The 283,166-nt window shown below is 38.8% G+C and overlaps 21 protein-coding genes, 1 long non-coding RNA gene and 1 pseudogene across 27 annotated transcripts; 16 read left to right on the forward strand and 7 right to left on the reverse strand.

Annotated features, from left to right (window-relative positions):
* The first annotated feature begins 9,339 nt into the window (after positions 1-9,339).
* On the forward strand, positions 9,340-21,035 carry LOC122664951 (FAM10 family protein At4g22670-like). 2 transcript variants are annotated; one of them, XM_043860999.1, is made up of 12 exons: positions 9,340-9,521; positions 9,619-9,682; positions 9,815-9,979; positions 10,055-10,142; positions 10,211-10,288; positions 10,391-10,455; positions 11,928-12,068; positions 12,157-12,273; positions 12,357-12,414; positions 12,475-12,572; positions 12,761-12,818; positions 20,771-21,035. In XM_043860999.1, exons 1-12 carry the CDS (start codon positions 9,412-9,414, stop codon positions 20,866-20,868), a joined length of 1,140 nt encoding a protein of 379 aa, XP_043716934.1. In that variant the 5' UTR covers positions 9,340-9,411; the 3' UTR covers positions 20,869-21,035. The 2 variants fall into 2 exon arrangements, with proteins under 2 accessions (XP_043716934.1, XP_043716933.1); XM_043860998.1 differs by having other exon boundaries at positions 12,357-12,572.
* On the forward strand, positions 19,844-31,538 carry LOC122664952 (MYB-like transcription factor ODO1). Its single transcript, XM_043861000.1, has 3 exons — positions 19,844-19,853; positions 30,454-30,754; positions 30,922-31,538. The coding sequence occupies exons 2-3, from the start codon at positions 30,492-30,494 to the stop codon at positions 31,496-31,498; spliced, it is 840 nt and encodes a 279-aa protein (XP_043716935.1). The 5' UTR covers positions 19,844-19,853; positions 30,454-30,491; the 3' UTR covers positions 31,499-31,538.
* Positions 31,539-47,791: 16,253 nt separating this feature from the next.
* Positions 47,792-58,283, forward strand: LOC122666038 (arginase 1, mitochondrial-like). Its single transcript, XM_043862154.1, has 8 exons — positions 47,792-47,947; positions 48,891-49,050; positions 50,494-50,627; positions 51,214-51,423; positions 52,447-52,557; positions 52,879-53,146; positions 56,551-56,648; positions 58,167-58,283. Exons 1-8 carry the CDS (start codon positions 47,807-47,809, stop codon positions 58,281-58,283), a joined length of 1,239 nt encoding a protein of 412 aa, XP_043718089.1. The 5' UTR covers positions 47,792-47,806.
* Positions 58,284-58,386: 103 nt separating this feature from the next.
* LOC122665376 (arginase 1, mitochondrial) lies at positions 58,387-65,903 on the forward strand. Its single transcript, XM_043861511.1, has 6 exons — positions 58,387-58,548; positions 59,411-59,570; positions 62,399-62,532; positions 63,314-63,523; positions 64,630-64,740; positions 65,346-65,903. Exons 1-6 carry the CDS (start codon positions 58,402-58,404, stop codon positions 65,604-65,606), a joined length of 1,023 nt encoding a protein of 340 aa, XP_043717446.1. The 5' UTR covers positions 58,387-58,401; the 3' UTR covers positions 65,607-65,903.
* A 2,357-nt stretch (positions 65,904-68,260) lies between these two features.
* On the forward strand, positions 68,261-91,797 carry LOC122664154 (mitochondrial intermediate peptidase, mitochondrial). Its single transcript, XM_043859854.1, has 17 exons — positions 68,261-68,557; positions 68,630-68,711; positions 68,798-68,850; positions 68,975-69,029; positions 70,086-70,224; positions 70,319-70,373; positions 72,012-72,234; positions 72,573-72,668; positions 73,709-73,828; positions 73,938-74,060; positions 74,273-74,428; positions 80,039-80,155; positions 81,978-82,103; positions 82,190-82,257; positions 89,044-89,179; positions 90,071-90,236; positions 91,329-91,797. The coding sequence occupies exons 1-17, from the start codon at positions 68,358-68,360 to the stop codon at positions 91,568-91,570; spliced, it is 2,157 nt and encodes a 718-aa protein (XP_043715789.1). The 5' UTR covers positions 68,261-68,357; the 3' UTR covers positions 91,571-91,797.
* A 5,107-nt stretch (positions 91,798-96,904) lies between these two features.
* Positions 96,905-98,141, forward strand: LOC122664157 (pluviatolide O-methyltransferase-like). The gene is made up of 2 exons (XM_043859856.1): positions 96,905-97,687; positions 97,820-98,141. Exons 1-2 carry the CDS (start codon positions 96,917-96,919, stop codon positions 98,117-98,119), a joined length of 1,071 nt encoding a protein of 356 aa, XP_043715791.1. The 5' UTR covers positions 96,905-96,916; the 3' UTR covers positions 98,120-98,141.
* A 16,118-nt stretch (positions 98,142-114,259) lies between these two features.
* On the forward strand, positions 114,260-156,073 carry LOC122664155 (probable O-methyltransferase 3). Its single transcript, XM_043859855.1, has 5 exons — positions 114,260-114,270; positions 116,929-116,940; positions 138,000-138,799; positions 138,982-139,299; positions 156,062-156,073. Exons 3-4 carry the CDS (start codon positions 138,020-138,022, stop codon positions 139,282-139,284), a joined length of 1,083 nt encoding a protein of 360 aa, XP_043715790.1. The 5' UTR covers positions 114,260-114,270; positions 116,929-116,940; positions 138,000-138,019; the 3' UTR covers positions 139,285-139,299; positions 156,062-156,073.
* Positions 140,398-144,634, forward strand: LOC122664158 (protein LPA2). Its single transcript, XM_043859857.1, has 2 exons — positions 140,398-140,887; positions 144,342-144,634. Exons 1-2 carry the CDS (start codon positions 140,425-140,427, stop codon positions 144,479-144,481), a joined length of 603 nt encoding a protein of 200 aa, XP_043715792.1. The 5' UTR covers positions 140,398-140,424; the 3' UTR covers positions 144,482-144,634.
* On the reverse strand, positions 145,202-148,082 carry LOC122664153 (primary amine oxidase-like). The gene is made up of 5 exons (XM_043859853.1): positions 146,755-148,082; positions 146,544-146,657; positions 145,828-146,277; positions 145,632-145,729; positions 145,202-145,528 (listed from the first exon to the last, which is right to left on the reverse strand). Exons 1-5 carry the CDS (start codon positions 148,042-148,044, stop codon positions 145,315-145,317), a joined length of 2,166 nt encoding a protein of 721 aa, XP_043715788.1. The 5' UTR covers positions 148,045-148,082; the 3' UTR covers positions 145,202-145,314.
* A 2,260-nt stretch (positions 156,074-158,333) lies between the features above and the next one.
* Positions 158,334-161,524, reverse strand: LOC122664151 (primary amine oxidase-like). The gene is made up of 5 exons (XM_043859852.1): positions 160,194-161,524; positions 159,990-160,103; positions 159,432-159,890; positions 159,143-159,240; positions 158,334-158,746 (listed from the first exon to the last, which is right to left on the reverse strand). Exons 1-5 carry the CDS (start codon positions 161,496-161,498, stop codon positions 158,533-158,535), a joined length of 2,190 nt encoding a protein of 729 aa, XP_043715787.1. The 5' UTR covers positions 161,499-161,524; the 3' UTR covers positions 158,334-158,532.
* A 1,643-nt stretch (positions 161,525-163,167) lies between these two features.
* LOC122664150 lies at positions 163,168-166,538 on the reverse strand (annotated as a pseudogene).
* A 6,522-nt stretch (positions 166,539-173,060) lies between these two features.
* LOC122664296 (probable tRNA N6-adenosine threonylcarbamoyltransferase, mitochondrial) lies at positions 173,061-186,170 on the forward strand. Of its 2 annotated transcripts, none has more exons than XM_043860057.1 (13): positions 173,061-173,420; positions 173,523-173,567; positions 176,132-176,206; positions 176,308-176,404; positions 176,854-176,944; positions 178,273-178,322; positions 179,272-179,462; positions 179,626-179,711; positions 184,426-184,501; positions 184,579-184,677; positions 184,782-184,896; positions 185,197-185,285; positions 185,821-186,170. In XM_043860057.1, the coding sequence occupies exons 1-13, from the start codon at positions 173,133-173,135 to the stop codon at positions 185,947-185,949; spliced, it is 1,431 nt and encodes a 476-aa protein (XP_043715992.1). In that variant the 5' UTR covers positions 173,061-173,132; the 3' UTR covers positions 185,950-186,170. The 2 variants fall into 2 exon arrangements, with proteins under 2 accessions (XP_043715992.1, XP_043715993.1); XM_043860058.1 differs by having other exon boundaries at positions 184,594-184,677.
* A 2,088-nt stretch (positions 186,171-188,258) lies between these two features.
* LOC122664299 lies at positions 188,259-200,637 on the forward strand. The gene is made up of 3 exons (XR_006333321.1): positions 188,259-188,338; positions 198,873-198,877; positions 200,626-200,637. It is a non-coding gene; the product is annotated as an uncharacterized LOC122664299 (long non-coding RNA).
* LOC122664297 (protein EXORDIUM-like 3) lies at positions 188,266-189,420 on the reverse strand. Its single transcript, XM_043860059.1, has one exon. It carries the CDS (start codon positions 189,404-189,406, stop codon positions 188,387-188,389), a length of 1,020 nt encoding a protein of 339 aa, XP_043715994.1. The 5' UTR covers positions 189,407-189,420; the 3' UTR covers positions 188,266-188,386.
* Positions 200,638-204,983: 4,346 nt separating the features above from the next.
* On the forward strand, positions 204,984-208,055 carry LOC122665269 (DNA repair protein RAD51 homolog 3-like). The gene is made up of 3 exons (XM_043861379.1): positions 204,984-205,198; positions 205,931-205,997; positions 207,880-208,055. Exons 1-3 carry the CDS (start codon positions 205,055-205,057, stop codon positions 208,053-208,055), a joined length of 387 nt encoding a protein of 128 aa, XP_043717314.1. The 5' UTR covers positions 204,984-205,054.
* A 6,940-nt stretch (positions 208,056-214,995) lies between these two features.
* Positions 214,996-218,665, forward strand: LOC122663987 (transketolase, chloroplastic-like). Its single transcript, XM_043859655.1, has 7 exons — positions 214,996-215,534; positions 216,171-216,261; positions 216,357-216,462; positions 216,647-216,929; positions 217,028-217,176; positions 217,275-217,428; positions 217,554-218,665. The coding sequence occupies exons 1-7, from the start codon at positions 215,049-215,051 to the stop codon at positions 218,508-218,510; spliced, it is 2,226 nt and encodes a 741-aa protein (XP_043715590.1). The 5' UTR covers positions 214,996-215,048; the 3' UTR covers positions 218,511-218,665.
* Positions 218,666-230,510: 11,845 nt separating this feature from the next.
* On the forward strand, positions 230,511-235,243 carry LOC122664340 (3-phosphoshikimate 1-carboxyvinyltransferase 2). The gene is made up of 8 exons (XM_043860117.1): positions 230,511-230,957; positions 232,122-232,366; positions 232,618-232,771; positions 233,211-233,425; positions 233,507-233,624; positions 233,716-233,926; positions 234,637-234,698; positions 234,795-235,243. The coding sequence occupies exons 1-8, from the start codon at positions 230,610-230,612 to the stop codon at positions 235,011-235,013; spliced, it is 1,572 nt and encodes a 523-aa protein (XP_043716052.1). The 5' UTR covers positions 230,511-230,609; the 3' UTR covers positions 235,014-235,243.
* Positions 235,244-242,568: 7,325 nt separating this feature from the next.
* LOC122665228 (UDP-glucuronate 4-epimerase 3-like) lies at positions 242,569-244,172 on the forward strand. Its single transcript, XM_043861319.1, has one exon. The coding sequence runs from the start codon at positions 242,772-242,774 to the stop codon at positions 244,080-244,082; it is 1,311 nt and encodes a 436-aa protein (XP_043717254.1). The 5' UTR covers positions 242,569-242,771; the 3' UTR covers positions 244,083-244,172.
* Positions 244,173-247,943: 3,771 nt separating this feature from the next.
* LOC122664108 (40S ribosomal protein S20-2) lies at positions 247,944-261,467 on the reverse strand. Its single transcript, XM_043859805.1, has 5 exons — positions 261,458-261,467; positions 253,566-253,592; positions 253,236-253,375; positions 253,006-253,119; positions 247,944-248,217 (listed from the first exon to the last, which is right to left on the reverse strand). Exons 3-5 carry the CDS (start codon positions 253,345-253,347, stop codon positions 248,075-248,077), a joined length of 369 nt encoding a protein of 122 aa, XP_043715740.1. The 5' UTR covers positions 253,348-253,375; positions 253,566-253,592; positions 261,458-261,467; the 3' UTR covers positions 247,944-248,074.
* On the reverse strand, positions 255,126-262,413 carry LOC122664104. 4 transcript variants are annotated; one of them, XM_043859800.1, is made up of 8 exons: positions 262,216-262,407; positions 261,996-262,118; positions 261,657-261,874; positions 258,772-258,915; positions 256,780-256,997; positions 256,162-256,420; positions 255,450-255,618; positions 255,126-255,358 (listed from the first exon to the last, which is right to left on the reverse strand). In XM_043859800.1, the coding sequence occupies exons 1-7, from the start codon at positions 262,289-262,291 to the stop codon at positions 255,487-255,489; spliced, it is 1,170 nt and encodes a 389-aa protein (XP_043715735.1). In that variant the 5' UTR covers positions 262,292-262,407; the 3' UTR covers positions 255,126-255,358; positions 255,450-255,486. The 4 variants fall into 4 exon arrangements, with proteins under 4 accessions (XP_043715735.1, XP_043715734.1, XP_043715737.1 ...); XM_043859799.1 differs by having other exon boundaries at positions 255,126-255,618; XM_043859801.1 differs by lacking the exons at positions 255,126-255,358; positions 255,450-255,618 and adding an exon at positions 255,633-255,986 and having other exon boundaries at positions 256,123-256,420; positions 262,216-262,410.
* Positions 262,414-267,238: 4,825 nt separating this feature from the next.
* LOC122666039 (F-box protein FBW2-like) lies at positions 267,239-268,359 on the forward strand. Its single transcript, XM_043862155.1, has 2 exons — positions 267,239-267,603; positions 267,766-268,359. Exons 1-2 carry the CDS (start codon positions 267,239-267,241, stop codon positions 268,322-268,324), a joined length of 924 nt encoding a protein of 307 aa, XP_043718090.1. The 3' UTR covers positions 268,325-268,359.
* Positions 268,360-269,679: 1,320 nt separating this feature from the next.
* On the forward strand, positions 269,680-274,775 carry LOC122664105. Its single transcript, XM_043859803.1, has 9 exons — positions 269,680-269,961; positions 270,118-270,284; positions 270,389-270,475; positions 270,595-270,722; positions 273,616-273,712; positions 273,819-273,896; positions 274,034-274,259; positions 274,365-274,588; positions 274,718-274,775. The coding sequence occupies exons 1-9, from the start codon at positions 269,853-269,855 to the stop codon at positions 274,739-274,741; spliced, it is 1,140 nt and encodes a 379-aa protein (XP_043715738.1). The 5' UTR covers positions 269,680-269,852; the 3' UTR covers positions 274,742-274,775.
* Positions 274,776-277,214: 2,439 nt separating this feature from the next.
* Positions 277,215-281,796, reverse strand: LOC122664107 (40S ribosomal protein S13). Its single transcript, XM_043859804.1, has 5 exons — positions 281,636-281,796; positions 281,428-281,500; positions 281,182-281,320; positions 280,893-281,079; positions 277,215-277,440 (listed from the first exon to the last, which is right to left on the reverse strand). Exons 1-5 carry the CDS (start codon positions 281,656-281,658, stop codon positions 277,407-277,409), a joined length of 456 nt encoding a protein of 151 aa, XP_043715739.1. The 5' UTR covers positions 281,659-281,796; the 3' UTR covers positions 277,215-277,406.
* Positions 281,797-283,166: the final 1,370 nt, after the last annotated feature.

The following is a 283,166-nucleotide window of genomic DNA, read 5'->3' on the forward strand; positions in this document are numbered from 1 at the left end:
ACGTTTAATTGTAGGAAAAGCTGCAATCCAGATCGTCTACAGTTGGGTATCCGGTGGTAGTAGGAGGATATTTAGTTGAATTAGGGTTATTGAGAGAGTCCAGATCAGGGAAATAAAGAGGCGAGATGTAAGAGAGTGGTTAGCTATTGGGGTTAGGGTTTGTTGGGAAGAAAGAAGAAGCTAATGGGGAAGAAGAAGATGGAAGAGGAAACAGAGGAGAAGAAGAAGATGAAAGGGATGCTTGCAACTCAGGGGGGTACGCAAGCATCCCATACAAGTAAATTTCCCAATTTATTTTTGGTGCTTTGCTCCTTATAAGTAGGGAGTAGAGACAGAGTTGCAGAGCATTCTCCAATTGTCCAAACCAGCTTGTGTGCTCATTCTTCACTGAGAAATTCTTCTTCATCTTCCGTGAGAAAGAAACACAGAGAGAGAGAGAGCAATGGCGATGAATGCTGTTGCGTCTATCATTAAAACCGTCGCTGCTACATCTGTCATTAAAATCGTCGCTGCTTCATCACCCATCTCCAGAGCCCTTCATGTATGTAAATGCTCTTTTAGTCTCCCTGTTATGGTTCTACTGTTCTTCAATTTTCCCTCATCATTGTGAAGTTATAGATTCAATACTTAAACAAAATTTAGGTAGCTTACGTTTCCCCAATGATGGTTTGGTTTTATTTTGCAATTTCAGTTGGTCCCATTCTTACCCATGAACTGCAGGTCTTGTTTTTACCCTCTCCGGTGGCCGGAGATGTATTTCACGGTTAGAAGCACTGATTGTTGCTTGTTTCTCTTCAATCGGCTACAAATCATGAATACCCACAAATTAGGGAAGATGAGTTGCATGTGTTTTTTTTTTTCTTTTTCTTATAAGGGTAATTCCGTCAGTTCAAGTCTAATTTTTAACAGTGTTAGTCATGAACTGACGGAATGGGCTTATTTGTTACCGTTTGCATACCTCAGGGGGGTACGCAGAATTTTCCAAACCTGGGGGGTATGTGTAAATTTTCCTTTATTATTTGTACTATATAGTAGTGTTTGGTTTAGATTTTTTTACTTATGGGTTAATCAATATTAATCAAAGGAAAATTATCTTTGAAATGACTTCCTTATCCCTCAAAAGGAGGAAGAGAGAGATACACACATAGGGTGCTGGCATACTGACATACGATATACCACTAGCATACCCAGCCTTTTCCCTTTTTCTTTTTGATGGGTCAGAGGGTCTCCATGCCCACACCTAGAAGAAGAGCTGCACGCCCTACAATAATTGTCATGTGGCAGTTCATGGATTCAAATTTTGTTTACGGGTTGACCTAAGTTCCAAAACTCGCATGTCAAGTTTCGATTCAATCCGAGTTTATCAAGCGACAATATAAAGGTACTAGAAAAAAAATCAAGGACTACTGTGGGGTGCATAAACATACACGAGAGGGTATGCGTATAGATGAGAAGATACATTAAATTTTGATACGAAAATTGACATGTGAGAAATCAACATCATTTCCTTAACATCCAATGCTCACAATTATCATATCTTTCAAATGATTAAAAAGCAATTTACGGTATCACATGTGGAATTCTTGTGTGATCTGCTTCAATGTACACACAACCGTTATAAGAAATACACAGTGTAAAGACCATATGAATGGGGTATCCATTTTAGTCCCTAGTTGTGAAAGATTTTAGGTTAAAACCTAAGGATCTGACAATCGAGGCCCATGAAGGCCCATGATATCACATAAATTAATTAGAAGCCATGAAATGGATTTGATGGACACATTTCCAGCACCTTCATGAAAATACTAAATATTGATCTCATGATTTTATATAAAGCATACTTATATTTCTGATACCATAACACATACTCAGACCGGGCAATGACAAACTAGGAAAGTGAGGGGATTATGTAGGGAGATGAGACTTATTTAGTTAGGTACTTTGGCTGCAACATTAAACTTCCAGTGCGACGATGCTGTTGGTGGGGCCCAGGTGTTGGTAGGGCCCAACCTCTTCTGTCCAGCCCAAGTTCCCAAAAGCCTTGAACCGCAAGGCTAGGGGGTTAAGGTGGTGGATTTTCTGGGGAAGCCAATTTTGGCTTTTGTTTTGTTTATTTTTTTTATATATATTTTTTTCTTATGGTTTTGGTCTATTGTGGCGGTGGGTTCTCAAGAGAAGAGTGTACAACAACAGAAAGGAAAAAACCATAGAAAGAGAAGAGAGAAAAAAAAAAGAAGGAAAAGAAGAAGGAGAAAGAAAGGAGCAGGGAACTTGGGATTGGCCTTGGAGCCTTGGTGTTTCTATTACATCTTGGAGAGCTCTTCAAAGCAAGGAGACTTTGTGAGAGTGAGAGGTGGTGTTTGTGGTGAAAACTTGGTTTGGCTTCTTATGAGGTAATCCCTATTGTATTATCTCCAACTATTTGTACATCTCAAGTTTGGGCAAAAACTTGAGAGAATCATTGTACTCCTATTTTTCTCATAGTGGATTGGTGCAATATTTGCCCCGTGGTTTTTTTCCTCTGCACTGGAGGGTTTTTCCATGTAAAATTCTTGGTGTTAATTGTATGATTGCTTGCTTGCAATTTTATTTCTCTTATGTGCTTGGTTATATTTGTTTGGTAATTTTTTATTCGATTGTTATATTTCTCAATACACACTAGACAAGTGGGTTTGATTAATCCCAACAGATGCATACCACTTTTTGGGCGCTCTTGCTGTTGCGGCTGGCTATTTTCCTTACTAGTAGTGTTGGTTGCTGTAGTAGTCACAGTTCCATACACATCTGACTCCGATATTGACCCTTGGGAACCAATTGTAATAGTTTGTGGCATTGGGTTACCATCAACATCAGTTTGGTGAATTGGGTTGCAGAACTCCTCTCCCATGCCTGCCGTTGAGATGATGGTGAACTGGAAATGAGAAGATGAGAAAATGAAGCAAATTCCAATAAGCTTCACCTAGCTCTACTAAAGATGGAGATGAAGAAAGAATAGGGGGAGGATTTATGTTTTATATAGCAAAGAATTGATTGACAAGTGGCTGGTGCATGTTACATGATTCTTACTGTTGTATAAGTACTACGGGCTGAAGGACACAAAAGTATAAGCAATGCTATAAAGCAGTAACGTAAATAATAAATAATACACACTTACTAGTGAGCGGCAGTTCGTTGCATACGAAAGCAGGAATTTGGATTGAGTCGTATCAACAAGACACTCTCCTTAAGGTCTTTAATCGCCATTTATTAGTGCACGTTATATACCTTCTATTTGCTCTATGGTATTTATAGAGATGTAGTGTCACACTCCCATCCCTGAACCACGGGGAATGCAATTAGAGCGTACCAATACGTTCTCTAACCACCAGAATCACTGATGCAGTACCCAAGACTAACTAATTCACAACGATAAATAATAGGTAAAAGAAAAGGATTAATATTAATAACATCAGAGTTAGTAGAAGCTAGGTGATAGCATATAAAATATTGTCTATTCAAATTTACCCCTTCATATCAATGGGTTCTAATTAGGATCTATGTATTATCACTGTATAATAAATACACTTATCAAGAAAGGAATAAAAGAATACACCTTTGAAATCAGAAAATAGTTTATCAAAGTGTAACAAAAGATAGCCACCAGCCAAGAATCACTGTTCCCTCGTGGAACACATCTCACAGTAGCACTCCGGTCCATGATCCTCATACTCCAAAGTCCACCACTCTTCATGACCTTCTTCAGGAGTCTTGAACTCCGTGCTGTCCTGCTCGAATGTACCTGCATCAACTAAAAAATATGTTTCCTCGAGGAGTAAGCTCCAACTGAGCCCAATGAGTGGCTAAGCCATACAAGCATACACAAAAATAATAATGAATGGGGTTGACTGCAAACCATACATGATGGACGGATACCAAGGTGTCCCATACCACCAAGGTAGACTGTACATCACATACAATTTACAATCATGCTACATGAATGAATGATGATGTATAGTTTTATTGTTATCCACCTAACACACAACTAAGTCAGGTATAGTACTATAGCAACACCTTAGGTAGCATCCCCGACATCGGTACCATAAACGGATGGTATACCGGCGATGACAAACCCGAGTCACGCTGGAAGCCTGTCGTACCGGTCTCCACCAAGAGATATACGCAAACCCCCAAGTCAAATCCCGTCCTGGCGTTCGGCCCAAAATACGGTTGGTGCCCGAACTTCCCGGGTGGGTATACCCGAATAACGGTCAGAACCCATGGATTTGACGACACCTAACCCCCTATCGGTAAGGGTCATAGTACTGGGTAAACATTTATCCTAGTCAGCATTCACCTATTGTATGAGTGAGGTACGCATGTGCATAGGCCAGAGGCCGAGTCCATAGATACTGAAATACGGTCGACCGGCTATCCTCTCGCCCCTCTAGCCCATACGTATGTATACAAGTACGAGATGTGAATACCGAAGGTAGTCGATCGGTCACCATCCCGTTTCCACCTAATGCAATGGACAACTCTAATGCAATTTCAAGTACGGCAATCTCAAGCCCAGCACCCACCGACACTTAGATCCCGCTTCTGAAGCCCTAGATCTACATGCCATGAGTGAGTCCATATTATGGAATCCCCAAGTCCAGCACCAACCGGCACCCGAGTCCCATAACTAAATCCAATACCATTCGCATCATAGTGCAATAAAATAAATAATATCGCAAGACAAGAATGTAAAGTCCTATCAACATCTAAACATTTATATCGTCCTATATCTTACCAATAAGTATATATTATAGCACACACATGCATGAATGGCATTCGCAAGACACGACACACAAACATTCCATAAATTAAGACGTTTGCTTAACTCACTCACCTTGATTCTCAGTCAATCGTCAGTACGGAGTTCTTCAAATCGACTTTCAATGCCAAGTACACTGTCCCACGTACTAATACGCCCCCGAGCTGGGTCAGTCAACCTAAAGAGAGTGTACAACGTGGGGAGAGATTAGTGCCTTAGGGCTAGAAGCGTTGGGCCCCATAAGTTATCAAACAAGGCTAAAAATAGGGGACTGACACATACAGCAAGGCTATATCATGTGCCTGTCCATGTGCCTGTCCCTCTCGGACTTTCCCACCGTCAGATCTAGGTTCTCAGGGACTGGCACTTGCATGTGCTTGTCCATGTGCCTGTCCCTCTCGGACCTCCCACCGGCAGATCTTTCTCAGGGACTGGCACTTGCATGTGCCTGTCCATGTCCCTCTCGAACCTCCCACCGGCAGATCTTTCTCAGGGACTGGCACTTGCATGTGCCTGTCCATGTGCTTGTCCCTCTCGGACTTCCCACCGGCAGATTTAGTTTCTCAGGGACAGGCACTTGCATGTGCCTGTCCATGTGCCAGTCTTGCTGTTCATGCCATTCTAAGAATGGTTTTACCTTGGGGTAAAATGGGGTATTCTTAGGGGTTTTTGGAGGTCTCTTTGGCCATGAAAACAATTCAATCAAGGTGCCATAGCACACCCCTAACATGGGTTTGTAAACCCAATGATCGATTGATTGGGTTTTTCTCCATTAAAATATACATGGGAAGGGAACTCATGGGTTTGGGTATTGGGGTTTTGAAGTGTCTTTAATCAATGTTATTTAACATCCCTCAAACCACACATCTACGGTCTTCCATGAGGGTTGGTGAAACCCATAAATGGAGGTAAATCCCCAACTTATGGTCCATAAAGGGAGAAGGGTGAATGGGTTTAAGGTAGGGTTAGGTGCTTCATAGTTAAGCATCAAGGATTTGCCATTAATGGCTCTTCTAATTGAGTAGATGGAGCACTCAAGGTGTGCTCAACCGATTCAAACCCTAGGTAATAGAATTAGGGAAAGAGAGATGGAGAGAGAGAGAGAGAGAGAGAAAGAGACTCACCAAGGGTTGATGATGATAGCTTGTGCTCCACCATACTTCTCCCTTCTTCTTTCTTCTTATTTCTTCTTCTTCTTTCTTCTTCTCCTCTTCTTCTTTCTTTTTCTCCTCTCCTCTCCACGATTTAGGATTGTAATGTGAGGTGAATAGTAGTTTTGGGTCTTTAATAACCCATTTAGGCATTAGGTCTTGTTTGGTTAGTCTCAAGTCCTTAGGTCCATTTGCTTAGGAGCTTGTTTGGTTGGATATAAGCCTAAGGTCTAGTTTAAGTCATTGAGCCATTGGATCCACTTGGGCCCATGTCCTAAGTTCTAGTTACAAATAGAAAGAGACTAAGCTCCCAAGCCCAAGCCCATTCTAGTTCTTAAGCTTATTAATGGTCATGCATAGGCATGAATTATTCGGATAGTGACTTACTCCCAGTCATCGCTAAGTGGATAAGGGCGATTCAGGTGCAGGCCCCGCAGATCCCTATCATAAGGGAATTCCAAGAATATGCTTTCGTGGACCATTTTCCCCCTGTCTCTGACGGTGGATCTTTCCTCGAGGACTTCCCCTGTTTCGCGGCCGACAATCTTGTGTGATGGCTTGAGTATTATGACCCACAGTTCACGAGCATACTCCACTCCTGGTTCTATACAAAAGGTTCAAACCAGACCGGTGGTTAGATCGCGTTTCAAACCGGGTTTTGGGCACAGATTTAACATGTAGGGGTGAGTCTGTACGTATGCAGGCGTCTCTGTATACATATAGAAGTGACTATACATATGTAGGCATCCCTGTATATATATAGAATTGACTATGCATATACAAGCGTCCCTGAATACATACAGATGTGACTGTATTCTTGTATCAATACATGTATCTAATTGGTGCCTCTTTACTAAAGTGTGTATACTTCGAATTTAAAATAACAAAACTTAAATTTGAAATTAAAAGTATATATATACACCCACACCCGACCCGGCTCAGCTCGGCGCACGCGCGTGTGTGTGAAAAGCATTCAAGACCCCAACCTCACCCATGAGAGAAGAGAGACTTCCCATGGAACCCTATGTCCCTTAAGGACTCAAGTAAACTTATGTACAAGTTCACCTCTTTCAAGCTAAGCAATGTGGGACTAAAAAGTAGTAGATTTTCATACTATTTGTTTGGTTTTAGCTCCAACCATAGCAAGTGTAAATTCAAAATAATGAATAGGAGAGAAACAAAAAGTGAGGAAAGTGAGGGCAAACAAAAAGTTAAAAAATGGAAACAATAAATACAAAGATATTTTGAATCTTTTGACTTTTAATCCAACACTTACAAGTGTTTGATAATGCGCAGTAGGTTAAAGCGGCATGTAACGCTTATGTAAGCATAGCCCCAATTTATTACGATAAATATTTAAGCAAAAATCAATACCATCGATTACCTTGTTCGTACATTATTTTGTCCTTAATTAGAAAAAAAAGTAGTGTGTGTTTTAATAATTAGTGATCACGTGTAATAACTTTTACCAATAAAATATATATATCATGTATAAGAAAATTTTAGGATAAGAGATTGCTGTTTGATCGCATGACTCCTGCACCAACGTGAGGACCAATGAGATCACACACAAGGGCATTAACATGGACGAGATCTTTTATTTCACAAGTTTTGATGGAATCACCCCATGATTTTTAGTTATTTGAAAGACCTTAGAAAAAACTTTCTAACACGCTAAAATCATACATTTTGAAGGAAAAACATCTCCCGACCTTTTTAAATCATAACTTGACTCGAGTCGGGTCCAACTCACCTAATTTAAAATGGATTTTCCACATTGTTTGGTATTATATTAGAATAATAGTATTATTGTCTGATAATCAACATCATATTAATTGAGGCCAAACAGATATTTCAAATTAGATTATGGGTTAGGGAAGTTTTTGTTCAAATTAGATTATCGCACAAAACTGAGAGCATTTGAGGTTTTTAAATTTTCATTGACGGGTCTCTAGAGGCAAAGCATAAAGATGAAAGTCCAATTGCTGATTATAATTGGTTGTTGTAGCAGTCACAGTTCCATGCACATTCGACCCAATTGTTGTCCCTTGGGAACTAGTGGTAACAGTTTGAGGTGTTGGGTTACCGATTAACAAGTGGTTGCTGCATGGATCCAGATCATCTACTGCCGAGCTGTCTGGTAGGACTGTGCTGTCAAGACAAGGTGAGACGTGCAATGACCGTCTTACCCTTGTCTGAGTGGGGGTAAGGTAGTCATTATATGTCTCATCGTGTCTTGGCAGCACGGTCCTGCCAGGCAACTCGACAGTAGAGGATCCAAATCCGTTGGTGCATGCTACAAGAGAAGAAAGAATGGATAATTCTTATAAGTGTTCGACAATGTTCAGTAGGTTAAAGCTGAATGCAACGCTTATGTAAGCATGGCATCCATCTGTTATAATAAATATTTAAGCAAATAATCTATACAGAACGGTTCCATTTGGTTGCAAGGGAAATTAAAAGAAAGAGAAATTAAATTTCCAAACATAAAAAAGAAAGGACATAGTTTCCCCAACCCTTAGAGGACGATTCACCCACTATCTTAGGGTTTTTATATGTTCCAAAATACCCTCCCAATACCCATTCCTGCCCTCTCCTGCCCCTTGATGAATGGGATCATGGGTTATACCAAAAAAAAATGGGATCATGGGTAGAGGAAAACTCGATTCAAAAAGAAATTCTAGCTCTAGTGAGGATGGAGATAACGAAAGAATGGAGGATGGTTTATGATTATATAGCAGAGAATTGATTGACAAGTGGCCGGTGCATGTTTCAGGAGTTTTCTAAATATTCGACAATGCTCAGTAGGCTAAAGCAGAATGTAACGCTTATGTAAGCATAATAGTATAATACCTATCCTTTACAATAAATATTTAAGCAAATCTCTGATAAATGACCATGAATCAATACGTAATGACTCCATTTGAGTACAAGGAAAATTAAAGAAAAGAGAAGTATATATAAAAAAATTTTGATAATTCTTATCCCACATGATTATATTAATCAACTTCAAAACATTTCATATCTCATTATAATTTTTTTTTTAAGTAAGAATTTGATTATAAAGTTTCACTTTACTTTACATGTATATCCCTTGGATCTGAAAAAAATTTCACTTCTTTTTTTCCTTTATTAATTCCATTTTCTTTACAATCAAATGGACAATTATTTTTCAAGGAAAAAAAACCAGTTATTTTGTCATTAATTGAAAAAAAAATGTGTGTAATAATTAATGAACATGAGTAATGACCGAAAAGTTCACGGTAAGATTGGTGTTACTTCATGATTCGGTGGATTTTTTAGGGTTGATAAAAAGGGTTAAATTCAGGGAATCTTTTATTGGCGTTAACTTCCATTTAAGAGGTCGGGGAACGGTATAGAGTGAGATCTCACCGATAAACATTATACGCGCTATTGCTTTATTTTCTCCGACTGTTCGTTTTTGCCTCGGACTGAATCTACTCCATGGATGCCGCGAAGGTGAACCAGCTTAAGCTCTTCGTTGAGCAATGCAAATCCAATCCTTCCATTCTCAATGATCCTTCACTTTCCTTCTTCAGAGACTACCTTGAGAGGTAAATCAATTCGAGTAAAGCTATGCGCAGCCTTTTTTTTCCATTTACAGATTTCCTTTTCTTATTTTGTTTATCTTCTGGGATGGTTTTGTTTCAGTCTCGGCTGTAAGCTTCCCCCTTCAGTTTACATGCCTGACGAGTCACTTCCAACTCGAAACTCGGTATTTTCTCTCTTGTGTTATTAGGTTAAACTCGCTTTTAACTGAAGTGCGGAAGTTGTATTTTAGTTTTGGCTTTGTTCCTTATTGTTATTTTATCAAGTTTAATTTGTGATCAAATGACAAAAACCCCAGTCTATGGAAGACATTGATGACGATGAAGACGTAACAGACTTCAAAGAGGAGGAATCTTCACATGGAGCTAAAACCCCTGATGATGGTTACGAGAGTGATATAATAGAGTCGGATGTCGAGCTCGAAGGGGATATTGTAGAACCCGACAATGATCCTCCGCAGAAGGTCAGGTCCTATCGGAATAAGTTTGTTTCTTGCTTTTGTATTGATAGGTTCTCACAAAACGAATAATTTTGTCAGATGGGAGACCCCTCTGTTGAGGTTACAGATGAAAACCGCGATGCTTCTCAAGCGGCCAAGGCACAATCAATGGAAGCAATTTCTGAGGGTGCGTGTTGTTTATGCATTCTACTGATTATGATTAGATTTGTAGAGTCTTAGCTTTTGGTCAATCAGGTAAACTCCAGGAAGCTGTTGAATATCTTACTGAGGCGATTTTGCTGAACCCGTCTGCCATAATGTATGCCACCAGAGGTAAGACCTGATCCGAGTTTTCGTATTATGAGCCATGGTTATTTGGTTATTCTTATCCTCTTGTTTTTACTGATATTGCCCTTCTTATTGGTGTTTGTGCAGCTAGCGTCTTTATAAAAATGAAAAAACCTAATGCTGCTATTCGAGATGCCAATGCAGCTTTGGAGGTTAATTCTCATGTCCTTTATTTGTTTGAATCTTAACCTGTACCTCTCACTGACGCCATGGTCTTAATTCAAGCTAATGCATTACTATCTGTATTTGATACAAATCTTTGTACTTGCATATCCAGTTGTATCCTATAACCCTAAACCCTAAACCCTAAACCCTTGTTGAGTGAACCTCTTTGCCACTAAGGGAGCATGGGACCCCTCCTGTAAACCCCTTTTTAAAAGCCTTATTTATTTTTATGAGCAAGTCTTAGAGATGGGTCCGCCCGACACTTTCTTCTTTTTCATTATCCATCCATCCAAATGTGTGTTTTTTTAAATTACGAACGAGTGAGGGAGCAGGTTCAAATCATACAGAGCGTGATTCCGTTCTTTTTAGGTTGAATTACAAAGAAATAACTTCACTAACTTGAACAGCAACCTGCCTAAACACCCTCTCCTGCGGATTAAAGAAAGGTTCCGTGAGCAGTAAGCAGCAGATCTCCCCCTTATTTTGGGAAAGCTGGTGTCCGCGTGTGATTTCTTTCAAGGAAAAGGGGCGGTCTGATTCGTTCGGTAGATCTGGTCGAGGTGGTTTTCGTTTACCAGCGCGTAGGTAGTCTAAGTTCCTATGACCGAGTCTTTCTGGCCCCTGTGAACATCTTTTCTTAATGTCACGAGCCTATGAAAACAGGGTTAAAAGCGGTAGATAGCCTGGTTCCTATAGGCTGTGGTCAACGAGAATTTATAATCGGGGACCGACAAACTGAAAATATCTGTTTGGGCACAAAGTTTTATAAATGTGGGGATTTACATATTACATGCAAGTTCATGTGTTTTTGTTACAACCCCTTTTATTCATATTTATGTGCACCAGCATGATTAGAAGCATGTCTGAAAATCTGTGGATAGGGGAAAAAGTGTTATGCAGATTCTCTGTGTTATATCTGCAGTTTATTTTTGTTTTTATGTACCTGTTTTTCTTGTTCATACTATGCACACCAGGTGATTAGAAGCATGTCCGCTAATCCAGTTAAACAATGCTAATGCTTGCGTTACATGTGCAAGATCATATGTTTATTTCCCTTCCCCTTTTATTCATAATTATGCCCACCAGCATGATTAGAAGCATGTCTGAAAATATGCGGATAGGGGAAAAAGTGTTATGCAGATTCTCTGTGTTATATGCAAAGTTTAAATTTTTTTTTTAATCTTTCTTATTCATACTATGCACACCAGGTGATTAGAAGCATGTCCGCTAATCCAGTTAAACAATGCTAATGCATGATGTGGACATTTTCTTTTAGGTTACTTTGCCCATTTATGTGTATGATGGATTTTGATTGATTCGTGCACACTTTTTTGCATATTCGTAGCTTGTTTCCTTCAATTATGAATTATTTCATCCTCGAAGGTTTATTCTTTGAGGTTGACGATCATATAAGGGGACTTTAGGGCTTTTATTTAATGATCTAGTACGGGTCTTCCAGATTAATCCAGACTCTGCAAAAGGCTGTAAGACTCGTGGCATTGCCAAAGCGATGCTTGGTCAGTGGAAAGAAGCTGCCAAGGATCTTCACTTAGCATCAAAGTTGGATTACGACGAGGAGATCAGTGCAGTGCTCAAAAAGGTGGCATTTCCTTTTCCAGTATCATGTACTGGCAGCCCATCCACTATATATTGTTGTTGCATCTGACTAGAACTTGACTGGCATACAGGTTGAACCTAATGCACACAAGATTGAAGAGCACCATAGGAAGTATGAGCGGTTGCGGAAAGAGAAGGAAGAGAAGAGGATTGAGCGTGAGAGGCAACGCCGTAAGGCTGAAGCACAGGTTGGCTGTATATTCCTGCCTGAAGAAAGTCACTCTGTAGTTTGTTTCTTATGACTGATACTTTGCTGTGGACTCTCACATAGGCTGCATATGAGAAGGCCAAAAGGGAGGAGCAATCTTCTTCAAGTAGGAAACCTGGTGGCATGCCCGGTGGTTTTCCCGGAGGGATGCCTGGTGGCTTCCCCAGAGGGATGCCCGGAGGCTTCCCTGGAGGGATGCCCGGAGGCTTTCCAGGGGGGATGCCTGGAAGTATGCCTGGAGGGATGCCTGGAAACATTGATATGAGCAAAATTCTAAATGTAGGTGTCAATTAATTTAATTTATGCTGATTTGATAAGCTTGATTATGTTTTTTGCTACTTATTCCATACCTTAGCAATGTACTAGTTTCTAATTTTTGCTAGGATCTCCATTACATTGTCATTCATTGAGGGGTTTGGTTTGTTTCATAGATTGTGGAATTACTTTTCTAACTTATTTGACCACAGGACCCTGAATTAATGGCCGCTTTCAGTGATCCAGAAGTTATGGCTGCTCTTCAAGATGGTATTTTTCTATTGCTTTGATCTCTTTTGTTTTGCTACCCTCACTGTCTTCTGGTCTTCTAAAATTTTCACCCTTCTGGTCAGTGTTATGGTAATTTGGATGTTGTGTTAAGCATTATAAAAATAGATATACCTATATATTCTCATATGTTTATAGGTGGCCAAAAATTGGTAAAACTAATTGCTGTTCAACTTGCTGCTCAGTCTTGGAATTTGTATGATGTTCCTGCAGTTTCTGACTGCATTTTCTAAATTGTGTTGCATTTTACTGAAAGCAGCTTCATTAATAGTGAATGAATGTTCTTAGCTTAAGTTGGTGCGATGATTGGAAGATGGAAAGCATGAAGTTGTTATTTGGAAAAATATATTCCTTGGACTCCTGAAATTACAAATTCAATTAGTTTCTCCTGGGGAACTAACTAAAAGTTGAGTTACCCCCGCCCCTTGACATTTTTGCCAGAGCATCTCGTTCTGGAAATATTTCCCCAATTTTTTTCCTTCAAAATTCTGGAGTCAAGTTTTATAGCGCTGTACTTGTTCTCCAATGCCATAAAATCAAGCTAGATTCTGCATTCTTCATTTACCTATCAAAATAGGTATGGATGTGGCTTGCCACACCATTATATCTCCTTTATCGTAAAATCTAGTCACTATTCACATTCCCCTTCAATCCCACCCTGAGAGTGGTTCCCATTCTCGTACGAGAACGTACGAGAATGGGTGTGACCAGCACAGATGGCATCCACAATGTAGGACCCATTCATGGTGGATGCCATCTGGGCGGCACACACCCATTCTCATATGTTCTCGTGCAAGAATGGAATCCCACCTCTCCCACCCTATGGTCCTTTATAGATTATCAGAAAGTTTCCTAACTTGAAGCAACTCATCTTCCTGTAATTGGATTCCATCCTCATCTTGAGACTTGTTCAAGATTGACACTCTCCTTTGTTTCCAAGATTGAAACTCTACTTTGTTCTTCATGATGTCCTTCCACACATACTCCCCTATGTTTAGTGACCTCCTTAGAGTCCCTACCCTTGTTGCGGTTGTCATTTCTGTTTGCAACCATCATTCACCAGAATGTCATCTCCCTCCCTCTCTTTTTCTCTATCTATCTTCCCCTTGCTTCTTTTTTTTTTTTTAAAAAAAAAAAATTCTTTAACTTCAAATTCTTTATCCTTCTATTTTCATTAGTATACATTATCTTTTGAGTGATTTAGCACCCTTCATGATTCCATCACTTATTTTGAATACTAAATCATTACTCTTTTTGATAAACTAGTAGTCACGTCTTCATTGCCTGTTTCTGGTTCCCCTGTGGAATCAGAATCATATGCATGCTGCATGGTTATTAGTTAGAAGTTAGAAGTAAGGTTCCACCCCTAAGAAGTTGCACAGAAATGGAAACCTTACATGGAGAAAAAACCCTACAGTGCAACTTGCCTTTGGAAATTAACATTGTCATCGACCAATTTTGGTATCTAGTGTGACAAGATGTGCAGCCTACATAATGGTTTAACGATCTTCAGAGTTATGGTTTCATTCTGTTTCAGACTGTTCTTTGATCTTTTTATGTCTGTGTTCCATCAATTAGTTCAAGAGTGAACTATGTATTTAATTAATGTGGGAGTTGAACTTGATTGCATAGGTGTTAAGGCGGTTTTTTGGGGGACCTAGGCGACTGCTGCCTTAACTAAATGTTTTTATATTTGTTATTTCATTTACTTAAGATATTTTTCATAAATAGGCATATACCTCCTATTTGAATCCAATAAAAATAGTTAAAAAAACCAAATTTCAAAAGGATAAAAAATCAACCTCCCAGTTCAAAAAAATTGGATTTTTAGTGGTAGGTGAAAATTTCAACTTTCTAATGCTGGAAATTTTTTCAAATCTAAAAATTTCATAAATCTTAATATGGTAAAACATTGCTAAAAACCAAAAGAGCGGTAAAATATTCATTTGTTTTGATATATACAGAATATTTTCATTCAAAGCGATTTTGATAGCATTTGCGCATACATCAAAAAAAGTTTTGACCGGAACATAACTCCTTCAATATAAATCAGATTTAAGCAATCTTGGATTTGTTGGAAAGCTTGTTTTGTGTTCTACCTGATACAAAAAGTCTCATGTCAAAAAAAAATAAAATCATTTGACTAGTCAAACTTCTCTAAGAACAAAAACATTTCTAAATCGAGAGCAGTTTAATTATTCATAGATAAGATCATATTTTTCCAGAACAGTATAAACCAAATGTATATTTTGATTGTTTTAAACTTCCAACAGCTTGCTTCTTCAGTTCTGCTGTCTTCTAGTTCTATGTTGATTTTTGATGACTTGATGTGGTTTAATGTTGATGTTTGATGACTTGATGTGGCTTAATGTTGATTTTTGATGACTTGATGTGGCATAATGTTGATTTTTGATCACTTGATGTGGCATAATGTTGATTTTTGATGATATAACGTATATAGTGTAGCATACTAAATAATGTTAGAAAAGAGGGGAAATACAAAATAACACTTGGGCGCCTTAGTTGCCTAGGCAACACCTAGGCGGCGCCTTGTCGCCTAAGCATTTAGGCACCCCTCCACCGTTTTGGGTCGTCTTGCCAACTATGCTTGATTGTACCATATATGATGAATGCTAATTGAGATCTGGAGGCTATGGACAGCTCTGGCATTCATTTTGCTTCTACCTTCTTCTTTCTAGATCATTTTGATGATTAAACTTTATCAATCGTTCAAAGCTTTAGAAGAAATTGATCTCTTGTTAAACAATTTTCTGTAACCCTTGCAGCAGAATATTGGTTTTACTGGTATATCTGTGGTGCTGAAGGAAAGTATTTAAGCTTCTGGAAAGCGGGACCCTGTAACCTTCATCACTTATCTAGTGAATGGTTTTGCAGGGTTCAATCTTGGAAACTATTTGTCAGTTATCACAAATTACCTGCATTACGAGCTGTCTTAAGCGAGCTTAATGGTTGTTTTCTGGTGTTGCTTTATTCATGCCACTGCTGAATTTCTTGACTGATTTCTTTATTTCTTCTGGCATTTTGTTTTGATCTTGGGGTCATTTTCTTCAGATCTGGTGAAGATGCCAAATCTGGATTTAGCTCCTTGAAATGATCTTTTATCTGTTCTGCAGAGCAACTGTACAATCTTTTGATCACATTGTGACAGTTTAACCTCTACAAGGCTTATTAGGAGATATTATGCAGAGTTTGATTTATAAAGGTTAACTGTTAGCTAATAGGATATAATAGTTGTAGAGTAGATCACGTCCTTCTCGATTCTTCATAATCAGGTCATAGGCTTTGTATCTAGGAGTTGCAATGATAAGGTTTGGTAAATAGTATCATCAAATCTCCTTCACATTGGTGTTTGCAACATATGATGCATGCAATATGTAGTAAGGCCTGATTTGGTATAATTTCAATTTCAGATTGATTTCATGAAATAGTCAACAATTAGATTTTTGGTCAAAAAATTAAAATTGTTTTGGTCGCATTAATCTGAAATATTTCAAGAATAAGAAATTCATTTGGTAGTTCAATTTATGAGAATAGATTCGATGAGGAGGGTAAAGAGGTACACCCTTTACCCATCTCCTTCCTCCTCTCCAAAATAATCACGGAATAGAATCATATTTTGCCCTCTGAACCCCCAATCATCATCTCCACTCCTGGAACCCCAACCTTCTGCAACCCCTAGTCCACCTGGTTTTCTGTGCACATGGTAAGCATGAATCGGTGCCAATTGTCTCTGGTGGCATCTGTGTCATCACGATGAGGGAAAAGGTCAACATCAGAGGTGCCAATAATGGAGAAGAAAGGGCTGTAGGCAATCAGGTGGTGATCGAGTACAGGAGGGGTCACAAGAGCAGGGTGAATATGATAACCTTCTGCAACCCCTACAACTCACCATAGCCTTTTGCAACCCCTGCAATCCACCATCCACAGCCCAGCCTCAACACACCCTCTGCAACCCTAAACAAAGAGCAAAGTATGACTTAATGAGATTCTACTCTGACTAGGTAAATTATGTTGTAGGCTGCCTTCCTTGCTGAAATACTCAACTCAATCTGCGAATATGAGTTATGAAACCCTCCATAAAAACAGTCTAAGTAATAATACGATCAGATTACACAGAAGCAGAGGAGCTGATACCAACCAAAGATACTCTTGGCAAGATGCCTATAAGAAGTGTGTTCCTTCCCATTCCAGTTACACAGAGCAGCAATCAAAAGATTGGAGTCTCATGTCACTAGTGTTGCAGCCACCAAACTACTTACACCTGAACCAAACCAGAGATAATCAGATTTATTAGGAATCTCTCGGACGATTGCAGAAAAAATTCTTCCTAATGTATCAGATTTTCTCTTTTTTTTCTTCTTCAAAGTAGAGTCAGAGTTCCAATCAGTGGGAGACGAAGTTGGTGAAATTATCAAAAATTAGTTAATGGGCTAGAAAGTTGGAAACTTCAGAATCTCTTGTCAAGTTCATTTGGAAGTTTAGAATCAAGTAAAGGGTTTTCGGGATTGGTTTGAGTGATGTTATGCTACTCAGCTTTCCACAAGTGGTACTGTTTCCCAGAATTGCTGGAAGATGTAGATTGAAGAAAATTTACCAAGAAGCCAACCCAGAGAAGCAAGAACAAATGACAGAGGCTCTTAAGCTGCCAGAGTGGCGATTGTAGTAGTGATGTGCAACATTCCAGCCACTGGCTCCCTTCCTTCTCCTGTGACTACAGCCCCACCGCGACCCAGCGCACCCTTGCGCATCATCCTCTGCTCCACCCCTCCGTTGCCCTCTGAAACCCCAATCATCATCTCCATCACTCCTGCAACCCCAACCTTCTGCAACCCCTACAACTCACCATAACCTTCTGCAACCCCCTGCAATCCATCATCCGCAACCCAGCTTCAACACACCCTCCGCAACCCCTGCAACCCAACCTTAACTCACCTTCAGCAATCCCTGTAACTCATAACCTACCTTCTGCAACCCTGAAAACCTCATGTGTGATCCCCACCATACAAACCATCCACTATAAACCCTCCACCGCCAACCTCCCATGCAAACCCCTGTAATAATCCCTGAAACCCACCCCAGAACTCCCTCCTTCGACCTGCTCAAACACCCACTGAAACTCACTCTTCCTTGACCCTATGCTCCATCTCCCCACCAGCAACCCCGCCTGAAACCTCATTTGTCTGCCTGCAACTCACCTTCCTGAAACCCCCTTCTGCGTCTTCTTCCGTTGCAATGTTGAGTTCTAATATATTACGAGTGTTTTTAAGTGAAATTACATGGGTACCCATGTTTGGAGCTGTTGTAAAACACGTGCTCTTTAAAGCCCCACACAAAATAGATTAGGAGAAATTTCAATTTCAAAATTGAAACAAATCTTCACCTATTTCCCAATTTCATGTTAACTTGATTTCAATTTCTTATAAATAAGGTAAAAAAATCATACCAAACACCCAAATTTCAATTTATAACCCCATGAATCGAAACAGAAATCAGACCAAACCAGCCCTAAGATGGCCATTTCCAGAAATTTCGTCAAATACTACAAGGATGGACCAGGTACTTCAGATCTATGGTTGACCCAAAAGGTGTGGTGTATTTGAATCATATGAGGAATATACAAGCATGTAATTTTAGCCTTGATTCTGCACAATTTGACAAACCTACATTGTTATGTTGGTGTGGCTTTTTCCAATGGGCACCCCTAGAGAGGAATATCTAGATAGTTATCTTTAACTACTTCTATCACCCATGTGGCATCTCAGTTGATGCTCAAAGTCTCAAACTGAGTGGACATGTTTCCCAAGACACCCTCTACTTGAGGTAAGCTCAACCAAGGGTTCATTTTGGGAAGATTCGAATGGTTGATGATAATAGAGGAAAAAGCTAAACTCAGAGAAAGCCATGATTGAGTTTGGCTAAGAAATTTGAGACATGGCCAATCCACATGGCCTCCCACCCCATAGTCAAATAACCATGTTGGACCTCCACTGGGTTAATGGCTGAAAGTATACAAAGGAGAAAAAAAGTAGAAATTTTCTTCATGAAATTTGATATGTGGACAATCCAAGGTGCCCTATCTATCCCACTGCTAGATTGGGCAAATCAACCTCCACATAGCGTGCCCTATCTATCCCACAGCTAGATTGGTCAAATCAACCTCCACTATGCTGAAATATTCTCTGCCTATATTCCTTTCTGGAAAATGTTTTGCCAGCCTTGCTGGATACTGTATAGAACATGTGTTATTAGGGTGCATATAAATTTTCATATTTTGTCTTGTTTCAACTTTTCGTGTCATTCCTATCCTTAATTCTCTTGTCATGTTTGGGCTGAGCATATATCCAGTCATTCTTACCCTTATTCTCTCATATTAGGGCTGATGAGCTTATAGTGCACCCTTCTAGGGAACATTAAGAATACATTGTGGATGCCATTTTTATTTAGTATATCTTTCCTTCCCTCTTCTCATTCTGCCCATGTGGTTCCTATTTGAGTTTCCCTGTTCTCCCTGCTTCAACACTCTGAAGTTAATGCCTCAATGTTCAATTTGTTCACAGCACACACCACCCCCTGCCAAGTACTCGTCATCTTATTTTAACTTCCTACTTGATAACAGAAGTAATCTCCAATCAATATGCCATGAACCTGTCTTGTCTTGTACCTTGCTTTTCCCAAGGAACCTTAATCTCTTCATGATTGAAGAACAGGAAATATCAATCTTTAGATTAAATAGTGATGGGTCATGGGTGTATTGAAACTGGTATAGAACTTTGTACCATATGTCTAGTATGTCTACCTCAGTACCTTGGCCTGTATAGGATATTTGATGGACACTGTGATCAATTTTCCTTCCGGGCTTTGCATACATTTATCTAGTAAGGGGACTTCCAGAACGTGAAATTTGTGAGAGTGCTGTAAGACTAGCCATTCTTTAAGGAGCAGAATATAGGATGTCAAGGAACAGTACATGCATAAAATGAGTGTAGGTGAGTTGAGCAACTTGAGAGTGCTGATACTAGAAAGGGTATATAGTCCGAAATAAATGTTTTCCTTTTTGAAGCACTGATACGTCCCAAGATGAGGGCAAGTTGATTGAGATGTTTTAAATGCAGCAGAGTGTAAGTATGGTGCAAATAAGATAGCTAAATTGCACTTGAGATGAAGTTTGTGAAATGATGTGTGGACTCGTGATTTAATGGAAGTCAACTCCTCACCATTTGAAAAGAAATAAATCCATGTTGCCAATTTTGAGTAGCTGGGATGAGGCCTTATTGTCTTGTGTCAAATCATTTAGCAGTGTTTATGATTAGATATCATTGTAATCAACTCCTCACCATTTGAAAATGCTGATCTGATCCTACTTGGGCTGGGTAAGGGTCAGAAAAATTTGAGAGGGTTTCTAAGTATTTCAGGTTTGGATGGAAGATTTTATATGGGTGCGGTCTTGATGGTACCAATTAAATATAATTGCTATTCTTTTATAATGCCTTCCTGGAACAAGCTTCTGAAGTTCTCATTGCCAAGTCAAAATCACCATATTGTCCAGGTTGGTCTAGTTGAAGAATGGTTGAAGATTTGATCACTGAGGGCATCTCATTTGACGGTCCTCTGTTATTTTGTTACTCTCTTCCCCCTTTCCTGATTCCTCTTTGATCATGTGAATGAATTTGGTAGTCATTCCAATTTCTCTTATCATTATGGTTCTTTGGTAATTGGTTAGTAAAGGGATAACAATTCTTCATTCCAATTAATTGACTTGCAGAGTGTTAATTTGATTCCAACCCTAAAGCTAAAGTTCGTTGCCTTGCAGTTCTCATCATTGCTGTGTTCTGCTGTTGAATTCCTTCGTAGGTATTGTTTATATCAGCAGCAGTCATCTGACGGTTATCTGTCTCTTGTGTTTGGCTATGCAGTGATGAAGAACCCTGCTAATTTTGCCAAGCATCAGGCGAACCCCAAGGTGGCTCCTATTATTGCAAAGATGATGGGCAAGTTCGGTGGACCCAAATAAGCTTATACTGTAAGGATGAGTTTGTTTTTGATAGTTACATGCGCTTCATCATTTAACATAGTTGTGCTAAATAGGAAAAAGATAATGAGGCTTCTTCTGCTGTGATTTTTGAGTGTGAATCTCATTTCTCCATGTTTATGTGAGTATAGACCCCCATAGTTGAATCATACGGCCATACTCCTGTCTCAAAATGTCATGCCGTCTCAACGGTAAGCAATCTCTGTTGATAAGTTTTATTGATGGAAATTCATTATTTTCGTCAAACTCTTCATGGAAATTGGGCTACTATACGCGGTTGCAAAAATCAGGAATCTAATTGGTGAATCGGCCATGGCCGATCTTGATTCCGGTTAATTCTAGATGGCCAATTCATGCCAAGAAACCCTAGAGTCGTTGAGTTTTTAAATCTGATGGTCGATTCTAGGGTGCAACTTCTTGTCACCAAAGAGGTGACTCAAAATTGTGACCTTTTAATGTCATATGTAGGGAGTGTTCTCTGTGGGAAAGTGCAGAGGCTGCACTTGCGCAGCAGCCAATGAGAGTGCGTGCTTTGGCATCGGGGGTGCACAATTTCCATCTTTCACGGGGTTGGGTTGTGTTTGCGTGGCCCCCTGCGGACAGACAAATCAGCGCCCCCCCCCCTCTCTTGAAATGATCGTCTTGTCCCCTTTCAAAATGAAAAATCTCCTCATGGTTGATTCCCTCTGGCCCTTCATTCGGATCCATGTTGATGCAGGGACTGCAATAAGGCCGTGTTGATCTCAAACTCCCCATTTGACTTATAATAATGACGGCTCTTAATGATAGTTATTTTTAACTTGTATTTGAAAACCTTTTTTGGCCCTTGCCTTCAAGAATTTTGGGAATAAGATCAGAGAAAAAAGTAGGTTTGTAAACGGATGGGATTCGGCTCGGATAGTGTTATATCTGCATCTGCATCCGATTAGCTATCGGATGGATTCGGATAGTGTTAAACGGATATGGATCGGATATTTTATCTGTTTACATATAAATATAGTTTTTCAGATAGTTATAACTATCCGTATCTGCATTCGTTTAGTTTTCGGACGGATTCGGATAGTGCTAAATGGATACAGGCACAAATTGGAATGGATTTTTGCTATTCATTTACACCCTTAGGAAAAAGTAAGGTTACGACGCCTCTCTATGATAATAAACAGTTATTTACAAAAAAAAAAAATTGAAAGTTACGGACAAAAAGTAAATTTACTAGTCTAACCCTTTTTTTCCACCAACCTTGGTTGCAACAATTTTTCCTATATATATCCTTCCCTCTAAAATAAAATATGCCATACTTTCATTAACGAATTTAAGAAACTTATCATGGATTTCTATTTTGTAATGTAATCTGTGAAAAGAGTGGCTGACCTCATTTGGTGGGGATAAGACTTAGTTGTTTTAATATAGGGAAGGAATCGAAAATCCAAATAAGAAGGACCAGGATCAGGGGGGAATGTTGGTGATGGATCGTTGATTTGACAAATTGTATTTTTTTTTTATCCCTATGATAATAAAAAATTGTTTATAAAAAAAAATTTGATTATAAATTGTTACGGTGTCTTTCTCTCTGTCCCTATCTCTATGATAAGAGGGTGTCAATTTGGAATCAAAACCAACTATCAAAATTGAAATTGACTGTATAAAATCGTATCGAAGAAAATTTGATACAATTTTGGTATGGGAAAATGAAATCTTTCTCAGTCAGTATGATATGGATTTCTAAAGTGGTACCGTTTGGTATGTACCGAATTATCTGGTTTTGTACCGAATCGAGATTATCTGTGATATTCATTTACACATGTCAAGAAATGGATAAGAGACCAAGCTAGGGAGAGACCTAAGTTGATTCCCTTTAAAGTTTAAAGTGTTCAGTTTAGCTGTTGATGGTGGCAAATTAATAGTTTTTCTTCCCAAGTTTCTAGGCAATTAATATTTCTCCTTCCCAAGTTTCTAAGCAAATAGAGAGTTTTTTTTTTGTAAATTGGGATTTAGGCTTAAAGAGGCCAACTGGCCAAGGCTTCATTTATACAAAGGGAATGAAGCAAATGAGTGGAATTTGAACAAACCGTTATACTTGCAATAGACAGGATCCTCTACTGCCGAGCTGCCCGGTAGGACTGTGCAGCCCAGACATAGTGAGGCACGCAATGATCGTCTTATCCCCATTCGGGTAAGGCATTTGGGCAGAGGCAAGGCGGTCACTGCACACCTCACTGTGTTTGGGCTGCACGGTCCTGCCGGGCAACTCGACAGTAGAGGATCTGGATTCGGGTCTTCAAAGCTAGAGAGTGAGCTATAGGGTTAGCCTCCCTAGGTAAAAATACAAAATTACATTCAGTAAATTGCTGGATTAGATGAAGTATATCACGAATGACCGGTTCCGCTTCTGATGGAGGAATTAGGGAAGAATTTGATAGAACTCGAACCAGGTCTTTGCAATCAGTTTCCACCTGAATGTGTGATAAACTAGCTTCAGCAGTGTGAATAAGCCTTGTTCGGACTGCTAAAGCCTCTCCAGTAATAACTTCCTTGAACATTGAAGGGGTCTGAGATGGCAAAGCATCGACTCCCCAAGTAATTTCTTGCTATAATTCCAAGGCCACTTGTGGACGATTCTTGTGGGAGGACTGCATTACATTTGATTTTGAAAAAAATTCCACAAGAAGGAGACCATCTACATGGTTGTGGTTGACTCTGGCAAGGAGATTGATCGTATCCAGGCTTATTTGCATTCCAGAACTCATCCATGGCCTTTTGAGCTGCATTGATTACTTCAAATGGAGTCCATTCATGGCAAATGGGGAGTTGTGAGAAATATCCTTATGAATTCCTACACCCTTTATTTCGGTTGTTATATTTCATATCAAGTAAGAAACCGTTTTTTATACAGAATAAAAACTGAAATTGTATCGTATCAACATCGGTATTGAAAATGCAATATGTATTTGGTACAATATAATTTTAGTATCTACTTTCTGTCTGCTGTACCAAATTCCCGATACCATACCGATTAAGTTGGATTAACACCCATACTCTATGATCACATTTAAAAAAAAAAAAAAAAAAAAAAAAAAAACTATGATCACACCTGATTTTGCGGTGTTCACCAAGTCCCTCTAACCGTAAACAATAAACCTCAATTCTAAACTCCAAAACACCAAACCCTGAAACTTAATCTGTAAAAAGCCTGAACGTAGACTCTAAAACCTTAAACCCTAAGCTCCAAAACCAAAGCTCTAATTACTTAAACCAAGATCTTATACCCCAAACATTGAACCCTATGATTAGAACAATCACCCCAAAAATCTAAAATCAAAATACTAATCCCTCCACCAAAACTGAAAAAATAAAACCCTGAAGGATATTAAACCCTAACTCAATTTTTAAACCGTAAACAACTGAACCCTAAACCCTAAATCTAAAACCCCTAGCACCAACCCCTAAACCCTAAACCTTATACTAAGTCCTAAACATAAACCTTAACTCTAAACCCTAAGCACCAAATCCCAAACCTCTAACCATAAAATCAAAACTCTAAACCATTAACAATAAATCACAAACTCTAGTCCATAACTCTAAAACCCTAAACACTAAACCTTAAACTATAAAACTCTAAACCCAAATGTGAAACCCTAAACTATACCGAAACCCTAAAATTTTAACCTCTCATCATAAAGTCCATAAATCCTAGATCCTAAACCCTAATTTCCAAACCTAAACCCTAGACGCTAAATAGTGAACCCTAAAACACTAAACCCCATACCAAAAACCCTAAAACCATAAAGCCCTAACCCTAAAATGCTAAAACTCTAAACTCTACCACAAACCGAAGCACTAAGTCCGAAGCTATAAACCTGACACCAAATCCCTAAATCCTAAACACTAAACCGAGAACCCAAAGCCCTACCCTATAATGTAAACCCTAAAATCTATCCTTGATAGCATCTATGTAGGAGCTGCGTCATGCTACATCTATAACGTCTACCCTTGTCCACATCTACATGCTAGCATTGCCCCAACGACCAAATTTATTTGAGTTTATTTGACAAGATCACCAATGACATGTCTCACAGGAGACAATGCCGTAAGCCACCAGAACAAGGGAACAAAGGCTTGAATAAGACCGCTTCAATTGGTACACAAACGTTAACCGATCCAACCTAATTTTAACTAAGGAATCCTAAACATAACATATAAAATGTTAGAAAAAGTCAAGAATCTCTACTTTAAGCTGTGTTTGGTATGTCTTCTTAGAATGGATTCTAGGTCTAGAGTGTATTTTGAAACCATATTTTTCAAGGGTATACATAGGAAAAAATTATTGCCTAAGATATAAGGCTTTGATGCAGCTAAGGAAAGGAAAATTATCTCCTCCAATTCCCTGCCCGTCCCAGTTTCCCCAGTGCTTGTAATATTGGGGGGGGGGGTGGACCTCTCCCGGGTAGGGGTAGGGTGGTCATTGTGCCTCCCCTTTATTACAAGCACTGAAGAACTGGGCTTGACAGAGAACTGGAAGGGATAGAAATTAGAGATTTGCTAAGGAAATGCTAAAGCGACCAAAGCTATTGTGTGAGAGAAGATTTCACAAACCGACATTCTTCTATCATATCATAGAGAGAGAGAGAGAGATATTAACTTAACCAAACCACCTTTTTCATCCATCATCTCATATATTCATTCACATTATCATTGAGAATTCAATCCTAAAGTCACATTGAAGTAACATTATTTCAAACTCACTTCTTTTTGCTCCCACATACATATCAATCACTAAACCAATACTTGATATTGTTTTGGAATTATGGTCCCATAAAGTCTACCAATCACCATCATTAAACCCGTGGCATCAATCATCCTTAATAGTAATTTTCACCCTTTCAATAGTCCCAAAACAACTATATCTTTCATATTGACGACAAACCAAGAAAAACTGATTATCCTCCAAAGAATGTCCCATGTCATTACCCAATTAACCCGATTAACCGTAGAGTTGATCGTTCATGCGTATTTTTTAATTTTTTGACTGATAAATTAAAAGAAGGATCACACATGTCACATGTACTATTGTCATCGAAAATAAAAATAACTCTAGGACCTTGGATGACTTTATATCGCAGGTAGGCTACTGGTCAGAAATGCAATGCAGAAGGAAGACATGGAAGAGGAGTTGCTGAGTTGACACTCAAAGGAGGCTAAGTTAGTTGGACCTTTGAAATCCATCCACCAACGGCTAGCCAGTGAGTCTAACTCACGTAGCCTTCCCTAGGCCTCACGTTTAATTAATTTATTTAATTATGGGTTAACTTCTACTATTTAAAAAAGGGATCACATTTTATGTATTAAATAAATAATATATGACGAAGGGATTACTCTTAAGTTACGTCATAAGGGTACTCCCTTTTGTCTTATACTCTTATGTCTTATGAGAGAGTATCTTTCAAAACTTTTATGGCTAAGAACGTTGTGTCCTGATTTGGTAGTTCATGGGTCGATTCATCAGGTGGGGGCCTTATAGATTTTGAGGCCGTAATGATTAAGAATAGATTAGTAAAAAGAAACCCACATACTTCTAATCTCTGCGTCACCACTTGTTAGACTTTTAACCCTCATAGGACCATTTCACACTATTTGGTTCCTTCATTTAAATGGTTATTATTTAGATCTTAATTTGCTCTTTGATGATAGTGATTAAGGATCATAGGAAGGGTTATTAACCATCCATGTTGACACGTACACAAGAAAGATATCTCGGATGAATGGTGGATAAGAGTGGATGACTATCAAATATGATACATCACTCATCCAGACACCATATTTTTCCTTTTCAAAATGTAATAGTAGAGATGTAGACATAAAGAGGGATAGACTCCACTAAAGAGGACATGCTTCAGCACTCCAATAGTGAGAGAGAGAGAGAGAGAGAGAGGAATTCCAAAGTTGAAGGAAGTGTGAACAAGGGTTGGGGCTTTGGGGAAGGAAAGGTCGTTGAGGTGATCATGAACTCACAACAGCAATAGTAAGAACTTTGAGCTATAAGCCGCAGGACATCTATGTCTAACCTTGCAAGCAATGCCAGTCTTATACCATATTGGGTATCATGTCGGGTTGAGTTCCTTAGCATGTACATTCATCAGTATGTATGAGTTAGGTGTCAACATCTGTCTCTTTTGCTTTCATAATTAATATTTTTCATCCTGTAAATGACAACAAGTGGGATACGCATTGGCCCCTAACTCGTATGTGCAAAAGAATTCAACTTTAACGCCTCTTCGTGTTCGTTTACATGCATATTATTCTTGAGAATACAATCAATATCAGTCCATATATACAACTTTTACCTTCATTCTCCTTTGGATTTTGGATCGAGCATGAATCAAAACATGCAAGCCAAGCCAAAGCAAAACGATAGAGAAACTATACTTTTTTTTTTTTTCCTATTGCGAATACGAGGAAATTATACATGTTATGGGAAAAACTTTCCCCACGACGTCATAATACTATTTCTCTCATTATTAGCGTAATGATGGAAAAATTGAACTTTTTTTTATGAATACGAGAGAATTATACATGTTATGGGAAAAACATTCCTACGACGTTATGGTACTATGTCACTCTCACATATGGTTTTTATATTTTTCTCTCTTAATCTAATCATGTGGGCTCCATATGAATGATTCTATTATCTACACCATAATTGGTGTTTCTCTCTTAATCTCATCTCCATATGTTATTACAATACCACTAAACAAAAACAAAATTCACATCATTTCACTTGTATGAATGAAACTCTTCAGTCTCCTCTGCGCTGCCATGTAGATGAGATGAGATAAACTCAGAATGTCGGCCCTGTGGTAGAGAACGCATTCACCAGGAGAGTTGTGTAGGCCCACCTAGCTCGCTAATAAAGTGCCGTGTAAGAAATTTGATTTTTCATCCAATGGAGAGTTAACCCTTGTAAATCAAAGATAACTTTGACAAGTGTCAGAACATTGAAACTCCTCCACAGAAGAAAACACTTCTCCATAGTTATACTCACCTCTAACCTTTTGATTTGTTATTGGACTGTCCAAATCAAAGGTAATGGGCTACTTATGGAACACTTTACTTGAGATTAATTTAATGGGTGAAGTATGAGTATGGAAATGTTTTTAAGGTTGGCAGCTTTAATTTCGGTATCGGTTCGATCGGAACGGTCAATACGAATCGGGATCGCTCAAATTCAAGTAAATATGATACTTTTGTCCCTGTTTTCTTATAAAGAAAGTTAATTTTTTTAAAATATTTTTACCCCTGTTCATACAACTGGATTGGATTAGTATCGGGATCGATCTCAGCTGATACCCATCTGATCCGACCAAAATCGACCAATCCGATTCGATACCTCAAACCATGAGTTAGAGGCACATCTATATAGTACAGAGAATCACTAGTATCTGGTCACCTAGCATTCAAGAATGCACACGTATGTACGTCAAGGGAACCTCTTTCCCTTGTCCAACCAAGCTTGGAGGCTTTGCGTGTTGCACCATTGAAACCCTAACTACATAATGAGAGAAACAAAAGGATATTTTATATAATGTTTCAACATAAATGTCAAAACATCAGACGGTCGAGCTTGTAGATAAAGAAGTTTTGAACTTTGACCTTAAATATGTAGATGGTGGGCAAGGACCACCCTATTGGATAGTGATCTATAAACTTATACCCAAGCGACATGTGGTTTTAGCCTATTAGGGTTAATCTATATTTCTCAAACTTGGACTAATTAGAAGATGAGAATTAGATTAGGTTCAGGACATTAGTCCACTAATCAATGTTTACAACCATTATTTCTTCCTGGAATTGCGGTGGGGACTGGGAAGTGGGAAGGGGAAGAGTTACAATCATTTAATTGGTTATGAATAAACGAATCGAAAACCCTAGAATGATGCCTAAGGACCAGTATTGAACGAGTCAAAGATGCCAAACCATTAACCATATTGCTCCAATCCTATATTAAGTTCTACCTCTACATTGAACTTGTGGGCCATATTACTAATGTTCTTTGTATGGATTTAGTTAAAATATCACCTTAATTATATTAGAAAAAATAACGCAACAGAATGAGGATTTTGCAGAAAAAATGTAGAAGGAAGGTTACATCCACAGTCAAGCAATAGAATGAATCTACTATTTCTGTGAAGCAAATACAAATCCTCACTCTCTCATATTTTAAAGAGATAACTACAATATATAAGAAAACCCTAACCTAGAAAATACAAAACTGCCCCTAGAGACCCACCCGGCTTGGTTTGGACTTGAACCAACATATATGGGCGTTAACATATGCACTTTTTGACCATTCTAGCGCATTTCGAAGATGAAACGGCCTATCGAAGAATCACCAAACCACTTTCTAGACTGAGATCAAGCTTCACCAATAATAGACCCATATATTGAACTGTACCATGCAAAATTTGGCCAACATAACTGTTGTAGTGTCAAACGGTCCGAACAATCTGATTTGGATCAGTTTTTTATTTTTAGCATATACCAGTTCAGACCGACACCAGGCCGATAAGATGTTCTAACTACTACCAAAAAATAAAAAATCAAATCAAAACAAATAGCTATAGGTCCGATCGATTTTGATATGTATTGGGTTTTTTTAACGGTGTCTTGTCGCTCCCTTATCAAAACAACAGATTACAATAGCACAACTTAACTGTTGCACCAAGACTCACTAATATATTTTCTATTCATTCTATAAATTTTAGATCGAAAAGAATTAAAGATACGCAGTCATGTGGCCTAATGAAGCTTACACATCATTTAAACGTCAACTATATTGTGATGTAGTTGAACGGCTCAATATTAAACATGGTTACTACCTTTGGTTATACGGTGGTTCGTGACTAAACCGGGCTCTAAAATCCTAATAGGCTAACACGACCGGATTCCAACCTAAACCAGGAAAATAAGGCGAATTGACCATGAGAGGTTGGGAGTTTTGAGTTGGGACGTTGGGTGAGGGAATTACCGACACATTCCACGTGTAAAAGATGAGAGGAGGGAGGGAGGGAAGCATCTCAATTCTCAAACATCTACGATGCTTAGCATCACCGTATAATTTGTCCCGAGATACGGACACGTAAGCATGGTGATGACGACATGGGTGATGGAATGATTGAGTAAGAGTGCAATGTTAGGATTGTGTGGGAAAAAGGCCAAGGAAATAGTAGAGAAGAGGGATATATAGCTTAGGTGTTGTTCAACCGTTGGGTCGTCCGTCATCCACCATCCACCATCCACCATCCACCATCCCATCATGTGGACCATAATCCACGGGGAAACTGGTGATTGCAGTTCCACAGCACCTTTCAGAAAACTGATTGTGGGCCCAGGAATCCACACTCCTCTCTCGCTCAAAACACACACTTGTGAGAGACAGGGTACAAGACAAACTGGGCTTGCACGATTGCACCAAATGAAAAGGTTGAAGCTGCCTTTACTTATTTAAAGGTGGGTGTGGGGCTTTTGAGCCATTTAGGGAGTTGCCGCAGTTGTGCTATTGTGAAGCTCTTAGTTAAGTACCTAGCTAGCTTGCTTGCTTGCTTAGTGATATGGGCAGACAACCTTGTTGTGATAAGCTGGGCGTCAAGAAAGGCCCATGGACGGCCGAGGAAGACAAGAAACTCATCAACTTCATCCTCACCAATGGCCAGTGCTGCTGGCGAGCTGTCCCTAAACTCGCCGGTCTCCTCCGTTGCGGCAAAAGCTGCCGCCTTCGTTGGACCAATTACCTCCGTCCTGACCTCAAGAGAGGTCTCCTTACTGAATCTGAAGAACAATTGGTCATCGACCTCCATGCTCGTCTTGGAAATAGGTTCTTTTTACCTCTTTAAATATATATATATATATATATATTTTTTTTCTTTTCTTGGCATCCAAACATAGCCTTAAAACAGAAAATGAATTCAAATTAAATCTAAGTTGGTCGGTCTTTCTCTTTGTTTGGTAACATAATAATGTGGTCTTTGTTTATTGTTTTAGGTGGTCGAAGATTGCTGCGAGATTGCCGGGAAGAACTGATAATGAGATTAAGAATCACTGGAATACCCACATCAAGAAAAAGCTTACCAAGATGGGAATTGATCCAGTCACCCATGAACCCATCAATAAGCCATCTACTACTACCAATACAACTTCTACAGTAGATGATCATCATCAGCCAGAGCCTGAGCAGCTCCGACCACCGTTGCCTCAGAAAACAGAAGAAAGCCAAGCAACCTCGGAGGAAAATTCAAGCTCATCACAACCTGAAACTTGTTGGGGAGCTGAGTCTGGATCTAGTTCTGATAATAATAGGGAAGATGACCCATTAATGAACTTCCTATGGGAAAATGATACACCTTTTCTTGATGCATCTTGGGATTTTCCGGTAACGCCGTCTGCCGGAAACACCATTAACAATGTCGATATGTCGGCGTGCGAGGAGAATTGTGCTAATTGGTTGTTGGATTGTCAGGATTTCAGTGTTGAAGAGTTTGGTTTTGGTTGTTTCAACGACGTAGGAGTAGACATGGGCATGAACATTAACATGATGGACATGGTTGATGAGAAGCTCTAACTTGCACCTCGGAAGTGACAATACGTACAATCACCAAGCACAAAAAACATTTATTGGAGAATTGGGTTTATATGAAATGGTCTCACTTTTGCCTCACTTTCGACCTTTGTAGACTTGATTTTTATTTGTGAAGGAGGAGTTAAAACTAAGGGGTTCTCCGGTCCCCCCCCCCCCCCCTAAATGAAAGCAAAGAAAGGGAAAACAACATAAAAAAAAAGGGTGGTAAAAGCAGCTCACTTTTAAAGCATGCTGTGTGTTTTCATAGAATATAGAAATGTACATATGGGTCTTGTGAATGTGAGACTCTTGTACATATTATATATATATATTTATATATGTACGTTGAGAAGAAGAAGAAAAAACCTATATAAAGTAAGTAAAGAAAAAGTTCATTTTCTCTAGCTTGTAAGATAGCTATGAAGAGAGAAGTTTTATCCTAACTCTTAAATGGTTTCATTGGCACTTTCTTGATTCTATTCTCTTCTATTGATATGAGTGTTTTTTTTTTCTGGCAAATTGGGGTTTATTTATTTATTTCGTTTAATTTGAAAATTTGTATGTTGTCTACTTATATTGGCATTTTTCATGTCAAGCCAATTGTTGGAGCGAAACAATATATTTAATGTGAGAAACAAGAGAAAAGGCAAAGACGAGAAAAACCTTAAGAGGGAAGCATATATCCTCCCCTCTTTTATTTTTGGTTTTGGACATAGTTGCGTGCAAGGGAATGGTACTAGTACAAGTAGGAAGTTTCAAAGATTTGAAAACAAGACTCCATTCTCCTAGTGCATAATTGTGAGCACCAACTCACCTAATCGGTGATATTGTTACTCATTTGTTGATGCTTGTACATTGCATCTGCATGCGAGTCATAATCTTGCTGGTTCAATCTTAGGTCACCTAATATTGGATAATAGAAAGAATTGAGTAAATATAAAAAAGGAAAGGCTCCCAATATATCACAATAGTTGATATTGTTTGTACCAAAACTTTGGCCTATGGAGTCATATATTAAGCTCACAGTCTACCAAAAAAATATATACATATTGAGCTCACAATATTTATGACAAGGGAGAAGAGAAATTAAGTGAAAGGGCATATATATTAGTGTCTGTGTGCGTTCTTTTAGTCTATAATAAATTATAAAAAAATTATAGGAAAAGGAAGTATACGTTGTTTGTATCTACTTCACTCTCACAGTCCCTCTTATCATTAAATATGTGAGTATATATACCCCTATTCTCTCGTTCAATATACAGTTTCGTTACCCATCATAGCCTTCATAGGTTTGACATGTAAGATGTTAATACAAGTGGGCAGATTGTAGACCCCTCTCCCATGGTTTTTTTTATTAGTTTTCACAGTTATCATCAGTTAAAGGGTCCTGGCTTTCCTCCAACGACCATGGCGGGAGCTGGAGGATCCAGCCCAACCAAAATGGAGGTGTCATTTCTTAGTGTGGGGCCCACCTGTGAAATGACCCTAACACAAGTGGGACCCACCCTAATGAAGTTAAAGGCTCCCCCCATCCCGACCAATAAGGCCCATTCATGAGTTATTGGTATCCATTAGTTAATCTTTAGGGTAAATTACACATCACCCCCTGGTTTTCAAACGAAACTCAAATCACCCCCTCTACAGTAACGGTGTTAGTCTACTGTTAGTTATTGGTGTGAAAGGACTATTTTACCCTTGACCTAAAACATTAGAATTAAATTACAATACTACCCTTCCTTCATCTTCAACATTGGTCAAGGGTAGTTTAGGGATTTAAATTTATTTAACTGGCTGACATCATCACTTACTAGCATAAAACTCATGGTAAGGACTAATTTTTCATATTGGGGTCTAAACCAGGGGGTGATTTGAGTTTCGTTTGAAAATCAAGGGGTGACGTGTAATTTACCCTAAAGATTAATATATTGCTTATTTATTACCATAGTTACTAAAAATTCTTTGCCTGGTTACTTCACTGCGTTCGTAGCTCTTACGTAATCATTTTGGTAACATTCCTCAGGACATATTTTCTCCCATAATAATGTTAGTGTTGAAAAGATTACAAAAGGTAAACTACAAGATCTATTAGTCTTGAACGGATCGATTTAAATTAACCGGTTCAGCTCGGATCAAACTTCTCGGTTTGACTTTGATTTGGGATTTCCTAAAATCGGTAGAAACTAAAACTTTTCAGATCGGTTGAAACCGGGAACCAAACTGCTAGAAAACTGAAAAACTGAACTGCATCAAAACCAATATTGGACATATATAAACCTATTAGTAAAGCCCGATAAAAACCAGATTGAACCGGGCAGGAATCGAAAATGAAGTCTGCCTTACGATTTTGGCTTCATCTTGGCCCAATATCGGCTTGAAACGAATTCAGCCTGACTGAACCGGCTGATTACACTCCTTGGAAAACATGAGAGTATTACAGAATTGAAATACCAAATCTTTGACCTTTACGTACGTAACTGGTCTTTGTAAATTGATTAAGACAATTCTACCCTTAGTTGATGCCACTCGGTGTGCGCTAGTGAGGCATTTCCAAGCTTAGCTAGAATATCTACGATAAACCTAGCCAACATCATGGTATGAAACAGCAATTTGGATCATCTACTGTTGAGCTGCCCGGCAGGACCGTGCTGCTTAGACATGATGAAGCATGCAATGACCGCCTTACCCTTGCCTGAGCGTTTTGTCCGAGTGGGGGTAAGGCAGTCATTGCACGCCTCACCGTGTCTAAGCCGCATGGTCCTGTTGGGCAGCTCGGCAATAGAGGATCTGGATTCATGAAACAGTGCATTAAGAATGTTATAAATTAGGGGAAAATGTTCTCTGTGGGGACGTAGGCCACACCCAGACATAGTGGAGGGCGAAATGACTGTCCTTCCCCCTTGAAAGTTGGAAATCATGCCCCACAGATGTCACAACACGCGTTTTCATTGGTTGCCGTGCATATGTGGCTCTTGTGCTTCCCATAGAGAACACTCACCCTATATATTATAAGCCCCTTCTTCATATTCTAAAGAGAGATGAAACTGTTGAAGGATATTATTTAGAGAAACAAATATGGAAGTACACCCATTATAGATTTTTTAAGGACTTCTGTCAATTCATGTGATATTGGAGGATTAAAAGAAGACAAGTAAGCAAGTTGCCTGAAATGAAGTAATAATTAGGGGGACGTGGCATGGAGGAGCGTATCAATGAGGTGCGATGAAACGGTTTCGTATATAAAAGATCAACTGGATCATTTCATATGAAGAGGAGACATGATGCATACCTGTATCCTCTCCTAGCGGTTCAGAGAACTTTTTCCTATTATTAAATTAAGTAATAATAAAACGTTATCAAATTAAAAAAGACAAAGAATGTTGCCTAATCACACGAATTTACCACCCTATCTTTTGTGAAATCAAAAAATTCAAATTATGTTGATGCCCCTGTATTGATGCAGTGACCACACGGCCAGGAAACAACCCCTTGCCCTAAATTAAATTATTAAAAATAAATAATAATAAAAAATTGATACAAGTAACCAATATCATTAGTCTAGTTGTGAAATATTTATGTTTGTAATTTTGTACCACACTAAAGAAATTCATAGTGGGGCTAATCATAGGGTGCTAAATATACTTAGCAAAGCAATAGCCCAATTTGCACTAAATGCTCACCAACCATGGTCTATGGAGCCATATCACAAACTATAATTAATAAAAACTAAGGCATACGAAAACTACCATTATTGTAGTACTACTACTAATAATGTATTCATCATCAGCTAAGGCCAACCCTGGATGCCACGTGGAAGGAAACCATTTCATTTTGGTTTGCCATTAGAAGTAGAAATGATCATAGAACCTAGTATCAATTTAAGCAATTAATTTGAAAACCTGTAATCTGACAGTTTGTTCCATAAATCACTCAAAAAGACATAAATTTATGAAAATTCTATTATGCCTCAAACACACCACCATCATCATGCTGGAAAAGGTCTTCTCTTTTTGCAATAAATAAACCTTATCTTTTCCTCTGAAAATGAACAAACAAAACAGAGCACAACCCATTGTGATTTGCATCCCCAGCGAAAGGATAATGAGTGGATACCCCTCCCCTCCTCCCTCTCTCTCTCTCTCAAAGTGAAAGTGAGCTTGACATTATTTGTTGAACATGAAGGGGGATGCAACAAAGATTTGGAGAGACCCAAAATCAAAGATTCTACCCCCACAGTTCATGGTGGGTGGTGGACTGACCTGGACCTAAGCAGAGTGGAATGTTGAATCATCTGTTAGTTGTGGGTTAGCCTATCAACTGGGGCATATTTCATAAACAAACAGTGACAACTGATACTACTGCATTAAAAGTGTTCTTCAAGCCCATCAACACTACATAAACTAAGAAAGATGCCCATATCTTTCTCTGAAATAATAGTTAGTAGGTCACACACACACACACACACCAAAAAAAAAAAAATCTGGTTATAAAACTCTTGGGCTCCACTTTAGACTGGGTAGGTAGCAAAATCATTGCCCTTTTTCAGCACCAGAGAAAAAGTTTCTACCAACCACAACCATAAACACCAAGTAACCAAAAAAAAAGGGAACAAGAAATGTGTACCATGGAGTTATCTGTTATGATGAAGGAAAAGGAAAACATGGTATCCATCACAAATGGTCCCAAAACTTATGGATCAAGATTGTCCAATCAATCAATCCTCTGCTTGGATTCTCTTAACAAGGCCTTTTGTGTTATGGGTCTTTTAGTTTTTATTGTCCACTCAAGTGTTTTTATCTAATTTCAATGGTTAGGCTATATACACATCCACAGGTTCTATGAGTTGGAGAGGACAGGCCACTAGGCCAGAGGTCCAGGTAAAGGACTTGATTTGAGTTACCTCTAATCACTTCTAACATTGATGATTGCAGCATGTCTAACTCATTACATCACAAGCCAAAAATTCTTTCTTGGTTTTACACTTTTGGCTCAATTAGTTCTACTGTTCTTAGTAAGAATGCCCACTTACTGATAATCATCTCTTCCAAGCCCAACCATAAAGAAAGGGAGATAAGACTGATACACCAACAACCATGGTTTCTCTGAGCTGAACCTTAACATTTTGAGCCACCCCTTAGTGGGAATAATAGACTTGACAGTAAAATGTCTGCGAATTCTGTTAAGATATTGGAAGTTATAGAGTTACAGTCTCACATCGGTTTGTTCAGGTCATTGATGCCTTCATATACTTGAAGAGCTATGTTCACTTAATGCCTTAAGGTATTGGGTTGGACCTTCCAACAAATACCTAACATGCATTGTTTCCTATTATTGCTTTTTAGTGAGGTCTTCATGTACAATTTACATAGTTGAGTCTTTAGACTTTAGAATTCTTGTTATCACAGATAATCCTTGTGATGCTTTCTCCATTACTGTGTACTGGTGGCTCTTTGTTCCCTTCACTGGTTGGGTTTGGTTTGGAAAGTAGATCAGTATAGAAGTTTTGTCAAAAACAGTAGAATTTGGCTTCTTCAGTTGTTGTAATGTTTGATTGGGGGTGACTGTAACCACTGCTTGTGCCTACCATGTATTGAAATTTTTTCTCAAGTTATTGAAAAGTGAGACTCTCAGTTCCTCTGGGTCAAACCCCAATAGATGTCATTGATTCCTCAAAGTTGGATCAGTTTTTTCTCATCTCTGAGTTCAAGTTGGTCTTCAAAAACTGGTGATCATTGATTAGTTGTTGCCATTGATTTGGTCATGTTAACTCTTAGTATTAGGTAGTAGGTAATCCAAAACTTCTAAACCTCTCGGATCAGTCAATCTTCACTCTTCAGTGTGTTAAGTTGGTAAAGAGAAAAAAAAGTTGGTAAAGAATCCTATACTATAAGGTTGACCAAAGGGATGAGGAAGAAAGAAATAATAAGGTAGGTCACAACCTTTTATTTCATATGGACTTTTTGCAGTGGATTAATGCAGCTCACCTTCTCCAAAACCATAGCTGTGAAGAGAGAGAGTTGTGGATACTAGATAATTTGAAAACTTGTCAATATGTCTAACTTTGAGAGAAAATTTGATGAAAGTAAAGCTGAACACTGCCCTTGTACAGATAAATCCCCCAGGTGTACCTGGGAGATACTGGGCCCCCATGTTCATCAGGGAGTTTCCTCTGAGCCGTTGGTCCCAAGGGGGGAGGCAGAGTCGAATTCAGGACCTTCAGCTTCTTTAGGCCTCGTCCCTTGCCAAATGCGCTGCCCCTTGGGGTTAAGCTTTACAAATTTTTTTCTTCTTATGAATCTGACTAATTATCGACCAAGTCCCCCCCCCCACCCTAACTGATTAATTGAGATTTTACATTCACCAGATAATCAAAGTCAGGATCACCTAACTATACATGGACGTGTACACTTCACATACAGTTATGTGATGACATGTTTATCTCATCTGATGCTATTAAAAGTGCATTGAAACACATATATGGAAGTAAAAAAAACACGTGTCATCACTTAATTGTACGTGAAGGATCAACGGACGCATGCACATTGAAATTTAGGGGATGCAATTTGACTGGGCTAACCTAAGCCCGACTAGGCCGTCCCAGATTAACTGGGCTCGGGCTCAACCCAAATGAGCTTGAGGGCCCAACTAATTATGTATGTCCTATGGTGTACATGGGTTACCTTTGTCGTTGATTAGGATGGCCATGTCATGCCCAAGCTTACACCCATCCCTACTGAATAACTTGGTCAAATTCTTATTAAAGGGAAGAGCAAAAGAAGTTCTCACCGTTCTCAATATGGCCCATCCTTATTCTGCCACATGAAATGATGATTTGCAATTCTGACTGTTGGATTGATAGTACGTGGTCTAGATTAGTGAATTCATGGTCTAATTCAATCCAATACCCTTTAATGCATGTCAAAATCAAATCGAAACCATTTATCAAAATCGAACTGAACCGTTTAAACCGAAACCATTTATCGAAATTGTTTAATAAATGCTTTGATTATGCTTTAAAAAATGAGACCGTTTAATTAAACGGGCTAAACCGAATCAGACAGTTTAACCAAATAAACTGTTTAAAAGTCTTAAATGTACCTAAAATGTACCAAAATCAAATAAAAACCGTTAATCAAAACCAAACTGAACCGTTTATAACCAAAACCGTGAAACCGTTTAATGAATGATCTGGTACTGGTGGCTCTTTGTTCCCTTCACTGGTTGAGTTTGGTTTGGAAAGTAGAGAAGTTTTGTCAAAAACAGGAGAATTTGGCTTCTTCAGTTGTTGTAATGTTTGATTAGGGGTGACTGTAACCACTGTTTGTGCCTACCATGTATTGAATTTTTTTCTCCTGTTATTGAAAAGTGGCCCTATCAGTTCCTCCGGCTCAAGCCCAAATCGATGCCATTGATTCCTCAAAGTGAATTAACCCAAAGTTGGATCAGTTTTCTCATCTCAGAGTTCAAGTTGGTCTTCAAAAACTGGTGGTCATTAATTAGTTGTTGCCATTGATTTGGTCATGTTAACTCTTAGTATTAGGTAGTAGGTAATCCAACACTCCTAAACCTGTCGGATCAGTCAATCTTCAGTCCTTCAGTGCGTTGAGTTGGTAAAGAAAACTATACGGTTAACCAAAAGAAGGGAAGAAAGAAAATAGGGTAGGTCACAACCTTTTATTTCATATGGACTTTTGCAGTGGATTAATGCAGCTCACCATTGAAATGCAGTTCACCATTGAAGGTCGTGTATGACGCGTTGGTCAAGTCCTCACTTGCTGAACGCTTGGTCATGGGTTCAAGTCCTGAAAACAGCCTCTCTAGAAACAGGGGTAAGGCTGCATACATTTGACCCTCCCTAGACCTTACTAAACGCGGAAGCCTTGTGCATTGTGACTAAATCTTTGAACATCTCTTGGATGCTCAAAAAAATGATGACTTTATGCATAACTTCTTTCACCCATGGTGAGGAGGAATCTCTTTAACTAATGGCTATCAATATTGTGCTTAGATGGAACTTTGGGAACTTGTTTTTTTTTTTTTTATGAAAGTGTAATCATACAAACCACACATCAATCCCAAAAGGTTAACCGACTTTTGGGAGAACTTTGGGAACATTGAAAAATGTATTTCTGACCTTTAACAGATAATGAGGGCAGGTAATTATGATGGTCGAATCGTGGGTGAATAATTCATGTGGGTACAAGATAACTTTTTTCTAAGATGTTAATAAAAATAAAGGAAAAAGATAGCTACACTGCCCTTGTATAGGTTCCTTTATATCCTCCTCACATAATAAACAGTGAGATCTACACCGATATTTCTCTATCTTATTCTAACCATGTAAGTCTCATATGAATGATACCATTTTACAACTTCTCATTGGTTACACTCCCCTTGTAAGAAACCCTCTCCTAAAAACCAAATTAGGAGACGTCTCCTCTAGGCCATCATAACTCTCCTTGTAAGAAACCCTCTCCGTTGTAACAAACGGATCCCCATAACAAAACTATTAATGATCAAGAAATTCTTGAAAAAGTAAGTACTTTAAAGGGATAAATAAAAAGATTAGTAAACTTATGACAATTTTACTCGTTAGAACTTTGCTTTACCTAGTAATTAGACGGGTTCTTGATACCCATCGGGTTTCCTATGTTGGGACTTGGGACCCAAATTCAAAACAGCTTTACAATTTTTTTTCTTATGAATCTGATTAATTATCGACCAAGTACCCCCATTAATAAGGGTGTCAATATAAAACCGAAACCGAATCCAACCAAAGTAAATCGGTATGGTTTTGATTTTCAAAGTTGGAATCTTTTTAGGTTCGGTTCGATTTTGGTTTCAAGTCTAAACCGTTAAACTGAACCGAATTACCTATTTTCAAACTGAATAAGAAATCAAATAAAATTATGTTCTTTTTAATTTTTTAATTAAATGTGGATGATAAATTCTTTTCCATTTTAGTATTTGGGGAAAGTTTGGTGGACTATGATCCTAACATATAAGGGTTTTTTCATTGGTAAAGATGTAAAAAAATTGACACAAACTTTTAAAATAGCACCTAAACCGGAGATAAAACCAAATTAAACCCATTAAGAAGCTGAATACAACCGAGTAAAAATCGAAATCGAATCAAACAGAGTCAATTTGGTTTTGAATTTGAAAATGTATTCCTATTATTGGTTTGGTTCGGTTTTGACTTTAGTTTCTACATTTTGTTTCTTAAACCAAGACGAAACTGGATCGATTGAAACCTGTACCCATAACTAATTAATTGAGATTTTACATTCACAAGATAATCAAAGGCGAGATCGGATAACTATAGATGAACGTGTACGCTTCACATATAGTTATGTGATGACAAGTGTATCTCACCTGATGCTATTAAAAGTGCATTGAGAAATATTATGGAAGTAAAAAAGACACATGTCATCACTTAATTGTACTGAAGGATCAACGGACGCATGCACATTGAAATGTGGGGGGATGCAATTTGACTGGGCTAACCAAGGCTCGACCGGACTGAACCGTCCTAGCTTAACTGGGCTCGGGCTCAACCTAAATGAGCTTGAGGGCCCAACTAATTACACCCATCCTTACTGGCTATTGGATAACTCATTAACTCGGTCAAAGTCTTATTAAAGGGAAGAGCAAAACTCGTTCTCACCGTTCTCAAAATGGCCAATCCTTATTGTGCCACACGAAATGGTGATTTTCAATTCTAACCATTGGATTGATAGTACATGGTCTAGATTAGTGAAATCTCATGTCCTAATGCAATCCAATACCCTTTAATGCATGCACATTGACATGCATCGCCATGTACGTCAATGTATCCTTATATATGAACACTATCACATACTACCCCATCACATGGACTTGCATTTTTTAAGATATATTTTGCTACTTGGTAAACTTTGTTCGGACTAAAATTTTATATATGAACAAGAAGAATCTTGGGTTCTACCTGTCCAAAGACTTTGGCCTCCATTAAATCTACCACATAGCAGATATTTAAACCACCCTTTCGGGAAAATTTTGTACTGGTGGCCCCATAGCCCACTAAATTCTACAAGGAAATATTTGGGCTTCACCTAACTAATCGCCAATATGGGCCTGGACCTACAGTTTCCCACATAGTATATTTAGGCTACCCGTTCTGACTTCTGAAATGTTTTGTGCATAAAAGAAACGAGGGAAAATTCTATCCCAATTCACCACGAATTCCAAAGGATAAAAAATCAATCTCTGGTCACAACATTCACTGGGTGGCCCATAGCCCATTGTATTCTAGCAAGAAATATTTGGGCTTCACCTTCCGGATCTCTTATACAGGCCTGGGCCGGCAAGAGGAACTTTTAAGTTGGAAACGTTCAAGTCCCAAATCCAGTCTACTTATCTATATTTGTCATACGTAATGAGAAAAGAGCCGTGGAAGATCCCAAATCCCCAAGAAAGGCGACAAAATCTGCGCCGATAGCCTCAAATCCCAAACATTGCACACAACCCCTTATGGGTCGGTTGGACCTATGCATATAGGAGTGTCAACGGGCCGGGTTGGGCCGGGCTTGCACTAAACCCTAACCCATCCCTAGGAGCCTTAAACTAAACCCAAGCCCAGCCCGGCCCTGTTAGCCCAGAATATCTTTGCCCATTGAGCTTGTGGAACTAACAAAGCCCACTCACAGCCCACTTAACAAAGCCTGACCAATAAAAAAAAAGGGTTAAATACACGTACCCCCTGTAATGCACCCAATATTCCTCGTACCCCCCTAAGCTTCTGGTAAGTCTACGTACCACCCCTCAATATTCCACTTACCACCCCTGCTTTACCCCCCTAATGTCATTTAAGTCCACACCAAGTGTTAAATGCTAAAAAATGACCAAACTACCCTTTCTTCTATCTTTTCTAAAATTTTGAAAAGACTTAATTGTCCTAACCTATTTGCTAAAATTTGAAACTACCAAAATGCCCTCATCTTCCCCAAATCATTATCTTCTTTTACATACCCAATACCACCACCCACCATTAACACCATCACCACCGTGAAGCCCCACCTCCAGCACCACCTCCATTACAGAAATTCTGGGATCCGCCAGTTCCGATGGAGGGAAGCTTTCCTTGCAATTGGCAGATCTGCATCACCAAACTGGGATCAGCTCCAGAACGGGAAATGGTGCATTCCATGTTTGGGTACATTCGGTACATCCGAAGCACAGAGTTGGCCGGCACGGCTTGAACCCTCTTCTGGCACTGCAAGAACTGGCAGGCGAAGCCCATGTTTGGATTTGTGCCGCGAGCAGCATTCACAAACTGGAATGCATCCTCAAAGCTCTGGCTATGGTTGAGAATTCTCTCTCTCTCTCTCTCTCTCACATACACACACACACACACACTCAGTTATGATCATAGATAGTCATAGATAAGCGGATTACTGTGTTGGGTTAATCATTTAGAGGTAGATGGGTAATTTGTATTGGGTTAGTCTGCTAAGGGCAGTTGGGTAATTAGAGAATAAATGGTTGTTATAAATGGAGCCTCGAAGGCGCTCATCGACCTTCTGTTGGAGCCTCGAAGGCGCTCATCGACCTTCTGTTGGAGCCTCGAAGGCGCTGATGCAACAATCTCTGAAGCCACTATCTCTGTTGCAATTGGATTCGCTGCACTGGAATCGTCTTCTTGCTCCACAGATTCAAGGTCTGCCATGGCATTGGAATTTTCTTCATCGATTGATTCCCGTACCAGACGTTGAAGTTTCTTTGATTGTTCATGGATCGCCACAGAACTAACACGCAGATCTGTTATGTTGTTTTGCATCTTGAAGCAGTTCTTCTTGCAATCAAGCAACAAGGCACGAATATCCTTCAATTCCTGAGCAAGGGTGAACCATGGGCTGAGGCGGAGTCCATCGGCCATGATTGGTTGCCGATTTCTCTCAATGAAAGCACCAATGTAACGAACAGGGAACGAGGAAGGAAACAAATTAAGTTGCAGAAGGAGAAGGGGAAGGAAAAATACCACTTCGAGGGTGGTGACCTCCTAGAACAGAGATAAGAGAACAAATTTTGATTAATTCTTGGGTACCTCTACATGATCTTCATTCCTCCATTTATAACAACCGTTTATCCTCTAATTACCCAACTGCCCTTAGCAGACTAACCCAATACAAATTACCCATCTACCTCTAAATGATTAACCCAACACAGTAATCCATCTATCTATGACTATCTATGATCATAACACACACACACACACTCTCAGCCATTAATGGGTCATAATAGTGATGGTGATGCTGAAGATAATATTAGCTATGGTGATGGTGATTGTAAATTGCCAGTGAGATTCTAGGGCATTTAATTTTATTTATTGTGGATAAAAATCAATCTCATTTGTAACCTAAGTCCCAGACCCAAGTCAATTTTGTGCAGAGAGAAACCATTCTCCCAGTTCTGTAATCAATAATAAAGAGTTTATGGTTTTAGGGATTAGTTGATTCAATACTAACAAAAACTAAACCTAATATCCTCCACTCAAATTCTTTTTTCTTTTTTTTTTTCAATCCTACACATAATGCTAATTAGCTAGAAAGAATTCAAAAAATTTTCTTTATGGAATTGCAGTAATGAGACCTAACTGCAACTCAGACTGATGGTTCTGCCCACTTGATATATCTTCATGGCGTGGAAGGATCCGATTGCTACGGTACCGATTTCTGGTCCGCCTTTTGGGCGCCAGTATGGGGAAGATCCCAGGAAACCCATCTTCATGACCTGAAAGCGTTTCCTCCCCTGTTTCTTCCATCCATCCAATGATATCTTCAGCTCGAATAGAAGGGCTTCTGCCACCTTCCTTGACCTTCATTGGCATGAACACAGTAAACCCCAAGATTGGATTTCGTTTCGTAGGCCGCGACTTTTGGATTTCGTTTCATATTTGGACGAAATCCTAGTGAAATGCTACCTAAGATCAACACTATTTGGCGGCCGGCCCTCTGGTTTGGCCTCTGCTAAAGGCGGCAGTGGGGTTTTGAAACCCTAAAAGGAATTTAGGGTTTCATGTTTTGGAGAAACGATCTGGGGCAGAAGATGGTTGGTGGTATTAATGGTGGCGGGTGGCGGTGGTGCTGGAGGTGGGGCTTCACGGTGGTGATGGTGGGTGGTAGGTGGTAGGTGGTGGGTGGTGGTGGTGGTGGTAGTATTGGGTATGTAAAAGAAGATAATGATTTGGGGAAGATGAGAGCATTTTGGTATTTTCAATTTTAACAAATAGATCAGGGCAATTAGGTTTTTTCAATTTTAAAAAAGATAGAAGAAAAGATAGTTTGGTCATTTTTTAGCATTTAACACTTGATGTGGACTTAAATGGCATTAGGGGGTAAAGCAGAGGTGGTACGTGGACTTATCAGAAACTTAGGGGGATACGAGACATATTGGGTGCATTACAGGGGGTACGTGTATTTTACCCTAAAAGAAAACTTCAGAATAGGACTACTTTTAGACTCGCATCCAAGACCCATTGCTCACAATGGAAAATTTTTAACCATTGCAACAAGACCCGATCTTTGTATATTTTTTAAATATATAGTATACAATACAGGGTCAAGCTGGCCCTGTCAGGGTCGATATAACACTAGACCTAGTCTGGCCTTGTTCGAGCCCAGGGTGGGTTCGGGCTGGTCAGGTTTTTTTTACACCCCCTATATGCATACATACATGTCCAGGCCAATTATGGCACGATCCACCAATGCAATTCCAGCGCATCCCTAAAATCTTGACACGTATAAAAATGAAGCAATAAGGGGGATGTAATGACCACCCTACCCCTGCCTGAACACTCTGTGCCGGATGGGATCCACGCCCTTGAAGAAGTCTTTTTCACATCAATAATTGTATCCAAGATCACGTGTTAAATAATGATGTACGATGCATTGATATATGTGGTGAAAATCCACGGAAGTCTTTTTCACATCAATTGTATCCAAGATCACGTATCAAATAATTGATGGACCACGCATTGAAAATGTGAGATATTTCAAATTGGATAACTGGGGATTGTAATGTTGCTGTGTCATAATGTTGTTGGGTGGAATATCAAATTGGATAAGTGCGAATTTGCTTTTCATCTCTATAAATCATAATCGAATTGTCTCAGACTCTTCAGTGCAAGGTAATCTTTTCTTTTGTTGCTACTGCTTCTGCATCTGCATCTGCATCTGCATCTCCTTCTTTTTATTGTTGGTTTCTTTTTTAGGTAGTAATGCTATCTTTACTTTCATTACTTTCTCCTCCATATTTGTTACATGAATCCTTTTGTGACATTCTCGTCGCATAATCTTTTGTTTAGAGGGGTTTATGGGTGGGAGAGTCATGGGATTACTGAGGGATGGATCCCATGTGTTTGGAAATCTAAAGAGTAGATAGATTATTGTAACATTTCATGGGAAAGTTACAAAATTCCACATGTTTGGAAGGACTTTGTAAAGCCTAAGAGGTGGGAAAATTATAGAATTAGTAATGCCATGTCAGTCGACAATGGTAATGATTATGTTCTCTCCATTATCTCAACATTCCCACCCCTTGCAAACTATTCCGCTAAACAAACAAGCCTAGTTCAATCTGAGGTGGGATTTTTGCAATATCATGTTAGCATTTTACCACAATTTTCCCACCCCTTGCAAACTATTCCGTTAAAGAACGAGGCCTAGCTTAGTCCCAACTGAGGAAGAATACCTTAGCCCCACTGATTTCCCTAGAACCGAGATTATTCATTTTCTGTTACACAATGTTTGGGCCTTTGGGGGATTTAGGTGTGTTAAGGTGTAGGTGGGAGCCTTTATTCTGTTTCTTCTTCTTCTCTCTCTCTCTCTCTCTCTCTCTCTTTGGTTTCTTTTGTCAAGGTGCTGTTCTTACATATATATATATATATATATACATATTTTCTCACATAGTGATTTGAGATTTCCATTGTGTAACTAATGTAATGCTGGATGGTCTATAGTTGACAAACTTGATCGGATGCTGCTTTAAGTATTGCCCCCCTTAAGAGTCCAAACTGTTAGATAAAATGGATCATCTTGTGTGATTACAAAAATGATTGAAGAACAGCCTTAGTTCAGATGGTTTGGCCCCCCAATAGTATAGCTTTTGTATTATAACTGGTCTTTTTTTGGGCCGGATTCACTGGTTTAAACGATAATAATACTTAGCAAATGGCAGTGTATCCTGTTTATTTTTCCCCCCAAAAGAAAGAACTTGTAATTCTGTTTTTTATTTTTGTTCCTGATTCTCTATGTGTGTATCTCAGAACTTGGATTTTGCTTGATTGAACTATGTTTATGGAAACGTTGAATCATCTAACCAAGTCATAAAGAGAATTCCATTTTATAGAGTCAGCAGATGTGCTGTGTAATCTTATCCGCAATTGAAAACTAGTCCTTTGGAAAGCTAGAATTCTGTAAAAAATAACATTATATATAGGATCCCTCCCTCCCTCCCTACCCAAACCCCCCCCCCCCCAAAAAAAAAAAAAAAAAAAAAAAAACAGCTATGTTAAGAGGCCATTCAGACAAGCTATGTGAAACAAAATAGCTTAAACTAGCTAGGGGATTCCAGGATTTAAGTTAGCTTGTTGGGCAAATTCATGAATAATCTCTTCATAGGAACTAAGGGGCTACTAGTATGCTGAGCAACCTGGTAACTCTGGACTCTGTTTTGCTTCCCTCTTTGTATTTACAATCTAGGATTTGGTTACTCATTAAGATCTCACTCCCTGTAAGTAGATTATATGAATAAAATGTAATTGAATCACCAGATATATGTTACTATGATAAAACTTGACTCGCGAAGCCGCATCCTAAACTACTTGCACTGGCTACCCAAATGCTCTCCTCATCCCAATCTAGTATATAAACATCTCAAAACTGAGAAACATGTCTTGTTGATTAAGGTGGCCAATGTAACATAATTTAGTAGGCTCCCCTTCTTGTCCTCCACTCAGATCTGATTCACTGTTCACTGGTCAAAAAATATTGCTCCGACATATTTCTGGTTTTCTAATTTTCTTGTGGCTATTTTGTTAGTTACTATTTGTCAAGCATGGAAGCTCAGTAGATAAACCTATTTCCAAATTAGTTGGTTCTGTTACTGTCTTTGCTAGTTGGTATGATATGAAGGAGCTGGGCTCATATCAACTCTAGAATTTCTTTAATTTATTGAATACCTAGAAAAGAAGCATGAACACTAACAATTTTGTTTCAGATACATGTAATCACTAAATTACTTAAGATATTGTGGTCTTAGTTTGAATTCACAGTCATGTGGAAGATTGGGAGGCAGGCGATTAACTACTTACAACAACTGAATGCTGCAAATGTCCACACTGCTTCGTTAGAAAATGGGCAAAATCGTGTCATAGAGGCTTCTCTTACTCTCATTCGCGAGCATGCAAAACTTAAGGTTTGATTTTGTTCCATCTAATATACTATTATCTCCACAAACCTTTCCTCCTTTAACTTGTGGAGTCATCTGTGACAGATTACTGACTGTGGTTTTGTTTTCTGCACATTATGTCAATTATATAATCACATGTTATTTCATATTAACTGTTGTCTAGGAATAAGTGATATAATTATACCATGGCAAAATATAGTTGAAGAACTATTGCAGATAGCATATAAATAAAATTTTAATGTACTCTTGTCTTGGTCACTGCCTTTCCATCTCTGATAGTCTGTGGATTAACTTAAAAACAAGTCAACTTCTAAACTAGATTTTGCTCCTCTCTAGTTCTGGGAAGTTGACAATTAGCAGTCAGTTTGTGTGTGTGTGTGTGTGTACAACAATTTTACCAACTGTTCTGAAGTTACCTGAGTATTAAGTTTATGTGCAAATTATAGTTCTGAACTCCACACCTCTATTTACCCAGAGAACTATTCTGAAGTTACCTAGAACTTAAGTGCTGGTGTGAATTCTAGTTCTGAAGTTTCCACATTATTTGCCTTCTACTCCAATGGTGGTTTGATCACAAAAGAGAGGATTTGGCTCTCTAGTTAAGTTTTTCCTTACCCAGAATCCTGCGAGGCTTTCCCTTAGACAAAGGATCATGCATTATACCTTACTCTACATCCTGAATGTTGTATGTATTGAAGAAGTAACGTTAAGATGCATTGCTATTAAAACTTGAAAGTACACTCTGCATTGCTTCTATTTGGCATGGTTCTTGTAATTGGTGGATAACAAGAATGTCTATATCATTCGAAGAGTCAGCTTCTCTTGTTTATCATGCATATACTCATTAAAAGCTGTGTATTTTGCCTGCCATTTGAGAGACTTTGAACTTTCACCATTTATGACATGACATTATAAGCAACAACCTAAGGGTTAATATTGATTTCTTCAGGGGGAGCTTGTGCGAGCATTAGGAAGTGCTACAGCATCAACAGCACTTTTTGGAGTTCCTTTAGGGCATAACTCATCTTTTCTTCAGGGACCTGCATTTGCTCCTCCATGGATTAGGGAGGCAATGTGGTGTGACAGCACAAACTCTACAACTGAAGAAGGTAAGTACATGTTGTTTCATTTGACAGAAGAGCTTGTAACGTACTCACCAACACTTTTTCACATTTATCCTGCCCGTACATCTCATATGTTTGTGAATTATGCCATCTTTTGTTGCTGTATCATTTTGTTATATTGAAAGTGTTGAACATGTACCTATCTGTGATTTTTTACTGGAACAAGGAATGATATTGAAAGGAAAGAACTGATGGATTAAGCTATAAAAGGCCCTTCTATTGATCCAAGTTCCACATTTTATAGATATGTAAGAGAGTAGGGTCATTCCAAATCTACTTCATTGGTTTTAATCTGAATCATTCCACATGCTCATTTGTTTGTTTCATCCAAGCACCAGTGGCATTGTCATTCTGTTACACATATCATATGTTGGTTTTATTCTTGATCATGCCAAATGCTTGCCAGTCGTTTCCACCAACAATAAACAAGTTACGTTATCATTATAAATGCATATCATGACATTCATACTGTCAGAAACAGCAGTGAAAAGAAAGAAATTCAAAGGATCACCATGTCCAATGCCTCTTCTAGCTGGAAGAACTTTAGGGTTTTTTTTTTTATTATGATAGAGAAGACCCAAGACAAGTAATTCCTTCAAACTTTTTTGACCCAAGATATAAACCATAAAATTCCTATTCACATTACCATACGGCTTCACTTTTGCAAACCACTCCCAACTGCCCAGATGCTTTCGTCCATTCTTGAACTATTAGGAACTCAGAGTCTCATTCACAATCATCCTATTTTTCATGAAAGCTCCTGAAAGGTGAATATGATATCATCAAGGAATTCTCTTTGAGGGTTGGATCAACCCTTGTAATGATACTTAATAGATTCTGACAATGAAGAAGAAACTTTGGTGATATTCCCTTCATAATATCCTATCATTCCTCAGTAAAGAAGAAATTATTGGGCCTAAGTGGCTTATCCCCGTCCTGCTCCCTCATGTTGTATGGAAAAGGGTTTATATATATATCTCCTCAGTATATATGACTAGCCTTTGACCAAGCAATGATGGATCCCTGATACACAGCCCAATCCATGTCCGAACTAGAACATGATTCTCTATACCAACCATTCAACCAATCAGCCCCACAGTGATGAAAGTTAAAAAAGAAAAAAGGATCATGTGTAATTTATTTGTACTTTAATTACTTATATGGAAAGCTCCGAATAACAGATCATTTTCTATATGCCCTCAATAGAGTGGAGGAAAGAATTTTTAAAAAAGGTACACTGATATTTTATCTGGAGTCAGCCTCCAGCAGAGCTTTTTAAGACCTTTGCAGACTGACAAGGGTATACAAAGTAAAGTTTTTTGGGCTTTTATATCTTTCTGTAGCAACATGTTGGGTTTTGCATTACTTATCATTTTCATATATATGAACTTACTATATCTCAATGTTATATGTATTATGGAATTGCAGGGGCAGATATAAAGGATCCACGTGTTTTAACTGATGTTGGGGATCTTCCTGTTCAAGAGATTCGAGATTGTGGTGTAGATGATGATAGATTGATGAAAACTATAAGTGATTCTGTGAAACTTGTGATGGAAGAAGTAAGCCGTTTTTATTTTATTTTTTGGATATATCCAGTGTGTATGTTTCTCCTCTTCAACATGTTGGGTTTTGCATTTCTTATCATTCCTTTTTTTTTTTTTTTGAGGGGGGGGGGGGGGGGGAATGGTACCACTGAAAGTCCCTTTACTAAAACAGTAAACTCTAACCTATTGGATATGTAAAGAGCTGGAAGAAAGATATAACCTAATCTATTGTCTTTAAGGTGGGGGGAAATTCACCTTGTCCTTCATGACCAAATATTTGGGCTTCTCCGGCAAGAAAGACTAGTATGGCAGATCTCAGTTCCTGCATCCTCATTTTCATGCACATCTGGAACTTTGTTTATGCTTTATGTTACACATGATTACTAGTGCAAACCACTCCTGGAAATAGCCAGTAATTGAAGGAAGTAGATGCTGATCATATTTTATTTTCTTAGCGGCTACTGCTTGTTAGTTATGTTAGTTTACACCATAATAGGACCCATTCAGCTGCAAATAGTATATTTTTGTGCCATGAATTGTTGTAAACGTTAGATTTCTTTGATAAATTTTGAATCCTTAACTTGTTTCAATGCTTATTCAGGTTCCACTTCGCCCATTAGTTTTAGGTGGTGACCACTCAATATCTTATCCTGTTGTAAGAGCTGTATCAGAGAAGCTTGGTGGACCTGTGGATATTCTTCATTTAGATGCCCATCCTGATATCTATGATGCTTTTGAAGGAAACAAATATTCACATGCTTCTTCTTTTGCTCGAATTATGGAGGGTGGTTATGCACGGCGGCTTCTTCAAGTAATCTACATTTTGAACTTATTTTATTCTCTCCATTATCATATTCTATTTGAATTCCATAATGCAGTCGACAATGTATATTTGCAGACAACCATTTCCACGAAATTTTGCATGATGTGTGAGGGTTTATAACTTTGCATTTCTTCTGTTATTTGCAAAATTGAAATGCCTATTCTCATTTTTAATGCTATTAAATATTTGAATTGAAAGTTCTACAATGATGTTAAATCTTCTGGAAACTAAGAATTAACACTAGATTGTTGCTGGTCAACTCTGTTTTTCAGAGGTATTAAATACTGATGATGCTTTGCAGATGAATAAATAACTCGGGAAAGCTTATTTTCTAAGTCCACCTATCTATACCATGTTGAGAGTTGATCTCCCCACTCTGGCCATTGGAATATATAGATTGGTTAAGCACTAGATTGGCCATGTTCCTAGTTTCGGGGCCCATGTCAATTGTAAGGGCCACCTTATATTAAAGATTTTTCCTTGTATTTTCGGCCATCAATTAATTGTATTGAAAGCTGATTTTTTGACAAGCTGCCACCTGACAAATATAAACAAGGATATCGTTACTCTTTACGTCTTCATTCCAAGACTAATTGTGGTTGTTTCACATGTTCTAAGGCTTTTTTTTTTTTTTCCTTAATAAGGGATACCCTGTCCATTGCATTTGGTATGCTTGAACCAGTTTCTATTTTCTCTTTCATCTTATTTTTTGTTTCTTTGACTTCCGTTCCAATTCATTAGCTCTACACTATGAATCACCAGTGTAATAAATCTCTTGTCAAATTTATTTCCAGGAAATACATATTCATCCAGGTGAAAATAGGTTAAAGCCCTGCAGGGGTAGTGTTTTTCTTGTTTCTTTATTAAATAGAATGATGAATAAGTTATCTTCCTCATCATGTATTTATTGTATCAGGTGATATATTGTGACTGCCTATCTTCTCATAATGTAGGGGCTGATTGATTGTGATACAGATAAATTATTGGTTTCTGCTTTTTTCTTGAATTTAGGTTGGCATTAGGTCCATAAATTATGAAGGGCGTGAACAGGGGAAAAGATTTGGTGTGGAGCAATATGAAATGCGAACATTTTCAAGAGATCGGCAATTTTTGGAGAATTTGGTCTCTCTCTCTCTCTCTCACACACACACACACACATACATGAATTCACATACACACAGTGATTGCTTTAGAACAAAATAGACCAAGTTGGGAATTATCAATTTTTTCCAGAAGAATTGTAAACTGCTTTTATTTCTATGCTTAGTATCCCTCCTATGGTTGTGGAAAACAACTTAGCATGCCTTAACATCGGCATTGAGCACTTTGCAAATTTCATGGATGTCTCCCAACATTGTAGAGAGAGTTAGGATCCTTGTCCACGTTGACAATGTGATTATAATCCAGATGTATTCTTACATGTTTGCGTATACTTTTGGACAGAAACTAGGGGAAGGTGTAAAGGGAGTGTATATTTCAGTAGATGTGGACTGCCTTGATCCAGCATTTGCTCCTGGGGTGTCACACATAGAACCGGGAGGCCTATCTTTCCGTGACGTCCTCAACATCCTCCACAACCTCCAAGGTGATATTGTTGGTGCAGATGTTGTGGAGTTTAACCCACAGCGTGACACTTTTAGTGGAATGACTGCCATGGTTGCTGCAAAGCTGGTAAGAGAATTGGCTGCAAAGATGTCAAAAATCGTGACAGGTCCGCCCAGGTGAAATCAAGTGTTCAAGAAATAATTAGACATTTTCTCATTCAATGTCAGTGAAACAATCCTAAATTCTATGTGTTAAAGAGATATGTAACACGATAGGGGGAGTCCCTCTATTGTGGTTTCCTGTATTAGTTTGTCTTTAATTGTTAGTTTCCTAGTCTAGTCTAAGCAAGCCTTTTGTTTAGGCTTTATGCTTAATTATGTAAGAGTTATATTCCTTTTGTAATTCTGTTTTGACTTAATATAAATAAATGTTGGCGAATGCAGTAGATCGTACAGCCCTTTTCTCCCATGTTCTCTCTTTTTCTCTCTTGGTCTCTTTCTATCTTCTCTCTTCTCTTTGCCAGATTAGGTTCTGGGATTCTTTACAATATGTATACAGTTTAGTGAACAATTAGTTTCTTCCGAGATCTATTTCAGTCGTTACTTCCTTTGCTTTGCATAGCTATGGGATGATACTATATACTTGAATGCCTTGAAGAAAAGTAAAAATGTAGGAAAAAGTGATAATGAATCTCTATTTTTCTGCTCGTCTTCTTTGATACATTGATGTTCTCTATGTTCTATGTGGATTTGTGCTGCAGCCCATCAATGAGTTTGGATTCTTGGGTAGCATACATTTCCTGTTTTACAAGCAATAGGGGAAAAAACCTAAAACCTAAATTGCTCTGCAAGAAGTTTGAATATCCATTGCTTCTCCAGAATTATAATGTTACGTGCATAAAGGTATTAGATTATTGATTTGGTATATTGTAGTTAGTTATTGGGTAATGAGTGGGTTAGTTAAGGAGTGACTTGTAACGTAGGAGGGGTTGTAATGGAAGTGGTAACTAAATGGTAGAAGTTGTGTAAATGTTACCTTAGCAGCCCTATTTATTACTAGCATCAAATGAAAGAAAGGAGTTTTGAATCCCTAATTTATCTCTTAGAGATGAGGTAGGCTTCTTCATCCAAGTCAGATGCCCTTGCTTCATCCATAAAGTAAACCCCAAATCCCTATTTCATCTCTCTCTCTCTCCATATTATTTCTCTATTTTATTTTATTTTATTTTTAGATTATTTTGCACTGATCATATAATCAATGACAAACTGATAGTATTAGCTTATGTATTTTCTTTAGTATCGTCGACTATCCATTGAAGTGGATTTTGGTGGGTTTAATGGTAAGATTCATTTGAATTTTTTTTTTTTCAAACTTTGAACGATCTGGGGAATATGAGAACAATTTGATCAATAAAACACAATTTTAAGGTTTTTAGTCACCAGCTAACAGACTGGGTGTTTATTGAGAAAAAAAAAAAAAAAAAAAGACTGGATTTTTTTGTTAATTAGTTTGGGAAGCAAGGGTGATATGTGAAAATTTTCAAATCTCACAGGTGAAAGTATAATTAAGACAAACCTCAAGGGAGGTATGTGAAATTTTCCTTTGTTTTTTTAAACTGTGGCCTTGGGTTCTATCTGTCCACAGACTTTGGCCTCCATTAAATCACCCTTTCGGAACAATTTTGTACAGGTGGCTCATAGCCCACTAAATTCTAGAAGGAAATATTTAGGCTTCACCTACTTGATCGCTAATATGGGCCTGGGCCTACAGTTTCCCACATAGTATATATTTGGGCTACCTGTTCTGACTTCTGAAATGTTTTGTGCATAAAAGAAACGAGGGAAAATTCTATCCCAATTCACCACGAATTCCAAAAGGTCAAAAATCAATCTCTGGTCACAACATTCACTGGGTGGCCCAGCCATTATATTCTAGCAAGAAATATTTGGGCTTCACCTTCCGGATCGCTTAATACAGGCCTGGGCCTACAAGAGTTACTCCAAAGTTAGAAACGTCCAAACACCAAATCCAGTCCACTTATATCTTTGTCATACGGAATTGAAGTTGGGATACCAAACTCCCACAAGAAAGACGACAAGCATGGAAATCTGTGCTGATAGCCTCAAATCTCAAGCATTGGACAAAGCCCGCCCCTTTAGGGGGAATCAGAAGAAGTGGGCGATTGGACCCCATTCCTGTGATGGGCCAGTTATGGGCCTATAACAGTTGCAGACTTTGTAGCAGCTTCTCGGGCTACCTGAAATCCCCAGAAAAGGTCTGCAACACCCTATGCGACTGCCAATACTATACCAGACAAGCGAATGAAAGATCGAATAAGCTAACTAATCCTGCACGGATGACGAGGGGCTGAGTTCACTGGTGCCGTTAGTTGCACGGCTGAGATCGTATCGCAACCACAGCCATAGGTCATCCGATGTGCGCCTCGAGGCAACAGTTCGGGACTGTTCAGATCATTTTGCTCTTACCTTCCTACTACTACCGTAAGGGTGTTAATAACTTCGGTCTCATTCAAGATTTCACGGACAAAAACTAGAATCGAATGGATTAGGCCTCTTTCTGGGCTTAGGCTGTATCTGATATGTATTCACAAAATAGATTTTGAGTCCATAGGTAGAAAATTAGGTTTTGATTGGACCGAGTTGAATTAAAATTTTAGAAAATTTGGTCAAGAGTCATGTAGATTAAGTTAAGATAACGAGACTCGATCACAAATCATTCAAATCAAATGAGACTCAGTATTCTTATACGAATCATGACATATTTGGTGAATCTAATCATTTTTAAGAAATCATAAAACCAATTCACTTAAAAATTAAGTTGAGTAAAATATGTATACATATTTATTGTACTAAAAAAAAGTAACTCGTCTTAAGCAAGTTTGACGAGGTCGAATCACCAGATTTTTTCTGAAAGATGAATCAAGAATACGTCTTAAAGTCAATATTTATTCCCAAAAAGCATACCACACTCGGCCTTAAACTACCCATGCATGGGCAACATATGGTCACGTGAAGTTTCGAAATAAATCCTGTCCACCAGTCCCTTCCAGCGCGTATCCAACGGCTGGAGGCACTCGGGTACGTGCCCAGATGCCTCCAGCCGTTGGATGCTCGCGGGAGAGGATCCGGGTCCCGTTGAAGTTCTCTTGATGAAATTTCAACCGTATCTTTTCAAGAACCACGTGTCAAATAATGATGTAGAGGACACATTGAAATATGTGGTTTCCACTACCAGATCGAACGAAATGCGGCTTGCGTCCTTTATAAAAAAAAAAAAAAACGGCTTGCGTGGAAAGGTTTGAGGGGTTATGTCCGAGCAGTTTACCTTATGAGTTATGATTCATCCATATCGGAAACTGTGACGTCGGTTTCCAACTTCTCAGTGATTTCTTTGTCAATTGTGAGTTCTGACTCATTCCTTCTCTCTCTCTCTTCCTCTCAGCTTCTCCTCCAAAAGCTAGTGCATGCATGGCTCATTATTAATTAATTATTAATTGGATAAGTGCGGATTTGCTTTTCGTCTCTTAAAATCTTAATCGACTTGTCTCAGACTCTCAGTGCAGGGTAATCTTTACTTCTGTTTCTGCTGCTTCTGCTTCTGCATCTGCATCTGCATCTCCTTCTTCTTCTTATCGGTTTCTTTTCCAGGTACTAATGCAATCTTTACTTTCATTACTTTCTTCTGCATCTTCGTTACATGAATCCTTTTGTGATATTCTCTTCCCATTATCCCCCCTCCCTTTTACCCATTTGAGGATAACAATTTCGGAAAATTTTTTCTTTTTCAATTTTCCATAGCTTAGTCACAACAGAGGGAGAATATTCATTGTTCATGTAGTGACAATACTGTCTAACCTAGTCGATGAGGTATCTGCCCCATTGGTTTCCCGAACCGAGATGATTCATTTTCCTGTTACACAATGTTTGGGCCTTTGGGGGATTGGGGTGTTTTGGAGGTGGGAGCCTTTATTCAGTTTCTACTCTCTCTCTTTCTGGTTCCTTTTGTCAAGTTATATATGGTCATCTGCTTCCTTTACTGTTTTTATATTTTTTCTTATAGTGTTTTGAGATTTCCATTGTGTAACTAATGTAATGCTGGATGGTCTCTAGTTGACAAATTTGATCGGATGCTGCTTTTAGTATTGCCTTAGAGTCCAAACTGTTAGATAAAATGGATCATCTTGTGTGATTACATAAATGATTGAAGCACAGGCTTAGTTCAGATGGATTGGCCCTTCCATAGTATAGATTATGTATTATAACTGGTCCTGATTGGGCTGGATTCATTGGTTTACACGATGATAATGCCTAGCAAATGGCAATGTATCCTGTTTATTTTTCCCCCAATGGAAAGAACTTGTAATTATGTTTCTTATTTTTGTTCCTGATTCTCTATGTGTGCATCTCAATCCTTGGGTTTTGCTTGATTGAACATGTTTATGGAAAAGTTTAATCATCTAATCAAGTTATAAAGAGATTTCCTTTTTATAGAGTCAGCAGATGTTCTGTGTAATCTTATCCATAATTGAAAACAAGTTCTTTGGAAAACTACTCTTAGTGAGTCTTCTGAAAAATATATAGGATCCCTCTCTTCCACCTCCTCCCCCCCCCCCAAAAAAAAAAAAAGAAGCTATGTTGAGAGGCCACTCAGACAAGCAATGTGGAACAAAATAGCTTAAACTAGCTAGGGGATTCCAGGATTTAAGTTAGCTTGTTGGGTGAATTGACTAATTATCTCTTCATAGGAACTAAGTGGGGCTACTAGTATTCTGAGCAACCTGGTAACTCTGGACTCTGTTTTGCTTCCCTCTTTCTATTTACAATCTAGGATTTGCTTACTCATTAAGATCTCACTCCCTTTAAGTAGATGATATGAATAAAATTTAATTGAATCACCAGATATATGTTACTATGATAAAACTTGACTTGCGAAGCCATATCCCAAACTACTTGCACTGCCTACCCAAATGCTCTCCTGTCATCCCAATCTAGGATATAAACATCTCAAAATTGACAAACATCTCTTGTTGATTAAGGTGGCCAACGTAACATAATTTAGTAGGCTCTCCTTGTTGTCCTCCTCTCATATCTGATTCACTGTTCACTGGTCAAACATTGCTCCGACATATTTCTGGTTTTCTAATTTTCTTGTGGTTATTTTGTTAGTTACTATTTGTCAAGGATGGAAGCTCAGTAGAAAAACCTATTTCCAAATTAGTTGGTTCTGTTACTGTCTTTGCTAGTTGGTATGATATGAAGGAACTGGGCTCATATCAACTCTAGAATTTCTTTAATTTATTGAATACCTAGAAAAGAAGCATGAACTCTAAAAATTTTGTTTCAGATACATTTTATCACTAAATTACTTAAAATATTATGGTCTTAGTTTGAATTCACAGTCATGTGGAAGATCGGGAGGCAGGGGATTAACTACTTACAACAACTGAATGCTGCAAATGTCCATACTGCTAGTGCTTTGTTAGAAAAAGGCCAAAATCGTGTCATCGAGGCTTCTCTTACTCTCATTCGCGAGAGGGCAAAGCTTAAGGTTTGATTTTGTTCCATCTATTATACTATTATCTCCACAAACCTTTCCTCTTTTAACTTGTGGAGTCACTTGTGACAGATTACTGACTGTGGTGATTATACCATGGAAAAATATATTTGAAGAACTATTGCAGATTGAATGTAAAGAAAATTTTAATGTACTCTTGTCTTGTTCACTCTTTTTCCGTCTCTGATAGTCTGTGATTAACTTAAAAATAATTTAACTTCAATAGTAGATTTTGCTCCTCTCTAGTTCTGGGAAGTTGAGAATTAGCAGCCAGTTTGTGTGTGTGTGTGTGTGCAACATTTACCAACTGTTCTGAAGTTACCCGAGTATTAAGTTTATGTGCAAATTATAGTTCTGAACTCAACACCTCTATTTACCCAGCGAACCATTCTGAAGTTACCTAGCACTTAAGTGCATGTGTGAATTCTAGTTCTGAAGTTTCCACAGTATCTTCCTTCTACTCCAATGGTGGTTTGATCATAAAGAGAGGATTTGGATCTCTAGTAAGTTTTTCCTTACACAGGATCCTGCGAGGCTTTCCCTTAGACAAAGGATCATGCATTATACCTTACTCTGCATCCTGATTGTTGTACGTATCGAAGAAGTAACATTAAGATCCATTGCTATTAAAACTTGAAAGCACACTCTGCATTGCTTCTATTACGGCATGGTTCTTGTAATTGGTGTATTGCAAGAATGTCTATATCATTTGAAGAGTCGGCTTCTCTAGTTTATCATGAAAATATACTCATTAAAAGCTGTGTATTTTGCCTTTCATTTGAGAGACTTTGAACTTTCACCATTTATGACATGACATTATAAGCTGCAACCTAAGGGTTAATATTGATTTCTTCAGGGGGAGCTTGTGCGAGCATTAGGAGGTGCTACAGCATCAGCATCACTTCTTGGAGTTCCTTTAGGGCATAATTCATCTTTTCTTCAGGGACCTGCATTTGCTCCTCCACGGATTAGGGAGGCAATCTGGTGTGGCAGCACAAATTCTACAACTGAAGAAGGTAAGTACATGCTGTTTCATTTGACAGAGGAGCTTGTAACACACTCCCCAACACTTTTTAACAATTGTCTTGTCAGTACATCTCATATGTTTGTGAATTATGCCATCTTTTGTTGTTGCATCATTTTGTTATACTGAAAGTGTTGAACGTGTGCCTATCTGTGATTTTACTATACATTGTAGTTTGGAAAGACAAGTGTTCGCAATGCCTCATAGAAGAATGCCTTTACTTTCATTGGTATCCAACCCGCAGCTTTGTATGACTATTGACTACTAAGTACCAAAATTTACCACTCACTGACTGCTTAGAATTATAGCAGTAGAGACTGATGCGATTTTGTTTCCAATCGTCGAGGAGTATTGACAAGGACACTAGAGAGTGAAAGCAATTTTTAGGTGAAACCCCAAGTAGATTGTCCCAAAAAAATTAAAAAGTAATGGTATATTTTCTGAGCTTATCAATATTTCAATTGGAACTTCATTTCAACTGAATAGTATGAAATTCTAACTGTGGATTTTTAATGGACCAGAAATAATTAGATGCCCAATATCTGAGCCAATGTCTTGTCAATATAGCATGAAGAAAATAATTGTAAATTTTTAGGTTTATCATTTTATGAAGAAAAAAAACGCACACATTATTGGTATTTCAAGAAACCAAAGTGTCAGCAGCTATTTGGTTTTCCCCATCCAAAGGGGTTAAGCTTTCTAATCAAAGTGTATTTTGTGTATCAAGAACAGTAGGATGCTGTTCATAGATAGAAAGGGATGATGACACTGCTTTAAAAAGGAGACATCCATTAACTGCCCTTAGGTGGCTTTAAATTACATGTAGAACTTTCCTCCTAGTCTCTAGATTTACCCTAACTTTTTGAATCAAGTACTTCCAGTAATCCAGTCTCCTACTTTCTGTGGGTAAACATTTAAAAAAAAAAAAAGAAAGACAATTGCTGATGTTGGGTGAATTGATGTTAGAAATGTCATTGGGTTCACATTCAAAAGAATCATTGTTCCACTCTACATTGGAACTTGACAAGTTGGGTGGGTTCACATTCAAAAGAATCATTGTTCCACTCTACATTGGAACTTGACAAGTTGGGTTACACTATTTTCTAAATAGACAAATGCTGATGTTGGGTGAATTGATGTTAGAAATGTCATTGGGTTCACATTCAAAAGAATCATTGTTCCACTCTACTTTGGAACTTGACAAGTTGGGTTACACTATTTTCTAAATAGAATCCATACCCATGACAGAAACTGTTAGAATTGGTCAATCTTTGATTTTGCTTGCAGAGAAGAATTCTATGAATGAATCTTCATCAATAATTCATAATATTTTTACAGTTAACAATGAATTTCAAGATTCACAAGAGAAAATGAGTATTATGTACCTTTTGACTGGAACAAGGAATGATAAAGAGAGGAAAGAACTGATGGATTAAGCTATAAAAGGCCCTTCAATTGATCCAAGCTCCATATCTTATAGATATGTAAGAGAGTTGGGTCATTCCAAATCTACTTCATTGGTTTTAATCTGGATCATTCCACATGCTCATTTTTTTGTTTCATCCAAGCACCAGTGGCATTGTCATTCTGTTGCATATCATATGTTGGTTGTATTCTGGATCATGCAACATGCTTGCCAGTCGTTTCCACCAACAATAAACAAGTTAAGTTATCATTATCGATGCATATCATCATAATCATGCTGTCAGAAACAGTAGTGAAAAGAAATAAATTCAAAGGATCACCATGTCCAATGCCTCTTCTAGCTAGAAAAACTTTGGGGGGGGGGGGGGCTGTTTATTATGATAGAGAAGACCAAAGACAAGTAATTCCTTCAAACCTTTTTGACCCAAAATGTAAACCATAAACTTTCTATTCATATTACCATATAGCTTCATTTTTGCAAACCACTCCCAACTGCCCAGATGCTTTCGTCCGTTCTTGAACTCATAGGAAATCAGAGTCTCATTCACAATGATCCTATTTTTTCATGAAAGATCCTGAGAGGTCAATATGACATCATCAAGGAATTCTCTTTGAGGGTTGGACCAATCCTTGTTATGATACTTATAGATTCTGACAATGAAGTTGATGGCCTTAGCTCCTGAAAAACATTTGTTCCTACCTTTTCTTTAGGGGGGGGGGACTTTGGTGATATTCCCTTCATAATATCCTATCGTTCCTCAGTAAAGAAGAAATTGTTGGGCCTAAGTGCTTTATCCCCTTCTGTATTGAGAAATGGCCCTTCTGATCTTGTCCTTCTCAAAACCCTAGCAACTCCACCTTTTCCAGAATCTCCCCGACTGGTCCTGCTCCCTCATGTTGTCTGGAAAAGGGTTTATATCTCCTCTGTATATGTGACTAGCCTTTGATCAAGCAATGATGAATCCCTGATACAGCCCAATCCATGTCAGAACTAGAAACATGATTCTCTATACCAACCATTCAGCCCCATAATGATGAAAGTTAAAAAAAAGGAAAAAGGATCATGTGTTATTTATTTCTACCTTTTTTTTTTGGGTGAATTATTTGTACTTTATTACTTGTATGAAAAGCTCTGAATAGCAATTCATTTTCTATATGTCCTCAATAGAGTGGAGGAAGGAATTTTTGAAAAAGGTTCACTGATATTTTATCTTGAGTCAGTTTCCAGGAGAGCTTTTTTAAGACCTTTGTAGGCTGACAAGAGTATACAAAGTCCACAAAGTTTTTTGTGCTTGTATATTTTTCTGTAGCAACATGTTGGGTTTTGCATTTCTTATCATTTTCATATATATGAACTTACTATATCTCAATGTTATATGTATTATGGAATTTCAGGGAAAGAATTAAAGGATCCACGTGTTTTAACTGATGTTGGGGATGTTCCTGTTCAAGAGATTCGAGATTGTGGTGTAGATGATGATAGATTGATGAAAATTATAAGTGATTCTGTGAAACTTGTGATGGAAGAAGTAAGCCGTTGTATTTTTTTTTTTTGGATATATCTAGTGTTTATGTTTCTCCTTTAAAGGTTGCTTATTGATCTTTTCTTCTAAAAATTCAAAAGAAAATATCTCATGGAGCTTTCTGCTGTTAGGAATTTTGTTTATTAACCCTAAATTTTACATGCTTTAGGTTGTTCACTTTTGTTTTAAATTTCCTTTCTTCAATAATCAGATTGTTCACACCCATTCCTTTTTTCTTTTCTTTTCTTTTTTTTTTGGGGGGGGGGGGGGAGATGGTACCACTGAAAGTCCCTTTACTAAAACAGTAAACTCTAACCTATTGGATATGTAAAGAGCTGGAAGAAAGATATAATCTAATCTATGGTCTTTAAGGTGGGGGAAAATTCACCTTGTCCATCATGACCAAATATTTGGGCTTCTCCGGCAAGAAAGACTAGTATGGCAGATCTCAGTTCCTGCATCCTCATTTTCAGGCACATCTGGAACTTTGTTTATGCTTTATGTTTCACATGATTGCTAGTGCAAACCACTCCTGGAAATAGCCCGTAATTGAAGGAAGTAGATGCTGATCATGTTTTATTTTCTTAGCAGCTACTGCTTGTTAGTTATGTTAGTTTACACCATAATAGGACCCATTCAGCTGCAAATATTATATTTTTGTACGATGAATTGTTGTAAATGTTAGATTTCTTTGATTTTCTTTAATCACACTGCATAATATTTGTTTGTCTCATGTGCTTTATATAGATAAATTTTGAATCCTTAACTTGTTTCAATGCTTATTCAGGATCCACTTCGCCCATTAGTTTTAGGTGGTGACCACTCAATATCTTTTCCTGTTGTAAGAGCTGTATCAGAGAAGCTTGGTGGACCTGTGGATATACTTCATTTAGATGCCCATCCTGATATCTATCATGCTTTTGAAGGAAACAAATATTCACATGCTTCTCCTTTTGCTCGAATTATGGAGGGTGGTTATGCACGGCGGCTTCTGCAAGTAATCGACGTTTTGAACTAATTTTATTCTCTCCATTATCATATTCTATTTGGATTCTATAATGCAGTCGACGTTGTATATTTGTAGATAAACATATCTATTCATGAGAAACATTAATGTGGGAGGGTTTATAACTTTGCATTTCTTCTGTTATTCGTAAAAGTGAAAATCTTATTCTCATTTTTAATGCTATTAAAGATTTGAGTTGAAAGTTCTACAATGATGGTAAATCTTCTGGAAGCTAAAAATTAACACTAGATTGTTGCCGGTTAACTCTGTGTTTCAGAATGGTATTAAATACTGATGATGCTTTGCAGATGAATAAATAACTAAGGAAAGCTTACTTTCTAAGTCCACCTATTTATGCCATGTGGAGAGTTGATCTCCCCACTCTGGCCATTGGAATAGATAGATTGGTGTTCCTAGTTTCAGGCCCCATCTCAATTGTAAGGGACACCTTATATTAAAGATTTTCCCTTGTATTTTTAGCCATCAAATAATCATAGAAAGTTGATTTTTTGACTGTTTCTTAAAAATTTGTAATGCCACTTGGAAAAATCCAACTGGTCAGAAACTTGCAATATGAATACTCATGGACAACATCTCCCACAATCCGGGCTCCCATTAAGCTACCACCTGACAACTATAAACAAGGATATCTTTACTCCTTAACATCTTCATTTCATGACTAGTTGTGGTTGCTTCACATGTTCTTAGGCTTTTTTTTTTTTTTTTTTAAAATAAGGAATACCCTGTCCATTGCAGTTGGTATTCTTGAGCCAGCTTCTATTTTCCCTTTCATCTTATTTTTTTGTTTCTTTGACCACCGTTCCAATTCATTAGCTCTACACTATGAATCACCAGTGTAATAAATCTCTTGTCAAATTATTTCCAGGAAATACATATTCATCCAGGTGAATGTAGATTTAAGCCCTTCAGGGGGTTTTTTCTTGTTTATTTATTAAATAGAATGATGAATAAGTTATCTTCCTCATCATGTATGTATTGTATCGGGTGAATGGTGACTGCCTATCTTCTCATAATTTAGGGTCTGATTGATTGTGATACAGATAAATTATTGGTTTCTGCTTTTCTCTTGAATTTAGGTTGGCATTAGGTCCATAAATATTGAAGGGCGTGAACAAGGGAAAAGATTTGGTGTGGAGCAATATGAAATGCGAACATTTTCAAGAGATCGGGACTTTTTGGAGAATTTGGTCTCTCTCTCTCTCTTTCTCTCTCTCTCTCTCACACACACACACATGCGCGCGCGCACATGGATTCACATGCACACAGTGATTGCCTTAGAACAAAATAGACCAAGTTGGGAATTATCAATTTTTCCCAGAAGAATTGTAAACTGCTTTTATATCTATAGCTAGAGAATTTCTATTAAGAAATTCGCATCCCTCCTTTGGTTGTGGAAAGCAACTTAGCATGCCTTACATCGGCATTGAGCACTTTGCAAATTTCATGGATGTCTCCCAACATTGTAGAGAGAGTTGGGATCCTTGTCCATATTGACTTATAGCCTGTCCAGATTGACAATGTTGCTATTAACTCATTGGCAAGAAGGTCTATACAGGCGTGCCTTATGCACTAGACTTCCTCATATCTTCCCTTTGTCTTCATATAAGCTCGCGCCATTATTTCCTATTTCTCAAAATGAAATAATCTGTTGGGAAGAGGCTGAGTTGAGTTTTTTGTTGAATTGCAATAATCTAAAATAAAGTACAAGAAAAACTAATATGTCAATCGAAAGAGTCTGTAATAAACTATTATCCAGATATATTCTGACATGTTTGTTTATACTTCTGGACAGAAACTAGGGGAAGGTGTAAAGGGAGTGTATATTTCAGTAGATGTGGACTGCCTTGATCCAGCATTTGCTCCTGGGGTGTCACACATAGAACCGGGAGGCCTATCGTTCCGTGACGTCCTCAACATCCTCCACAATCTCCAAGGTGATGTTGTTGCTGCAGATGTTGTGGAGTTGAACCCACAACGTGACACTGTTGATGGAATGACTGCCATGGTTGCTGCAAAGCTGGTAAGAGAATTGTCTGCAAAGATATCAAAATGACCATACATGCATGTTGGATGCGTCCATTGCATGAGCCATCCCTTTGTCCAAGTGATACAAAGTGTTCAAGAAATAATTAGACATTTTCTCATTCAATGTCAGTGAAACAACCCTAAATGATATGTATACAGTTTAGTGAACAATTAGTTTCTTCCGAGATCTGTTTCGGTCGTTACTTCCTCTGCTTTGCATAGCTATGGGATGATACTATATACTTGAACGCCTTGAAGAAAAGGAAAAATGTAGGAAACAGTGATAATGAATTGCAATAATAAAGAGAAATGAATCTCTATTTTTGTACTTGTCTTCTTGATACATTGATGTTCTCTATGTTCTATGTGGATTTGTGCTTCAGCCAATCAGTGAGTTTGTGGATTCTTGGGTAGCATACATTTCTGTTTTACTATCAATAGGGGAAAAAATCTAAATTGCTCTGCAAGAAGTTTGAATATCCACTGCTTCTCAAGAATTATAATCAGTGACAAACTGATGATTTTATTTATTATTTTTTTTTTTAACCCGAACTTAACTGGGACCTGGGGCAGCCCCTAGAATTTTATTAATCAATCCAAAGAATCAAAGAATACAAGAGGGGGGGACATCCCGCCTTACCCCTTTCCCAATCTTATAAACACTCAAGTACGACCTCATTGAATCAACCCATACAAGCAAACAGTAGACCTGCTAGAACCTGAAAACCGGCAACCCGGCCTTGTCTTCCCTAATGATCCTTGCAAAGCTCCTCCCCAGCAAGCTGTCCTGGAAGAAGGTGCAAGAAGCGCTTGTATCACAATCTTCTCTAGCCAGCCAATCTGCCGCTCTGTTGCTTTCCCGAAAGGCGAAGGACACTGTGGCCCGAGTCTGAATGACCAGTGCCAAAATCTCCTGGAACCAATACCATCCTTTCCATAAGTTACATCTCTTGAGGTTGACCATACTTACAGTAGTAGCCGAGTCGAAGTTTACCACCACGTCTGCATGTCCTAGCTCCTGGCATAATTTCAAGCCATCCCTCAATGCTCTGAGCTCCGCTATGGCATTAGTGCACTCTCCATAGAAATTTGCAAAGGCTGCCAGCACTACACCATTGTGGTCCCTAATCACCCTTCCTCCCGCACCAACCCCCGGGTTTCCTTTACAAGCTCCATCAACATTTAATTTCACAGACCGCAAAGGGGAACGCCAATAGATCGGAAGGGGCTGCTTCAACCTTGCTCGAGGGGCCACTAGTCCAAAGCACTGGAGAATTAAGGTATCCCTAGGGGACCCCAATCCACCAATCTTAGGGGGATACTGAACCTCCCTAATATTAGCTTATGTATTTTCGTCTGTATCGTTGACTACCCAGTCTTATTTTTTAATAAACTGTTTGTAGTGATTATTTTTAGTTTATTGGTGTTGGATCAGTGGGTTCCTTTTTTTGCCTAATTGATGGGCAATAATTTTTTTAAGCTACTATAATTCAGTGTGGTTAAATCAGGGGCATGGAAATAAAATTTAATTTTCAAACAGCTGAATGAGTGTCATAATCTCTGTGAAAATTCTCGTGGTGTTTAGGTTGTCATATATTCAGCTATATTGCGGCCATGGTTGGTGCAGTTCAACCGCATATTGCTTTTAGGCAAACATTTGTTATTTAAGTTGATTAATTGAATGGAGCCCTAGGTATTATGGTAATATTGAATGTCCAATACGAGCAAGTTGGAAATGGTTATGATGGAAATATTTAGAAAAATAAGAAGGGAAAAAGAACTCTGTCTGGGAGTGTAGCTTACGCTGGCACTCCCATGTGTCTATCTCTCTCCTCCCCATATGAAAAGACATTTCTGCCCCTTTGTTTTGAGGAAGAGAGAGATAGACACATGGGAGTGCTGGCGTAGGCCACTCTCTAGGACAGAAAACTACTTCCTAAAAAACAAAAAAAAGGGAAAATTTGCAATTGTTTTATCATTTAAGCACAAATCTTTTCCACCAACTTTCCACTAAAGCTAGTAGGGAAGAGCATCTATTGAACCCAAATCTTTAGGCTTTGATTGGTTGCAAGGGAATGCTATTTTTTATGCAAAGTGGAAATTTTTTCCCCAGGAGAAGTAATTTTAGATGTTTGATTGATGGGGGAATATATTTAAATGTAAATGGCGCAGCCTGAGTCGGTGCTGTGATGCAGGGAATATCACCCCCTGCTGGCATGAGAGCACACACATGCTGGCATCTTGGGGGTGGAATTTCTGCCTTTCATAGGGGCGGGTAATCATTTCGGCCCCACTGTATCTAAGTAGAAAAATAAAAGCTAATCTTTTTGACTGAACAGTAATAATTGATGTTTAACAATTAAGCCAAATTGAAGCATGAGAGAGACAGAGATAGCTCAGGGAAAATTATCGCCCCCAATCCTAGGGGTGGTCCTGTGAGCATCGTGTGGCTGGACACTTCCCATGTGTCATATTTGGCCCAAGTTTGGGTGATCCAGCCGATCTGATCCGATACCGAGATTACGAACCACGCCTCCGATACAGTTATGATTGTATACTCTTCCACGGGAACTGGTTAAGAAGAAGTGATTACTTAAATTTTACCTACGCGTACACGTACAAGTACAACATAGACTGTTGTTAGCGTCCATGAGCCCAAAACTTCCGAGTGTGTGGCGCAAACGGCAAACCTGAGCGAAGAGAGAAGAAACCAAAACTTTCCATCGTTAAGTGGCGAGGCGGGAATGCTCTTGCTCACGCCCTAGTGGTTTCAAACACAATGTCTGCCCTGAAACGCCGAAACGTTCCAATTGTGGGCTCGAAGCGTCTTCTCTATCGCACGGTTCGTACCTTCACCACTTACAGAGACCATTTCTACGCTGTGGTAGCTCCAGAGACCGGAGAAACAGGTCTATATGGCTTTGAAATCTTGAAGACAGCGAAAGGATTCCGACGTTTTGTCGACGAAGCAATCGAGAGGTATAAAGTTCAGTTTTTTTTATTAGCTCTTTAATTTCGAATGATTTAAAAAAAAATTTGCCGTTTTTTCAGATCGGGTGAACTCATTTCTTATGTCTCTGGTGCGCCTTCATCGATGGAAATCATCCGAGCCATGGACGAGATATCCGACACGGTAGGTTTCCGCAGTCAATTTTCTGTCGGACTAGTTAGTTACAAGTCAAAGAGATGTGAGACTGATTGGATTAGTTAATTCCTTAGGTTTGCTCGGTTGTGGATTCGGCAGAACTCTGTAGAAATACCCATCCTGATAGGTAATTGGTTATTATGGATGTTATTCTGTTGCATTATTCTGTTCGGGCTCTATTGTCTTTTTTATTTTTTATTATTTCTATTTCTATTACCAGAATTTTATTCTTATTGTTTTGTATGTTTCAGGGAATACGTGGAGGAGGCTAACAAGGCGTCCATGAAGATTCAGGAGTATCTACATGTGAGGTGACTGATCATTTATATGGTGTTCGATTATTTTGAAAAGTAATCAACAGGAATTGGCTACGTATGCAGTTATCAATGTAGATGCCTATTTCTGTTGAACCTTATAGCATGTATATTTTCTTTTCTTGCTTCAGTGTGGTATTTCAGTAAGAAAGCAGGATTGTAGTGGAGAAGCTTACAATGTAAATAATGTCAAGTTACAAGTGTTTAGTTATGTCCTGTCGTAGTCAATATTTCCATGCTGGTTAAAATGACTGAGTTTGCTTTGAGCTCCAGTTTTTTGGTGCTGATGCCAATGCCCATCTATAGAGCATTATTTTTGTACGAGGGTCGGTTTGTCTCTAACAAAGTAGAAGGTATTCTCTAACCCTTTCAAAATTCTTGGACACATTATACTACATTATCAAGGTTGTCAAGTGGCTTTTCGATGCCTAGGTATTTGGGCCTTTCCAGGCAAAGCCCTGACTAGTGGCATTGAATTAGCAAATGCCAAAGAACAGTGAATCGAAACAGCCATTTTTTCGATGGTTGGTGATGCCCAAGAAAAAAGAAAGGATGCAAAGTTTTAGCAAAATAACAAAGTCAAGATCCCCAGTGGAAAACTGTGAAAAGTTGTTTACTACTTGGACCTGGTGATTCAACTCAAGTCATGGACTAGTCAGATGTATCCAACCTACTTGCTGGTAGCATCCAACTTATGCATGAGTCAGTTGATGTCCCAAGAAACTAATCTGATAAATCTAACAGTCTGACTGGTACAGTACAAGATAAATACAGGCACTTAAATTGATTCCAAGCGTGCCAGAAACTGAAAACCATTCATTTCTGAGAGTTTGTGAATAGGATGAAATAGGGAACTAGGACTATATAGATTTTTATTATTTGTATTTGTGCTACTGTAGGTCAAATTTTGGCTGCAGGGTAGTTGAATTAATCCATCAACGAGTAGTTATCTTATTTTTTCTTTTATTGAGCAATAGCTGTGTGTGAATGGTAAATTTGCTTGAACAATTGGCAGTAATAATTTATTTCCTGCTGACAACTCTTGCAGTTTCTGAATACGAATCATAGTCTATATAATTCGGTGCTAAAAGCAGAACAAGACGGTCTTCTCCGAACAAAAGAAGCTCAAAGAGCAGCCCATTCCTTGCGTGTTGACTTTGAGAAGGGAGGAATCCATCTTCCTGCTGGTATTTATAGAATTGTTGGTTAAACTTTTTTCCTGATGTAGCAACTAAAAAATACTTCCTCCTTTAATTATTGGACTTTCTCTTTTGATGACAGAGAAGTTAGATCGAGTTAATCAGTTGAATATTGATATTGCTCATCTGTGCAGAGAGTAAGTGAAGTGAATCTCTTTGTAATTTCAAGTGAATTGCTGTTAACTGAATTTATTACAATACATTCCTGGTATTGGGTATGATTTTATTTTGTGCAGTAGTTGTTTTTTTCATGTCCTGCATCATTTATGGTTTCTTCAGAAAGATTTTAACATGTTGCTGCAGTCATCAACCAACTAAAGGAAGCCTTCAATTTATGGAATTTCATTACTTATGTTAGGCTGGTGAACCAATTGAAAAATGAGTCAACCTTTATTTTGAGTATGGATGGTGGCTTTGTTTGTTCTTGTCAACTTGCAGCTGTTATTTAATGAACTGCAGCAGATGGAATATTTCATCTTGATTGTTTTTGTAGGAGGATTTAAGCACTTTGGCCATTTTTTACACCTTTGATTCATTAAATGGGGAGCTTGTTATTTGTGTAAAGTTCAGAATGTGGCATGCTATGTTTTGGTAAATTTTTATTTAAAAAAAAAATATGTCAATTGAAACTGCTAGTTATGCACCAGCACCCACTGGATTCTTTTAATTTTTTTTCCCCCCCTTTTTGGGGGGGTGGGGTGAGGGGGCCAATAATGTGATCTTGCATTGAAGATTTCCTTGGACTGCTTGACTACCTCTTATCTCTCTTTGGAGCTGCTTTGGATGAGAGGGTTTTCTGAAACATCTATGGGGTCATATGTTTGGCCTAACTCATGAAGAAGAAGAATCTAGCAGAAGAGTATCCCTGATTTATGCTTGGATTCTTGCATGTGAATAAGTCTTTTGTTTCGAGGATTATCATATTCTGTGGAGAAGATAAAAGAGAGAATTAAAGCTTTACTTTTCTATTGGTCATCCACTTGTCTTGAATTCAAGAGCCTTAAGATTGGCAATTGATATATTGTTGGAGTGCCATACTTTAAGCCTAGAAACTAGGGAATTTTCTTTAGCATGTATTTTGAAAGAGTTTGGTCTGGGTTTTTTCTGTTTTCCTTGAATGGAGATGTGGCTTGGGATGTGGCTTTTCAGTATTATCCATTACTTTCACTCTACTATATATCCAATGAATTTGGAAGAAAAGAAAGTAATAAACCGAGGGAAAGAAAAAGGCACCTCCACATTGTTGCAAGGTTAGCTGGCTGAGCTAAATAAAATAATTGTGGTCAACAGCAGGCTCAAATTTTTTTTTTTCTTTCGTGTAATTTAAATTAGAAACTTAGAATTCTGCATGATATTAGGTGAGGTAAATGGCCATGGAACACATTACAATCAAGCTTTTATGCCAATGTTTTTTGTCCTTATGTTCGTTATTTGCGGTGTTCTTTATTTGAAACTGCCAAAAAGCTGCATTGCTTTGGTTCTTTGGCTGTTTTTCGTATATCTTGATAACTGGGGGAGAACCTTAGTTTATTTATTTCTGCATATCTAATGTCAACAGAAGATGGTCATTCAAGTTTGGTTACAAAGTATGGTTGGAGTGTGGCTATAGAACTCTGTCCTGCATTCCATATATATGATTCTTTTTGGGGCGTCTTCATTAGCCTTTTATTTATTGTTGTAGTTGACATTTGTACTTGGTTTTGATGCACTGGAGTATATTAAGAAAAATTGTTTCTGAAAATGTACCAACTTCTTATGGATTTGGTTTTTATCAGGTTCAGTGAAAATATAAGCAAGGACCCAGGTTCTGTTGATATATTTCCAGCTTCACGTATTCCACGACATATACAACATATTCTTAGGCCCATTTATCGTTCAACATCTGGTACATCAAAGGACTCGATGGGTTCAGTAAATAACTTAAAAGAAAAGGGATTTCGGATAATTACAGATCCGGGTACTCTATCCTCTGTACTGCAATGGGCATCGGATGATGAGGTAGCCCTGATGTTATGGACTTCATATGGCTTTTGTCTTCAATTTTTCATTCTTATTCTTTTGTATCTGTGGAATGCAATCTTAAATAGTGCAGAACGTCTAAACATGGATTCCGAGGGCTGTTATTATATGCTATATATATTTGTGAAGTTTCACAATTTTCTTGCAAAATTTATCTGATTTTAACTGCTAGAATATTGTTGCAAGCCTTGGGATGTGTGGACATCTTTGTATTGAGTTGCCTTAGGAATAGAAATACATCAACTCAGAATCTTCAGTGCATTACTTTCATTGTAATCACCCATGAAAGTACACTAAGCATACATGAATATTTTCAGGTTAGGAAGCAGTCATACATACAAGGAAATTCTGTTCCACGAGCAAATCTTGGTGTACTTGATAAGCTTATAGCATCTCGCCATGAACTTGCACAGGTCATCCTTCTACGCTTATAACAATCTCCTTCAATATCCTGACCAATTGTTTGACATTTTCTGTGAGATGATTTACTTGTATTCTATATGGTAATGTTTGCATTTGATGAACATTTTGTAGACCTGACCATGACCTTTTATGTTCTATTTTGGGTTATGGTGTTATGGTTATGAGAATGGTTCTTTGCCCTTGACGTTTGCTGGTAAAAACCTATCACTATTCATAGTTACATTACATTAGTTTTCTTCTTTTTTGCTTGCTTGTTTTGAGTTGGGACTGCTAATTGTGGAACTATTCCTTGCTGGCCTACATTATTGAGGGTGGCTTGTCTGGCTGTTGTAGTGCTCTAGTTGGCTGGCTTTTTGTTGGCTTCTTTGTTGTATTAATTTGCTGTATGTTTCGTACTCTTTTCTAATAAACACGTGTTATTCAAAGAGAAGTGGAAATAAAAAGAGAATCATGATCATGAGCAATCTGATATCATGTCCATTACTTAATGCAGGATCCCAAAGGACATGTTTGTAATCTGGTTTGAATCTTTTCCTATACGATGTAGTGCTGTACTGTTTTAAAAGAAGAGTAGCAGTTACCCTAACTTTTGGTTTTAGGATTACCACAGAAATTGTAAGGGATGCCATTATCATTTATGAACTTAGAGAAAGATTCAGTGAAAAGTAGTCACACTGTCAATTGATTGTGAGTTTTGAATATTTGCCTGGTGTTATCAAATACGAGGGTAGACTGATTATTGATTGCTTTTATTGCTGCAAAATTACACTTGAAAGCTGCATGGTGAAACATAAATTATGCTATAAATAAGTATTTTATGGTATCAAAGATATGATCAACTTAGTACTTATAATCCAATTTCTACAGCTTTGTTTAATCAGCTATTTTGTAGGTGTCTCTCTTATAATATCAGAATCAAGTAATGAATCATATTTACAATTATATTATATTGGTTTTAAAGGTATAGTTAGGGGAACTTTTGTATTTGATGTTGTAAGCCATTGATTTTTGTTATTAGAAATGGATGCAGATAATGGGGCATAAATCGTATGCTGAATTTGCAGCACATCCAAACATGGCCTCATCACCAGAGGTTGCCATGTCTTTTTTGCTTGATTTGAGCAAGATTGTCAAGCCCAAGGCTGATGAGGTATCCTGTCTTGATGTGTATACTTGGAAGCAAATAATTTTTTATATCTTCTTCCTTGATCATTGCTTACACAGGTTTCATACTTTCCGGCTGTTTTCCTCCTTTATAGGAGTTTAAGGCAATAAGAATTTTTAAGAAGAGTTCTGGTCATGGTTTTGGTGATCTGGAGCCATGGGATGAGGCCTACTTCACGGGGATGATGAAATCTTCTGTCTTCAAACTGGACTCCTCAGTAAGCTTATCCATGGTGTTTGTTGTGCATGTTTTCTAATTGGCAAATCACTCTTTATTAGCTCCTGTAATTGCTAGTGTTTTCTCTCATACATATTGAATTTCTTTTTGCATTCCCTAGATCATATTTTACTAATGAAGTTTTTAGACATGCCTACTTTTTCCTTTTCTTTCACATACAAATTAACAGTTTTTCTTGCTATTTTTGAGCAGGTTGTAGCATCATATTTTCCTCTATCAAAATGCATTGAGGGTTTGAAAGTGCTGGTAGAGTCATTGTTTGGTGCGACATTTCGCCACATACCTCTTGCAGCTGGTGAATCTTGGCATCCAGATGTACTTAAAATGGCACTTCATCATCCTGAAGAGGTAGATTGTCTTCTTGAGGTTTGACTAAAATTTATGTGACATGCTGATCCATTAACACCTGTACCCTCACAGTTTGTGGTTGAACACTAGTCTTTCACTTGGAGGATCAGAGAATTCTGTGTGTGTGTGTGATTGTGTGCAAGATTCTAAATCTTGGTTTTGAGGCCGGTTTCGACCCTGGCCGAAACTAAGATTTTGGTATTTTTCTGGCCAAATGCGAAATGTCATGGGCTGGTTGGTTGAAACTAGTCGAAACTCGGTATATTTCGGTAGAAACTGATTGAAACTAGCTGGTCAAAACTGGTTGATGTAGGTTTATCATAGATATTGGCTTATTTCCTTAGAAATAGGCCTAGGGTTGGGTTATATACATGTTGGGCCTTTGTTCCCAAGGGTTTTCTATGTATTAGGCCACTTTAATGAGCCTAAACTAGGGGTATATAGGTTGTATACGGGATTAGCCCAATACTTAGTTTATTTTTATGTTTTCTAATTGAACCGGTTCAAATTGGTTACATCCAATTGGTTCAATTTAAGTGATCATGTGACTTGGTTAAGTGGTCATGTGATGTAAGTTGGGCTGGATTAGGACTCTATAAGTCCAGCCATGTTTTGAGTCTATTTCCTTTAGTATTTTTCTTTTCTAGTCAATTTAAATTACCTAATAGGTTAGGGATAGGATTAGGCCATTCCTTTTTAGTGTTTAAGTCTATTTTTGAGTCTTCTATATAAGTTTGTAAGGGAGGCCAGCATTGTACACGAATTTGATTAATGAAAAAAGCTTTTGCTTGTTGGCTGCCATTGTTGCTGCTCCTGTGCTCCTTGTGAGTGTGCATCCTTGTGGTTCTATCAAGGTGGAAAGGGACTGGTGGAATCCGGTTGACTACTTACGCCGTGACGGCTGGGAGGATCTTCTTCAAATTCGAAGGTGGCCTTATCTTTCACAACTGTCAAAGCTTGCTGCCAGTGCAATCTCTAGTAAGTTTAACGCCAAAATTCTTCTTCTAATCCTCTAATCCTTTCCCCCAATTGATCCCCTTTATTTTTTATTTGAATCCCATAAACCCTAACTCCATTAAAGCCCAAAACCTGCAACTCAATTCTGTCCAGAATTGCAGAATTGCAGAATTTCAAAACTCATCCAAACCCTAACCTTTTTATACCATATTGACCCCCTAGACCTGCCCATTAATACCCTATAAACCCCTTTCCCAATATCCAACCCAAACCCTAGGAATTGACCCAAATCCTAGTGCTGTCCATTCGAACCAGCAACCCCTTTTATTAGTTGATCCGGTTGTTTGGCTCCTAGTAGGTCTCCTACCTATCTAGGACTACATTAATTGGTATCAAAGCTATGGCGGAGGGAAGCTCCAACCAAGCCTCGAAAGACCTACCTCCCTTCGTTTTCAAGACCCGAGTTCGTCTAACCAATGGGAGCACAACCATATTAGTTGTTGATGAGAGGCGACGTAACAACATTATTTCACAATCCGTGGTGGATATGTTGTCCCAATTAAGAGAGATTTGCATCATGCCTACAGGTAAAGTCTGTATTGAATTTGGGTGTTCTTCATACCATGATGGTGCTTGGTGTCAGCCGGTACCACATTCAAAGAGTTTTATTGCAGTGGGTTGTGATTGGTTGGACGAGCGACAAGGTTGGATTGAACCTGAAAACAACTCGTGTGTCCTACCTGATCGACACCGTCTATACCATTTATTTACTCTAAAAGGGTTACAACCAAAGGTGACCACGTCGACTGTACAGCCACAGGGACTGCCGAACATGTCAACTCAAACGCAAGTGGCATCGGTTGTGTTTGAAGTTTCACCAATGGCAGATGCACCAACAGAAGATCCTACTGAAGTGATCTATGTTGAAGAAACCAATATAGATAAGGCTGAACCAGTAGAAGATTAAAAGCTGATTGAGAGCATTCCAAAGGAAAACAATGACCTTCAAGATGCTGCTCTTGAAGAGGTGGAGCTTGTGTCTGATGCATTAGATGAGAAGGTTGCTAACACTGAAGGCTCTATGGACGAGACATTGACAGTTGCTGCTGATTCACAGGCAAAACACATAAAGTTTGTTATGCCACCATGGTTCTTCGAAGAGAAAGCTCCACGCATTGAAGACTTTATCCCCAATGTTCCTGCCTCATCGGAATTTTGTTTGGGGATGGTCAAAGCTGCTAATCACATGTTGATTCCCCCTCATCATTGCAAAATTCGAGGACGAATTTTTTCAAGTTGGGGAGAGTTGATGCAAGTTCATCATAGATATTGGCTTATTTATTTAGAAATAGGCCTAGGGTTGGGTTATATACATGTTGGGCCTTTGTTCCCAAGGGTTTTCTATGTATTAGGCCACTTTAATGAGCCTAAACTAGGGGTACATAGGTTGCATACGGGATTAGCCCAATACTTAGTTTATTTTTATGTTTTCTAATTGAACCGGTTCAAATTGGTTGCATCCAATTGGTTCAATTTAAGTGATCATGTGACTTGGTTAAGTGATCATGTGACTTGGTTAAGTGGTCATGTGATGTAAGTTGGGCTGGATTAGGACTCTATAAGTCCAGCCATGTTTTGAGTCTATTTCCTTTAGTATTTTTCTTTTCTAGTCAATTTAAATTACCTAATAGGTTAGGGATAGGATTAGGGCATTCCTTTTTAGTGTCTAAGTCTATTTTTGAGTCTTCTATATAAGTTTGTAAGAGAGGCCAGCATTGTACACGAATTTGATTAATGAAAAAAGCTTTTGCTTGTTGGCTGCCATTGTTGCTGCTCCTGTGCTCCTTGTGGGTGTGCATCCTTGTGGTTCTATCAAGGTGGAAAGGGACTGGTGGAATCCGGTTGACTCCTTACGCAGTGACGGCTGGGAGGATCTTCTTCAAATTCGAAGGTGGCTTTATCTTTCACAACTGTCGAAGCTTGCTGCCAGTGGAATCTCCAGTAAGTTTAACGCCAAAATTCTTCTTCTAATCCTCTAATCCTTTCCCCCAATTGATCCCCTTTATTTTTGGTTTGAATCCCATAAACCCTAACTCCATTAAAGCCCAAAACCTGCAACTCAATTCTGTCCAGAATTGCAGAATTGCAGAATTTCAAAACTCATCCAAACCCTAACCTCTTTATACCATATTGACCCCCTAGACCTGCCCATTAATACCCTATAAACCCCTTTCCCAATATCCAACCCAAACCCTAGGAATTGACCTAAATCCTAGTGCTGTCCATTCGAACCAGCAACCCCTTTTGTTATTTGATCCGGTTGTTTGGCTCCTAGTAGGTCTCCTACCTATCTAGGACTACATTACTGGTCAAAGCTACTGAAATATTTGAAATATGGTTGAAACTGGTCGAAACCTAGTATGATCCAGTATCAACCTTAAGTTTTTTCTCAGTTTTTGTTTTAACCGAGATATCTCAGTCGAAACTTGCCCTCGAGATTTAGTTCCATGTGTGGGGGGGGGGGATTGGGGAGGGGTTGAATACCTCTTGGACAAGGTGAAGGCAGGATCCTGCTACTGGTGAGATTTGATCCCAAGTCAAGGCACCAACAATCCACTTGGCTTTACAGGTGTAACCAGCTACCACTTTTAGGATCAGATAGGCAATTAAAGGTGTCTAGGATGATCTTAAAGAAAGTATTTTTCAAGATAACATGTCCCGAGTGTATGATCTTTATGAAAAGATCTTTTCTTTTAAACATGGGGACAAATCTGTGTGTTAATATTATAGTGCACTTAAGGGCATCTGGAAAGAACTATATATTTATCAACCCCTTACTACTGATTTAGACTCGTTGAAGTCTCAATGTGCAGAGTTTTAGTGGCTAGATTTTTATAGTTTGAATTCTGATATGCGAACTGTCAAACTTAGATTTTAGTTGATGTTCTCTCCATGAATGAAGCTTTCTATTGTATTCAGTGCATTGTGTCTCCCTTTCATTCTAAACCTGAATCTCTTCCTTCCTCCAAGGAAAGTTCTGCCTTAATGGCTGGTTAATGTAAGACTAGAACTTGAATAGGTTTAATCTCAGGCAGGATCAAATAGAAAATCCTCCAATAAACAAGCAATTATATGAGGAAACCAAGAGAAATATGGGAACTCAAATTATATGAGGGAATCAAGAGAACAATGGGAATTCAAATTATATGGGGGAACCAAGAGAACAATGGGAACTTAAATGAGGGAACAATTTTCTTGGTTGAAGTAACAAATAAAAGCCCACAAATTTGTAACCTGTTGAAGCAGCAACGATCTTGATGCAATAATCTTCAAGAAATCGATGTAGCACTCTTGAACTCAATTTGACTAAAACTAGGGTTTAGAATCAAGAACCAATGGAAGGGGATGGAGAAAGGTGGGGTTGGGGAAGGCCATCTCAGCCTGGGCATCTCACCCATCCTATCTCAGGATTTTCACAATGTCTAAAGCCAATATTTCATTAATCAAATTCATGTACAATGCTGGCCTCCCTTACAAATTTATATAGAAGACTCAAAAATAGACTTAAACACTAAAAAGGAAAGGCCTAACCCTATCCTTAACTAATAAGGTAACATAAACTGACTAAGAAAGTGCAATAATGAAGAAAACATACTCAAAATTGAACTCTTAACTAAACTAATGAAGCAAATCCCGTTTTCCTACTTTCTACCCATATTTTTGGCTCATTAAATTGGTACATTACAAAATAAACCCGTGGGATCACAAGCCCAATGCCTACATAACCCAACCCAAAGCTTATTTTGCAATAAAATAAACCTTAAGTGACTTATCTACATCAATTTCTATTTGTTTGCGTTGTTCATTTTGATAATTGGGGTCCTTATAGTTCATTCTATAAAGCTGTTCTGACATATACCATAGGATCCAAAGCCAAACTACCGCTTCAGGTGTTCTTTTTTCCAATCTAATGCTTCAAACATATGTAAACATGCTTAATGGGCAATCCCTATTAATTGTATATGATGACACTTTTCGACATTGGTGTACTATTGAATGGTTTTTCTTCATTCGTAATACAAATTTCAATTGCACTTATTGAATGTTGTATTTTCTATTACTAAATTATGTGTAGAATAGGTTATATAAGAGAAAGGGTACAAAAGCTTACAACATATAGTACCAACATAAGGTCCAAAGCCAAACTACCATTTTGGGGGTGTTTTTTACAATTTAAAAGTTCAACTATGTTTAGAACTGCTTTATTAGGGTTTTTCCTAAAGTTTTGGGCCAAAATATGATCATTGACCACCCATATGGCCAACCGAAATGTATAAGATTTTGGTCTATTTCTGTGAAATCCAAAATATTTTGGTTTCGACCTAGGTCAAAATAGCAGTCTAGAACCATGCCAAGGGCTTACAGCCTAATAGCTAGAGTACAATGTGACGCAGACCATTGTAACAAACCATGGCTACAATAGCAATTTTTGTTGATCTCACTAGAAACTCCTTTTCTTCCCAGTTGTTGTAACTTATAAGTTTTCCTTTCCCACCATCTAGCTTTGTGCATTTTGAAATGAAGCTTTAATTATTTTCTCTTGCTAACTACTCATAATTAATGCTTGAATTAAGACACTACTTGTATTCTCAGGGTGACCTGGGGTATCTATACCTTGATCTGTACTCCAGGAAGGAAAAGTATCCAGGTTGTGCTCATTTCGCCGTCAAAGGTGCGCGTCAAATATCCGAGACGGAATTCCAACTTCCTGTATGTTTATCTCCCATTTGAACCCATTTTGTTTCAACCTACTGTTCATAATACATCTATAGTAAGTTGTCATTTTCCTCACCACTAACGTTTTGTATTTTCACCATTAGAAGTGCAATGATTATAATGCTGATTGATATATTTATCTGGAGGTGCTAATAGAAATTTCATGAGGTAGCTGCCTAGCTGCCCTGCCAGTAATCATGTTATGTGTGATGGAGGATATGGACTTTAGGCCTGATTTTATGCTGCATGCATCAATTATTCGTACGTTTCTATTGTTACTGTTATGGGTAAACTATTCTCTCAATTTTGATCATCAATGGATGTTTAGTATGGGCTTTTGTATTTACAAACATGGACCACCCTCTGAAGTAGCAATGATATATCAAATGCGTTTATTCATGTCCATCAAAAGGCATGTATTTAGACCATAATCCTGTCTCTATTCGTGACTACCGAGCCAGCATCTTATGAGGAGATCGACATGCATATCTTGGGGGCTCCATAGCCAGCTAGCATTTGAAATCAAGTTGGAGTTTAGTTACCACTTGTGTGGAGACTTGTTCGGCTTAGTTTTAATTAGTGTATTTCCTATTTCAGTTATGATTGTAATAGCCAATAGGATTTTTTTCTTTCATAGTCAGATTTGGATTGTTTTAGTTCTTCTACAAATAGATTGTATTAGCCATTGGTGATAGTCATGATTGAATGAGATTAATTAGATTTAAGAGTTCCTTCAAAGAGTTGTGCGGTTCAGTTATCGGGGTGAGAAGTCTTGGGTGTTATGCCTTGGACGTGATATCCTGATCCAGATTGGTAGGAGGCCTTGATTATGTATTATCTTTTTATTTGTTTATACTCTGTTTTACCACCACCAAGGTACTGTTCTGTTCCTCATCGTTTGATATTGTTACTGTTAAGTATTTCTCTCTGTTTTGATTTGATTCATTCATTCTTCAACCTATTATCATATTCCTTCAATCTGTTCTTGCTAATCTGCATTAGTTTAGCCTGAAATTAATACATGTGGTACCTCTGTTTTGTGATCCTTTTTAGTCAAGTTTGTTTAGCCACCCGAAACAGAAACCGTTATCAGTTCGGCTTGAGACCTTTGGAACTTAAATGGTATCCTACCATTGACCTTCGACCAGGGTATTTCCCTGATCTAAGGTCTTGATCTGCTGAAATTAAAATTTTCTTATTTACTGCAACTATCCTATTTCAGATTTAAAATTTTCTAATACTCTATATCCTGCCATTAGGTCTGAATCATATTTTGAGGGTGTTGATTGAGTCAACTAAAAGGGAAGCTCTATTTGAGTTTTGGGGTGATCTGATTTCCGGATTTGATTTAATTAAAGATTTTCTGTTTTCTGATTTTTATTTCAGAATTGAGTAAATCTGAAATTATTTTTAAGCCAAGCGTTCAAACCTCATCATCTTCTGAAGGAACCTTATTTTTATTATGTTGCAACACTGATTTGTTTGGTGCTTGAAAGTTCCTAATGGGCTAGGAAGCTCACATTTTCTCAATTTTCCTTGAATTGGTTCAATATGACCTCAAATAACATGGACAGTCACAAACGTGGATTGTCTTTCTTCTTAACTATTGCCCTGATGTATTCACATGATTAGTTCATTAATGTTGCTTGATGCTTTATTTAAGTGAATCTATATTTTGATGCAATGTATACCAGCTAAGCTTCCATTGAATTTAGCAGTGATTATGAAAGGTACTTTAGATTGATCTTTGAATAGTTTCTAGGTCATATATCTAGATCTTTGTGATCAGGTTCATTTGTACTAATTGATGGTGTAGGTTGTAGCCCTTGTCTGCAATTTCTCGGCTTCACGTGGTTCATCAAGTGCAAGGCTTAACCACTGGGAAGTAGAAACTCTTTTTCATGAGTTTGGACATGCTCTTCACTCCCTGCTTTCTAGAACGGTATTTTCAATCTTTACCATTATTGAAAGACAGATCAAATAAAACTTTTCTACTTTTTCTGATCTGCTCTTTATTGAATGTTGTAGGATTACCAACATTTTTCTGGTACCAGAGTGGTTCTTGATTTAGCTGAAACACCTGCAAACCTTTTTGAGTGAGTAGCATATTTGGCATACTATGGTACTATTTAAATAAATGATTGCTATTTCATGTACTTAAGATATTATTCATAAATAAGCAAATATCCCCTATTTGAATCTAATAAAAATAGTTAAAAAATACATTCCAAAAGGGTAAAAAGTCAACCATCAACTTAAAAACAAAAACTGGGTTTTCGGCGGTAGATGATATTTTCAACTTTCTAATGCTATGGTTTGCTCAAATATAAAAATTCCATAAAATCTTAATATGGTAAAACATTACTGAATGCCAAAAGAGCGGTAAAATTTTCATTTGTTTTGATATTTAAAAAAATATTTTCATTTACAGCGATTTTGACAGCATTCGCACACACCAAATAAGGTTTGACCGGAACATAACTCCTTCAATATAAATCAGATTTAAGCAATCTTAGATTTGTGTTCTATCTACCACAAAAAATCTCATGTAAAAATAAAATCATTTGACCAGTCAAATTTCTTAGAGAACAAAAACATTTCTCTAAATTGAGAGCAGATTCATTACTTGTATAAACCAATTGTGATATTAGGTATACTAAGACAATGACCAATTCCAAGAACAGTATAAACCAAATGTATGTTTTGATTGTTTCAAACTTTCAATAGCTTGTTTCTTCAATTCTTGTCTTTTAGTTCTATGTTGTTTTTTGATTATTTGATGTGGCTTGATCTTGACTTTTAATGACTTGATGTGGCTTAATGTTGATTTTTGATGATATACGGTTATATTGTAGCATACTAAATAATGTTAGAAAATAAGGAAATAAAAAATAACACTTGGGCGCATTGGGTCGCCTCGCCACCTTGACAACTATGAGTGTATATCTAATCCCAACCAAACAAGGAAAGAGAAATTGATGCAAGTTCATCATAGATATTGGTTTATTTATTTAGAAATAGGCCTAGGGTTAGGTTATATACATATTGGGCCTTTGTTCCCAAGGGTTTTTTATGTATTAGGCCACGTTATGAGCCTAAACTAGGGGTACATAGGTTGCATACGGGATTAGCCCAATACTTAGTTTATTTTTATGTTTTCTAATTGAACCGGTTCAAATTGGTTGCATCCAATTGGTTCAATTTAAGTGATCATGTGACTTGGTTAAGTGGTCATGTGATGTAAGTTGGGCTGGATTAGGACTTTATAGTCCAGCCATGTTTTGAGTCTATTTCCTTTAGTATTTTAGTTTCCTAGTCAATTTAAATTACCTAATACGTTAGGGATAGGATTAGGCCATTCCTTTTTAGTGTCTAAGTCTATTTTTGAGTCTTCTATATAAGTTTGTAAGGGAGGCCAGCATTGGACACGAATTTGATTAATGAAAAAAACTTTTGCTTGTTGGCTGCCATTGTTGCTGCTCCTGTGCTCCTTGTGAGTGTGCATCCTTGTGGTTCTATCAAGGTGGAAAGGGACTGGTGGAATCCGGTTGACTCCTTATGCCGTGACGGCTGAGAGGATCTTCTTCAAATTCGAAGGTGGCTTTATCCTTCACAACTGTCGAAGCTTGTTGCCAGTGGAATCTCCAGTAAGTTTGACGCCAAAATTCTTCTTCTAATCCTCTAATCCTTTCCCCCAATTGATCCCTTTATTTTTTGTTTGAATCCCATAAACCTTAACTCCATTAAAGCCCAAAACCTGTAACTCAATTCTGTTCAAAATTGCAGAATTTCAAAACTCATCCAAACCCTAACTTTTTATAGCATAATAGCCCTCTAGACCTGCCCATTAATACCCTATAAACCCCTTTCCCAATATCCAACCCTAACCCTAGGAATTGACCTAAATCCTTGTGCTGTCCATTCGAACCAGCAGCCCCTTTTGTTATTTGATCCGGTTATTTGGCTCCTAGTAGGTCTCCTACCTATCTAGGACTACATTAATTGGTATCAGAGCTATGGCGGAGGGAACCTCCAACCAAGCCTCGAAAGACCCACCTCCATTCGTTTTTAAGACCCGAGTTCGTCTACCCATTGGGAGCACAACCATATTAATTGTTGATGAGAGGCGACGTAACAACATTATTTCACAATCCGTGGAAGATATGTTGTCCCAATCAGGAGAGATTTGCATTATGCCTACAGGTAAAGTCTATGTTGAATTTGGGTGTTCTTCATACCATGATGGTGCTTGGTGTCAGCCGGTACCACATTCAAAGAATTTTATTGCAGTAGGTGGTGATTGGTTGGACGAGCGACAAGGTTGGATTGAACCTGAAAATAACTCATGTGTCCTACCTGATCGACACCGTCTATACCATTTATTTACCCTAAAAGGGTTACAACCAAAGGTGACCACATCGATTGTACAGCCACAGGGACTGCCGTACATGTCAACTCAAACGCAAGTGGCATCGACTGTGTTTGAAGTTTCACCAATGGCAGATGCAACCATGTAAGATCCTATCAAGTGATCTATGTTGAAGAAGCCAATATAGATAAGGCTGAACAAGAGAAGATGAAAAGTCGATTGAGAGCATTCCAAAGGAAAACAATGACCTTCAAGATGTCTGCTCTTGAAGAGGTGGAGCTTGTGTCGATGCATTAGATGAGAAGGTTGCTAACATCGAAGGCTCTATGGACGAGACATTGCGATTCTTCGCTGATTCACAGCGGAACACATAAAGTTTGTTATGCCACCATGGTTCTTCGAAGAGAAAGCTCCAGGCATTGAAGACTTTATCCCCAATGTTCCTGCCTCATCGGAATTTTGTTTGGGGATGGTCAAAGCTGCTAATCACATGTTGATTCCCCCTCATCACTGCAAAATTCGAGGACGAATTTTTTCAAGTTGGGGAGAGTTGATGCAAGTTCATCATAGATATTGGCTTATTTATTTAGAAATAGGCCTAGGGTTGGGTTATATACATGTTGGGCCTTTGTTCCCAAGGGTTTTCTATGTATTAGGCTACTTTAATGAGCCTAAACTAGGGGTACATAGGTTGCATACGGGATTAGCCCAATACTTAGTTTATTTTTATGTTTTTTAATTGAACCGGTTCAAATTGGTTGCATCCAATTGGTTCAATTTAAGTGATCATGTGACTTGGTTAAGTGGTCATGTGATGTAAGTTGGGCTGGATTAGGACTTTATAGTCCAGCCATGTTTTGAGTCTATTTCCTTTAGTATTTTAGTTTCCTAGTCAATTTAAATTACCTAATACGTTAGGGATAGGATTAGGCCATTCCTTTTTAGTGTCTAAGTCTATTTTTGAGTTTTCTATATAAGTTTGTAAGGGAGGCCAGCATTGGACACGAATTTGATTAATGAAAAAAGCTTTTGCTTGTTGGCTGCCATTGTTGCTGCTCCTGTGCTCCTTGTGAGTGTGCATCCTTGTGGTTCTATCAAGGTGGAAAGGGACTGGTGGAATCCGGTTGACTCCTTACGCCGTGACGGCTAGGAGGATCTTCTTCAAATTCGAATGTGGCTTTATCCTTCACAACTGTCAAAGCTTACTGCCAGTGGAATCTCCTGTAAGTTTGATGCCCAAATTCTTCTTCTAATCCTCTAATCCTTTCCCCCAATTGATCCCTTTATTTTTTGTTTGAATCCCATAAACCCTAACTCCATTAAAGCCCAAAACCTGCAACTCAATTCTGTCCAGAATTGCAGAATTTCAAAACTCATCCAAACCCTAACTTTTTATACCATAATAGCCCTCTGGACCTGCCCATTAATACCCTATAAACCACTTTCCCAATATCCAACCCTAACCCTAGGAATTGACCTAAATCCTAGTGCTGTCCATTGGAACCGGCAGCCCCTTTTGTTATTTGATCCTGTTGTTTGGCTCCTAGTAGGTCTCCTACCTATCTAGGACTACATTAGAAATCATAACCCTAACTGTAAGTAAATTTGATTGATCAGTTATGCTTGATATGTGCTTGAATATCTTCACAATTGATCATCTATAGTTCCTTCTCTAAACTGGAGTGCTTTAGAGTGATTGATACTTTGATTGTGGTGGTGTTGTTTTTTAGCTTCTTCCCTCTTTGTATAAGATAAAATTATTTTAGATGGGTGATGAAGCAAGTTGACGATCAATCAAACTAAGGGAATAACATACATGCATAGTTGTTAAGGTGCCGCCTAGGCGTCCAGGAGGATCTCTAGGGGCCTAGGTGACTGCCGCCATAGTGCAGGGCACCTTGCATTGGTTTAATTGGTATCAGACCAGGTTCTGGCACTTATTTATGCCAAATATCATTTATGCTATTCATAAATAATCAAATACCCCTATCTGAATCCAATAAAAATAGTTAAAAAATAAAATTCCAAAAGGATAAAAAGTCAATCCCCTAGTTCAAGAACAAAAACTGGTTTTTAACGGTAGATGAAATTTTCAAATTTCTAATGTTAAGTTTTTTTCTCAAATCTAAAAATTCCATAAATCTTAATGTGGTAAAACATTGCTAAAAACCCAAAGTGTGGTAAAATATTCATTTGTTTTGATATTTAAAAAAATATTTTCATTCAGAGTAATTTTGATAGCATTTGCGCACACCAAATAAGGTTTGATCGGAACATAACTCCTTCAATATAAATCAGATTTAAGCAATCTTGGATTTGTTGAAAAGGTGGTTTTGTGTTCTACCTAATACAAAAAGTCGTGTAAAAGTAAAATCATTTGATCAGTCAAACTTCTTAAAGAACAAGAACATTTCTCTAAATCGAGAGCAGTTTAATTACTTATTGATAAGATCATACTTTCTAAGAATAGTATAAACCAAATGTATGTTTTGATTGTTTCAAACTTCCAATAGCTTGCTTCTTCAGGTTTGCTGTCTTCTAGTTCTATGTTGATTTTTTTATGACTTTATGTGGCTTAAGATTGATTTTTGATTACTTAGTGTGACTGAGTGTTGATTTTTGATGACTTGATGTTGCTTAAATTGAATTTTTTAGGACTTGATGTGGCTTAATGTTGACTTTTGATGATATAAGGTATATATTGTAGCATACTAAATAATGTTAGAAAAGAAGGGAAATATAAATAACACTTTGGGCGCCTAGGTGGGCGCTTTGTAGCCTAAGTGCTTAGGCACGCCTCCACCGCCTTAGATCGCCTTGCCGCTTTGACAACTATGCATACATGTATGTGTACCAATGTGTTTTATAATATATGTTAGTAAAGCGAGCAAAAGGTAACAATCTACAGCAAATTTAGGATAAAGGGGGACATGAAATTCGGACCATGTAATGACAACTTACATGCAAGAACTGTCAACATCCAAACAAGTTTCTAGTTGTGTCTACACGTTAGTCTGACACGAGTTGCGAATTGGCAAGTAATCTATTGGACGGATTGGTCTTAACACCATTACAAAACAGAATCAAGCAATGAAAAATTAGACAAAAGATCTAGAAGTTAATGGTGGGTTCTTATTTGGAATGGATAGGTGAAGAACACTGTCGTCAATTGTTGGACAAATGTAAAAACTGATGAAGGGAAGTACTGTACTTTCATGATTGAGTGATGCAGATCAAGTTGATAGATCTGCTGTGGTGGATCAGATATAGATAGATCTGCTGTTACAGAGAAAATCAGCAACAAAATAGCCCTATTTACTGGCACCATCCAAAAAGTGAAAGAAATTTTATAGGAATGAAAAGACAGCAATTAGTCTACTGAAATTCAAACATTGTGGATTCTATAAAAAAGGTGATGGATTGTTGGTCAGTCCTATGATTTGCCACCTATGGGGGACACTAATCTCATAATAATGCTGGAATCTTTTCCCGAACTAGCTATTCCCATGTATGCTTCCTAGCTGTTTATGATCAGGGGGGAGAAAAAACAAATGACAAAAAAATACAAAATGAATTTTATGACTACAAGTTGATTTTCCAGCAAATATTTTTTCCAATTGAAACCAATGGAGCCTTCAAATTTTGATGAAATAGAATGAAACTTTACACTAGGACCAAGTTATTGCATGCTATGCTATGGAGAAAAAGAATTCTGATCTAATGGTACCACATAAAGGTATATGATTCTTGCTGTATAGAAAATTCTGCTATCATTTTCCAATAGCAAGATTCCAAAATGGTGGCTTTGATCGAAGTCTCCATACTTGGCTGTGAACCCTGGGTCTGTTGTGAGCCTTATAAATCAGAAGTTATATGATTGGGTTGAGCAATCCATAAAACATGATTCTGTAAAGATCAGTCAGATGACCAAGAAAAACAAATGATTCAGAACTATCAGCTAAATCTCAAGATGAGACCTCAACCAATATCCACTAGAAATATATGGTGATCAAAATGATTGGGCCGTATCGTGCTGCCTTGGATTAGGGTGAAAGTCCCAAGCTTAAGGTGATATTTAGTTATTAAGTGCATGGTTTTTCTGTTCATTTGAATAAATTTTATTGCAGTTGATAACTTTTGCAATTATTGAGGGAATGGAATTGAAGGAACAGACAACAAAGAAAATATATGCCTGGATGTTCCCATATATTGTTCTTTTATTTCAGATTTGGCTTGTGCTACAGAAAAGTTCATTCAGTGTTGAAACAAAATGCTTTTGATCAGATTGGTGGTCTAGTTTGGTTGGTTAGATGTCTTACACTGAGCTTTTGAAAGACAGATATTAATTGTCCTTGTATAATTCTTGTAATTTTGTTTGCAACGACTCTTTCAAGATTAACAATTTGCGTTGATTTTGCAAAAATTCTTGGTTTCAAACAAGCTGCAAGCATTTCTTAAGTTTCAAGTCTAAAAACAACTTTTTGAGCCTCATGTCTTGTCTGGTTGTTTCCAGATACTATGCATGGGACTACCGATTCTTAAGGATGTTCGCGAAGCACTATTCAACTGGTGAAGTAATTCCTCAAAAACTGGTGGAGTCAATGAAGGGTGCCAGAAATATGTTCGCAGCAACTGAGCTGCAGAGGCAGGTTTTGTTTCCTAGGGCTCTGCACTCTCTGCTTAATCAATTCCAGATGATTTTTCTTAGATTACATTTATAAAAGCATGTTGTTGAGTATGAAGACCAATCTATTTATCGACATGAAGCATGTGGTGCTTGGTATCTTCCAGAGAGTTAAAGCTCTTGACTCATTTTTTGGAGTTTCAACCTCAGAAAGAAAAGGAAAAGATAAATTTATTTCAGGATCCTATCACCTGGTTTCAGCATATTTTATCCTTAGTTTCGATGGATCAGTTTGGACCATAATCCTTTACCATTCAAAGAGAGGCCTTCATTGCAAGGTTTCAAAACTCGGGTCAAAATCGGCGAAATTGCCCAATTTGGATCGGAATTGATGGAGGTTGATTCCAACTTCCAGCCATTCTGTACAATGAAAATTGAGTCAGTCAAATGGGGAAAAAAATTCTCACCTCTTGGCTATTCTTTCTCCTTTTGATCACCAATAACACAGAAAAACAAAGGGAGCTCACTGTTTTGGCGAAATCTGCAAGTTTCTTGAGCAAAACACTCCAAAAATATAATTTCTAACAAATCAACCCTTCTTCTCTTTAATCCCATTTTCCTCTGACTCAGCCGATTCGAATCAGAGTCAAATTGGAATTGATGTAGACCAATCAGATGCTCAATGCCGAGTTTTAAAACCTTGCATCATTGTACTAGCTGAAGCATGGGGCTACATGGAAAGTCTTAATTGATGATCAACTCTGCCATACGGCAATCATCATGTATCCGGATCTAGTACAGAAAATTTCTCAATGCTTCAAGACTATGCTACTTGGCTCTACACACACAGAGACCCCTTATTTCCCTGCTTCTGAAAAGAATCATTTTGGCTGATAGTTATTTTTCCTTACTTCAGATCTTTTATGCCTTGATTGACCAAACACTTTTTGGGGAACAATCGTCCTCTTCGAGAGAAACAGTTTCTATAGTCGCAGACCTGAAAAGACAACATACAAGCTGGAAGCATGTTGAGGGTACACATTGGCACACCCGATTCAGTCACCTTTTAAATTATGGGGCAGGTACGAGCTACATTCTTTATTGTAGGGATGTGAATCATGTGATCCCTGATCATAATATAATCTGAAAATAATGCATATATAAGTATTGTATATATATTATTTTATTTTGGTAAAAAAGTAAACATATATTTCTACTGAAAGAGAGAACTATTGTAGGTTCCATTGTGTGTGTGCATGTATATGCCTGTGCCTGTGCTTGTGTGTGTGCGTTCATGTGTACTTAAAATGTAGTTACATACTAAGCTAAATTACACTGTAAATACGATCTTCTCATAGATAAGGTGGTAACAATATTTATTGTGGAGAATACTTGCATTAGGCTGTTGAGAGGAAGCTTTTCCCTGCTTGAGGCTAGATAATGCAAAGATGCAAGTCAATGGAGAACCTGGAATCCACTGGTTTTTGGATACTGATCAGGAGGTTTCTAGGCCCAAAATCAGTGAGTGGATGGGCTTCCTATTAATTTTATTTTGGCATGATCTAGAAGCAGGCTTTGATATTTGGAGGTTATTAGCATCAAGCAGACTAGTTTTAGCAAAGTTTATATTGGCTTACCAGATGGTTGTCTGTGTTTACCCGCATGGCCGCATCTGTGCCACGTGTAAGCAGGGGAGCCTGCTGTTGCAAGTATTCCTGATTCTTTATTGACAGGATCTGAGTTGTCATGAATTTAACTCATCAAATGTGCTTCCTAAACTCGGATATCATTTTGCCCTGATGGTAATTTCAATCTTATCTATCACATTCTTCTCAAAGTCATGGAATTTCTGTGCAGTGTACTGATGTTTAAGCTCATCAAATAAGATTTATCTCTTCATATACTTTGTCCCACTTGTTCATCTATACCATGTTTATCTGCTGATGTTCATGGAGTAGTTGGTAATGCTTGATATTCCTTATGATCATTTTTTCATTGTCACTTGTTTTTCAACTAGAAAGAACTGAGAATGTATTTTTTCAGTTAAGTAAACATATGCACTGGTTTTTCATTGTGCACAAACACACACTATCATACCACATTATGTTGATTTTAGAACTTTATTGTGAAACATTTTTAATTGATTTCTTCCCTCCCCTTCCTACTCTATGTAGGATATTATAGCTACCTTTATGCCAAGTGTTTTGCTGCATCTATATGGAAAGAGGTATGCTTGGAGGATCCGTTGTCAATGGATGCAGGATCTGCTCTTAGAGCTAAATTCTTGCAGCATGGGGGAGCAAGAGACCCGTCAGAGTTGTTGAAGGATTTGGTAGGGAATGATGTTCTGAGATATCATAATGGAGGAATAGTTCCCAACATCAGCTGTCTCTGTGAGGAAATGAAACTCATTTAAGGTCCCTCTTGCAGCACTGATGTTTGTTTGGGGAGACAGCGAGAAAGATCAAAAGATCAAGTAACAGCACAATCTGCCACCATTATCCTTACGTTTATCCGAATAGGTTGTATCCATTTTGACTTATATTTTTGGGCACCATTGATAAATGTATTTGTCTTGATATGTGTTACGAGGAAGAAAGAAAAAATTGAAGTGATGGAATAAAATTTTGAAGTTTGTTACAGAGGCTCAAGTCGAGTGTGGACTGCAAATCCTAGCATTACCTTCGTGGCTCTACAGATCTGAGTTCAATTTCGAAACAAGCTTATTAGATGCTGACAAATCTTCGTTAAATGTCGAACTGGGTCCGGTCGGATCCGGGTTTACTGGGTCAAGCCAAATTAATTCATTTTAAAAATTTTAAAAATTAAGAACTTTCAAACTGCAAGTCCAGACTGAGTGATTCAAAATACATTGGAAAGCTTGTTTTGAGTACTATCCAATGGTATAAAAAGAAGATATTACTTCCTATGCTGGAAGCAAGAGATGTCAAACATGAAATAAAGAATCAAACAAGATTGCAGTTTCTTTCTCTTAAACAAATTGATCATCATATAAGTTTACAGTTTTCAAAATACACGTCACTATTTTGTACATGGATGGAGATTTCATTCTCCCGTGTTTAACATCTCTATTTTTTTCCAGCAAAATACAAACAAGAGATCAAACAAAACAACGAAAAAAAAAAAATTTGTTTTGTAAGGATCTCTACTCTGCACAGATATTTTCTAATATGTGTCAAGTGTATCAGTCCGTATTGAAGGAAGAACGGTTAAAAAAAAAAAAAAACTTTTTTTTTTAAATAAAAGCAAAATCGCCTGTAGCCTGTAATAGCCGTCGTTCCATATCAGCAGTATTGATTGGGACCGATACCGTGATGTAAATCTTTACATGCACTTGAAATCTTTAGACATATAGACTCTAAGGTTTCTTGTTCATGTGTCAAGTTTCAGCCTAATGGAGTTGAAATCACAAAATAATTCTTTGAAAAATTAAGAAATATAACAAAATCCATTGACAGTTGAAAATTTCAAATATGTATAAATATTTATGTAAGGGTATATGACTTAATTTGAGGATTAAATTTAAGACATAACGAATCTAAAGTAACATTTTCTAGAGGGATTTTCTCATCATTAAGATCCATCAAGGTGTCAAATATTTTGTAAACTTATTTTTTCTACCTCTGTGTTATGAAACATAATATTTTTTTCCCATAAGGATAATAGTGATTTTATAAGAAGCATTTTTTATGGTCTTGATTTATTCAATCACCTTAACGGAGGAGGTGAATGGTTGAAGTTCCTCATCACTAAATCCCTCGCCAAAGGAAAATTATCCTCTCCAATTCCTTAAAGTGTGGTAGTGCGACAGTGCTAGGAGGAGATGCCGACACTTGATAGTTGTCGCATCCAACCGTTCATATCACTGAACTCGAACCCTTGGATGCGGCAACTACCAAGTGTCAACATCTCCACCTAACATTGCTGCATTACCACACTTTAGGAATTGAAGAGGATAATAATAAGAATGTCCATATATGTGCCATAAACAAATGCAAGGAGACCACTTAAAGCGGTTGCGGCTTGAGAGCTTTGCTCCTTTCCACGCAATTCTATTTATATAAAATAAATAAAAAGAAAGGGGAAAGTTTTCCTACACGGCTGTGTAAGCCGTGTATATGAGAGAGTCTCTCACAAAGAATTGGAAAAGTCATAAATCCCCAGCCATTAATTAATGTTTTGAAACTCCCACCCTCTTACATACATAGTTTACACGATCGTGTATGAAAATTTTCCCAAAAAGAAATAGGGGAAAGGTTTCGTACACGGCCGTGTAAACCGTGCACAAAACCTTTTTTTTTTTTTGGTTAAATTCAACTTGTGGGTCCCACAATCATTATCATCTTCTTCCTTCCTTTAGTCTTCTTCTTAGAAGGCGACGACGGACATCATCGCCCCATCCCTTCTTCTTCTTCCTCCCAAGTCCTAACGTCACACCTTTTGCAAGCTCACCCCACCCCTTGTTCTTCATCCCTTGGAACCCTGTCCCAACCCAGCGTACCACCCACCCCCTGTTCTTCGTCCCAATCTTCAAATAAGTTCGTAGGTGATCTGAGTTTCTTAAAATTTCCTTAAAATTTGAAGGGCAGCCCAGTATTCCAAACTTTTGAGGTCATAAAAAATCTAAAAAGAACCACCTACATTCAAAGTGGGGGATAAATCCAAGCCCTACACTAAAACCCCCCGGTCCCTCATAAAAGAAGCCCAACTGAAGAAAAAAGAGGGGGGGGGGGGAGATTGAAATATGGAAAAAGGTTTAAAGAGCTCACTTTTCTAACTAGTTTGCAATTCTCGCAGGAGGAGGAGGATTTAGATGGGAAATCACTGTTGTTTCTTACGTTTTCCAATAAAACAAATTTTCAGTCGTTTTCTAAATCCCATCTGTTTTGGCTTTCTCTGGTTTAAAGGTGGAGATGAGTTTACATCACCTTCACCTAAAATCGACAAGAATTTCAAGGGCTTTTAAGGGATGAGCTTTCTCTCCCCCTCTTCTCCATCATCGTCTCCTCTCCCTCGCTCCTTCGTTTGGCATTTCGGACCTTTCACCAAAGAAAGGGGAGAAATATGACGTTCTAGAGAAGAAATTTTTTCGCCAAGCCGCCTTCTTGGGTTCGTTTGTCAATATTCCGCCAATAGAGGACACCTCACAGTTGAGTCACGTGGTGAGAATCGAGGGATGGGGTCCTCAATCTATTTTAGTATATTACCATGTCTTTTTCTATCATTTTAATGTGCCACTTTTTTCGTTATTTAGAAGGAAAAAAATGTTTGTGTTTTAACGTGACTATGATACATACATGCATTGTTAGACCTTTTCTTTTAATCGACAACTCAACAATAATTGAGTCCCGTGAATGTTTACGTACGTGAGCGTATGTGAATGACTCATAATCGTTCAAGTGAAACATTCTCACAGATTGGATTCCATTTGAACAATTGTGAGTCATTCACGTACACTCACGTATGTGAATATTCCTTGCTCACGCAATAATTCTTCACTTAAACAAAAGAACCAGTAATAATTCTTAAATTGATTGATATTCCCTTCGATCATTTGGAAAGTTTAGAAATGAATATGGGGTTTTTTCTATTTCACTATGCCTAGTGAAGTATATGAATTAGTCCATGCGACAAAGGATTATTTTGTATTTTATATTCATCTTTATCGAATGGTATTTTGATAATTTTACTAAAATTTGAATCTGAGTTTGAGCAACTTTCTTTGTTTCGGACTAAAATTTGGTTATTGAGATGTGTGTGAGATCCTCTATTACTGCCAAGTGCTAGGAACTTTCATTGTTTCGGACTAAAATTTGGCTATTGAGATGTGTGTGAGATCCTCTATTACTGCCAAGTGCTAAATAGTGAAGCTTTATACTTCACTAATCATAACACCTAGAAAAGGGTCCTCGTCTATTCAGTTTTTTTTTTTTTTTTTTTTTTTTTTTTTTCTGTGAGATAGCCTTCCCTTTTTTCACCTCTTGCTCAAACAAGATGCCCAATGTAATTAAACAAAGAGGAACCATAATCCCCTTCCCCCGCCATTATGAAAGTGAAAAAAAAAATAAAAATTCTCAATGAAAAAAATCAATTCTTGCGTGTGTTCCCGCATGAAAGGGAGATTATTGGGGTTTCACGCACAAGCAATTAGCACATCAAATGTGAATAATCCAATGTTAAGACTTAAAAGGACTTAAGCACCCTCTCCTTAACAGCTAACTTTTAAGGGTGAGTAGTTACCCAAGTCATAACAAAAACTACCATCCGAAACTAAAATAGAATAATTCACATCCCATGGGATGCTACTAAGATAGTTATGCGCTAGAGCTCCCACTTCTTGGAAACCCTCATGAAGAATCCAAGGGAAGGAAAATGGCAATGAGGCTTCAAGTTCAATATAGTGTCATTTTCTTGCAACTTTGCATGCTCCAAAATCCAATGGTTAGTAGATAGACCAGTCATTTTTGAATTTTGAGCGATAATTTTGAAATGAGTTTGCCTATAATTAACTTTACAATTATTAAAAATATATAAACAATTATAACCTTGCAATTATTTAAAAAAAAAATGGGATAATGAATCTGGAAAGACAGTGGCCCTTATGCCCAGATATAGAGGGGTGTGAAATGACCACCCCACCCCTATTGATGCTTCAGTGCATGCTCTCATTGTCCTTCGCGCTAGTACAAGACCATGTTGCCTTTCAGGGAACCCTTTCCCTAAAAAGATATAAACAATTATAATCTTATAATTATAAAATGAAAATATAACCAATAAACAATTTGTTCTTTTAATGATAAACAATTCAATTCAATGTTAAATTTTCATCCATTTCAATAAAATTTATGAATAATCTAATAAAACGGTTTAATTTCAATTTCTACCCCTAAGCATATTGAACCGAACTCGATCAGATCGTTTAACCAAAAAAGGGACCATTTAACACCCTCACTTAAAAGTGGAAGTCGATGGTTTCTTGGACTCTGATGCACAAGACAAGTGTTCTTAGAATATGCCTTTATCTAACAATCTAATCTTTACCCATTTTAAGGCATTTTTATTACCAATTTCTTTGTTCAGAGAGAGTTTTCCAAGAAGCTGAATGTAAGAAAGAATTTACACATTATACTAATGGGATCCAACTCCTCTCTAAGGGAGGAGGGCATTGCCCAGGAGAGAGCAACCAAGAAGCATCCAACGGCTTGGATGTGTGCCAAGATGCGTGCCTCCATGCATCTCGAAGCACGCCTAACTCGGTCAGCCATTGAATGTCTCCATGGGCACTCAGCCTCCTTGGAGAGGGACCCACGAATACTAATAATGAGAGTGTGGAGAATAGTATTAGCGGGTCCATACGAGGCGGCTATAAGAGAGAGAAGTGAAAAAGATTGGAGCCTACGTGCAATGGAGTCGCACTCACTGGAATTGGGTTTGATCCTTTTCCTGTAAGTAAGTTGCTTGTTGCCACGTGTTCTATCAAAGCTAATTATACAAAATCGGGACACCAGAAAATTAAACTTGAGGACCCCAGCAAGAGAGAAACTGAAAATTAGAATTGAGGACAGCGTTTTACAGAGAACAATCAACGAAAAATTAAACTTGAGGACAATGAGTTTTACAGATCAGGGCCTGGGCCGGCTATGTGGTTGTAGTCTATATAAACAAGTGAAATGGTGATGAACTAAGAGCAAGTGATCAGGAAGTACTGTGAGCTTGAGTTGTAAAGATTCTCTGATCGATCATGGCTATTGTCGAAGTTGAGAAAGCTGAGGATCTTGCATTAGCTCAAGCTCACGTATGGAAACACATATTTAATTTCATCAATTCAATGGCTCTCAAGTGTGCCTGTGATCTAGGCATACCGGACGTGATCGCCAACCATGGTGGTCGACCTGTGACCCTCACTGATCTAGCCACCGCCCTTTCCATTCCGGCCGTTAAAACAGATTGCCTGCGTCGTCTGATGCGCATCCTTGGCCACAATGGCTTCTTTGTAAGGCAAACCAATGGAGAAGGAGGAGAAGAAACTTATCTTCTCACTCCCTCTTCGAAACTCCTGGTTAAGGATAATCCCTTAAACCTATTGGATTTCATAGAAAAGGAAGTACACCCTGTGTTTGTGTCATCTTGGCACTATTTCAGTGAATGGTTTAAAACCACAGAACAAAGAGTATTTAAGATGGCTCATGGAGTGAGTCTTTGGGAATACAATAGCCAACACCCTGAGATGAACACTATGTTCAACGCAGGTATGGCTTCTGATGCTCGTATCTTGATGAATGTAGTGGTTAGTAAATGTCCTGAGGTTTATCAAGGCCTCAACTCCCTTGTCGACGTCGGTGGAGGTACCGGAACTGCTGCCCGTATCGTTGCCGAGGCGTTCCCTAATGTCAAGTGCTCTGTGTATGACCTCCCACATGTGGTGGCTACTTTACCTAAGAACGACATCATCCAAGGCATCGGAGGGAGTATGTTTGAATCCATCCCATCCGCTCATGCAGTCCAGCTCAAGGTACAAACAATCCATTTTATATTTGTTTATATCTTCGTTTAAGCGGGTAAGAATTAGGGTTTCTCTATTTTGTAATGTGTGAAACGTTATGTATAAGGTGTTATCTCGTAATTTTGGTTTGGATGATTGTAGTGGGTTCTACATGATTGGAGCGACGAGGAGTGTGTGGTGATACTACAGAATGCGAAGAAAGCGATACCTTCGAGAGAAGAGGGAGGGAAGGTGATTATATTGGACATAGTTGTGGTGGAGAATGCAGATAATCTTGATCTGACTGAGACACAGTTTTTACTCGATGTGTTGGTGATGGATGTTGGGGGTAAAGAGAGGACTGAGCATGAATGGAAGAAGCTTTTCAAGGAAGCTGGTTTTACTGATTACAAGATCAAACCTGTTCTTGGCGTTCGGTCTATTATTGAGGTTTATCCATGATAATGATGATTTTTAGTTACTTAATTATATGAATGTATTTTACGGGTTCATGTGTTTGTGTTTGTGTTTGTTTCAGTTCTGTACTGGAAGTCTAGAATAACCTTACATGCGATAGCATGGAAGATTGTTATTAATTAAGTATGTTTTTCAGTAAATTTCCATGTAGACTGTCTTTCTTTATTTCCTAGCTTCTATTTATGTATTGAAGATTCACTCCAGAAGTAATTATCTTTAAACAACACTATTTGTGTCTCTAATTGAAGAAAGCTTAATTGGGTTTTCATGAAATTTCTGTATTGAGAAAAAGACAAATTAATATTAATAAATACTTCAATTCTCGGCAAAAGCAGAGCAAAGATTCTATTTTGGGATCAAAAAACAAAGGACATGAATGGAAGCATAAACACATGTCGGAAAAGAAATGTGTTGAAGTTAAGTATATTATCTACAGGCCAGTCCAAACGGACCTTTGGTAGACCATGGAAGAAACAAAAGAGATGATAATGGGGTTCCTCAATTCCTGGTAACCCCCACTTCGTCGTCGTTCGAAGCCAACCACAGACTTTTTTTTAGGTGAAAGAAATTTATTATCTAAAGAACAAAGTTCCCGTACGGTCAGCAAACAAGAGGGGGAGTAAGGTTGGGGGGGATTGAAAACCAAGAAGAAGCAAGTTGAGAGTCTGCAGCAAGGGAAGCTAAACTATCTGCAGGCGCCTCTCGTAGAGTATGTACGAAAAGTACTCTTTGGAAAGAAAGAATGAGAACCCTGCAGTCATTAATTATGGTAGCTATTCTCCAAGGAATGATTTGTGTGATGCCAATAAGGATATATATTCACCACAGCCAGATTATCACTTTCGATCACCAGCCTTTGAATTCCTAAAGAGAAAGCCATCTTCAATGCTTGTAGAATTGCTGTAGCCTCCGCAACCAACGCATACGTTGAGCCTATTCCAATTGAAAAGCCATAGATAAATGAAGCAGCATGATTCCGACATAAACCTCCTACACCTGCTCGTCCTGGGTTACCTCTGCTTGCACCATTTGTATTGAATTTGACCCACTGAATGTCGGGAGGATTCCATCTGATCAACCTGTGGGTCTTGACTGATGTGCTTGTGTAGTTGCTGAGCTAATCCTTTGCCTTGGCGATTGCTTTTAGAAGTATGCTGCTTGGGGTGAATCTAGAATGCCTGAAATTAAACACTGTCCCAATAACCCACCCAGATAAACCACATAATAGCACAGAAAAAAGAAATCTTCAGCTTGGTGTCTCTATCATTGGACTTGTTCAGATTGACAGCGTTGATGATGGCAGAGAAAATGTCATGATTTGAGAAGAATTGAATCAAGCCCGCCTGATTCCAGATGTGTTGTACAATCGGACAAGCATAAAGTAGATGGTGGGAGGATTAAAAATGATTGGAACAAAGATAGCAAATGGGATTAAGATTGAATCCCCTCCGGTTAAGAAGGTCAGGGAGGGGGAGTCTGTCATGAACTGTTTTCCAGATAAGGTGTTATATTTTCGGAGAGGTAGGGAGGTGCCAAATGCGTAGCCAAGAGGTGGAGGGGTGAGGCTGATAACCTGAGATGGCAATGTGGTAGGCTGAGGCTACAGTGAAATGTCCTGATGCAGTCCCTAGCCAAACTAACTTATCTTGGACAGGAAAAATTGGTAGGGGAATTGACAAAATTGCATATGCAGTATCAGGTGGCCACCAATGATAAACTAGGTCTCTATTCCAAGTATTCGTGGAGAGATGAATAAAATCAGCAACTCTATCAGGAGCATGAAGGGGAAGAGGGTATGGGGCGGACAATTAGGAATCCAGTAATCCAGCCAGGGATTGGTGGACATTCCATCTCCAATTTGGGTGAACGCTCCTCTTTGAAGGAGGTCACATGATGAACAGATGGACTTCCATCCCCAAGAAGAAGTGGATGGGCATTTGGCTAGAAAGAAGGATGTATTGGGGAAATACTTGGATTTCATCAATCTTGCCCAAAGAGAAGAAGAGGGTGTTAGTAACTCCCAACCTTTCTTAGCCAACAACGCTTGATTCATAATGGCAGATTGCTTAATATTCAAACCCCCTAACCTCTTGGGTAAACAGAGAGCTGGGTCCATTGGACCAGAAGAACTGTCTACTGATGGAATCCAGGGAGTGATGGACAGCTGAAGGGATTCTGAAACAGGACATTGTGTAGAGTGGCATTACAGATAGAGTGGATTGTATAAGTACTTGCTTACCTGTAGGGCTTAGGAACGGGGTTTTCCAATGTGAAAGCTTCCTTGTCACCTTGGTTATTAGCTCTTAGTACAGTGATGTTTGGAGAGTCTTCCACTAATAAAAGGGATGCCGAGGTATGTGTCCAGAGATGTAGTTGGGGATATTTGAAAGTGCTCTCTCATATGCCTTTTAACTGTAGAGTCCACATTAGGACTGAATTGTGCTCTGGTTTTGGTGACGTTAAGAGCCTGACCTGAGAGTGTACAATAAGTCGACAAGACCTCCTGCATTGCTCTAGCTTCCCTCATGGATGCTTCCCCAAAGAGGATAAGATCGTCCGCGAAGGCCATGTGAGAAATCCTCTCACCCCCTCTACTAATCTGTACTCCTTTAATTTTGTGATCTCGCTGCGCCTCTGCTAGGTGTGTGGATAGTACCTCATAACATAGAACGAACAGGTAAGAAGATAGAGGATCGCCCTGCCTTAAACCCTTGGTGGGTTTGAATCCAACCACAGACATCTCCCTCAATCTTTAGCTTTTTTCTGAGTTTATATCCTTTGGCTCCGCGTGTCTTTTGTCGTCTGGCTCCTCTGCCGCCGTCCCCTTTGCATGATCATCTATACGTACCAATAGGTGAACGGCACATTTAAGAGCTAATCACATTTCAATTTTATTTTCATAAAAACCCCTTCTCCCCTTGTAAATGACAAAAAAGGACAGGTGGTTGGCTCTCACCTATATGTTCACCTATCGATACGTGCAAGGAACCGTACTCGTGTCAATGTGTGTGTTGATCGGTTTACATTTGCTACTACGGATTCCATTATGATCTTTTTCCAACTTATCATTCTTCAACTACCCACTCACCGCGTCAGGGTCCTCTACCGTCGAGCTGCCCCTAATGTTGTGTGCGTCAGAGTCCGAATCCTCTACTGAGAGTGCTATCGGTTACGTATGCGATGGTGTGACCCATTTATGATCCATGGCTTGTTGATCTTTGTAATGCTCGGCCATGATTTTTCACATTTTTTCACAATAAAGCTCTTTTTACCATACACACAAAAAATAAAAAAATAAAAAAATCAGGTATTGATATACGAATCGGCCAATCCGATACCTGATTGGAAAGATTTTAACATGTTGCTGCAGTCATCAACCAACTAAAGGAAGTCTTCAATTTATGGAATTTCCTTACTTATGTTAGGCTGGTGAACCAATTGAAAAATGAGTCAACCTTTATTTTGAGTATGGATGGTGGCTTTGTTGGTCAAACAACGGTCCAGGGATCAAACCATGGTTCCCTAGGGAAACCAATTAACTGAAAAATTAGGGTTTTGCACACCCTAGGTTATCCCATGGTGTCCCATTGGTGCCCCATTTTAATTTTAGGGTTTCCCATGGTTGCCCATGGGAACCCTGGTGCATGCCTATCAGTGTTTCTCCTTCCCTCATGTGTCCCATGCAATTTTAGAACATATTAGGGATAGAGAAAAATACATCTCTAGTCATCACATGGCAAGAGGGATTCATCCCATACTCGAATGCGCAGCGAAAATAAATCGATTCGAGTTTCTTTCGCATCCCATAAATATTAATAATCAATAAACTGAAGGAATTAATAAAGAACTGCTAACCTGGTGAGCCTCAAGGGTTGCTCCTCCAATAGACAGTGGTTCTTCCTCCAGTGAGCGCTCCAAGCAAACAGATCTGAACCTTCAATGGTGCTACCAAGGTTCTTCAAGCCAATCCCAGATGCTCTCAAATTCTTCAGCATAGATCTAGGGTTTCACAAACCCTAACTCTCAAACACAGATGAGAGAAACTAGAAGAAGAAGAAGAGATCTCAAAGAGGGAGAGAGAGACCAAAACGCAGAAGAGGGGGCCAGGCAAAAATATGGAGCACACCCCCTCCTGCGTTTTTGATCATTTTATAGATCTAGGGTTTTAATTAAAACCTGGATGGATTACTTTAATCCCAGTGAGGGTTTGTCTCTCTCTCTCTCTCAGTTTGGTAGTTCTGTTTAAACTCAAAGTGCTTCTAAAAGGGGAAGAAGCAGAAACTAATAGGGAAAGTATTAATTAGCTACTTTATTTAATTATTAATGGATAATTACAATTAGCACCAATTCCATTAATTAAATAAAGAGCCAATTAAATTAGCAAATTCTAAATAACTCCCTATATGATAACTATTATCATATATAACCCCCCCACTAATCAACACCATCATTATGGAATCTAGGGCATGTACACATGTACTGCCAAACCCCAATCCATAGTACAAGTCCATATACGAGCGTCTGTGCATTTGATCGGGTCCCGCAAAACTCGATAAAATACTTTGTTCAAATAATTATAAATAATGTATCATTTTATGTAAAATAGATTTTGCAAAACCATTTCCAAAACGGCACTGGATCCAGATTCTGATCCGACCATGCATAGACAGTCTCTATCCTGGTGTTCCCCAATCGGGCAGTGGTGACCGTGTTGGATAATTCTTTCACTCACAAAGTGTTCACGTATTCCCAGAACACCGGCTTTGACTAGCTTGAGTTTCAGTCATAGATGAACTAAAGAATGCAATCACACTTTGCAGTGACAGGGTTCCCTCAGGTACAGGGTATCGGTGACACATGTCTATCCCTTCCTACATCTGGCAGTAATACATGAGGGAATCGACAAAGTAGATTCTTCGCCAATGCACACATCAAACATGTGAGCACTCACATTCGTACCTTAACATCACATGTCTAGGCATACCCAATGCGACGACCATATGATAAGGGTGCCCAGCCCAAACCCTAGTCGCGACTACCATTTTAAGTATAACTTACGGACACATAATGCTCAAAAAGTTTATATCGCATGTGACAATATTAAACACGAATGTATAAATGTTCAATACAAAGGTGAAGCGGGTTGAACCGGATCGAATCGGGTTTGATTGACACACACTTGTCTAACAATCTCCCACTTGTGCATCAAAGCCAATTCCTCATACATTTTAAACCCATGCCCTCCATGTGTTTTTCAAACACTCCAGGAGACAAACCCTTTGTCATTGCATCTGACACGTTTTCATGTAGACACCTGATTTTTGTCACCCTCCCTGGCGATGGCAACACACGGAAGACCGACGATTTTTGTCTCAGACACCGAAACAAATTAAATAATAATGGCCATAAGAAAATAAAATGTCCAATCCTCGGCCCATGAAGGCTTATTGGATCGGGCCCGTCTAGATTGTAGCTTGCCTGGGGCAGAATAGGAAACCACAAAAAATAATAAAAGGAAAAAGAGAGAGGAAATAAACTTTAAAGAGGGAGGGTAAAAGGGGAAAATAAAAAAAAGAAAGAAAATGGGGGTAAGATAGGTAACTCACCTTTAAGATATTTAGAGTAGGGTCAAAATGGGAAAAAACAATAAAATAAACATCTAAACCCTAAAAAGGCCAAAAAGGGGGGGGGTAAGATGGTCAAACACCCAATCAAACCCTAAAGAGGGAGAAACATAAAAAGCAAAAGAAGATTCTAATCTAAGGGGAGAGAGATATAAGAAAGGAAAGGAAAAGGAAGGGCGTGGATTTCTCTCAAAAAAGGAGGTGAGATGGATAAAAAGAAAACAAAAAGCGATTAGACGGGGGGTCGGATTTTCTGTCGGAAAGTGAGGGGAGGAGAGGAGGAAAACAGAGAGAAAAGAGAGAGGGTGGAGAGAAAAACGGGGAAGAGAGCGAAGAAGAGAAATGGAGTGAAAATAGGGTAGCAGGAAGAGAGTGGAAAGAGCAGAGAGGTAAAATTGGTGAAGACGAACATAGGAGTCTTCGAGGCTTGGGAGTGAAAACGAAGGAAGAGTGAAAACAGAGCAGAAAAAGAAAGAAAACGAAAAAGGTGGTATGAGAATGGAGTCGCGGGGAGCTTCTCTGAGCCAGGAAGAAGGAACCGTTGCAGTTGATCGTGAACTCCTCATCTTCTGTTCTTCTTATTTCATTTTCTTGTTTCTTCACCTCATTTAGTTTTTGCTGTATTTTTCCTCTTTGTCTTTTTTGAGTAGTCAGTAATACCCCCTTCCCATCTGTTTTCCCGGTCTGTAATAATCCCCACCCCTCTGGTTCGTGACCGTTGCGAACTGCTGATTGCATAGGGAGCTCCAAACAAGACCCCAGGTATATTTCTCTCCCTCTCATTTCCAATCTGTTCTTATCTTTTACATTTCATACCTGCATTTCGTTTGATTTAAGTCTTTGAAATATGTTGTTCCATGATTCAACTCATGTATTTCGTCCATTTGTGAATATTTTAGATGCCTGTGGTGTTATGTGCTATTGTGCTTTGGTTTCTATGATTTTGATGCTCTCTGTCTCCTTTCTCTTCTGAATACTTTCGGATCAGGTTTCGATTCTGTAGATGGTTCATGTTCTGCTCATATGGCCCTATCCCCATGATCCCAAGTTTTCTTACATTGATCGTTTGCTGTGTGGTAAATTATAACTATCTTGGTTTGAAAGGTTGAAATTCTGCTATATTTCTTTTCTTGCTTACTGTTTCTGTGTATCATTTTGAGATTTGGTTTGGGTTTATGCTAATTATCCAAGTGATTTACTAGTCAGTGATTGTGAATTTTGTGATTTAATTCTCGAATCAGGTTAGTTTTGTGGGCTGAGTTAGATCGTTGTTGATATTAGAGTGGGTTAATGAACAATTAGTTCTTATTTTGCTGAGAGGATTTTGATCAGATTTCATCCCCATGTGGTTTTGGTGCTGATCTCTCAGACCTCCAAAATTGTGAATTTGAGTTGGGCCCAATAATTTGGACCCATTTGGCTTTTGGTTCTGGTCTGAGCAGACTAAATCTCTAATATTTTTGTCCCATTGTGTGAGAGAGCCGGTCAATCTTGCCCTTGGTTTGAAGATAACCCATTAACCGAAAAGAGTTTAAATGGCAATCTTGGGCCCAAGAGGGGTTTAGCCCTTAATTTCTGGCCCATTATAGGTGGGACATTGACCAAAAGGGAAGGGATGTGGTCAGCCCGTATAACCAATTGGGCTTGGTTTTGGTTCGGGTTTCCCATTTAATAAATTGACAAATTAGAAATGGGCTCAATTGAATTTATAAACATGATTAAATGGTTGGGCTTTTGGAAGGTTGGGCCCATTTCTAGGTTGATATGACCGTGGCCCTCCAATGGTAATAGGCATTTGATTAAGAAATGGGCTTGGGCTTGAAATTATGAGACTTTGGATTTGATTTAGTTAGGACTTCGAGTATGGGCTGTATTCCCAGTTTAGGCCCATTTGGATTTGGAACCGTTTGACCTTGGCTTTGGTTTGGGCGCTGACCCATTAACCTGATTTAGTTGAGTGGGGAGTTTGGGCCCATGAGTGCATTTTTAGCATGGACTTAGGATTAAATAATTACACTCCCTCTAATTCATTTAATTTTGAATCGGGGTTATGGGACTCCAAATGATTTTCTCGAAATGTCTTGGGTAGAATATAGGGTTCCATGTGATCTCAACATCATGCCATGAAAACCAATGAGGCTATGACTTGAATCGGGATTTCAAATCCCTGTCTATCGACATAGTCCTCATGTTGGTCCCCTACCCCGTTTCAGATCACTTGAGACCCTGCTTAGGGACCGTTCGGGTCGTGGGTGTCTAAACATTGGCTCAATGACCCATTGTGAATTTGGAGCATGTGCGAAGGAGTGAGAATGCCCATCTAGTGGCCCGAGTTGAAAACGTTACACGATGGGATCCCGTGGGACGTAGGTGTACGCTCTTGAGGACGGGGTTGGGCTAGCCCGTCATCTAGCCTATAAGTGATCATGTTCCTTTGCTTAATCATTTTGATGTATGTTTTCTATCTTTCATGCTCCATGCTCATTGTACTAAATTTCATGCTCCGTGCTCATTGTATTATACTCCATGCTTTGTGCTTAGTATGTCTTTGTATGTTAGTGTAATGTTTAATTAGTTCGCCTATTTGTTTGTTTACATGTAGTTTAGAACAACTTAGAAATCTGGCTTAGGTTTTGAACCCTTGTACATAGCTACCTAGCTTCAGGTGCCTAGCTTAGGATGACCTAGATTTAGAATGCCTAGCTTTAGGGTTTGCCAGCCAGCTCATGCAAGCAATGGTCAAAAGAAGGATGACCGGCTCTGGGCCGGGCAGACTGGGTGCCTAACACCTTCCCAGTCCGTAACCTGATACTTGCCTAATGATTTGGGTAGACCACAACTTTATCCAATGAGTCATTAGTCTCTCCCCAGTGGGGAGCATTTATGGGTCCTAGACCCTTTCTAGGTGGCGGCTTCCTATTTGCCCGTTTACCCTCTGAGGAGGGATCTGGGTCATTGGTTTAGGTTTCACCGGCGAGATCCGGTTCGTATCGGGAAGAACCGACCCCTTGTTGGAGGAATTTGGATTTTTCGGAATCCATGGTTCTTACATTTCAGTTGTGTTTACTTTGGAGATACTGACGTCGCTCTGCTGGATAATCTCTCTGATGAGATGATACTTCTACTGCACGTGCTTGTTCCTTTGATGAGCCCTAGGCTTCTTAGCTTGTGCAATGGTCCCTCTGTTGTCACACAACAGGGGAATAGGGCCTTCGACAAGATCAGGGACTACTCCAGAAACGTTAGGAACTTCCTAACCCAAACACCTTATTAGCCGCATCATATATGCAAGGTGTTCATAAAAATTGGGATCGGCTGTAGATTTCTGTTTTGTACTCCCCCACACAATGGCACATCCACTCATTAGACTCGTAATGACTCACAATACCTACTGCATAGCAAATGTCCGGCCTCGTATACTACATGACATACATAAGACTCCTTGTCGGAAAGGGACACTTCCTCGTTTGGAGTTCTCCATGGAAAATTTGGCCAGGACTTTGTCTATATAGGTAGCCTGCCACAAGCCTAGCATCTTTTTTTGGCGATCTCTTACAAGTTTAATCCCAAGGATATAACTAGCTTCACCAGGGTCTTTCATCGAAAACGTTGTGGATAACCATTGTTTTACTGATGAAAGGAATCCTACATCGTTACCCATCAGCAATATGTCATCTACGCATAAAACAAGAAAACATACTGCCCTCCCACTGATCTTCTTGTAAACGCATGGTTCATCCATGTTTTGATCAAAACCAAATGATTTGATGGATTGATCAAACCTGATGTTCCAGTTTCTGGAAGCCTGCTTCAGTCCATAAATGGACCTCTGCAATTTGCACACCTTTCTTTCTTCCTCTGAGGAAGAGAACCCCTCTGGTTGTTACATGTAGATTTTCTTTTGGAGAAATCCATTTAGAAATGCAGTCTGCACATCCATCTGCCAGATCTCAAAATCAAAGTGTGCGGCGATTGCCAATAAAATCCTGATGGATTTCATCATCGTTACCGGTAAAAAGGTTTTCTCATACTCTATACCCTCTTTCTGGGTATAACCCTTTGCTACCAGTCTCGCTTTGAACCTTTCGACTTTTCCATCAGCGCCCTTCTTCCTCTTGAAGATCCATTTACATCCAATTGGTTTGACGCTAGCTGGTGGAACGACTAGTCCAGTCCAGACCTTGTTGGAATGCATCGAATTGATCTCAGAGCGCATTGCCTCCAGCCACCTAGTAGCATCAACATCCTTAAGAGCCTTAGAGTATGTCATCGGATCATTATCCGATTCAACCGATACCATGTGGAACTCTTCCACAGTTTCCTCTTCGGTTAGAAGAGTTAGCCTGGTGGGTGGTCTAATAGTCCTCCCACTGCGTCGAGGTTCTTCAGGTGTTGGTATTTCAGTGGGTATGTCAATTGGTCTCACTTTCGGAAGTGACGTTTCTGAGTTATCTGATAACTCTTTAATGACTACAGATTCGGACCTCTTGGTCAACAGTTCTTCCTCTTTAAATGTGACGTGTTTGCTTACTATGACCTTCTGGTCACCTGGGTCATAGAAATAATATCCAATCATGCCTTTGGGGTAGCCTATGAAATGGCATCTTGAAGTTTTGGATTCTAACTTGTTTGTCTGTTGCTTTTGCACATGTGCTATGCAATCCCATACCCTAAGGTGTTGAATACTGGGCTTACGCCCTTTCCACAACTCAAAGGGTGTCTTGGTTACAGACTTGGATGGAACCCTATTCAAGATGTAAATTGCCATTTGTAAAGCGTACCCCCTAAAAAGAGAGAGGCAACTCACTATAAGTGAGCATTGTCCGGACCATATCCAATAGGGTCCGATTGCATCGTTCGGATACACCATTTTGTTGTGGTGTTCCTGGATTAGTTAGTTGACTAACTATTCCTTACGATATGAGGTATTCTTTAAATTCATCCGATAGATACTCGCCTCCACGATCTGATCGTAAGGACTTGATGCATTTCGAACTGTATTTCGACCTCGGCTTGAAACTCTTTGAGTTTATCAAAGGCTTCCAATTTTCTGCGCGTCAAGTATATGTATCCCTATCTAGAGTAATCATCGGTGAAAGTAATAAAATACTCATACCCATACCTCGCTTGTATGTTTATGGGTCCACACACATCAGTGTGTATCAACTCTAACAGATCTGTGGCTCTAGTACCTTTATTGCTAAAGGGTTTCTTGGTCATTTTGCCCTGAAGGCATGACTCACAGGTTGGGAATGGTTCCACCCTCAGACTCTCTAAGGGCCCATCCCTCACCAATCTACTGATTCGGTCCACATTAATGTGACATAATCTTAGATGCCATAGATATGTTGAGTTCATTGGAGCTGCTTTCTGTTTCAAATCAACATTCGAAACCATATTTGTTCTAATAGGGTAATCTAGGAAGTACAAACCACTTTGCATATATCCAGATGCCACAAAAGAATTATTAGAACGAATAATTAACTTAGTATTAAAGGAAAAACTATATCCGTCCAAAACAAGTTTTGAAACTGAGATTATCTTCCTCTAGAAAGAGGGTACATAATAGCAATCCTTTAAAACTAAACTAGCAGAACTAAAATTTAAAATAAAAGTTCCCACAGCCATTGCCATGGTCTCAGCTCCAATGCCCATCCGAAGACGCACCTCATTTCTTTCCAGGTTCCTTGTCTCCTTGAACCCCTGCAAATCATTGCAAATGTGAACAGTGGAACCATTATCCACCAACCAAGAATTGGTCGGTTCAAAAGACAAATTAGACTCATAAAGAACGTGAACATCACATGTACCTTCTTTAGTAGCCTCAGTTTCATCCGGCTTGTCTTTCACAGTTGTCAGGTAAGCACGACAGTTCCTTTTCCAGTGACCCTCCTCCTTGCAATAGAAGCACTTGCCTTTGCCTTTATTGCTAGACTTCCCACCCTTGGGTTTCAGGTGCTTGTCTTTACTTCCCGTTTTCTTCTTCTTCCCATTTGAAGAAGGCTTCACATCAGTTACATTTACCTCAGCCTTGTCCTTTTTCAAGGAACCCTCAGCCTCTACCAACTCGTCAGCAAGCTCAGTGAGCTCCATCTCCTTGTCAGACATCTTATAGGACATCTTAAAGGGCGAGTAGGCAGAAGTGAGTGATGCTAAGATCACATCGATCTTGTATCGCAAGCTGAATTCAGTCCCCATGGATTCCAGTTTTTCAAGCTGATTGATTATTTTCATTACATGATCCATCACTGGAGTCCCTTGGGACATCTTGGAGTTATGGATTTGACCCACCACATTAGAGTGGACGTGTGTCAACTGCCTGTTGAACAATTCAGCAAGCTTGTCCATTTTACCCCCAGGTGTGCGTATATCCTTGACCAAGTCCAGAATTGACTTTTCCAACGATCCTAGGATATAAAGTGATGCCTTAGAATCCCTCATGAGGAACTCCTGGATCTCTTCATTTGCCTCAAAATCGTTTGGGTCGGGTTGAGGAGGAACTTGTTCATCAAGAATCGTATACATTCCTTCTGCAGTCAGGAGCAATTTAATGCTCCGATACCGATCGATATAGTTTGTACCATTAAGTTTGTATTCGTTAATGAGTGTTAATAGGTTGGAATTAACGGCAGCCATTGTATAAAGATCTACACACGTACAAGTAAAACACATGCGAATTAACAACTATTGATAAAAAATTGAGCATACACACATCAATGGTCTTTCATGATTTAGGTCTTCCTCATGACCAAAAAGATGAATTGGATACCTACAACCTTTGCATGCATAACTTACCCTGTCGGGAGTCATTATGCACACCGTGGTAGTGTGGACTAAGCTGTCCGCCTCATGGGCTTTCAATATTTTCGGCCACCTGGGTGTCATGCCCATATTCTGTCGGCTGACATACACCCAAGTCATGTATTTACCTATTGCATTAGTTAGACTTATGGAATCATGAAAGATGGCCCACTGTCGTAGTGCCCTCTCACTATCTATACCCTAACGTATCTAGATAGAGGTAACTATAGATAACCATGTGACAGTGGTCCTGGCAATGTCCTGTCGGCGTATGCGGGGGCATATCACACAGTCTTTACATTTATCTTCAATAGGAGGCCATGAACATGTCTACCGATTGAGACTAGTCCATATCATACATGTATTATTTCTTTAATAATACAACTTTCACATATCATGGATAGATTTAAAAACAATATAATTAATCAACATTAATTAAAAGTAATTATGGGATGACGACATTTTTATTAGAAGCAATTAAAGAACCCTCCCAATAAAAATAAACTAATAACTTGGGTGCATCAATCATGCCATGGATGCCACGCCTCGATCATCTCCTTCGCCCGATCACGTCTTCAAAGTAAGTCTTTGAGCGCCACATGTGGATCACCATCAACATGCCCTGGGAGTCCTAGCTTCTCTAAAATTACAATGGAAACCTAGGAAAAAATTCTATATACTTTCATTTCCATAATAATAAAAAAACCCCGCATGGAGAAACTAACCTACCATTTGGGTTACCCATGGGGTGGAGTACATTTGTTTATAAAAAAGATAGGGGAGAGAGAGAAAGAAAGAGAAGCATCACATCCACCCTTAACCCCATGTATCACATACATAGACAATCCATCCATTTTATTAGAATGCCATTCCCATAATCACATTATAACATAATCTCATGCATGGGCATTGTTAAAGCAAGTAATAAAAAATAACATGGATTTCTTCAATTATTGAATCACCACATCACATGTGATAACATGTATCCAAACTTAAAAATTAAAATCATATTTTAATTGCAAGTGAGTGAAGGGATCCCTCTCTTCACCGATCTTCTTCCTTTAAAACCAAAAATTCTGTTTTTCCCGTAGGCAGTAGCCACTGGCACCGTAGGCAGAAGCGACTGGCACCGTATGCAGTAGCGACTGGCATCGTAGGCAGCAGCCCAAAATAAAGAAAAATACGCAAATGGGCAGGGAAAAGGGAGAGGGGCGTGTGCAGAGGCTTGGCAGCGTGCGCTCCCCCCCCCCCCCCACATGATTAAAATTAAAAAAATAATCATTTATTTGGATACATGTTTTAATAATTGGAATAAATAAATCAATAATAAAATCCATCATACATGGGTAGGTTGTTACACGAACAACCTTGTAACTACCCATGTGCACATGGGAAGGTTATTACAACACCCATATTATAACCACCCATGTGCCAACTTGCATCCCACTCATGATAATCATATTAACAATTAATTATTCAATATTCATGGGTGGGAAAGGTGGCTTTGATACCACACTATTGGTCAAACAACGGTCCAGGGATCAAACCATGGTTCCTTAGGGAAACCAATTAACTGAAAATTAGGGTTTTGCACACCCTGGGTTATCCCATGGTGTCCCATGGGTGCCCCATTTTAATTTTAGGGTTTCCCATGGTTGCCCATGGGAACCTTGGTGCATCCCTATCAGTGTTTCTCCTTCCCTCATGTGTCCCATGCAATTTTAGAACATATTAAGGACAGAGAAAAATACATCTCTAGTCATCACATGGCAAGAGGGATCCATCCCATACTCGAATGCGCAGCGGAAATAAATCGATTCGAGTTTCTTTCGCATCCCATAAATATTAATAATCAATAAACTGAAGGAATTAATAAAGAACTACTAACCTGGTGAGCCTCAAGTGTTGCTCCTCCAATAGACAGTGGTTTTTCCTCCAGTGAGCGCTCCAAGCAAACATATCTGAACCTCCAATGGTGCTACCAAGGTTCTTCAAGCCAATCCCATGTTTTCTCAAATTCTTCAGCACAGATCTAGGGTTTCACAAACCCTAACTCTCAAACACAGATGAGAGAAACTAAAAGAAGAAGAAGAGATCTCAAAGAGGGAGAGAGAGACCAAAATGCAGAAGAGAGGGCCTGGCAAAAACGTGGAGCACACCCCCCTCCTGCGTTTTTGATCCTTTTATAGATCTAGGGTTTTAATTAAAACTTGGATGGATTACTTTAATCCCAGTGAGGGTCTGTCTCTCTCTCTCTCTCTCTCTCTCTCAGTTTGACAGTTCTATTTAAACTCAAAGTGCTTCTAAAAGGGGAAGAAGCAGAATCTAATAGGGAAAGTATTAATTAGCTACTTTATTTAATTATTAATGGATAATTACAATTAACACCAATTCCATTAATTAAATAAAGAGCCAATTATATGAGCAAATTTCAAATAACTCCCTATATGTTAACTATTATCATATACAATCCCCCACTAATCAACACCATCATTATGGAATCTAGGGTATGTACACATGTACTGCCAAACCCCAATCCATAGTACAAGTCCATATACGAGCGTCTGTGCATCTGATCGAGTCCTGCAAAACTCGATAAAATATTTTGTTCAAATAATTATAAATAATTTATCATTTTATGTAAAATAGATTTTTGCAAAATCATTTCCAAAACGGCACTGGATCCAGATTCTGATCCGACCATGCACAGACAGTCTCTATCTTGGTGTTCCCCAATCGGGCAATGGTGGCCGTGTTGGATAACTCCTTCACTCACAAAGTGTTCACGTATCCTCAGAACACCGGCTTTAACTCGCTTGAGTTTCAATCATTGATGAACCAAAGAATGCGATCACACTTTGCAGTGACAGGGTTCCCTCAGGTACAGGGTGTCGGTGACATGTCTATCCCTTCCTACATCTGGCAGTAATACATGAGGGAATCGACAAAGTAGATTCTTTGCCAATGCACACATCAAACATGTGAGCACTCGCATTCGTACCCTGACATCACATGTCTAGGCATACCCAATGCGACGACCATATGATAAGGGTGCCCAGCCCAAACCCTAGTCGCGACTACCATTTTAAGTATAACTTACAGACACATGATGCTCAAAAAGTTTATATCGCATGTGACAATATTAAACAAGAATGTATAAATGTTCAATACAAAGGTGAACCGGGTTGAACCGGACCGAACCGGGTTTGATGGACACACACTTGTCCAACAGGCTTTGTTTGTTCTTGTCAACTTGCAGCTGTTATTCAATGAACTGCAGCAGATGGAGTATCATCTTGATTGTTTTTGTGGGAGTATTTAAGCACTTTGGCCATTTTTTACACCTTTGATTCATTAAATGGGGAGCTTGCTATTTGTGTAAAGTTCAGAATGTGGCATGCTAGGTTTTTGGTAAATTTTATGTCAATTGAAACTGCTAATTATGCACCAGCACCCACTGGATTCTTTTTTTTTTTTTTTTTTTTCTTTTTGGGGGGTTGGGGGGGGGGGGGAGGGGGCAAATGATGTGATCTTGCATTGAAGATTTCCTTGGACTGCTTGACTACCTCTTATCTCTCTTTGGAGCTGCTTTGGATGAAAGGGTTTTCTGAAACATCTATGGGGCCATATGTTTGGCCTAACTCATGAAGAAGCAGAATCTAGCAGAAGAGTATCCCGGATTTATGCTTGGATTTTTGCCTGTGAATAAGTCTTTTGTTTCGAGGATTATCATATTCTGTCTAGAGGATAAAAGAGAAAATTAAAGCTTTACTCTTCTATTGGTCATCCACTTGTCTTGAATTCAAGAGCCTTAAGATTGGCAATTGATATATTGTTGGAGTGCCATACTTTAAGCCTAGGAACTAGGGAATTTTCTTTAGCATGTATTTTGAAAGAGTTTGGTCTGGGTTTTTTCTGTTTTCTTTGAATGGAGATGTGCCATACTTAGAAATCTGCATGATATTGGGAGAGGTGAATGGCCATGGAACACATTGCAATCAAGCTTTTATGCCAATCTTTTTTGTCCTTATGTTCATTACTTGTGGTGTTCTTTATTTGAAACTGCCAAAAAGCTGCATTGCTTTGGTTCTTTGGCTGTTATTCGTATACCTTGGTAACTGGGGAAGAACCTTAGTTTATTTATTTCTGCATATCTAATGCCAACAGAAGATGGTCATTCAAGTTTAATTGGTTACAGAGTATGGTTGGAGTATGGCTATAGAACTGTGTCCTGCATTCCATATATATGATTCTTTTTGGGGTGTATTCATTAGCCTTTTATTTATTGTTGTAGTTGACATTTGTTCTTGGTTTTGATGCTGATGCGGAACACTCTCGGTGCCACCCAAGACCAGCCTTGCAAGATGTATCCATTCCTTAGGTGGCATCCATATCCATTACCCATCCGTGGGATTCCCTTCCTATTCTCTTCATCTCTATTATGGTAATCTAGTCATGATTGATTCATGAGTGGATCCATTAAGATATTCCAGCCATGATTGATTCCTTGCCATTATTAGTTGCATTAGCATCTATTAAATAAGGTATTAATGTAACCAGAAAAGGCAGAACTGAATAAAGAATCTCTCTCTTTTTGGTCACGATAGAACCAACTCTGTATTTCTTCTTCGTTCAGCTTGGACGATACCAAGCTCCACCCCTCGTCCTACATCAGCTGGTATCAGAGCGCAGATCAACGCTCCTGGTATGGCTAGTGAGAATGAAGGTGGCATACCTCAGGGCGGTGATCGTGAAGGTCTCCAACAACCGTTACTAAAAGGTGAATTCCTGCGCACACTGAGGGAGTTTCGGATTTCTCTAATAGGAGAAATGCGAACACTCATCACTGAGACCACGCCAGAAGGTCGGACTCGCGCAGCGTACAACAACCCCCATCGTCCGTTGCAACACCAACACCCACCTCTACGTGGCCCAGCAAACCTTGGAAGAAACCCTGTCTTCGAAGAAGGGTATGAGGAAGACAACTCTAGCTCAGACGATGACTGGAATCCTAGGAGTCGTCGCCCCTGTCGACAGACGAATTATTGACAAGACAATGCCCCATTTCCAGTCCGTAATGAAAATTATCTCATCAAGGCCGACATTCCCAACTTCCACGGGAGCGTTTACATTGAAGGATACTATGATTGGGAATATGAGGTTGAGTAGTTCTTCAACCTTATGGACGTGGCTGAAGATCGACAAGTTAAACTAGTAGCATACAAATTAAAAGGTGGTGCTGCAGCATGGTGGACACAAGTACAAAGCTCGTAGCGAAGCCAAGGGAAAGCTCCAGTTCAAACATGGCCTCGCATGCGACAACTTCTTCGAGCAAGATTCCTCCCTCCTGATCATCGGCAGTTCCTGTATCAGCAATTCCAGAATTACACACAAGGAAGTCAGGCTATAACGGAGTACATCAATGAGTTCTTAAGACTCCAATCTCGTTGCAACTTGGCGAAGAGTGATGATCAGCAGGTGGCTCGCTTCATGAATGGACTCAAATATTCCATCCAAGATTGTATAGCGTTGCAACCAGTATGGAATATGGTGGAAGCACAAAACATGGCTCTTCGTGTCGAGAGGACTCTCTCCAGACAATCAACAACTTTTAGAAGCCGATCCGATCTCGACAAGGGGAAGCAAGTCTCAACCGACCCAATCAAACCTTCAACACCTTTGACTCGATCCACAAATAATATTGGAGAAGGGAGTCGGTCGACTACCAAACCAGCTACGGTGCCCTCTAACTCAACCACAACGAAGAATCCTTATGGATGAGCTGAACCCAGTAAATGTTATCGGTGTGGTGAACCTGGGCATCGGTCAAATAACTGCCCCCAAAGAAAATCTGTGAACGTGGTTGCAGGTGATTTGAGTGATGAACAAGAATCCGACGACGATGACGCCGAAATTGCTGAAGAAGGAGAAGGTATGACTTGCATCGTGCGTTGACTACTGCTCACGCCTAAGCAACAAGGTTCCAACGCCACCAAATCTTCCTTACCTACTATTCTGTGAATGCGAAAGTCTGTAACGCAATCATCGACAGCGGCAGTAGCGAGAACCTTGTATCAACGACATTAGTAGACCATCTGAAACTAAAGACTGAACCGCACCCTGCACCCTATAAAATTGGGTGGATCAAGAGTGGATCAGCTATTCCAGTCTCGAAGATCTGTAGGGTTCCTCTCTCATTCGGCAAGACGTACAAAGATGAGGTTCTATGTGATGTCGTTGAAATGGATGCATGCCATTTACTATTGGGTAGGCCTTGGCAATTTGACGTGGAAACCAAGCACTTGGGGAAGGAAAACATATACATATTCAAATGGCAAGGTCACAAAATTGCATTACACCCTAAAGAACCTCTCAAGACTCGGGTCACCACTCCTCACCAAGAAGGATCTACATTATTAGTGCTTGCTGAATCAGACTTTCATAGAGAAGTCAAGGAGGCCAAGGAGTGCTATGCATTAATTGTAAAGGGTGACACTCACCACAAAGGCAAGACACCCGAACCAATGCAAATATTGATGAAGGAATTTGGAGAGCTCTTCTCGGAGGAACCACCTACTCGGTTACCCCCACTCCGAGATATTCAACACCACATCAATTTAGTTCCTGCAGCAAGCTTGTCGAACCTCCCTCATTATCGGTTGAATCCACGGGAAGCAGAGATCCTACAGGAAAAGGTGGAGGAACTACTCACGGCAGGGTACATCTGAGAAAGCATGAGTCCATGTGCCGTTCCCGCTCTCCTAGTGCCAAAGAAAGATGGGAGTTGGCGCATGTGTGTCGACAGCCGCGCCATCAACAAAATTACTATTCGATATCGATTCCCTATTCCTAGGATCGATGATATGTTGGATCAATTAGAAGGCGCCTAGGTATTTTCCAAAATTGACCTACGTAGCGGCTATCACCAGATCCGAATCCGTCCGGGTGATGAATGAAAAACGGCCTTCAAAACCAAGGAGGGCTAATATGAATGGTTAGTAATGTTGTTCGGGTTGTGAAACGCCCCAAGTACATTCATGTGGCTTATGAATCAGGTACTCAAACCATTTATGGGCAAATTTGTGGTGGTTTACTTCGATGACATCTTAATTTATAGTCGTAGTACTGTCAAGCACATGAAGCATTTGAGGGAAGTGTTGATTGTCTTACGCGAAAATCAATTATTTGCAAATCCCAAAAAATGCACTTTCTTTGAAGAACGGCTGTTATTTTTGAGCTTTGTGGTGAGCAGCGAAGGGATCCACGTAGATGCCGATAAGGTCCGCGCCGTGAGCGAATGGCCATCCCCAACAACAGTCAGGGAAGTTCAAAGTTTTCTTGGACTCGCATCCTTTTACCGCCGTTTCATCCGCAATTTTGGTACCATGGTTGCCCCCATCAGTGAATGCTTGAAAAAGGGTAAATTTTCGTGGACTGATGATTGTGAACAAAGCTTTGCTACGATCAACCTTAAGCATATTTTGAAAAGCCCAACGCCTACATAACCCAACCCAAAGCATATTTTCAATAAAATAAACCTTAAGTGACTTGTCTACTTCAATTTCTATTTGTTTGCCTTGTTTATTCTGGTATTTGGGGTCCTTATAGTTCATTCTATAAGGCTGTTGTGACATATACCATAGGATCCAAAGCCAAACTACCGGTTCAGGTGTTATTTTTTTCAATCTAATGCTTCAAACATATATAAACATGCTTAATAGGCAATCCCTATTAATTGTCTATGATGACACTTTTCGACATTGGTGTAGTATTGCATCCAATAATGGAAGGTTGATGTGGACTTGTTGAAACAAATCCAACATCTCCTTCATCTTCTCTCCTTGCTTCCCATATGGGGGAGAGGATGGAGTTTTGAGAGCATCAGGGAAAGGGACTCGGGGTGTATACTTATCCGGTTGAGGTCCCTCCCCAACTAGTCGCTCATTCTCCTTCTCAGTATTTTCCGGGAATGGACCAAAGAAGGTGTAATGATTCTATTCCCATCAATGAGAGGCCTCAGTGCCTCTAATTCAACTTCACTGGGCGGGTTGACTCTGTTGTGGTAGTGCATTGAGGGGTATTAGAGGGGAAGTCCTCATAGGTAGGTGGTGTGTCATGTATTTCCACCCTCTTACCATTCCTCAACACTCTAACCGACTGGACTTGTTCCTTACCCCTCCCTATTTGAGCACTATTGGGGTTTCCAATAGGTTGGCTTGGTAGTTGGCCAGTCTCTCTCTTATTGAAGGCTTCGGCAAGTTGACCAATCTGGGTCTCCAGCTTGCTGATAGAGTGAGTGTGGGAGTGCAATAATTGGTCATTGATTCACACTTTCTGCTTAATACCTTTTAGCACCTTCATTTCCTCACTCTCCAAAGATGGGGTATGTTGAGGTTGAGAGTAAGGTTGCTGTTGTCCACCCCTGTAGGCATTAGGTTGGGCATTGAACGGTGGCCTAAATGGTGGATTAGGAGGGTTTTTCCATGAAAAATTAGGGTGATTTCGCCATCCTGGGTTATAGGTGGTTGAAAATGGGTCGTTACCCGGGTTGGCAAAACCCTGAGCGGCTTGTACCTTTTCCTGGATAAATTCAGGATATTGTGCTGCTAAATAACAATCAGTCACATAGTGATTTGGGTCAGCACAGAGGGCACAAGCTTCAACTTGCTCAGGTGGAGAAAATCCCCTTGAGATTGATGGGGGTTGGGCGGGTCCTCCGGACAGCAGGTAGTCCATTTTTTTGACAGCAAGTCAACCTGTGCCTTTATGCAAGCACTCTGGTTGATCTCATAGAGTCCACCTTTTTTCGGTTGCCCAAGCGTGGGGATGTCAGTCCTTGAGGCTGAAGCTCTGTGTTGGGAGTTTTCACTCAGGGTCTCAAAAAGATCCCATGCTTCATTCTCGCTCTTATGCATAAACGTTCCTCCACAAGAGGCATCCACCATCTGACGATATTGGTCACCAAGACCATCATAGAAGCACTATACCAATTGCCATTTTGGTATAGCATGGTGGGGGCATTTCCGAAGTAGTTCCTTCAGTCTTTCCCAATACTCATGAAATTCTTCACCACTATTTTGGGAGAAGGTGGTGATGGTCCTTCTAATGGTATTGGTTCGGCCTATTGGAAAAAACTTCTTCAGAAACTGCTGTTGCATTTCCGCCCATGTGGTTACTTGTGCAGAATCCAAGGAATGCAGCCAATGCTTGGCTTTATCCTTGAGAGAAAATGGAAATAGCAACAGTTTTAGGGTGTCCTTTGAGAGGTTTTGGATTTTTATTGAAGAGCAGATTTCTAAAAACTCATCCAGGTGCTTAGAGGGCTCTTCATTTTGATGTCCATAGAATGATGGCAGCATCTGGATGATGCTTGATTTGATTTCATAATGAGCAGCTGCAATTGTAGGTAGCCTAATGCTGGTTTGGGGTTGGTATGCAGTTGGAGTGAAATGATCACTCAGTGGCCTGGCTTATGGGTTTGCCTCGTCACCCATCCTGATACGGTGTCTAATCCTCCTACAAGTATGTTCAATTTCGGGGTCAAAATCTAATAAGTCAGGTCGGGCTGAGCGTGTACCAAGCATACAACGACCAAACTAAACTAGGCTAGGACCGAGCATACAAGTGTATCAACCTAGCTATCGGGGTCCAAACGTAGTAAGTGTAGGGTCAAATGTCCTAATGTGGGACCGATCAAAATAGGGCAACTAAGCTTGCGGGACCGCACATACAAGGGTAACCTATACTAAAAGAAAAAGAAAATTACAATAGTGGTAAAGAAAAATTACAGAATTAAATTAAAATGAAACTTGCACATGTAAATTAAAACTATCCTTAAAAAAAAATAAAATAAATAAAAGTTTAAACTACGCTAGATAAAATGAAATCCTAAACTAGCACAAAGCCAAGCGTACCAAGGTCAATCCTAAAGTGGTATGGGACCGAAGCATACAAGGGTAACTAGGCCAGCGTGGGACTGAATCTTACAAGGCTGAAATTAGCTACTAAAAGAAAAATAAAGAGAAAAGTAAGAGAATATCACAGAGGCTATCCGGGCTGCATCGGTGTCTTTTTGAAAGAACCAAATCCAGCTGAACCGCATTCTCTCTTAAACAATCTCCAACGATTCAATACCTATAGCAAAAAATAAAACGTGAGTCTATCACTAATACTGAAGACAAATTTAGAATGAATAGTAAATTAAGCTATGTTAACATAAAAAAATAAATCAAAATTAATGCTACTGTAGGCTGTTAAACTAAGAGATGCAAAAATCTATAATACCTAAAACGAAAATCAGAAATAAAGATTAAAGCAAGCTATTGAAAGAACATTAAAAGACTTGATAAAACTCTAGCAATCGTGCTCTAGTTCCTGGCAACGGCGCCAAAATTTGATTGAGTCGTTGAACCAATAAAAAATAAACCTAACTAAACACTAATACGAGTGGAAAGTACGGGTATCAAACTACGGGGTATAGAGGCTAAGTTGCAAAAAATTAAATCAAGTCTAAGGTGGAACTAAAAATGCAAATTATAAATTAAAGCCAATACTAGCAACTGATTAAATCAAATAAAAGATGGTGAGACAATACTGTTTTTAGGTTGAATCAACTTTAATTCAGATTCATCATTCAAACTCTCTCATATTTGGCTCATGGCGACTACAAGCCCCATGACAACCATAGAAAATAGGGTCCCTTCTAGGTATAAAGTATCTTGGCAAAATTGTCGTCCGATCGCTATAATGAATCGAAAGTTCAAAGAACTCGCACGCACAATCCACTCAGGTATACCGTATCATCGATACGACCACATGAATCAATTCAATACTATTGCTTGATAGGTTAAATTGAATCACGTAAAACAAATTACCCTAACTAGATGTAAACATGATTGCACAAAAATCACAATGAGATGCCTAAGTCTTTTCCAAACAATCAATAATAAAAGAGAATGAATAATTAAATCAGCCTTAAAGTATCATCTTCCTAAAACCAGCAGCAAGTTTAGTTACTCATTTAACATAATTGAAATAAAGAGAAGTTAGGATACAAACCAAAGAATTAGAGGGAACAAGAGAGTAGAAGCAATGGCAGCAATGGCGATGGTCTTCGTCTCCTCTTCTTCTTCTTCTTCTTCAAGTCTTCTTCTCCCAAAACCGTAGAGCTAGCCTCCTCTCAAAAACTAAAACGAACTCCCCTCTTTTTCCCCCTTGTTGAATATATATCCCCTTTTTAATTCTCCCCGGTCCTTTTGAAATCCAACCGTCTCCTTCTTTTTGAAATCCATCCCTCTTTTTAGGGGAGAAGTGATATGGGTTTTGAAATAAAAAAACCAAAAAAATAATCCAAGGGAATTGGGTTCGACTAGGAGAGTAGAGAGAGGGAGAGAACGTGTGAGATGGGATGACTTAAAAAGGTAAAAAGATGTTTAAGAGTTTTGAATTAACAAACTAGAGGAGAGAGAGAGAGAGAGAGAGAGAATTTACGTGGGAGTAGATTTCTCTCTTCTTTCTTTTATTTTATTTTTTTCTTTCTTCACACTTCCCAACTTTGCCATAATCTATTTTGTTTGCCATAATCCCTCCTTCCTTGACCGAATCGATTCGACCAAGAATTAAATGTTAACCATTTAATTTTTCGATGCAATGAGTCCAATATCGATTTTTCTTGAAAATCTCCTCTTTGTCAAATTACGATAATGCCCTTGAGTGACGATTTGCCACTGTGGACCCCCTGGTAAACATAGAAATCGATACTCCCCCCCCCCCCCCCCCCCCCCACCAAAAAAAACATAACAATATCAAATCTTTCATAAATATTCAAATAAAAACCATAAATAAATAGAGATTTCTATCTAAGATTACAGCCCAATCAAATGTTGTATTTTCTATTACTAAATTATGTGTAGAATAGGTTATATAAGAGAAAGGGTACAAAAACTTACAACATATAGTACCAACATAGGGTCCAAAGCCAAACTACCATTTTGGGTGAGTTTTTTACAAATTAAAAGTTTAAGTATGTTTAAAACTGCTTTATTAGGGTTTTCCTAAAGTTTTGGGCCAAAATATGATCATTTGACCACCCATATGGCCAACCGAAATGTATAAGATTTTGGTCTAATTCTGTGAAATCCAAAATATTTTGGTTTCGACCCAGGTCAAAATAGCAGTCTAGAACCATGCCAAGGGCTTACAGCCTAATAGCTAGAGTACAATGTGACGCAGACTATTGTAACAAACCATGGCTAGAATAGCAAATTTTGTTGATCTCACTAGAAACTCCTTTTCTTCTCGGTTGTTTTAACTTATAAGTGATTTCCTTTTCTACCATCTAGTTTTGTGCATTTTGAAATGAAGCTTTAATTATTTTCTCTTGCTAACAACTCAGAATTAATGCTTGATTGAAGATACTCTACTTGTATTCTCAGGGTGACCTGGGGTATCTATACCTTGATCTGTACTCTAGGAAGGAAAAGTATCCAGGTTGTGCTCATTTCGCCATCAAAGGTGCGCATCAAATATCCGAGACGGAATACCAACTTCCTGTATGTTTATCAGCCATTTGAACCCATTTTGTTTCAAACTACTGTTCATAATACATGTTGAACAGTGATGGCCACTGAGAGGGGGGGGGGTGAATCAGTGGACTATAAAACTTTTCCCTCCAATAGGTTCACCTCCTAGTTTACCTATTGAGATCTTTAACACTCACCACAACCACCCACACAGTCTTCTCAAAAGACACAGGCACACAAGCACACTCTAATAGCAATCCTGACTCAGTCTCATACAACCACAGTCACTGATACTACTACCAAGAGCTGCTAAACAAAGTGTTGCCAAGAGCTGTTATGTCAACTGTTGGAGATCCCTCACTCAAGCACACTAACTCAATCACAACTGGAGGACCTCACTGATGGCATACATATACACATACACACCCCAGCCTGACTGATAAAGGCTCTACCAGGTGTGTACACCCATCCTGCAGAAAAACACTTCTAACAAAGGTAAGCACTCATCCACAACACAAAGAAATACGTGCTTCGGCAGTTTGCCTACGTGCACGGAGTAATGGTCACTTGGACCTCAGCATTTACTCATCACTAATTTTCCCAGCATAAAACTGAGAGGCCGCACCTACGGCAGATGATATTTTAGTCACACCTATGACTCAGGACATCTAACCTGTTTCTATCCCTAAGTATAGAGATAAGGGTATTACTCCAATGGTTTCCCCAACACCCACTGGTAACTAAAACTGTGTCCAGATGCAACTGGACAACTCAACAAAAATACTTGGGCTTATATGAATGCCCTACAATTTCAAGCACATCTACCATAGGTCTCAACATGCATTACGGCTAGCATATACAATGAATACCAAAATACAAAAATTACAAAGTTAAGAGATAGAAATTCTCACAACCATGTAGTGTCTCTGATTTCTGGTATCCGTAGATCGAGCCTGGCAACTCTGGTAGCTCACTGGAATCTTCAACTTCTCCCAATTTGATGGAGAACTGGAATCTTCAAGTGTGCTAAATCACTGATGCTCTGTAGTGGTTCCTGGCAGTGTGGGAAACCACTTTCTTCTTCCCTTCTCCTTTCTTTACTTTTCTTTTCCTTTCTTTTCCTTTTCTCATTCTTTTCTTTTCTTTTCTTTTCTTTTTCCCTTTCCTTTTTTCTTTCTTTACTCCACCAAATCTGAGATTGAGCTTCAACTTCTTTGCATTCTCTTCTCTTTTTCTTCCCTCCTTCTTTCTTCCTTCCTTCCTTCTTCTTCCTTTCTCCTTCTTCTTTCTTCTTCCTTTTCTCTTTTCCCCTTTCTTCCTTGGCTGCAACCACGAAGAGAGGTGCAATTTAGGGCTCCAACCCATTGAGAATAAGCTTTGGTGCAATCCAAAGGGCCTTCTATTTTCAAAATCAAAGCTTGAGAGAGATGAGATCATACCATATTCTTTTGGTTGCCCTTTTTCTTCTAAAATGGAAAAACCCTTTTTTTTTTTTTTTTTTTTTCTTCTCTTCTATTCTGCAGCTCTCCACGGTTCTATGGCTCTCTCTATGGAGAAGAAGACCACCTCTCTCTACTTTTAACAAGAGACCATGTAAAGGCCAAAATAGCCCTTTTTAGATGGGCCAATGGGATTTCCAAAAAGGGAATCTTCAATCTAGCATAGATTAAAAAAACTTCCCAAAAGGTAGAGAGTGACTTGCACGGATTCCAAAGTGCTTTTTGAAGAGCCAATCAAAAGCTCTAGAGGAATCAAAGACTTTATACAACCTTTTTCAAAAAGCCACTCATGACTCCATTTTTTGAAATCTCTTTTAACTTCTGACAATTTCAGAAAGACCCATCTTGTTTCACTTAATTATATCATTGTAGACAGTACTTATATATATTTGCAAAATAAACCCCTGAGACCAAAAATGAATCTGTAATGCTGGCCGAGAGCATGAGATGAAATGCAAAAAATTTCAGATTTGCTTCTATTCTGCGCACCCATACGAGAAAATTCATAACTCCCTCGTCTGACGCCGGATTGACGAACCGTTTGAACCGATGGAAAGAAGACTCGACGAACTAAAATATTAATGTAGAATGCTCCTCCTAGTTCTGTCATTATACCCTCCAAAAATGCCGACGAATACGTTGCATGTGCGAAAACCTATGAAATCAACATTCTTAATGCATCTAGCCTTCACCCAAGGCTGTTTAAGGCTTCCAAACAGTGCAATGAACAATCTTATGCTGCCACATAATCCCCGGATTCTCCAGCTTCATTGCCAACATGTCACATCACTGTCAAATGATCAAAATGCCCTTGTGAGCTATATCAACATTCCATAGACCTCTGTGACTGACTAAATCACCAACATATTATTGGATGCTCTCTGTCACCTGTCTGGGCCATTTGTACTCTGCAAAATTATATAAATGCCCCTGGATGACTCCCAACCACAATGGGACCTTTGTATACATTGCTAAACCCTTGTAATAATGTCACTGCCACTGTGAACACTTTAAGAACTATTGGGGATGCTGGGGAAACTATCCAGTCACTGCCTGCACTGCCATAAGCATGTCTACTCAACCCGAATGCTTCTTGAACTAGCCTAAGCGCTGTAACTGCACCAAGATGTATTGTGTTGATCCCAACAACACACATGCACTGTGTTGACAACAATGACAACCAACACACAATCACTGCTATCTGCACTGTGTTTAACAATACATTTGTAGTAAGTTGTCATTATCCTCACCACTAACGTTTTGTATTTTCACCATAGAAGTGCAATGATTATAATGCTGATTGATATATTTATCTGGAGGTGCTAATAGAAATTTCATGAGGTAGCTGCCTAGCTGCCCTGCCAGTAATCATGTTATGTGTGATGGAGGATATGGACTTTAGGCCTGATTTTATGCTGCATGCATCAATTATTCGTACGTTTCTATTGTTACTGTTATGGGTAAACTATTCTCTCAATTTTGATTTTGAAAATGGATGTTTAGTATGGGCTTTTGTATTTACAAACATCGACCACTCTCTGTGTCTATTCATGACAACCGAGCCAGCATCTTATGAGGAGATCAACATGCATATCTTGGGGGCTCCATGGCTAGCTAGCATTTGAGATCAAGTTGGAGTTTAGTTACCACTTGCGTGGAGACTTGTTCGGCTTAGTTTTAATTAGTTTATTTCCTATTTCAGTTATGATTGTAATAGCCAATAGGATTTTTTTCTTTCAGTCAGATTTGGATTGTTTTAGTTCTTCTATAAATGGATTGTATTAGCCATTGGTGATAGACATGATTGAATGAGATTATTTAGATTTAAGAGTTCCTTCAAAGAGTTGTGCGGTTCAGTTATAGGGGTGGGAAGCCTTGGGTGTGATGCCTTGGACGTGATATCCTGATCCAGATTGGTAGGAGGCGTTGATTATGTATTATCTTTTTATTTGTTTATACTCTGTTTTACCACCACCAAGGTACTGTTCTGTTCCTCATCGTTTGATATTGTTAGTGTTAAGTTTTTCTCTCTGTTTTGATTTGATCCATTCATTCTTCAACCTATTATCATATTCCTTCAATCTGTTCTTTCTAATCTGCATTAGTTTAGCCTGAAATTAATACATGTGGTACCTCCGTTTTGTGATCCTTTTTAGTCAAGTTTGTTTAGCCACCTGAAACAGAAACCGTTATCAGTTCGGCTCGAGACTTTTGGAACTTAAAGGGTATCCTAGCATTGACCTTCGACCAGGGTATTTCCCTGATCTAAGGTCTTGATCTGCTGAAATTAAAATTCTCTTATTTCCTGCAACTATCCTATTTCAGATTTAAAATTTTCTAATACTCTATATCCTGCCATTAGGTCTGAATCATATTTTGAGGGTGTTGATTGAGTCAACTAAAAGGGAAGCTCGATTTGAGTTTTTGGGTGATCTGATTTCCGGATTTGATTTAATTAAAAATTCTGTTTTCTGATTTTTATTTCAGAATTGAGTAAATCTGAAATACCTCATCATCTTCTGAAGGAACCGTATTTTTATTATGTTGCAACACTGATTTGTTTGGTGCTTGAAAGTTCCTAATGGACTAGGAAGCTCATATTTTCTCAATTTTCCTTGAATTGGTTCAATATGACCTCAAATAACGTGGACAGTCACAAACGTGGATCGTCTTTCTTCTGAACTATTGCCCTGATGTATTCACATGATTAGTTCATTAATGTTGTTTGATGCTTTATTTAAGTGAATCTATATTTTGATGCAATGTATACCAGCTAAGCTTCCATTGAATTTAGCAGTGATTATGAACGGTGCTTTAGATTGATCTTTGAATGGTTTCTAGGTCATATATCTGGATCTTTGTGATCAGGTTCATTTGTACTAATTGATGGTGTAGGTTGTAGCCCTTGTCTGTAATTTCTCGGCTTCACGTGGTTCATCAAGTGCAAGGCTTAACCACTGGGAAGTAGAAACTCTGTTTCATGAGTTTGGACATGCTCTTCGCTCTCTGCTTTATAGAACGGTATTTTCAATCCTTGCAATTATTGAAATACAGATCAAATAAAACTTTTCTACTTTTTCTGATCTGCTCTTTATTGAATGTTGTAGGATTACCAACATTTTTCTGGTACCAGAGTGGTTCTTGATTTAGCTGAAACACCTGCAAACCTTTTTGAGTGAGTAGCATATTTGGGGTACTATGGTACTATTTATGTAAATGATTGCTATATCATGTACTTAAGATATTATTCATAAATAAGCAAATACCCCATATTTGAATCTAATAAAAATAGTTAAAAAATCATATTCCAAAAGGATAAAAAGTCAACCCTCAACTTGAAAAACAAAACTAGGTTTTCGGCGGTAGATGAAAATTTCAACTTTCTAATGTTATGGTTTGCTCAAATATAAAAATTCCATAAAATCTTAATATGGTAATACATTGCTAGAAGTCAAAAGAGCGGTAAAATTTTCATTTGTTTTGATATTTAAAAAAATATTTTCATTTACATCGATTTTGACAGCATTCGCACACAATAAATAAGGTTTGACCGGAACATAACTCCTTCAATATAAATCAGATTTAAGCAATCTTGGATTTGTGTTCTATCTACCACAAAAAGTCTCATGTAAAAATAAAATCATTTGACCAGGCGAATTTCTTCGAAAACAAGAACTTCTCTAAATTGAGAGCGGATTCATTACTTGTATAAACCAAATGTGAGACTAATAGGTATACCAAGATAATGATCAATTCCAAGAACAGTATAAACCAAATGTATGTTTTGATTATTTCAAACTTCCAATAGCTTGCTTCTTCAGTTCTTTTATCTGCTAGTTCTATGTTGATTTTTTATTATTTGATGTGGCTGAATCTTGACTTTTAATGACTTGATGTGGCTTAATGTTGATTTTTGATGATATAAAGTATATACTGTGGCATACTAAATAATGTTAGAAAAGAAGGAAATAAAAAATAACACTTGGGCGCATTGGGTCGCCTTGACAACTATGAGTGTAAATCTAATCCCAACCAAACAAGGATAGAGAAATCATAACCCTAACTGTAAGTAAATTTGATTGATCAGTTATGCTTGATATGTGCTTGAATATCTTCGCAATTGGTCATCTGTAGTTCCTTCTCTAAACTGGAGTGCTTTAGAGTGATTGATGCTTTGATTGTGGTGGTGTTGTTTTTTAGCTTCTTCCCTCGTTGTATAAGATAAAATTATGTTAGATGGGTGATGAAGCAAGTTAACGGTCAATCAAACTAAGGGAATGACATACATGTATGGTTGTCAAGGCGCCGCCTAGGCGTCTAGGTAGATCTCTATGGGTCTAGACGACTGCCGCTATAGTGCAGGGCGCCTTGCACTGGTTTAATTGGTACCAGACCAGGTTCTGGCACTTATTTATGGCAAATATCATTTATGTTATTCATAAGTAAGCAAATACCCCCTATCTAAATCCAATAAAAATAGTTAAAAAGTCAAATTCCAAAAGGATAAAAAGGCAACCCAGTTCAAGAAAAAAAACTAGATTTTTAATGGTAGATGAAATTTTCAAATTTCTAATTCTGAGTTTTTTTCTTAAATATAAAAATTCCATAAATCTTAATATGGTAAAACACTGCTTAAAACCTAAAGTGCGGTAAAATATTCATTTGTTTTGATATTTAAAAAAATATTTTCATTCAGAGTGATTTTGATAGCATTCACGCACAACAAATCAGGTTTGATCGGAACATAACTCCTTCAATATAAATTAGAGTTAAGCAATCTTGGATTTGTTGGAAAGCTGGTTTTGTGTTCTACAGAATACAAAAAGTTTCATGTAAAAATAAAATCATTTGATCAGTCAAACTTCTTAAAGAACAAGAACATTTCTCTAAATCGAGAGCAGTTTAATTACTTATTGATAAGATCATAGTTTCTAAGAACAGTATAAACCAAATGCATGTTTTGATCGTTTCAAACTTCCAATAGCTTGCTTCTTCAGATCAGATGTCTTCTTGTTCTATGTTGATTTTTTATGATTTTATGTGGCCTAAGATTGATTTTTGATTACTTAATGTGACTTAATGTTGATTTTTTATGACTTGATGTTGCTTAAATTGATTTTTTTTATGACTTGATCTGGCTTAATGTTGATTTTTGATGATATAAGGTATATATTATAGCATACTAAATAATGTTAGAAAAGAGGGGAAATATAAATAACACTTTGGGCACCTAGGCGGGCGCTTTGTAGCCTAAGCGCTTAGGCACACCTCCACCGCCTTAGATCGCCGTGCTGCTTTGACAACTATGCATACATGTATGTGTACCAATGTGTTTTATAATATATGTTAGTAAAGCGAGCAAAAGGTAACAATCTACAGCAAATTTAGGATAAAGGGGGACATTAAAGTCAGACCATGTAATGACAACTTACGTGCAAGAACTGTCAAACATCCAAACCAGTTCTAGTTGTGTCTACACGTTAGTCTGACATGAGTTGCGAATTGGCAAGTAATCTATTGCACGGATTGGTCTTAACACAATTACAAGACAGAAGCAAGCAATTAAAAATTAGACAAAAGATCTAGAAGTTAATGGTGGGTTCTTATTTGGAATGGATAGGTGAAGAACTCTGTCGTCAATTGTTGGACAAATGTAAAAACTGATGAAGGGAAGTACTGTACATTCATGATTGAGTGATGCAGATCAAGTTGATATATCTGCTGTGGTGGATCAGGTATAGATAGATCTGCTGTTACAGAGAAAACCAGCAACAAAATAGCCCTATTTACTGGAACTATCCAGAAAGTGAAAGAAATTTTATAGGAATGAAAAGACAGCAATTAGTGTACTGAAATTCAAACATTCTAGGTTCTATAAAAAAGGTGATGGATTGTTGGTCAGTCATGATTTGGCACCTATGGGGGACACTAACCTCATAATAATGCTGAAATCTTTTCCCGAACTAGCTATTCCCATATATGCTTCCTAGCTGTTTATGATCAGGGGGGAGAAAAAACAAATGACAAAAAAATACAAAATGAATTTTATGACTACAAGTTGATTTTCCAGCAAATATTTTTTCCAATTGAAACCAATGGAGCCTTCAAATTTTGATGAAATAGAATGAAACTTTACACTAGGACCAAGTTATTGCATGCTATGCTATGGAGAAAAGAATTCTGATCTAATGGTACCACATAAAGGTATATGATTCTTGCTGTATAGAAAATTCTGTCCTATCATTTTCCAATAGCAAGATTCCAAAATGATGGCTTTGATCAAAGTCTCCATACTTGGCTGTGAACCCTGGGTCTGTTGTGAGCCTTAAATAAATCAGAAGTTATATGATTGGGTTGAGCAATCCATAAAACATGATTCTGTAAAGATCAGTCAGATGACCAAGAAAACCAAATGATTCAGAACTATCAGCTAAATCTCAAGATTAGACCTCAACCAATATCTGCTAGAAATATATGGTGATCAAAATGATTGGCGTATCGTGTTGCCTTGGATTAGGTGAAAGTCCCAATACTTAAGGTGATATTTAGTTATTAAATGCATGGTTTTTCTGTTCATTTGAATAAATTTTATTGCAGTTGATAACTTTTGCAATTATTGGGGAATGGAATTGAAGGAACAGACAACAAAGAAAATATATGCCTGGATGTTCCCATTTATTGTTCTTTTATTTCAGATCTGGCTTGTGCTACAGAAAAGTTCATACAGTATTGAAACAAAATGCTTTTTGATCAGATTGGTGGTCTAGTTTGGTTGGTTAGATGTCTTACACTCAGCTTTTGAAAGACAGATATTAATTGTCCTTGTATAATTCTAGTAATTTTGCTTGCAATGACTCTTTGAAGACTAAAAATTTTTGCTTTGATTTTGCAAAAATTTTTGGTTTCAAACAATGTGCAAGCATTTCTTAAGTTTCAAGTCTAAAAACAACTTTTTGAGCCTCATGTCTTGTCTGGTCGTTTCCAGATACTATTCATGGGACTACCGATTCTTAAGGACGTTGGCAAAGCACTATTCAACTGGTGAAGTAATTCCTCAAAAACTGGTGGAGTCAATGAAGGGTGCCAGAAATATGTTCGCAGCAACTGAGCTGCAGAGGCAGGTTTTGTTTCCTAGGGTTCTGCACTGTCTGCTTAATCAAATCCAGATGATTTTTCTTAGATTACATTTATAAAAGCATATTGTTGAGTATGGAGACCAATCTATTTATTGACATGGACCATGTGGTGCTTGGTATCTTCCATAGAGTTAAAGCTCTTGAGTCATTTTTTAGAGTTTCAACCTCAGAAAGAATAGGAAAAGATAAATTTATTTCCGGATCCTATATAACCTGGTTTCAGCATATTTTATCCTTAGTTTTGATGGATCAGTTTGGACCATAATCCTTTACCATTCAAAGAGAGGTCTTCATTGCAAGGTTTCAAAACTCGGGTCAAAATCGGCGAAATTGCCCAATTTGGATCGGAATTGATGGAGGCTGATCCCGACTTCCAGCCATTCTGTACAATGAAAATTGAGTCAGTCAAAAGGGGAAAAAAGTTCTCACCTCTTGGCTATTCTCTCCCCTTTTGATCACCAATAACACTCAAAAACAAAGGGAGGTCGGTGTTTTGGCGAAATCTGCAAGTTTCTTGAGCAATGCACTCCAAAAAATATAATTTCTAACAAATCAACCCCTCTTCTCTTTAATCCCATTTTCCTCTGACTCAGCCGATTCTAATCAGAGTCAAATTGGAATTGATGTAGACCAATCAGATGCTCAATGCCGAGTTTGAAAACCTTGCATCATTGTACTAGCTGAAGCATGGAGCCAAATGGAAAGTCTTAAGTGATGCTCAACTATGCCACACGGCAATTACCATGTATCCAGATCAAGTACAGAAAATTTCTCAATGCTTCAAGACTTTGCTATTTGGCCTCTGAGCACACACACAGACCCAACATCAGCTCTCTGTGAGGAAATGAAACTCATTTAAGGTCCCTCTTGTAGCACAGATGTTTGTTTGGGGAGACAGCGAGAAAGATCAAATGATCAAGTTACAGCACAATCTGCCACCATTGTCCTCATGTTTATCCGAATAGGTTGTATCCATTTTGACTTGTATTTGTGGGCACCATTGATAAATGTATTTGTCTTGATATGTGTTACGAGGAAGAAAGAAAAAAATTCAAGTGATGGAATAAAATTTTGAAGTTTGTTACAGAGGCTCAAGTCGAGTGTGGACTGCAAATCCTAGCATTACCTTCGTGGCTCTACATATCTGCGTTCAATCTCGAAACGAGCTTATTAGATGCTGACAAATCTTCGTCAAATGTCGAACTGGGTCCGGTCGGATCCGGGTTTACTGGGTCAAACCAAATTAATTCATTTTAAAAATTTTAAAAATTAAGAACTTTCAAACTGCGAGTCCAGACTGAGTGATTCAAAATACATTGGAAAGCTTGTTTTTGAGTACTATCCAATGGTATAAAAATAAGATATTACTTCCTATGCTGGAAGCAAGAGATGTCAAACATGAAATAAAGAATCAAACAAGATTGCAGTTTCTTTCTCTTAAACAAATTGATCATCATATAAGTTTACAATTTTCAAAATTCACGTCACTATTTTATACATGGATGGAGATTTCATCCTTCCGTGTTTTAACATCTCTTTTTTTGGTTTTCCCATCAAAATACAAACAAGAGATCAAACAAAACAACCTAAAAATAAAAATGTTTAGATTGAAGGTGGAAGAATGGTTAAATTTTTTTTTATTTTTTTTTTTTAAATGAAAGCAAAATCTCCTGTGGCCCGTAATAGCCGCCGATCCATGTCAGCAGTATTGATTGGGTAGGATACCATGATTTAAATCTTTACAGGCTCTTGAAATCTTTAGACATATATACTCTAAGGTTTCTTGTTCACCGATCAAGTTTCAACCTAAATGGAGTTGGTCAAATCACAAAATAGTTCTTTGAAAATTTAAGAAATATAAAAAAAATTCATGGACAGTTGAAAATTTCAAATATGCATAAACATTTATGTAAGGGTATGGAACTGAATTTCAGCATTAAATTTAAGACATATCGAATCTAAAGTCTAAACATTTTCTAGAGGGGTTTTCTCATCATTAACATCCATCACGGTGTCAAATATTTTGTAAATTTTATGTTTTTTTATTTTATTTTTTAACCTCTATAGTATGAAACATGATATTTTTTTTTTCCATAAGGATAATAGTGATTTCATATGAAGCATTATTTATGGTCTTGATTTATTCAATCACTTTAGCGAAGGAGGTGAATGGTTAAAGCTCCTCATCACTAAATCCCCCCACCGAAGGAAAATTATCCTCTTCAATTCCTTGAAGTGTGGCAGTGCGGCAGTGCTAGTTGGAGATGTCGACACTTGGCAGTTGCAGCATCCAACCGTCCATATCAATGAACTCGAACCATTGGATGCGACTACTGCCAAGTGTCAACATCTGCACCTAACACTGCCGCATTGCCACACTTTAGGAATGAAAAGGATAATAATAAGAATGTCCATACATGTGCCACAAGGAAATGTAAGGAGACCACTTACACGGCTGCAGCTGGAGAGCTTCACTCCTTTTCACACAATTCTATTTAAATAAAATAAATAAAAAGAAGGGAAATAGTTTTCTGTACGGGAGTGTGGCCTACGCTAGCACTCCCATGTGTCTATCTCTCTCCTTCTTAAAACATGAAGGTAGAGGTGTCCTTTCATATGAGGAGGAGAGGGATAGACTCATGGAAGTACTGGCGTAGGCCACACTCCCGCACAAAGAACTTTTTCCGTAAAAAAAATTATCAACCTCTGGTTAGGGAAGAAATTTGTTCGCCAAGCCGCCTTCTTGGGTTCACTTGTCAAGATTCCCACAATAGAGGACATCCCACAGTTGAGCCACGGGGTGAGAATCGAGGGATGGGGTCCACAATCCATTATAATATTCTACCATGTCTTTTTCTATCATTTTCATGTGCCACTTTTTTCATTGTTTGGAAGAAAAAAATGTCGGTGATTTAACGTGATTATGATACATACATGCATTGTTAGATCTTTTCCTTCAACCGACAACTCAGCAATAATTCTTCACTTAAACAAAAGAACCAGTTTTTACCCCAAAAAAAAAATAAAAAAAAAATTGATTGATATAAGGGAAAAAGAACCAGTTCTTCACTTAAACAAAAGAACCAGTAATAATTCTTAAATTGATTGATACTCCATCGAGTCCATTCATTTGGAAATTTTAGAAATGAATATGGGGTTTTTTCTATTTCACTATGCCTAGTGAAGTATATGAATTAGTTCATGCGATAGAGGATCATTTTGTATTTTATGTTCATCTTCATCGGATGGTATTTTGGTAATTTTACTATAATTTGAATAAGAGTTTGAGCAATTTTTCTTGTTTCGAATTAAAATTTGACTATTGAGATGTGTGTGAGGTCTTCTATTACTGCTAAGTGCTAAATAGTGAAGTTTTATACTTCACTAAGCATAGTGACACCTAAAAAGACCCAATGCTATTTTTTTTAAGGGTAAGGGGGAGGGGGAGGGGGGGTGGGTTTGAAGAGGGAGGGTTGTAGCTTGTAGAAAAAGGAAAATTAAAAACATGAATAAAAAGAAACAAACACAATTTGTATAACATTGATCTCAAGGAGAAATTTATGGAACTAAGAATGGATTCCCTAGATTTAGGAAAATTAGGAAAGGAGATGAGCTACTCTGGTAATACTCCTAACAGTTCACAACTTAAAATCAATATGCATATGATTATAAGATCAATAAATCCCAAACTCCAAGCTTAAAAGCCTATGTTAATCGTTCTTTCGCTCCAATTGTCTTAGCCTTTTTTGTGAGATAGCCTTCCCTTCTTCCACCTCTTGCTCAAACAAGATGCCCAGTGGAATTAAACAAATTAAGAGAAACCATAATCCCCTTCCCCCGCCGCCATTATGAAAATGGAAAATTTTCAGAATGAAAATCTCAATTCTTGTATGTGCTCTCGCATGGAAGGGAGATTAATTGTTAGGGTTTTATGCACAAGCAATTAGCACATTTGATGTAAATAATCTAATGTTAAGACTTATAAGGACTTGAGCACCCTCTTTTTAACAGCTAGCTTTTAAGAGTGAATAGCTATCCAAGTTATAACAAAAACTACCATTCGAAATTAAAATAGAACAATTCACATCCCATGGGATGCTACTAAGATAGTTATGCGGTAGAGCTCCCACCTCTTGGAAACCCTCATGAAGAATCCAAGGGAAGGAAAATGGCAATGAGGCTTCGAGTTCAATATAGTGTCATTTTCTTGCAACTTTGCATGCTCCAAAATCCATATCGATATCGCCCTTTGTCTATATCTTTACATATACATATACACGCAAGTCTAATGGAATATAATTTGTGGTAAGAGACCTTTCTCATCTGGTCAGTGTAGTCTAGTGGGTGGTGTCTCTAAAATTTAATTTGTGTGGTTGTGCAATATAAAGGTATCTCTAAATTTCAAACAAATACTACTACATGGTATGTTAGATGGGGTTTTAGCGAATAGATAGATCCTAAGGTCACTTTCTCATATGTCAAATTTCAATGTTGGTAGAATTGGCCAAACTACAAAATAAAGTATTGAAAATTTTAAGACTGCAAAGAGTGCATACATTACTAAGATTTTTTTATTATTATTATCAATATATGTGAAGGTACAAGATTGAATTTGACTAAAAAATTTGACAAATTACAATTTTTATATGTCCAACAATTGAAATTGCCACTTCACCCTTTTAGACTACACAAACTAAAAAAACTTTTGCAATAATATATAAAGGCGGTTTTCCTTCACCGTGGGCACTAATAAGGTGGGATAGGCGTCATTATGGGGTTAGAGTATTTTTCAGTTTTCAACTAGGAAGAGGGAGTAATTATGACTATCAGTTCGTGGGTTTTCCGTCTCCCATAGTGAAGAAAAATTTTCTCCTAAATCTTTAATGAATGCATCAATGTTAATAGACCTAAAAATCTTTTCATTGTAAATTTTGTTTTACAATACTCTAATAATTTAGAGTGTGTTTTTTTTTTTTTGTGTTTACCGAGATTCTCACCACCCATGATGAATGGGATCTCATTCATCATGGGGTAGGAGAGGATGGGAGAAGACTTCATGAGGGTATTTTGAAAAAATAATCTAAAACCCTATTAGAGTTCGTGAACCCTAAGATAGAGGGTGAACCATCATTTATGGGTGGAGGAAAACTTTGCCTCTTTTTTTTTCCTTAAACAGTAATTCACTCCTTGAATTAGAATACCAAGATATATAACAAAAACTCCCACTTGGGTTCAATGCACAACCTACAAAGATCAAATCATATAAGGCCAATTGCCAAAGAGACAAACACACGTACATATGCCGAATCATTATTGGCCTGTTACTATTTGTTTCACCAAGACACCCCGTCACAATGCTTTTCTCCTTTCAAAGATTGGAAGTGGGTGGCTCATCTACGTCCACACATTATCCAAATCTTAGACCATTGATTGAGGCAAAGAGTTGAGACAAGTCATGTAAAATAGGATTTGGATCCTCTGTGGCCTGGGGTTGAGCGGCTATTATGTTGCACTTAATTCATAGGCTGCCACTTGGATTTGATGTAAATCCAATGGTTGGTAGATAGACCTGTCATTTTTTAATTTTGAGCAATAATTTGAATTTTTGAATTGAGCTCGCCTACAACTAATTGTAGAGTTACTAAAAACATATAAACAACTATATCCTTATAGTTATTAAAAAAAAATGGGATAAATAATCCGGAAAGACAGTGGCCCTTGTGCCTAAACATAGAGGGGTGTGAAATGGCCACCTCACCCCTGGATCACATCGGCTAACCGAAAACAGACCATTTAATGACACCCTTATGTAAAAGTAGAAGTTGACGGTTTCATGGACTCTGATGCACAGACAAGTGTTCTTAGAATATGCCTTTATCTAACAATCTAACCTTAACCCATTTTAAGGGATTTTTATTACCTATGTGGTTGTTGGGAGAGAGTTTTCAATGAAGTCGCACTCACGGGAATTGAGTTGGATCCTTTCCCTGAAAGTAGGCTGTCTTGTTGCCACGTGTCCTATCAATGATAATTATAACAGAATGTGGACCTCGGAAAATTAAACTTGAGGACAGCCACTAAGCCTTGTAGAGAGCAAGAGAGATACTGAAAATTAGAATTGAGGACAGAATTTTGCAGAGAACTATCAACGGAAAATTAAACTTGAGGACAATGAGTTTTGCAGATCAGGGCCTGGGCCGGCTATGTGGTTGCAGTCTATATAAACAAGTGAAATGGTGATGAGTTAGAGCAAGTAAGTGATCAGGAAGTGTGAGTTTGAGTTGTAAAGATTCTCTGATCGATCATGGCTATTGTCGAAGTTGACAAAGCTGAGGATCTTGCATTAGCTCAAGCTCACGTATGGAAATACATATTTAATTTCATCAACTCAATGGCTCTAAAGTGTGCCTGTGATCTAGGCATACCAGATGTGATCGCCAACCATGGCGGTCGCCCGGTGACCCTCACTGATCTAGCCACCGCCCTTTCCATTCCAGCCGTTAAAACAGATTGCCTGCGTCGTCTGATGCGCATACTTGGCCACAACGGCTTCTTTGTAAGGCAAACCAATGGAGAGGGAGGAGAGGGAGGAGAAGAGACTTATCTTCTCACTCCCTCTTCGAAACTCCTGGTTAAGGATAATCCCTTAAACCTATTGGATTTCATGGAAGAGGAACTACACCCTGTCTTTGTATCATCTTGGCATTATTTCAGTGAATGGTTTAAAACCGCAGAACAAAGACTATTTAAGATGGCTCATGGAGTGAGTCTTTGGGAATACAATAGCCAACACCCTGAGATGAACACTGTGTTCAACGCAGGTATGGCTTCTGATGCTCGTTTCTTGATGAATGTAGTGGTTCGTAAGTGTCCTGAGGTTTACCAAGGCCTCAATTCCCTCGTCGACGTCGGTGGAGGTACCGGAACCGCTGCTCGTATCATCGCCGAGGCCTTCCCTAACGTCAAGTGCTCTGTGTATGACCTCCCACATGTGGTGGCTACTTTGCCTAAGAACGATATCATCCAAGGCATCGGAGGGAGTATGTTTGAATCCATCCCATCCACTCATGCAGTCCAGCTCAAGGTACAAACAATCCATTTTATATTTTATTCTTTCAAATAAGGGTAGGAATTAGGGTTTCTCTATATTGTAATGCGTCAAAACGTTATATATAGGGTGTTGTATATCTCGTAATTAAAGATGTGTGAGCTAGGGTTTTGTAATTTCATTCGTAACAAGAAATTTTTTGGTTTGGATGGTTGTAGTGGGTTCTACATGATTGGAGCGACGAGGAGTGTGTGGTGATACTAAAGAATGCGAAGAAAGCGATACCTTCCAGAGAAGTGGGAGGGAAGGTGATTATATTGGACATGGTTGTGGTGGAGAATGCAGATAATCTTGATCTGACTGAGACACAGTTTTTATTCGATGTGTTGGTGATGGTAGATGTTGGGGGTAAAGAGAGGACTGAGCAAGAATGGAAGAAGCTTTTCAAGGAAGCTGGTTTTACTGATTACAAGATCAAACCTGTTCTTGGCGTTCGGTCTATTATTGAGGTTTATCCATGATGATGATGATTTTTAGTTACTTAATTTGAATCTATTTTATGGGTTCATGTGTTTGTGTTTGTTTCAGTTCTGTACTTCTGGAAGTCTAGAATAACCTTACATGCGATAGCATGGAAGATTGTTATTAATTATTAAGTGTGTTTATTTTTCTTTATTTCTTAGCTTCCATTTATGTATCGAAGATTCGCTCCAGAAGTGGTTAATTAATTATCTTTAAACATCACTATTTGTGTCTCTAATTGAAGAAAGCTGAAATTTCTACATTGAGAAGAAGACAAATTAATAGTGATAAATACTTCAATTCTCGGCAAAAGCAGAGCAAATTAAGATTCTATTTTGGGATCAAAAAACAAAGGACATGATTAATGGAAGCGTAAACACATGTTGGAAAAGAAGTGTGTTGAAGTAAGTATATTATCTACAAGCCAGTCCAAACGAACCACAGACATCTCCCTCCAATCCCCCACCCCCCCCCCCCCCCCCCCCTTTTTGCTTTTATTCTGAGTTTATATCCTTTGGCTCCGCGTGTCTTTTGTCGTCTGGCTCCGCTGCCGCCGTCCCCTCCGCGTGGGACCATCTGTACGTATCAACAGGACATCTAAGAGTTAATAACATTTTAATTTTATTTTTATAAAAACCCCTATTCTTCTTATAAATAACAAAAAAAAGACAGATGGTTGGCTCTCACATGTATATTCATCTATTGGTACGTGCAAGAAATCGAACTCGTGTCAATGTGTATGTTGACCGGTTTACATTTGCTACTCCGGATTCTGTTATGATCTTTTTGCAACTTATCATTCTTCAACTACCCACTCACCGCATCGGGTTCTTCTATTGCCGAGCTGCCCCTACTTTTGTGTGCGTCAGAGTTCAGATCCTCTATTAAGAGTGCTATCGGTGACATATGCGATAGTGTGACCCATATCCGATCCATGACTTGTTGATCTTTGTAATCCCCAGCCATGAGTTTTCACATTTATTCACAATAAAGCTCTTTTTACACACACACACACACACAAAATAAAAAACAAAAGTATCAGGTATTGATATACGAATCGGCCGATCCGATACCGGATTAATTAAACCATGATTCCAAAACGTATATTAAGAGAGGACATCCTCAGCCACTAACGGAAAATGGCCCTATCCATCCAATCTTCGTGTTTCGTGAAAAAACTCTCTCCGACTCTTCTTCATCCGCGTCTGCAATCACCCGCCAAAATAAGGTTAACACTGAGGGCTGAATCATCAGCACCAGACGACAGCAGAAATGAAGGAACTGAAGATGGTTCCGTTCTGGCTCCTCCCAAGAAATCAACCAAAGCCGGCCTTGGCTTCGGTTCTTCTTTACCTTCTTCTTCTTCCTCTGCTAAATTGAGTGAAACAGAGGGTACTGCTAGTAATAAAAGGAAGGGTAAGACAAGTAGAGAGAGGGCATCTTCCATAGTTCGTAGATCCCCAGTAGAGAAACCCGCATTTCTCTCCCAGCAGGGAGAATCTCAGACCGAAGAGCAGTCGAGGAACGAGAGCGCTTTTCTACTCACTTGGTTGGGTCTCGGTTCCCTTATCCTCGTCGAGGGTATTGCTCTTGCTGCATCAGGTATTGTTCCTAATCCATTTCCACTTAGGGTTTGTATTTATGTCGTATTTTTTGCGATTAACTCATCTCTAATATCTGTTTTCCGGGTTATTGTTATCGTTAAACAGAAGGTGTAACGCACACTATGGTTTATTTTTTATTCTACCACACAATCTCCATTCTAAATAGATAAATGATTAGGTTGGGAAGATAGATGTTGAAGAAAAAGGGGTATCGGTGCATGAGAGAAGATGTAGGAATTGATAACAGCAAATAGGTGGTTTGAGAGACTAGTACTATAGAAGACTAATTAAAATAGTAAATCAGTCATTGACGGGATGAGAGTGAAGGATCCACTTGACGTACAACCGGACTTAGAACTTCAATTCATCACTGTAACTGTCGAAAATCGTGAGCCTAAAACGATGCAGAAAAGAATGGAAATTGCAAACAAACAATCACGCAGTTTACACAAAGATTTATGTGGTTTGGCAATATTGCCTACGTCCACGTTGAGATTGAGATCTGTTTCACTATCAATGGAGAATAGGGTTACTACCACTCTTCTTCATACCTCTCTCAATTGATTATAGAGAAAGAACCCTCGCTTCAAATTTATTGCGAAATCCTATAAAAGAATTTACCCAAATACCTATGTATCCCTAAAACGAATTTCCCCAGCGCCTTTAGCCCCTATGGCCCTTTGGAGTCAGCACACTTATGCAAGTTAGAATTAATTTGGGTCTCTCCTGCTACTTTGTAAAGGTTACATCGTCTTGATGGGTTGTTGTGATTTCAACCTCAATCCCATATTTTGTTTCACCCTGTTCTATGAGTTTACTACCAATATATCTGTGGTCATGCACTGGAACATTGGATTTTCCATCTCTACTATCAAAAGATTATATATACAATGCCTTCCTTAAGTTTTGGTGATAATTTTCGTCTAGATTTTTTTATAGTGGTTAGATAATGAGTTATTTTTTCTATATATCCCCCCACCTCCCACCCCAAGAAAAGCATTGTTTATTCTAATACTGGTACTTATTATAGTTGAATGAAGCTTCATTCTATTTTTGGCATCTTTGGAGAGTATTCTTAGAAATTATGGAATTGGTCAAATTGGATGTCCATATGGGTGAGATAGGAGTTATATGAATTCAGATAGCAATAGCAGCCATGTTTGAGGGATCCCCTTGAACCACTCTTCCCATTTAGTTATGTTGGATGACTGACAAACAACCTGCTGAAGAGAGTATTCATGACAATACATGTACAGGTATGGTATTCATTGGTTAATCTCTCTCTGCTGTTACCTTTCAGTTTCTGTTTAGATGTCACACAACAAAATGGAGACAGAAGATTCCTCAAATTCATCCAGTGAAGCTCTTGTATTCAAATTTGGCTAGAAAAGAGAAAAAGTTTTGACTTTTTTAATTGCATCTAAATTAATCTTGCTATCCAGGTCTATCTACATCCTGGTGTCCCTTGAATTTAAGTGCTGGAGCTAGAATTAATTTGGGTGGCTCCTGCTACTTTGTAAAGGTTGCATCGTCTTGATGGGTTGGTGTGATTCCAACCTCAAATTACAAGTCTAAGTTGAGATTTGAACTCTAGACAGTGAAGTCCAGTACATTACATCTCTTTTCTCTGTTTCTTCAATTCTTTTCTGTACTTCTGGTTTTAGTGTTTATGTCAATCTCAAGATCCATAATCCACAATTAATTCCTCGCTAGCGTTTATTTCAAACATTGGAAAAAGGTAAACCATAGGATCAACCCCTTGAACAGTCTCCCCATAGAGAAAGCCCCATTGCTAATCTTAGCATACGTGACTGAGCCTGAAACCATATTTAATTAGGACCCTATCCTTCCTTTCTCCACGATCTCCTGTAGCCCTGAAAGTAAAGATTTTGGATTACACCCCACCCTCCTACATCATCAACTGTCAGTACTAAAGATTTCTGAATGGAACAACAAATAATAGATTAATTAATATTATAGTTGACACCAAGGAACACATAATTTGCATTTGTCCTCACCCAAAAGCAGAACGGTAATGGTAAAGCATTCATCCTTACTGAAGATGATGCTCCCAGACAGAAGAACTGTCTAACCTGTGATGATTATTGCAGCTGAAACTAAACCAACTTCAGGCCATGAGTGTTTTATGCCATCCCTCTTGGCATGAAAACCGCAAATAATCCTTAAGAGAAAGACTAAGATTAGAATATTAATTATGTAACAGCAGCACAATCATCCTCAAATTCACACTTGCGGAACCAACCCCAAAAAGAAGCACAACCACCAAAATCCCTCTACGTGCCTTGGTTCAACATCAAAAGCACAATAATCTGGGGAAGGGAAGACACGCTTGTTAAGTAGACATGCTTTTTCACAGGAACTCACATATTTCATTGTATTACATGGTTGTGGGCTGCACAATTTTGATTCTTTCTTCTCCTGAATGATTGTTCTAACTCAATTGGTCAGTCTTAAACTTTTCGTTTTCTCATCCTCAATGCAAATACCATGCTATAAAGATAGAGGGAAAAGGGGGAATTTTTCCTTCAGCCATGGTGGAGGGTTCACCCACCTATGTACTGTCATAATTATCTCCCCCTCCCCCCTAATTTCATGGAGGTTCAAAATACCTTTCACTGTTCCTAGACGCCCATCCAAGCGCAATGACAGCCATCGTTGAAGGAATTCCTCCTTCACCGTGGCTTGAGGAAAACTTGGTCCGAAGAAAAATATCAGTTGTAATGCACTATGGTATTTCCCTGCTATTTTCTTATAGTACTCGAGATTGAGCCAGACCTTTAAAAGACACTGCGGATGCCTAATTCCATCATGTATAACTTCTTGCAGCCCCAGAAGTTCATTCAAATGGTTTTAAGAACCTTTGTTTTAATTAATCTTTTTTTTTTTTTTTGGCCCTCTTGATTCATTTCTATTCAATTCCAGATTGATTTGTTATTAAAAAAAAGGCGTACCCAGTGCACAAGGCTCCCACCACTGCAGGGTCTGGGGAGGGTCATGATGTTCGCAGCCTTTCCAGAATGATTTGTTATCGCTCGGAACAATTATCTGCCTCAGCTCTTTTAAGCTTTCAGTGTAACTATACTCTTTTAAGTTTCCTTTCTGTGTAACTATAGAGAAGATGGAATTTATGGTCAGAAAATTGTTTCAGCGGTTGTTGCTTACTGGTTAGCAAAGGCACCAAGGCATGTAGATGATGAGTCTGATTTTTCAATAATCACTTGGACAAAAGCAGCTGAAAGTCGAATTTCACTCTCTACAACTTCTCAATTAACATATTTAAGAAATTGTAGGCCAGGTTGAAAATATAGAGAAAGGAAGTGCAATCATTTTGAATATTGTCTCCAAGCTTTCTTTCTTCTTAATCTGTACTGTTTGATTAGGGTGTTTTATCTTTCTCTGCGAATAACCCATCCAATTTTCTACTTGTACAGGCTTCCTGCCAGAGGCATGGGATCAATTTTTCGTGAAATATCTGTATCCATCCTTCACTCCAACAGTTTTCTTGTTTGTGGGTGGTACCGTCACATATGGTGTTTTGAAGTACCTACAGAATGAGAAAAGGGAAAGCTGATCCTAAGATTTACTGCAACTGAAAGAATTGGGTTGTATAATGAAGCCAGTGTTAAGAACCAATGACCATTGAATATCTTCTTCTGATTTTGTATTTACCTGTAACTTTATACAGAGGTATATAGTATATTTCGATGAAACCAGTTTCAGTTGAGAAAATTAGCAGATGCAATGCAGAAAGGTGCACTTCAATTGAAGAAAGATGGAATCCGAACTTGATACCTTAGGATCTGCTATAAAACTGATCTTACAGATTAACCACATTCTTTTGAAGCTAAAATTTCTGCAGGATCTGATTGCCTCCAATACATCTGAGTGAAGCTGTTTAATATAATTGGGCATTTTCAAGCTAGACAGTTGATGGAATAACTAAAATTGTTTGAAGAATATCATCTACCCAAGTCGAATTACCATCGCACATAATTTGAATTCTTACTCAGTTACTCTTTTATCTTTTCAATAACCACATCTTTTCTGAATCACTAAACTTAGTGAATCACAGAATAGATGGACCAAGAAAAAAGCGGAAAACAAAACTTGATTGTACTATGAATTAACATTTGAAACGTTTGAATTACTTTCTTTTGTTTTAGTACCACTGAAGAGGTTTTGCTGCCCATTTGAAGAGGTTTCATTAGTAATCATCTTAAGAGGATGTTTATCTTACACACACAAGAGGAAGAGGAAAAGAAAACAGAGATGAGGTCATATTACTTTTTAGTCTCTCCCTTCTTGTTCCTGTTTTATTGTTTGGGGAACTAGACCCTCTTTCATATATATATAGTTGCACCATACACATATATTCATGTCATGCTGATATTTTAGGCCAAGAGTTTATCGAGCTGAAGCAACTCCCCTGCAAACCGGTAGATCTTTCTCGACGTTTGGTGGCATATGGAGAATAGGATTGCTCTCAAAGAAATTAACCGGCTTTAGGTCGAAATGCGAAGATACAGTCGGCATGATGGGGAAATCCTCCTGGCAAGGTATGTGATGAAATCCCAATGTGTACCACAGCACTATATCTTTGTTCTCAATCGCCCGGTTCCTGCAAATCCAAAATATTATCAACCATCAAACTAACAATCTTAATTTTTTTGGCTTGTGAAATGTCACAGGTGATACTTGCTTCTCTTCTGCTAATTTATTACCTCTCAGACCACACAGCAAGGGTGTCCTCTCCTTGGCTCTGGTACACAAAAAGCCCACCTGCCCATTGCTCACTTCTGTTATATGGTGTGACCCATATCTGCCAAACACAACAGAATGATCATGTAAGTGAATATAAATTAAAAGTGTTTCATCTAACAATGTATTGAAAGATAGATGATTTCAGATTTTCATTACCTGATTGTTAGTGAATGCACCTCGCATTTGTGGAGGATCTTGGTGATCAAGTAAGTTTGCAGCTGTACCTGCTGGTACAACCTTGTATCCAACTGGGTTACCCACCCTGGTCTTCTTGATTGGGTTGATAACATGGAACTCTGATGGGTCGTAAAGCTTCAGCTTAATCTGTGCATCCTTCTCTGTCTTGGCAACATATCTTGTGGCTTTCAAGTAGCTCTTCCGAGGTGATTCTCCAGGTGAGGTCTGTTTCTTGGCAAGATTCACTTTGACAAATGAATTATCGGAGCCATCGACATCCATGTCGAGGTAGAATGTGATGTAGTGGTCGTGGATGACGCCGATGACATTTTCCGACAAGAGGGTGCCGTAGAGTTCCTCTTCCTCTGGTACCTGGTTCATGTTGTTGTATGTTGTACCCTTCACCATTAGGATACCACTCAACCCAACCTGCCATCACCATTTATACAAATCGTTAATTCTACTGATGCTATTGGGTCTGGTCCAACAAATCCATGTTGGCCCAGGTAGTCTGAGTGGACCAAATTGGTCCTGATCGTATCCACCTCTGCCTAAACGGTTGGGTTTAATTTTTTTGGTCGCTTTGATCCAGGTTCACCGGTTCGGGCAAGGGTTTGACACCCCTACTCTACTTATCTGGGTCTATGGGAAACAATCTCATAAATGATTTTGTCTTGAGAGAGAGAGAGAGAGACCTTGGTACGGATGAGCCCATCTGTCTGGAACTCCCAGTCCACGATATAATCGTAGTTGGCTACGGATGCCGCCATTCTTACCACCAACGTCACCTTTGGCCTCACTTCCCTTATCTATAAGGGATCCAAAAAATTCAACTATTTATTAATTTGAAAATTTAAAAGAAAAATAAAAAGTATCTAATTAGAAAGATCAGGAATATTCTGTTACCGGCATGCCGGTGATGGGGCTCTCAGCATGGCGCCACCCAATATCTCCGGCATAGCTCTCGAACACACAAACCATGTTGGAACGAACGAAGGGCTTTCCATCTGCCGCCGCAAACACACCGTCCATGTAATAAGCGTTTCGTGGACAATCGTTAAGCGGCTCGAGCGGCATGGCCTGAAGTCCGAACCCGTACTCCCCGGCATCCATGTATGTCTTGAAGTACCAAGCATCGGTGGGGTCCATGTAAGGCACGAACAGCTCCGACGTCATCCCCTTGTACATCACGTTTCTCATCTCCCCCGTCTCTGGATCTCTCACCATGGCTCTCGAGATGATCACACCTGCTCTCGGGTCGGGTTTCAGGTGGAACTCCCAGTTGGCCCATTTCACTGTGTGCTCGTTTTCCACCGTAAAGCTTGGCCCTTGCGGCTGCTCTAGCGATATTGGGTTGAGAAGCTTCACGCGCTTGTTCTGCGCCGCGTAGCGATAATCGGTATTTGCAGCTTTTGGGATTGGAATCTCACGGCCTTTATCGGAAATCTCCACTACTTCTTTGCTGTCCATATCAAGGAGTACTGTGAGCCCTTCGATGGGTCTCATATAGAAATTTGCTGTTCCCTGCAACGAGTAACACTGAACCTTGATCAACCTTCTCTTCTCTTCCTTCTTCCCGAACCATCCCGTGGAGATGGGTAGGCAAGAGAGGTCCGCTAGATCAATCCCTCGGTCGAGGATCGTGCGGTTGAAATTGGCGTCAGAGAGTGGAGCCCAGGTAGCAGAATTCATGTCTTCTATGGTCATCATGGGGTACCCGGACGGCGAAGCCACGACCTCGTTGTGGGTCACCTTGCTCGATCCGAAATCGATGGTGAGCAGGTGGGATTGGCCTTTGACGAGCGCCACAATCGAAGCTTTTCTGGGTAAGAGAGGATCGCCTTTCTTCCATTTAAGCACCAAGGGCTTTTCTGGTTCTTCGAGGACGAGAGTGTGAATGGTGAAGGGAGTAGAGGAGAAGGATGGGTGAGAGGAGAGGATGGTTCGGGCTTTGTTCATTTCTTGTATAGTAAGAGGGTCGAGTGGGTGGTGAGGGACTTGGGCTTTGTGGTTGCGTTTTTGGTTCCATCTCTCTTGGTCTTTGGTGAGACCGGATTTGGGCAGGAATCGGTTGCCGGAGATCAGCTCTGCTTTGTCGGAGGGAGTAGGGAGTTGAACCCAGGTGCGAGTGATGAGAAGAACCAGAGCGCCACTTACAAGAAGAAACAGGAAGCGAATGAAAGCTTTGGACTCCATGTCCCTCTGATCTCTGTTTAAGGTAGGTGGATGCAGAGATGGAAAAACGAGATATTTCAGGCGTTCATGTTGACTTATATGATTCACTAAACAGAAATAATCTCTGATCAGTGACGAGAGTGCTAATGGCTCTCTAACAAAGAAAATATCTGGATGATTCGGGATGAGTTTTTGTGTGGAACATTAAAGACTACGATATTAAGGGTTTTTATAGGGTACTAGCGACGTACGAATCTCATAAAATGATATTTACCAAAAATAAAATCTTATAAAATGCAATATGGAGATTCCACAGTGAAGTGCAGTCTGATCTGGAAAACTGGCAATCCAAAAAAAAAAAAAAAATGGCATAAAATTACAATATGAGTGTTAGTGCAGTGACTCTGATATGATGGACAACTGGCATCTCCGTTAATTTCTCTAATACAGTCAGGGGCAGCATGCAACATGTTAAAAAAAAAAAAAAAAAAAAAGGGTCTTTTTCTCTTGGGAGCAAGGAATGTCTAGGGTGCTGCCAGCAGTTGGATTGTATCGCACATATCTCTAGGTATGCATTAAGATGTGTACGGTACACCTCAACCGTTGGATGCCCCTAATAGCACGCCTCCCTGTAAACGAGTTAAATTCCACTTAGCTAAGGATGGATATGGGAAGAGTAGTGGAAGACAAGAGAACAAGACCAATCACTCCGGAGATGAATTGGTACGTGCCTAATTCCTTGTGAATATGATATCAATATTTTATTTTTATTAATAAATAATAGAATATTATCATGTCTTAATTGTAAAGAAGTGGTGGGTCTTTTCACTCTTTTGTCATGGAGTGCATTAGTGATTGAAGTGGATAGTGTTTTTAGGAGTTGGTTATTATCTTGTTTAGTATTTATATAAGTTTAGGTTGTAACTTGAAAAGGAGAAAAATCTTAATTTAATTTTTTACTTTATCTTGAGAGAGGATTGCCATCCGATAGGTTTGATGCTTGATATCAGCATACAATGGACCCATTGTATATTTTGGGGAAAAGGAACTTTGTCTAGGAGTGTGTGGCTCTTATACCTAAACACAAGATGATGTGAAATAATCTCCCCTCCTCCATAAAAGGCAAAAATACGGTCTCTGTTGATACGGCCCCCACGTTGGCCCAAGAGCCACACTCCTAAACAAAGAATGTGTTCCCTATATTTTTATACCAAAGAGGGTTTTTTACAACACTAGTGTGGGGATGATATACACCTCACTAACAACAATACGGAGAACAATAGCATTCACATGAGGTCCACATGATCAAAGTAGGTAAGAGAAAAATAAAAAATAAAAAAACTTGTGAGAGAGAATTAGTACCCTGGCATTCTGAATGTTGGGAAATGAAAGTTGTTTCGTTTAGTACAAGATCACTTCACACCTCGCAGTGCTTACACCTCTCACCAATCATCACTATCCTCTATCCGGATAGATATGTCCCCATGAGCGACTAAGTTGATCTTTATATGTTTTGGTCACGTCTGATTCCGCTTTGAAAGGGAAGGTTTGGGTCTTTCAATTTTATGTCGTGAGGGATGTGTGGGAAACCCTGTGTGAGACCCAATTCACATTTTTCTTTTGGTTCAATCTATGAAGGTGAGGAGGTTATTCTATATAAATATATAGAACGAATCGGGAAAATGAGCCTTCACTTCCTATATCACACAACTATATGGGAAGCAAATATCTAAGTAAAATGTTGATCAAAATGATAAGGCATTAAATTAGATTTTTTGGAATTGACATTTACTACTTCTCCTTAGTTTTATTAGGGCAGTTATTTTATTTCTATTAATTCAGATTTGAGTTCCAAATTAGGAGGATTAGATTTCCAAAATTTTGAAACCTCAATGAAACCAAATTTATGTGAAAAAAATCTATCAATCAATCTATACCATTCAAGATTTAAAGAATGTAATATCTAAAAAATGCAATATGTCCGTTGACCTATTATTAGTTAATATCAATCAAAGTGAGAAGAGTCATTACAAGTAGTAGCATCTGCCTTACAAAGCTGTAGAAGCCACGGAGAGGTGAGAGGCCAAACAGTAGGTGACTCTACCGAAAGGGCCGACCTGGCCAAGGAATCCACCACAGAATTGGAGAACCTTGGAATATAAGAAAAATTGCAAGATACAAAAGATTTCTACAATTGAAAATATCTTGACAAATGCTACTAATCTTGATCTTAGGGTTAGATTTGGAGCTCAATTGATTAATCAAATCTGAACAATCTAATTCAACCAAAATCTGATTGAAACCACATCTAGCAACTTGGAGTAGACCAGATCGATTAGCGAGAGCTTCACCAATTGCCACTGGCTCACATTGCATCCCCACTAGAATAGGCTGATAAAGGATGGCCGAGATGATCCTGAAAAATAATACCAATACCTCCCCTTTTTGAGTCTTTTCTCCATGTTGCATCACAGTTCATTTTAACATAATGAGGCGGAGGATTCCATTGATATCTGACCACTAGCTGAGAATTTGAAGAGATGTCCACAATAAGAGATGAGTACATTCCTTTTGGTAGCCGAGGTAAACTCTTAGTATCATTTTTTTGCAACTTTAATGACTTCTTTAGGAGAATAGTAATTTTTCTTGAAATGAAATCATTACGAGCTCTTTAAATATACCAAAAGACAAAAAGATGGAAGAGGAAACCAATCTTGTGAAAACCTCTTATCGGATAAAAAGATAGAATCCCAACATTTAAATCAATCGTTTAAAGTAGAAAAATCAGATTGAGGAGTCAAGTGGAACCGCCCTAGAAAATGGATAGGTAAGAAAGATATGTTCCACCGATTCCCTCACACTCTAGTTTGATGAACACCAATGCAAATTGTAAAGATACCTTCCGCAGGCTTCCACCATGTACTTGGGCAAGGTGTCGCTTTACGGGAATAGTGTTACGTGTGAAATTTGACCACACAATGATTGTGTGAGAGAGAGAGAGGACATTCCTAGAGACCCGAAGAATCACAATTATTTAGTATTTTATTTACAAACAATCTCTGAATTATATCCCTCGATCTCTTGACAATTTCAAAATTTTGAAGATTTATGTTTTATTTTTCTATCAAAAAATTTGTTTTTATTAAGAAAAATGGGCAAGAGATCGTTGTTTGATCGTGTAGACCCTGCATCATTGTGAGGCCAACGAGAACACATACATGGGCATCAACATAGATGAGATTATTTATTTCGACAAAGGTTGAACGATAATTTCACATGTTTTTGTATCTAAGTGCAAAAGCCACACAACCAAACAATATTCTTTTTATCTAAAAAAAATAAGAGAAATGATGTATACACTAACGAGGTATAATAGAATCTTGCATGCTAATATTTTATTAGACGAAAGGTATCTTAATTGTTTGTTCCCATTGTCATTGCATCACCCTTCCACCAATACTGTTGCAACGGTCCCCCTCTTCTCATGTCCCTCTCCTTTTCCATCTCCCCCTCCTCTCTGGCTCCCCCAACTTTCCCTTTGAGTTTCCCTCTCCACTCCCTTGTTGGCTTTGGCTCCCCCTATCCCTATGCCCTCCCTCCTTTAACCCCACACTCCACCCCTACAACTCCCCCTTTCCAACCCTTGCGCCCACCCTCTCTTCCATCTATCACCGGTCACCCCTGTCATTACAATTTCTGGCAACCCCCCATAGGTCCTTCTACGACTCCAATTAGAGGTTGTGGCCTGAAGGAGGACGGGACAAGGGAGGAGAAGGGAGAGTGGAAGTCGGAGCCGGCCAATTGCATTATGGAGAGAGAAAGGGAAGGGGGGGGGGAGAAGAGGGCATAGCAGTGATGGAGGGAATGCGATTTCAACAACTGATTAGTTGAATGGCTCAGATGCAGAGAGGGGGATCCGATGGTAAAAAAGATGCTAACGTGCAAGATTCTATTACACAGTACTAACTTGTATTAATACAAATTAATAAAGAGAACATATATTAAGAATCGAAAGCTATATTTATAAAAAGGATAAGAGAACGTTAATCAGTCGTATAGCCCATGTAGTCTGCACCATGCATGTAGCCCCTGCACCAACACAGGAACAAACAATTTCGATGGGATTTTCAATTTTTCTAAGGGCTGATTGCAGAAACCACGGGACAGATTAGCATTCTTTTTCCCTAATAAAAAAGATAAAACAAAAATATATAATTATATACTATTAAATTTGTTAACTATGTCTGAGATGATATAAGTGGTCTCTTGCGTGCAAGAAAGTATGAAGGTGGATGTAGAAAAGGGCAAAAAAAAGTAGAAAGGGAACTTCTCTTAATAGCACGACACTAGTGAAAACTATGTAGACATAGTTACAACTTTTATATTGTGCTTTTGCTCCCAATGACAACGAAGTAGACCAAAGTTTCTTATACGTACAGTGTAGAGAATCTGGGTAATAATTATCCCCCTCTACTAGTGGGCAAGGCTATCATTATCCTTACGGGTCCCACACTCTCACCCACGATAGTGGGGCCAAGGAATCTCTATACCTTTTTTTCTTTTTTTTTTTTTTTTTTTTTTTTTTTTTTTTCTTTTTTTTTGATAAAGACGAATCTCTATACCCACAACATAGATAAAATTGATGAGAGAGGAAGTATATTAGTAGTTTTAATTACTACATTACATCAAAATTTCATCGAAATCTAGACGTTGTTTTCGCGATAAAACATTGCAATCAGAGTTGGAGGGAGAAATGGACTTTAGGGGTTCCATTCATTTATTTATTTGGAAGTTACCTCCACTTGATTTGATTTCCGGTCTATCTTCACTAATAAATGCTTTTTCTTTGTGATTTGAAATCAAAACATCGCCCTCCCATCCCATGTGTGTAGAGTCCCTTTAGATTGTAATCATCAATAGCATCACTTTGTCGGAACCACTTGTCCTTTGAGATTGAAATCTCCTACCATCGCTAAAGACTTTCTCACTTTGAGATTGAAATCTAACATCCTTTGGGATTAAAGTCTAACATCGCTAAAGACTTGTCTTCTATGAGAATTGAGGCTGAGATCTGACATCGCTCTACCATTGGAAAAAAAAAAAAATTTCCTCTCCAATTTCCTAAAAAATGCAGTGAGGTACAGTTCGGCCTTCAGGGTGGAGAGGTTGGATGTCACACTTGCCGGTTGTCAACCTCTCCATACCGAACTACAGTGTATTTGACCATATACAATAGTTTCGACCTGTCTACACATAAAGATTGGATTTACTCATTCTCACATCGAAATTGATCCAAACAAATCGATTGACACTCCTACTTGACAAGATGAAAAGAATTAAAAGGAATGGAATGCTCATCTTAACCAGCATTTCAAAACATGTATTTAGAGATCAAATTTTTTCCGATCCAAAGTGGTCAAAACTGGTCAAAAATTAATTAAATTGGTGGGAATTGGTCCGATCAACTATAGCCAATTCTGGTCTTCCCGATTCTTGAAACCTTGGTCAAGACTCAAGAACCGCAAAAGCAAAGGAATTTGATCAAAACAAAAGTGAAAATGGAATTGAAACTGGGTTTACTAGGGAGTTGTGCTGCTTACTAATTTGAATCTAAACTAGAACCAAACAAATCAATTATTAGTCATGGAATTGAACTATTCACGCACGTAAAAACATTAGTTATTTTTAAGGGGAAGAGTGTTTTTGTCTAGTTGTCTAAGAGCCAAGAGTTGGCCTCTGCACCAATTGGGGGGTCAATGCATATTCAGAAACATCAACTAAAAGATTTCCACCTTTTATAGGGGTAGGATGATCATTTTACCCCATCTTGTGCTTGAGCACAAGAATCATGTTTTTCGACCGAATCTTTTTTCCCTACTCTTTTAAGTCCTTTTACCTTACTCTTAGTTCTTAATTAATAGAATCCTTTTGTTTTTTTTTTTTTTCCAGGTAAAAATTAGGTAGAATCCTTCTTGCCCCCAAAATACAAAAGTTAGTGGGATCCTTGGAATCTCCCAACTTAGATTCGTTTGACATAAAAGGTGAAATTAAAAAGGTTTGGAGTGGAGAGAAAAAAAAGTCCTACTTCAGTGACAGAAGCCGAAAGAGAATCTGACATCTACCGAAAGAAAAAGAAGAGAATCAGACAATGGAGATGATGGAATCAAGGGACCACTATCCCTATGACAATGGAAAAAGTATCCAAGAAGAACACTTAATTAATTAAGTTAACTAATCACTTAATCAGTCATTCACTTGTGGAGAATGAGTAATCTAAAGCCTTAACAAATAAAATAGCGATATTGGGATTCCATTCAGACCTCATAACAGAGATAAATTAAGGCTTCGGAGAGCCAAATGATTCTCTTTGTAAGGGAAAAAGATTCTCTCCACCTTTGACTTCTCTTTAACCATCCATTTTAGGGAAGACTTGATCCTAGCCGATGGATGGGTGGTTGGATAAGAGTTGGACGCTCAAGTAATTGAAGAGGATCCGGATCCCTTTGTAAGTCTCGTACTCCTAATTTATGAATTTTTTATTATTTTAATTAATTAAGAAAATATCTATCCCAAATAAATCATGTAGGCCACTCTCAATGTATGCTGACTAGGCTAAATGGAGAATAATTTAAATTCTAGTGGGATCATAATGGGCTTAATGACTAAGGCCCAGGTCATTTGCGCATGAAAACGCAATTTACAATTAAATCATCATTCCTTAACAAGTAAAACAATGCAAAATTGCCAAGTCTACGGTCGTCCTTTCAACTTACATAAGCGTCCATAATAACAATGGAATGTGATGTTTTCAAAAATCATAAGATAAATCTGAGTCATCTGTTTTTGTATTTATTTTTTAATCTAAATCATTTTTCTCCCTTTAGAATTGGGAGAGTGTACAATACTAAGACCTTTGTCCCTTTCAGTTCCTTGCCCAGCCTAATTCCCCCAGTTCCTCTAATAAGGGGTGCAATGACCACCCTACCCTTGTCCGAGTAGAGTCCACCTCCCCTTATTATAGGCACTGGAGAATTGGCCCGGACAGGGAATTGGAGAAGATAATTTTCCACAATAATATCTAAAGTACTAGTACACATGCATAGATCTACACAGAATTTGCATCAATAATAAATGGGGTATTTGATTGAGTTAGTTTTTAAAATTTGACACGTGACTAATCTAAACCATGTCCTCTCTATCCAACCGACAGAATAGACATATCATTTGTCCACATGACAGAATAAATACATTGCGACATTTGAAAAAAAAAAATTGACCTTTGTAATAATAATAATTCACCAAAAAAATCATGAACTATATATGAAACAATGAATCCAAGTACCTACTCCGGGGGAAAATGACAATAATATATAGTATGTAAAAATAGCTTGTACATATCTTAATATTTGGTTAATTCAGAGTTTTAAATAAGAAAAAAATTTCCCACACGTACTATACACCCTCTCATATGAGTATTTTGTATGTATATATTCTCTCTCATGTCACTTATCATGTGGGTCCCATATGCATGATATTGTTCCTCATTCCATCGTTGGTGTATTGGAGGAGATTTTCCCATACTAACAGTGTGGGGAATGAAAAAAATTCCTCTCCAGTTCCCTAAAGTGTAGTGCGATGTAGTTTGGGGCTAAGAGCTCGACATCTGACATGCACGACATCCAAAGGTGTCAAGCTCGAGAAGAAAGAAAAAAATACTAACTCAATCAACCTACCAAGTGTCGATCTCTCAATCCCGAACTGCACCACACTCGACGATCAAGAAATTCAAGAGAATTTTAATCCACGGTGAACCCTCTCCTTTTAAATAAATAGTAAGATGTATGTACTTGTCACTAATGAACTGATTTCTCTAACTTTATATCGTTTATATGAAACAAATGTAGCCTTGACTTTATTGGTTTGTTTAACATAAACTATACAAAGTGAGAAATTTTTTGTTTTTGATGCAAGAGCCCCCAAAGTGAGAGAAATTAGTTCATTAGTGACAGGGACATGCATCTTATTGGTTATTTAAAAGTTTGAAAGTCTGAATCTTTCAAATATTAAGATTTATCAGGCTATTTTGTTGAAGATGACATACATCAAATTATTAAGAAAAAAAAATGTCATTTTCACAAGACTACTGGAATAATATTTTTACTTTTAAATTTAGGTGCATCTTGTTGTCATCAAAACGGTGAAGTAAGAAACTGTAACCTTATTTTGATTGTCCTTATCTTATCTCAAAAAATTATTTAATGTAAGAGTCAAAAGAATTCTCAAAATAATTTATAAGTGACTTGACATTGCATCATTATTAAAAGCTACACATTTTTCAAGTAGATATATGAAATAATAGAATTTGAAAGGGGCATGTTTCATAAGGATGTGAACATTGCTTTTCTTATCAAGAAAACAAAAAACATTGCTTACTTTTAACATTATTATTAGGCTATTAGTTTCACCTATGTATGAAACATGAACCCCCCCCCCCTCCCACCCACCCACCCACCCAATACACATCTACCAGAAGGGAGAATCGTTATCCTCTTCTATTATAGCACAATATTATAACGCATCGTGCGATGTCGCAAAGACCATGTGGTTCCATGGGCCCCACATGATGCATATGACCTCTGCATCCGCCACACGATGCGTTATAGCACATTGCTATAACAACAGAGGATAAAAATTGTTCTAGGGAAGACTATAAGAGATTCAAGGAGATTCCATTGGTATTGAAATTAGATTAAAGAATGCAAAGTGATTCATTTCAAATTTCTATTTATTTATTGATTTGCATGGAATCAAAGTGTTTTGCTAACGTATGTGTTTGTCGTTATCTTAGTTTTTTTTTTTTTAAATCTTTTTAATTGATGAATTTTTGTTTTTTTGGTGAATTAATTGATGAATTTTTAGTCACCCAAGGAAGGAAGTAGGGGAACAATCTACGTCAATATTTATGTGCAGATGTGGCGAGTAACTTTTCGTGTCACGGTAGCGTGTAGATTCATTCCATCCATTTGAAAAGTAATGGCCATTGGACTCCAATAACCCAAAAATGTCATGAGAATCTGAATCTTGGGCTGCATTTGGTATAATTTAATTATCATCTCATTTTCTCTATTTCAACATTTTGTAGGTCCCAGGTATCTTGACTCTAAATCGTAGTTGAAGAGCGTGAACTATACAACAATACATTGAAAGCATTTGAAATCATATAGTGGACCTTTTGAAAATAAGGTTGTGTTTGGTAAGATTTTTTTAATAAAATATTGATTTAGAATACATTTCAAAAATATATAGACCAAACGTAGCCCAAGATATCAGGAGCATTAGGGGGGGCCGATCTGGGACTAGAACCAGATCCCATCCATTTATTTGTTGGGTTAATTCTAATTTTAGTTTTGAAACATTTATTAATTAATCGAGATGTTTCTAGTCCTGGTCCTGGAAAATTAGAATCAACTAGGATTGGTTCTAATTTGACTTGTTTTTTTAAGGGAGGGGAAGAGGTTTCATGAAGAGGAAGGAGAAGATAACACTTGTTGTGATTTGGGCAGAACACATCCTTAAAAACTTGCCATTAAAAGTCGGGTGTCTGATGTCAAATCCTTATAAGCTTTCACCTTGGGCTACTCACATTTGATGTGAGATTATTGCTTTCGTGTGGAATCCCAACATGATTTCCTTCAAGAGCAGCGTAAAAAAGAATCTACACATGCATTACAACAATGAGGAGTTGAAATATGGTATCATTCATACGGAATTCATATGGACCCCTTATGGTCAGAACATAAGCCATAAGAATCCTCTGTAGTACTGCAGGGTGTGTAGTGCACATCTTGCGGCACAGCATAGGGTACGTGGCACTCGAACATAAGAGAAAGTGTGTCAATGTAGGCCTTACTTTTAATTTGTAAAATGGCAACGAAACAATTTTCATCTTTTTTTATTAGGAATTTAAATTGAAGTAGTTGATTTGGAACTGGAATCATACCACCCCTTTATTAACTAGTATTGAGTTTCTGACCCTAAAATGTGGAATTTATTAGGACCTTATCCGTCCCAATTGACACCTTATGGGCCTCAAAATTTATTTATTTATAATTTTTTTTTTTTAACATCCTATTTAAATATTGTAGTTGCAATGCTCCAGGACACGTTGGTGTGCTTCTCTTTGGGGGACATGAACAAAGGTGTTTGGGGGGGGGGGTGGATGGTCATGCCATGAAGAAAACTTTATAAATTATAATGGGTTGTTTGTTAAGGAGTAAGATGAGAAATAAATTTTTAATTCTTCATTTGTCCCCTTTTACTCACTTGTAACCAAACGAACCTCAAACTTCCCCAATGGCATGTAAGCCAGATATGTATTGAAGTAACATTAATTTCAGAAACAATTATGGACAATAATAATACTCTTAAGAAGATGCTTATTATTGCATAATGTATATTAGCCCTTAATTTGTTGAGCTAATGAGATTAATCCTCTTAATTAAAAGCTGCTCAAGCTGAAGTAGCAGTAGCTCTACAGAAAGGCAAATCCTTTTCAACGTTAGGAGATGCCCTTAGTATGGGATTTTTCTCAAAGAAATTTACAGGCTTCAGTTCAAAGCTTGAAGATACCGTTGGCATGATTGGGAAATCCTCTTGGCATGGTATATGATGAAATCCTAGTGTGTACCACAACACAATATCTTTATCATCAATCGGACGGTCCCTGTATCATCATCATCATTCCAATAAGTACTGCAATTAATGTAGAAAAATAATAGAACGATGTAGAAAATGAATGGAAATCACAAATAATAATCACATAGTCACACAAATATTTACGTGGTTAAATAAGATTGTCTACATCCACGGTGAGATGAGATTTGATTCACTAACAATGGGGACTACTCGTCCTCACACATTGATCAGATTGCTTATTAGGAGAGAAGCCTCGCTACAAATTTATAGCAAAATCTTATAAAAAAAATTTATCAAAACATACATACACCCTAAAAAAAATTCTCATGAACCCCCGAAGCTCTGCATGGACCCGCCAGCTCATTGAGAGCCTCCCCTCCCCCCCAATAACAAAGAGGTTTAATTAGTCAATCAGTATATATACCTCTCAGACCATACACCAAGCGTATCCTCCCCTTTGCTTTGCCAAACAAGAAGCCCTCCTGCCCATTGCTCGCTTTTGTTGTAAGGTGTCACCCATATCTAACAAATTAATTACAAGTTACATTAGAAATCAAGATTAAACTAGTCTGAGTTCATCCCTACTCTATGATGATACCTAATTTGTTGGGGTTTCACGCGAAATAATAAACAACATCAGATGTGAGTAATCCGATGTGAAGATTTGTTAACTTTTAAGAATGAGTTCTATCCAAATCCCTAACATAACTTACCTGGTTATTTGTAAAAGAAGCACGTGATTGTGGAGGATCATGGTGGTCGAGCAAGCTGGCCGCTGTGCCACCAGGGACGACCTTGTAACCGGCTGGGTTACCAAGCCTAGACTTCTTGCCATGATTTACCACATGGAATTCCGCTGGTTCGTAGAGTTTAAACTTCACTTGTGCCTCCTTCTCTGTCTGAGCAACTTCTCTCTTGACTTTCAAGTAGCTTTTCCTAGGGGATTCTCCAGGTAAGGTCTCTTTCTTCTCCAAATTCACCTTCACAAAGGAGTTGTCTGCACCATCGATGTCCATATCCAAGTGGAAGGTTACAAAGTGATCGTGTACCACGCCGATAGCGTTCTCAGACACTAATATCCCAGACATGGCATCTCGTTCAGCTTTATTACCCACTTGATTCATGTTCTGAAGTGGAGTCCCTTTCACCATCAACATACCTGAGAGCCCTACCTGTACATTCATTTCTTCTTCATTAATTAAATAACTCTTTTTCAAATCATATTTGATTAGCAAATAAAAAATATAAAAAATTCATATTTTGTTTCAAACCTTAACCCGAATTAACCCATCTGTTTGGAACTCCCAGTCAATTATGTAATCATAATTCCCTACTGATGCTGCCATTCGAGCCACAAGCGTCACTTTCGGCCTTGCCTCGCGAATCTATTCCAAAATTCAAGATGCTCATGTTAGAAAATAAAAGTATTGTTTAATAATCCAATCATTTTGTCTCTGATACCAAGAATTACAAACCTCCATGCCACTGATTGGGGTCTCTGAGTGTCGCCAACCAATATCACCGGCGTAACGTTCGAACACACACATCATATCGGACTGAACGTACGGCTTGCCGTCGGTAGCGGCAAAGATGCCATCCATGTAGTAAGCATGACGAGGGCAATCGTTAAGAGGAACCAGAGGCATCGCCGTCACGCCCATGCCGTACTCGCCGGCGTCCATATAGGTCTTGAAGTACCAAGCGTCGGCAGGGTCCATGTAAGGCACAAATAGCTCCGACGAGAACCCTTTGTACATAACACTCCTGGTCTGACCAGTTTCTGAGTCATGGACCATGGCTCGGGATATTATAACCCCAGCTCGTGGGTCAGGCTTCAGGTGAAACTCCCAATTGGCCCATTTCACCATGTGCCCTTCTTCTATGCTGAAACTTGGCCCTTTGGGTTGCTCTATAGATATGGGATTAAGTGGTTTCATCATCTCCTCTGGTTTGTTTTGTGCCGAATAGCGGTAATCGGTGTCTGTGGCGGGAGGAATTGGGATTCCTCGACCAGTGTGGGAGATCCGAACTACCTTTCTGGTGTCCACATCGACGATTACGACGAGCCCTTCGATGGGTCTCATGTAGAAATTGGCGGTGCCTTCGCCGGAGAAACACGAAACCTTAACCAGTCTTCTTCCTTCTTCACTAACCCCATACCATCCGATCGCGAGTGGTGCGCAGGTCAAATCGGATAACTTAACGCCTCTCCCGGAGATGATCTCGATGAATTCTGGGTTGGTGAGAGGAGCTTTAGTTGCAACAGCCATGTCATCGAAGCTGAGAGCTGGGTACCCAGAGCCCTGGCTTATGTCATGGTTTATGACCTGTCCTGATTCCAAATCAAGGGTCAGCAAGTTGGATTGGCCATTCAAGAATGCAATCACGAAGGCTTTTCTTTGGGGAAGAGGGTCGCCTTTCTTCCAACTGAGGACGATAGACTTCTCTGGTTCATCTAGTGAAACAGAGTGAATTGCAGGGAAAGAAGAGATGAAGCGTTCGTAAGATGAGAGAATGGTTTTAACTTTGTTGATTTCTTGTAAGGTGAGAGGATCTAGTGGATGGTGAGGGATCTCAGTGAAGTGGTCTATAGGTTTTGGGTCTATGAAGGTGTCTAGAACAAGGCCTGATTTGGCTTGAATTCGGTTTTTAGAGGTACACCATGGCTTATTGAGAGAGCAATCAAGATCTCCTTTGTTGGAAGGCAACCATGAACGCCCAAATAAAAGGACAACTAACAAGAGGAGGAAGGAGAAACGAAGAAATGAAGTGATTTCCATTTCTATCGCTTTCTAAGGTTTAGAGAACTGATCAGAAATGTCAGATGGGTGGGTGCCTTAGAGCCACCTCATCCTCTGTTTTAGTTCTGTTTGATTGAAATAAGATGGTAGTCCGTTTTATAGGCAAAATTTTAACTTTCCATGGGGCAGGAGTGGTTCCTACTTACTTCTTCAGTTCTTCCTATGTTAAGGGAATACGGATATTTCAATGTTGGGCTTATGAGAACACAGATTATTTGGATGAGTGACAAATATCGACTCCAATTCCTAGTAAAATGGGGAGTAGTTTGCCATTGAGAGTTCAACACGTAGAAGATGCTAAATTCAACGGTATCGAGTACAAGAAAAAAAGAAAAAAAACTACTAGATCATTGTCCCTAACATGCAATCCCATAAAATTTTGCCAATAAATGAATAATCCCACCATGGTGGTCCCTATAATTAATCATCATCTTTTATAAATTGAAACAAATCAAATTGTAATCTGCCTTTCCTTTAATAAAAAAAACAAAAAGTAAGAGATCTGTATAACGCCTCCAGGTTTGACAAGAGCAGATGTAGTGACATTGTGATTTTTGTATTCATGTCACTGTAGGGTATAGAACTATAGATCCATTCCATCAATTTGAAAAGTGTTGGCGATTGGAATCCAATAAGTGGATCTGGCTCCACCCCTTGTTTTGTTGGGCCGGACCTTCCAGCTCCCACCACGGCTGGAGCCTGGAGGAGAGCCAAATTGCCAATAAGTAACCTAAAAATGTAACATGCGAATGTGAATCTTGGGCAGCATTTGGTATAATTTTTTGAAATGCATTACTAATATTTATTTTAACTTATATTTGTCATCTCATCTTCTTTACCTCAACATTTTGTAGGTCCCAGACATCTCGACTCTAAATTGTAGTTAAAAGAGAATGAACTGTATAGCGATATATTGAAAAGCATTTGGAATCATCTAGTGGATTGTTTCAAAATAAGGCTATGTTTGGTATCCTTTTTTTGAAAGTAGCATTGATTTAGAATGCGTACCAAACCTAGCCCAAGATATCAGGAGCATTAGGAGGGCAAATAGGGGTGTCAATCTGGGATTGGAATCGGATCCCATCCATTTATATGTTGGCTCAATTCTGATTTTAGTTTTTGGATAATTTATCAGTTAATTGAGATGTTTTTTCTGTAAGGGTGTCAAATTTAAACTGAAACCGAATCGAACCGTTAACTAAATGGTTCAATTATGCTTTATTATTTAGTATTAAAAATGATTAATTAATCGGACGGTTCTGATTCTACCCAAAAGGTAGAATCCATTAGGACCTAATCCATCCCAATTGCAAAAAAAAAAATTTTGGGGGTTGTGGGGGGGCAGAAATTAATTCGTATTTAATTGCAATTGCAATGCTCCATGACACGTCGGTGTCCTGTTTTGGGGACATTGGAGAAGATGGTCATGAATGAAGAAAACTTTATAAATTATAATGGGCCGTTTGATAAGAAGTACAATGAGCAATAAAATTTTAATTTTTTTTTTTTTTTTTCCCCTTTTACTCACTTGTAAGATGTAACCAAACGAACCATAAACTTTCCCAATGGCATGTAAGCCAATCGGTGTATTGAAGTAACATTAATTTCAGAGGATGCTTATTATTGCATAATGTACATTATTGCTTAATTTGTTGAGCTAATGACATTAATCCTCTTAATTAAAAGCTGCTCAGGCTGAAGAAGCAGTAGCGCTACAGAAAGGCAAATCCTTATCAACGTTGGGAGATGCCCTTAGTATGGGATTCTTCTCAAAGAAATTTACAGGCTTCAATTCAAAGCTAGAAGATACCGTGGGCATTATTGGGAAATCCTCCTGGCATGGTATATGATGAAATCCCAGTGTGTACCACAACACAATATCTTTATCATCAATTGGACGATCCCTGCATCATCATCATCATCATCATCATCATTGTCATCATCGTTCAGTAAGTATTGTTATTAATGTAGAAAAACAACTAAAACGATGCAAAAAAAACAAATGGGAATCAGAAACAACAATCATATAGTCGCACACAAAGATTTACGTAGTTTGGTAAGATTGCCTACATCTACATGAATAGGGTTACACTCACTCGTCCTCAAATGGTCACACCTCTCTCAAATTACATACAAAAAGAGAACCCTTGCTACAAATTTACACCGAAACCCGATATAGGAAACTTACTGAAATATCCATATAGCCTTAAAAGAAATTCTAGAGGACTACCACTCCTTAAACCCCCCCCCTTCCCCCACACAAAACCCCTGAAAATATCCATATAGCCTTAAAAAAAAATTCTAAAAGAATACCGCTCCTAACCCCCCCCCCCCCCTACAAAACCTGCCAATAACAAGATTAATGCACAAGGTGGGCCAATTCCTCCTGAACTCTTAACGGGCCATCAAAATCAGCCCAGCTACGCAAGTAACAAAATACAAGAGATTGTACCTTAACAATTAGTGTTAATACACTTTCTCTTCTAATACTTCACTAGAAAGACAACACAAAAGACCCAAACAAAAAAAAGCGCAGAGAAAATTTCAGGGACAAGATATTTAATTAAAGTTGATCAGTATATATACCTTTCAGACCATACACCAAGTGTATCCTCCCCTTTGCTTTGCCAAACAAGAAGACCCGCTGCCCATTGCTCGCTTTTGTTGTAAGGTGTCACCCATATCTAACAATTTAATTACAACTTAGATTAGTAAATCAAGATTAAATCAAGATTAAACCAGTCAGAGCCGTAGCCCGGCTCTATCTGATGATAGATGACAATAATATCTTACTTGTTGGGTTTTATGTGGAAGGTGGAAATAATAATCTATATCAGATATGAGTAATTCGATGTAAAGACTAATAGGTACTTCGACACCCTATTTTTAATGGTTAGTTTTTAAAGATAAGTTCTACCTAAATCCTTTAAATAATTTACCTGATTATTTGTAAAGGAAGCACGTAATTGTGGTGGGTCATGGTGGTCGAGCAAGCTTGCTGCTGTGCCACCAGGGACGACCTTATAACCGGCCGGGTTACCAAGCCTAGACCTCTTGCCAGGATTTACCACATGGAATTCCGCTGGTTCGTAGAGTTTAAACTTCACTTGTGCTTCCTTCTCTGTCTGAGCAACTTCTCTCTTGACCTTCAAGTAGCTCTTCCTAGGGGATTCTCCAGGTAAGGTCTCTTCCTTCTCCAGATTAACCTTAACAAAGGAGTTTTCTGCACCATCGATGTCCATATCCAAGTGGAACGTTATAAAATGATCGTGTACTACGCCAATAGCGTTCTCAGACACTAATATCCCAGACATGGCATCTCGTTCAGCTTTACCCACTTGGTTCATGTTCTGAAGTGGACTTCCTTTCACCATCAACATCCCAGAAAGCCCTACCTGTTCATTCATTTCTTCTTCATTAATTAACTCTTTTTCAATTCAAATCTGATTAGCAAATAAAGCACCAACAAAAAAACAATTCAGATTTTGTTTCAAACCTTAACCCGAATTAACCCATCTGTTTGGAACTCCCAGTCTATTATGTAATCATAATTCCCTACTGATGCTGCCATTCGAGCCACAAGCGTCACTTTCGGCCTTGCCTCTCGAATCTATTCCAAAATTCAAGATTCTCATGTTAGAAAATAACAATATTGTTTAATGATTCAATTATATTGGCTCTGATACTAAGAATGACAAACCTCCATTCCACTGATTGGGGTTTCGGAGTGTCGCCAACCAATATCACCGGCGTATCGCTCGAACACGCACACCATATTGGACTGAACGTACGGCTTGCCATCGGGAGCGGTGAAGACGCCATCCATGTAGTAAGAGTGACGAGGGCAGTCGTTAAGAGGAACTAGAGGCATCGCCGTAACGCCCAGGCCGTACTCGCCGACGTCCATGTAGGTCTTGAAGTACCAAGCATCGGCAGGGTCCATGTAAGGAACAAACAACTCAGATGAGAACCCTTTGTACATAACACTCCTGGTCTGACCGGTTTCTGAGTCATGAACCATGGCTCGGGATATAATGACCCCGGCTCGTGGGTCAGGCTTCAGGTGAAACTCCCAATTGGCCCATTTTACCATGTGTCCTTCTTCTATGCTGAAACTAGGCCCTTTGGGTTGCTCCATAGATATGGGGTGAACTGGCTTCATCATCTCCTCTGGTTTGTTTTGTGCCGAGTAGCGGTAATCGGTGTCTGTGGCAGCAGGAATTGGAATTCCTCGACCAGTATGGGAGATCCTAAGGACCTCTCTGGTGTCCACATCGACAAGTACGACGAGCCCTTCGATGGGTCTCATGTAGAAATTGGCGGTGCCTTCGCCGGAGAAACACGAAACCTTAACCAGTCTTCTTCCTTCTTCACTAACCCCATACCATCCGGTCGAAAGTGGTGCGCAGGTCAAATCGGATAACTTAACGCCTCTCTCGGAGATGATCTCGATGAATTCTGGGTTGGTGAGAGGAGCTTTAGTTGCAACAGCCATGTCATCGAAGCTGAGAGCTGGGTACCCAGAGCCCTGGTTTATGTCATGGTTTATGACCTGTCCTGATTCCAAATCAAGGGTCAGCAAGTTGGATTGGCCATTCAAGAATGCAATTACGAAGGCTTTTCTTGTGGGGAAGACGGTCTCCTTTCTTCCAATTGAGGACGATTGACTTCTCTGGTTCATCCAGTGAAACAGAGTGAATTGCAGGGAAGGAAGAGATGAAAGGTTCGTAAGATGAGAGAATGGTTTTAACTTTGTTGATTTCTTGTAAGGTGAGAGGATCTAGTGGATGGTGAGGGGTCTCAGTGAAGTGGTCTATAGGTTTTGGGTCTTTGAAATTCTGTAGAACAAGGCCTGATTTGGCTTGAATTCTGTTTTTAGAGGTACACCATGGCTTATTGAGAGAACAATCAAGGTCACCTTTGTTGGTAGGGAACCATGAACGCCCAAACAATAGGACACCTAACAAGAGGAGAAAGAAGAAACGCAGAAACGAAGAAGAAGTGATTTCCATTTCTATCCTTTCTTCTAAGGTTTAGAGAACTGATCAGAATGTCAGATGGGTGGGGTGCCTTCGAGCCACCACAAACTCTGTTTTAGTTCTGTTTGAAATAAGATGGTAATCATGATGACCATTTTATAGGCAAAATTTTTTGTCACTTTCTAAGGGCAGCGCGGTTCCTACTTATCCCTTTAAGTTGAGGGAATATGGATGAAAGTCATTCTCTAGGATGCAATCCGATTAGGAAGTCTGAATTAGGGTGGGTTTGCTAATTAATGAATGATCTAACCATGGTGGTCCCTATAGTCACCATCTTTTATAAATAGCAACAATAATCTAGCTTACCTTACACAAAAGGCAATAGATCATTGTCTCGTCGTGCAACATGAGTACAGTTTTACTGCAAGCATATATAGGGACATCAATATAGATGCGATTTTTATATTCATAGGGGGTGAGTAGACAGCTTTCTCCTTTTTTTTTTTTTTTTTTTTTTTTGCCTTAAAATATTTACCCTGAATAAATTTAAGATGAAATCTCTGTCTCCTCTCTCTCTCTCTCTCATGGTTTTAGTAATCAGTACTGGATTGGTCAAACCGATTGATTCAAATTTGAATCCGCTACTACCAACCTGATTCTAAAAGTGGGCACTTTGGTAATTTGGTTATATTAAGATTTTTCTAATATTAAAACCATAATGTTACTTTACCAACTATTTTGGAGGTTAATGACTTCTTTTTGTTGATATTGAAAAATGTGAGATGATGCAAGGGGTGTTAGACTTGGCTTTTGTCCCGTTTCTCCATTTATTTGAGTGGATTTTTTTTTATTAATTTCTTCATCATTTGTCATTTATTTCATTATACACGACAATTTAAGTCATGTTTGAGTGAGAAAAATAATCCCATCATTTTTTTTTCTTTTGGAAAACAAAATTAAAAAACCAAGTAAAAATTGGAAGTCATTTTTTAGTTCATTTTTCTACTTTAAATTTTAATTTTTGTCTCTCTTTTATATCTCTTTTTTTTTTAATAAAAATCTTCTGCCATACCACAGGGTGTATGGATCCGAACTCTTTTTTTTTTTTTTTTATCTTATAAAATTTGTATGATATTTTCCATTAAAACAAAGTGAGACTCAATACAATTACCATTCAAAGAATATTGATTATGACAAGATGATTTTGTAGTCTAATAATGTTAATTATAAATGCAATGCTGACAATGCCATTATTGCAATGCTTTGGCCCATTATTGAGAATGGAATTGGCTTACGAATCCATTTCAAAAGGTTCTTGAGGTGAGTAGATGAATGATAGAGGTATCCCACGCGGATGTCCAATGGAAGGCCCATTTTGCCATGTTTGGACTTTTTTTTGCCCCTTTCATGACAACAGCTATGGTTGGGCTAGTGAGTAGGGCTTTGTTTGATTGGTGTTAGTAAAGGTTTATTGTTTCTACTTTTGAACATGGGCTGGAAAGTGGAAACACTCTTTGGAGATAGAGACTGGACTGCCTGAAATGGGCCCAAAAACCCTAAATCCAAAACTAAAGATTCCATGAGCTAATTTCTTATTTGGGCCATGGATGGTGACGAAATTTGGGTTGGGCTAACCTAATCAATCAAAGCTCTTCTCATCGATTGGGATGGGTTGAGGATCATGGGTCCTTGGGCTTAGATTGATGCCATAAATGTAGCCCAGTCCAAACCCAAGGTATACCTCTCAACAGCGCAAAGGGTAGCAAAGGGAACAGGATCGTCTCCAAGGAGCCCAGCGCCCAGGGTGCATCCAGCAGTTGACCTGTGCCGTACTCATCTCGGTGCATGCCTAGGGATATGTGCGGCACAGCCCAACGACTGGATGCACTCTAGGCATGCTGGGCTTCCTGGAGACGAGCTAAATTCGTACCAAAGCCTCATAATTGGAAGGGTGTTGGCTTTTTGTGTACCTAACAAAACCACGAAAAAAGAAGCAACCAAATGATAGCATATTAAGACAACTGCTAGCGTGGCTGGTTGGTACCCCTGCTAGTAGGTTGCAAAGGTCCCAACTCCCAAGAGGTCAAGGGTTCAATTCCCTTGACTCACTGAGTGCAATAAGGTTAAAACCTTGCTGATTGAGATGATTATTGAGAGAGTAAGGCTTTTACGTAGCAGAGAGGTAACTGATGAAGATCTTGGCACTCTCAAAGAAAGCGGGGAGAGTGTATTTGTTAATAGATATTTTTGCTTCATTGGATAATCAAGAGATCTTATCCTTCACCACTCTACACAAGATAGTCCTCGGGGGACTCTCAACTCACGGTTGTTGGTGGGTGCACGAGTGGATCGCAGATGATGCATGAGAGTGGCAACAAAAGGTTGAGATGCCGTCCCACCCAATCCCATATAATTCTGACAGTCAATAAAATGCTAATGTATAAAATTCCATTACATGACGCTATGCGTAGATCTCACCCCCGTGAATTAGAAAGCATCTAAATGTCAAGTAAGAACGTGTTTGGTTGCTTACATCCGTAGTTGTTGCATCTACAGATACAGGAATCTTAGAATTTTTTCACCGTTTGGTTGGAAAAATCGATTTACATCCTTAGATGCACCAAATCTTAAGATGCAGTATTTTACACTAAAAATCTGAATCTTTGGATTCAAGAAATTAAACCCTATGGCTAACATCTTCATATGCAAATAAAATCGTGAAAAACCAATGTTCTTCGTCTTAGCGCTCTGTTTCATCTTCAACCTCCCTTTGCAATATTGCCGCTGCTCCTAGAATCGATCAGAAGATGCCGATCCAAGAATCGACCAGAAGATGTCGATCTCAACGCTCCACTTCATCTTCAACCTCCCTCTCTTCGATCCAGTCTGCGATTCGTTCTCTCTGTTGTTAGAACGAGGATATCATTTGATGGTGATGCAGAAGATGACTCTTCCGACAGCTCTATCCTTTGAAGGTCTGAAGAGCAAAGGTTCGAAGATCTGCAAGTACTTCCTTCCTCTCTCTCGCTCTCTCTCAAGCTGTCGCTCTCACTCTCACTCTCTCTATCTCTCTATGTCTGTGTCTCTCTCTCTTGCTCTCTGTTCATCTCTCTATATCTCTGCTCACTGTCTCTTCTATTTTTGTCAGATTTGTGATTTGTTTCTAAAGTTTGTTTTTCATTTTATCAACTTGATTTATGCAGGGAAAATAGAAGATAAAGTTGGAGTTTCGTCCTACAACTAGGGTTTTAGGGGTTGCGGAAGTGGGATCTCAGGTATCAGGTAAGATTTCAAAAAAATCTAAAATTTGTATTTTGTGGAAGTGGGATCTGCTGTATTCAAGCTATTGAAGTACTGCCTTTTGGTAATCTGAGTCATAATTACACAGTTCAAACAGCTTGTGCAGGAAACCAATTGCTCTTGTTGAATAACATATTGATCCTGATATTGTATCCTTTGCAATTCATGATGATACGTAGTTAACCTCTTGGCTGTCCATGTAAAATGAAAGTTAGGAATAGAGCCTTGCACCATTAAATTCTAAGATGTCAGCTTGTTGATACAATTTGAGATTCTGTCATACGAAATCTGTTTTTATTTTTGGTACTGAAATATCATGGATTCTTTACAATGGAGCTATGTCAACAATTTTTCTGCTGTTGTGCCTTCTTGTACTGTTTTGCACTTTCAAATATTAGAGAGTGGCTCCTTTGCAGAGACATCATTCTCAGATTTTTAAAATAAGGAATTAATGGATCATCATGGTCGATTACAATGAAAATTGATGGAGAGCAATTGCAATGAAAATTTAATTATGTTGTTCATGGATGGTTTGATTGTATAGCTAATGGATGGATTTTTTTATGAAGGTTAGGACTTTACTATTCTTCTTGTTTAGAGAATATTATTTCCTTTTATTTTGCTTTCTACTTCCTTTGAGGCAAAACCTTATGACCTTTACATCAATATCTTATGTTTTAAGTAAAACCCAGTAAGAGAAATGATAGAACAGCAAAGCCATTTTTTTGTTGATAGAACAACTTCATTTAGAATGCCAAGACAATCTTTAATGATCTCTACATCTGAAGTTTTCGTGGGTATTTCTGACTAGGAGAGAAGCTATATCAGATGCTAATACATTATGAAAAGACAGCCCTTCAATTAACAAAAACCCCACCCCACCCCCACTTAACTTAAAAAAATATTGATGGGGGACTAAAGCCAGATACCCATAAAAAATTAATTCTTGTGGACTAAAGCCAGTCCAGTACCAATGAAATCTTGAGTGAGAGAGAGAGAAGGGGGGGGGTGTGTGGGGGAAGATCCAAATACATGCTCCTTTGTCAGTGCTCTTCACTGTTCTGTACATCTGCATGAACAAGCACAAAAAAGAATTATACAAAGTCCACAATGCTAAGAATTCATTAACTCCAAAACTGATTCAGGTGTTGCCCTTACACAAAAATAACTCACAAAATTGATTAATTTGGTAGAAGGAAAATGGAGATTTTCTTACTTTCATGGCCACCAAGAAGCTCTACTGGATGAACAAAATGGGCATGTAGAGTAGTGGTCCAGCTCATCCTTGGTTCTCTAGAGCTTCTCTCTCTCATCTCTGTTTTTTTTTTCCCAGGAGCAAATGCATATGCTGTACCTTTTTTTTTTTATACATACGTCTACGTCCCATAAATAGTCTGTTGTTGTACTTGTTGGGTCTTTAGCTCAAATTGGTAGAGCACTTGAAACATGAGCATGTTCCAAGGGAATGGTGGTTCGAATCCACCGAGATCCTTTTATTCAATTATTCATAGCATAGTCAGTTAAGGCAATCGTGAGCATTATACATTGTCTGGGAGGAAGGAGGAGAATGTGACAAAAATCACATGGCATTATCGGACCCTGTTTTTTTGTTTTATGTACTTGAATCAAGTGACACATAAATGTGAAACAACATGTTTGATTGAATTCTATTTAACTCTTCTATTGTTGGAAAAAATCATTCAACCAAAGCATCATATAATTAAAATTTCATATAATTAATTAAAGGGCTAAGGTTGCGTGGAAGGCAGTGTGCACACATAATTAAATTATTAATTAAAAATACTAAAATTTTTAAATACTTATATTCTAACTGTGATTATATTTTATTATTATTAAATAATAAAATAATTAGTATAATTAATTTTATTTCATATTGCATTTTATCACATTTTGGATAGATCCAGGTTTCAGAATCAGGGTAACCAAACAGTTATTTTGGTAGATTCAGGTTTCAGAATCAAGGTAACCAAACAATTATTCTGATAGATTCAGGTTTCAGAATCAGAGTAACCAAACAGTTATTCTGTCAGATTCGTTCATCCACAGATACTCTGATCTATGGATGTTACATCTGAATCAATGCAGACATCTAGAAATTTATGCAACCAAACGCAATCTAAGGGACTTGCTTCGAGGTTCTTCTCGCTGCTAAATCCCGGAGATACACATGTTCTGCTTTGGTTCAGCTGAGGTATGTCCGACTTATGAGAAATTTCATACATGCTTTCTCTCTCCTCGTCATAGTGCTATGATACGTCTCCTCCTGAAGGATGACTATTCCAAAGACATCATGTCCTTCTTTGGTTAGAAAAGGGACTTCTTCCCCATTTTATACATGGTCACCGTTTTGATGTCTTGGCGATTATTCTCATTTTTATGGGTCAACGTAGGGGTGACCATGGTTTTATGGAGTGTAGGAAGAGAGCCTTTTTATTTTGTGTCATTGCCCAATTCCTTCTTTGTTCTGGTGCTCGTGGGGTTTCCCCTGTGCTAATAGAAGTTGTCAAGCAAATCCAACAAGGTGGTGATATTGTTCCTACCGTCTTGGCGGAAACAATGAAGGGGTTGGATATCTTGAGTGGGAGTCATACTCCTCACAGTGAAGATTTTGCTGGTAACCCATACTTATTGCAGGTACTTTTCTTTTTCCTTGTGATTTTTCTTTTTCTTTCTATGCCATGCGTTTAGAACTACCCTTGCTCTATTAGTATGGCAGGTTTGGCAAGTGAGAGGCTGCAATTTGGGAAACCGATGAGAGGAGACTTCAAAATTAAACACTATCGTCTTCATTCAATAGTGATGAAGTATCACCATTGGGACGCTTGGGAGCGTGCTCTATCCCGTATCTCTACTAATGACATCCGTTGGCGGTGTTCACGGTGGCCTGTTGATGCCCCAGTGTTGAATTCTGCAGGATGTAGCTATGTGGGTCTGATGGGTTTGGGTCATACTTTTTTCTATATACCCAATCGATTGCGTCGATAGTACGGACTAATGCAGGATGTGCCTAGGGAATCGGTGAATTTTCAAGGGGTGCGTGTGGAATTGTCAGAACCTTAGGGGTGCATGAGGAATATTGGGTACATTTTAGAGGTGTGTATATTTAACCCAAAAAAAAAAAACCCCTAAAACGGGAGAGGACATTTTTTCGTACTTCCACGGGTCACCAAAATGTAATTTGCAACAAGAGCGACGAGCGTCACGAGCGGTCGACAGGAGTCTGGACAACGAATTTCCTACTCTCAGCCTCTCACTGGCTCACCCTCTGCCTCTGGAGACTCTGGAGAGCTACATCGCGGGAAGTCGAAAGAAAATGGTGGCCTTTGTACTGAACGTCTCTCCCAAAATTTCCCGCTTTAATTTGTTTCGAAAACGTTCTCTTCCTCACACAGTACTTCCGTCCTTGACCCACCTGAGACCACAACATCGAATACAACAACCCACTCGGTCTCATGTGTTTTCTTCCTTGGGTTCTCCTGCAGCTCGTTTCTCTATCTCCAGTCTTAATTCCTCAAAGACCCAGAATGGAACTTCAGGAACTGGTGAAGATTTGGTTGTTCTTGGCATTGAGACGAGTTGCGATGACACCGCCGCTGCTGTTGTAAGTTCTCTCAATATTTATCGTTTTTCCTAACTTCCCTTCAAAGTTATATTCTTCATTTTCGGTTTACATGGGGGTTAATTATAGCTTCTAATCGTACAGGTTCGAGGCAATGGAGAAATTCTTAGCCAAGTTGTGTCTTCTCAGGTATATCCCTGTTCTTTTTCCCTTTTTGGTTTACTGGGTTGAGCTCTGAATGGTGGCGGATTTTGTTTCTCAAAGAGATAAGACCGGAGATACAATTGGTCGTAGCTATTTTCTCCTAATAGGTGTCTTATGTTGGGGAATTTTTTTCCTAGCATGATGAGAATCAATACCTGCTAATGCCTTTTCAGTGTCTCCCGAATTCTTTTTCCTATTTCGTTTAAACATAATTTTCTCTGATCGATGCATACTCTACTGCTTGTCTTTTTTCCCTTGAACAATTTTTTGTAGTTCTAACTGTTCAAGAGAGGAAGGCTGGTGGGGGGGGGGGGTGTTGAACCAAAATGGCCCTTGTTGGTTTTGATGCCAATGGGTTCGGGTGCTTTGACCTTTCTGTTGTAATAATTTGCGTTTCACTAGCATTTGAATCCATATAATGAGCAGGCCCTTGCTAACTCTAATGCCATTGGATACCCCAAAAAGTGACAATATTAATATTAGTTCTTTGGCAATCGATTTCAGTAGTTTTGCTATTTATGCACATGGTGAACTATGGTCACATCTACAATCTTTGGAACAGTTATCACATTTGTTTGTTGTACTAGCATACTATGCAATTTTAGGTTGGGTAGTCTTCAGAGGGTAATGTTTATACCCCTCCTGGATTAAATGCAGTCCACAGCCATCCGATGTTATTCTGTTGCATTCCAACATTATCTTAGGAGACATGTGTCACTTGTGTAGGAGTTAGCTGGGCTTCATAGGAGCCATTGGAAAGTGTTTGAATGAGTCATATAACATGGCTTGAGCTTAGGAGTTGTTGGCAAGTGACGCTGCAAGTAGTTGATTAGTTGGAGTTAAATTGACTCTTTCCATAAGAGACGTTATGATGGGTTTATAAAAGTCTAAGGGATTAGGTTCAGAAACTCAGATGAAAACCAGAATTGCAGTTACAGGTTTAGAAATCAGATTTAAAAAAAAAAAAAGGAGCAAATCAAAGGTTCAGATATGGTCCAAAAGCTGGCCGAAGGTCAATTATATGGAGAAGAATGGTTTTCCAAAATCTGGCTCAAATCTGATGGAAAGATCTGAAGTTATAGGTTAATCCTTCTTGAAATAGGATACCCAAAAAACCCTGAGATCATGGGAGATAAGAACAGATACTGCGTAACTCAATTAAACCAGCTTAAGTGCTATTAATAATGATTAACTGGAACAGATCTGTTGTCAACTGACAGCAAACTAATATGTGATTACAGCAGGAAGTTAATGGATTAAATAGGCACAGAAATGGATGGGAAGAATTCCAGATTTATGGGACTCTACTCGATTGGCTTCTGATCTGAAAACTGAAACCGTAGGCAGGTTTAGAATGTCATGCAGTTGATGGATCCAAGATTAGAACTGAAATCTCAGACATATTGACCCCCAAACAAAAGAGTTTTAATATTGGGTTTCCAAAAATAAAACAGTACTTGAATGGTTAATGGAGGCGAAAGAATGAAGAAGAAGATATGACTCAGCATCCCACCAGACACTTTTGGCTTCCTACCGACATAACACTGCATTGCACAACAAATCTGAATCTCACAGGATAAAGAAAATGCTCAAGCCAAAATTTCATTAATCAAATTCGTGTGCAAGTCTGGACCCCCTTAAAAACTTTTATAGAAGACTTAACAACATACTAACACTAAAAAGGAAAGGCCTAAACCAATTCTTACCTAATAAAATAAGTAGGTAACATAAATTGACTAGGAAACTAAAATAATGAAGGAAATTGACTTAAAACAGGACTGAACTTATGGAATTCTAATCCAGCCTAACTAAAACACTTCATAACAATTAGAATAAAGAAATAAAGACACTTAACTAATTTCGTAAGCCTAGATTCTACCCAATACTAGGCCCATTACAATGAAAACACTTTCATAGCCCAACCCAAAGCTTATTTCTATTATAATAAGCCGAATTGTGTTTTATCTACATCATCTTATGAAGCCATGTATAATGGCCAGTTGTCAAATAACAGGATATATCCAGAATTGTTGTCAAATTAATGAAAATTGTCTTGGAGGCTGGTTTCTCTCAAAGTAGACCAAACTTACCTGCTCCCCTCTACATCCCCTATCTTCTCCAATCTCCAACTTCCCTTTCTCCCTATTCTCAAAATAGCACCACACTGTAGCCTGTAGGAGAGGGAGAGGTAGAGGCCGAGGCCATGGCAACATAGGAGCTTATAACATATTTACAATGGCAGATTCAATAAACTGCATTTTATTTCAACTTTATCAATCATGACAGTTAAGATTACACTTAAATCCTGGCAGAAGAAGTAAAATAATGGTATTAAATGGACAATCATGAGTAGAATCTTACTGATTTTGAGACTTGTTGGGCTTTGTGAGAGAAATGAGTTTCCTGATTTTATGCAACTTGCTTTTATTTCTGTTTCTAACAGAAAAAACTTGTTTCTGTTCTCATTCTGTTTGGTTGGTACTAAAATTTGCTACTTTAAGATATCTGTACAGTCAACAGTGAGCTAAATTTATTGTTTCATTCATTAGGCAGATTTACTTGCACGGTATGGAGGTGTTGCTCCTAAAATGGCAGAAGAAGCACACTCACAAGTGATTGATCAGGTATTGTAGTTAAAAAGTTGAGATGTGAAAGTGGGATTTATTGGTATTTCATTCCATATGTTACAGTAGTTCAGGCCGTAATTTATTTGTCTTTTTCCCAGGTAGTTCAACAGGCACTTGAAAAAGCAAATTTGGCTGAGATGGATCTTTCTGCAGTTGCTGTTACTATTGGCCCAGGTTTAAGCCTTTGTCTACGTGGTAATGTGGCTACTGTTTCTTTGTTCCTGTTGCATTGTGATGTTTTTCATCACTGAATTTTGTATTATATCTTTTACTTTCTTTAGTAGAACCCTCTAAAAAGGGCGTACCCAATGAACGAGGCTCCCACCACTGCGGGGTCTGGGGAAGGTCATAATGTACGCAGCTTTACCCCCACTTCATGTACAGGCTGTTTCCCGACTCGAACCCGGAGCAACCTTACCGTTGCGCCGAGGTCCGCCCTCTTTTGTAGAACCGTCTAAATAGTATAAATATTGGCTGAGAGCACTGTAAGTGATGTTTCTATTTGGTTAATTGTTTAACTAAAAATTAATTTTAGGATTAGTTCGAGAATGCTTGTTCAGTCAAGACTCTCAAATCTACTGAGGTAGTATTAATCTAATAAAAAAAAAAAACTCATGAAATTTATTTCTGATATTCTAATGCAGTTGGTGTTCAGAAAGCTCGGAAAATTGCTGGGAAATTCAATCTACCAATTGTTGGTGTTCATCACATGGAAGCTCATGCTTTGGTTGCCAGGTATTTACATAGTTACACTTCAGTCCCATGGTTATTAAAATTCAGTTCTAGTGAAACATGATGATTTACTCAAGGGGATCACCTATAGTTTTGAAAATTATATTTTAAATTTGATTATGTTCGTGCCGCCATAAATATTCATTTGAGATGCAGTGGACTTCTTGTTCACTAATGATTGGAGTGGAATGACAAAAAGGTTCAAGCAGATGACCCCAAGTAATTGGCAGAGGCTTGGACACTATGAGTATGAGAGAGATTTTATCATGGTCATGCTGCAATATGAGAAAATTAAGTTAGTTGAAAGTGTAGACAGCATTACACTGAATAATAGTAAAAATTTCTGATGCAGTAAGCTGCGTGTTTGCTTAGGGATATTTATATAGTTTGCTTTTTTATTTTAATGTTGTCTTGTTGGAGTTAGATAACGTAGGAAAGTTCTTTTCAGTTTCAGCTTTAGAATCTAATTAGGAGCCTTTTTATTCTTATTTATACACTACCATGTAACCCCATTGAGGGATATATTGGATTGGAAAAGAACTATTGGAACTTACTGTTGCCGTGGTGTAATTCTCTCTCTGTGATTTGATTCCTCCCCTCTCCGGTAAGCCTAACTTCCATTATTCTTCTTCCTTCTTCTTTCTGTTTCTGTTCTCCCATTGAATCCCTTGATTTTTGCTGTTGAGATATGTTAGTTTATCCTGATAATTCCTGTTGGGTGAAACTGCTGAACTGGGAAGAAAATCCTTCAACTCTACCATCTCTGGTCAGCTTGGCCTGATATTTAAGGTATGGATTGCTCACCTATAGGCGACCTGATCCCTAAAACCTCATGCCCGAATATCATGCCTGGTGTAAGTTTGACCTCTGCAAATAGACCTCTCTCTCTCTCTCCAGAGCTAAATTCAGCAGCCCTGTTTCACTTAATAACTAACCGTGGGGTGTGATTATTGCTTGCATTTGTTAGGTTTGTGAGTGAGGAATTTCTGCTTAGAATCTCTCTCCTCATAAGGATTTGAATCGAGAGAGTTCTCACTCTCGAAATCAAACTGGCTTTTCTGCTTACGGTTGAGAATTGTTAGTTGGAGAAGAAGACCATTTCTTCATAATTAACACTGACCCTTCTTTCTAATATTACAAAAAACCCATAACATTGAACCTTGTTTCGATTTCAACTTCATTTTTTTTAATTCCAGTAATGCCCTCTTTAATCTGTATTCATTAATGAATCCCTGGTTCTATTATCTTGTCCATAGGGGGTCTAAAATGTCCATCTATTTACAGATTTCCACTAGACTCTTACTTGAGTTATTTATTATTCTTTTTGTCAGGCTAATGGAGGAAGAGTTGCGATTTCCATTCTTGGCCCTTCTAATTTCAGGTGAATGATCTGTATTCTGGTGGTATACTATCTTAGGTGGTTGTATTCTATATTTTAGATTATTGAAAACTTCAATTAACATTTTAGTCCCCTCCGTGTGGATTTCTGTAATCAAGAGATGTAATATCATAGAGCTGTGAAGTAGTCTGTTGAGAAAACTTAGGAGAATCTGGGTGAAAAGGAAATATCTGGAGATATGCTGTTACTTTTATTTTCCTCCTAACCATTAGCAGTAGCTTTATGTTTAGTTTGCACTTATTATTTTGAGGAAATATTTGAATTATTTGATCATTATGTTATAAATTAGTATATAACATCCGAAGTAATAACATGAGTGGTAATTGAGAAACCAGGAGGAACTTCCATGTACACCACCTAATCAAGCTCTCCAAGACGGAAAGCATTCTTCACATCAAGTTGTTGTAGATCCCATCTCAGATTAACATCACATGATAATAAGACTCGGACAGTATTCAGCTTTGCACCTGGGGCAAAGGTCTCTTGGTAATCGATACCGTATGTCTGTGTGAATCCTTTAGCCACAAGTCTTGCTTTGTACCTGTCTACACTGCCATCCGCCTTATGTTTGACCACAAAAACCCACTTGCAACCAATCGGTTTCTTCCTTGGAGGAAGAGCCACAAGATCCCATGTGTTATTTTTTTTTCCAAAGCACAACTTAACCGTTGCGCCAAGGCTCGCCCTTTTCACATAAACTGGTTTACTGGATCATATATTCTTTGCATATGCTTGTTCGTTTCTTAGCTTTATCATTTTCTCCTTCTGTTGTTGTATGCCCTCTTTTTTCACCCCCTTTCCTTTTTACTTTATTTCCTTGCTAATAAAATGGTTAATTTTTAAAAAAGATATGAAGGAGGAGAAGAAGAAAACTGTATTTTTGTGATCATGAAAATTGACCAAATTTCCCACCTTCCATGTTGGTTCGTAGGAGGACACAATCTCCTTATTCTTGCACATGATGTTGGCCAATATGTACAACTAGGGACAACGATAGATGATGCAATTGGTGAAGCCTATGACAAGACAGCAAGATGGCTTGGCCTTGATATGAGAAGAAGTGGTGGCCCAGCTCTGGAAGAGCTTGCTCAAGAAGGTGATGCACACACTGTCAAATTCAAGGTAATTTTTTTTCCCTTGAAACTTCAAGATAGCTTGTTCCTAGTTGCTTTTAGGAAATGGTTTATTCTTGATTTACATGGACAGAGGATAGAAGAGTTCATGATGTATGACTATGCTCTCCTGGCTCCACCATCTATTGAGTTTAAATTTGATTTTCTCATAGGTCCCAATGAAGCAACATAAGGATTGCAATTTCTCTTATGCTGGTTTGAAGACTCAAGTTAGGCTGGCGATTGAATCCCGAAATGTGTAAGTAATTTAAGTAGACATATTTTTTTTAACTGGAACCAGGCCTACTATTTGTTTTCTCCCATTGATCTTCTTTATTTTGTTTTCTATGTTTCAGGATTAGGAAAATTTTTATTTGTGAAAAATAATAGGGATATAAATAAAAGGACCACTTACAAGGGTGAAATGGAAGAGAAAAGAGACAAAAACACGAACAGTTAAAATTAGAGTAAATATCATCCCCCTCCCCTCTAAGTATCCATAATATCAAACCCTTCCCCCGGGTTTTGAATAATGATAATGCCCTCCTACTTTTGAAAGATTCTATCAACCGTACCCTAATCATTAAAAAGCGCCATTAAGTGTTGACGTTGCATTTACAAATTTTCTAAAGCCCCATAATACCCTTAAACCCCTTTTGCCACCACTCACCCATAATTATTTTTATTTCTCAAAATATAAAACCTAGCAGGACCCACGTCACAGTCCCCTCCTCTTCTTCTTTTTCCTTCGCAACCCCACCGGCCTCCAGCACCCCCCCCGCCCCCCTTGTCTTCTTCCTCTCACGCTTATGTACTCTATTCATTCTTCATCCCACAATGTAGATTTTAATAGTGCTCCCGGTAACTGAGACACAGCCACAGATTTACGGGTTTTCCATTTCCCCAGTCATGGTGTCGTTCATGTATTGCGTTTGGAATCCTAAAGACGAGGTGGACTTCTGAGTATGGTTTATAAAGCTTTACATAAATATGGCTAAATCAAAATCTGTTCTCCTCACATGATCATATTGATTTGAGAAGCCACTGGGACTTTGGGTGGCAGTCTAAATTACTCAAACCTTTTGAGAGATTAAACAGGGCCATACGAATCAGATCCACTACTCTGTTTTACTCTAATTCTATTTCTACTAAATCTGCAAACAGAGTATGAAAAATAAGAAAAAGTATTCATCTTGTGAAGCCAAAGCCAAACATTTTAGATCCAAATAATAATAAAGAGAAATAACTGATGAATTTGAGATCAGAAACAATCCATAGAAGTGTATGTATGAATCGGCTACAATATAGTGATAGACATGGAAAATAAATAAATAATCAATAAATAAATCTTCCCAAAACAAAGTGGGAGAAAAATTAATTATTCTCTGCTGCTACCGGAGATCTACTCCATCCAAATGCCAAGAAACGAAACACGATCACAGCAGCCGAAAGGGAAACCTGTAAATCTGTGGCTCTGTCTCAGTTACCGGGAGCACTATTAAAATCTTCATTGTGGGATGAAGAATGAACAGAGTACATAAGCGTGAGAGGAAGAAGACAAGGGGGGCGGGGGATGCTGGAGGCCGGTGGGGTTGCAGAGGAAGAAAAAGAAGAAGAGGAGGGGACGGTGATGTGGGTCCCGCTAGGTTTTATATTTTGAGAAATAAAAATAATTATGGGTGAGTGGCAAAGGGGTTTAAGGGTATTATGGGGTTTTAGAAATTTTGTAAATGCCACGTCAACACTTAATAGCGCTTTTTAACGATTAGGATACGGTTGATAGAATCTTTCAAAAGTAGGGGAGGGCATTATCATTATTCAAAACCCGGGGGAGGGGTTTGATATTATGGATACTTAGAGGGGAGGGGGATGATATTTACTCTTAAATTTATAGGTTCATGTTGGAGATTGTGCTTAAATTCCTACAGCTCCGGTTAACAAGTAGTTAGGATGGAAGGGCAGATTCAATCACTTGCATGTAAAGGTAACTGTACAGAAGCAATCCATAAGAGGAAATTATCAATAAAAAAAATGAATTGCTCCTTTTAATGCAGATCCAAATCACCAAAGGATTGGGTTTAAAATTCCAGCATGAAAACCAGAATCAATAGAAATTTGATCTCAGCAAATCAAAGGGGATCAAATGAGGCTAATATTCTGGTCAAAGGTCAATAATGGACTGAGAATCATTACTGCACAGTTTGACTCAAATCCAACAGCTGGATTTAAAAAGATGAGAGAATCTTTATTGAGGTAGTTAACTCTATCTCTGCAGAATTGATGGCCAGAATTCCGAATTCAAGTAGTGATCAATTAAGGTTCAAATAGCAGATTATTCAGCAGTAGAAATTAAGAACACAATAACAGAAACCAGAGTCAAACAGCAAATTTGAAGGAAACCAGAATTGTAGGAGATAATCAATAACTTGCAGAAAACAAATCTGATGGCTCATATCTCATTGTTGAGTGTGTTGTTTAGTTGGATGAAGGTGACTGCAAAGTATGAGACAGATCCAATGGTCAGATTTGATGATATGGAGTTTTCCTATTGGAGGAGGGAAAACTGGAAAACAGAGAAATCAAGGGAGTTTTGAAGTCAGATCATAGTTTTCAAGGCGACCCAAGGCGGTGGAGAGGCATCTAGGCAACAAGGCGTCAAAGTGTTATCCCCCCCCCCCTCCTTTTCTATCCCATGATCCCATCAATTAGTATTCTATAACATATAACTTATAGGAATTTTCTTGACATCCCTCAAGGTGTCAAATAATTTGTAACTTTACCTTTTTGTCCTTTTAGTATGACATACAATTTTTTCCAATGAGGGTAAGAGTGTCATGTCACAGCTGTACTCGAAAAATGTACTTGACAATGACATCTGTTGATAATGACATAATGATGTCACTTTCAAATTATTTTGAAAACCCTTTTATACCCCTATCTTAAACAACTTTTGAGAATAAAACAAGGGGGCAATTAAAAGGTGTCAAGTTCTAAAGACACCTTTCTGACACTCCCGAAAATTATACTATACATAAAAAATCAACATTGAGCCGCATCAACTCATCAAGAATCACTAAGAAAATAAGTAAAAGTGTATAACCACTAAGAAATCATTTTATCAGAACTTGAAATTAAGTAATCATCAATCAACATTCATATTATCAGAACTTGAAATTAAGTAATGATCAATCAGCATTCAGGGCATTGGGCATTTGGATAGAACATAGTTGTCATGGCGTCTAGTGGGCGAGCTCAAAACTATCATCTGAAGTGCTATTGTAGTGCTTGGAAATGATTCCCTTCCTCTTTGACTTCCCTTTCTTGAAGAACGACTTTTTTTTCTTGAATTGTTTGGGTTCATCATCAACATCTTTGCCTTAGTGTGGACACTTGGCAGCAAAGTGACCAACACCTCCACAATTAAAGCATTTGAATGGTAATTGACCTCTGTACTTGCTCTTACCTCACTTCATTTTTTATTATGAAGTTCGTTTCACCAACATCACTATCAGCATCAGTGTCAGCTTCATCAGCCGTAGGGCTCAATTTGCTTTTTCTTCTGAACCTTGAATGCAGCCGTCTTGTTTGTCGCTCTAGGTCTGTCAATACGCATCTCGAAAGCTGAAAGGGAGCCGTGCAGTTCATCCATACTCAACGTATCAAGATCCTTTGCTTTTTCAATGACAGACACATTTGATTTGAACCAGGGTGGCAATGATCTCAAGAGTCAAGACCTTCACAATCACTAGATCTTTAATTTCTTCCCCAACTCCTATTGAATGCCTAATTAACCCTCACCAATAGTTTCATCTTCAAACATCTTCAGGCACTCGAATTGAGCTTCGTGAGACTATAGCTTTGCTTCCTTGATTTTGGCATCTCCTTCATGTACACTACGTAGCTTGTCCTAGATTTGCTTCGCGGTAGTGCAGTCCATCACCTTCACAAGTTCACTATCCACAAATCCGCTCATCAGTGCATTCTGAACTTTGTTGTTGTGCTAATGGGCTTTCTTCTATGCAGTCTTTGTCAGTAGTCCTTCCACAGGTGTGTAGCCATTCTCAACTGACATCCAAACATCATAGCCAAGTGACTTAAAGTACGTCTTCGTCCGAAGCTTCTAGAAAGTGTAGTTTGTTCCATCAAATAGTGGTGCCTTGTTGGATGACTATCCTTCAAGGCTGGCCATCGGGTACTTGGGATACTTCCCTTGCGGAACTGTTGCCGGGGAACCTTCAGCTCAGATACCAATTTTAGTCCTAAAAGGACAGCGTCTTCTCGCGACTCTAGGACTAACCGCCCGCCCTGCATAAGGAAATAAAGTTGTGCCCTTACTACCACCAATTGGTTAGTATAGTGGGAAGTGCTTGATCCAAAACGACCAACATCACCTTCTTTATTTATGATTGAGTCTTTCCTTGGGGAAAGAGCCACATTCATAAAATCTAACCCGTGGCATGGCAGAAAAGTTTATTCAAATAGAGTCGCTACAGGGATGGGGTCTACTTGATTAATTCCTTTTGGGACTTTTGAGTAGAGTTTAATTAATTAATCTCCAGTTACCATATAAAAGTGAGCAAATATCTTTTAAATTTGTTGCACATATTAAGAAATTAACATCTGAAACTTAGGGAGGGAGGAAAATACATACAAAATATGGAAATAGAGTTTCCTGATTCCCTATTATTCTGTATTTATGAAGAATATATCCGCCTAAATGTAAACTAGAAATGCCAACAAGTGCCTTTACTAAGCCATGGAACATATAAAGAAGTGATATAAAATGACACCATTACTTTGTAAATACGGATACAAATCTAAGTAAAAGCACAATCTTATGTTAACATATCTATGTGTGGCAAAGAGGATGCTCTGAACTTGTTTTCTCTGTAAACAGTTGTTTGAACTCCTATATTTCTTCTTGCTTATATTCGGCCCTCCTGCCTATTGATGTGTGTATAGGTTGAATGCAGCAATAATGGAATACCAATTTCTTCTGCAAGCTGCACAGACAGAAGCACACGAGCAGATATTGCTGCTTCTTTCCAGGTCTAATAGTGGTTTTTAGTTTAATTAAATAACTTCTATGTTTGTTATGAATTCTTGATGCACATCAATCCCTGTAGAATTATGTTGTGCAGCGAGTTGCAGTACTGCATCTAGAAGAAAGGTGTGACCGAGCAATTGAATGGGCATTGAATCTTGAGCCTTCTGTTAAATTTTTGGTGAAGTTGATTACAACTCTTCATTACACTTTTCATCCAATTTTCAAAACTTAGATCTCCTGACAGTATGCCATTTGTCTTGTTACTTCTCCCACTCTGTTTAGGTGGTGTCAGGGGGTGTTGCTTCAAATAAGTATGTTAGGACCCGCCTTGATGAGGTTGTAAAGAAGAAGGGTCTGCAACTTGTGTGCCCTCCTCCAAACCTTTGTACAGACAATGGTAGGTGATTGTCTTCTGTTTCTACTCACCATATGAAATGCATTGTTTAGGTATCAAATGGCAGGGGGGAAAAACAAATGGGAGGATTTTTATAGCAAATAAGGGATTCTATATTTTTGGAAAGCTTCCCTTAACGTAGGATTAATATTTTGGTATTAGTTTTTACAGTTTTCTCTGGTTTTGTTTTTGATATGTACTATTTCCTCTGTTATCACAGTATCATCATTAATTCATCTCATGAAGTATATATTTTGTAACTTGTTACTTCAAAAGCTAATGTCCTGATTTTGTTCTGTAAAGGTGTCATGGTTGCATGGACTGGCATTGAGCATTTTCGCTTGGGAAGATTTGATCCGCCACCACCTCCTGATGAACCTGAAGATTCTGTGGTCTGTTGTCTATTACCCTTTACCATATTATTTTTTTCCCTTTTTTTATTTTTATTTTATTTTTAATTTTTGGGTGCTAGCTTACATTTACTTGCACAGGTTACCTTCTTGTGAATATATTTCTTTAGCATTTTATGGGACATTTTGCTTCACAAAGTCAGGATTTAACTTTTGTTCGGGAAAAATTTAGTCCTCTTCAATTTTTGCACATATATTTTATAAGCTGGAGAAATGATCTACTGATGAACTGGTACTATGCTGGTAAAGATTTAACCTTCACAGAAAAATAACTACATCTATTTAAAAAAGAAAAAGGAAAGAAAAAGGAAAATAGAAAATGAAAAATGCTCTCCTATCTTGGACAAATACCTTGTGTTTGGTCTACACGCCTTATGTGGAGTGGATGTAGACCAATACATGCTGGAGATGGTACCATGTACCCTTGCGGGCAGGCGGGCAGAGTGGGTAGTGACATTTCCTTTAATTGTTTCCTATGCATCATTAACTTATGAGATGGTTTGCTTCTGTGTAACAGTTCGATTTGCGGCCAAGATGGCCATTGGGGGAGGAATATAGTGAAGGAAGAAGTGAAGCTCGCTCGTTGAGAAGAGCCCGGATGCATCCATCGCTCACATCTATCATTCAAGCTTCTATGCAACAATAACCATAATCTATGTCACAACTCCACTCAAAAGTGATGATTGGAGGCTGTGGAGCTTTTTACTTCTTGTACTAATCGTTTCTCTAATCACAAATAGTCTTGACTTTTAGATTCTGAACCAGGCTCATCATGGTGCATAAATAGTTTAAAGCCGATACTCAAGTCTGAAAATCACATAAAAGTTAGTTTGGGAAAACATGGATGGGTATGGAGCAAAGAGCAGAGAGCAAAGAGCAGAGAGCAAAGAGCAAGTGCAAGGGTCTTGTGGTGGAATGAGGGTTGGATGAACAAGATAAGATTGCAGGAAGTTTTGTTGTTCAGTTGTTCACATGCCATGGCCACGAACAAACAATTGGATTGCAGTTACAGATGAAAATCTTTTGGCATTTATTTAATTTTCTGCATTGGAAGTTTGAAATGGATAATGAAAATTATGCAGCAAACCTCAAGCCAAGCTTAGGTATCAAAATTAACTCAGTGACATGTTTCGTGGTTGACACTAAATGATGTGTCCAATTGCATCTTAACTTCTTTTATTTACCCCTGCTTCAAGATAAATAGCTACCAATGTCCAGTCATAATCAAGGCCTACATGTAAAATCACGCTAAAAACTAAACAATCATGGTAGTTGAAGCCTGCAACTGGGATGAAATCAGAGAAAATCAATGCGAGGGATCAATAGGGCAACAGTGATTGAAGCATTACAAGTTTTAACTTTTTAGATACCAGGGAGAGAATCAAAGCAAAAAAGAGTCAAATGCATCCATGGAGAACAGGCCTGTAAAATTTAATGGACCAAGGAAACCTATAGGCTGATTTCGACGAAAAGGGGGAAACCAAACCCAATGTCAAATGAACTGTAGTATCATGACGTGTTTATGAAACATGGAGATGAAATAAAACAATTCTAATCAGAAATAAACTATTGAAAATTATTGGCTTGAGCTACTTAAAAGAGTTTGATAGATTGGAATGAAAATTTCAAATAAGGGTTCCTTCTGATTGCTTGCCCAAGATTTCATGGGCAATCTCCAAACGACCTTCCTATTTTCCGGTGAGATCTATGATTTTTACCAGTTTTGTCCCTAACTTGAGATGCTTTGAAGGCAAAATGAAGGTTGAAAAAACCAGGTTACTGAAACCAAAGTTCATTTATATTGGTGTCCATCAGAGTCCCTCTATATATATATATATATACAGAGAGAGAGAGAGAGAGAAATTTTTTTCCACAACGTCTGGTAAACTCTTACATTCTCTTTTCTCCTTGTCAACCTGTGACACTTTCTCTTGTCTGCACCAATGGAAATCTTTTCCGATGTCGAGAGAAACCCTAACCAATATAGGGAAAATCATTTTTTGCAAACTTTTTTTTTTTTATGAGACCCATATAAAAAGGTTGAGTGTTGTGTTTGGTACGCATATTCTCGAATTAGATTATGAGTCTAGCGACAAAATATAGAAGATTCAGGTTTCACACAATGCATGATGCTAGACTGCTAGATCTATAATCTACTTTTAAGAATGGCATACCAAACACAGCTGTAGAAAGAAAAGAAATTCGAAGTGTCTTGTTACGTCACATATCCCAAACACTCCATTTCTTGATATAAAAAAAAAAAAAAAAAAAAAACATATTATATATAAATTGGGCAAAGAGATCTCAACACCTCACACTACAATCGTACAATCAGCTGTGCCGCTCGGAGCCAACAACTTTATCAATCTCTATCTTCAATAAAGTTTTTTTTTTTTTTTTTTTTTTGGGGGTGTAGAAATCTAAAATCTTCAATAAAGTTACTACTTACTACTACTCCTATCTCTTTGGTCGGGCCATGGGCTTTGCAGAGGGATCTGGCTCGTGAAAAAGAAGTAACAGTGTAGACATCGATAAAAGGGTTAAAAAGGTTACAAAAAAAGAAAAATTAAGGGTATATCGGACAATAGAAGAATATTTTAACGATTACCTTCCCATTTCCCACGTAAAAGTTCAAAAATATCCCAAAATGTCTCTAGTTCTACACTTTTAAATCTCTGAAAAAAAACCCCTCCAAAAATAAAAGGAGTGAAAGGAAATCCAACAGTTCTTCTTCATACCAAATATCATATCTGATTGCTAAAAAACTGCTAACGAATCCAAATCTCTCTTTCTTTTGTACATAGCAAAGTAGCAGAAGAACGCTTATTTACCCAATTTCTTAACACCTGAACTGATAATCCTTGAACCCCAACTGGTACTAATCCCCCATCGAAGCAAAACACTATTCCCTAGAGAACAACATGACCCCACGGCCCCACCCATCCCCAAAAAAATAAGGATCTTTTCTTTTTCTCTTTTTTTGAAATTTGAATAAGTACCAGAGGACAAGAAGTCCACCATTACTAACTACAGAAGTAGAAACAAGTAACCAGTGAAGTAGTACTACCCCTACAGCCACAGTTCTACTGATCGAGTGCATTTGGACCAGAGCAATAATTCACAGTAGGGTTCCACACCCACTGAACCAAAAACCTTCTTCCCACCCCATTCATGTTGTACGTTGCTCCATCTTCTCCTTCCAACATCTGCCCTGTGTAAGATCCACCACCTCCTGTTCCATATATCCCTTCACACAGATCGGCGATTTCCACCGGAAAACTTGGGTCTTGCCCTGCATACCAAGCGTTCACTAATGGGTTCGTTGCCAGCTCTGCTAATTCGTGTGCTATCACGCTTATCATCCCATCCACACCCACTTCACTGTTTGGTGACCTCACCGGCTTCAGATTCGGAATGTACGACGGCACCGCAAATGGGTACGCGCACACTCCAGCGCACTGGGTAGCCGAGTTGCCTACCCAAGCGAAAGGTAAAGTGTATCCAACGATTGAAGGGAAAGTGAAGTAATGAAACCCACAAATCTGACTGCAGAAATCTTCTACCTGAACATCATCGGAGGTGAAGAGCAGGTATAGACCGTTCTTTGGGTTGATGGGTAAGGGTTTGGTTCGGGCTGTAACGGCGATCTTTATAATGGATTGAATGGAGAGACGAGTGAGAGACTTGCCGTGAGAGTAGAAGCGGTCGTTTTTCTCTTCACCGAGTCTGACGGTACGGCTAATGTTGGCTCCGGTTTGATCAGTGTAAAGCTGGACCGTCTTCCACCAACCGGCTACGGAGGGGTGTTTGGTATCTACGGCGGAGATGGAGTTGAGGAAGCCACGGATGATGCGTTTCTGGGATTTCTGCCAGTGGCCGTACCAGATAATGTGGAGGGTAATGTTGTTGGTTAGAACTGGACCCATGTGGTACTTGAGTTTGACGAACTCAGAAGAACCTTCATACTTCTTTGAGCCTCCGAACTCCAGATCAGCTGTGGTATTGGCGGTGTTTGGTTTCTGGTTTGACCATGGTCGCCACCCGGTCACCGGAGTAGTGAAGAGGAGGAAGAGGGATACGGTGGCAGCAATGGGGAGGAGCATCGACGATAACGGTGTCGCCGAGCACCGGCTTCGCACACATCCCTGCCGCATTTTAGTTTTTCTGCTTCTTCTTCTTCCCCTCTTTCGTTATTTATATATAGAGAGACTGAGAGAGAGTGAGAAAGCTTGGGACTTCGGAAGGAGGGAAAGGCGTTTCTTACTTTTATTTTACTTTTTGGGATTTTTTTTTTTTTTGTGGGGGTTTTTTGTTTGTGTGGACATTGGGGACTTCGGAGTTTGGAAGAGAAGCGCGCCATGCCAAGATGGGGGTGTGAAAATGTGTAATGGAAGACAGGTAGATTTAATAGCTGTCATGAGATGGGGGGCCCACAAGTCAGAGCTTTACGGCTTTACCACCTCAGGCGTCATCACGGTGAACTTTTTCTGTTTCCTGTTCCCTTCTTGAACAGGAGGGAAACTGACGGAAGGGTATTTTAGGAAATTAAAAGTTTTAATTTTCAAAATTTCAAGCTATTCTCATCAGGTGAGGATTATCTGCCATTCTGCTTCTCTGCCAAAAATCCAATTCTGATTCATGTAGAATCAACTAGAAAAGGCCTGAACCTTAAAAATATGCCTAAACTGTCCATATTCATTCCATATAGGCATATAGGGAGAGTGGGAGACCTTCCTAAGGGTAGGCAAGGTTTAAGGTCTTTTGTTTATGAAACCATATTTGAGACTTTACAGAAAATATGATTTTTTAAAAAAATAATTAAGAAAAAGTAATAATTAAAAATACAAGGAATAAGGTGAATTTATGCAGATTGTATGATTACATTTGGATGTGAAATTTTATATCTAAACAATCTAAATTTAGAGTTCCCCATCCTAAAGCTATTCATTGTAATTTAGAGTTTGTTTATGATCTATTTAGAGTTTGTTGATGATCTTATTGACTCAGTCATTAGGGATTGAGAAGTGGATTTCTTGTTTTCAAAATTTCTATCTGACTTTGATGATGAGGTGGTAAAAATTCTGTTGAATTTCATGATTTTTTTATTATTGTTGGGTTTGGATTTATGATGGGAATGTGTTATTTTGGGAAAATTTCACGGACACCCCCTAAAAGTATTCAATATCTCATAAACTTACCAAACTTGATCAAAATGTCACAGACACCCCTAATGTTAATCACAGTTAGTACCTAAAGGTGAAATATCCATTTTACCCCTTAATTATTTAAATAAAAGGATAAAATTATCAGTTCATCTTCTTCCCTAAATATCCATTTTACCCCTTAGTTATTTAAATAAAAAGACAAAACTGTCATTTCATCTTCTTCCCTCTATGGCTCCGGCTCCGGCTCCGGCGACCATCACCTGCTCCGGCTACGACGACCATTACCAGCGGCAAAGCAAGGAGAAAAAAGTCTGAAACAGGGATGGATTTCCCTGAGCTAGGGGAAAACACAACAAATCACAACAATGGACCGAAAAATTGAGAGAAATAAGGGGATGATCGAGATGGATAGGGAAGATGATGACCCTAGAGTTAGTTACCTGCCAAGCAGAAACATCGAACACATTCAAGTGGAAAATGGAGAAGAAGTGGGGGAAATGGGTTTCACAGGTAAGGGCAATTTCGCCATTTAAAAAGAGTTAACAGGGCAGAGACTAACGGAGTGGACTAAGTTGAAATAAATTCATAAAAATAGGGGGTATCTGTGATATTTTGACCAAGTTTGGTAAATTTATGAGATATTGGATACTTTAGGGGGTGTCCGTGAAATTTTTTCTTTTGTTTTTTGAGTATTTAAAGAGGTTATCAAGTTTCCAATTCATCAATCCCTCCTTTTCAATCATCTATATTAAATCAAATCCCCTCCCATCTTCTACTTGGAAAATTATTTAAAATTTAGATCAGGGAAGTAGTTTTCTGTTAGGCCACACTCCCCATGTGTCTATCTCTCTCCTCCTCAAAACAAGGGGGCATGGGTGTCTTTTCATATGAGGAAGAGAGAGATAGATTCATGGGAGTGCTGACGTAGGCTACACTGCCGGACAGAGAACTTTATCCTTTTAGATAATTCTCTTAGAATCAAGTCCTTTGTTTGAAGGGTCTACCATGATGCTTTAAGTGTTAAATCCATGTTAGTTGAAAGAAGTTTGATCTCAAATCCTTCTTGGCCATGTTGAAATGAAACACATGAGTCTTTTACTCACACTCCTTTATCTTGTAATCATGCTAAGTTAGCTTGGTTTGAATCCTCAGTTTGCCTTTGCCCCTTTGAGACAACTTTTTTGTTTGCCGAGTGGATTAAATTCTGGTAAGGTCTTTGGATTGATTAAGAGAGATTGTGAAAAACTAGCTCAATATAATGACTTTGTGAGTTGAAAGAAGTTTTGGCAGTAAAGGATCACTGGCCCAATGAATAACCATAAATATCTGCCCCCTATTTATAAATGATCAAACATTGATAACCCCTACTGTGCACAATCCCCCTATGGACACCAATTGAAGGCCTCAATCAACGTGGTTGAAGGAAAACTCAGGCCTTTGGAATTTACTCTCTAAATTTCAATCCTCAATTTTTATGCATGTTTTGAGGTTTACAATGGGGTTGCACACCCCAATAGGCGTTACGACCGTGCACCTCAAGATCTCAGAGACTCTCTTCGAGCTTTTCAAGAGGGAATTCCAAGCCCCTTCTTGAAATAAGTACTTCTCAAACTGAAATGATATTTTTTCATTTTTCCTCAAAACAAAGTTGGCTCATCCGACCCCAAAAAAAACAAAAACTCCTTTGCCGACTTGTTAAAAAATCTACATGCCACACCAATGGGTGTTCTTAAAAAAATATCATCAATGTGTTTTAGATTAAAATTTAATCATTTACATCTCATGTATTTACAAATTTAGATTACCATTATTTTCAACTGTTTACAAAGAGGGGGGAAAATAAAATAAAAGACACTTGGATTAAGGAAGCTTTCTTGGTCTTCCATTATTAGCCACATGAGGCTTCAATGGTCCACGAAAAGTTGGATCCTCCATATTTCCGTCGTTCATCCACCATAGTAGACATCACTGCTTGGTTTCCCAGTTGCAGAGGGGAAATTGTTTTGAAATTGAAGTTTCAACCAATAGAAACTTACCAAACTAGTCGATGATTTACCTCTTTTCTCCTCCCCTTAACCTCAAAGCCCAAAGTCAAGAAGTCCATGTGGGGAGGTTGGATTGTGTTGATACTTACCAAACTAGTTGATGACTTCTCGATCAACACATTTACAATTATTGAATCCCATTGAAGCTACAACATGACAATATTAGGGCTGCTAAAAGCTTGTCTTAAACTACCTTCCAAGAAAACCTTGCCCTTAGGGTTCTTATGCGAAAGAATAGGGTGGCCTTCTTGTTTGGTTGTGAGAGAGAGAGAGAGAGAGAGAGCTTGCTCTCTATGGTTAAGGCACCAACCAACTGAGCAAGCAAGTGACTTCAATAATTATTTCATAAAAATAAAAAAAGGGCAAGAGATTTCTACACAAACGTCTAGGCCAATAGGTGAGCATGTCTGGGTATCTACCCAGAGGGTAGAGACGTCATCTCACGGTGTCCTATGAGAGGGTATAAGAAACACCACCAAGTAGAGATATTTTTCCCAAAATAAAAATCATCAAAATAATAGCTTCCCTTTTATAATTACATTGCCAAAATGAACTTAAATACATATTGAGAAAGAGATTACTGTCCGGGCCTTTAGATCCTGAATGTGTGTGCTGGCCAAGGAAAATGCACGTAAAAGCATCGCCTTAGTGGGATTTCCACCTTTATATGGAGCCATACGACCAGATAGCAATCTTTTCGACAAATTTTTTTTTTTTTTTGATGCATGGGATGATCCCAAAGAAGTTTTGCTTCGTTTCCCTCAACCTACATTTGGACCATCTTCCATTTCATATTTCTTTTTCAAGCGAGTAGGGACGGAAGCAGAAGCGTTAAGGGTCTCACCAGCCACCGTCTTATGTGAAGAGGGTGGGTCCTCTCTTGAAGTTGAAACACAAATGGCCTCTTGACCTTTCTTGCAGGGAAGGAATTTGGAGGGTATATGAACCACCCCACCAATCACCACTGGATTGGTGTGGTCCCAAGTCCCATTACCTGATATGAGCATAATCGTCCTTCCCTTTATAACAATCTAAAATTTCACAATTTCATTCTTCTCAATCCAATCCGAGTTAAGTAACGAGTCAGTGATCATCTCTGCTCCAATCTCCAATAGGGTAGGGCATCTAAAGAGTGTCCAAAGTGTATATGTGGGCATGAAGGGATATGATGCTCATGTCCTTATCAGCTATACTGTATCCTGCTATTATGTTAGAGTGTTGCTCTAAAAGCCAGACAATTGTGGGTTCTCTTTTTTATTTTTGCCCTTTTCTTCTGGTGCCGCCTGGGAATTAGCATGGAGCCATTACCCACTGGCTTTAAAGAAAGTGAAATGAGATGTTTGCATTGGTATATAGAGATGACAGTATTAGACCAGACTGGACTGGATTTGACTTGGACTCATTACCTCATCCACAGAAAAGGGGCTCTATGAGATTTCTTCATTGGGGCATTGTTACAGTCACTTGTGTTGCATTCATTTATAAGTTATAATGTGATCTATAAGATCAACACCAATAAAAAAGAAAAAAGCGTGTACATCAAACAGAGTGAGAGAGAGAGAGAGTGACAGAATGGTGAAGGAAGGAACAGTGAGCGTAATCACAGGAGGGAATTGCGCGGCCGCAAATGATGGAGAGAGAGCCAAAAGAAGTAGGCATTGGAACAGCTAGCAGAGAAGGAATGCGACGTGGGAGATGGGTCCCAATAAGAAAGAAGAGTATTTGGAAGGGAGCAGCGAGAGGGCGTGACTTGGGTTTGGGGTCTTTAGGGAACAGAGGGGACACTCTCTCTCAATACACTCAGTCACTCAGAGACTGTAGATTTTCAGGTTTTAGAGAATGAGATCCCACCGCCCTGGTGGACTGGTCCACACCTCCCACCTCCTCTCTGCCCCTGAATCATTGCTGTGACTTTGAGACTTTGAGAGAACGAGGGAAAGAGAAGGTGTGGAACGGAACTGGTCGCACCACCCTCTCTGTGAACACTCCACAGTGTCCACACGCCTCAACTCTCATGAATGAACTAGCGAGATTTTTTGATATGTCTTTCTCTTTCTCCCTTTCTCTCTTCGGCTCAACTAGGCAGTCTCTTTTGAGAGACAAGAGTCCCGGAAACCTAGGGATGATAATGATAGGGTCCTATGGATGTGTGCCCGGTTTCATCCCAAGTCCAAACGCATCAACCATATCTGCTGTAGTAGTAGCATTTCATCATCAACTTCATTCAGTCACATTCTTTCTTTCATGTTGGAATCTATCCCTCCAATTCCCTTCACTTAAGCCTTTCATCATGGAAATTTGTTTTTGAAGATGTCACTTAAAAAAAGAAAAAAAAGAAAAAAAGGGAATCAAATCAATGGATGTCTTTTATAAATTGGGTCTCTCTCGGGTAAGGCGTTTGGGTAGAGGTAAGACGGTCATTATACACCGCTTTGTATCTGCGTAAGACGATCGGCGCTATAGAAGATCTGGATCCAACATTTTGAGACTTGAATGTCTTCTTATCGCCATCAAATAACTTTTTCTAGGATATACCTCTCACAAATAAAATCCATTTGTGTTTCTCAGTTTTACACTTTTACCCCTTTATTCCTATTCAGTCTTAGCATTTTGGTCGGACGTAGATATGGACATTTATTTGCTTCTACAAAACCTTTTAACTCTAGGTGTAATTTAAGAACTTGCTGGTACCACAAACAAATACAGAATTTAAGCATCCCCAACTACATTTCTTCTTACCATCATCTGAAAAGTGAAAACAACCATGAACCCATATATGATGGAGATTTGAGAGCTTAGGAATACAATTGAAAGAAACAAGAACCAACCCATTCATCAATGAAATTGATCATTTGGAGATATCCCTTTCAAGAAATTAATTAATTTTTATTGGGCCCTGCATATGTATGGATCACCCATATATCATTGTTAAGAGTTACAATTTAATGCATCCATGTGTATATATACTTTTGTAGGTATAGATTCATGTATGAACTCTTGAGACTTGATAAAACCATGACTGGAGCAGGTAAAGCATTTAAGTGACTTTATATTTTTCCTCATTGAAATTAGGGGTGAGGGTTTTTTGTTTTTTCTTTTTTATAAGTTTTGACAAATTTTCTATTTGGTGGTGTTTTCTATGCCCCTCTCACAGGGCACTATGAGATGACGCCTCAATCCCTAGATACCTAAGCATGTTCGCCCATTACCCAATTAATATAAATTATGACAATTAAATGAAATCTAAGGTATGCTACATATTTCTATTAGGGGGGGGGAGAGTTAAAAAAGGAAACTGCACTCCATGTAAAGAAAGAAAATGTATAAGATAATCTAATGGAGTAATGGTGCATGTAATTGCATTTAGACATGTGAACAAAGGGGGGAGAAGGTCAAAAAGAGAAAGAGTTGAAAATGAAATTCTTAAGGTAAGTTTCCTTTTTTGAAATTTCCCATGTATCAAATCTTACTAATTGGTTGGAAAAACTAGGTTTGTTTTTATTCGACTCATCCTCAACAAAGCTTGGTGACTTGTCCATGTCAAACTTGGAGAGGACAAGTCACGTGCAACACTGTACATAATTCATTAGAAATCATGTAACGCAAATAAATGGAAGGAAAAAAAAACCACAAGTCTCTGAATTTTGGTTGTTCAATTGATGGTGAACAAGAGTAACACTCACACATGTGGTTATAAACCATGACTATTTTCTAAATGCAAAAAATAAGAGGGGGGAGGGGTATGTTATGTGCTTAATGGGGTTCGTTTAGTGTACGAATGCTAGATTAGACCAGCCTAGTATGAGATAAGTTAAAGGGATTGATTTAATGTGTTCCATAAGCTCTAGAGTTTTTTTTTACAAAAAAAAAAAGAAGCTCTAGAGCTCTTGGCATATCAGTCAAGTATCTAGCATTTGGTATCAGAACTAGACATCACGTCATGTGTTTGAGTCACGGAAATGATTACTAGGAGAGAGCTACCTAGACTAGAATAAAAGTCGTCAAGAAAGGATTACTTGCCCCAGACTGAAATCCTAGAGTAGAGGAGAACCCCTTGGAAAGAGCTACCTACTGCCTAGAGTGGAAGCCGTTGAAAATGAAGGCTACGGAAGCATGATGGTCTATTATGTACCTAATGGGGCTCAATCTAATGTACAAACACTAAATTGAACTAGCCTAGTATGAGATAGATTAAAGGACTTGATTTAACACGTTTTATCAGCTCATGAACTTTTGGTGTATGAGCCTAGTACCTAATAGGAAATGATCAAACTCAATGAGTTTTGGATGACTTGAGTAAAAATACTAATTCACTAAGAAAACTTGAACAAAATCGTATCATTTTGTAACAATAGGCAAAAAAACTCGAGTGAATGACTCAAGCAAGACCTGGTTTTCCAACAATGAAGAGAATATGAGAAATGCTTTTTTCCCCTTTCAATTAAGCTATGATCATGTTATTCATCATTTTGGTCTCAGGTAGATAACTTTGTAAGGTTTCTATCCCATGACCCTTTAACCGAGATATAGGTTAATTTGGAAAGCCATTAAATGATTATTCCTGTCAACCATGCCATTGTAAAACCTTTTGGGATTGGTGTGTGTGGTTTGTGTGATTACACTTTCATAAAAAAAAATAAAAAAAATATCCAATCTAAAAGCTCGGACTTTTGGCTAGAGGGACTCACAAGCATATGAGGTGACAAAAGGTCTTAGGGGTAATCGATGTGGAATTATTCTCCCAACATCCACAACCCACCTCCTCCCCTAAAATAAAATTGATAATTCTTTGACTTAATTTTTATCTTTACTCCGCAAACAAAATGTCAATTTGCTCCCCCTAAAAAAATTGGCAGTACAGTAGACAAGGCTCAAAGCACTATCTTGCCAACTTTTTTTTTTTTTTTGGGTAGAGAATGACTTTCTAATCATATGTATGGGCTTTTTTTATTTTCATTTAAAATACTTGTCATATACAATTTATGTAGGACAAAGTTTTCCTCCATCCATTGAGACGGTTCACCCTCCATCTAGGGTTCACAAACCTCAACAGGGTTTTATTATTTTTTTCTCAAAAGACCCTTGTGATGCTTTCTCCCACCCTCTCCTGTCCCATGGTAAATGGGATCCCCCCATTCACCATATGTGGAGGGAAACTTGGTCCTATGTATAAATATATTTTGTTTTTATTTCTATTCATTATGATGTACACCGTGATTAAATGGTTGTACCATCATTAATTTTTAAATTAATGAGTAGTGAGTAAAAATTATGGAAATTCACTTCTATGAAATTTTCACATGAATTACTACTTTCATTTATAAGTCATAACTGATTCTGATAATCAAATTTATGAACACTGTTTACTGATTCAAGTAGTTCATTAATTGATTGATTGATAGTTTTTTTTTTTCTTTTTTGATAGGTTGTCTTACAAAAGGCCAAATGCAATTAGTGTATGACTGATATATTGTGCCTTGATAGCTATATATTACCCACTCCTTTAATTTCTTCTGTAGAAGTAGATTGTCGTTTATCTTCTTTTTCAACTAGCATATATGAGACCTTGAATCAATTATGTGTCAGATTGAAAAAGAGTTCATTTCAATGAGAAACAGTAATTTTGGAAGAAAAATACTATTTCTTGAGAGGGTTTTCTTTTTGAATGATTAATACACAATTATATTCAGAATCACTTTAATTCTTCACACATGATGATCTCTATTTGGAAATTTATTATTTCTTCATAAGAAAGAAAAAAATAAATTCCTTCACTTTGAGAATTAATCAACTTTGGTTATCTTGGTGGGGTTATGTGAATCAGGGTCATGGGTCCATAATCTAGATCTCCTATATTTTTAGTGGGTAAGTGAAATGGACTTGTGACATATTTTCTGATAAATAATTGAGTTTGACAAGTTTAGATCAATTGAGACTTCAGAAATACAAATAGAAACCTCTTTGTTTCTAAAAAATTGAAAACAACAATTAAGCTGAGCTCATCTTCAATTCCAACAATCTGAGGCTTTTCTCCTCCTAAGGAACCAAGGTCTTCACCTTCATTAGTACTATTGACTGTTGAAGCTATTTAATTTTTAGCATAAACAAGTTAAGTGCTTAGTGGAAGACAGTTGTTGAAGCCTTCAATCTATGATGTCATGGATCTAACAAGTAACAACAACTTATCTATTTTAAGTGTATAAATTTATATTGATTTATCTTCTTTAGCCATTTCATTGCTTTACCTGCACTCAATTCATATTATCTTTTGATGTACCCATTTCTATATTACTTCTTTTCAAATAGGTTTAGGGTTTTTAATTAGCTTTGTCTATACCTAGCTAAGTCCATTGTTTAAGGAAGAGTTGGGAATTAAGTAATTGAGATTATGAATACTACATTACTGCATTATAGCTGGTTCCCAAGAATCAAATTAAAGAAGCAATGAAGTGTGAAAAGCAAAATCCTATCAGTAGAGAGAAATAATTAAAAGGGTTGTGCTTTATATAAGTGAAAGTGACAAAACTTGGATCTCATTTGATTAGACAAAAACAATTCAATGAGTAGTTAGCTCCCTTTATAGTTGGCAATCAAACTTTCAGTCACTGAAAAGAGTCCAAAGTTTATTAGTTTGACCAATGAGTAAAGCAGCTTGGTCATCCTTCCTTTATTTTTTTTTATGTTTAATCACAACTTTGGGAGTTTCTGAATCATCTGTCTCTTTAGACCAGAAAACAAATGAGCTCTTACATTAAAAGTCTCTCTCTCTCTCTCCACACACAAACACTCACGTTCTCTCCATACAACCCCCCTCTCTCTCTCTCTCTCTCTCTAGCAGTCTCTCTCTCCACACACAAACCCTCACAAAGAGAGAGAGAGAGAGAGAGGGGGTTAGTGGAATCGTTATCCCTTTCAATTCGCTGTCCTCTTCAATTCCTCCAATTCCTCATATGAGACAAAAATGATCACCTTATCCCCTGCCTGAAACACTGTTCAAAATGGGATCCACTCCCCTTTATTAAAAAAATTAGCAAAATTAGAGATGCCCACGAATTGGTGGTGATAATTATTCAGGGCTAAGTGGGCTAGTAATAGGGAAAGTACCTTTTCCTACATTTGGAAAATATATAGCATCTGGATCATAGATTGGGCATCTGGCCACCATTGAATGAAATGGGTTACCTAAGAAACCCACCATCCACCAGAACATAAAGTATTATATGCATCATTTTTTGTAATCTTTGACACAACACAATACAGAAAAATAATACCCATCTGTCAACAACTAGTACAACATATCTTAAAAATTGAGAGATATTTTCAAAACCAGCAACAATATAGCTCTACACAAACTTTAATGTTATGAGAAAGAAAGAAAACATTGAATGACAACATCACTAACACCAACAACAATATAGTGTGTGTGTCTCTGTTTTCTAGTGTTAAAAGAAAACTAGATAATGGTTTAGATGGAATCCTATGCAAGAGCAACCCTAATTTTCAATGTCATTTGACTCATAATATTACCTTCTTGGAGTGGATAAATTGTGGAAGGATTAAGCTGTAGAGGGAGTTAAACTATAAAAATGTTGGAAAAAAGAAAAAAAAAATGGTCATCTATTAATCAAGTAATCTCATTGCATGCATTGAGCCCTACTTTACCTTTAACAACAATTTACTCAATTCATAAGAATTATAATTAGATTGCTAGAGCATAATCATGGCAAATTTAACTCATAAGTCAAAATGTTTTATCAAACATTGATGGCTCTCATTGCTTATGATGAAACTTATAGCCTGCTTTAATTGTTTATGGTGAAAGCTTATATCCTTATTACTTCTTTTCCTTTCCTTTCCTTTCCTTTCCCACTAGCTTCTTAGCCTCCTTCCCCCCTCCCCCTTTTTAAAAAAAAAAAAAAAAAAAAACCCTTTTAATTTTTTTATTGAAATTATAATTAGTAAAATTTGGACTCATAACAAAAAATAGAGAAAAATGTTGAAATATTTGATCCATCAAGAAAATCATATTTTCCATGATTAAGATTACACACTCATTGGTTCATGGTTTGAGGTTATAATACAACTTTGCCACCAAAAGAAGAGAGAAAAGAGAGTATAAATGAATTATATGAGGATGTAGATGCACCCGTGAAACTTCAACCATAGAATAGGTTTTTAACAGGAAATGTGATTTGGACTAATGTTCAGGACATCAGGGCTACAATCTCTCATTGATATTATGATAAGACATCTTCAAATATGAACTTCTTTCCGTGATTTAGGGTAAAGATAAAATGCAAACATATTAGATTTCAATCAAGAAAACCATCTTTTCCAATATTAAGATTTAATACTCATGATTGGTTCATTGTTTGAGGTTATAATGCAACTTTGCCACTAAAGAAGATAGTAAGAGATATAGAAATGAATTGTGTGAGGATATAGATGCACCTGTAAAACTTCAATGACAAGATAGGTTATTAACATGGGATATGATTTGGGTGAATGGTCAGGACCTTGGGGCTATTGTCTCTCATTAATAGTATGATAAGTCACCTTTAAATATGAATTTCTTTCCGTGATTTAGGGTTTACATAAAATGTAGACATATTAGATTTGAATCAAGAAAATCATCTTTTCCAAGATTAGGATTTCATACTCATTGGTTCATTGTTTGAGGTTATAATGCAACTTTGCCACCGAAAGAAGAGAGAAGGAGAGATACAAATGAATTATGTGAGGATGTAGATGCACCCGTGAAACTTCGACAATAAAACAGGTTATTAATAGGGAATATGATTTGGATTAATCGTCAGGAGTGAGGACCTCGGGGCTATTGTCTCTCATTAGGGATCTTCTTATTGACACTTACAAGGTGTTAAATAATTTGTAACTTTACTCTTTTACCCTTTTAATATAACATGCCATTTTTTTTTCAATAAGGGTAAAAATTGCGATTTTTACATGTGTACTCGAAAAATGTGTATGACAATGATAACATTTGATAATGAGATGATAATATGTCACTTTCAAATTATTTTTTTGAAATCCATGTTTACCCTAACTTAAAGAAATTTTGGGAATACGACAAAGGACATTTAAAAGAAGATGTCAAGTTCTAAATACACCTATAGAGGTGTCATTCAGACACCCCCTGATATTATGACAAGTCACCTTCAAATATGAATTTCTTTCCGTGATTTAAGGTAAACATAAACTGCAGATATATTAGATTTGAATCCATAAAAACATATTTTCTAATATTAAGATTTCATATTCATTGGTTCATTGTTTAAGGTTATAATGCAACTTTGCCACCGAAAGAAGAGAGACAGAGAGGCAAAAATGAATTATATGAGGATTTTAGATGTAAATGTGAAAAACTTCAACGATAGAATAGATCATTAACAATGATTTGGATGAATGGTTAGGACCGCGAGGCTACTGTCTCTCATTGATATCAGGATAAGTCACCTTCAAATATGAATTTTGGTAAATCATCATTATATCCATTTGCTTTTATGTGAAGAGAGATTTTTAGAAGGAGATGTCAACAAAGCAGTGCCGCCGTCTCATTTAATACATGTCTATTACGATGTAACGATAAAACTGCTCAATTTACCCAAAAACAAATGGTAAGGTTGCTCTATTGCGACCTAGTGATTACCACAAAGTGAGAGTTAAAGCTACGTACACCCTTTTATACATGTATTAATATGATGATAGGTGGAACCGTAGTTTCATTATAATAAAACATTATACGCACTTTTTAGACATGTATTAATTGATAGGTGGAACCGCAGTTTCATTATAAAGCATTATGGTAGCATAACCAATCTCCATCACTTCATCAATTTTATCATCATCCATGGGTGGGTCCCTTATTTCGATTCCTATACAATCAAATTAAAGACCATTTAAACTACCATAACTACTTCATCTGTGGGTTCTTCATTTTTAGGGCTATGTGACCTTCCTCCACTTGTGTAAGTGTCAAATCTACTAGCCATTTGAGCTGACTTTGGAAAAACCTTAGTTTATATAATGAGTTGCCCTAGAACAATAGGGTTGGCAACAATTAATTTATATAGTGAGTTGCCCTAGAACAATAGGGTTGGCAACAACATGGACCCGGACGATCACTACATTTAATAGAATTTGGGAAAGTCCAAGTCTTTTTATTTTTTTCTGGGTAAAGGAAAGCCCAAGTCAAGCCAGGCAATTTAGTCCAGAATTGTTTGCTTTGCCATACTGGACTGTTCCATGCAACTCTCACGTTATGTATTAAGATAGGCTTTGAATAAGAGGGTCAAACGGTACAGTTCGGATTTCGTTCGGTTTTATTGGATCAGAACGAAATCAGACCGATTAGGATTTTGTTTCTAAAAACCAAAACAAAACCGACTGCTATTGATTCGGTTGGTTTCAGTCCATTTGATCGGTTTCGATTTTTACCAGTTTCTAAAACCCCAACATCACAACGACCAATAAGGTGTTTCGGTCCAGTTTGGGGTTTTTTTTTTTTTTTTTTTTGGGGGGGGTTGGGTTCCATTTTGACACCCTTTAGGAACTACTAGTGTAAAGGAAATCCTAGGGTTTTTAAATGGTCTCCTTGAATCTGAATCCCGGGGCCTGGATCGGGATCGGGACAAGGGTGGTTATCTACAAAATGTGTTAAAAATGCCATTATAATTCACCCAAAAAATGAAAAATATGACACTAGGATTTCCCCTTCTCCTTACCTTTCAAAATAGGTTTAGGGTTTCGGAGGACATTTGTCTTAGAAATCGTACTCTAGGACGTAGCTTGGGCTCGGAGTGGGATGGCGTATTTCGGCCCAATTCAACCCTAGAACACCCAAAGGCCTTGAGGCAATTAGGCCTTTTCAGATTTGGGCCTAAATTTGGCTGTTTTATGGGCTGGACCAGTTCATATTTTAGCCCATTAATCATTGGCGGGGAAATCGCTGTTTGGCGCGCACAAGAAAGAGAAAGGGAGGTTTCGAGGTTTCAAGTTTGCGCAAGCTAGGGCAGAGGCGGGGCGGAGCGGAGCAGAGATGGAACTTGGAAGTATGAATCTCCCGCTGGAATCTCCACAGAGAGAAAAGCTAATATCGGCCGGCGACATTACTCTCTCGATTCTCGAGTTAACTTCTTGTGCAGAACTAAACATTCTGATCAACTTTTATATCTTCCTTTTGCATGTACACTTTTTCAGGTGGAGTACCAGGTATTGGTAAAACACAACTAGGGCTTGGTTTTTTGATATTTCAACTAATCCTTTGTGGTTAAAAAATAATTCAATCTGGGTAGTGCAGGATTCAGCTTGCAGTTAATGTTCAGATTCCAGTTGATTATGGTGCCCTAGGAGGAAAAACAATTTTATGTTGGTACACCTTTGAACTTATTGCTTGGTGGTTAATGCAACTTTGGCGCTGTCTCTCATAAGCATTGGTTTTGTTCAAACATTACATTTGCAAGTTGCAGAAGCATGCATCAAGGACATGGTGGAAAACTATCCCTTTCAATGGATTGATTTGCAAGCTTGTTAAAACAAATTACGACTTGATGCTTACTTGGAGAACATTTTCTCTTCCAGATATGCAGTTAAACTAAGAAAATTGCGTTTATAAACTACTTGGAACAAGTTCGTTTGTGAGCGTAAAGTGTCAGTGTATTATACATTATGCCAACTTGAATTTTAGGCAAATGAACTTTTGTAGGTACTGATTTAATGTCTTGCCGTTTATAACTCTAGCTTTCCTGAAGCGATGTTCTGGACACAGATTGGCAATCCCTTGACATAAGTTCTTGATTTTGTTTTTGGTCATAGGCGTTCCAAATTTCCCACACCTCAGAAGTTTTAGGTTTGCACTATCCATAAAATCCTTAACTGTACCCAGGTTCTCTTGTGATATTGGCCATGCTCTATGGCAAATTAAAAAGGGCGTACCCAGTGCACAAGGCTCCCGCCACTGCGGGGTGTGGGGAGGGTCATAATGTACGCAGCCTTACCCCTGTTTTCACAAAGAGGCTGTTTCCAGGCTCAAACCCGCAACCGCTTGGTTACAATGGAGTAACCTTACCGTTGCGCCAAAGCCCACCCTCGGCCATGCTCCATGATACATGCCTGGAAATATTGTTGACAAGTGTCATTCTGTCAAGTTGGTGCAATCATTTTCTGGATCTCACTTTGGGGATGTTGCAAACTACATTGAAGAAAGTAGCACCATTTGAATAGACAGGGCCTCAATTGTTGTTGGTTTAAATTAAAGAAATGGAACCAACTGTGTTTCATTTTATGACAGAAAGGCTGTTATCTTTCTTCAAATACACGCACACTAATATTTCTTTGCCTGCTAACAGTCTCTGTACTAAAAATAGAATCCCGATCTCATCAAACGCCTCATTTGGCCAACATATTCTTTTGATTTTTTCCTTTACACCATTACATGTACAAAAACTGGATTGATCTCAATGGTTGATTAAAGTATCTTCCCTGTGTTTACTAGCTACCTGTTGTGCTTTATTTTAACAAATTAATGTTTTTACAGGTTGAAATTGTAATTTTTGAAAGTGTCACTTGTCACTTCTGCCAAAATTTTGATGACTTGGCTCTTTGGACCCGAGTACTTGGTGGAATGGCTCTCAGATTAATGAAACTTGCTCAAAAATTCAGTTTGATGGTAAGCATTAACTTCTGTAAGTTAAATGTAATTGTGCTCCATGTTGATGTGATCTTGCACATGCAAAAAGAACACTTTGAAATGGTAAACCAGATTTCAAACCATATAGAGATATTATTTAAGCTGATGGATATGTTTTTTGTAGCTTAGTTGCTTCTAATTCATTTTTTAATTTATCCAGGATAATCTTTTACTTGTTGATTTGAGGGAGGGGCCATTGCCTGCTGCAATGATGGAAAGCTCGGGCTGCCAGTGTGAAGCCCGATTTACTAGGTTGGTTTTGAGGTTATTCTTTGATATATAGTTGCTAAACCACTTACTAGGTTTGGTTTGGTTGGTCACTCCGTCAACTGAACTGAACCTGAGACAGACTATGCATATAGGTTAACATATTGTCTATGTTTGTATATACAGAGTGCAAGCAAAACTAGTTAATTCAAAGCATTTCTAGCGTTGTTCTATATGCGAAACTTTTTTAGTTCAAAATTAACTAAGTTCATTTAATGGCTTCCACTTAATAATTATATTGGAATCTAACTGTAAATGTAACTGTAACTTCCCTATCCTGATGGATCTAGCCTGCCTGCATGGGTCTCAAAGAATTCATTATGATGTAATATGCATATTTGTGAGCCTGAATTCTGTAATTAAATTAACTAGGATTTTTAGACTCATTATTGAGAAATTCACTTATTGTGTTTCTCTATGTTCCTTCCCTGCCCCTTTCTCTAGGTTGTGCTATTGAACCAAGTCACCACAAAGTTTAATGAAGGTTCAGTTCAGTCAGCACTTGCTCTAGGTAATTGTGTTCTCAATTGGCATTTGGCTTTTCCCTGAACACAACTCTCTTGATAATTTCCTTGCTATAAACATTTGGCTAGTCATAGAACTTCTGTAGCATCATGTACTCTTTATTCTACATTTTGGTCAAAATATATGTTGCCCATATATTTATCTCGGTAACTCAACTTCACTCATTAAGCCTTTTCCCCGACTACTTGGGTCAGATATCAATCCTGTTCTGCCATATTTCTCACAATAAGTGAATTTCTCAATAATTTGGAACAATAAATATTTGGGGGAGAACCGCCAAACCTCTATTTCGTTACATGCTATTGGCTTGGTGTGTAAGATGCCAATATAAGCAGACAACACAGCTTATAGATCCCTCTTCCATATATTAATGTCCATAGCCAAACTAAAGACTTCTATACAGATATTGTTGACTAGTGCCAGTTCAACACTTCTCTCTCGCAATACTGTGGTGCTCAATTTTTGAGTTCAGCCAACATTTCTCAATTTTCGGTTGTGTCCAGTGAATTGAATGCCAGGGGTTTGAGGCCTGAGGGCACCTGATCCCATTTTGGAATCTAACCCCAGGTCATGCATACACTTTCAGCATAGGGACATTTGGTCCACAACTAAATTCTTATCTAAAGAATAGGGACTAGGAACCTTTGCTATTATATTTCTTTTTTATTTTACGTCTTACTAATATACTTTTAGATTGCACAAGCAACAGTATTTGAAATTCCCCATTTCTCATGCATTTTCTTTACTGCTTTATCTGTAACTTTTGGGAATGCTACTTTGCATCTTCCTCTCCAATCTTGTTCATGAACTCACTTTCTATGTTTGACAAGCCAGAGAATGAACATATCCTTTAACTTGCTCCTGTTACCCTTTAAAAAATCCTGAGTGTAAAACTTTGCTTAACCAGCTTTCTTCCTCAATAAGTCAGTCACCTTCTGAGAAATCACCTTAGTACACTAGTAACTGAATGAAGTCATTGCTTCCACTTTTCATAATGGTATTGTTTCTTTATCTGTCGTATAACCTTTGTTTGTTTTATGTAGAATTTACACTTCAGTGTCTTTGTTGTAAACAACTCAAACTTATTAGCTAATCCTTATCCAACTAAATGGGATTGGCTGCACAGATCCTGTTCTGCCATTCAACTCTCTTTAGAGCCCTTCTTGTTGTCAAGCCTGATCCGTTCATGTGTTCTTTACCACTTCTCACAAAGTCATTTGAAACCTACCTCTTTCTCTTTTTAGCTCCTCCAATCTGAAGGAGTGAATGTCTAGGATCCATGCCAAAAGGTTTGGCTTAGTATGATTCTTGCTGCTGCCCTGACGCACTAGACCTCCTCGTTCACCTGGGCTTGGGACCAGCAGCACCAAACCCTGGCAGAGTTTCATTATGTCTTAGTTGTAGCAATCCTTAAACTGGGTGTAATCGTGTTAATTTGATATGCCTCAATACTTCAGAAATTCCTCCCAGTCTGGTTCTACTTCCTCTAGCCTGTAATTACTATAGTGCTAGTACTTTTATAACCTTGATTTTATCTGAGATTTTGGATAATCAGCAAATTCTCTTTTGTTTTACTTGTTTCACTGATGATGCGGAATAGTTCCTCTTAATTGCCTTGTCAACTCCTAGTTTTAGTGCAACACTGAAGCAAAATTTTTCATTGGTTTTCTTTATTTAGTTATGGTAAAAGTTTTCATGCATGGCCGTGTATGTACACGACCTGCATTAAATGCAGTCAGATTGGCATAAATGCCGATTTGAAATGTCATAAAAACCCCTAGCCCCCCTATTTGACGGAGTTGATGGGAGAATCTCCCATGTACGGATACCTTCCCCTCTACTTATTTATATTTTAGCATATGGTTTAGGCGATAGTTGGTCTCATGCCTGTACCAATCAGATAATTCTGTACTGGAATGAGAATGAAAGATCTGCATACATTGATGAGTTACCCTCTTTAAGATCTGCTTCAGCACCGTATTCCATTACTGGCAAAGGGATACGAGGTGCTCCTTCAAATTGTTTAAGAATAATAACAATGTAAGTCTAATATATGGGGTAAATAGGCTGCAAATAAAGGTGTTCTTGATTTTTTTCTCTTTCGAAGAATAATATTTCCCTGGGCTGCCAATGTCAGTTGAGTGACCAAAGCCCCAATTTAGTAAATGAAGCAAAGCTGGGAACTTGGTTACTGAAGAGTTCATATCAATATATCATACTTAATAAGGATCCAGGACTGCTATCTGACAGCCATAGAAATGAAGTGGGCATATAGGAGCAGTAAGGTTAGCACTGTGGTCATTATTACAAGTGATGTACAAAAATAAACTACATTCCGCACGGAAAGTTTTGTGCTCCAAAGCTACATAGGAGAAATGATTGATCAATAGGACATCACAATTAAAGCGGGTTTTGAGATGGAGCCTGTAGGAACCAAGTCTGCAGATAGAAAAAGAACATTACTTCCTGGCTAAGTTGCTGCTCTTCCATGATCTGTTTAGATATTAAATAGAGCACTCCTCACCGCCTCAAAAATAGAACATGGACACAACAGCTGAACATCTTATGCAATCCAGGGTTCTAAAACCAGTGGCAATCTCACAGATCATGGAAATCAAGCTAACCATAGGAAAACAAACAAATGGAATAGCTCGTATGATGAGGGGAAGTGGTATTCTTGGAAGAATAATTAAAAGAAATATTAAAAGTAATATCCACATAAAGAGGAGGGCGCCATTGGAAATATGGGGTAAAAAGGAAGATATATCGTGGGGGAGGAGAATAACGAGGTTGTCTTCAACCTCTGGAAAACAGAACAGCGACGAAGAAAGGGGACTTTAAGAAGGGATCTAACCTCAATCGAGTGGAACTTCGGATTTCAAGTCGAACAAGAAGTCCTCTTTGTAGAAAATGAGAACCTAAAACTTTGCATAAAGAATGAAATCGCAAACAACAATCACAATGCATAGAAGGATTTACGTGGTTCGACAAGATTGCCTACATCCACGGTGAGATGAGATTTGTTTCACTATCAATGGAGAATATGATTATAGCCGCTCATCCTTACTCCTCTCAGATTGATTACAGAGAAAGAAACCCTCACTACAAATATATTGAGTAACCCTATATAGGAAATGGAAGCTGAATAATCTAGGTAACATCTCAAATATAGAAACTACCAAAGGGAATCCTTCGTAACCTACCATATAATGGAATAAAAAAAGATAACAAATAAAATCTTTACTAGCTGAATAAGAAACTACCAAACGTCTTACTAACCCTTGTCATACCAGAAAACTGGTTTAGGACCGGTCCTTGGTTTGGCCTCTAAAGGGGTTCATGCCTGTCCAGCTAGGCCAAAACCTTTACATCAACTCTCCTCCTCTGAAAGAACTCGACTCCGTCAAGTTTGGATCAAGTCCAAGAAGGCCGTCCGAGTCAACTCGTTGGAGGAGAAATGTACCAGTTGTCTGCTTGAGTTTGATAGATGGAAGATCCTTCGCCAGAAGAAACTTCATCTCAAACCAACTATGCTGAAAGGAATATGTATTCTCATAACCATAGTGCTTGGCCTTCTTATCATACAACTAGCAACATCCTAGAAGAATGTGGCAGACTTTTAGAGAGAGGGCATCACACTACACCTGATCAATCAGTCCACCAATGGAGTACGTGAGCAAACACCATTCATTAATCTTGAGGTTTATGTTGTTCACTCACGCAACCTTGTAAGGATTCAAATGAGGCTTCGTCTTCAGTCCCAGTTTGCGAGCAACATCTTCAGACGGTATTGGTGCAATTGCTGTCGTTAATCACCAAAGTACACAAGCTGTCATTGCATCACACCCTGGTCTGAAAGATATTGTTACGACGTCATTCTTCCTCGTCAAGAGAAGATGAATAACATAGCATGGCTAAGCTCACCATCACTATCACTGTCATTGACCTTACTAGGTTCACGCTCACACTTTGCCTTTAGAAGTATTGTCCCTATCTTCCATTGCTCTTTCGGTGGAAAGGGTATGAAAGAGTCTATCAATGTGAGCTACCAACCGGTTAGGACACTGAGCAATCATATGTTTGTACCCCTTGCACGTGTAGCACCGAATGGATGCTTTTGGCATAATTGGAGTCTTGTCATAACCATGCTGAAGCGGAGAGTAAGGTCTGTCCAAACCACGTCGAGCTGGGGAATAAGGCATGTCTAAACCTCGACGAGGTGGGGAGTAAGGACGGACCAGTCGTGAAAGGTGCCGTAGAATAATCACTAGTCTATGGTTTACTCACCGAAATTGACTTTTCCTAAAAAGAGGACTGTTGTGGCGGTAGAAATCCTTTGAGTATAAGGCCTCCTGAGACTTTCCTCAACCCGATATGCCACCTAAAACAAAAACAAAGAACAATCCCCTTTTTTTGTAAACATTTTTTTAGTTCTATTAAATTTTTGGGAGAGGGTTCTCCTAGTTGGCAGCTTGGAGAACACACCAATCAGGGGAAGCACGCCAATTTCATTGATAGGGGCAGGGAGGAAAAAGAGTGTCAGTTGGAGGGAGAGAGAAAAAGAAGCTATTGGCATAGCCTCCACCACCAGCTTAGAGAACTTTTCCCTAATTTTTAAACTAAGTCAACTTGTAGCACATTTAAGTACTATATTATCATGGTGCACTTTTACCAAAGGAATTTTATAATATAGTTTCTAAGAGAAAATAAATAAATAAGTTTTATATTTTAATAGAAAATAGAATTCTAAAAAGGGCGTACCCAGTGCACGAGACGGGTCTGAGGAGGGTCATAATGTATGCAGCCTTACCCTTGCTTTCGCAAAGAGGCTGTTTCCAGAATAGAAAATAGAATTCGAATTATTTATAATATAATATAGTTAGGTTGTTAAGTTAGTTTACGCTATGAGGTTTTGTACCACAAACTTGGGGTTTGGAAAGTGTTAAAACTCCTATGAGGCTATGACTAGTACTAACCACTACCTGCTTATTTGTACTCCTTTGCTTGGAAAAAATAATGCCTATGATTAGCTCTCTGGAGATTAATATTCATAGTATACAATAATAAGTAATATTTTACTTAAGCCCATGGTGTTTAACTGATAGCTTCTACTAAGATATAATATTAATGAAATACTCTTATATGCCAATAAGTGCTATAATATTATGAATATTAATGAAATACTAAGAAGCTCAGTTAAGTTCTCATGATAGGAAGCTTCCTGAATATTCATCTTATATGCCAATAAGTGCCATGTGGCAGATCAGATGTGGCCCAAATTTTTGGAAGGGTAGATCCTTAGGTCCCATACATACTTGTCAAGTTTCAGCCCTGTTAAAGTTTGCCACGTGTTAAAATATAATTTTGAAAATCTTGGCCTGTGGGAGACTGCATAGTAGTTATTGGAGTATTATAGACGTGCATGAACATATATGAGATGCAATACAATACATGAGAGGATATTTGGTTGAATTAGGTGTTGGTAATTGACACATGGCTAATCTAGATCATGACCTCTCTATCCAACTGGTCAAAATAGCCACATTAGTTGTTCATGTGGCAGAGCATGTAGGAAAGGCTCCTACAATGGGTATATAGGAACCTTGTCTCCAAATACTATTCTATTAATTATATTAGGAGAAAGTTTTCATGCACGGACGGTAAAACCGTGTATGTGAGAGGGTCTCTCACAAAAAGTTGGAAAAGTCATAAATCCCCACCCATTAATTAATGCCTTGAAACTCCCACCCTCTCACATACACGGTTTACACGACCGTGTATGAAAACTTTTCCCATTATATTAACATACACCTTTACGCCTTTCATGGGGGTGGGGTGGTCATTTCACCCCCCTCCCCACACTACAGAAAACTATATATATATATATATATACTCCCTATGTAACATGTTTAGCATTAAGTTGATCTAATTTAAGAGTGTTCATGGAAGAAAGAGATGTTAAAATGAATTGATTTTTCAAACACCCCACCCCCCACAAAAAAATAGAAGAAAAGATTGACTTAATAAATTGAAGTTAAAATAGAATGATTATTTTTTTCATTTGAACAAATATTGGAGATACGCAAGGGTACTTGTTTGTGAAAAGGTTAAACGTGCTATACGTTTGAGTCTTGTATGGAATAAACTACTACTGAGGATTTTTCCTTTTGCTTATCTTTTTTTTTTCTTCCTTGGATGAAGAAACTTGGATCATTAATTGTTTATTACATACAGAGTTGATTATAGGACATCTTAAACTAATTATTTAGTTGTAGCAGTCATTAAATTGTGCTGTAGAATATTCAGTTTTTGTTCATTTGACTGTAAATTGTGGATAATAATTGGGACTAAAAAATAGGTTATTTATTGTTAGTGACAATCACCTTACTGAGTATTCTACCATTAAATCATTTTCTAAGATGAAAGTAGGTAAAGGTAAATGTGTAAATAATAATTGTTTTTTTGGTGAAAGTGTAAATAATATTAGTTTAAGATGTGAGTTGTTAGAGCTGAAAATGTGATGCTCTACCTACTCCCCATCCCTGACTTCCCTTCCATTACTTTCTACTTCCTCTTCCACTTCTACCGAAAAAAAGATGGATTGAATCCACCAAAAAAAAAAGAAAAAAGATAGATTGAATCATGACCCATGCTGCCATGCATTCCTCTGCTAGGGACCTTTTTGTTTTTTTTTGTTTTGACTTTTGACAATTTCTCCCCCCCACCCCCCCTTACGGCAACATCTGTTTAAGGGCCGAGCTGCTATTTTTCACAGTTTTGGCTTCGGATGTGTTAGGCTCACGTTTGGGCCATGCCCATATGTTCAGCTTCCATATACTTCCCTCAAAATAAACTTAAGCAAAGTTTAGATCTTAGTTTTTTTTTCTTCTTTTTTAATGGAATAAAAACTAAATACTAATTAAATTCTGTTACACATTTCGTTTTGGTACGTATTCTTGGAATGTGTTCTAGATCCACAATTTAGTCTGAGGTTGCATACCAAACACAGCCTTATGTTGTGTTTGGTATACGTTCACAAAATGCATTATCGGTCTATAATACATTCTCAAAATGCAGACCAAGCATAACCTTAAGTTTCCTCTTTCCTTATTTACTGTAAGTATTGTGTAGTAAGTAACAATTACCCTCGTAAGGTTAGGTATGGACAAGGAAGATGTGCAGTTGAATGCCGAGTAAATACACTTATGATGCATCTTCACATGTATTTTTTTATTTTTATCAAAATGTTGTTTGTTAGGTACTTTTTTTTCTAACTACCTTTAAATTTATATTTAGTCTACATTGATGTATTATAGACCCATAATGCATTATGTGAATGCTTACCACACACAACATATTACTCACTCTTCCTCAAATGCCTGGCTCATGGACAACCTGCTTGGTCAGTTGGTTGGTGGTTTGCCAGCAGAGTGCATACCCCCAGGAGGTCACAGGATCGACTCTCTTGCTTCACATGTGTCATAAAAGGCACCTCCCCCACCCCCCACACGCGATGGTAGGTAAAAAAACCTGGCACTAGTAGCCAGAAAATGAGGTAAGGTGATGTGGACCTTACAATGGGAATTGATCCTGGTCTGAGAGATATTCTACCACCCTTGCTTGGTCGCTCCAATCTCTTCCTTGACTTCTCCCATAGTCCATAACTTACCATCAAAGAGTGATATTATTAAGTCCAAGATCTCCAAAAATATTTGAAGTGCTAATTTAGATCCTATGTGATGAGACTTAGATCGGACAAGCAAAGGTTAAACCCACTTTCCTTCTTTATATGAATATGATGAATAAACTTTCAATACAGATCCCCTATGGTGTGCTGCCCGTAGCGGCCTGTGCGGCTTAGACACATTATTGCATGCAATGTCCGCCTTACCCCTGCTCGGACCGACGATGAGTCTGGGCCGCACAGGCTGCTATGGGCAGCACACCATAGAAGATCACGATCCATAAACCTTAGGGAAGGGTTTGCTGGTTGGTAGACTATGGACTTTCTTTGTACCTAAGGGTAAAATAGAAAGAAAAAACAAAAATGGAGGGCAATTTCGAAGATTCATCCTATAAAGGATACACCATTGGATTGATGACTTTTGACCAACCAAGCAGTAGGGCTGTATATGGATAATCGAAAATCCGAATTCGATCTGCATCCGTATCTGTTTAGGGGCATCCGTATTCGATTAGAGATATTTGAAAAAAAATCCGAATAATCCAATAAAAATCCGAATCTGAATATTTAATTATAAAAAATTAAGTAAATAACGATCTTGAGGGTTTTTTGAAGATTCAACAAGTTCAAGAATATGAGGAAAAGAAAATCATGATTTAAAACTATGGATTAAGAGTGAATTGTATCCACTAGGGGGAGGAAGGTTTGGGTTACACAAGGTAGAGGTGTCAACGTAGGGTCGAAAATTTGAATTCGATTCGCATCCGAATCCATCCAAATCCGTTTAGAGGTATCCGTATTCAACAAGAAAATATCTGAACTCGATTACATCCGATTGGTATTCAAATCGAATTCAATCCGTTTTGCAAGCCTACCAAGCACTACGCTGATGAAAGATGGACGGATCCTTCATCTATTCAGTATCCAGGTGGCAGTATAATCGTCCAGTCCAGCTTAGCCGAGCCCGAGCCGAGCGTTTAGTTTTAAAACCCAATACGGTCATTATCATCGAATATTCGTGCCAACAAATCAATAGGAAACAGTATTTAAAATGGAAGGCGAAGGCCTAATTTAATACCCATACACAACGGTCTAGATGGGCTCTCTTGCGGATCCAACGGTCAGACGTTGACTCAACCTCGAGCTTAACTGGAGAATATATAAAGGTTTGTTTGTTCGCTCAAATTCCTCAGCTCTCCTCCTTCCTCATTTTTTTCCTTCGTCATCAACCTCTTAAACCAATTTGGTTAAAATTCCAAACCCAGAAAGACGAAGAACGGCTTGTCCATTCACTCGTCTTTCTATTTCTCAAGATCATAAGCTGAAGCTTTTGCTTCCACAGCAGAAAAAACCATGGCGGCCTCATCTTCTTTCACCGTTTCTCAAGCCCTTGCTGGTCGCACTACCATTTCCCAGTCTGGCTCCACCTCTAATTCTGACCGTCTTGCTCTCCCCGGCTTCAAACTCAGCACTCTTGCCGGTCGAGGCATCAAATCCCAGTCTCTGCGTGCTGCTGGTTCTCGCAAACGCGTGAGTGCTCGATCGTCAATCCGTGCGGCTGCCGCGGAGACCCTCAGCAAGACCGAGACTGGTTTGGTAGACAAATCGGTCAACACAATTAGGTTCCTAGCGATCGATGCCGTCGAGAAGGCGAACTCTGGGCACCCTGGCTTGCCGATGGGTTGCGCTCCAATGGGTCACATCTTGTACGATGAGGTGATGAAGTATAACCCTAAGAACCCCAAATGGTTCAACCGTGATCGCTTCGTGCTCTCTGCTGGACATGGCTGCATGCTTCACTATGCTCTGCTTCATCTTGCTGGATATGACAGTGTTAAGGTATTTCTTTCGATTGTCTATTGATTGGTATGTAGGCTCCTAATATTTTTGGTGAATCACTCAAGCACTTTCCCTGCATTCCTTTTACGGGTTTTTTTAGATCCGCTTTCAATTTTTGGTCTTTACATTGTTCTTTTTTATGTTTAACTTTAATTAATCATCTTTTATATTTAATTGCTGAATCCGTAATTCCTGCATTCTGCCAGACATTTATATTTGTGTATTTTGTTCACATGGATCTGGTTCCTCCCGAAAAGAGATTAAAATTTGAAAAAATTGCATGTTGGCTAAACTGCGATTATGTAGTGGGGGAGATGGGATTTGTTGATAAACAGGATCTTGTCCGGGATTTTATTCTTGCCAAGAAAATTCAACAAAGTTTGTTGAAATAGATTTAGGATATTCATTTTTCTGCTCGATCAGATGATTTTCCTTCATCACCTCCTCCGGGAGAGGATTGAATCAGTTTCGAGGATGCTAATATCCTCATCGACTTAGATGATTTTTTTCAGGATACCCTCGTTTGTATTTTCTCATGTGTGCTAATCTTTTGTCGTTTTTGTTAAAAGCATATTTAAGGTTCCCATTTGCCTGCTATTCACTCTTATTGAGTTTGTGTTACAATCCATTTACTAGGAAGAAGATTTGAAGGCTTTCCGCCAGTGGGGAAGCAAAACTCCTGGACATCCTGAGAATTTTGAGACACCTGGAATCGAAGTCACCACAGGTTAGTCTTTATTTCTCTGATACTCGATTCTTTCATCAGCTATATATATAAAATGCCTGATTTTTTCTGTTGTATTTCATTATTTCTCTGTGTAGGTCCTCTTGGCCAGGGTATATGCAATGCTGTTGGGCTGGCTCTTGCAGAGAAGCACTTGGCTGCTCGTTACAACAAACCTGACTCTGAGATTGTCGACCATTACACGTGAGATTCCAATTTCTTAGTAGTTCTAATTTTTTCACCTACTTGCAGTATTTTTGGGCTGTTTTTATTGATATGTGTATTTCTCTAGTCTACATGTTAGTCATGCTGATTTCATCTTGCTGTTACCTGTGATAATCTCCTTGGCCTTATTTTCTTTCGTTTGTTTTTATTGCTGTTTCCCCAGATATTGTATAATGGGGGATGGTTGTCAAATGGAAGGGATCTCAAATGAAGCTTGCTCCCTTGCTGGGCATTGGGGACTTGGTAAGTTGATTGCTTTCTATGATGACAACCACATCTCCATCGATGGAAACACAGAGATTGCATTCACTGAGAGCGTGGACAAACGTTTTGAGGGTCTTGGTTGGCATGTGATTTGGGTAAAGAATGGTAACACTGGATATGATGAAATCCGTGCGGCCATCAAGGAAGCAAAGGCTGTCAAAGACAAACCCACTTTGATCAAGGTTAGATTGTTTTCCATGCAATACAGTCCCGAAGAATTTGATTTCAGTTTGAAGTAAAGTAGGGTAACGGTTTTTGTTATTGTGTGATACATTTACAGGTCACTACTACCATTGGTTATGGGTCCCCTAACAAGGCAAACTCATATAGTGTACACGGGAGTGCTTTGGGGGCTAAAGAAGTGGACGCCACAAGGAAGAACCTTGGGTGGCCACATGAGCCTTTCCATGTTCCTGAGGATGTGAAGAAGTAAAGCAATTAAAATAGACTTCTCCTTGTTCTTCTCTTTAGTTGACTATACATGTTCCAGTGGTTCCTGAATTAATCTTGTTGCTCTTGTTTCACAGGCACTGGAGCCACCATGTTGCTGAAGGTGCTGCTCTTGAAGCTGAATGGAATGCCAAGTTTGCAGGGTATGAGAAGAAATACAAGGAGGAAGCTGCAGAATTGAAGACCATTATGAATGGTGAATTGCCTGCTGGTTGGGAGAAGGCTCTTCCAGTGAGTATTGCTAGTCAATTTGGTTCTTGATTTTAGTTTTTGTCTCTCATTTATACTCATCTTGGTTTGTGAGATTAGTAGTAAGAGTTGGCTCGAGGCCATGACAATTGTTTGCTTGATACCAGACTTACACTACCGAGAGCCCTGCAGATGCCACCAGAAATCTATCTCAGCAATGCCTCAATGCGCTTGCAAAATCTCTCCCTGGTCTACTTGGTGGTAGTGCAGATCTTGCATCCTCCAATATGACCTTGATGAAGATGTTTGGGAACTTCCAAAAGAACACCCCAGAGGAGAGGAATGTCCGATTTGGTGTTAGGGAGCATGGCATGGGTGCCATCTGCAATGGCATTGCACTCCACAGCGGCCTTATTCCCTACTGTGCCACCTTCTTTGTGTTCACTGACTACATGAGGGCTGCAATGAGGATCGCAGCCTTGAGTGAGGCTGGAGTGATCTATGTCATGACCCACGATTCGATTGGTCTTGGAGAGGATGGCCCAACCCATCAGCCTGTTGAGCATTTGGCTAGCTTCAGGGCCATGCCTAACATTCTGATGCTCCGACCTGCAGATGGAACTGAGACTGCTGGTGCATACAAGGTTGCAGTTTCCAACAGGCATAGACCCTCAATCCTGGCCCTGTCCCGTCAAAAGCTTCGCCAGCTCCCTGGAACATCAATTGAAGGAGTTGAGAAGGGAGGATACACTGTATCAGACAACTCTTCAGGGAACAAGCCAGATTGCATCTTGATGGGTACTGGTTCTGAATTGGAGATTGCGGAAAAGGCTGCTGAAGATCTCCGGAAGGAAGGGAAGGCAGTCCGGGTTGTCTCCTTTGTAAGCTGGGAATTGTTTGATGAGCAATCAGATGAATACAAGGAGAGTGTCCTCCCATCTGCTGTCACGGCCAGGGTAAGCATTGAGGCAGGATCAACTTTTGGATGGGAGAAGTTTGTGGGTCCCAAGGGGAAGTCAATTGGAATTGACACATTTGGAGCAAGTGCACCTGCAGATAAAATATACAAGGAATTCGGTATTACAGCTGAAGCTGTCGTTGCAGCAGCCAAAGCAATGTGCTGAGCCTTTTTTATTAGTTTGCATTTATTTCACTACCGTATTTTATTTGGCATTTGGATTTTGATTCCAGGGTTACTAAGTTTGAAGGGCCTAGTCTGGAGGAGAGCTTTGAGTCAGTAAATGACCTCTTGTTTTAGAATAAGAACCTTGAATTTTTTGTTTCCACCTTCTCTCTTATTTTCGTCGGTGGAGCATTTGAGTTTCCAGATAGAATCAAGAGCAGGAGTCAGACGGGGTTGATCATTGTTTCATGAAATTTGTAACAGATGTTGATGGATTTCTCTTATTTTTTTGGTAGTCTTTTAAGGTTTAGTTATCACGGATTTCAACCTTTTGTCTTCTATTTGTTGATTGTGGATCTCTCTCTCTCTCTCTCTCTCTCTCTCTCTCTCTATCTCTCTCTATCACACTAGGTGCTATACAAGTCAATTTGCCTTCTAAGTTTCCAACCAACTGGTGCTTAAGATATGGTGAAGAGTGAATCTCTTATCCATGGGTAAAGAAAAACTCGGTTCAAAGAGGGCCAACAGTATCTATGATCATCATTCACAGCTTCACAGACCTAAGGTTACACAAATCAGAAAGTTGAAGCAAAATGTTAGTTGGGTTTATGTAAACCAGTAGGTGGGGTGGAGTAGAGTTATTTCTTATCCTCTCTTTTAGTTTGAAGCTTGAGTAATGGATTGGATTTGAAAATTGATTGGAAGATTACTATTAACGTGGATGGGTTTGACTGTTTGAGAGCTCACAAATTTGGGCTTATATAGGCCTCTCTGTTCACTCATGAGTTCGAGCTTGAGGATCACCAATTCCTTTTAATAAGGTTGTGTGCAAATGGGACAAGTTGAGCCGAGCTGAGCCGATCAAGCCGATCCTGAGCAATGAAATACTGTATAACGGTTGAAACGGCTCCTGTCAAGTCATGTGGATTGGCAATGAGGTTTAGGTTTTGTGTTTGCCTGCTCGGTTGCGTGGCCCTTGCACCACTGTTGGCTAATGAGGGGGACGCACAGGGCATCCATCAGGGAGATTTTTCATTTTGTAAGGAGAGTGATATTTAGGGGGGGTATATTGGCACATGGACCATCCGAGCAGGAAGGGTTCATGTTTCCTTTTTATTTTAGGGTTAAAGAATGCTGATCGATCACGCTCTAGGGATGCCTCCAATGCCTAGACAATGCGATCATTTCTAAGGTGGTTGTGTGTCTACTGTCTAGGCATGGGAGCCACGTCTAGAGTGCGACCGATTAGCATATCTAAGAACTTGGAGAATATCACATCCCAACTATGAAAACATACTACTACAAGTCAATACAGATGTAAATGGTCAAGAAGGAAGAAATCTTGATTGAGAGAGGAGGAAGAGAGGATGTTAATAGAAATGTGTTCACATATCATCAGTGCGATCATTGTTATTAACATAAGGGTTGAAGAGAGGTTCTTAGAAGGAGATGTCACCACCATCCCACCACTGCTTTGTTGTTGCCGTCTCAAGGGTGTCAACAGTGATGTTGTTGTCATAATACTAACAAAAAGAAATAGTTTCCCCATGGCCGCACAAAAACATTATCATCTACATAGGACCCATATGGTTAAGGGGGACGACAAAATCATAAAAGATTTAAAAAAAAAAAAAAAAAAAAGTGTACTCAGTATACGAGGGACCAGGCTCCTGTCCAGCTGTGGCAAGAGTTGGACAGTCCAACACTCGAAAACCACCCTAAAACAGGGGGTCATATCACATGTGGGGGCCCAGGTGGGATTCAAATCCACCTGTAATGACCACCTCACCCCTGTTTTTACTATCATTTAGCAGAGCTGGACACTTCAGCTCCCACTACGACTGGACAAAATCATTTTCCGTGTACGAGACTTCCTTCACCGCAGTGTATAGGGAAGTTCATCTACATGGGACCAATTTGGTTAAGGGGGACGAGAAAATAATAAACCAACGAAGAAAAAAATAAACTCAATGTAAAAGGAGCGTATGCACATTGGCTGCAATAAGAAGAATAAACTTGCAATTAATAGAGGAATTAAGATGAACGGAGGAAATGGAAGAGATAGTGGGAATTAGGAAGTCTAATAATTGACATCTTTACCTTCATTTCTCATTATTCTTTGAATATGTAATGAGGGGTAAATGCCACCTGTTTTTTTTTGGATAAAGAAATGCTACCTCGTTATGATCGATAAATCTGACTTTTGTTCCACTAATATTATGCGTTTATTTATTAGTAAAAAAATGCTTCATAGATTATGGATCTTTTAAATTTTTTTACCGTTACTGCCCATTTTTTGTTTGAACCGTCTTATATGAGTGGAAGAAAACTTAGAAGATACTCATCATACTCTAGTGGAACGGTCTGGTTGAATGTCACCTACCCGGTGACAAAATGAGTTGGACCCTAAATTCAATCCTCTCCCAACTTTTTTTTGTCAAGTTTTGGATGATTTGAGGTAAAAAAAAAAAAAAAAAAAAAAAAGTCAGAATTTTCCTTCAACTATGGAGAATGGGAATCCATCATTCACCGTGGACCTGGTTCCTATCCAATCAAATCCATTTCCATTCATCATAGGTTTTTCGATGGGCATGAAACCGCAAATGTATCGAGGGTATTTTAAAAATATACTAAAACCCTATAGGAATATTGTGAACCCTAGGATAATGGCAGAAAATGTTATCCTAAAAAAAAACATTTTGCCATAAATTGAGCCTCCATTTGAGATTCCATGTTGTTAGATACAAAAAGTTTATTACTCCCTTCATCCCGAATCCAACCCGTTACATTGAAAAGCCCACTGCCGCTTCCTGTAGCTCTCGTGGTGCCGCAGGGATTGCTGCTTGGAATGCTTGATGCAGATGAAAAGAGGCGGTAGATAGAAAACGAGAGAGAGACAGAGAGAGAAGGGGTAGGTGGGGAAAGAGCCAACAATAGTGAAGGGGAACCAGAGTCGGCATGTCATTAATGGGTGTCAATAACCCACTAATTCCATTTTTGTCCTGGTGGCAGGTAGTATGATTTTTTGTTTTAAGGGCGATGTTCTCTACTCGGGAGTGGGGTGTAGACTGCGCCCTCCTGACACATGGGGTGAGACGGGATAATCATTTTAATCATTGGCAGAGCGATCATTTCACCTACTCACCCACCACGCATCAAAATAATTGTGTGTAAAGCCAATGGATTGGAACTTGGAAGGATGGGTTGGTCGTTGGTACCTACACTTGGATTTGGGAGTTGGGACTCCAAAAAAACATTAAAAAGGAAAAAATTAGATGCATTTAAAGAGCATCAGACTATCAGACCATATACAAAATAAATTTTGATCACATCTAAACTCTGAAAGCAAATCTAACAACGATTAAACTGATAACAACCCACCTTCTTCTTCTCTTTCTCTCTGAAACGTTAAACACTTAGATGGCGTAGGTTGGGAATTTTTATCCTCTCCTGCTATAGCATGGTGCTGTAATGTATCGTGCGGTAGCTGTAGAAGACATGGGCACCCTGTGGGGCTCGCTGTGCCACATGGCCTGTGCAGCATTGCACGATGCGTTACAGTACCGTGCTGTAATAGGAGAGGATAACGATTCCGCAAGTTTGCAAGATTGCTAAGGGCCTCCAAAATGCCCATTGCGGCAACTTCTCTTCCCATACCCTAGAACTGCAGGTTCTCTCTTTGCTCGGTGTGGGCAGGATGTATAGAATGTCAAAGTTCCCGGTGGTTTCAGTGCCCTCAAGTATAATGTGCCTTCATCCCAACTCCTCCGTTGCTTCTGTTTTGTTTCCTCTCAGGGTTTCGGCTCCTGTTGGCAGCCCTCATGAGCAGAAATGTGCATTAAAAAATATTTGAACATGTGATTCTGATTCAGAATTTCTATTATTTATTGGGAACTGATCCAAAATTTCTATTATTTATATTTTTTGGTTCTATTTTTCTATTGTTTATTTTGCATCCAAATCATGGCATTGAAAATATGATGCAACCAAAACATATCTGGGATTACTATTTAAGACTTAAATTGGGAAGTAGATTGCTATACTGCTCTTGTATAGATTCTTTTACACCCATACTCCTTACATAATAAATAATGGGTTTCCACATTGATATTTTTTTTTCTAATTCGGACCATTTGGGCCCTATGTAGGCCGCCATATGAAAGATATTATTTTTCAATTCCTCATTGGTTGTGGTGTGTGGAGATTCACTTTTCTTATAGGAAACCCACTCCTAACTAAATTATTTAGAAAAAGTTTTCCTACACCACCTGGAAAGGGTTCAGGCACCATCCTAAGGTCCCAAAACACCTCTCCTTATTTATGAATAATCAAACATACCCCCCACTATTGATGATACCTTCTCCCACCCATTCAAAAGCCATGATCAAGGGATTCCCCTTCACCGTCGCTTAAGGAAAACTCTGGTCCTAATTATTTTGTGGGTTTCATGCAGACCTCTCTTTTGTCACCTATTAAATGAAAACAACACAGGTTAGGGTTTTGCCTCATTGATGTTTCCAACGCAACAGAAAGGATCCAGTTGCTCTATGCATCGATTTGGACAAATTTCAATGTTCAAAAGCTTCACGACAATCCACGTACACTTTCTCGTATGAATCTCAATAGGCAATCAATCTAAACTAATATTCTATGCGCCAAGACCAGAGACAATGATGAAAACCTCTTTGGAAACACACAAGAGTGGGAGCCAAAAGAGACAGAAGGTCTGAGGGAGAAAAATCGATAGACAAGAGGAAAAGCGATCAAGGTATAATCACAGTCCCTTTTTTCTTCTGTTTTATATTAATTGGGGACCACAAGATGGCCTTCCTCCTCACACCTTAATCCTAATGGACTCCTTTAGCCCACAGTTGCCCCAAGTGATCGCAGGTATAGGCTTCGGGTCCAAACCCAAGTTAGTCACACCACCAACCAAAAGGAGGCGGTGGTTAGGCGGTGGTGGTGTTCTACTACCCAAAAAAAAAAAAATGTAGAGCCAATAGAGGGATGGGTATGGAAGGAGTGGTTGTTGGGGAATTGAGAGTTGGGATTCCAAATAACATTATTTTTTAATTTTTTTTGTCAAGAAAGCCATCAAAATTTCAGAGAACAACATTGGAAATACAAGTGTAGAGAAGTACGGATCGCTCAGTCCTCGTGGATCTCGTGGGACTTTCGGATTGCATTTTCCAAAATTCTAACAATAATTCTAAAAGTTAGATAAATAGGACAGAGACTTGATATTGAGTACCTACTTGTCGTCTTCCAATCTTGTAAAGTAACGGTCGATATCAATGGGAGTGTGGGAGCAGAATCATATAAGAGGGGTAAGAGAGTCATTTTAAAGAGGGAAAGAGAGATGATCGGGTCGAGTGACAGACGATGTTATACCCACATCTTGAAATATAATTAAATATTATTTTTTCTCGTGACGTGTAGATACTGCTTTTATGTATGCTGGTGATCTGTTCTCCATGATGGTCAAACCTAATTACAAAATCATTGATCACAGTACGGGCTTATCTGTAAAGGAGAGGTTCCTCAATCGCCAGTGGAGAAAGTTTGTTGACGACGATTTTGTTGACTATCCTCTAAATACCAGTCCGGAAAGCGAGGAGTTTAGGAGAGAGCATCTTAGACCGTCGCCTCAGTTGGACACTTCGTTCAGTGATGAGCTTGGCATTACCGTGGCGAAGCTCTTCGGGATCATTAATGATAAATCATGACAAGGGGAAAAGTAAATTCCAGCCCTCAAGTTTTATTATTTTTTCTTTCATTGGTGACCTCGAAGTGCGAGTCAAGGCCTGAATCGCTCGAGCTATTTCATGTGAGAAGGGAATATTTAATTTCGGGTCCCACTTACCTTTGGGATGTACATTGATGACTTATACCCATCTCATGTGAACCCATCTTAAAGTGGGCTTTTCCCTAATTAAAACCTGTGGGCAGATCCATTGAGCTTGAGAGGCCCATTGGGCTTAAGTGACCATTTAACTTAAGAATCCATCTAGCTCTCATGAACCATTTAGCCCATTAGACCAATTTAGCTTAATGAGCTAAGAATGTGTTTCTATTCTAGTGTTACCCAACCAAACAGGTCCTAAGGGCACTTTTGCCTATTAAGAACTAAAGGCATTTGTTTCTCTTTACTTTTCTCACCAAACCTAAACCGTAGAGGAAGAAGAGGAAGAAGAGGAAGGAGAAGAGGTGTGGAGGAGCTTGTTAGGGAGGCTTGAGGATCTTGCTTCTTGGAGCCTCAACGTGGGTGCTACTTCCTTGAGGTAGGTAAGCCTTTAAGGCCCTCCCTTCCTTCTTTATTTGATTTTTTTGGGGTTGGAAGATGGTGGAGAATCGATCTAGGGTTGTCTTGAGACCCAAGAATCGATGGAAATTCATGGCCTTGATTTTGTGGAGCTATTTGACTCTATTGGCTAACCTCAAAGCTCCCAACCCCATCCCCATCAATAGACATAGGGTTTCTACATTGTTATGCCCTAAAAGAGGTTCTCCTTGTTTTCCTTTATTGAATCAATGGGTTGCATAGGCCTAATGGGGTCTTAGGACCCTAATGTGCCAAAGAGAAAGTCTTCTTGGTGTTTTCTTTCTTCCAATCTACTTGGAAATGAAAACCTTGGTGAAGAATCTTTTGATTTTGGAGTTTGGAAGTAGGCGGTTTTACCTGCGGTTTTAAGACCTACGAGAAGCCACCCCTGCAACCACCCTGAGACCATCTCTTAAGAGGCTCTCTGTTGAAGTCGGTTTTACCTGCGGTTTCACATCTGAGGTAAAACCACACGTAAAATCGCACCTAGTAGAACCCTTCCTAAACCCCTGTTAAGGGTGGTTTTACATATGATTTTACGTTTGGGCATGAAACCACCTATAAAACCACCCTACCTTTAAAATCTACAACTTTGGTAATTGTGGGGAGACCATTTGGGAACCCTCCCCTTTGACATAATTAACCATATTCTCTCTCTTTTACTAGGTTAAATCTCCCGTTTTTGCAACGTGCTACTTAATCGCGACGATATCTCATAACTTCGGGATATAACACCTAGGGTGAGTGGGTTTGGTTGTTTGGGCTTGATATTATTATTGCATTGTATATTAGGTCATCATTATAAATTATTAAGTATGCTTGCGCATATTGCATACTTTTATGTATAATTGTTATGATGTTGATTGGAGATGCTTTACCTTGATGGGTCTCAGTGCCGGTGGGTGCCGGTGTCGGAACCCCGGATACTATATATATTTTTATGGAATCATTATGTTGAATGTCATGTTGAACTGTATGCGCCGTGCCGTGCTGGTAACCGGACACTAAACCAGATGAAAAGTTGATGCGCTCGGATTATCTCTCAGGACGATAGGACTTGCATGTAGTATATCTGCGGCTAGAATCTTACACTCTTATGCTACGACCCTTACCAACAGGGGTTTAGGTGTTGGGTAATCAGTACACCGGATTCTGTGGAGGTGGGAGAGGCCAGTCATGGTAGTATTGGTTATCAGGGGTCTGCCACTGAGTGGTCTTGGAGGCTTCGATCGACGTAGGTCCCAGGTGACAATTGAGGTTTCATTGTGGCGATAAGTTAAGTGACCCACAGTGTTTCCTGAGTTGTCACAGTAGCATATACCTTGACTTAGTTGTTTGTTAAGTGAAAAAATGGAATTAACATATGCATACATCATTGGACTATGTGAATTGCGTGTTTGTGCATCCCCATCCCCTCACTGGCTCAGTGGAGTTAACCCCCTCGTGCGCACATTTTTTAGATTATGATGCAGGTGACGTGTCACACCCCTATCCCGACAAGGGATAAAATACAATATCAGGGTATGATTGGGGTGACACGCGTCATCCCACCTCACCCGCCGAGGATCTCGTCTGATGGCCAACTCACGAGTCATAAACCAATATTACAATACAATAATATCAGTGCGAAAGATAAAAGAATATTACATTTTCAACGATCATAAAATAAGCGGAGCGTTTACAATAGTTACCTCATGTTCACACGGCTAAGTGATACATAAGTAGTTTGGATGGATATCCCGAATGACCATAGCATAACTACCCCAAAACAAGTATAATAATAAATATTTATACAAGGCACGTGGCCCCAAAAAAACAAAAGAAGGGAACAAGTCCCAAGTATCAATACGGCCCGTAGGCACAATCATCATGGGCAACCATCGCCATGATCCTCGATCACGGTCTCGGCTCCACGTAATCATCGCATCAAAATCTAAAAAGAATGTGTACACGGGGTTAGCTCCACGAGCTAGTGAGAGAGAAAAGGGGATGCACAATCACACAATCACAAATAGTCCATGGTGCATGCTATTATTAATTCATTTACCACCTAACACACAATGCTAAGTCAATGGGTATATGCTACTACAATAACTCGGGAAGACATTGTGGATCCTTCCATTTTCACCACAATGCAACCTCAATTATTACTATGGAGCCGCGCCGGTCGTAGTCATCACCACCCGAGGCGGACCCGATAACCATTACTACCCCGCCTGGCCTCTCTAACTCTCCACGAGCGGCGGGTGCTGCGGCTACCCAACACCTAAACCCCTGTTGGTAAGGGTCGTAGCATAGGGAGGCGAGCCTAACCACGGATATACTACATGAATCCTATCGTGTTGAGAGGTACATCCGGGTGTGTCAACGTCCCATTCCATCTAACACCCGGTACCAAGACAACACGGCGCATACTGAGCAAGAATGAGATGCAATATACAATTCCACGTAATACGGGGTTCCGGTGCGGTACTTCCCGACACGTAACCCAACACAAATCCATATCATCCAAATCATCATCATCGAATAAGAATAAATGCAAATATGCAATCATGCTTGAATGATAATGTCACAATATAATTCATAAATGCATGAATAAGCAATAGTAAACAAGCTCAAGCAGTCACCCAAACCCACTCACCAATTACTTCAAATGGAATTTGTATAAGCACAACGATTCGCTTAAAATCACCCCATTGCACATATGTTGGCGCCTATGGAAGTGAATAAGAGTGTGAGAGAGTGTAGGGGAGGCCTCATAGAGAAACCCCACCGTTTACATAAGTTATAAGCCTTAAAAACTGCATCGGAGGCAACGTCGGACGCGCGAGCTCGCCTCCGACCTTGCCTCCGACCTTCCTGCAGGCTCGGGACACATCGGAGGCAAACATCGGACTCACGCAGTCTTGCCTCCGATGCAACCCAAATGTGATTTCAAGGTCTTTAAAAGCCCGGGGTTGTCCCATTTGGTTCTCTAAGCCTCAAGGGACAAGGGAGGGGTGTCTTGGAGTCTATTTGGGTCTTAGAAATACCCAACATTCAAAGATTTAAGGGGGTTTAAAGGATCAAAAGCTCAAAATCCAGATTTGGGGTTTTCTTTGGTGGTTGAAGCTTTAGAATCAAATAGATTGACAAGAGGTCAAATAGAGGTCTTCTACAGGTTGTAATGAAATGGGATAGCATCCTACAAGGGAAACTACACATGCTCGAGCTAACCCTTTGGGTTTCCAAAAGAAATCCCCATCTTGGGGCTGCAACCAACGAACCACCCAAGCTCAAGCGAGCAAGGGGAAGAGAGAAAAATGGGGGAAAAGGGCACTTGGCTTACCTGGTTTGAGGTACACACGAGGTGCCCTCTTTAAAAAGCTCAAACCCAAGACCGTTTCCTTCTTCTTCTTCCCTTCCTTCTCCTCCTTCTCCTCCTCTCTTCAAAGCTCTCCTCTCCTTTCACGATTAGGTTAGGAAAGAGAAAGAAAAAGAAAGACTAAGGAATAGTCTTACCCCTCTCTCTCATATAGACTTCACATTTATTGGCCTATTTGGATAAGGCCTCATAAGTGTAACCTAGGGTCTATTTGGGTAGGGTCAAACATGGCGGGGCACCAATAGCACCTTAGCCACGGGTCTCACCCACAAGGGTCCTTGTTAGCGGCATTGGATGCGGGGTCGGAGGCGACCAGTAACCTTGCCTCCGATGCGAGTAGGAAGGTGGTTCCCACCATAAGAGGTCGGGGCCTTTGGACCACACTTCGAGGGCTTTGAGAGGCGGTAAGCACACAACAAAATTTGGTCAACTACTTACCCCGACACGTCAGGTGCAACCTCCGTGGTCCCGACTAGTTTCCACAGGCAACCTCGTACTATGGTCAATATAGTGGGTTTGACCACCGGTGAGAACAACTCACCGGCATACGTGGCGGTGATAACTACACGTCACGGGGAAGAATTAATAATTAATTATACTCCTGGGTGCGGGTATAACATGACGGGTATCTCGCGGGACTTGGAGTTCAGCCCTCGGGATACGATGAGATTGGTGAGGAGGAGTCGGAAGTTGTGTTCGAGGAACATGGCGACAGTTGTCCTTGTGATGATTGCGTCTACGGGCCGTGAGGATATTCGGGACTTGGTCCCTTTTTTATTTACTTTTGGGGCTTAGGCCCGTGTTGAAACATTTACTGTTATACCCTTTTGATAGTTATTAGATGGTCATTGGAAATGTAACTAACTACTGTATTTATCATCTAGCCTTTGAACATCTTGTAACTATTTGATTCTATACGTTTTCGCAATACTACTGATCTTTGGAATGTAATATTCCTTCTTCCCTCATTTTGATATTATATTGTGTTAATATTGATTATGACTGTGCGTTGGGACAATGTGTCAGCGATCCGGACGATTTAGTAGGATGACACGCGTCGTCCTAATCACCATTTATATTATATTATATTCCTTGTCTGGAATAGAGGCGTGACAGACACACTGGGTACACAAATGTTAGAATTTTGTAGAATTTGAAATTAGCAAAAATAATGTTAATCGAACTGGTCAAGTGGTTACTATGTCCAGGCACTGGAGTGAACAAAAAGACCGTTCAACCAAAGTGAAATCGAAAATTCCATCCAATCCAATGCCTTTGTGTGCACTATCATTGATCCCATGCTGGTGTAGAGACTACACGACCGATTAGCATTCTCTTACCCACTTAGACTTATTATAACCTAAAAGGAGAAAAGAACCCACTTGGTGATGTGGCCCCTGTGCCTAAACATGGGTGAGTGCAAAGTGCAGGATCCACACGACCTGGTAGTGTTCGTCTTACTTTTGTGTGTGTAAATTTTCTTTTATTTCTAGGGAGTCTAATGCTCTGGTTGACTTCATAGTTAGAAATATCCTATCTAAGTTATGTATGATAGTTTGGCCGTTTTCTACTATGTGGTTGACGCACTTGTGTATTTCACCAGCTATGTGTTCCATACGTGCTTGCTTATCAATAAGTTTCTCATTACCAAAAACAGGAACTAAAATCCACATTCTGACTTAATGATGTCTATCCAGAGTCATTATTACTTATTTCAACCCGTATAATGTTGCCTATCTTACCACCATCATGACTCAAGGGAATAGATTCTCCTTCATATGGTGATCAAGGTTTTAGTGCGCGGTATTGGATTGGATATCAACGACTCACAAAATTGATACGATACTGATACGGTATCAGCCTGGATCGATTGTACCAAACAAAAATACCTCTAAATTTTCTTCAAAAATGAGTTTTCTAATCATTTTACCCCTTATCCGTATTGTGCTACCGAAATGGTATTAGTAGCAATGACTAACAAAATCGATATGTATCGCTCGATACAGACAAGACGATACCGATACTTAGAACCGGTGATATGGGTGAAGAGGAACTCGGTCCAATTTCAACCTTGAGTCGACTCACTTACACGCCATAGGTTCCGAACAGGGAAACGGGGTTTGGTGAGAGACTGACTCTTATCAGTCAAAAGTACCTACTTCGTCTAACTTACCAACCCCTCCTTCCGTCCGTCCGTCCGTCCCTCCCTCCCTATATACAGGTGGTTTTGCCTGTGAAATGTGAACGGAGACGGTGGGTAGGAGTTGGTAGGTGAAGATCATTACCCAGCGTGATCCTTTTTTCTCCTAAAAAACAAAACAAACTCTGAAACCAAATCCAGCGATTAAATTAAACTAATACCAACCCACCTTTCTTCTCTTCCCCCTTCTCTCTGAAACGTCGAACACTTAGAGATGGCGCATGTTGGCAACATTGCTAAGGGCCTCCAAAATGCCCACTGCGCTACTTCTCTCCCCAGACCCCAGAACCGCAGGTTCTCTCTTCGCTCTGTGTGGGTAGGATCGAATGTCAAAGCTCCCAGCGGTTTCGGTGCCCTCAATTATGATGGGCCTTCACCCAACTCCTCTATTGCTTCTGTTAGGGTTCCTCTCAAGGTTTCGGCTGCTGTTGCCAGCCCTGAGAAGCCCTCCACCGTTCCTGAGATCGTTTTGCAGCCCATCAAGGAGATCTCTGGTACTGTTAGGCTCCCCGGTTCCAAGTCCCTCTCCAACCGTATCCTTCTCCTCGCCGCTCTATCTGAGGTTTGAATCTCTCCCTCTATCTTCCATCCACCTCCGCCCCAAAAAAAATTACAACTTTTGTCTTAGTTTGATATTGCGCAGCCAATTCAATCTCTGTTTGCTTTGTGGAGACTTTGATACGTTTGTATTGGTGTAGGAATGTATTTTTCAATTGGTTACTTCTCGGAATTTTTTTCCTGGTTTGCAGTCATGGTGACGATCTGATTTATTTTTCTTTTGTAATCAACATGAAATCCGAATGGATGCTTTTCAAGTGATCTTATGTATCCTCTCTTTGTCGGATCTGTTCATCTTTTTTCTTATATATCTCTATGCTGTTTTTCTTCGATGGCTGCATAGAACTATTTCCTCCAAATTTCCTACCCAATTAATCTTATTCTCTTTTTCTGACCAAAGCAAGGAGCTTTTATGGCAGCTGGGAATAATTACTTGTTACAACATTACTTTCTGATCAAATTTGTTAAATGTAATTATATAACTGATGGCATGTGTTGTAGAATTGCTAAAGGGATGATCCATGTTTGGCCCTTGCCTTTGCCATGGGCTTGGTAAATTAACTTCTAATTCAAATGCGTACTCGGGGCTTTTGACACCATTCTCAAAGTAACAACAACACAAGTTGAAATCAGAATTACCAGTCTCAGGTTATGCAGGATGATCAAACCAGCTGAACTGTTGATAATCATAAACTTGGGCCAATCATACATCAACCTTGTCATATAGTCAGGAATATTACTGTTTGACTGGATTTTGACTAAATTGTCTTGTGGTTCAACTGGTTGGCCTTAGATGTATACTGTGTGAATCTGATAACTATGCCCGTTCAGATATGCTTAACAAGTGTTTTATCTGATAGGGTTGTTATTGTGGTATTGCTTTTAGCTATTGTTCTATCTTATCTAGGCATTTCATATGTAGAAAATCTGTGTATCAGAAGAAAAAAAAAAATAAGCATGTCTTCGTAAACACGATAGATTTGGAATGTTGGAATGTTACATGACTGAGTCACTCAGCATATGTGATTAATTAATAGAAGCATGTTGACTTGGCCTACAGCTGCCGTGGTAACCACATGATGAAGACTACTTGACAGGGTCAATGTAACTTATTTTCGTATGACATTTCCTTAGATTACACATTACACATTTTTATGTTTTTCATCAGGGAACTACTGTTGTGGACAACTTGTTGAACAGTGATGATATCAATTATATGCTTAGTGCTTTGAGAACCCTTGGGCTACATGTGGAAGAAGACAGTGTGAATAGAAGAGCAATTGTGGAAGGTTGTGGTGGGCAGTTCCCTGTTGGGAAGGAATCCTGGGAGGAAATCCAACTTGTCCTTGGAAATGCAGGGACTGCAATGCGTCCATTAACTGCTGCAGTTACTGCTGCAGGTGGAAACTCAAGGTTTGTCAACAAACTCTCTTATTAGTTCAATTGTTTGTTGTTGTTTGGCTGGAGTCTGGACGTACCAGACTTGGTAGTATGAACTAACAATGTCAGAAGTTAAGAACCAATCTCTTCAAAATCAGTATCCCTGATAATTGCCATGAATTTACCTACTATCTGACCAGTTTGACTTTAGGATACAGATTTCATGAATAGCATTGTAAGAGTTATGCCTTGAAGCTAATTCCTTATGTGTGAATGAGTTTCAGTTATATACTCGATGGTGTCCCTCGAATGAGAGAGAGGCCAATTGGAGACTTGGTTGATGGTCTAAAGCAGCTTGGTGCTGATGTTGATTGCTTCTTGGGTACAAAATGTCCTCCTGTTCGTGTAAAGGGAAACGGGGGCCTTCCTGGAGGAAAGGTGAGGTTTATTTTCAAATTACTTTTTGTTGCTGATATCCATTTTTTTATATAGTAAGTATTATGTTTGATTCCCAAAAAAAAATGTATTTAGTTTGATTTCCCCACCCCCCAACCCCCCCCCAAAAAAAAAAAGAAAAAACAGAGTTTGTTTGGGGTTAGTCCAACCCCAGGAGTGATATATGGTAGCTTTTAACGATCTCCTGGAGAATATAAAGATATTTGGGAATTTCCTTATGGAATTCATTATTCATTAGTAAAGGCTTCCACATGCTGTTCTTTCTTGATCGAAGTTATGTTTTTGTTTTATGGGCTTCATTTCCTGGATTTAGATTGGATGCAAATGCCATTTAAATCCTTACTAGGTTGCTGTCTTTGGTAGTTGGGAGTTGAAATTCATCTAGCATTTCAAATGAATTCACCTTTTCTTTCTGTTGCAGGTGAAACTCTCTGGTTCTATTAGTAGTCAGTACTTGACTGCATTGCTTATGGCAGCCCCCTTGGCTTTAGGAGATGTGGAGATTGAGATTATTGATAAATTAATTTCAATTCCTTATGTTGAGATGACTTTGAAATTGATGGAACGCTTTGGCATCACTGTGGAGCACAACAATGCCTGGGACAGGTTCTTGATACGGGGTGGTCAAAAGTACAAGTAAGTCCTCTAATGTATCAACACACTCCTTTGCCAGGTAGATAGTTACAATAAAGTTGTAATGAAAAGAAATGCCAACAGGTCTCCTGGAAATGCTTACGTTGAAGGTGATGCTTCAAGTGCTAGTTACTTCCTAGCAGGTGCAGCTATCACCGGTGGTACTGTCACTGTGGAGGGTTGTGGGACTAGCAGTTTGCAGGTACCTCTCGTGGCCATATTTTCCCTTGTCTCTTGTTTTGAATGCTGTCATTATCTTCTATTGTCATTTATACCTTTCCCTGTGAATGCAGGGGGATGTGAAATTTGCTGAGGTTCTTGAAAAGATGGGGGCAAAAGTTACCTGGACGGAGAATAGTGTCACTGTTACAGGCCCACCCCGAGATTCTTCCAGAAGGAAACAGTTGCGTATGATTGATGTCAACATGAACAAAATGCCTGATGTTGCCATGACCCTTGCTGTTGTTGCACTTTTTGCCGATGGTCCAACTGCCATTAGAGATGGTATGATCTAGGTTGTGGGAATTAGTTATAAGGAGATAAAGGAATTCCAATTGACTGTTAGTGTTGAAAAAGAGTGAGCTTCCCAAAACCCAACCCAACCCTCTAAAGATATTGCTGAATGATATACCTCCTGCTCCATGTTGGATGTTTAGGACTCACTTTTTTATGAGGTAATGGAGCAGGGCCTCAGTTTCTGGAAATACCAAATCCACCCAACTCAAAAAGGCTGACAAGACCATCACCAGGGGGGTTGTGATGGGGCACTAATCTAACATCTCCCATTGCTTTTCCTTTTTCTTTTCCTTTTCCAGGTGCCTTGTTCTGATAACCTTGTGCCGTACACTAAGGCCATGTAAAAAAGAATGGTCCACTATTTATAGTGGGGTTCTGACCCCCCCCCCCCCCATCCAGATTAGTAGCAACTTGTTTGTCTTCCAAATGGCATCATCTTTTTCCTGGCCATCCAGTCAAATTGTTGGCTTTTTACTTTATTTTATTTTTTGAGAATCATTTTGGTTGCATCCATGGATCCTCCCTCTTTCCTGTACCATTTGTGGCACAGGAAAGATGGGAGTGTTCAGAGTCTGGTAAATAGTACCCCTGGCTTTATTATAGTAATTTCCTTTACACACTTCATATTTTGATGGAGAAAAGGTTGTCTCTATTATTCTGATCCAATCGAATGGTCCCTTGTTTATTTCTTTTCACAGTGGCTAGTTGGAGAGTGAAGGAGACTGAACGGATGATTGCCATTTGCACTGAACTTCGGAAGGTCGGTATCTTTTATAGTTTTCTACATGGGTTTCCTTGACAGTCTGGTTAAATTCTTGACTTTTTTCCTGAGGCCCTCTTTGGTTGTCCATTTTAGCTGGGAGCAACAGTAGAAGAAGGGCCTGATTACTGTGTTATCAGTCCACCGGAGAGATTGAATGTAACAGCAATTGACACATATGACGATCACAGAATGGCCATGGCATTCTCACTTGCTGCCTGTGCAGATGTTCCTGTCACCATCAAGGATCCCAGTTGCACTAGGAAAACCTTCCCTGACTACTTTGAAGTCCTCCAGAGGTTTACAAAGCATTGAGTGGACCTGGATTTTCATATTAAGCTGTAAAAGTGGAGCTTAAGATATTACTCAAATGATAGGCAGGTCACTCCCAATGATGCTATCTTCCGCTGCCCCGTACATTAGAGTCAGGAATGTATACAATCCTTTCTTGTACTGCCTCTGTAATCTATGACTTGGCCATGTTGAGTGAGGCTGTTTATTATTTATGACATTGTAAGTTTATTCTAGAGCTCAATCATTTCCCAGCACTTTTGCTGTGTTTGCTCCCTTCCATTAACAGTTTTTGCTGAAGGACTGATGATGGCCCAGTTTTTATATCATTAGCTGATATCTGTACTTTATGAGAGTTTCAAGATCAAGCTTCATTTCTGGTGTTATGAAGGATCGTAAACTTCTCATTGCATGCAACTATAGACATGGCTCCGATATTATTGACTATGTATAAAGGTATTTTAGAAATGGTTTCATCACATTCTCTGAGATGAATACAAGCACAGAATTCAATATTTAGTCTAGTGAAAAACAAATACTGTGGGTTAAGTTGATATTGTCATTGTTGGCATTTTGCTTGCTGCTAACAGAGTTTGTAGTTGCTGCATTCCTTAACATCTGGGTCACTATTCTTCTTTAAATTCGCAGGTTAGTAACTGAGTCCTGAATGTCTTGGCATTCTGTTTATGCAAATCTGACTCGAGGTTTTTTTTCCAATTCTTTAATTTCCTTGTGTTTTTTACCCATGGCTAACATTCTTGGTTGAAATTTTCAAATCACTTCCTTGTTTATAGGACAACAGACCATCCATTGCACCATTTTTATCTCTGGTCTGACAGAGAGGTAATCACATTGCTTAAAATTGAGGAACTTTAAGCTATTCTGATGAGAGAGGAACATTACATTTGGAATGGGTATGTTCCAAATGAAATCAGGTTCCTTGCTTCATGGAGATTTTTATTTGTGTTCTATTTAGTTTTCACAGGTTATATCCAGAATGGAGACATAGACTTCCGAAATATTCTAAGTGCCACTTGGATTCACTGAGCAATCCTAGTCTTCTCTCTCTCTCTCTCCCCCCCTCCCCCCCCCCCCTCCCCCACTCTGTGTGTGTGTGTAACAGTAAATGTAACTTCTGGTTTCTCGCTTTCACCTTTGGTTCTCCCTCCCTTGATCTCGTTGGCAAAATAAAGCATTCCGTTCTGTGTTCAAAGCTCTCTCTCCATGAAGAAGGGGGAGAACAATCTTAAAATTAGACACCGTTGGCTTCCGGATCTCAGTTTCAATAGCAGTCTCGTAGACAGACACTATCCAACCTGGGTATCCTGGAATGAATGCATCACTGCAGGAGGTAACATTGGAGAGATTCCAGTTCCCATGTTCGGTTGAGGAGATGCCTGGCTTCTCATCTCCCCGCTAGCTGAGTTAACGTGCCTACAGATGACGGCATTTGGGCCCCGATATTCCAACAACTCTCTTCTAAGGTTGATATGCAGATCCAGATCCATCTCCTGCAACATCTATTCTCCTAACCATCTGAGTTGATATGGTTATTATCACCTGCTACATCAGTAAGATTTTCCAGATGCCCTATAAAAATCAAGCTTAGCAAGTTATCTTTTCTAACCTTTCCATCTAAGGGAGAATCCATGGGAGATTGCTTCAAGCTCTACATCTGCCATTATTATGGGACTGCCTTCTTTTTAAGTATTCACTAAGATCCCTACGCCATCCCATCTCATTTGCTAGATCGATGAGATTTTTGTAACTTGCGCAAGTTCTTTGTCAATCTAGTGATTTGTTATAACCTCGGCTGGAAACCAGGGCTTTCTGTTCAAGCTCCCACAGTTGTAGACAGTTTTTTTTATCAAATCATGTTCACTCTCTGAACCAATTCATCACATTCTTTTTCAGGGAAATCATCATCCGATGGCATTTGAAGACAATTTTCTTTCTTCATATCAGAACTTAAAGAAAAACCTGACTGATTTTACCTGTTCCCAAGGCCACATTTATGCCTGTAACTTGAAGAACAGGCGTGAACTGTTCTGTAAGCAGTCAGAATGGTTGCAATTGAAACCCCAGCCCCCCCCCCCCTCCCCAATGGCCCAATGGAACCACAACTTCCACTTCAGGGCCCGACTATATACAATGGTTAGCGCTCGAAACAAGCAAGGGATGCGCCCAATTATGAATCAGACGTATCAGAACCAAGCTGAAAAACTACAGTGCGCATTTCTTTTTGACCTTTGGGTAGGATTCTCTAAAATACATCATCTCCCTCGTATCGTATCTTATCTTAATCATATTGTCTTTTATTTTATATTTTTTTAATTTCAATTGATGACACTTGGGTGGTTATGATGTGTCATGAAAAAAGAAAAAAGAATCTCTCTTTTTCTTTTCTATCTTTTTTTATGTTGGTGCTCCTTCCCTTTACTATATAAAGTAATATTATAATATTAATTAATCTCAATAAATAAAAAATTCAAACTCTAATCATTAAATAACATTTTATTAATTAATGAGTTTCTTCAATAACTAAAAATTCATGTTGCATATAAAAACACTTAGCCACTATCACGAGGAAAAAGTATGATCCTAATAGAAATATCCATCACATATGCCTATTGGATAATGTAGTCAATAACAAATTAATGGTATTTACCAATAAGTACATTATGAGTAGATATAATTCTTATTCCTCCCAGAGTTATAGCAAACAACTATCGACTTGTTCTCTCCAATTAACAATAACAAATAACAAATCTTTAGGCATAGAAGTAAGAATTGTTACAACCTCAGGTTTCTTAAGATGCTATGCAGAGAATCTGAACTTTCGATCGAATATCTTAAAATGTTTTCAAAACATTGAGAAATAAAATATTCATACGTATTATTATTTTTTAAACCTTTGTAAACATTTTACAAAATGTGCCATTAAGTTCAAATTTTCATCCAATCGAATTCACACGGTTCAAAACCTATAATGTTGAGCTGCAACGATGAGGACCTATTAAGTCTGAAAATCATTCAAAGATTATTAATGAGAATTTTGTCCTCTAAACAATTGACAGTATTTCATTCAAGATTCTCAATTGACCAATTCAATGTACACAAAATATGTAAACCTAAATTTATGTCCCGGAATCAACCTTCCTGAGCAAACACAATGTAATGACTATATAATGAGATTACCTAGTTTTGTCCTTGGTCATGAAGAAAACCTATGAACAACAATAACCTATTAATGTCATGTAATCATAAATAAACAATTTATTTATGAGTTTGGTGGACACTCTTCCAACAAATCAGGGAATGAACAGTGAGAACAAAGAGTAACTGCACAGCAAAAGCAATCAAAATGATTTTTTTTTTTAGAGTAAATTACTCCTCCTTCCCCTCAATTATACTCTAATGACAAATCCCTCCCCTAGGTTTGGAGTAATGACTCTCCCCTCCCCTGCATTCTCAAGATTCTATCAATCGTATCCATTTTGGTACCTATTTCGTTAAAAAGGACTGTTAAGTGATGACATCACCTTAATTATATTAGTTTAAACCCCAAACTATCCTTATATTTGTAATATTCCAATAATACCCCCGCCACCACTTCCGTGGCCACGGTCACCACCATAGCTATATCCACCTCCGCCGCCCTCACGAGGTCCAAAATGAGACTGACGCCATTGATGGTGATGATGAGAAAGCTATGGGATGCACAAAAGAAAGACAATAGAAGATCCACATTACACAGTTCAATATAGATGCAAGGAACGGATCAGGTTCGAAATCCTCCACTGCCTTCCATCTTCCATATCTTGTATATGATTAAAACAGGGGGGGAGAGAGAGAGATATGTGAAGAAGAGAGAAAATTCCAATTGAATGTAATAGTGGAAAATCGAAGCTTCGGCTTCGATCAGAGGTAAAATGGGACCCTAGAGTGACGGTAATGGCGATGGTCAAGAGTCAAACAGGACGATCAAGTTACAATTTCAGAAGTAGAAGCTGCTTTTGCTGAGACAGCCAGAGAGTGAGACAATTTTGCTTACAGACCTTTGTCTATATCTTCTTCAGATTAGGTGCGACTTCAGCATTAGAAACAAAAGTGTCTTCCTATGTTGAGGGGTAAGCGATAACACATCGTCGATTTCAGAGGTGATCTGTAACCTTTACTCAACATGGGATTTATCCAAAACCATACCGCTCTAGACAGCGAAGAAGCTGAAGCGTAGAGGCTAACATTCGGGTCGCTCAATGAAGAAGGCTCTCCCAATTTTTCATCTGGTTCCAACTCAGAAATTCGTTTCTCCTGTCGTCGTAATCCCTGTTGAGCCTCTAATGGCGACGAGGAGAAGAAAAACAGATACAGGGATATTAACAATAATCAAACTTTTGAATATTTCCTATGTGTCTTCGTTATTCAATGAATAGAATATATACATATATATAGGTTACAGGGTTCAATCCTATTAATGTTGGGATGAGAATAAAGAAAGCTCCACTTACATGAAGGAGTGGAAAGAAACATAAAATAACAGATCCATTTACATAAGAATGTGGAAAGCAAGATATAAAAACAGATCCACTTACATAAATAATAGAAAGGAATACATGTGAGACGTGTGCTCCTTGTGTACCACGCGTTGAGAACGGTAATAAATAATGAAGAACACATCGTCCGTTCTTAACTCTGGTTCCTGTTTCCATTGAACAGAGCTCAGGTGAATGATAGCTGAAACAGAGAACAAGCAAACAATGGCGAAATTCGTGACCCAGTAAACTCGAAGCATCATTGGATGAGAAGTGGCCTGGAATCTCTTCTTGTGAAGGATTAAAATCGCAATAGTTAGATGCGTTGCAGTTTGTACTAGCGGTATTCAATTCAATTCTATACGATTTGGAGTTGTAGAAGGAGGAGGAAGAAGTGGGTTAGAGGGCAATATAGTCTTTTTCTACACTTAACAGCCCTTTTTAACGGAATGGGTACAGTTGATAGAATCTTGGGAATGCAGGGGAGGGGAGAGTCATTACTCAAAACCTAGGGGAGGGGTCTGTCATTAGAGCATAATCGAGGGGAGGGGGGAATAATTTACTCTTTTTTTTAAGGAATATTCCTGGTTGAGGTAACCATGACTCCTTTCTGTTGATAAATCTATTTGGGCCACGTTTAAAGAAGATTGAAGGATGATGTGAAGTTTCTAAATGTGGGTTGTTTAAGAATATGGCATGGATGGCAATGTGTCAAATTATATACCCAAATTCTTCCATTTGCTTTTCATGTAAGTATATGCATCCCTTCATCACCCTCTTGGTGGTATTCTAGAATGAGACTATGTGTCCATTAAATTTCAGTCCTTTATAGCCTTCTACAACTTGTCATATGACAGAAATAGGTCTGCCAGTAATTCCTTATTAGGCCAGCTAAAAAACCTTCTCCATCCTCCATTTACAAGTCCTGCATTAGCACTTGTGCTCTGAGCAAACTCTATTAGATCCAGCCACCCCAATGAAACCACTTGTGTTCATTCATGGTTTAAGTAATTGGAATTGGCAATGGGATCAATCTCCACCAATTTTGATTCTGATCCAGCCAGAATCAAAGAGGGTGGACCTTGGTGCTCTGGTAAAATTACTCTATTGCAATCTGATGATCATGAGTTCGAGTCAAGAAACAATTTTTTGGCGAAGAAGGGTAATATTAGTTACATTATGACCCTCTTTAAACCCTTGCTTCAGAATGTGTTCTAAACCCATAATCTATTCCAAGAATATATACCAAACATAAATTTAGAACTGAACCCATCATCAAATTAAGTTCAAATTTTATGTAGAAACAGAGCTGAACCCATGATCAAAATTCAAATTAATTTTTGTAAAGAAACAGAGATGAATCCATCATCAAAGTTTAATGATATAGGCAAACCAACTCATTGAAAAGGCCAGGGTGGTTAATAGGTCTTGTGATCTCATTCATTATCATCAATAAAAACAGCTATGGTTGCTTCCTACAAACCCACACACATGGCAGTAAAGCAAAGCAGAATCGGCAACAATACCCCAAAAGAATTAATTAGAATACAAGATATCATAGCTATCTAATGAGAAGGATGATGCTTGATGCTATTGCTTAAACTTTGAGGGAACCAAACCAACCTTTGCTCCCTTTGGTCACTTTTTTGCCTTCTTCTATCTTCAAGTGGGGAATGCTTTTGTGGGTGCCACTCACCCATCACCACCTTCCAGTTACCGTTGTAGGGTCCCACCTAACATGTTTGTCGTCCTTAGCAACTCTCTAGTCCCCTTCACTTCATTTCACTCTCACTGTCACATGAGTCTTGTCTCCTCTCACATTATTATTATTTCTCATTTCCATTTTACCCTGTTCTAATGGTTTCAACTTAGAATGGAAACCAGAACTAAAATTGAAACCGGCCAGTTAAAATGAATTTAATCAAAATAAATTGGTTCAATTTCATTTTAAAATCTAAAATTTTTTTTTGAATCAAATCAAATAAACTATAAGTCTTTGGACCGAATTGCATTCCGATGGCATTGAGAAGGTATCGCACAAAACATAGAGTATTATCGATCATTTGTAAATAAAGACAAAGAAATCAAATAGGGTAATAATTGAATAATAAATCAAAATGAACCAAATGAACTATTAACCATCCCCCTTCCCCTCCTTTAATTTTGGTCTTTTACGGATAAAATTTCCATCTTAATCCCATTCAAGGCTCAAGCACTTCAATTAATACCTGGTACCTACTGATTTAGATGTTACACCCCAAAATTTATCATTCACATTAATTTAGATTGAGAATTATAAGTTGCAAAACCCCACAAATCTCTCTTCCATTCCAATAAGAAAAAGGAGACAGATGGAGTATTGGAGACCTCTCATTAATCCCACAACCTCGTCCACACCGTTTTCAATAAATCTGTTTCTTGGAAAACCCACAAAAATCGAAATTAAAAATAAAAAAAAAAAAAAGATGAAATCAAGGTTCAGCGAATAAAGTCTATCCATCTATTCACCAAAATTAATAAGGTAAAACACTCCCTCACATTCTGTTCTCATTCATTCATAGAGAGAGATTACTTTTTTTTTTTTTGTGGTAAGAATAGGGAGAGATTACTGGAAACGTTTAGAGTTTTAGTTAGATATGATCACTAGAATTAGTTTTTGGGCCCATAAAAATATAGCCAAAAAGGAATTTTGATTTCTCTTTCTCTCTCTTTTTTCTTGCTTCATTGCTATTTACTAGAGTTTGACTCGCTTTCAACTCTACAGTCTCACTCTCAAATCCCAAATGACTTGTAATTTCGCCCATTCCTTATCCTTCCCTCCTCTTTCGTCTCCGTTTCCGTCTCCCCCTCTCTCTCTTCATTAGAACACTTTGATCTCTAGAATCCAAAGACTTTGTTTGATCTAATCTGATCTCTCGCTCTCTCTCTCACAGAGGGGAACAACAGTAACCCTTCGAAGAAACAAGAAGATTCCCCAGAATAGTCTTAAGGAAAAGTTGTAGAAGTAGAAGAAGAAGAAGAAGAAAGCCTCATTCCTCTTTCTTTAATCTCTTGACGAAGCCCTTTCTGCTAACAACTTCAGGAAGAAGATTGTAGAAGAGGGAAAGAGGAAGAGAATAAATTTCTGCGATCTTTAAAGCCTAAACCCTAACCCTAACCCTCTTGAAATTCGTTTTCATTGTTGGGAAGAAATTGGTAGAAAGGTGAGGGGAAGGGTTTCGCACGTCTCCAGACCACTCTGTGGTCAATGTCGCAGCTGAAACCGATTTCCCATCTGGACAATATCCCCTCGACGCCAGGGAAGTTCAAGATGGACAAATCGCCTTACAATCACAGACTCCGGTGGCATTCTTCGCTAGTCAAGCTTGCTTTCTGGTCCTTACTCTTCCTTGGTTTAATCCTCATATTCTTCCTCCGATCTCCTTCTTCTCAATCATCCGATCCCCGTCGGTCTCTTCGCACCTCCATCTGGGGCGGCCCTGCTTGGGAGAAGCGTGTACGTACCTCAGCACGTGTCCGTTCTCGCAATGGCATGTGTGTGTTGGTCACTGGCGCTGCAGGATTCGTTGGTACCCATGTGTCAGCCGCATTGAAACGCCGTGGTGATGGCGTCCTTGGCGTCGACAATTTCAATGACTACTACGAACCTTCACTGAAGCGAGCCCGTCAGGCTCTCCTTGAGCGCACTGGAGTGTTCGTTGTCGAGGGGGATATCAATGATTCCGCTCTTCTCCGTAAACTATTTGATGTTGTCGCATTCACCCATGTCATGCACCTCGCGGCTCAGGCAGGCGTAAGGTATGCAATGCAGAACCCAAGTTCGTATGTTCACAGCAACATTGCGGGCTTTGTTAATGTGCTTGAGGTCTGCAAGTCCGCCAATCCCCAGCCTTCGATCGTCTGGGCTTCTTCGAGTTCGGTTTATGGCCTCAATTCTAAGGTGCCTTTTTCGGAAAAAGACCGAACTGATCAGCCCGCCAGCCTCTATGCCGCCACTAAGAAGGCTGGTGAAGAGATTGCCCACACTTACAATCACATCCATGGACTTTCAATCACTGGGTTGCGCTTCTTCACGGTCTACGGGCCTTGGGGTCGACCTGACATGGCTTATTTCTTCTTTACGAAAGATATTCTCAAGGGAAAGCCGATTTCGATCTTTGAGGGTCCTAACCATGGGACGGTTGCCAGGGACTTCACTTACATTGATGACATTGTGAAGGGATGCTTGGCTTCGTTGGACACTGCAGAGAAGAGCACTGGCAGTGGTGGGAAGAAGAGGGGGCCTGCACAATTGCGGGTCTTCAACCTAGGGAACACTTTACCTGTGCCCGTCACTGATCTCGTCCGCATATTGGAGAAGTTGTTGAAGGTTAAGGCCAAACGGGTAATGTTGAAGATGCCGAGGAATGGAGATGTGCAGTTCACTCACGCGAACATAAGCTTGGCACGTAGGGAGCTTGGGTACAATCCCACGACCGATCTGCAGACAGGGTTAAAGAAGTTCGTCCGGTGGTATCAAAGTTATTATTCAAGTTCTGGGAAGAAGGCTGCTGGGTGAATCCTCTTCATTGATGTGCGGTAGAATCGTTTCTTTTCTTCTTCATTTTAATTCTTACAATTTTTTCCCCTTCCCCTTCATCCAATTCTCTTCTTTTCATATATCTTTTTTTTCCGTTTTTGGTTTACCTTTTCATATATCTTAATATTGGCATATAAAGAGGAATTTCCGTCCTGTGGTAGAGAGGTCTTCATGGTGAGTGGGAATTGTTTGCAGGGCATTCCTGATCTGTATCAATAGAAAGCCGGAAGCATCTCATCTTTCATTGCATCTTTTCTTCCTTCCCCCCCCCCCCCTCCCTCCCTCCCTCCCTCCCTCCCTCCATCCAATTAGGATTGTTGCTAGTTACTACGTTTAGTTTCAGAAATGTATACTCCATTGCTGATAGATAACAAACATCTGATATTCTGATTGGTGGATTTCTTTTATTAAGTCGATGTGATTTCAATAAAAGCATCAATTGAGACTCTGGGTTTTCTATCTATTATTTTGTGAATTGCTTCTGTTACGTTTTTTTGTTCTTTTTGTGCTGAAAGAGCAGACATTAAAGGATATGCACAATTTACTTGTCAGTGGCTTCTTGGTTCTCTATATTCCTTTTTTTGCTTAGCTCTGGATGCATTTATTCTTTGCTTGTTCATGCTACTGCTGTACTGCACCCACTATGGTTTTGAATCTCTAGTTGGTGTTGAGCATCCCTCAACCCCTACCCATTAACTTTATGTCCTATTTGCGTCATGCTTGGCGTCCTGCTGGAAATTTATCAACTTTAGAATGTATAAATGTCGCAGATATTTATGTGGTTACTAAAGGTGAAAAACTAGTCTTGAAAAGGTGAAATGGCTCCTCTTGTCATCACTGGTTCGGAATTGAGTATTTTTAACTATTCTCGTGGTTCCAGGGATAATTTTGTTTCATTTGATTGTAATTTAAGTCACACCAAGTATTGCTAGGTTGGATCTCATTGCAAATTTTCATGCAACTGTCACTTGGGCTATGCATTTTAACGAGAAATTTCAAGCATCATAGAATTTAAGGAATGAGTTGTTGGAAACTGTAACTTAACCTTAATAGGGGAACAATTTTCATCTTCAGAAAGCAAAGTTCAGTGAAGGGCAACCTTTTTTCTCTTTCCTTCTCTTTTGTTGTCTCATTTCAAAGAAACCACCATTAGCTAACAAAATGGAGATCCATTTCTAGTAAAGATGGATTCTGAGGGTTTCTTTGGATGAATGAATCGGTTGATGAATGTTTTTCATTTTTCTAATGGTTGTAGAGGTTGGAGCACGGTGTTCTCCTCTGAAGCCTCATCCTACCTCCATAGATTGTACCTTCAGCGAATGGTAAGTACAATTTTGGATTGAAACCGAGTTGGGGCCCATTGTGTGTTTCCTGTATGTTGGTGGAAAACACTCACATCCATCTTAGAGTTTTCCTTTCTAATTGTTGGATAATCACTGATCCAGTTTGCAGCTTGGCACTTGTCCTTGCCTCGCATTAGTAACTTACAAGCAGGATTTCAGTGTTGGAACTGCTAAGAAGTGTTTATGCCATAAACAAGTGTATTGGCTAGCAAACCTATAGATATAAAAATGCATTCTTAGTTTCATTATGGAAATAATTCCTAGTCCTGCTTGTTTTTGGCAAGGGATTGCGATAACTTGGAGGGTCTAGACACTAATAATATGCCTTGAGTTTGAAAGGATAAAAGAATCATCCATAATGGTAATGAATTTTATTTGAAGCTTTAGAACCCAAGGGTTTTGAATTATACATTGTGATAAGAACATAACAGATGCAACTTTAGTAAAGAAAATCAGTAGAGGTGAGGAAGAGTACCATGACTTGCCCCAAAGAAGCCACAAAGTGTTCTTTTCTGTACCTTGGTTTGGTCATATAGGATGGACATTTCAGGGTTGTACACGGAAGTTGTTGGATTGATGAGATGGATTAGTCTTCAAGAGTGCAATGGGGAAAATATAAAATCACAACCAATTCATCCAAAGGATTTTAAATTTGTATTGATTCTTGAAAGAAAGAAAAAATAAACTGAAATGGACTAGTCTTTGGAGTAAACAATCACTTGTTTCTCTCCTAATTGATAAGGATGGTAATTATCAGGTGCGGTCAGGAACTTTTCCCTCAATTATTGTAATGCGGTTCTACTTCTCTCTCAATTATTGTGATGTGGCTCTACCTGTGGTTGGTGGTGGTTCCTTCAAGAATGTCAAAGTTTATGTTCCGGTAGCAAGAAATTTGATAAGGGAGAACAGGAATACATGGTTGCTCTTAGTACAGTTTGCTTCAGAATAGGGCTGTGGACCCACTCAGGTGTTTGCAGTGGCAAAACCAACAGCAGAAAACTGATCCAGGTCCAACATTTTGTTCATACCTCTTAACACCTTTTTGCTGTTGGATTGCCGGGGGAATTCAGAAAACATGACCGAAAGGCACAATTAAACACAGCCAAAACCAGTTCTTGTTATTGGTTTGGCCATGTGATGCCCCGTAGCAATCTTACCAAAGCTTCTAGGTTTAATAACAGCTGGTCGTTCTTTCAGATGAAGCAAAATATACTCATGAATCCAATAAAGCAACTAAAAATGATTCTATCGAATCTATCGTTGCACATTCTCCTGCACTGTTATTCCCATTCTATAGAATGCCCAGCATAAAGCTTTCTGAGGTGGAATCCTAACCAGATTTTATCAGTTTTTAATAATTAGTGTTCTGAATTCACATCAGTCACAACCCACAGTTTACACCCTTGGCTAAAAATGGTTTCACAACCTCTATTATGGAGTCATCTCCCTTCCGTTCAAACACCATATAAACTCATCTATTTCAACAATTAGATGTCAGGATGCAAAATACATTTACGCTTTGCTCTACGGATTCTTTTAGTTTATCCAAGCAAACATTCACCACTCCAGCCGAGCCTAATTTTTTTATTAGATGGTTTGTCCAATGATTTGTACCATGAACTTCAAGGTTTAAAGTTTGGCACATATAGAGTGGGATTGCAGGTTGTCTTATCATGGAAATACTGGCAATTTATGGGAGTAGAAACCTCAGTAACTAGAAGTTACCCTCAAGGTGCTTTTGCCCAACTCTTGCAGCAGAGAACCCAGAGGAGGTCATGGTACTCTATCAAGATATACTCATGCATCATATCACTTGAATGATATTAGTAGAGAGCACTCTTTGTTCCTTGTAACAAAGCAACCAGAAGGAATTCAGAAACAAATTCAATTGTTAGTAGAATGTAGTTTTAACTCAGTTCCCAGTCATTCACTGTAAACAATCTGTCTGTTCTCACTTGGTGGCAAAAAGAGGAGAAATCTAAGCTTCACATATGAAATTAATGTTTATGTCAGGTCGAAACAACAGGATTACTGTGTCAGACAAGAGCTGCTAACCCAACATACACAATAAGGCAATGGTACAGATCTCAGTTGTATAAGTGGGCAACCTTGGCACAAAAGTTACATTGCACTATTGCAAACTATTGGTTGTAGGTTAAAAACTTGGAAACGGCTTCTCCTGCAAAACAGGGGTTACGGCTGGTATACATTTGCCCCTCCCGGACCCTGGAGTAGCGGGAGGATCTCAGCTTTATAGTGGGCCTAGTACCATTGCAAGGGCAGGTCCCATGTCATTGCAGTGATGACCGTATTACACGACCCTTTTGGCCAGCATTTCCCTCGTGGGTTTAGCTTTGCTGGATCTACAAAGAGTAACGGTAGACCATCCTCTTAAAATTCGAATCAATTTTTGCAGAAAAGCTCAACTAGCACTGGATCACCTTAAGAGTGACATCAAAAAACTATCTGGAACAAACAGAAAATTGCAATGAAGTCCTCTCACAAGCAAAATTTGAAAAATAAGAAACGTTTCAGAATCATTTGATCTGAAAGATGGAACAAAAGAGACCTCTCTACATTAACTACGAGATGGGCAAAAATGAATTAAGAAGATGACAAGCATATAAATTACGGGTCTGCGATTGTAACTTCAACCTCCACACCAGGTTCAATGGTGATGGAGGTAATTTGCTTCACGACTTCAGAGGAGCTAACAAGATCAATCACTCGCTTGTGTACACGGAGCTCAAATCTATCCCACGTGTTAGTTCCTAACAATAAAATAGGAAAAATCAGAAAATTTAGTGCCAATAGATTGGTTAACAATGCACAACATATTCCTCAATTGTCAATCCAAAAAAGAAACACACGCACACAAGTGCAACGCGTTGTTGTTTATACTTTACTCAGATATGCTGAAAAGTATTCTCCCAATTTCTATGCATGATGTTAGATCAATATTCAGGTGTATATACCCTTTGTTGAGCAAGTTGTGTCTAGGCATACTCACTCCATGAAAATGACTACTTGTGGGCAAGAAGTTGCATGTAAAACCAAAAAAAAAAATACAACAGGACTGTTGAATAGAATCCTCTCATCAGTAAATGAGTCCCCAACAGAAAACAAACCACCCCCCCCCCCCCAAAAAAAAAAAAAAATCAAGAAAATTATTTCCAAGAACCAAAAAAAAACTTAAAGAACCCCAAAGAAAATACGAAAACATGGACAAAAGAATATTGGCTTTCTCTAACACTAAAATCCAATGTAAAAATAGTGCTTTGTAGCATATTAAGTGAGAACATGACCCTCACAAAGTATGTTGACCAAGGAGGAGACTCTAATAGCCTAATTTGTGAATTACTCAAGGTGTCACAATAAGAGAAAACATAATAAAGCAAAATACAAATAAGACAACTCACAGGTTATGTTGCCACTATAACACCCAGCTACTCTAAAATCTCAAACTCCATTTTGAAGAAATTTTATAAGGATTTGCTTGGTGTAATTAAACGAAGTTAGGCAACAATGATATTTTTAACCTTAATTCAAAATTCCCACTCATTAGAAGGAATGCTTAAATGTAGAGTTAATAAGGGAAAATCATATCATTGTCATACATGTTTACTTTATGAGAAGTAGCAATTTAAACCCGAGTGATGATGTAACCATGACATCATATCTATCTTCGTCAAACATGATATTGGACATGGATAATAGATCTTTTATCTGTTGAACATTGTCTAGACTCTAGACCAGTGGGCGAGCCTTGGCACAACCGTTATGTTGCACTATTGCAACCATCAAGTTGCGGGTTCAAAACTTGGAAACAGCCTCTCTGCGAAGTGAGGGTAAGGCTACATACATTTGCCCCTCCCAGACACTGCAATAGCTGGAGCCTCGTGCACTGGGATGCTCTTTTTTTTTAAACATTGTCTAGACAGTTGATCTGAGATCTGTTATGATAGATCATGATCAAGACCTTTGTAACAACTTCATCAAACATGATATGAAACATGGATAATAGATCTTAATTGAAGGACAATGATCTAGACCCTTGATCAAGGATCTTTTATGATTGATTATGATCCAAACCATTGGTCAATGATCTACCTTCATCAAACATGATGTAGAGCATGGATCATGGATCTTAATTGAAAGAAGATGATGTAGACCCTTGATCAGAGATCTTTTATGACGGATCATGATCCAAGCCTTTGATCAACGACAAAACCTTCATCAAACATGATCATGGTCCATATCATTTTTTATTAAGATGGAGTGCCCATCAAAGGCCTGAATGATAATCCATAAAAACAAAAAGCCTTGATGAAGAAACAAGATAGTGTTATTTAAATATCATCGATCCAAAACTCACTACTTCATAAAGACGTAAATTTCAAACATTGTCACGTGATACTATTTTTTCAATGCATGTAAGAATATAGATCAGAGATTATACTCATAAAAAATCTTTGATCAAGGGAACAGATCATATTCCTTAGTTAAGATCCATTATCCATGTCCCATGTCATATTTGATAAAGAGATAGTTTATCGAAGGCCTAGATCATGATTCTTCATAAAAGATTCTAGTCAAGGGTCTAGATAATATTTCTTCAATTAAAATCTATGATCTATGACTCAAATCATGTTTGATGAAGTTAGACTATTAATCAAAGGCCTAGATCAGGATCCATCACAAAAGATCCCTTATCAAGGTTCTACATCATATTCCTTCAAGTAACATAAAGAGAGACAATGGAAAAAAGTGGAGGGGTAAAGAGACGTTAGAAACTTGAAGGGTTGGACATTAATTGTAAACGAACCGGCCGGCTTTTTTAGTCTCCCATCTCTAGGGGGAGAATACTAATCACTCTTAATTCTTAAACTTGGAAAAATTCAATTATGGGGAGGCAAAATTTTCCTTAATCCTTGGATTTTTTTCCAAAAAAAAAAATTGGACTATTTCCTTTCCAATTTTCAACTTGGATATTTGGTGTCCACTTTTCTTGTGTCTTGGACAATGGGATAGAGTTTTATTTATATAGTATAGGTCCTAGGAGAGGCACCTCTTGCTAAGCAATGTGGGACTAAAATTTGCTAAGAAAAGTAGTTTTTTAAGGCTGAAAAAGTAGGTTCCATGTGGCATCACCACATTGTGTCAAACAAAATCTTTTGTTAGCTTATTTTAGTCCCGCATTGTTTAGCAAGCGGAACCTACCCTTAAGACCTATACTATAAATAGGCCCCCTACCCCATTGTCTAAAAGAAAAAAAGCTGGAAAACCAAGAATCCTATTTGGGAAAAGGATTCTTCCAAGGGTAGTAAGGTCATTTTTCCTCCCCTAATCGAGTTTACCCCGAGTTTAAAAGTTAAAAGAGTGATTAGTATCCCCCTTGATCATGAAGATTAAAAAAGACCGGTCCCGCCGGTTTGGGTTTTGGAGCCGAGGGGCCCACCCCTCTTGGCCTTAATCAAGGGTCAAAATCAAGATAAGTTTTCCCTTTTCTTTTACTTAATTGTTAATTAATTAGTTGTTAGATTAGATTTCTTTTATTTGTTAATTACTTGTTCCAGTTAACGAATTCTCTCACTTTTATATACTGTTAGCAATTAGTGTTCTTTGTGCCGCTGCTTTCTCCTCTATTAGCTCTCTCCCTCTTCCCTTCCTCCCAATCTATCAATGGCCGTCACTGTTGTTCAACCACCCAGAAACTCCCTATACCAGAAACAGTATTGACAGTATGCAACTCCCTATACCAAAAGACATCTATGCCTTTCTCTTTAAAGAACACACAGATTCTTGAGACCCCATAAACCTAGGAGAAGCATTGATTTGATTTTAAAGTACTATGGTCGAATCTTGTTCATCTCTTATCCCTCACTTTCCTTTTTCTCCTCTTTTTCTTCAACTACCATCCTTGATGACCTTGATTTTCTTCCTGACGTAAATCTCCCCATTATGAAAATAGAGAAGCTAATCCGATAGCTCAATCTCTTTCCCAAGGATCCCCCCATCACCCTCATAAACCCTCTCTAATGTAAGACTAGAACCAGAATAGGTCTACTCCCAGACAATATCAAATAGAAAATCTCCAAAGAACAAGAAAGAGAGCAATGGGATTCCCAAGAGATATAAGTGATTTAAGTGATTTTAGTAGTTTTCTTTTAAATATCTAGTGTGGTTGAATTAGGACTTTGTTTTGAGTCTTCCTAGTCAATTAAAGTTACCTAATAAGTTACAGATTGGGTCAGGCCTTTCCTTTTTAGTGGAATCTATTTTTGAGTCTTTTATATAAGGTTGTAAGGGGGGCAAGTATTGAACACGAATTTTGATATTGATGAAAAGCTTTTTGTTGATCTTCTTCTCCATTGAAGATATTTGTCTTGTGTTTGATCAAGGCTGGTGGGGTTGGTGTTTGATCCAATCGACACCTTGCAGTGTGATGCCCGGGTGGTTCGTTCAAGCCATCTTTGTTCTTTTAAAGCTCTGCTTTCAAGTTCAATTTAAGTTTTGATTTTTATTCAAGATCTACAATCAGACAAGCTGCCGCCAAGGAAATTCTGCAACAACAATAAGTTTGAATCATCCCCATCCCCTACAATTCTTCTTTTAATCCTCTCACAGTCCAAACCCTAAGGTTCTCACTTTTGTTTTCAATTTTCTCAATACCTAAATTCTGCCCAGACCAAACTAGCCAGCCAAATCACACCAAAGTTTGATCGAATTCTCCTCTCATACTAGGGAAAACTCGATCCAAGTTGCTCCCTTATCTGACCATCATAAATCCTAAAAATCCATCTTTTCCTCTTTTCAAAAACCCGAAACCCTAACCCTAGCCCTGACCTTGCTGCTGATTCTAATTTAAAGGCCTAGACTTGTTAAAACTTAACAAGACCTTCACTAGAAGACTCCCCTACATCAATTTGATCTAAACCTACCATCAAACCCTAACCCTACTTTCACAATTTTCACCTATTTTGACCTAATCGAACTACATGATCAGGTCAGATCCTAGTTATTGGCTTCTACTTGGTCTCCTACCAATCTAAAACTACATTACCTAGTGCTAGTAGGACTGACTCATATTCTCAGATTTAATCCTTGGATTGATTTCAGAATTTCAGCAATTGATCTATACCTTGTTTACTGAACTCGATTGGAATTTGGTGGTCATCTGACCATCAGATTTGCTTCTATTAATTCAGGACATACGAATCAGATGGGACATTGAGATGAAATGGTTGGAGAAAACAGGCTACCGATGGGGACAACCTGTCAACTGACCACTTCTTACCATTGTCCCACCCCGGTAACTTCAAACAGGCATAGAATACACTGATCACTGAAAAAGTGGCCTCACTTCCCCATCCCGCAAAACCCTGCAAACAAATGGGGCCTAAGATACCGGAAGTAGAGTATGCTTCTATACATAGATCAATAGATGATAACTAACCGAATCTATGTACAAAGTTGGGGAACGCAATGCAAAGAAATGAACAAAAGACTACAAACGTCAAGGAGAGTATTCAGTTAGTTGTGTATGATTGTATGAATACCTTCACCACAGGGCGATTTCCTAGTAGTGATGAGGAGAACTTTAGTGGGCATCCTCACTGGCCCTTTAACTCTCAGCCGCTTATCCTTGGCACCTCGGACTAGATCCGCGCACACTGTAATGATCCCAATAACATGTCAGACTATAATGGCAGAACAAAAATCAGAATAGAACCATGTAGGTAGGAACTGGGAAGAGAGAAACACGAGAAGAAAGGAAAAGAGAGAGAACCTTTCTCGAGATTCTTGACATTCTTAGAAGAAAGGGTGATCCTGATGCGGTGAACCTGCTCATGTGGTTCCTCCAAACCACGTTTAGTAGGCTTCGTCGCTGCGTATGCCATGATTTCGTTTGTTCTCTATTGCTGCTCGCTGAATATAACAATCGAGTCACCCATCGTAAGAAAATTAATGTCCAATTCTATAAAGAGATTATTCGGGAAAAAATAGTAAGAAGAACCAAAGGGAAGAATCGCGCTTTTGATATCATTGAAAGCATCATAGCATCAAATAAATAACTCTTCGTTCCTACGGAGAGAGAGAGAGAGAGATCTGAACAAACCTAAATGGCGGGAGCGAACGACCGGCACTGATAACTCCTCTGAATAGTAAGCGAAAGCAGTAGTAGTGCCAAGTGCCAACCTCGTCATGGAGCTGAGAAAACATTATATATGTAACTACTAAACTAACTAGGGTTTGGTTAGACTTGAATCTGTTGTGATGATGGAAATCGGTTGGGTTGGGCCGGCCTTGGTTAAATTGAGTCGACCAGTCGGGCATTTTCTAATGGGCATGATGAGATCATTGTTTGGTCGCATGGTCTCTATTCTCTACACCAATGTTTGGGTCAATGGGGGGAGTACGTCTAGGTATCCACCCAAGGGGCAGGGGCGATATTTTGATGATGCCCTCTGATCTCTATTTCGACGTAAAATAATCAATGTAAGACCGTAAAATTAAATTTTCCATCATTTGTCAATCCCAACCAAGGTTCAAGTTGAATCAACTGAAACCCTAAGACCCTTTTTGTTTAAAGAAGAAGGTGGTGTGGGATTGTTGGTAAGCTATGATCCACATGTTGAAGGCATTTTGTTGGATTTTATTGAGATAAAGTTACTTTTCGCATGAATAATTATCTTACATAGCGAAAGGATGGGATTTTGATATGTCACATCAATGGATAAAATAATTAATAATGCCCCCTAAATTTTCACCTCAAATTAATCAAACAAAATTGGGATGAATTTTGAAATGTCACATCAATATTTTCCCACCCCAGCTGAGTCCCCTCCAAACTAAAACGGATCATGAAAAAGCTCCATTCTTTGAATCGGGAATCGGATCCATCTGATTCCAATTCCGATTCCTGCAACCATGGTCACACCTGGCTTCTTCTCTCCCTTTTATCACTCATATCCATAGATCTTCATTCCATTGAAGATACAACACCCCTATGCATATCCATCCATATTATTTATTTGGGCTGATGTTCTCTTTAGGGGAGAGTGGCCCCTGCGCACATGCAGGGACCAAGGAGAGCAGGGACATTGGCACCATTGGGGGTGGAATTTGAACCTTTCATGGGTGGAATTTCCACCTTTCATGTCCAGTTCTCCTTCTTGTTGTTCATGGAGACCATCATAACATTGTTGTGGAAGGGGATAATCTTTTAATTATCAAAATTTTGAAGCAATCTCAGTGTCAGATTCCGTGGACGACTGGACATATTATTGCTGACTGTTTTACTCTGAAATATTGGACAAAAGCACTCGGTGTCCTTCCTAAAACCCTTGTCTTAGTGTAATCTAGTCTCGTTCCCAATCCATGAGGAGCTTACCAAGTGAAGCACAGCCCAGAACCCCTTTAAGCGTTTTCAAGCTTTGCCCAGATTCAATGCCAGACCAATACATTTGGTAATTTCAATCTGAATGACAAGCCCGATGCAACGTTCGATGCTCAAACAGTCCCTGAACAACACAACCCAGCATCCACCCTTTTGAACATTTCATGTATGGCATCATTCTCAATCCCATTCATAAATGGTTTTGGGGTTTAGGTTGGTTGCCTAGCGATACCGTACCATCGTTCTCAACTGCGCCTGAGTGAACCCTCCTTTGCCTTGCAAAGTGTTGGGACTTGATTGTCCTGCAGACAAGCCAATTAATCTGAGTTGTGCAAACGCCGCACAAGTTCTTTTATCCAAAGTCAAACATCATATTCTCTTTCCTCAAATTTCACTTCACAATATAAATTTTCACAAAATTTAGGAGCTCTATCAATTGACTGAATCTGGTTTACAATAGCATCAGAAGGAACCCTTGAAGCATGCATTTTTATCACCTGATCCTCTCCAGCCTGAAATGTGCTAGGAATACTTATGATTATGCTGGTGGTCCTTCGAAAGTATCATGCACTCCAATGAGAATGTGGCATTCTTGGAAATATCCTGGCTGACATCTGATCTGTACACTGAAACCTATCGATTAAAAATCATACTTAGTTCTTCCACTCTTCAAGACAAGGCACAACATGTCTGAAATGTTAGAATCAGAGGAACTGAAGAAATTCCATGACTCCAGCATCAATCGTTTCCTTGATCCCTTGAAATGAACCACCTGTATTCAACCAAATAAATGTGAACAGAGGCTGTATTCATGTTCAACATGAAAGGAAAATACATATTGCATGATTTTTGCTTTCTTATAGCCACAAGCCACTAATGTTGGGTGAGGATTGGATGGCATTTCAATAGGCCTCTACTCTAGAGAGATCTGCTAAGTAACATATGTCACATGATCCAAGTGGCAATTATCATTAGAAAGAAAATTTTGGATCTTTCCATAACCTAGGAACAACAGCTTAAGGGGGAAAATTATTCTGCATACAGTACATTGAACAATTGGTCCCTAGGGCCCTACCACCCTGTAACCCAAGTGGCAACTCAAAAATAAAGCTCCTGATAATTGGCTCATGAACTTAGTAACTGCCAATTATATTTGTCAAGGCGTCGCTTAGATGACCACTTTGGCATCCAAGCGCCTTGACAACTAGTGTCGCCTTGGTCCCCCAGGCGGGCATTTTAGTTGACTTCGTTCACCTAGACACCGTGACAACTATGCTGCCAACTATAGTGCATGCAAAACTTAATTCCACCTTACCTTTACATCTAACGGCATGCCATGAAACTGCCCTGCACCCTCAGGTGGTGTCCAATTGTACAAGGCACATGGTAGAAACAGCACTGATGCTCCATGAATCTCATCCATAAAGGCTTGTGGTATAGTAAATCTCTTCGAATCAAATAAAGGATGGGACTTTACAACCCAAGCTAGTGCCAACTGGTCTCCAAGCATTCGGGAAGCTTTCATGAATTTGGAACTGTAAATTTCTAGCACTTTTTGTAGAAAGAGCTTTGCCCTGCAGGTAATGAATCAACCATCCACTTAAGGCTATTGTTTCTTTAGAAGTGAAGAAAAAGTATCAAAATTTCCAAAGTGAAGTCAAGCAGGGAAAGAAAGCAACTTTAAATGGAGTTTTTGGTGGGAAATGAAGTTACATTCAGATATCACTTCAATATTAAGGAGGAAAAAAGAAGGTAAGTTCAGAAAAACTTTTGGCAACACATGAAAGAATGACATGCTAGTACCCCCCCCCCCCAAAAAAAAAAAACCAAACACAATTAGAGAAACCCTTCCACTTCAATTTCATATCATTTTCACTTCACATCTAGCCAAAAACAACCTGAGATAATGACCAATGGGATTCGAGTCGCTGACCTTAGAATTCCATCATTCGTACCCCTCACTGCAATGAATCCTGAATTCAGGGGTTGATTTTTGTTATTCCGGAAAGTTAGAGCCAGATGAAAATTTGGATATTTCTGAAATATTGGTCCAAGATCATCAACCACTGCCACATCAGAATCCGTAAAGATATAATGATTAACACGGTCCTGCCACTTTGAATTCTCCTTAAGCCTCTCTTCTAGAAAAGCCTGTCAAAATGATCATATAACCAGTCATAATAATAATGTCACTAATATGGTTCCCATAATAATATGTCAGTAAAGTCTCATATACTAGTACTGAGATTAAAATAATAAAATTGCAGCAAAAAATAGGTTACTCCTTAACTGATACGTTAAGATAATCCTAAGGTGCTCAACAACCATAGAAATCAGCACCAAGCAAGAAAATAGGATGAATCAGGTAACACCCTTCTTGTCCATTTTAATTCTCAAACGCATGCAAACCTACAACAAAAAGAAAAGAATTCCATGACCTTTGTCATGACTGACAGTTTGGAAACACCCTTGGGAATTAATTGCAGTTGCAACATAGATCACAACCAGAACAATAAATCGTCACTGCAATTCTGTTGAGGGTCATGTTGTGATTATGTACCAACTACCAACACATTACTTCTCACTGTGAATGTACTTATTCAGATCATACGGTACTTGCAATACGCAGAAAAGAAAAAGCAATTCTGTGAAGAAAACATTTCATCGGTTACATGCCATTGCTACACACAACAAACAACAACAACTCAGCCTTATCCCAACTAAATGGGGTCGGCTACACGCATCCTTACGAGGACCAAAAAATACAACAACTACAACTACGAATCAATCTAAAACAAACTAACTGGGGTCGGCTACACGGATCGTTGCCCTCCAATCAGCTCTATTCGACCTCATACTAGAAACAAGACCTAAACTATGCATGTCTTTCCTCACCACTTCTCCGAGGGTCATTTCAGGCTTGCCCCTAGCTCTTTTAGTACCTTCAATTTGAATCAAGTAACTGCTCCAAACTGGGGCATCCAACAGCCTCCGTTTAACATGGCCATACCACCTTAGGCGACTTTCTCGTAGCATATCTTGAATCGGGGCTACTCCCAAACCAGCTCTAATATGGTCATTCCTTATTTTATCCTTCCTGGTTTTGCCACTTATCCATCTCAACATCCTCATCTCCACTACACTTGCTTATCTATATGACGCTTCTTAACTTCCCAACACTCCGTGCCATACATCATAGCCAGTCTTATAACTGTCTTGTAAAATTTATCTTTTAAACTTTACAGGAATCCGTCCACATAACACCCCGGATGCACCTCTCCACTTCAGCCATCGCTACACATGAAGTACAAAAAATTCATGGCTACTTGCCAGGAACCAAGGCCCCTCCTGGAGAAGTTCTTCAGTGACTGAATGTGTCACTCTTGGTGAGGGGAACACCTTTATGTCTGAACTGACATCAACCGACAGGGCCACAGATTTATAATCCCGTTGGGGTTTCAGAGATTGGACATTGCAGGCAAATTCATCGATAAGGAAACTGGCTTACTCAATCAAAGCATTGGCGTCTAGGTTGAACTTCGTATTTGCTTGGAGGCCTAAAATAAGAAAATGATATGGCCAACCTTTCAGCTAAAGTGGGATCTTAAGAGAAACCTTTTGGCTAGTCACGATTTGTTCTCTCCCCCTTCACCACCCACCTAAAGTATAAGATGGTCTATAGCATGTACTCTACATTCAGACTTCTATTGATAAACCTTCTTGTGAAAAATCCCAGACAGAGGGACAAAGAAAGAACAAAGGTAAACTAAGTAATGCTACTAGACTCAAATTGGAAATGAATTTCTTGATCCAACTATTTATTGAAGAGAGAGCACAATGACAGAAAATATCTTACGAAAAACAACTAAGGTTACCAACTGCAATATAAATAATACAACTTATGCATCAAGACATGTGCCCTTACAATATATGATTTGATTCTTTGAAGCATCAACTTGTCTCTCGAATATTCACCTTGAATTGGAAATACAGTGACACTATTTCTGCCCACTGAAAGTGCAGAAGCTGGATCAGTGAGAATGATTACATTGCTTTGAGGCATAGAAACCTGCAAAAATTACAAGAATATTGACATTTGGTTATATGTGTAGAATCATAGCAAGAATTGGCACATTACAATTTCGAACTTTTTTTTTTCAAGGCAAAGGCAAAGGAAAATTTATCTACCAGCAATCATCCCAACAGAATGTTAAAACTGTTTACAAAGATTATTTCTAATTTTGGAAAGATAAAAATCCGCATTAGGGGATTTTGTAATATGGGTTCAACAAAGTACTATGTCATTCTCAGATATCCACTCTGGATATTCAGTAACAGTCGTAGCAGGGGGTGGCTTGTTCAGATAATCGATTTTGCGCCTAGCAGTGATATACGTGCTAACAACTTGAGCCTGGAGTAAATAGATGGATGCACCTTTGAGTTTAACAGAGGTGATTTGGACATTGAAAGAATCCACGGGGTTTTGGAATCACCCATGAATACCCAATATGCTCAATGCAATAACCAGCAGTCAATATATGTAGCAAATAGCAGAACTTATGATGTAGATCAAAACGTGAAGAAGAAGAGGTCAAAACACAGTTCACGTTAACGTCACAGCCCCATATTTGCCTTGATGAGAATATTACTAAAAGATCTTGTGGGGCCCAAGACCAGATTGTATGAAGACTAATTAGAAGACTCAATTTTGACTATGCATGGGAGATATAGGAGTTTAATTAGTTTCTATTTTTGACATAGGCTTAGTTTCTATTTTTTATTAAGTTGTTTGTTTCTATTTTAGTTTCTTGCTTGTAATCCAATTCTCAACCTTATAAGGGACTTGCTACTTTATTGTTTCTATTTTTGGGCTCAATACTTGAGCTTATATATTGTAATCTGCCCATAGAGGCACCCCACGATTTAATAAGATGATTGATTATTGCTTAGAGCAAAAATTTTCCTTGTCAAATTGTGTGACAATGAAGGGCTGGTAGGAGCCTGGCTGAGAGCGAAATCTCAGTATCCTTTACCTTCTATTTTCCTATCCTCTTATTCTCACTGTCTTCTACATCCAACCGAACCATATTCCTGCTGTGTTTTGTGATTGCAATTGTGTGCAATCAATGCTACTGAAGACCAGAAGTGATTCCCAATCAAGCTCGACTGATTGTTGCTGATCATCACCAGAGAAGGATCGAAGTGCACCTCTGCAGATCAGTTTTCCTTCCTGTTCCTCCACCAACATCGAGCCACCTTTTCTTTGAAGCCTGGAGCCTGTTTCAGCAGGGCTCTGAGGATTGAACCAGACCAACAAAAAGCCCACTTGATCCCAGTTTGAGCCTCTGTGGATGGCTGGATTGTCCTGTAGCCTTAAGCTTCTCATTTCATCACCTACCTTCTAAGTTCATCACCAATTCAGATCTCCTCTGCTGACCATCAGAACTGAACCAAACTTGCAGCAAAGCTTCATCCCATTAAGGCTGAAACTCGATCCCCTTTGGAGCCCAATCCCAGTGCTGGTTTGCAAGTTATTCCATAACATTCTAATTTTGAGTTATCTTCATATCTCAGCTTTTAGCCATCAGAATTGGCTGAAATTCGGAGAGTAGATTCTCTTCACCTCCTCCTTCACTCAACCTGAGTTTGACACTGTTCTACAGGATGATTTGGTTTGAATTCTAAAACTTCTAAATTCTGGTTTTGTTGTTACTTTGATTTGTGGGTTTATTTGGGGCTAGGTTAACCCTAATCTAGTCTTACATTAACTTAAATAATGGAACCAACAAAGTCATCGAACGTATGTTGCCTTGTAGATAAAAAACAGAGTGCCGCCAGTGTGAGGAGATGATCTTAATCCTTGTAGATAAATAGCTCCATGAAAAACCTAGTTGTAAGCAGTATATGGAAACTCAAGTAGTTTATATCATCATTAACTATAGTTTCATATAATATCCATAGCAGCACAGGTTGCTGCAACCACACAAAGGATCTCTAAGAGACTATCAAAACCAAAGATGAAAGGATAAGTACTGGTTTAAATTTGCTCTGATACCATGTAGCAGCAGAGAAATCTACACCAGTATCTACCAAGACCGAGAGAGAGAGAGACAGAAGAAGGAGAAGAAGAAAGGAAAAACTAGAACAAGATAGAGTGAATACCTCTATCATGGATGGAGACACGGGAGGGGCAGGGTACTCATTTCCAAAAGTGGAAGAGAGAGATAGACACAATGGGCGCTAGCTTACGGTATACAGGCGGTGTGCTCAACCTTTTCCCTATAAATATAAAAGGAAACAGAAAAGGCTAAAGACCTATTCTAATTATAATTACAACTTAATACTATCCCATGGTACATTACACACTGTACCATGGTACACCATACTGCCACCATATGTATGCTTTAACAGATCTGGAGTCCTGATCTGAAGATCTGTTCAATCTTTTAAAAAATAGGATCTTAGCTTCTAATTTTGTGATTGGACCATAAGCTCATATTCAGCCATGGGTTGTCATTGAAATTTTGAGGATTTGTCCCTTCATCTGAACACTACACTCGACCAGAATTTCAGGGAGATCTGAGTCGCCAATCAAGAGATATCAATTCCACCTGTAATCTGGTTTTCTTGATGGTTCCTGCCATCCTTACCCATGGTTTGCAACTGAAACTACAACTAGGTTAAATCAGATTACATCATATGTAGTTCTGATCTCAGGTTTTAAGCACTGAGTATTGATGTGTATTGTGCATGAGTGTAACCCTTCTTCTCTGTTCCATAAAACCTTACATTATCATAAATTACCATTACCTGGATGAAATTAATGAATACGTGCAGAATAGCCAGTGACCTCTCTGCTTTACCATATGAAGAGTTCCCAACAGTAACCAAGTTTGATGATTTGGCAGCCTCATATGAATTGGGAGAGAAGTTGTACACCGCAAAAACAGTGACAAAAGAAATGGTATCTCTGGAAGTGGCATTATTAGATGGGGATGAAAAGTGGGTCTTATTCAAAGCTTTGAGACCTGCAACACAAGGTAAATATAAGACATGTAAATATATAGATTCAAAAAACTAATATAGGATTAGAATGTAGAAGGCTCCATAATTATGAATTTACATACTGCACAAGGAATTAACAGTTACCTTGACATTGCAATCGGTCAGATAAACCTTGACCAGCAGCAGGTCCCAAAACTAGATGATCAAATTTCTTATTAAGTTTTTTGGGCAGAACTTCAGCAATTGAGCTTTGATGCAGTTCCAAAACTGAGAAAGACAGCAAAGACATCCTTTCAATCTCGACTAATAAGAAATCAGGAAGGAGATTTGAAAGGTAAAAATAATGGGAAAAGGAAACAATCACCTGAGAATAAGTGAGGGACAAGAAAAACAAGGGGGAGACAGAAGAGAAGCCGACGCCATCCACTATATATTTTCATATCTATCAAACTCTTCCACACTGTTGCTGCCTAAGAAACCATCAGTGGGACCAAAGGGCTAGTAGCATGTCAGATGCAGGATGCACCTGTAACTGCATCAACAGTGTCATGCTGAACCTTGGATAGACAAATCAATACCCAAAAATCAGAAAAAAAATCGTGGACAAGCTCATACAAAAATCTACAAGCATATCCTCCAAGTCAAATGCATGCATCACCTTTCAATGATTTCATTAGGCTTTAGATTAAAACTTAAAGGACCCAAAACTTTGGACCTTTATCCGCTGCTGTAACTGGAGCGCTGCTGTGCGCATCGTGCAGCGCAGCAGCGGCCATGTGTGCACAGTGGGGCCCGCTGCTGCACCGCACGATGCGCACAGCAGCGCTCCAGAAATTCCAGAACTTTTTGCAAGGTTATTTAGTGAGGGTGTCGTCTGCACATGGCCGCTGCTGCGCTGCACGATGCGCACAGCAGCGCTCCAGAAATTCCAGAACTTTTTGCAAGGTTATTTAGTGAGGGTGTCGTCTTCTAGGTAGGGATTTCCGCATTAGTCCATTCATCCCAAGCTATCAAAGCTTCAGATTTGTCCCTACCAATAACATTTTTCCAATACTTAAACATTAAATTACAAATAAGGACTACACAAATTTATCCTTGACCTAAACGGCTTTTTTTTTTTTTTGTCGGGGGGGGGGGGGGGTTGGATAGATAACAGAGACCTTCTGTTATCATAGATAGCAGTTGAGTCCTAATTATGTCATCTTATTCACTTGAAGAAATAAGATAACTTCACTCTGTTTCTTTTTCAACTTAGATGCACTTATAAATGCCAAAACAAAGCCAACCAACTTTATTCTATCTTATATCTAGACTCTAGAGACGAGAACAAAGTAGACATGCTACTTCAAGTAGAGATTCATTTTCAGTATATTCCTAAATACGTAATTAAACAGTTAAAAGTCGCAGAGAAGTTTTCATAATCAAGACAGTCAAAAGTGATTCAGAAGGGAAGCGAATCAGAAAAAAAAAAAAAGGTTTTAATAGTTCTCCTCACTTGTTAATAAGGCCAATAAATAGGATAAAACTTGACCATTTTACAAAACCAATGAGAGAGATGACAATGAAAAAAACATTGAAAAGATTTTGATGCAGCATTGTCATTATCAGAGTCCGGTTTCCACCAAGGCTCAAACTTTTCCTTCTTCAATTCATGCTTATATGTGATGTAGATCCCATGACTAGCCCTACACTACCAAAGAAAGAAGAAGAAGAACCAAACTGGTCCAGCGGCAACTGGCCCATCGAATCAGGTTCTAATGGGCCAGGATTGGACCAGCTGGAGCCAGCCCAGCAGAGCTTCTAGAAGACCAAAAAAAAGTGCTGCATGAAATTTGATGCAACTGGTCTTTGACCAGTCAACCTCAGTAGCTGCCTAGTAGTTTCTAATGGTTGTCCTTGCATGTTTAGAAGGGTGGATTTCTATAAAGCCTTTAGTACTTTCTATTTCCAATTAGTTTCTATTTTCAAATTTCTACTAGTTGCTATTTTTTACTTTGTTTTTGTACGCTTGCCTAAGCTATTAAATAGGCAGCCATTGTAATGGAAGAGGACAATGAATCAATGAATGAAATTTTGAGGCAATGCTTGCACTCAACCTTGGGAGGATATTCCCTGTTCAACAGCTGAGATAGCTGTGGGTGAGAGACCCAGGGCTGAGAAAGCCCAACCCCCACCCAACTCTATCTCGAGCTCTTTTCTTTCCTGTGTTTTCTTCTCTGTTGCTGCTATTTGAAGACTGTTGTTTCTCCTTGATCTGAACTGCTGCTGAAACCCTACTGCTGTGCAAGAAGACTCCAGCTTTGCTGCTGTAGTCTGTAGATTAACCCATAAAACCAGCCTTTAGTCCACTTGCGTCTCTGCTGCGACCTGGGTTTCTTCTGCAGAACTCGAATTTCTATTGGTGCTTATTCTAAGTCCTGCTCACTATAGGATTTTAGGGTTTTGCTCTACCCCTAAAGTGGACTGCTCGATCCCTATTTTGACCCCTTCTATTTGTTGCTGCTACTACTTCTGAAACCCTACTGTGAGTATCTAAAGTTCTCTCCCTGTTCAAACATAATTCTCAGATTCGATTGATTACTTTCTTCTACTTAAGTCTAAGTCTGTTTACCTGAGTTCATTGGAGTTTGAAGCCTATTTTGGGACTGTTAACCCCAGTGGACAGTCTACATTAATATGTCCATTCATTCAAGTCTCTCCAACGCCTCACAGACTTGGCCTTCCCCAAAATGACTTTCTTCTATGAAAACCCTGTATCAACACATCCCCAAAGAGCCTCATCATTATTATCACTAGTAACAACAGTTTTCAGACGCCTCAATCTTGCTTCACTTAAAACATTGACAAAATCAGAATCATCTGAAACAAGGACTAAACTTTCAACCAAATTCCTATTCATCGTGTCCACCATATGATTCCTCAATGTAGTATCAGCTGATTGGGGCTTATCTTGATTCTTGAGACAGTCCTAACCCAAGCCTGCCCTCTTCATCTCGTCCGCAAGACCATAACCAACCATTTGGGGTTAAACAACCCTAGCAGCATTCTTATACTTCTCCATCTTCATTGAAAACAGAGAGACTCTGTTTCAATGAATTTTGGGCATCACTGACGAAGAAGAAGAATAAGCAGGGACGGTTGAGGGAAGAAACAAAACCCGATATGGATCCCGAGTGAGAGATTTCACCCATGGGAATAATAACTGGGATTTTACTAGGTGACGTTGTAGGGACTACTGCATAGAAAAGAGTACGAAATCTGAGAAATCCAAACATTACACAGATTCTTCTTCTCTCCTTCTTCGTATTTTACCCAAATCAAGTGAGTTGCAAGAGATTCAACGTAGAAAAAATAAATGTGGACAGCAAAATCGACCATCCACCATGTTCAAAGCTACTATTGCTTGCTCATTCATCGACAAGATTCAGAAATGAAATTAAAGGAGAGAAAAGCAAAGCGTTTGTTTAAATGATTACAGGAGAACGAGAAGATAGTAACAACTGACCGTGCGCAGAAGAACGGTGTTGTAGTTGATTCAGTAAGGAGTTCTCCTCTGTTGGTGGCTCAGGAACCAAGATGTAGCCCATGATTGTAGAAGCGAGCCTTCTGGTTTATTCGCCTAACCCTGTTTCGCAAATGTGAGAACAAAAAAACGTTTTCTGTCCCGAAGCGTGGCCCCTGCGCCGGCACGAGGGATTTTTATGTCTGAACATAAGAACCAAACCATGCTTTTGGACCGAAGACAATCCTTTTTTTTCCATAAAAGAAATGGCCAAGTTTCCCTCCAACCAAAGTCAATGGGATCTCAATCATTGAGTGGCGTCAGCGAGTGGGAATGCGTATCAAGAGAGTATTTTGGAACATACTGACGGTTTTGTTTGAGCTTTACTTTAATTGTCTTGGCTTTTGGAGTTTGGATTTCTTCATCTAAACTTTGGGAGTGTTGTAAGGTTGTTGTGGTAAATCTAATAAACCACTAAGTTTGAGCCCAAACACTTGGGTTTGTGTTGATCTCGTAAAATCGTTGTGAATGTTGATCGAATTGATCACTTTAGTAGAAATTCCAAGAAGATACTTCATGTTAATAGATATTAGCAAGTTGTCGAACCATTCTGAATCCTTGTGTGTCTAACATTGTCTCTCTGTCTTCTTCTCAATTCATTTTCACATACTATAGTTTTTGTAACAATTATTGTGGCTCATCAAAGGTCATTGGATAAACAAGTTTTTTAGTTGTCATTTTTATTCTCTTACTCAATTCTTCCCTTCTTGGGTTGCTTGATCCAAAATTTGTATCAAAGTTTAAAGTTCCATCAAGTTGAAGCTTAAGAAGTTCGAAAGATGGCAACTTCAAGCACCGATCATATAGAGGGTTCTTTCTTTACCCATCCATCCATGTTCAATGGATCCAACTACAACTATTGTAAGAATAGGATGATGATCTTCCTTAAAAGTCTTGATTATGATATTTTAGGAGACAGTGGAGGTAGGATATAAAGTTCTTATAGACTTATAGTCACTATTGAGCAAGATTTGTTGTATGACATGCCGAGATTAATATAGATGAAAAAAGAAAAGAAGAGTTTCACCTTCAACTCCAAAGCAATGAATCAAGCTTTGTAGGCTAAGGCATGAACACGTTTCTATTTGGTCAATCGATTACCAGTAAATAATAATGCTCAAGTAATCAAGCTTTAAACAGGTTATTGACTAATCGAGCTATAAACGGGCTATAAATGATTTATAATCAGCCTACATTGCCTTAAATCGGCTAAACAGACAAGTTATCGATCGGTCACAATATTTAGTTGATCCCAATAGAGCGATTATTGGACTACTACCTTGCACCGTGAACACCCAATTATTAAACGGTCGGTGCACCAGCCTAACATGTTTAGTAATCGATTGGGTCAGTCTCAAGCTTCAATTGGTCAATTCAGGTCAGACCTATCGGTGTGGGCCAACTTTTGACACCCTTAATATCTATGATGCATGCTAGGTTTTCAGATTTTCAGATATTGTTAATACTTTAAATGGCAATTTACACATACCACCCCTGAGGTTTGACGAAAAGATATTTTCATCCCCCAGTTTAGGAAAATTTTGCATATCTCCCTGAGGTTTGTAAACGGTAACAGATAAACCCATTCCATCAGTTCATATGACTAACACTGTTAAAAATTAAACTTGAATTGATGAAATTGCGTTTAGAAAAATAAAATTAAAAAAACACCTGCAACTCATCTTCCCCAATCGATTTTGGGTATGGAAGAACCTACCAAGACCCTCGCCGTCCATTGCTCGATTCAAGCAGAAGTCGAGATTCTCTCAAGTGGAGACGGAAGAAAGGCCTGTTTCACGCCACACCAGAGGAAGGAGCGCAGAAGATGAACAGGGAGAGCAAAAGCGTTTGCTCCGATGCTGGTTCCGGTGCCGACACTGGGAACGACGGTTGTGGAAGATCAGGATGGTGGGAAGGATTGAGCCCTGAGATATTGGCTTTGATTTTTGTTCGAATTCCAGCAGAGGAGTTGGTTCAGGAGGTCCAACTCGTCTGCAAATCATGGCGAGAGACCATCGCTGGTCCTTACTGCTGGACCGACATTGATGTCGAGAAGTGGTGTCGTCGGTGCAGCAGCACCGATGTCACCGATTGTTTAGTTCGTCGTCTTGTCCGTCGTAGCAGAGACTCTGTTCGACTACTCTCCGCTTACAAGCTTGGTGACTCCGGTTTCTCTTACGTCGCCAACTAGTAATTATCGATTTTAATTTTCGTTTTTCATTCATTTTTCATTGGTTCTCTTATTTCTTCAATCTTTCTTAGAAGTTAAGTAACATGGGAAGGAAATACTGGGTTTCAGTTTATTGAGATTTCCATTTCTGGATTTTTCCTTTTGGCGTTCTGCATATGCAGTGGGAGATGCTTGAAGGTATTGAAGATTCCAATGAGCGAGGTGACCGATAGGATAGTGGAGAAACACGCTGAATCGCTCTCAAAAGTGGCGTTATTGGATATCAGTTACTGTTTGAAGATCACTTGCAAAGGTCTTGCTGCTTTGGGGATGCACTGCAAGTCTTTGGTTCGTTTGAGGAGAAACATGCCGCCACCACCACCACCAGAATTGCAGTTTCCTGCAGCACCGGAACCTCAAGTAGACGATGGGGAGGCCATGGTTATTGCCGATTCAATGCCAGGGCTCTGTGAACTTGAGCTTGGATATGGCCGCTTCCGCGACCGTGGTCTCGATGCCATACTGACTAAATGCCAGTCCCTCACTCACCTCGACATACAAGGGTGTTGGAATGTGAAGTTGGAAGGCAATCTTGAGGAGAAGTGTGGTCGTCTCGCCGTCTTCAAGAGCCCTTGGGATGCCAATTTTGATGATTTACCATTGTCTGACGATGGTAGTGATGCTGAAGAGGATGAAGCCTCAGAATTCTCACCTTTGGACTCAGAACAGAGTGATGGATAGCTTACAAGTTCTTCATCTCCTTTTTGGTTTTTTTGACTTTTGGTAAATTAGACTATATTCCTATCCCTGCTCTGTTGAGGGTCTTAGTTCTTGGATTACAATTTTGATCGAGTACTGCTTGAATCGAACTGTGGACGGTGAGGGTATTGGTAGTTTGTTCTATACCTGCAACTCATCTTCTCTGAGGTTTTTTTTTTTTTTTTTTTTTTTTTTTTCTTGTAAGGACAATTCCATCAGTACAAGTCTAATTTTTAATAGTGTTAATCATGAACTCACGGAATGGGCTTATTTGTTACCGTTTGCAAACCTCAGGGAGATACGTAGAATTTTTCAAAATTAGGGGGTGAAAATATCCTTTCGTCAAACTTCAAGGATGGTATATATAAATTTTCATACTTTAAATGCCCTTGGAAAGGTATATCCCACTTTCGACATAGTAAACAAGATTCTTAAATCACGTGGTTAATGAATGCTCCTTAGGAGGAGGAATGCTATGTAAACCACAAGGGATGAATATGACACTGGTGAGTCCAAAGAAGAGGATTCACTAATGAGGGTTTCTAACTTATGCTTCCTAAGCTTTGAAGACTCTAGTGATGAAGAGGTAGGAGATGGTCCCTATTATGAAGAACTGTCAAATACATTATTAAATCCATGGTCCCATAGGATTGAAAAGAGAATCTTCATAAAATATAAGCAAATTAGATATTTTTTTTCAAACCCTATTTGAATACAAGTGTATACTATGAAAACGTAATCAAGAAATTTGGATTGATTTTAAGATTGTTTGACCAAGTCAATCCTATGTAGGACAAATGCGCTGTTAAAATGGTGATTATTATTCGCATGAGAGCCCAGCATTTAGGGCGCGCCTAGGATGTATCTAGCAGTTGAGCTGTATAGCACACATTTTGGCACACACTTAGAGATGTTTATGGCATAGCCCAAATGACGGGATGAATCCTAGGCGTGGTGGGCTCCTTGGAGACGAACTAAATTCTTATTGTTCTGCATTCAGGAGACAAATGAGTTTTGTCAAAAAATTGACCCATTTAGTAGATATTGGATGGTTGGAATTGTCACTTTATGGAATGCTCTTCATGGATTTACATTTACAGGGACTGGGAGTGTGCAACAAAAGATACCTTCATGACTGCCGGCCGGGTTATGGCTATGGTGGGGGAGGAAAGAAGAAACAGAGCAGTTGGTGATTTACCCATTAAAATACGCTAGTATTTGCAGTCGATCCCTCACTGCAGATATGATTAACTGATAAAGAATTGAAAATGCAGAGCACTTCCGCTTCTCTTTTCATTACCTGCCAAATTAAAAGAAAGTCACAAAAGATTCCTCTGTCTCTCTGTTTCGGTGTGACGTAATACGGTAGTCTCTCTTTCGTACAAAGGGAGGGATTTTGTCTGAAAGGGTGTTAACCCACATAAATAAATCTGTCCTTGAACCCAGTTTCGTTAAAAGAAAGAAACCCTTTTCTCCCTAACTGAAATAAAGATTCAAGGGGTAAAGAAGGATGTGGAAGTCAATGGTAGTCATGGCGTTGGTACTCTGGTTGTCTTTGTTGTTTTGTAGCATCAGTCGCAGCATCAGAAGCTCCAGCAGCTCCAGAAGCTCCTTCCCCAATTTTCACTCGTTCTTCTTCCTTAATTTCACTGTATGTTTGAGAAAGTACAGTACTTGTAGAACAAATTACAGATATCAGAACTCAACAACCACCTCTCTCTAACGTTTTCTGTGATTCTTTTTAAATAAGGGTACACTAATTGTGCGAAATTTGCAGGAAAACAGGAGGGTTTCGATCTCCAGCATTGGTATGGTGGAGGGTTTAGTACCAGATCAGAGGGTGAAACAGAGTCATAATATTGTGGGTCTAGTGGTAGAGGAGTTCATCTTTGCTGCAAACTCGGTTCCTTTCAATAGCTGTCATGCCTCCACTATCGTTGAGGTGATGGAGATGATACTTGTCTTCATCTTTCCCCCAATTTTTAATTTTTTTCAAATGTTTTGGTCCAAAGAGATGATGTTGATGATGTTTGCTGGTCTTTATAGGTTAAGAAAGATCTTTTTCTTGTTGCCTACTTTGGTGGTTCTCACGAGGGAGCACCTGATGTGAAAATTTGGTTGCAGACTTACAAGGTAAGACATAGATTACTGTCCGCATTTCGATATCCTTCATTTTTTACCCGGGGGGGGGGGGTGTCTTTCTTTATTTTTCTTTTAATTGATCTTTCAGTTTGATTGTTGTTCTTGTTTAGGATGGCTCATGGCATCCTCCTATTGTGGTCGATGAAGAACCTGATGTGCCAATGTGGAATCCTGTACTATTCAAGCTTCCATCAAATGAATTGCTACTGTTCTATAAGATTGGTCAGGAGGTCCAGAAGTGAGTTTTAGTTTTCAACCGTTCACTGCATTCTGTGATTACTTTTTTATTATTGGTATTCGGTATTCTCATCTCAAAATCCCTAATTATTAATTATTTTTTATTAAGTAAATGGACCTCAACTGTCTTACAAGATGCAGATATGAAATCCATGATCAAACTCATGATGAAGCTATTAGTATAATGTTCATACAGAGAATATTCTTTGGAAGTTTCACTTTTTCGGCCAATAAAACTGATTTGCTTATGTAACCGTTGGTCTTGGAATTGCTCTGTTGTAAAACAAGATAGAGGCTTTGTGCTATATTGAATTTGAGAGGAGTTAAGCATTTCTTCTAGGTTAAAAAGTTGAAAACTGTAGACATTTATCTTGGTTGCTTCTATGATAGTTGAATAAATGTGATTCTTTTTGTATGTTCAAAGTGCCTGGATTTTATATTAATCATGGAAGAAGAGTGGATTAGACAGTCATGAATCCCTGTGTAGTACATTGTCACAAATCCCAAAATGGATTGGAATTTCTCCAGTCAGATGATGGTCTTCTTATCAATCTTTCTTGTACTTCAACATTCTTTATCTTGGTTTTCTATATTCAACTTAGACAAAAATACAGAGTAATAATTTTGTCATTTTTACTTAATGAATAACAGAATACTTATATTAGATACAATGGAAAGTCAAACGACCCTCGTAGAGGCTTGTCATCTTTATATACATCAATTATTTAAGACTCCCACACACTGTGGCCAAGCCAAGTATACATTTTTGCTCCATGTATAACCCCTTTAGCTACTCATCTGCCAGGGCATTTCATGATTTTGGGTTCACTGCAAGGAGGTGTTCATCAAGGTTGATGCATGATTCCTACTCTTGATGAGTCAAATCTCCACAACCCATCTTCAGTTGTGGACATCCGCTGCTAAGTGCTAATAATAACCATCAAGTTTTTCAATTATAACTGAATTCATACCCAACAGGGAGATAAACTGCAACCAAAATTCTGATGCCCTCAACTCTGCATCATTTTTATCTTCTATTTGAACCAACACAATACAACAAGATTTTTCCTTGTTTGTCTTGGATTGCTCCCCAAATCTGTGCTGGTAGAATATAACTTAGTCATTTTTTCACAGAATATTGAAGTTTCCAAGGAGAAATCTCCTACACCCCTGCCCCCTCACTCTTTATTATTATTATTATTTTAATTTTTCCCTGTTTGTTAAGGAGGATGATTAGCTTAGTCTAGTTTTATTAATTAAGAAAACAGTACTACACCCTAGTGAGGGGTGAAAGGGAAGGATGTAGCGGCCTTATTCTTGGAATAGCTACTATATACCAAACTTGACAACGTCAGCAGCCTGAAGTATACTTTAGTGTGTCTGTGTGTTGAGTAGATCCAACCTGCATTCCCACAGTAAAAAAAAATGACACATCTTGATTGACCATGGAGCCAGCATGTTGATTACCTTACCTGTATGTATGTGATAATGTGATTCTCAGAAAGCCATCTATCTCAAGTTAATTGGTACACTATTACCAGTTTACCAGATTCCTTGGTCCTCTTTGAACCGAATCTCATTCGTTGGATAGCTCAAACTGTATCGAATTTCATTTCATGGATAATTCAACCTGTATAGAAACCTTATGAACAAAGGTATCACTAGTCATCTTAACTCACTGACTTCCTTTGCTTGGATACCTTGAAACTTAAGCAATGGTAATTCACCTGGGGTACTCAAGGAAGCACTGACTTACAATTATTAAAATTTGAAGTTGTTGCTAATTTGACTTCAATACGAGATTGCTGCTACATTCTCCAGTAGTGCAATTATGCCTCTTCTTTTGCATCTATTATCCTTTCCCAGGGACTGAATTAAGATTCTAGGTAGGACTCAATAGAATATGGAAATTTCAACGATAAAGAATGAGGTTCTTAGCAAACAGATTAGGGAAGCAAAAGTCAACTTCATGCCCTGTCTTTGAGAAGTGAGAAATACTTATCATTTTAGGCTCCCAAATCCATGTCCTTACTGGTTTGCCTGGTTTTTTTTGCTCAATATTTTGTGAACTAATATGCTGTCTTTCTTTTTCTGTTGGAAAACCTTAGTTTGCCAAAATTTGGCTGCTATGCAAGCCCTAAAAGTTGTATATATTCTTAAATCTGGTTGGTTGTCTTCATGACATGATGTTCTCCATTTATCCTGGACTGCTCCAGAGCATAGCATAGAATAGCCTTAGTTGTTTTTTGGGAAAACAAGTATTTAAGGTTGTCAAACCCTTATCCCAACCGACTAACCTGACCAGGACAACCAATCAAGATCGAGAGTCTGACTGAGCATTTAATACGTTGTTAGGTCTTGGCTTGAGGATTGAAGACTGATTAATTAACCGGCTGGCCTCTAAGTGTCTAACCTGCCTAGGATGATGGGACCAACCAATTAGACCGAATGCACCAATATGACAAATTTTGACTGATTAAGACCTATTCAGGGCCAATTAATCTGTTATAGACCACACTATAGGATGAAAGATGGCTTAACTGGTTGGGCAGTCGATCCTCAGACAGAATACAGCTTGATTGACCGAGACTGACAGACAAATTAATATATGGTTTCAGTGTGGCATCCCCGAGACCAGTCGGTTAGTTGGTCAGTCTTGATCTCGACCCAATAAGCAGGGTACCAAATCAAGATAAACTGAACCCGATTGATTTACACCCTTACAATTACTCCATCTTGCAACCCATGACAGTCAACCACACGTTTGTATACTCTGCTAATGTTTGTTGCTGTGATAATGAAACTTGAGCTGAAGCTCATAAAGAACTCATTTGTATATACACCAATCTGCATTTTCATTTGTCATGCTCACTGGTATCAAATCAATTTTTCAGATGGAGTGGATGCAGGAAGCGGTCATTAGATGGAGGTATCACTTGGATGGAAAGGGAACAACTTCCACCTGGAATAATAGGACCCAGCAAGAATAAGGTAGAACATGAATTCATTCTCCAGTACATTATCTGTGATATATAATGGAACTTAAATCTAGATATAAGGTGTTCAGACAAATCCGTGTTTAATCCTTCTTTCTCAGCCTATCTTACTGGAGGATGGACGCTTGCTCTGTGGATCTTCTGTGGAAAGTTGGAACTCTTGGGGTGCATGGATAGAGGTACTTAACTTAAAAATATACTCTCACACTCATCAATTCCAGGAAGTATGTTTCCCTAATGATAATGGGAAGAAAAATAAGAAACAATGTGTATGGACATTTGAGTTTACATGTCATACAACTCACACTGCTCGTAGGTCACAGCAGATGCAGGACAATCATGGAGGAAATTTGGACCAATATTTATAGAGAATGAATCTCTCAGTGTGATCCAACCAGTTCCCTACATGACTGCAAATGGGACATTACGTGTTCTTCTGCGATCTTTTGAAGGAATAGGTAGAATTTTTATGTCAGAATCCTATGATGGTGGTATGACCTGGAGTTATGCAAAGCCTACAGAACTCCCGAACCCAAATTCAGGTTGATAACTCTCACTAGTTGTTGTTTCCTGCATCAAATAAGCTAATACTATTTTCTTTTACCTGAGCTTGTTAACTGGTTTATGCTTTGGTATCTATTAACTAGGAATTGATGGGGTTAAATTGAATGATGGGCGTATATTACTTGCATACAACACAATCTCAAGAGGCGTTCTCAAAGTAGCCATCTCGTCAGATGATGGTGACTCCTGGAATGAGATGGTAACATTAGAGGATAATTTGGAAATGGAATTCTCTTATCCTGCTGTAATCCAAGCCAGTGATGGATTTGTTCATATCACCTACACATATAACAGGACACAGATTAAGGTATCCTGCTTGGTTTTAAATTGTTAAGCTTCAATGTCATTATTCTTGTTACTTTTCAATCATTTCATCTGTGTTATTATTACCTGTTCTCAAAGGGGTTACTGTAACCACTTTCTCTCCTTTTTGCAGCATGTTGTTCTCAACCCCAACTAATTTTTAGCATCTTTGCCGCTGGAGCTTTAAGAGGAGAAGGGGGGGGGGGGGGGGGGTTACTGTACCATGAAGATGATAGCCAATCATTTACTAATTTCATACAATTCTTTTTCTTTTCAATAGTATATAAATCAAATTTATAGTTATAATTGGCACCATTTTTTTAATTTATTTTTTTTGGATTTTAGGGCTCTGCAGGGAGAGTTGAACTCATCACCTCTAAATAGTGAGATCTGCCCGCCACACCAATGGCGGTGTAAATGATGGTATCATCCACATGGTTAGAGTGAAAGAAAAAAAATAAAATAAAGAACCCCATAAGTGAGGGAAATAGTATGGAAAAGTTTTTCCCTTCAATAATATACCCCCCACATTTTTAGCTCTCAATAAAGTTCATTTTTCTGCTGGATTTTCAAGCTTTGTGTTCCACTTGGCCGACTCCTTTTGGGTTAGAATTGAACGATTTGTAAGGGACCTTGAGATATATGCCAGTCTACAACTTAGCCCCATTAGCAGGCGGCAGATATTTATGATGTCCATAAATTTCATAATTAAGATGCTGTCCAGAAAAACTACTTTGGCTCCAATTTTGTTGCAAGGGAAGTGAAGCTAACTTAATTTAAAAGAGCTGTCTAGAGTCGACATGAAAGTAAAATTGATCTAAATTTTAAAAAATTAGTAATCCAACCCTACTAAGCTGTCTATTTAATGGGGATTTTTCTTATTAATATCCCCAAGGTGTTAAATATTTGTTCTTTTTTCTGTATGATATTTTTTTCCAATAATGAGAAAATTAGTGTCACTTCACAGGTATACTCGAAGAATACTCGAAGAATATGTATAATAATGACACCTTTTGATAATGATATGTTCACTTCTACCCAAAAAAAAAATGACTTGTCCACTATCAATTTTTAAAAAAAAATATTTTTATAACTCTATCTTAAAAATCTTTTAAGATTAAGATAAGCGACAATTAAAAGAAGTGACAAATTCCAACACTATCCTTATCTGCTGTAAAGGGCATGAGCTTAGACCCATTACTGTCCAATTCCCACCTTTGATACCAATCTATCGTGGAGCCCCCCTCAAACTCAAGTTTTACTTGGCCCAAAGTGGCCATTAGCCAATAAGCCAAACATACGAAGCTACTGACCCAGAAAAACCAAACTCTTAACAACCTCTCCTTCCCAGGCGTAACCCAATCGAAAAACAACCTAAGTTTTAAATCTCTCCCTCTCCCCTTACTCATTCCATCCCAACTCCACCCCTGGCAAGCATTTGGGATTTCTCATTGAATCAAATTCCAACAGAAGTATAAGAATATTCATTCCTTGATAAACAGTATTTTTTCCATTTTTCCTTCTGCACACATACTGCACAGGAGGATTTTAGAAAGAAAATTTTTTTTTGCTGCACACGAAGACTTGAACAGCCAGAACATTACACAAAACGAGAATTCCTCCAAACATGGACAAGTCCCTCAAAACCCATTTTACATATTATGTTTCACTATAATAAATATAAGTAGCGAACAGAACATAACCGATCATGAAACCTCAAATTTTGAAAAAAGTTCGGTAGGATCTTTAACCTCAAAACCCATTTTCTATACCTTCTTATTTGATGTCTTGTTTTAAATTTCCTTAGAAAATTTGCAATCGATTTTATTCCATTAGAGCTCCAAATTTTGATCTTGTTGTCATGTTGCTTTTCTCGGTAAATGTTCTAGAAAGGTTTGGGCTGATGAGGTGTTGAAATTGAGAACGGATAGGTGGTGTAGTACACCTATTCCAAATCTCTCAATCACCATATTTTCTGATTTCTCAGTCTCTTATGTCGAATGTTGTTGCACTTACCATCCTCTTGTCATATTGGAAAACGTTAATTGATGAATATCTGATCTTCAGCTATGAAATATTGCTTCTTTGTACGTTACCCAGCCATTTGCCTGCTTCGGATCATTGTACCGTCATTATAGGTGATGATTGAGAACCCTTTTTTTTTTTTTTTTTTTTTTTTTTTCTAGAAGGGCTATGAGTGCCTCAATTATTATGTATAGTAAAATTAGTAATAAATTTTTTTTGGGGGGGACTGAATTATAATCTTCTTGGCAACGCAAGCATGGTAGAAGCCAAAGACAGAATGGGTTTGGAAGACCTGCTGCAGTTAATTAGCAGAAGGACCGAGTTGGCCTTTGTCTGATGAATTGTTTTTCTAGCCAGGAAGGCTAAGGCTGGACCAGGTGGGTATATTTAGGAGTTCAGGGGGACTTTGAATTGGGATATCAGTCATGTTGTAAGTAATCAGTTAATTTTAAATTTTCTTTTATTTTCATTAAAAAAAAAGGACAATTTTCCCTTCCAACCCACACAATACAATAACAGAAAGATGAGTTTTTTAACTACTTCAAGAAATTCCTGTGAGATAGCGGGATTGTTTGAGGCCCTCATTTAAAGCACAATATCACAGCAGAAGAAGATAAAAAGTCATAATTCAAATAAAATGCTCCAGTAAATGAAGAACGAAATACCCAAAAGCTAAGTAGCAATTGGTCCAGACAAACAAAACTGTTCCTCTCCCTCTTTAATCTAACTATGAATATGTCCTACCCATCATGAGCGTAGGCAGGAATTCTGGCCACCGGAACTTGCAGGCACGAACCCTACGCCACCAGGGTACTAGCGGTAGTAGACTCACTGAAAATAAAAGAAAATTCTCAGTTGAATAAAAGTACATTATAGCATAAATTAATATTTGTCAATACAAGATAAAGATAATCCCTAAAATACATTAAAATCTGCAAATGCAAGAGAAGTTAAGATCCTGGAAACGAAATGTACCCAAAAGTGGAAATATAACAGAGACTGGCAACTTCACACCACTGATAATAAAACATGAATCAAGAACAATTTTTTTGATTGGTTTTCACCAGACCCAATAAAAAAAATTGATCTAATGAACATTTCTGTATTTATTTGTACAGTCAAACTTAAAGTTGAATTTCAATAGAAAATATTTAAACAAACCCAACCATACCAAGCCAGGGTTTGTGTTAAGAGAGAATCCCTCAAGGCTACGGCTAGTTGCAAGGGAAATTGAAGGGGAATGGAAGGAAAGTGAAAATTTTCAAACCTAAAAAAGAAACTTTTGTAACCATTACCCCTACCATATTTAGAAATGATACATTTTACATGTAATTAATATTTTAACTTTTTAAACCAAAGGGATTTGGATGCAAAGTAAACTGAAACTTAATAATCAAACGAAACCTCAATTAAAACAACTTTTTCCCTTTCTTCTCCTACAAACCTCCAGTACGGAGTTCAGAAAGACCATCTGAACCAAATCCATTGCACAATAATACCCTATGATCCAATGCATCCAAACATTACTTTCTTCCTCCATGAGCACAACACTCCACCAACCCCACTCAGACATAAAAGCAAAAAAATATGTACAAAACATTATAATCAACAGATAACAGTTACCCACAGAGAATTATTTCTTGTTAAATCCAAAGTTCTGAGAACAGACTCATAGCCAAACAGGTCAGCAATCCAAATAGAAGACTTGTCTAGTATAACAAATCCCATTGACCCTAGCTAATCCATTATCTCTTGGGTATAATTTCTATCATTCCATTATGCTTGGTCAAACATTTTCTAACTCCCCTACTCCGAAGTTTTTTTCTGATTCCACCAGAAGAGCAAACTTCCACCTCTCATTTTTCCCTGAGAATTCAAAAAACCAGAATTAACTCCGGTCCCCTCCCCTCCTCTTCCACACCCTACGCCCCACCTCGTCCCCCTCCCCACCAACTCGCATGTCATTCCCTGCAACTCCCAGCCAACCCCAACTACCCATCCCACCCCTTCTTTCCTGCCCCACAATGCAGATCCAGGATTCTAAAAACCAAACTTGGATCCCTTATGGGCCCATTAAACAATTAAGATCCAAGTACAAGAAGTGATGCCAATTTTGTACTTAATAAAGTCAAACTAACAAGGAAAAGGAATAAATAGTGGATAACAATTAACAACCTGTCAATGATGCTCAAGGAGTTCAGCAATAGTGTGGAGTAGGATCGGGAAAGTTTAGGAGATCTAGAGGTGGGTAGGAGGGGAGTTGCAGAGGGGGTTGGGAGTGGGAGTGGGAGTGGGAGTGGGATTGGGTGAAGGGAGGTGTGGGGAAGGTTTCCTGTGTTTCAGTGACTCTATGGGTTGTGCAAGAAAGAGGGGGGAGTAAACCCCAATTCAGGAAAATAGAGAGAAGGGAACAGAGAATGATTCAAAGGAAGGGATCTTCAATGGGGTGAAGCCATGATGCCCCAACTATTTCTTGGAGTCTCAGACTACGTCTTCGGCTCAAGTGACAAAGGCCAACCTGGCAGCCTCAAAAGCATGCTAATAACATTTAAAACCGTTTAAACCGAAACAATTTATAAACGGTTCGATTTTACTATCTGAAACCGTTTATTAAATGGTTCAATAACGGTTCCTATCTAATTTACTCTAGACCGAATCAAACCATGTAATTGCTTATAAACCGTTTAACACCCTTACTCAAGATACACAATAATTTATATAATTTGGTTTAAATGGTTTAAACCAAACCATTTCATAAACTATCTGTCGAGTTCGGTTTAAATGGTACGGTTCGGTTTGGTTTTGACACCCTTAGGACTGAGGTGGGGGAGGGAAATACAAAGGATGGGACGGCAGAGGTGGGGGCTCAGAGGGCAGGGTCGGAGGTGGGGTAGTGGGGGTGGCGGGCAACGGTGGGCTGCCGGAGGGGCCTATAGAAGGGGGCTCAGTGGACCAAAGGTAATTCAGGGATTTTGAATTACCAAGGGAGAAAAAGAGATGGAACTTTGCTTTCCTGGGGGAATCAAAAAGGTTGTTTGAGTAATATAGGGCAAGTATTGGGGAGTGAGTGATTTTCCCATCTCTTATTCCTTTAAATAAAATAAAATTTTAAAAAAAATCTCAAAAATCTTGTAAGAAGTCAAGGAAAATAGAACCAAAATTCTGAATCGATAAAGATATTGGGAACCCAATATTCCAATTAAAGAACCTTATAAAAAATAAAGTTAAAGACCGTCAATATCTTATGTGGTCAAGTACTGCTGAAATGCTTTGAACTCTAAGGGCAGAAAGAGAGTTCCAATTGTTCATCAGATATTGTTTAACATGCTCAATGGAAAGAGAAAATCTCAAAAGCTACTTGGAGAAATTACAATGTGGTTAAGTACTGCAGAAAAGCTTTGAACCTTTGGGGCAGTAAGGGAGTTCCAATTGCTCATCAGAAATTGTTCAACATGTTTGGTGGAAAGAGAAAAGCTCAAAAGTTAGTGCCTGAAGTGTTCAGATTGACTTTTGGAATACTCATTCTCAAACCTAGCCCCTGAAGTGTTCATATTGACATTTGGAATACTCATTCTCAAACCTACACCCATCATCCAGGGTATAGAACAAGTCTCTCCATTGCTCGAGGACTCCTAGAGAGAGTGGGTCAATGATGCCCAAGGGGCTATTACAAATAAATGCTTAGTCAAAGTGAAAGACAACCAACTGGGTTCCTAAACCCAGATCAGAGAGAGAGAGAGAATATATCAAAACACCACCAGAAAAGGGTATATATGTTCCATATACACTCAGTCCTTTGTGAGACATGAAGCAATCAAGCAACAACATCCATCTTCAACATACACCTCGGCTACATATCCTACATTTGTCTTTTCACCCTTTCAAGTCAACCACAAAAATAAGTGCAGTGAAGTAGACAATCCATTCGTGACTCAGATTGACAACTGGGAAAATAAGGATTGACATGTTGACAGAAATGAAACTAAAGGTAACAAAGCCGATAGAATACAATAGTTTTGCAAACTTTCATTCAAAGGCCCGCAAGTTACCCATTTGATCAAACCAAATTTAATTAACCGTTCTATTTGAGAGAAGCCATTAGATAATAGCTTAAAATATTCCACAAACAAATTCTAGATAATGGACTAGGAGATCATAAAGAACAACATGTGAGAACCTAAAAGCAACAATTAGAAATAAAAAAACTCACAATAAAAGTGAAAATATAATAATCACTTATCAATAGCATATGTCAATCAATGTAACTAAAAAAGCAGACTCACTATTTCCAGACTGGTGGGAGTTTTTTTGTTCGCTTGTAGTAGCGGGCGAGTCGGTGAATCCTGCTCTCTACGAGAATCAATCTAAATTTAGAATCTTTATCCTTCCTATTTCTCTCAAGATGTTTCCGGATCGCAACGGCTTTCTTAATCAGATGGTACAGATCCTCGGGGATTTCAGGGGCAAGGCCTAATTAAAACAATGCAATTAGAGATCGAAACCACAAGTTTACAATTTTCCAATATAATAAAACCATTAAAACCAAGATAGATAAAGTACGAAGGAACAAACCATGAGCCTTCAGTATACGTAGGATCTTGCTTCCAGTAACGCTCCTAACCTGAGCAATACCGTGAGAGTCTCGAAGAATCACACCAATCTGAGAAGGGGTCAACCCCTTCTTCGCGAACTTGCAAATGTTATCTTCCACCTAAAGCACCAAAATCGAATCATTCAGAATAGAAAAACTGTAGTGCGGTTTAGAGTTTAGTAACATTGATAAGGAATGCAGAAAATGAGGATCGTAAGATTGCTCACATCCTGTCCTGATATCTTCAGCCAACTAGGTGGTGTCCTCTTATAGGGTAAAGCTGATGCAGAGATACCCTTACTGTAACAAAAACAAAAACCAACAAAAATATAAATGCAATTGAAGCTCAGTGATACTAGGAAGAACATGAAAGAAATCCCAATTCAAGCTGTAACCAGAGAAATCTCAGTTTCTCAAGAAGGGAGGGAAGCATACCCACGACTGTGCATACGACCCATGGTTGCGACGTTTCAGGTGAGGCTCTCCTTCGTCTTTCTCTACCTCCTTCAAACCTAAGTGCTAACACGAGCCTGAAATTCTGAAACCCTAGCAACACAACCAACACTACGATACTAGGGTTTTTATCGCAATGTTATTAGGAATTACAATAAGACCCTCTCAGTTTTTTACAAATACACCCTTAATCTCTTCTTATATTCACTATTTGTGGCGCAATGGCCCCACCTAATATTAGGCCACATGGTATATCGCTGCTTTTAACCTTATGAATAGGTAGGGTTCACCCTAATTAGTCATATGTATAATTTGATGGTTTAATTCAACCATATTATTGAAATTCTATTGCATTATTCCCGTATTTTCAATGATCTCTATCTTTTACCTCTTCTACCATCCTATGAAATCACATCTTTACCCTCTATTGTGGGAGGAGAGATAAACACAACTACATGCTAGCATAGACTACGCAATCAGACATAAAACTCAATTCTTTATCATTTTTTGTAAACTTACAAGCATAGTTCAAAATTTCCAATGGTTTTTTTTTTTTTTTTTTTTTTTATGAAAAACAAAAGATATATTACTAAAGCAAAGGTAGATATACAATATTCTTGGATTAAGCATACTTAGCAAGGTTCGTGACTATAGCTATACAAAAAGGGTCTCCTTGCTTATCAAACACTATTTCTTGAGTCATATCAGAGATATACATTAAATCCTTAATACAATACCAGGGCCAAAAAGATTTAGTTGGAGATGGAAGAATATCAGTGATGTGTGGATTGGAGCACCATACTTTTTTAACCTTCAACCCCATGCTAGCAGCATGGTCTAGGCCTGATCGAATACCAAAAATTTCAGGTCCCATATCATTAGTAGTACTTATATAACTTGTAGCAAGAAAGGTGAATTTGCCATCTTTCAAAAAGATATAGGACCATCCTGCCTGACTTAGTCCACGTATGATGTATCCTGCACAGATTAAAACAACAAAATTGAGCACAGGTAAGGAAAAAGAAGTAGGTACTAAGAAATCCTTCACATTACTAACAATTACATCCTGGATGAAATTGAGGTGGGGGGGAATAATTTTAAATCCACCAACCATTTGCATATATGTTTCATAATCCAAATTGGATCAGGCTTTCCTGACCCATTGACAACTTTGTTTCTAGTTGCCCAAATAAAGAAGCAAGTAATAATAAAGACACTGAAAAACCAGGTTAACGTTTGTTTATCTAGATGATGATTAAAGTAAAGTGCTAGGCAAAAATCTATCAGGCTTTCATAAGCCAAGAATTCGGTTCTCAGGCCCAGAGGTCCGGCCACCCATATGTGTTTAACCCAATCACAAGATAAGAACAAATGCTAGGAGGATTCGATACAATTTCCATATAGAGCACAGGAAGAGTCGATCTGAAGCCATTTTGAGAGAGTAGCCCTGATACAATTTCTAATGGTTTTGAAAGGCATAAGATAAAACACCATATGAAACATGGAAGTGTAT

This window comes from Telopea speciosissima, chromosome 6, assembly GCF_018873765.1.
Source record: "Telopea speciosissima isolate NSW1024214 ecotype Mountain lineage chromosome 6, Tspe_v1, whole genome shotgun sequence".
NCBI lineage: Eukaryota > Viridiplantae > Streptophyta > Magnoliopsida > Proteales > Proteaceae > Telopea > Telopea speciosissima.

What these genes read in the sequence shown, in the direction of transcription:
- LOC122664296 (XM_043860057.1), top strand. Translation starts at nt 173,133, where the DNA reads ATGGTGGCCTTTGTACTGAACGTCTCTCCCAAAATTTCCCGCTTTAAT. An exon ending in TTTAAGCCTTTGTCTACGTG is followed by an intron (nt 176,405 to 176,853) that starts GTAATGTGGCTA and finishes ATTCTAATGCAG; the next exon opens with TTGGTGTTCAGAAAGCTCGG. An exon ending in AAACCTTTGTACAGACAATG is followed by an intron (nt 184,897 to 185,196) that starts GTAGGTGATTGT and finishes TGTTCTGTAAAG; the next exon opens with GTGTCATGGTTGCATGGACT.
- LOC122665269 (XM_043861379.1), top strand. Translation starts at nt 205,055, where the DNA reads ATGTTTTTACAGGTTGAAATTGTAATTTTTGAAAGTGTCACTTGTCAC. An exon ending in CTCAAAAATTCAGTTTGATG is followed by an intron (nt 205,199 to 205,930) that starts GTAAGCATTAAC and finishes CCCTTTCTCTAG; the next exon opens with GTTGTGCTATTGAACCAAGT. An exon ending in TCAGTCAGCACTTGCTCTAG is followed by an intron (nt 205,998 to 207,879) that starts GTAATTGTGTTC and finishes CATATGGTTTAG; the next exon opens with GCGATAGTTGGTCTCATGCC.
- LOC122664105 (XM_043859803.1), top strand. Translation starts at nt 269,853, where the DNA reads ATGTGGAAGTCAATGGTAGTCATGGCGTTGGTACTCTGGTTGTCTTTG. An exon ending in CTTGGGGTGCATGGATAGAG is followed by an intron (nt 273,897 to 274,033) that starts GTACTTAACTTA and finishes CACTGCTCGTAG; the next exon opens with GTCACAGCAGATGCAGGACA. An exon ending in ATAACAGGACACAGATTAAG is followed by an intron (nt 274,589 to 274,717) that starts GTATCCTGCTTG and finishes TCCTTTTTGCAG; the next exon opens with CATGTTGTTCTCAACCCCAA.
- LOC122665376 (XM_043861511.1), top strand. Translation starts at nt 58,402, where the DNA reads ATGTGGAAGATCGGGAGGCAGGGGATTAACTACTTACAACAACTGAAT. An exon ending in GCGAGAGGGCAAAGCTTAAG is followed by an intron (nt 58,549 to 59,410) that starts GTTTGATTTTGT and finishes TGATTTCTTCAG; the next exon opens with GGGGAGCTTGTGCGAGCATT. An exon ending in ATGCACGGCGGCTTCTGCAA is followed by an intron (nt 63,524 to 64,629) that starts GTAATCGACGTT and finishes TCTTGAATTTAG; the next exon opens with GTTGGCATTAGGTCCATAAA.
- LOC122664340 (XM_043860117.1), top strand. Translation starts at nt 230,610, where the DNA reads ATGGCGCATGTTGGCAACATTGCTAAGGGCCTCCAAAATGCCCACTGC. An exon ending in CGGGGTGGTCAAAAGTACAA is followed by an intron (nt 233,426 to 233,506) that starts GTAAGTCCTCTA and finishes AAATGCCAACAG; the next exon opens with GTCTCCTGGAAATGCTTACG. An exon ending in TCCAACTGCCATTAGAGATG is followed by an intron (nt 233,927 to 234,636) that starts GTATGATCTAGG and finishes TTCTTTTCACAG; the next exon opens with TGGCTAGTTGGAGAGTGAAG.
- LOC122666038 (XM_043862154.1), top strand. Translation starts at nt 47,807, where the DNA reads ATGTGGAAGATTGGGAGGCAGGCGATTAACTACTTACAACAACTGAAT. An exon ending in GCGAGCATGCAAAACTTAAG is followed by an intron (nt 47,948 to 48,890) that starts GTTTGATTTTGT and finishes TGATTTCTTCAG; the next exon opens with GGGGAGCTTGTGCGAGCATT. An exon ending in AAACTCTACAACTGAAGAAG is followed by an intron (nt 49,051 to 50,493) that starts GTAAGTACATGT and finishes ATGGAATTGCAG; the next exon opens with GGGCAGATATAAAGGATCCA.
- LOC122664951 (XM_043860998.1), top strand. Translation starts at nt 9,412, where the DNA reads ATGGATGCCGCGAAGGTGAACCAGCTTAAGCTCTTCGTTGAGCAATGC. An exon ending in TTCAGAGACTACCTTGAGAG is followed by an intron (nt 9,522 to 9,618) that starts GTAAATCAATTC and finishes GTTTTGTTTCAG; the next exon opens with TCTCGGCTGTAAGCTTCCCC. An exon ending in CATAATGTATGCCACCAGAG is followed by an intron (nt 10,289 to 10,390) that starts GTAAGACCTGAT and finishes GTGTTTGTGCAG; the next exon opens with CTAGCGTCTTTATAAAAATG.
- LOC122664155 (XM_043859855.1), top strand. Translation starts at nt 138,020, where the DNA reads ATGGCTATTGTCGAAGTTGACAAAGCTGAGGATCTTGCATTAGCTCAA. An exon ending in CTCATGCAGTCCAGCTCAAG is followed by an intron (nt 138,800 to 138,981) that starts GTACAAACAATC and finishes GGATGGTTGTAG; the next exon opens with TGGGTTCTACATGATTGGAG.
- LOC122664108 (XM_043859805.1), bottom strand. Translation starts at nt 253,347, where the DNA reads ATGGCATACGCAGCGACGAAGCCTACTAAACGTGGTTTGGAGGAACCA. An exon ending in TGTCAAGAATCTCGAGAAAG is followed by an intron (nt 253,120 to 253,235) that starts GTTCTCTCTCTT and finishes GGATCATTACAG; the next exon opens with TGTGCGCGGATCTAGTCCGA. An exon ending in GAAATCGCCCTGTGGTGAAG is followed by an intron (nt 248,218 to 253,005) that starts GTATTCATACAA and finishes TTTTATTGTTAG; the next exon opens with GAACTAACACGTGGGATAGA.
- LOC122664297 (XM_043860059.1), bottom strand. Translation starts at nt 189,406, where the DNA reads ATGCTCCTCCCCATTGCTGCCACCGTATCCCTCTTCCTCCTCTTCACT.
- LOC122664107 (XM_043859804.1), bottom strand. Translation starts at nt 281,658, where the DNA reads ATGGGTCGTATGCACAGTCGTGG. An exon ending in GGTCGTATGCACAGTCGTGG is followed by an intron (nt 281,501 to 281,635) that starts GTATGCTTCCCT and finishes TTTTTGTTACAG; the next exon opens with TAAGGGTATCTCTGCATCAG. An exon ending in TGAAGATATCAGGACAGGAT is followed by an intron (nt 281,321 to 281,427) that starts GTGAGCAATCTT and finishes TTGGTGCTTTAG; the next exon opens with GTGGAAGATAACATTTGCAA.
- LOC122666039 (XM_043862155.1), top strand. Translation starts at nt 267,239, where the DNA reads ATGAACAGGGAGAGCAAAAGCGTTTGCTCCGATGCTGGTTCCGGTGCC. An exon ending in TTCTCTTACGTCGCCAACTA is followed by an intron (nt 267,604 to 267,765) that starts GTAATTATCGAT and finishes CTGCATATGCAG; the next exon opens with TGGGAGATGCTTGAAGGTAT.
- LOC122664952 (XM_043861000.1), top strand. Translation starts at nt 30,492, where the DNA reads ATGGGCAGACAACCTTGTTGTGATAAGCTGGGCGTCAAGAAAGGCCCA. An exon ending in CATGCTCGTCTTGGAAATAG is followed by an intron (nt 30,755 to 30,921) that starts GTTCTTTTTACC and finishes TTATTGTTTTAG; the next exon opens with GTGGTCGAAGATTGCTGCGA.
- LOC122664153 (XM_043859853.1), bottom strand. Translation starts at nt 148,044, where the DNA reads ATGGAGTCCAAAGCTTTCATTCGCTTCCTGTTTCTTCTTGTAAGTGGC. An exon ending in ATGGGCTCATCCGTACCAAG is followed by an intron (nt 146,278 to 146,543) that starts GTCTCTCTCTCT and finishes TGGTGATGGCAG; the next exon opens with GTTGGGTTGAGTGGTATCCT. An exon ending in CTTGCTGTGTGGTCTGAGAG is followed by an intron (nt 145,529 to 145,631) that starts GTAATAAATTAG and finishes TTGGATTTGCAG; the next exon opens with GAACCGGGCGATTGAGAACA.
- LOC122664158 (XM_043859857.1), top strand. Translation starts at nt 140,425, where the DNA reads ATGGCCCTATCCATCCAATCTTCGTGTTTCGTGAAAAAACTCTCTCCG. An exon ending in TATTGCTCTTGCTGCATCAG is followed by an intron (nt 140,888 to 144,341) that starts GTATTGTTCCTA and finishes CTACTTGTACAG; the next exon opens with GCTTCCTGCCAGAGGCATGG.
- LOC122663987 (XM_043859655.1), top strand. Translation starts at nt 215,049, where the DNA reads ATGGCGGCCTCATCTTCTTTCACCGTTTCTCAAGCCCTTGCTGGTCGC. An exon ending in TGGAATCGAAGTCACCACAG is followed by an intron (nt 216,262 to 216,356) that starts GTTAGTCTTTAT and finishes TTCTCTGTGTAG; the next exon opens with GTCCTCTTGGCCAGGGTATA. An exon ending in GTTCCTGAGGATGTGAAGAA is followed by an intron (nt 217,177 to 217,274) that starts GTAAAGCAATTA and finishes CTTGTTTCACAG; the next exon opens with GCACTGGAGCCACCATGTTG.
- LOC122665228 (XM_043861319.1), top strand. Translation starts at nt 242,772, where the DNA reads ATGTCGCAGCTGAAACCGATTTCCCATCTGGACAATATCCCCTCGACG.
- LOC122664151 (XM_043859852.1), bottom strand. Translation starts at nt 161,498, where the DNA reads ATGGAAATCACTTCATTTCTTCGTTTCTCCTTCCTCCTCTTGTTAGTT. An exon ending in CCCCAATCAGTGGCATGGAG is followed by an intron (nt 160,104 to 160,193) that starts GTTTGTAATTCT and finishes ATTTTGGAATAG; the next exon opens with ATTCGCGAGGCAAGGCCGAA. An exon ending in ATGGGTTAATTCGGGTTAAG is followed by an intron (nt 159,891 to 159,989) that starts GTTTGAAACAAA and finishes ATGAATGTACAG; the next exon opens with GTAGGGCTCTCAGGTATGTT.
- LOC122664157 (XM_043859856.1), top strand. Translation starts at nt 96,917, where the DNA reads ATGGCTATTGTCGAAGTTGAGAAAGCTGAGGATCTTGCATTAGCTCAA. An exon ending in CTCATGCAGTCCAGCTCAAG is followed by an intron (nt 97,688 to 97,819) that starts GTACAAACAATC and finishes GGATGATTGTAG; the next exon opens with TGGGTTCTACATGATTGGAG.
- LOC122664154 (XM_043859854.1), top strand. Translation starts at nt 68,358, where the DNA reads ATGTCTGCCCTGAAACGCCGAAACGTTCCAATTGTGGGCTCGAAGCGT. An exon ending in AGATTCAGGAGTATCTACAT is followed by an intron (nt 69,030 to 70,085) that starts GTGAGGTGACTG and finishes CAACTCTTGCAG; the next exon opens with TTTCTGAATACGAATCATAG. An exon ending in ACTCCCTGCTTTCTAGAACG is followed by an intron (nt 82,104 to 82,189) that starts GTATTTTCAATC and finishes TGAATGTTGTAG; the next exon opens with GATTACCAACATTTTTCTGG.
- LOC122664104 (XM_043859800.1), bottom strand. Translation starts at nt 262,291, where the DNA reads ATGAAAATATATAGTGGATGGCGTCGGCTTCTCTTCTGTCTCCCCCTT. An exon ending in TGTCCCTCACTTATTCTCAG is followed by an intron (nt 262,119 to 262,215) that starts GTGATTGTTTCC and finishes TGTCTTTCTCAG; the next exon opens with TTTTGGAACTGCATCAAAGC. An exon ending in GCATGCCGTTAGATGTAAAG is followed by an intron (nt 255,619 to 256,161) that starts GTAAGGTGGAAT and finishes GGTTGAATACAG; the next exon opens with GTGGTTCATTTCAAGGGATC.